The 278578-nt window shown below is 52.4% G+C and overlaps 7 protein-coding genes and 1 non-coding gene across 67 annotated transcripts; 3 read left to right on the forward strand and 5 right to left on the reverse strand.

Annotated features, from left to right (window-relative positions):
- The first annotated feature begins 5100 nt into the window (after positions 1–5100).
- Positions 5101–29324, forward strand: ANKLE2 (ankyrin repeat and LEM domain containing 2). The gene is made up of 13 exons (XM_086347123.1): positions 5101–5330; positions 13153–13626; positions 15153–15347; positions 16729–16922; positions 17002–17190; positions 19859–19981; positions 21804–21870; positions 23530–23702; positions 24438–24544; positions 25254–25444; positions 25737–26373; positions 26930–27061; positions 27413–29324. Exons 1-13 carry the CDS (start codon positions 5144–5146, stop codon positions 27633–27635), a joined length of 2892 nt encoding a protein of 963 aa, XP_086203249.1. The 5' UTR covers positions 5101–5143; the 3' UTR covers positions 27636–29324.
- A 1340-nt stretch (positions 29325–30664) lies between these two features.
- Positions 30665–38312, reverse strand: PGAM5 (PGAM family member 5, mitochondrial serine/threonine protein phosphatase). 4 transcript variants are annotated; one of them, XM_086347132.1, is made up of 6 exons: positions 38093–38312; positions 35624–35802; positions 33860–33985; positions 33685–33773; positions 33429–33559; positions 30665–31476 (listed from the first exon to the last, which is right to left on the reverse strand). In XM_086347132.1, the coding sequence occupies exons 1-6, from the start codon at positions 38281–38283 to the stop codon at positions 31449–31451; spliced, it is 744 nt and encodes a 247-aa protein (XP_086203258.1). In that variant the 5' UTR covers positions 38284–38312; the 3' UTR covers positions 30665–31448. The 4 variants fall into 4 exon arrangements, with proteins under 4 accessions (XP_086203258.1, XP_086203256.1, XP_086203257.1 ...); XM_086347130.1 differs by having other exon boundaries at positions 30665–31720; XM_086347131.1 differs by having other exon boundaries at positions 33429–33562.
- A 21-nt stretch (positions 38313–38333) lies between these two features.
- On the reverse strand, positions 38334–50660 carry PXMP2 (peroxisomal membrane protein 2). 2 transcript variants are annotated; one of them, XM_086347128.1, is made up of 5 exons: positions 50333–50660; positions 47921–48037; positions 46246–46408; positions 43233–43352; positions 38334–38618 (listed from the first exon to the last, which is right to left on the reverse strand). In XM_086347128.1, exons 1-5 carry the CDS (start codon positions 50452–50454, stop codon positions 38607–38609), a joined length of 534 nt encoding a protein of 177 aa, XP_086203254.1. In that variant the 5' UTR covers positions 50455–50660; the 3' UTR covers positions 38334–38606. The 2 variants fall into 2 exon arrangements, with proteins under 2 accessions (XP_086203254.1, XP_086203253.1); XM_086347127.1 differs by lacking the exon at positions 38334–38618 and adding an exon at positions 40454–40788.
- A 69-nt stretch (positions 50661–50729) lies between these two features.
- On the forward strand, positions 50730–113020 carry POLE (DNA polymerase epsilon, catalytic subunit). 3 transcript variants are annotated; one of them, XM_086347121.1, is made up of 49 exons: positions 50730–50861; positions 55457–55598; positions 56032–56112; positions 56539–56583; positions 56737–56829; positions 57140–57294; positions 59436–59577; positions 59693–59773; positions 60488–60595; positions 60928–61038; positions 61321–61406; positions 61602–61721; positions 63529–63661; positions 63754–63867; positions 63975–64187; positions 64448–64555; positions 69088–69216; positions 69292–69394; positions 69480–69626; positions 69985–70130; positions 73656–73804; positions 74933–75025; positions 75237–75381; positions 78356–78513; positions 78863–79058; positions 79690–79904; positions 81098–81200; positions 81652–81732; positions 81829–81951; positions 88643–88855; positions 89125–89334; positions 89591–89734; positions 91116–91256; positions 91409–91562; positions 91640–91746; positions 91959–92135; positions 92218–92441; positions 92564–92784; positions 93019–93223; positions 94409–94582; positions 95486–95611; positions 98153–98285; positions 100399–100597; positions 101845–101976; positions 102097–102290; positions 110011–110211; positions 110513–110638; positions 111290–111379; positions 111526–113020. In XM_086347121.1, the coding sequence occupies exons 1-49, from the start codon at positions 50800–50802 to the stop codon at positions 111637–111639; spliced, it is 6867 nt and encodes a 2288-aa protein (XP_086203247.1). In that variant the 5' UTR covers positions 50730–50799; the 3' UTR covers positions 111640–113020. The 3 variants fall into 3 exon arrangements, with proteins under 3 accessions (XP_086203247.1, XP_086203248.1, XP_086203246.1); XM_086347122.1 differs by having other exon boundaries at positions 100402–100597; XM_086347120.1 differs by lacking the exons at positions 89125–89334; positions 89591–89734; positions 91116–91256; ... (14 more) ...; positions 111290–111379; positions 111526–113020 and having other exon boundaries at positions 50781–50870; positions 88643–89053.
- Positions 52658–52764, reverse strand: LOC147355266 (U6 spliceosomal RNA). The gene has a single exon (XR_015144931.1). It is a non-coding gene; the product is annotated as a U6 spliceosomal RNA (small nuclear RNA).
- Positions 113021–114370: 1350 nt separating the features above from the next.
- P2RX2 (purinergic receptor P2X 2) lies at positions 114371–117970 on the reverse strand. Of its 4 annotated transcripts, XM_086347125.1 has the most exons (12): positions 117729–117966; positions 117249–117384; positions 117073–117144; positions 116904–116979; positions 116737–116833; positions 116482–116562; positions 116224–116362; positions 115706–115836; positions 115395–115485; positions 115208–115273; positions 115035–115112; positions 114371–114842 (listed from the first exon to the last, which is right to left on the reverse strand). In XM_086347125.1, the coding sequence occupies exons 1-12, from the start codon at positions 117902–117904 to the stop codon at positions 114738–114740; spliced, it is 1248 nt and encodes a 415-aa protein (XP_086203251.1). In that variant the 5' UTR covers positions 117905–117966; the 3' UTR covers positions 114371–114737. The 4 variants fall into 4 exon arrangements, 3 of the variants coding, with proteins under 3 accessions (XP_086203251.1, XP_086203250.1, XP_086203252.1); XR_015144395.1 differs by lacking the exon at positions 115706–115836 and having other exon boundaries at positions 117729–117968; XM_086347124.1 differs by having other exon boundaries at positions 114371–115112; positions 117729–117967.
- Positions 117971–131585: 13615 nt separating this feature from the next.
- On the forward strand, positions 131586–142107 carry LRCOL1 (leucine rich colipase like 1). 2 transcript variants are annotated; one of them, XM_086347133.1, is made up of 7 exons: positions 131586–131636; positions 132135–132161; positions 139354–139457; positions 140456–140581; positions 140691–140816; positions 140885–141007; positions 141912–142107. In XM_086347133.1, the coding sequence occupies exons 3-7, from the start codon at positions 139362–139364 to the stop codon at positions 141912–141914; spliced, it is 474 nt and encodes a 157-aa protein (XP_086203259.1). In that variant the 5' UTR covers positions 131586–131636; positions 132135–132161; positions 139354–139361; the 3' UTR covers positions 141915–142107. The 2 variants fall into 2 exon arrangements, with proteins under 2 accessions (XP_086203259.1, XP_086203260.1); XM_086347134.1 differs by lacking the exons at positions 131586–131636; positions 132135–132161 and adding an exon at positions 131762–132076.
- A 9443-nt stretch (positions 142108–151550) lies between these two features.
- Positions 151551–235787, reverse strand: FBRSL1 (fibrosin like 1). 50 transcript variants are annotated; one of them, XM_086347139.1, is made up of 20 exons: positions 235095–235522; positions 219497–219697; positions 202659–202763; positions 200432–200467; positions 184293–184322; positions 166401–166446; positions 163598–163913; positions 163267–163484; positions 162461–162529; positions 162093–162292; positions 161326–161376; positions 161035–161130; positions 160422–160490; positions 160238–160270; positions 159950–160021; positions 158275–158404; positions 155934–156011; positions 155688–155771; positions 155303–155510; positions 151551–153646 (listed from the first exon to the last, which is right to left on the reverse strand). In XM_086347139.1, exons 1-20 carry the CDS (start codon positions 235371–235373, stop codon positions 152818–152820), a joined length of 3150 nt encoding a protein of 1049 aa, XP_086203265.1. In that variant the 5' UTR covers positions 235374–235522; the 3' UTR covers positions 151551–152817. The 50 variants fall into 50 exon arrangements, 46 of the variants coding, with proteins under 46 accessions (XP_086203265.1, XP_086203266.1, XP_086203263.1 ...); XM_086347140.1 differs by having other exon boundaries at positions 159950–160018; positions 160238–160267; positions 163267–163487; XM_086347137.1 differs by having other exon boundaries at positions 160238–160267; positions 163267–163487.
- Positions 235788–278578: the final 42791 nt, after the last annotated feature.

Below are 278578 nucleotides of genomic sequence, written 5' to 3' on the forward strand. Positions count from 1 at the left end.
CCACAGCTCCTTCACAGCCCAGGTCTCTGCTTCATACCCCCTTCCTTCTCCGCATCAGCTTGGAACCTGGCTTAGCTATAGACCCAGTCCTGTGATGGTGTCCAGGCCTTCAGAGGCATCCTCCTTGCTCTGCTGCCCGGAACACAGGCTTGCTAGCCCTGCATGTGTAAGTTCTATACACATGACCCTGATTGGCCTCTCTCGCTTCTCAGTGGAGCTTTGACCGGACTCCAGAGCCCTCACCAGTGCTGTTCTCCTCTGCCTCCCTAGACACACGCGCACGGCAAGGTGGCAGGCTCAGCTACCCGAGCCAGAGAGACAGTGCACAACATTGGCCACCTGCTGTAAATCTTTTCCCAGGGTCACAGCCTCGTCCTCGGGTGGTACTCCCAGTCAGCATGAACACCTGAGAGACGGTACCAGCAGCTGACCCACAATGGGTGGCAGGTGGCAGCAACAGTGAACCTGTTCTCTCAAGCCCCTGGAGACTGGGGGTGACCTGTTAATGTGACATGACCCAGCCTGTCCTGGCTAGTCCGAGTGCCCACAACAGGCCAGAGTGCCCTGGGCCTTGCTTGGACAACTCGCCCACTCCCCTTGTAGCGAACTGCCGCTGCCTTGCCTTTTTGATCAGTAACCACATGTCAGGCTGGGCAGTCACACACTTCCCAGAGCTATTCAAAACCAGCTCTGCAGGAGGAAGAAGCCTGATGCCTAGCATCTGATGAGGTGTAATCACCCCACTGGGACAGATGGGACACAACCACTGGGAAGTCACTGGAGCTGGGAAGGGTTGTGGGCAGTCACATATAGGAGACTGGAACACCAGGCTGTCCCCTCCTGATGTGACAGGTAAGCAGAAAATAGACCTGGGTCAACTTTTGTTGAGGGCTTACCTGGGGGTTCCCTGGGGGGTCAGTGGTAAAGAGTCCACTTGCCAATGCAGGAGGCACAGGTTTGATCTCTGGTCCAGGTCCTACGTGCTATGTAACAACTAAGCCCTTGCACCACAACTTTTGAGCCTGTGCTCTTAGAGCCCAGGAACTGCAACCACTGAGGCCATGCACTGCAACTCCTAAGGCCCAAGTGCCTAGAGCCCGTGCTCACAAGAGAAGCCACCGCAATGAGAAGCCCGAGCACCGCAACTACAGAGTAGCCCCCGCTCACCACAACTAGAGAAAAGTCCACGCAGCAACAAACACCCAGCACTGCCAAAAACAAATTAATCTTTTTTAAAAAAGAAAAATGGAGGTAGGGATCAGGGTAGGAGACAAACTGCAATCATGAATTAGATTAAACCAGCTCCTCTCCCAAAAGACCAAGTCTCTTAAACTTAATTTTCTCTTCATTTGTAGAAATCCACTTCTAACTACAGGGATTTACATCTCAAATTCATTTCTACCTCAAAGGTGAATAGTGGCCAATACAGTGTTGGCTTCTTTTAACAGTGGAATTGTGTACCACCACCACCACCCCCACACCATCCCAGTCTCGTTTAATGGACCGTAGACTGCATTAGATGGCAGTTAGGAGGATCCAGCCGTAATAGGATTCCTATTGTTAGCTGGATTCCACAGAAAATCCTGGTATTAAGATACTTGTTAGGCTGGTAAAGCTGCTATGAGACCCTGAAATTTAGTGGCTTAAATGAGTGAAGTTTCTCTTTTCATGAAACAGCCCGAGCAGTGAAACAGCTGGAGCAGTAAAACAGAACAGATAAGGGCAGCTTCTGGTGCCTTCTAACCTCCAGCCCCACCTGTGGTCTAGGATAGCTGCTCCAGGTCCCACTTCCTGTCTTCATTTCCCAGAAGGAAGGCATATTGCATACCCTCATCCAAGGGTACCGCTCCCTAGCAGTGTACACTGTCTGCTGCCTCCACTTAGTCACTGGGCCACAGGAGTATGTTTAGCTGGACAACAGTGTGTCCAGCTCCAGAAGGGACTTCTGTTATTAAGAGAATGGATGCTACTGGCAACAGCCTCTATCACTATACACCATCTCTCAAATCAGTCCTCTCCGCTCTGAATCACTGGGATTTATGATTACTATAATAAAATCCCTCACAAAGGAGGCTGATACTGCTACCGCTTGTGTGCGTGCTCGGCTGCTCCGTCATGTCCAACTCTTTTTGAATCCATGGACTGGCTCTTCTGTCCATGGAAGAGCCATGTCTGGAGTGGGTTGCCAATTCCTTCTCCAGGGGATAATCCCTACCCAGGGTTCAAACCCTTGCTCTCACGTCTCCTGCATTGCAGGTAGATTCTTTACCATTGGGGAAGCCCTTAAAGTCATGTATATAACTTTTATAATTTTTAAAAAGTATGATAGAAGTGGTAGTAACAGCTAGTGTTTATAAAGTCTTGCACTATAGCAAGAGCCTGGCACTTCTTAATACTTATCTCTGAGACAGTGCAATTATCATTCTATTTTATCCCTGAAAAAAAAAAAAAAACAAAACACAACACAGGGAAATTAAAGAATTCACCTAAAGTTACATGGCAGGCAGGGGTGATCTGACCCAGTGCTTGGAGTTCTCATCACTGAACAAAGTCACAGACTCAGAAACGTCAAGTCTGAGGAGAGGCTGGGGATAGAGATCCATCCTCAGGTACTTAGAAATTAAAGAGAATATAAGGTAAGATCTCATCTAACACGGTGCTCTTTATCCCATTTCAAATATGGTTATTTTAGTGGCTGTACCCTGTAGCATGTGGAATCCTAGTTCCCTTACCAGGGATCAAACCAGCACCCTGCAGTAGAAGCCCAGAGTCTTAAGTACTGAACCACCAGGGAAGTCCCTATTCCTTTTTAAATGTAGACAAAACATACGCTAGAATAGGCACAGATTTTAAGTGTATATTTTGGTGAGTTTTGACAAATGTCAATCAAATGTGTACTGGTATTCCTGTCAACGCAAGTAAGATGCAGAGCACTTCACACAGTGGAAGTCCCTCACGTCCGTCCCAGCTCACCACCCCACTCAGAGGCAACCCCTGGTCCAATTTCTATCACCAGAAGCTTTGCCTTGAGCTTGAGCCTCTTAAATGGAATTGTGCAGTATTGTTTTTGTGTGGCATTCTTAGCAGTGTTTTGATTCAGCCACCTTGTAGCTAATAATAAACCTCTGTGCAGGATTATCATATGACGATTCTAAATTTGTTTATCCGTTCTTCTGGGGTTTACCCAAACAGCCGGGTGTTTCTTGCTTGGCTATTCTGAATAAAGCTGCTGTGAACATTCTGAGAACTTTCATTTTTCACACCCAGGGCCGCACTGCTGAACCACAGGGAGGCATACATTTAACTTCACTAGAAACTGCTTCGTGATTTTCAAAGTGGTTGATTCATTTTACACTCGTACCAGCAGTGTATGAGAATTCTAAAAAGGCCCCACATCCTCACCAACATTTGATACTGTCAGTCTTCTAATTTTAACCATTCCTGGTGGGTGGAAAGCAGTATCATTGTGGGTTTAATCTGGACTTCACCCATTCTCAAATTCACTGACTCTTCAATTGTTGTGCTCAATTGACTGTTAGTACTGTCCAATTAATTATTTTAACCAAGGAAGTCAATTTTATTTCTTTAGGTTTTTTTAATTTAAAAAGTAAATGTATAAATTACAGTAAAATTCGCCTTTTTATTGTACATGCCTGAGAGTTTTGACAAGCATAGTTGTGTGACCCCACCACTATTAAGACAGATGCTTCCACCAGTTGCTAAAATTGCCTAAGCCACTGTATAGTCAGCCCCTCCCCTGCCTGCAGCTACCACTCCCCTGCCTGTCCATCTGCGTGGAAGTCCAGTGAATGGGGTCACCTGGTCACCTTAGGTACAGCTGTTCATCTGTGTCTGGGAAGCTGTGGGTGTCTCCAGGGATAGGATGGTGAGAAAGTAACCTACACTGGCTAAGAAAGTAACCCAAGTCAGATAAGCCAGACAAGCCAAATGCAGACATGAGTCTGCTGCCAAGTTAAGAGGAATTGTTGCAGAGAAGAACCAATTCTGACTCCATGCTGGAACTGTTTCTTTGACTCACTTTTCGTTGCTGTTATTATCATACATAAATGGCACACCTCAAAGGACCCTGCTCCTCTGCCTGTTAAAGTGGGTTTGTTCAGCTCATAGATAATCTGACCCTGCCCACCTGTGCATGGCTGCAAGGGAGAAGAGATTAACACATCCCTTCCAAAGACTGGCCTTTTCCAGAGATGTTTTGCAAGACTGATGGCCCTTTTTACTACCTCATTACCTCTCCCTCTCTATTCTGCCTTTTGACTTTAGTTCCTCATTAATTCTCTCTCTCTGCCTATATGAAAAAAACATGCCATCCAGACTCCGACAAGATGGTTACTTTGAGCCTTTAGTCGGCCATCTTCTCAGTCAGACAGCTCTCCAAATTAATTATTCCTTGCCACTACACCTCCTCTCTTGGACTCATCGGGCCTGTCTTGCGCGAGCAGAGCAAGCTTCAGCTCGGTAACAGAGTCATGCTGCAGCTGGAAAGTGCACGGAGAAACTTGTCTCCTAGAATCACGAGCTGTCAGAAACCTTGTTTGAAAGTATGTCCGTAAGAAAAATACCAAGAGCTAGCCTGTAGGAATTTGGTCGCTTTGAACCGCAAAGCAGCCGTGTTTCCATCTAGCGCAAGAGAAACCAGAGCGGTTCATTTGTGGTTCCACCGCGACTGGAACCCGGCCCTGGCCTGAACCCCCAGCACAACCTCCTCCCTGACCCCAGAGACTCGCTCGGAAACCTGCCAGCGCCTGGACAACCCCTTTCTAGGGCTCCAGGCCCGGGCCTCAGGGATCCGTGGACCCGTCTTCGGACCCGCCCCTTGGGGGCCGTCTGCCTGCCCGAGGACCCCGCGTGCCGGCTGCCCGCGCCACTGCCCGACCACGCCCTCACGCGCCCGGAGTCTGAAGACGCGGCGATAGTGGCCGCGCTCCCTTGTCGAGCCGCCGGGCGCCGGCGCGGGGTCAAGCGCCCTGTCTCGCGCGTGCGGATCCGGCCCCGCCCCAGCTGACCCCGGGCGCGGCGCCGTCAGGCAGTGGTGCAGGCAGCCTGGCGCGTGGGGTCCTCGAGCGAGCGGGCCTCGGCGGAGGCGGTGGCGGCGGCGGCGGCACCCGGGCCAGTTGTGGCGATGCTGTGGCCGCGGCTGGCGGCGACTGAGTGGGCGGCGTTGGCCTGGGAGTTGCTGGGTGCCTCGGTGCTGCTGATCGCGGTGCGCTGGCTTGTGCGGCGGTTGGACAGGCGGCCGCGGGGCCTGGGTCAGAGCGGTCCACCCGACCCGCCGTCCCGCGCGGCCGCGGGCCCAGCCCCGGATTCAGGTAAGACCGGTTCGCGGGTGGGCCCGCTCCCTTGCCCGGGCTTGGGTCCTCCTTCCCGTTTTCTCCCACCCGCCTCCCCGGCTCGGGTTCCCCCGAGCTTCTCCTCTCCGAGTTTGGATCCCTCTCCCCGGCGTGAGTCGGTGTTCTGGGAAGAGACTTGAAGTAAAACGCTCGAGTCCTTGCTTGTAGACGGTGAGAGCGCCGCAAAGCTGGACGCCCGGGAGCACGTCTGTGCCCAGTTTTGTGGGTTTGAGCCCCCTGATTTGACCGAGAAGGCAGTGTGCACCCTGCGTGCATCCCGCGTGCATCCCAGATCCTCCTTCGTTCAGTTTTCTTTCACCGCGTTGCCGGCAAGTTTGGTTTCTTCCTGAAGGATAAACAACAGTTTCTCAAGTACCCTGATAAGGAGATAGAATTTTATTAGCAGAAAGCACAGTTGATGACCCTACCTAGATCTCTCGGGGCTGCAGCGCTCCTTACAGATGACTTAGTGTTTACAGCTGAGGGAGCAGGCCTCAGGAAGGTCCCGCACGGCGGGGATGACAAGTCCCAGGCAGAAGCCGTGTGGAGATGCAGGCCTGTTGACACAGGTCCAGCTAGCCCTCCAGCCTGTTGGGTTTTTGGTTGTTTACCTTCTCTCACCCCTTCAGGAAGTTTCAGGTGATGTCTTTAGTGAATAGCATGCTGCTATGTCCAGGTACACTGTCAGCACTGTGTCAGAAAGCCCATTGTGACAGAAAACCCTGTCAGAAAACAGGACGCCCCAGTGAAAGACTATGCAGACACTAAGACTGAAGACGGTTGGGGCCAGTGGTCTGAAAAGTGAAGGGAAAGCCGCTGTCAGTCTCTTTGCAACCTGATGGACTGTAGCCTGCCAGGCTCCTCTGTCCATAGGATTCTCCCAGCAAGAATACTGGGGTGGGTTGCCCTTCCCTTCTGCAGGGGAATCTTCTGACCCAGGCAAGGAACCCGGGTCTCTTGCATTGCAGGCAGATTCTTTATTTAGGGTCTCAGCCACCAAAGTCTAAGAAATTACAGTTCGGAGTGTCTTATTTATTTCTTTTTAAATTTTTAACTTATATTTTTAAGTCACTTAAGACAAAAAATTACAAAAATGGTACAGAAGAAATAAACACATGTGAAAAGATGTTCAACATCACTAGCCAGTCATGAAATTGCAGATTAAACTTAAAATGAGATATCACTACACATCTATGAGAATGGCTAAAATAAAAAATACCAATGACATTTGGTAATGCTAGTGGAAACCCTGAGAAACTGGGTCTCATTTACTGCTGATAGAAATTTTTTTTTTTTTTTTTAATTTACTGCTGGTAAAAAATTTAAAGGTGCAATCATTCTGAAGTCAAACTCCCAGTTTCTCAAATAGTTGAACCTGTACTTCACTCATGGGCATTTATCCTAGAAGGTCGAAAACTTATTTTCACATGAAAACCCTTATGCAAACGTTTATAACTTCATTTGTAATTGCCAAAAACTGGAACAGCCCAGATGTGTCTGAAGGATAAAACTGGCACCTTCATGCTGTGGAATGCTGCTCAGCAGTGATGCCAGACTGTTGATCCATCAGCAGCTCGGATGGATCTCAAGGGCATTATGCCGAGTGAAAAAAGCCAACCTCAAAAGGTCTGTAGTGTATAATTCTATTTATATAACGTGAAGTGAAGGTATTATAACAACGGAGGACTCCTCAGTGGTTTTCATGGGTAGAGAACAGTGGAGGAGATTGGATGTGACAGTCAAGAGTTGGCAGGAAGATCTTTGTGGTGATGGAACAGTTCAGTAATTTAGCATGTCTGTGTGAAGCTATTCGTGTGATAAACGATCATATGGTAAGTGGTCACGGAGTTACATACAAAGACACAAGAGGAGAGTGACTGCAGAACCCGGTGAGGATGTGGTTAGTTCAGTGTGTAGTGCCGGGGTCTGCTGCCTGGGTTGGATGCAGTGTTTCAGGTGTCCCACTGAGGGAAGCCACATGGTGAGTCCACAAGACCTCTGTACCATTTTCCAACTTCTTGTGTTTATAATTAAAATATAAAATAGTTAAAGAAACCCTGTATACATCCACTTAGATTCCCAAATGTTAGGATCTTGTGTAATCATACTGCTTGCTAGTAGTAAAGTCAGGAAGTGTTATACAGTCTGCAGACCTGCCTCAGTTTCTTAATCTGTATATTTATGTCTCTATCAAATGAATGGACATGTTGCAGATACTTCTAACTCTAGCCCAAGGGTCAGTAAACTATGGCCCACAGGCCGAATCTGGCTCCTACCTGTTTTTGGAAGACAGCCATCTTTCATCTATGGCTCTTGAGTGTTTGCAGGTTCTTTGGCTCATAGAGCCTCAAAATTTACTCTCGGCCCTTTACAGAAATTTTCTGAGTCCTATTGTAGCCTCTCCCTTCTCTGTCAGTGAGGAGCCTGGGTCTCAGCAGCCACAATATATCCAATTATTTGCTGATACCTAGAGGACACACAAAAAGCTTCAGAATCACTAACTTATACCACTGTGAACACCTACCTTCCAGCTAGAGTGTCTGTGTACCCTTCCTGTCTTTACCCTTAGAGGAAAGCATCATGTGTTATTTTTCAGTGGCTATATTCCTTCTCCCATTCATTGTGTTACTAACTTGTAATACTGATGAGCACATTTGTTTTGGTTTGTATTCCACTTGGAGGTCTCCCCTATCTATTTGTTTATTTACATAGTTTTTCTGTGTGTGAATCACAGACATGTTACTAAAAGTCAGAACATAAAATCATTCAGAAGTGTCCTCTCCCCTGCCCTCTGGCCTTCCTATCTGTTTCGCACCCTCCCCTGAAGCTAACTAGTCTCATTATTTTCTGCTTTATCTTTTCTTTCCCACACATGAGCAAATATTTGTGTATTAAGGATATCAGTAACAGAGGATATATGTTTGTCTTTATTCAAGTTGACTTTCTAGCATACTGTGTATTCTGCAAGGCTAATAAGCTTGTATTACTTAGTAATAACTTCGTATCCCTGACATTTATGGATACTTTGTCAGTGTCAAACACATGCATTATTTTATCTAATTCTTGTTAAGCTAAGAAGTAGAGCTATTATTATATCTGTTTTATAGATGAGGAAACTGAGGCTTAGAGTTTACATAACTTGCTCAGGGTCGCACAGTTGGTGATATAATATAATTGTTCTCTTCATGGCTTACTTGGTTACAAGGACAAACCCCTCTTCAGATTAGCCTATATTAAAAAGGTAGCTTTAACTGTTTGTAGTAGCCAGAACATGGAAGCAACCTGGATATCCACTGACAGATGAATGGATAAAGAAGTTGTGTTGTGTGTGTATATATACATATATGTGTGTGTATATATATACATATATATGTGTGTATGTATATACACAATGGAATATTGTTTAGCTATAAAAAGGAGCAAATTTGAGTCAGATCTAGTGAGGTGGATGAACCTAGAGACTGTTATACAGAGTGAAGTTGCAAGTCAGAAAGAGAAAAACAAATATCATATATTAACATATATATATGGAATCTAGAAAAATGCTACTGATGAACCTATTCGCAGGGTAGCAGTAGTGACACAGATGTAGATAACAGACTTGTGGATACAGCAGGGAAGCAGGGAATGAGAGGAACTGAGGGAGTAGCGTTGAAACATACATTACCATATGTAAAATAGATGGGAATTTGCTATATTTTGTAGGGAGCTCTACCCAGTGCTCTGTGACAACCTAGAGGGCTAGGAGGTGGGAGGGAGGTTCAAGAGGGGAGGGGATATATGTATAACTATGGCTGATTCATGTTGATGTATGACAGAAATCTTTACAACATTATAAAGCAATTATCCTCCAATTAAAAATATTAGGTTGGTGTAAAAGTAGTTGCAGTTTTGCATTGTTAAATTTTGCCATTTGATATTAGAATGCATTTTTAAATACATGTGGTTATGTTATCATTTTAATGTGTGTTTCTCCCTTTTTTTTTCTTTTGCTGATGACTTATTACTTGCTGTTAATTTTATATTTATTTTAGACTATAGAAATGATGTTAAGCAAAAAGCAGATTTGAGCGATTTTTTTTTTTTAATTTGAGTTCAGAATGGGCCGTAAAGCATTGAGACAACTTGAGACATCAACACATTTGGCCCAGGAACTGCTGATGAACGTACAATGCAGTGGTGGTTCGAGAAGTTTTGCAAAGGAGACGAGAGCCTTGAAGATGAGGCGCTTAGTGGCCGGCCACTAGAAGTTGACAGCGACCAATAGAGAGCAATCACTGAAGCTTATCCTCTTACAGCTACACGAGAGGTTGCTGAAGAACTCAACATTGACCGTTCTGTGGTCATTTGGCATTTGAAGCAAATTGGAAAGGTGAAAAAGCTTGTTAAATGGGTACTGCTTGAACTGACCGAAAATTTTAAAAAATCGTTATTTTGGAGTGTCGTCAGCTTTTATTCTACTCAACAACAACGAACCATTTCTTGATCAGATTGTGACATGCAACAAAAAGTGGATTGTATACAACAGCTGGCTCAGTGGTTGGACCGAGAAGTTCCGAGAAGGATAACTTCCCAAAGCTAAACTTGCAGCAAAAAAAGGTCTTGGTCACCATTGGTGCTTTGCTGCTGTACTGATACACTGCAGCTTTCTGAATCTTGGCAAAATCCTTATATCTGAGAAGTGCGCTCAGCAAATCGATGAAATGCACTGGATACTGCAGCGCCTGCAGCTGGCATTGGTCAACAAAACGGGCCGAATTCTCCACAATACCTGGCCACACATCACACAATCAACCCTTCAAAAGTTGAACGAATTAGGCTACAAAGTTTTGCCTCATCCGTCATATTCACCTGACCTCTTACCAGCTGACTACCACTTCTTCAAGCATCTCAACAACTTTTTGCAGGGAAAGCACTTCCACACCAGTAGGAGGTAGAAAATGCTTTCCAAAAGTTTGTCAAGTCTTGAAGCATGGATTTTTTTTTTCTCATTGGGAAAAAATGTGTTGATTGTAATGGTTCCTATTTTGATTAATAAAGATGTGTTTGAGGCTGGTTATAATGATTTAAAATTCATGGTCAGAAACTGCAATTACTTTTTCATCAATCTAATAAATTTTTTTAAAAGATAGCTTTAGAGTCAGGACACAGGGATGGTATATGCAAAAGAGAATATTATCAGGATCAGGTGGAGTTTCTGTCCATTTGTTCATAACATCTGCCCCAGTCCTCCCCACCCCTGCTTTGCCTTGCATGTGGCTTCAGTAAGATTTTTGAAGTCTTGGAGTATGTGAGTGGGGGAAAGGTGGTATAAAAATTTATTTAAAAAGAAAAATACAGAAATAACTATCATTCAGCTGTTACTGAATCCAAGCTCACTCTGCTTGCTGCATGACAGGCCAGTGAATTGGAGACAAGGTGTTGAGGCAAGGATTAAGCACTCATTTATGTACCCTTGACACCCATCTCTGTTTTTCTCACTCTGAATGTCTTCTGAATCTCAGACTTGAAAATCAAAATGCCTACTTGATGTGCAGTGGGTGTCTCTGATGCTCAATTCCTAAATCCCCATTTGCATCTTTCATATTCTCTGCCTCAGGGAGAATTGCTTTCTAGGCATCTAGACTGGAAATCTAGGTATTACTATGGGCCCACTACAGTCCCTCCAAACCCCAACCCTTGCATCTCATCTGTGGTCAAGACATCCTGTTTCTCTAGTCTGAGCCCTCACCTCCAGCCCCAGTAACTGCAGCAGTGACCGGTGCTCTGTCCTTTCTTACCTTCTCCCAATTTTAGCTAACCATCCTTAAACCTGTACCATAGATTTAACTGCTCTTTCTCTAAATGTATTGATGAAAGCTCCAGCTCTAGTTCACATCCATTTGATTGGTGACTGTATAACTTGAACAAGTCACTTAGCTTCTCTGATTTAGGATCTCCATCTATGAAGCAAGGGTGAGCAATGGCAATAAACTTTCATGCGGAGTTACCGTGAATTTTAAATAACTTAGTGCTGACAGAGTGCTTAGGATAGAACCAGGCACGTGGAAATCCCCCACATTAAATGTTCGCTGTTTGTCATCAGTATTAGCAAAATGACTTCCAGAGCTATCTGTGGCGCTTCTGTTTAAATCTTTGTATAATTTCTCATCATGTATGGAATAAAGTACAGATGTATCTGTAGGATAAATTTCTGGAGTTGGAGTTTTGATGGACATTGTCCAGTTGCTTTCCTGGGGATTTCTTCCTAATTATTCTGCAGCTGGGCTTCCCAGGTGCCCCTAGAGGTAAAGAGCCTGACTGTCAATGCAGGAGACAGAAGTGACACAGGTTTGATCCCTGGGTCAGGAAGATCCCCTGGAGGAAGGCATGGCAACCCACTCCAGTATTTTTGCCTGGAGAATTCCATGGACAGAGGAGCCTGGTGGGCTACAGTCCATGGGGTCACAAAGAGTTGGACACGACTGAAGCGACTTAGCACATACACACATATTGCAACTGGCGACAAGTGGTGCACCTGTTTCTCCAGCATGCTGGCCTCCCTAGAATGTCGCTGTGATGAGATTGTGTCATAGACTCCAAAGAGTATGGGGAAATAATGGATTGAGATGAAGCTTTGAAGTCAACCTTTTTTTTTTTGGTCACAGTGTGTTGCTTTTGGGATCTTAGTTCCCCAGTCAAGGGTCAAGCCCCCTGCAATGGAAGCATGGAGTCCTAACCAGGGAGTTCCCTGAAGCCAGCTCTTTTGCCACTTTTTTTAAAAAATGGAAGTATAGTTGATTTACAATATAATATTAGTTTCAGGTTACAGCATGGTGATTCAGTATTTTTACATATTGTACTCCATTAAAAGTTATTACAAGATAATGGTTATAATTCCCTGTGATGTAAACCTATCCTTCATCCTTGTCTATTTTATACATAGTAGTTTGCATTTCTTAATCCCATACCAGATCTTGCCCCTCCCTTCCCTCCCCACCAGTAAGCACTAGTTCTCTTTTATCTGTGAGTGTTTCTTTCTTGTTGTATTCACTAGTTTTATTTTCTAGATTCCTCATACACGTAACTACACATAGTTTTTGTCTTTTTGTCTGACTTCTTTCACTAAGCATAATACCATCCAAGCGCTTCTGTGTTGTTGCAAATGGCAAAATTTCATTTTTTTGTAGCTTGGCTATTGTGAATAATGCTGCTATGAACATTGGGGGTGCTCATATCGTTTCAGATTAGCGTTTTTGTTTCCTTTGGGTGTGTGTATATAGACAGATAGATATATCCCAAAAGTGGGATTGCTGGATCATATGGTAGTTGTGTTTTTAGTTTTTTGAGGAACCTCCATACTGTTTTTCCATTGTGGCTATACCATTTTGCAGTCTCATCAACAGTGTACAAGAGTTCCCTTTTCTGTACATCTCCAGCCTTTGATATTTGTAGACTTTCTGATGATAACTATTCTGACAGTGTTAGGTGATATCTCATTGTGGTTTTGACTTGAATTTCTCTAATAATTAGTGATGTTGGGTACCTTTTATGTCCCTGTTGGCCATCTGTGTATCTTTGGAGAAATGTCTGTCTTCACAGGTCTTCACCTCTATAGTTAAGTTTATTCCTAGGCATTTTATCCTTTTTGATGTTATTTTAAACAGGATTTGTTACTTTCTCTTTCTGGTAGTTCATTATTAGTGTATAAAAAAGCAGCAGATTTCTGTACATGAATCTTGTATCCTGCAACTTTGCTGAATTTGTTTAAGGAAAGACATACTTACAACCATCAAATTGATTTTCGTTCTTTTGGGCCTAGGTAAAATGACAATGGATACCATCTTGGCGCGATTGAAGCTCCTGAATCCAGATGAGCTTAGAGAAGAGATTGTCAAAGCTGGATTGAAATGTGGACCCATTACATCAACAACCAGGTTCATTTTTGAGAAAAAACTGGCGCAGGCTTTATTAGAGCGTGGTACACTGCCTTCACACCTGTCCGACCCTGGTGCCGCAGATGCCCCATCCCTGGGCCAGGACACACAAAGGATTGTGAAGTCTGCAGTAGGGAGCCCAGCTGAGCAGGTCAGCTTTTCTGAAGACAGAGACTTTGGTTATAGTGTGGGCTTGAATCCTCCAGAGGAAGACGCCGTGACATCTAAGACCTGTTCAGCGCCCTTCAGTGCCTCAGGCGGCATCAACAGCCAGAAAGCCGTGCTGAGGGCCTCTGCAGAGGTGCCTCTCTACTACGGGGTGTGCCCAGCCGCCTTCGAGGATACTCCAGCAAGAAATGGTAATGTGACCAGTAGGGTGCCTCTTACACAGGTGGTTCATTTACATCAGAGGAGAGGGATTTTGAAAGATCACAAACTACAGAAGAGAATAAAGAAGACTTTAGTCACCATAATCTCATTCCTTCAAACTAACCATCGTTCACATTTTTATATAGAACGCTCCTAAATTTTTTGTAAATCTATAGGAATTTTTAGAAATTAAGGAAATTGGATTCTGTGAAGATATAGTTCACTTATAAATATTTATGGACTGGCTCCATTTTTTGATTAATCATCTCCCTCACTTTTTTTAATTCTCTGTAACCTGACCACCTTTTATATTAATGAATGCAAATGGCCAGTGAATTATAATTTTCAACATTAAAGAATTGTAATTTTAAATAAGACTAAAATAGCATTGGAAAGAAGTATTGAAAGCTTGATATTGATCAGAACGAAGTTACTTTTTGTAAAACAGTGTACATAATATGTACATTTTATATATATATGTGTGGTCCATAAAGATGAAATTTATTCCTCCCCACCCAGATCTTACTGTTTTGTGTATCATTCCTGACCCTGCTTACTATGTTTTATCTATGTATTTAAATTTTAATTACTATTATATTTTTAATATATTTTAATTTACATTTAACATATATATGTAAGTACATACATTATTTTTATTTTTATAAAATTGGTAAGAGTGTCAGGTCAAAAGGTTTTTTGTATTTTTTTTCAGTATGCATTTTTAAAACTGAAAGCTACGGTCCTCCAAAAGATATTACTATTTGCTATGAATGAGTGACTTTTTAGCCTCGCTATAATATGAAATGTACATTTTTGTCTATCTGAAAAGGGAAAACAAGTATCTTGTTTCTGTTCTGTCAACCATACTCATGTTATTAAACTTCCCTTTTGGTCTTTTCAAATAAGGGAAACCTGCCTTATTTTTATATCTAGTACCCTTTTTGTGTGTGTATTTTTTATTTATTTATTTATGGCTGTGCTGGGTCTTTGTTGTTACACTTGGGCTTTCTCTAGTTGCAGTACACGGGCTTCTCATTGCTGTGACTTCTCGTTGCAGATCACAGGCTCTAGGGCAAGGGCTCAGTAGTTGCCTTACTTCGTGGCATGTGGAAATCGTCCCAAAGCAGGGATTGAACCCATGTCTTCTGCATTGGCAGGCAGATTTTTAACCACTAAACCACTAGGGAAGTCCAATAGTCATAGTTATTTGACTTACTTTTAAAATTATTAAATTTTATTTTTATGTCCTTAGGTGTAAAAACTGCATATACATATATAAAATATTTATCATTTATATCCATGCATATTCATATGATCAAACTTTCTGTATTCTTTTTGCTAACTGAAGCCCTTTTTTTTTTTCGAAGATTAAAAATCTGAAATATTAATGAGAGAAAAATTAGGCTATTGGGTAACAATTGTTAATTAACAAACCCAGGGGGCTTCAAGTGTGAATTAGGTGACAAGGGCTCCTGTTAATCGTCTCTGATTTTCCTTTGTCGCTTTTCCCATACAGAAAGGATTCACGTTTATGAAGATAAAAAGGAAGCCTTACAAGCTGTCAAGATGAACAAAGGATCCCGATTTAAAGCTTTTACAAACCGAGAAGATGCTGAGAAATTTGCCAGAGGAAGTTGTGATTATTTCCCTTCTCCAAGCAAAACCTCTTTACCACTTTCTCCTGTGAAAACAGCACCACTCTTTAGCAATGGTGGGTTAAAAGCTCATTTATATAGCAGTTCATATCTGGCATTACTGTCAGATTTACTCCTGGGTATTTTACACCCTCTTTCTTGGTAACTAGTTTTCTCCACCTTTGAGAGAAGTCCAGTGTGCTGGGAGTAGAGAACTGAGGCCTGGGCCACAGAGCACTGGAGGAGGATGGGTCAGTTGGCTGGTCTGGGTTGAGGCAACAGGAGCTGAGTGGGCCAGGCAGCTGTTGAGGCCCCAAAGCTGACAGGGCTGTGGGAGAAGCAGCGAAAGGGCCTCCATTGCCCTGTGTTCTGTCCCTCTTATTGCACTTTCTCTCCTGCAGCCTGTTGGGTTCTAGGCCTTTTTAGGTACTGAGACCTATCTACTTCCGCCCCAAAGCTACACCTTCTTCTAAGACTCGTGGTACTTGCTTGTACCTGTGCTTATGAAAGCACTTGGTTGTGCATGTGCTCAGTCCTGTCCGACTCTTCGTGACCCCATGGACTGTAGCCCCCCAGGCTCCTCTGTCCATGGAATTTTTCAAGCAAGGATACTGGAGTGGGTTGCCATTTCCTTCTCCAGGGGATCTTCCCGACCAGGGTCAAACCTGCATTCTCTTATATCTCCTGCATTGGTAGGATTCTTTACCCCCACATCACCAGGGAAGCCCAAGTGGCACCTGCTTGGCTTCAAAAGAGTTCTCCAGTAGTTGAGCTTGCCTGCGGGAGCTGTCCAGCCGGAAACGTGGCCACTGCCACTCCCAGCTCAGGACCAGGGTCTTGTGAGGGGCCTTTGCTTTCAGCATCATACAAAACCCCAGTGGACTAGCCTCATTCTGGCCCCTCCGTGAGCTCACAGCGGCCCTGCTTCGCAGGCTGGCTGGGGTTCCTGAGGAAGCAAGTGGCTCTCCTTGCAGGCAGTTGGCCTTTGATCAAGAGTGCTGTGTGCCTCCTCTTCTATCGCTTCATGGAGGCACTTCCTCCATGGAAGCCAGGATGATTCCCAACACTTACAGGTTTCCCTGTTCACGTTTGGTGACAGTTCCTCAAATGGCTTTCACACACGCACAGGTGTTGTGATTCAGCCAGTAGACCTTCCTCTTGACTCTGCCTTGCTGGGGATGCTCCTTGTTCTTGCAAGGTCCCGTGCAGGAGTGGATCGTATCCTTGGCCTTGTGCCCATATCCTTCCTCCCCCTGCTGAGCTTCACAGCCTGTCCTTCACTGCCCGAGGCTGGGACACGCATACATCTGCTGCAGATCGTCCTTGTTTCTTAAGCTTTTACTCCCAAGTAGATCATCAGCGTCTATGGGAAAGATTTTTCTTGTCAGTGAAGCACATAGTGGATAATGATAAAATGTTTGTGAAATACAATGTCTTTCAATTGTCTTTTTGTGACAGACGGGTTGTACCTGTCTGAGTCAGAAACAGCCAGCAAAGAGCGAGCAAACAGCTATAAAAATCCACGCACACAAGACCTCACTGCCAAACTTCGGAAAGCTGTGGAGAAGGGAGACGAAGACACCTTTTCCGACCTCATCTGGAGTAATCCCCGGTATCTGATTGGTTCAGGGGACAACCCAACCATCGTACAGGTAAACCTACTTCTAGCATCATTAGCATCAAGACTGCAGGTGATGAAAGCGAAGCTCAGAGTCTGCTGTTTTCTTTCAGGAAGGGTGTCGGTACAATGTCATGCATGTGGCTGCCAAAGAGAACCAGGCTGCTGTGTGCCAGCTCACCCTAGAGACGCTGGAGAACCCCGAGTTCATGCGGCTCATGTACCCAGATGACGAGCCGCACATGCTGGAGAAGCGCATTTGCTATGTGGTGGACCTGTACCTCAACACACCGGACAGAGCGGTATGCCTTGTAGCCATCCTGGGGTGGAAACAGTATTTGGGCGTCAGCTCAGAGGAGACGCGCATTCCTTGAGGAAGAGCAGACCCGGTCACACTTGAGAAGAGCCCCCTGGCCTGGATCTCAAGTGGGGTGGAGCCGCCCCCAGGGCACTTCCCTCCTGGCCTTTGTTCAGAGAGGCTTGAGCTGAAAGGAGGGGGAGTGAATGCCCCAAAGCTAAAGGGAGCAGGAAGTAAAAAGGTTTTGGTGCCTTACAGTCCTATGTATGTCTGTTGTTTACATTTAACATTATGTGAAGAATATTTCCTGTGGGGTTAAAATGTTCAGTTATTTTTGGCTATGCTGGGTCTTCATTGCTGCTCGGGCTTTTTTCTCTAGTTGCGGAGAGCAGGGTCTCCTCTCTAGCTGCAGCGTGCAAGCTTCTCACTGCAGTGGCTTCTCGTTGCAGAGTGCAGGCTCGAGGCGTGCGTGCTTCTAGTTGCAGCATGCAGGCTCAGTAGTTGCAGCTCAGAGACCCTAGAGCAGGGCTCAGTCGCTGTGGTGCACAGGCTTAGTTGCTCTGCGGCTCATGGGATCCTCCCCACCCAGGGATTGAACCTGTATCTCCTGCATTGGCAGGCAGATTCTTCACCACTGACTGACCAGGGGGCCTCCCAGTGGGGTGATTTTTAATGGTGCATAAGGCTTAAGTAAGGATTCTTGAAACAGAAGAGTTTTACATATTTATACAAGGGAGAACCCAATGATGGCTGAGAGCCAAGGGCTGTAAATTCTGAGCGAAACCTAGGAGTTTGAGAAATCATGGTTGGCAGGAGAGGAAATAAAGACAGCCTAGTGGATTATTTTCTAACATACTGAATATGATACATTGAAATGCAGAACTGGAAGCAAGAATAACTTCTCACAAGAGAGAAAAGGAGGAAGGGAAAAATTTTGGCCATGCTGGCAAAATTAAAGAAGAGCATAAAAGAGGAAACAGTAGTTACATGAAAGCAGTAGTAAGTGTGAAATAGGCCAGAGAGAACAAAGTCATAGTATATTAGACTAAGTGTGAACAAACTGAATCAGGGTGTGTGACAGTGCAGTTGGGAAGTGTGACTTCTTGATGCGATACAGGCCCGTGTGCCCTGCCAGAAGTGTAATACAGTGTTTTTCGTGCCTGTGTAGCGCTCGTTGAAAACATGCGTGTGTGTCCACAGAGGCCACTGGATAAGTTCTTGAAATTAGGTGTTACAGATCCCATTCTTCGACCATGAGGCACTGAGAGTAGGAATTGCTTAAAGTGTTGACCTCCAAGCCCAGGGCTCAGCAGAGGGTGTGGTGTGAAGGAGAAGCTGGATGAGCCAGGAGTGGCTAGAGGACCCAGAGGCCCCCAGCTGTGCGGGAATGAAAGTTGCTGGCAGGTGTGAGGGGAGTGACTGGGGTCAAGCTGCTAAAGCTCAGAGCAGGTTAGGAAAGTATGTTATGTGCTTGAGGAAGAGGGGTAGCCAGAAGGAAGGGGAGTGTGGAGGGCGCTTTGCACTCTGATATCTTGAACACTGAGTGGACACAGCGCCCTGGGCCTGGCTGGGAGCTGTGGTGATGCTGTAGCCTTGGCCACAGGGCTGGAGGCGGCTCAGGTAGATGGTGGACTGGGGAGGGCCTGGTTAGGAGAAGGCAGTCAAGCCAGGGCTGGCAAGGGGCAGCCTGTCCCATTCAGTCAGTATAGCTTTACTGGAGCCCAGCCCTGATCCTTCTGTGTGTCTACAGCTACGGTAGGTGGGCCGGGTGTGTGTGGCAGAACCTAGTGGTCTTCGGAGCCCTGGCTGTTTACTGTGTGGGGTAGCCAGGGGCGGTGTCAGCAGCTCCTGGAGACAGTGAGATGACCTTAGAAGGTGCAGAACGGGGGTGGAGCTGCTCTGAGGGTATCTGCTTGCACTGGGGCCTGGGGTCACCTTGGAGAAGGGGGACTGGAGCCGGGAGTGTGGGTGCGGACAGCAGGGCCCTGGGGACTCTAGATAGCTGGGAAAGATGCTCTGAGCACGCAGCATGGCATGTAGAGGGAGGAACCCGAGGGCTGGAACGTGTGGTGGTTGCAGGTGGACCTAAGCAGATTCTGTTTTGGCCGAACTGCCTCCTAGTCTGCGGCCATCCAAGTGAACATGCCAGGGGCGGTGGCTCCACAGCTCAGGGGCCTGCTGGTCTGTGGGGAGACTGGGGAGGGATTGAATTGGAAAACCTTGTGGAGTCAGAAGGGGAGAGTTTCATTTATTGCAATACTAGCCATTGGAGAGAGTTCTGACTACAGACCAAATCATGGGCTTTGCTCAATTCTAGATCTTGTTTTAATCTATTTGTTTTACCTTATGAGCATTGATTATAAGACACTGTACTGGGCCCTGAATTGTTAAAGCTGCTGTTTGCTGACCGGGTGTTACACCCTAGCTCTGTTGTAAGCTCCCCCCAGCCACTGGACACACAGGGACGGAGCGTTAAGCTGGGCTAATGCCCTGGCATAAAGTGGGTGTATGCTAGTGTGCCAGTTACTTTTCAGCTATAAAGACACTGCCTTTTTATAGTCTTTTATTTTTAAGGGTTTTTGTTTGTTTTACTAAATACCTATTTTTAGTAACTTGAAGCAACTTTATGAACCCAAAAAGTTTATATAAGTGTTCTTTTGCATTTCTCCCAGGGCTATGACACACCATTGCATTTTGCTTGTAAGTTTGGAAATGTAGATGTGGTCAATGTGCTTTCTTCACACCCTTTGATTGTAAAAAACCCAAGGAATAAATATGATAAAACACCTGAAGACGTAAGTACCTATTAAAATCTTATTACATAGTTTTAGAAATGAAAATAATTACAAGGTCTGCAACCACAGCTACTGTGAAGACACAAGTAACTGTGTGCACGTGTTTGCCTTATGGCAACAGAAGCTTGATTGTCAAGTAAGATGTACTCTGAAGAAGATGCCTCTGTAGAGCCAGGAGGGAGTGAACTGCCCTAGTTTGCAGATTTTATTTTCCTGAACTGGGTGGTCAAGCTGTCCTTGGTGGCTCACTGTGTTTTGATAAGTTCCCTCTGCATCCTTCAGCTCACCAGGGTCAGAGAGAACATGGGAGGTGGTGCTTGTGCTGCTGATGGTGGTGGTCGTGGATGATAGAGATGGTGAGGATGGAGTCGGTTGTGATGGTGGTGATGGCGGCGGTGGTGGTGGTAATGTGAGACGATGGTGAGGATGATGGTAACTGGTGAGGGATAATGGAGACGGTGGTGATGATGTGATGATGATGGTGCTGCTCGTGTGTTCTCTCGGTGTGCACTAGGAGCTGTCCTGCGCCCCTCTTCTATATTCTCACCTGGCCCATACAAGCCTTAGGAACAGGCCTTGTCAGAATGTATGTCAGCAGTTGAGCAAAATGCGCTTTAGAGAAGGCAGCAGTGCCTCTGTGCTGTGAGGCAGCGAGAAAGGTGGACCTGAGAGAACTGGAAGATGGGTTACTTTGTAACATGCACGGGGCTGTTGGCTGGCTTGGACCTGCCCACCCTGTGGAAATAGAATTTGTAAGATCCTGTTCTGGCAGTGGCACCTCCTTTTCATTTGCTGTGATTATGTAAGTTGCACCCACTTCTGTAGCAAGTTTAGAATTCACATAAAAAGAATAAAATTTACCAGCCAATTCTGCAACTCAGAAATTACCATTATTTTGGATAAATCTGACTCAACTTTCTGTGTGCATGTGTGTGTGTTTTCTCAATGTAAGATGGTGACACATTTTTGTTTCACTTTTTATTTTGTATCATGATGATAGCCTTGATAGTTTCAGGTAAACTGGCTGAGGGACTCAGCCATACATATATATGTATCCATTCTCCAAACTCACCTCCCATCTAGGCTGCCACATAACATGAGCAGAGTTCCATGTGCCATACAGTAGGTGGTGACACTTCTTTAAAGCATTGGACTTCTCTCACAACCAGTTACAGAGTTTAGAAGAAAATGTTGCACTACTTGAAGGGTTCACTGTGCAGTGGTAATTTGTTTTTCTCACAGGCTGGCAGGAGATGGTAATACCTTTTGTGGTTCCTTCCTTTTTATTTTAAGGTTATTGGTTTTTTATTGTTTGTAGCTAAAATGTTACAGTTCTCTATATTCTCTAATGTCTGAGAACATTGATTCCTGTAGTTGCAAAAATGAAACATCTGTGTCCCTGTTCAGTAGAAGTTGTATTTCAGTCCAGCCAAACCGTAGAAGACAGGCTCCCAGGCAGTGAAGTGTATAGTCCTGAGGTATGGACATGTCTGCTCTGAATTGATGGTTCACCTTAAGGTTTCCTTTCCTTGCAGAAAATTAGGAAATGTAGACAGCATGAAGAAAGAAGGTAAAATTTACCTGTAATCTCAGAGTTTGTTCTCCTTGTCCTGGCCCCTTGGAGCTTTTACAAAACATTGAAGAAGGAAGATTGCATTGTTAAACATACATTTTTTATTGTGGGCTTTATGAAATACTCAGTGTTAGGATCTATCTGTCCTTGTTGTGTTGACTTTAATACTTGCTTCTGCAAAATCATTTTCATGATAAGAAAACGTGATAAATTCGATTCAGAGTGTTCACTTATCTTTTTTTTTAATAGGTTATTTGTGAAAGAAGCAAAAACAAATCTGTAGAACTGAAGGAGCGGATTCGAGACTACTTAAAGGGTAAGGTGGGGAGTGGGCGCCCAGAGTGAGGAGGAGGCCCTCCATGAAGGTCCTGGCAGCATCTAGGCTGCCTTGTCTGTGGGAGTGAAGCCAGGGGGCTGTTGGGACCCCCTCAGAATTACCCTGGGTTCCACTTCCCTTTTCTGGGAGACCAAGTTGTCTGTCACTTGACTGTTGCTTGCAGCCTCACGCCTTGACCTCTGCAGCCTCTTGGGCAGCAGGTGCCTCCGGCCGCTCTTCTTTGGCCACAGCCTGCAGGGCAGCCAGAAGGCGGGAGAGGCCTGCCTGGAGCCCCTGTGTCAGTCGTTTGGTGGCTCCCTGTCCTTCACCGCCCTCTGCCCAGGCTGTCCCCATCTCCGTTTCTTCGACCTCCCGGCCCTGGATCACCACTCTCCAGGCCAAGGGCTTCTCAGACCAGGGCCCGTGGGGCAGTCCTTCCTGCTCGGTTTCCCGGAGCCTCCAGCCTCTGGACCAGAGTGCCCAAGCTGTGTCCCAGCCAGCCTACAGGCTCCAGGGCACCTGGTGGTGGAAAGCCCTGCTTCCTACCCGCTTTTTCCTCTCTGTTGTTTCCAGGGAGTTTGAGCAGTTGGCAGCAGCTTGCTGAATGGCCTTGCTGCAGATACTGGAAGCTCTTTGCCTCCCCTGTGTGTTCATCTTTATCTACTTCTCTCTGGTTTCCATTCCTGCCCAGATCCCTGGTGGTTTCTTTAGTGCAGGGCTTGGTGAGGCCTCTTGGTATGAAGTCTTACGGGCCCCCAGCAGCCACCACCATCGCTTGCGTGGTGTCCTTGGTGCTTTCCTGCCACATTGTCCCTGTGGCCTCACAGCCTTTGTCCTTTCCAGGTTCCATACCAAAGTGTGTGATTCCAGGTCTGTTCGGAGATATGTGTTCAGTGATACCTGAACACATATGTTCAGATATGTGTTCTGAACATATGTGTTACAATGTTAAAATTGTAACACAAAACAGAATAGGAGTTGGGGGAGGATGGAGGTTGACATGCATCTTCTTTGTAAGGTTTCTCCAGCTCCTCTTCAGCTGCTCTGGTTCACAGGTCCCTCTCAGTCCTCCTACGAACCTGGAAACAAGCATGTGTTTGCTGTTCCCCTTTCCTTTTTTCTTCTCCTCCTTATTTCTCTGCAGAGGAAGAGTGTGGGGCTCTTTAGGTGCAGGAGTCTGGCACAGACTGACCTCTCTTCAGTTGCTCTGGCTCCAGAGCTTTCTCAGCCTTTTTACAGTTAACATCTTTGACTGGCATGCAGAGCCTGTGGGGTAATAATCCAGCTGATTCTCAGGCTGATTCCCAGGGCCTAACGGCCACTGTTGGAGAAGGCAATGGCAACCCACTCCAGTACTCTTGCCTGGAAGACCCCATGGATGGAGGAGCCTGGTGGGCTGCAGTCCATGGGGTCGTGAAGAGTCGGACGCGGCTGAGCGACTTCACTTTCACTCTTCACTTTCATGCATTGGAGAAGGAAATGGCAACCCTCTCCAGTGTTCTTGCCTGGAGAATCCCAGGGACGGGGGAGCCTGGTGGGCTGCCGTCTATGGGGTCTCACAGAGTTGGACACGACTGAAGCGACTTAGCAGCAGCAACGGCCACTGTGGTGCAGGCTGTCCACACACATCACCTAGCCCCATGTGTTTTCTCCTCCCAGGTCACTACTATGTGCCCCTCCTGAGGGCAGAGGACACGTCTTCTCCTGTGATCGGGGAGCTGTGGTCTTCAGACCAGACAGGCGAGGTCTCTCACATTGGCCACACTGGAGGCTTCCCCAAAGACCCTGTTCTAACCCTTCGAGCCTTCGCAGGGCCCCTGAGTCCATCCAAGGTGAGCATCTGTGGAAGGTTCTGGAACAACTCCTGGCTGTCCCCACCAGATGTGCTGGGTTTTTCCAGCCTTTCGCTTTGTGCTTGGTCCTGGAGACCAGGTCTCATGAAACTCCAATGAGTTGTCAGTGAGGCTTCAGAACTTTCCTGGAGGAACAAGTGTCTTGACTCTATTATTGTTAGCTAGAGCAGGTATGTGACAAGCGGTGCTCCCAAGAAATGAGGTTTACCCGGGCTTACTCTCCCCATGCTGGCATTACCTGCGCCCCCCCATCTGTGCCCATGGACCTTGCACAGCATATGCCCATTCCATTGTACTTGGATTTGTGCTGTCACTAGGAAACTTCCACTTGCAGACTCTGAAGTTCACCTTCCAGACGGAGGTACTTCATATACTGACCTGTATGCACTCTTTCCTCTTAGTAAAAGAAAGCTGTAGTTAGTTACCTTCAACTATAAAATGTTAGGAATAGATTTTGCTGCATGAAACATAAAAAGCACACACATTATTGGGCAGCAGGTCTGTAGGGTCTCCCTCAAAGCCTCCTGGTTCAGTTCTGACCCTCATCCCGGCCCAGACCTTGCCAGGGTCCCTCCTGGCCTCTACTGTGATACAACTGAAGTTCCGTAGCTCCAGAGCAGGAGGGCATGTTGCCTGCACTGTGTTTGGGGTTGGGCGGGGGCACTGCCTGGCAATGTGGGTGCATAGCGCATCTCAACACACTTTCTGTTCTAGGCAGAAGATTTTCGCCGACTCTGGAAAACCCCGCCTCGAGAGAAAGCGGGCTTCTTCCACAGTGTCAGGAAATCTGATCCAGAAAGAGGCATTGAGAGAGTGGGAAGGTACTTAAAGAGCACGAAGTGCCAAAGAGCCGAGTGGTGGTATCTTGTGTGCTGTGTGCCAGTGTGCTTGGTGCTTGGGACTTTCAAAATAGTAATTCCCAGAAGTCCTTACTGGTAGACTTTAAAGCCTTTTTACTAAGGTCTAATTTGCAGAGGTGTACACTGCAGCCTGTGCAGCAAGGCTCCATGAAAACAGTCCCTCCTGGCAGTCAGGTGGGGCATCCAAGGAGCGTGAGGCTGTGTGGGGAAAGGAGCCACACAGGGAGACTTTTTCGTAAAATATGTGCCCAGCTTTAAGTTCACAACTTGAAAAAGACCTCTAAACATTTATGTCTGGCCCAAACCAGAATTGTCTTCAACTTTGTACTGTTGTTTTATGAAAACCAAAATGTTCTTTGTTAGTGGAGTTTTACAGTTTGCCCTTTTTTATTTCTGGTGAGTGTTGGTGTGAGTGGAATGGTTTGTTTGTAAGTGGTACCTTTCTCACCCGTGACCTTGACTCATTCCATAGCACGGTCTTACCCTGTGAGGGGGACACTGCTTCAGGAAGTTAAGCATATTCTTTCAGCCCCAAATTTAGGATAAAATGAAACCAAGGTTGCAGGTGCATTTTGGGCATTTCTAGCATAAAGTGGCTCTTTTCTGTGTAGTCAGTTCTGTGAGTTTTTCTTCTGCTCTCAAAACTGGTTAATTTGCTTTATTCTTACAGGGAGCTGGCTCATGAACTGGGGTATCCCTGGGTCGAATACTGGGACTTTCTGGGCTGTTTTGTTGATCTGTCTTCCCAGGCAGGCCTGCAAAAGCTGGAAGAATACCTTACTCAGCAGGAAGTAGGCAAAAAGCACCTACAAGACATGGGAGAAAATGCAGCGTGTCGCCAGGAGGATGCCTCAGCCCTAGGTAAGGACACGCAGTGCATCCAAGGCTGGTGAGACTGGCAGCCGTCCTGTGGCCAGGTCTGTGGGAACCTGTGGCTTCTCATTTTCTTGCCCATGAGGGGGCACAGCTGGGCCTGGAGCCTGTAATTCTGTCTGCAAGGTCCTGCTTGACTTTTTCCAAGGTTTTCTGTCTTAAGCAACAAGGAGGAGGCTTTGAATATGGGAGTGACTTGGCACAGCGTTTGTGCTATCCGCGGTGACATCCCGAAGTCCCCTTGTCAACACCTCTGAGAGCTGGTTTCTCTCCCTCACAGGCCGTCAGAGGAAGTGCAGCAATTCCATCTCTGTGAGGGCGTTTCTAGATGAAGACGATGACATGAGTTTGGAAGAGATAAAAAACCGGCAAAACACAGCTCGAAACAACACCCCGCCCAGGGCAGCTGCTTTTGGAGACTTGGGGTGTGACATCCTCCCCTTGGAGCAGACAGAACTTATCGAAGCTTCAGCCCCGACCAGTCCCCACAGCAGCAGAAATGGGTTTTGCAGCGCTCTAAGGGATGGCAAGACCCTGGGTGGGAAGAGGCCCAAGGCCCAGAGTGGGGAGGAAGACCTCCGCTCACCCATCTCCGGCTTGACTGTTGAGTTTGATAAACTGAATTTGCAGAATCTAGAAAGTAGCTTTTCTAAGACACCAAATCAAAGAGTGAAAACTAGAGATAAGAAGGTCCTGACATCAAGAGTGAACGCGGGAGGAAGTGACGTGTTAGAACCTCTTGCTGCTGATAGACTTGGAAATAACCAGGGAAGGACAGAAAATGAGATGTCTGCTGGAATTGCTAACATGTGCCTGAATCCAGACAGTTCTGTGCACGAGCCCCGCTATGGCAATGGCTCGGAGCCCTCGGAGATTCCCGCCTCAAAGGAGCCTGTCCAGAGGCTCTTCCTTTTTGGGTATGAGTCGGGGAGCACGCACGTGTGTTGGGGGGTGGTGGGCAGAGGCACCAGTATGATTCTTGGACACTTCCCTCCACCCCGGCCAGTCTGACAGGCACTTGTTCAATCTGTCTCACGAGTTGGTGGCTTTCTATCCATCCTCATTGGTCCTCCAAGCCAGTGGGAGACAGCATTTTCCTTCCTGGCTCCTCCTTGCGTCCACTGTACTTCCCACCATGACTGAGCTGTCCTATGAGTTTTAGGAAGAAAGGCCATCTTGGGGTCAGTCTCAGTTGTCCAGCTGATGGCCTGTTCCCACTTCTGCTCTGTCTTCCTGGAGGTGGTAATACACAGAGCGCGTCTTATCAGCAGGGCTGGGGCTGGGGTCTCCTCCCTGTGGGTAGCACGTTCCCTCTGCCATCCCCGCCCATGCTAGTCCCACCCTCACCCTCACCCCCACCCCCAAACTGGATTGCAGCCTGCAGCTAGTGCCTGCGGTGCTGGTAATGGACTCAGTGGTGCTGCATTTCTGGGTGTAATCATGGAGGTTCTTGCTTCTTCTCGTGCCTTCTAGAGAAGAGCCGTCAAAACTGGATCGGGATGTTCTGGCAGCCCTGGAGTGCACGGATGTGGACCCTCGCCAGTACCCGGCCGTACACAGGTGGAGGAGCGCTGTCCTTTGCTACTCGCCTTCGGACAGACAGAGGTACCCACAGGCCCAGGGATCAGAGTTGCTAGATTCGTGGGGAAATTCACACAGATCCGTTAGCCAAGCTGGTGGGAAGTTCCCTGACGTGTGGCTGGGGGTGACAAAGGGGAAGGGTGCTGCTGACAAGTGGGTACGGGACGGAAGTAGCCCAGGTTCCTGCTCAGGGTCACATGCCACTCGTGTGGGGAATGGTAATGAGCTTTCAGTCTTCAGGGCTCACAGCTCCCAGGCTTGCAGCACCTCTGCCAGTGTTCTCTCGGGGGCAGGGGCCCAGATCCTGTCTTTGGCCTCCACTCGCCCCATCCCATCCAGCCATCCATGCTGACTGCCCGTTCTTGGTTTCCTCAGCTGGTCCAGCCCCTCGCTGAAAGGGAAGTTGAAGTCTCAGCTCCTGGACGTCAGTAGCCCTCCTAGCGGCAGCCCTGGGAGAAGCAGCCCTGCAGGCAGCAGCCCTGGGAAGCCTGGCTCCACACCTCACGCCTCCGGCCTGGGCAGCCCCGGGCGCTACAGCCCCGCCAACGGGGGCCACCTCCGCCGGATGGCGCGCCTGGCCCAGCTTGCCACCTTGTAGGGCCCATGCACACTGCTGGGGTTCTTGGTTTGTTCTTTGTTGTTTTGTTTGTTAAGAAAAGTACTGTGTTTATTGCTGAAATTTCACATGCCAAAATAATATTCTGATTAATTTATCAGTCCTTATTTAGAGAGTAAAATAATTTTAGAAATTGCAAATATTCTGTATAAAATTTAGCTTTCTGTTATTTAGAGAGAAGGTGAATACAAACTGCTGCAGATATTCTGAAAACCCTCAGTGTGGTTACACAGGCTCTGTTAGCCGCCCCAGGTGCACACGTGACGAAAGAGGGCACCAGAGAGGCCGGGTGCCCCCTGCTCCCTCGACAGTGCTGCGCTCCCTTCCGCTCTTTTCCTGAAACACAGGTGAAGTTTGTACCTCTGCCTTTTCTGGGAAGGGTCTTTGACTTTCTAGTTCATGACAAAAAATCCTCTCTGCTTTGCCGGTCAACCGTTGATTAGACACTGACAAGGTGGGCATCCAGGAGTAAAGGAGCCTTGCATGTGTCGGACAGTTGCAGCGACACTTACAGTTGGGAGTCACTGAAGACATTTAAGTGAGTGACCAGAAGATGAAACTAGCTTTTTTCTAGAGGAGAAATGGTAGCCGCTGGGAGTCATGTGAATAGTCTCACACAGGACTCACTCACCAGCGGTCCTTGGAGGGTGTTCCTTTCTCACCAGCACTTGGCCTTTCACAGTGCACCTTATGTAGCTGCCAGTGCAGTGTAATAAAGTAACCTGAATGTTGTTCCCTGGTTTTGAGGTGTACCTCGTATTTTAGAATGCATTTCAGTTGGATTGCTTTATGAAAGAGCATCACGTTTTAGTAGAGACAAAAGATTTGCTTTGGAGGAAATATCTGATCCCAGTTCTGTCCTTTCGGTGTGGTTTGTCTTCCCTCCCCCTGGGCCATACCTGCTGGAGGGTTTGCACATACAGAGCTCTGCATCCCGGAGGGCTAGGGCATTGCAGCCGAGGGGAGGGCTGTTTCTCCCGTGTTACCAGTGACCGCTCACAGCAGGGTTCTGGGGGCATTGCCAGTGTTTGATCAAAAGTGAAAACTACCAATGCGTCTGCTGTCCAGTGCCTTTGTAAATCCCTTTGATTCTTCTGAACCTACTCTTTGAGACTATACAGTGATAGGAGGTAGACATAAGTGAGAGTCTTTTATTTGTAAAGATTCTGAATTGAAACTTATGTTAAAAAAAAAAGAAAAGAGCTTATTTCTTTCACACAATAACAAGACATAGGTCAGGAATATCGGACCTGAGATTAAGGTTTTAAAATTCAAAAGGTTGTTACACAGGGTGTTCTCACTTGTGTAGCAGACAACCTAGACATAAGAGAAAAATACATTCTGTTCTACAAACCAAATGGCGTTTTTAAAAGACATCTCTAGCCTCAAAGAAATCAGAACACAGATGTAGTCATAGTGATGATCTGTTTTCTCTAAAATTTGACCATACCATCCTGTATATTGTTATAAGTATTCAGACGGAAATTAAAGTAGGGATGTGCCCTAACTTTGCAGACTGCTGTTCCTGTTTTCTCAAGTTTAGACCTTTGATTATTTCTCCATTTGTTTATATAAGTTGGCCCTGATTCCACTAAATGCATTATCATGTGTCCCGTGGCAATTTTACATCTTTTTAAAACTACTTAATGGAATAAATTATTTTTAAAACCATGTGGTAATCATTCTAAGCTTTTAGAAAGACCTCTCTCAACTGTGCCCAGGAAAAGTGCCCTTTTTAGCAAACTCTTAAGCAGTGTTTGGGTTAAATAGAACATCAATCTGAGAGTGGTTTATTTGCTATCTGGGGTCCTTTCATTCCTAACACAGTTGTGAAAAGCCTTGCTTGGCATCAGTTAAACTAGCAAATATTTCCTAAGCGTCCCATGAAACAGGAAGCCTTTTTCTGTGATGTTGACAATCAGTGTGTAATGTCTTTGGTTGGAAAGAGGTGATGGGAACCTCATCATGGTGGGTGGTGGCTGTGCCGTGGGCTACCGTGCAGGGGGCTCCAGAGGGTCCCCTCTCCTGGGGGAGAGCAGGCTCCACACGTGCAGCCAGATCTTCTGGGGTAGTTTTTGGATGTTTCCAGAAGCGTTCACAGCTCAGAGAGGATGGTTGTAGGGTGACTGTCTTGTAGGGTACAGTTGCCAGTCACTGGGCACATCGCCATCCCATCCCCAAGCCAGGTGTGCTCAGGCAGTCGGAGGCACGTGTTTCTCATTCCGTGTGGAGACCCGCAGGCAGCTCTGGGTCACACCTGCCCTCGGGTTCCTTCCTCAGCTGTCTTGAGATACTTTGGAACAAACAGCAATGCAGCCAGTAAGAACCACTTTCATTCTCACTGCTGTCAGTTTGGGATCCCTCCTGACACACAGGCTCTTGGGGTGGGTTTTTATGTTGGTCACATTTAGGATGTCTTTCCTGACATTTTGTAAGTTCTCGGTCATATGTCCCACCTCAGGGTGGTTTCCTGGGCCCTTGTAACTGACCCCATCAAGACACCTTTCTCCCGCTCCTGGGCTCACTTCCTGTTTCTGAAACGTTGGCCCTGCTCAGCAGTCAGGTGCAAAGGGTGGACACGCCACTGAAAAGACAGGTCTGCAGACAGGACAGCAATATGACCACACAAACCCAAGGAAACAGGGAGGACCTGCAGGTGCTGACGGTCTGGGTGCCCAGGGCTCGACTACGGGATCTCACAGCACCCGAGGCCAGACACCTGGTGCTGCCTTGCACTTTTCTGGTTTTGGACGTTGGCACAGCCCCTGGCTAACTTGTCAAAACTATTTCTACAGATTGGTGCACGGTTGTTACTTTTAGAAAACCACTTAAGCTCCCTGTCCTGGGTCAGGGCCTCTCACCAAGGCCCCTCTTGGGCAGATACCCTGCAAAACTTCAGCCCGGGGTACACAAGATACTGGGGAAAAGGCCTTTCTGCTGAGACTTTCTTTGCTAGTTGGGGCTGCTGTTTGTCATGCACAGGCCTCTTGTTTTAAAACATTCACAATTAGTACTTTGAAAAACCAGTAAAATAAAATTTATTTTGTAGTTATTTCCAAAATTGACAGAAACATCAAATACTCCAATTAGTTGCACTGATTACAGAAAATGTTCATAACCACTTAATAAAAACTGTACTTTCTCCTAAAATAACAGAAATTTGGGAGGACATACTAAATATTTTAATCCATAAGCATGAAAGATTACCAGCCAGAGGCAAACAAGGACTGAACTGTCAGTTGGACGTTTTACTGAAATGGGCCACTCCTGAGGCATTCATCACTGCCTCTCTGGCGAGGCCAGCAGCTTGAGTCACCTCCCTCACCGGCCAAGGTGCTCCTCCTGTGTATCCAGAAAGGCGTCACGACACAAAAGTTCAGATCCCACAGCTTCAGGGAGGTGTGACTTTGGAGTGAGAAAGTGCTTTTCAAAGCAAGAACCAGATGAGGAAAATCTTTATGTAAGTGACAAGAGTTTTAGGAAACGAATATACGAAGCAGAATAAGTTACAAACGGAAAAAGCACTGCGCCCTCCTCCTCTTCCTCCTGCCTGACGGGCTCTGCTGGCAGACAGCCTGCTGCCGTGTCTGCCTGGTCCCCACAGTCACAGCATCTGGGGGGCCTCATCCAGTCCCTCAAACAGGCCTGCTTGGACCCCTCAGGCTCGTCCTGGATGAGAGGGAGGCAGACACCCTGCGAAAGAGATGAAGCTGGTCTGATCCAAGTGCTTCCCTTTTCCTTCCTGGACCGTGAGTTAAGAACTCTGTGCTGTAGATCCTTTTGCCTTCCTGCTGCCTAGAGGTGGCCGTCCCCGCTGCGCAGCCTGTGGGGGGGACACGGGGGAAGCTGTGGTCTTGGCGGCACCCACACCAGGCCGGCTAGGGGCTAAGGAGGACGCGGGGCCTCCAAGCGGCCCTCAGGAACGGGAGATCTTGTCAGGAGGCATGAACCCTGTGTCCCCAAGGGCCCTGAGAGCCACTCGGCCATCGGGCCGGACCACCAGGTGGGTAATGCTGCCGTTGTTGAGGGAAAGGCGGAGCCAGCCTTCTGGTGGGAACTGCAGCGCCCTGAGGAGAAGAAAGAATGTGCTAGAAACAGGCCAGGTGGGCCAGGTCTCAACAAAGCTGAGGGTCCCCCACCCCAGATGAGAAGCCCCTGGTCAGACTTCCAGAGGCTGGATCCAGCATCTGTAAGTCCCTCCTGTTTTCAGATGGGGTTTCTCAGAGAAAGGAGCTGCCAGGCAGATGTCAACCTAACAGTCCAACAAGGGGTAGGGGAGAGTCCAGTCCCTTTGAGATGGGGATCAACCACGCTCGAGGCCTGCAGGTAAGTCACAAGCACACTGGTTAATAAATGCATGCAACTTAACCTGCTTTCCCAGTGTAACCAGAAGGGGGCAGAGGGCAGCCAAATGGTGCAACAGGTGCAACCACGACCCCTGGAGCGTTTTCATGCTCTTAAAAGTGCTTTTGAGGCACAGTTAGTATTTGCCGAAGAGCCCAGCAGGACTACAGCCTCTGTCCATGTCACCAGACACTCTTCCTGCCCTAGAACTTTGGGGTCGACATGTGGCAGCCCCGTGGCTTGTCTCACCACTACTCTGTCAAGAGTTTTACCGACTTAAAGGAATAACTACCCACACACTGCTTTTTAAAGTCTCAACGTCACACTCACCACTTTAAAAAACTGTCCTGAGTTAGGGGGCAGGTCGCCCTCCCATTTCCTGGGGCAGAGGCCCTGGATCCCAGCAACCCTGTCTTTAGCACAGGTACCACTGCTCTAAGACCAGTCATTTCTGGCCCATTTTCAGCACTGGGTTCGCCTCCCAGTGATACTCGGTCAGTGCTGTCCTGGGATATGGAAAGATGTGTGTTTTACACAGCCCAGAAGTCAAAGCTCAGGAAAAAGCAGCACAAAGGCTCAGGCTACAAGCCTGCAGCCCAGCCCTTCCTCCCAGCAGCACTCGACCTGGCCTGGAACCTGCTCTCCCAGCATGGCGCTTCTCGCCTGGAGCCCTGTGTGATATCTGGACAAATGGGCCCATGTGAGAAGGGGGATCCCCTGAGCTCCTGAAGCACCTGCCAAACAGCTTCTAATGGATCCGGGGGAGGCAGGGTTACAGTTATTTCACATCTTGCTCTACGTAGGATTTGGTCAAATACATGAGCACCCTGCTGGCCTTTCCGGGTCCAGGCCCTCCGTGACTCATGGATGTGGCTCAGGGCAGGCATCACTGCGAAGGCCTGGAACTTGGTGGGGCCAGGACGTAAGGAAGTGGTTGGCTGGCTCCAATGACAGGAGCCCCTGGAGAAGCTCCCGACTTCGTACCCTGGATCAGCTGGAGTAGGGAAGTGACTAACATGCTCACAGGTTATAATCCTGCACAAACAGGTCCGTGAGCCTATAATTACAAAAAATTTCCAGTTAATAAGCTAAGGGAAATACGAAACTATGAGGCAAACATCGAGTAACCACAGCAGCATGATCCAGTGACAGGTGCTAAACCAGTCACTGCATGTCAGGGAAATGGGGTGTTGGCATGTAAAACGTGACTTTGCAGTGTGAGCAGCCAGCTATGCGCCTGAACCAAGCAACCACAACATTGCCCAGGAAAGACTGCCAACACAGGGCACTTGGTCTGGTCTATTCCCACCAAAAACACAGTCATGAGAAAACTGGACTGAAAGCCATTCTACCAGACCACCAGCTGGAGGAGACACGCTGTGGCTGGCAAGAGGGGAAGTAGGGCCAAGGGCATCCGGCAGGACCCCTCACCGGCACACGATGTAGCGAATGACATTGGCGTGGCAGATGAAGATCTCATAGCTGTCCTCCTGCTGCTTGGCGTCCGCCCGGTGGATATAGTTCCGGAAGGCGGCCTCGATCCGCGCTCCATCTTCATAATACTGCTGGGGGCAGAAGAAGGAATCGTGCGTATGGAGGCAGTGTGGGCCCCGCTGCCACCAGGAGCCCAAGGGCAGAGAGGAGGCTGCTCCCCACAGGAGGCTGCCCCGGGGGGAGTTTTTTTTACCACAGCCTCCGGCTTCCAGTGAGACACGGGGGGGTCGGGCTCGATGGGGGCGCCTTCCCTCAGCAGGTCTGTGCTGACCTTGCAGACTCCTGCAGAGAAGCACAGGACTCAGCCCCTTTAGGAGCAGCCACCCCTCCCTCCCTGCTGCTGGGCACCTAGGGTGCCTGGCACTCACCCGGCAGGTGTTTGCTGATGATGTCAGTGGTTTCTACCGCACGGGTCATGGAGGAATGGACGATTTTATTAAACTTCAACCCCAAGCTTGCAAGTCGGAGACCAGTTAGTTCAGCCTGCTCACGACCTTGAAGGTGGAATACACTGGAGAATTACAGGTGGTGGGAGTTCCTGCTTGTTTCTACTTCACAAATACTTCAGTCCTTACCAAGGACCATTAGGGCTGGGGGACAAAATGGGCAGCCCCTCCCAGGTCTTAGGCCTAAGGAAGAGGTCAGGCTTTCAACTGGTAAAGTCAGTGAGACAGACCAGCTACCTCCAGGCCCATACAGAAAAAGCATCAAAAACAACGGCCTCAAGGACTTCCCTGGTGGCACAGTGGATAAGAATCCACCTGCCAATGCAGGGGACATGGGTTTGATCCCTAGTCCAGGAAGATCCCACAGCTGCAAAGCAACTAAGCCTGTGCACCACAACTACCAAGCCCATGCTCCTCAACAAGAGAAGCCACTACAATGAGAAGCCTATGCACCGTAATGAAGAATAGCCCCTGCTCACAACTAGAGAAAAGCCCACACACAGCAACGAAGACCCAGAGCATCCATATATAAATAAATCTTAAAAAAAAACAAAACACCCAGCCACGGTTCAGCATGGCTGAAGTTTGGGTGGAGTCCTGTTTACTATTTCTGGGTCCATTACACTATTCTTACTCAACTTTATCCAAAGATTGGGTTTTAATGCTCCAGTGACCAGACGTGCACTCACTACAGATGTCAACAGGTGAGGACGGACAACCAGCACTGCTAAGGTCTGGGTGCAAATACAAATGTTTTTCCTCAAATGTATCTTAGAATCCAACTGAAACGCCCTTGGAGAGTCAGTTTCAGCTGGACATGTGACACCACAGATGCAGCTTTACTTCTATCTTGAGCCTGAGGACAGGCCACCAGACCCTTCGCACAAAAGGGTACTATCTCACTCAACAAAGAAATTTGTAAAAATGTAAGCTCCATCTCCAAACACCCTGCGTTTCCTGTCTGAGGGACTTCTCCTGTGGATACAGGCACACAAAGACCAAGGTGGGAGGATGTGCCCAGCAGCACCATTCACAGTAGCAAGAACCTGCTACCGGGTGGGGCCCTGAGACATGCCACCGTTTATAAAGCAGCCTCTGAAGCTCTTCAGCAACTAAGTCAAGTCATGGACACCGGGCGGAGCCACCGCAGAGCACCTGCAGGCAGGATCCATCATAATATTCTTAAAGTTGAGGGGCCTCCCGGGTGGCTCAGTGGCAAAGAACCTGCCTGCCAATGCAGGAGATATGGGTTCAATCCCTGATCCAGGAAGATCCCACATGCTGTGGAAGAACTAAGCCCATGTGCCACAACTTACTGAGCCTGTGCTCTAGAGCCCGGGAACCACAACTACTGAGCCCATGTGCCAGAACTGAAACCCACATGCCCTAGAGCCTGTGTTCTACAAGAGAAGCCACTGCAAAGAGAAGGCCGCACACAAGTACAGAGCAGCCCCCACTCACCACAGCTAGAGACAAGCCTTCACAGCAACAAAGACCCAGCACAGCCAAAAATGAATAAATTTTTTAAAACTTATTTAAATAAAAAGGTTGAGAGCATTTTCGAAGTCTGAGTCAGATTAAGCTGATTATTACTATTAATGACAAAGCTCACATCTGGGCCAAGAACACCTGACACAGGTCCAAGGAGGCCTGCCTAGCGGATCAGCAGACAGCCCAGCCACATACCCAGGGGCGTCAGCGTGCGGTCCTTCTCCAGGGAGGCATCCACGTGGTACTGCGAGTGCCTGATGAGGAAGATGTGCCGTGTGGCCTTGGCCTTGCAGTGGTCCAGCCTGGACGTCAGCTCCTCTTCTCCAGTCTCTAGGTTCCTCTTCCGCAGGTTGACCAGGGACAGTGGTTCTCTCCTGATGTTGAAACACAAGACGGCGTCCTCTGTGCCCCTGCTCTCAAGTCACCCCTAGTCTTTCTGACAGAGGGGCTTCCTGTGTTGGGAGGTGTAGGGGAGGAGCCAACGTCCTCTGTTCTTGGTGCTAGGCCTGCCCTGGGCGGCTTATCTGGACAGACAGATAAGCAAAGCCTCTGTGCTGTTCATGTCCTTGTGAGGAGACAGACAGTCACAGCAAGGGGACCAGTGACACAGATAGGAGGAAGGAGTGGCTGTGGGAGGGCAGGTGGGACATGCCCACAGGGCGGCCTCGCTGACAGGGATGCTGTGCTGCCCCTTAGCAGCCACTGACCGTGTGGCTGCTTACACTCAAAATCATAAATATTAAGTACAATTAAAACTCCCATTTCCTCAGTCACACAAAGCACATTTTCAAAGCTCAGCAGCAAGTGGGACAGTGGCCATCACACCAGACAGGGAGAAGAATGTTCCCAGTATCACGGGAATCCCCCTGGTTGGCCCTGCTGAGTGCTGGGAAAGGGCTGATGGCGGGGGTTGTGGCTGGGAGGGCGCAGCAGTAGCAAAGATGCTGAGAAACGATGTCTGGTGAAGACAGGCTCTGTTAGCTCATGGACCAGAAGTCAATAGAAGTTAAATGTCTGTGAGACTGGCAGAGCTGGGAAAGAATGTACTCTGCTAAGACAGTGCTGGAAGAACAAGTTTTGAGGGAAGTCATGGTGAATTTGAGGGTTCTGCTTGGGCCATGTGAACCTGGGGTACCGTAACATAACCAGACTGAGATGCCACACTGGCAGTCATGGGGGAGCTGGGGCTTAGCCAGAGAAGACCTCTGGTACCACAGGCACAGATGCAGGATACCACTTTCCTTACTCCCTCATAAATCTAGACTTGGCAAGCAAATATAGCATATCAGCCTCAAACAAAGCTGAAGTCTGGCTCTCCCTCAAGTAAGTCCTTTAACCTCAGAGTGACCGTTTCTTTGGAAAGGCACAAGAAATTAAGAAGATTGTACTGATGTTTAAAAGGGACATGACCCCAGCCTAATCATGAGAAAAACAGACAAATCCCAACTGAAGGACATTCTACAAAATACCTGATCAGCACTCTTCAGAACTGTCAAGGTCATCACAAGTTAAGTCTGAAAAACTGTCAAAGCCTGATTGTCATTTAGGATCCTGGGAGAGACAATGGACTACAAGTAAAAACTGAGGAAATCTCAATAAAGTATGGACATCAGTTAATAATATTGTACCTATACCGGTTCACTGATTGTAACAAATACCCTATGTGAGGGTAAGGTGTTAACAACAGAGGAAGTTAGGTGTGGAACTCTAACAAAATAGGAACTCTATTGTCTTTGCAACTTTTCTGTAAATAGAAGACTATTTTTAAATGAATTTATCTTTAAAAACTAAAGGTTAAAAAGAATACCTCTTCTCTATACAATGAGGCTAACAATAAACATTAGTTCTGTGCCCCACACTCAAAGTGTTAAGTAGGAAAGAGCTGGGACTGGGTAAACCATCCCACAACCCAGAGCAGTGCCATCCAATAGAAAGAGAACACCGGCAACGTATGTTATTTAAAATTTCCAAGTAGCCACATTTACAGAGTAGCAAGAAACAGGAAAAATTTCAGTAACTCACTTTATTCACTCCAGCATATCAAAAATACTATCGTTTCAATACAATATTTTAAGATCTGCACTGCTTTGGTTTTTAAATTTAAGTTAACATTAAGTAAGGCTAAAAACTGCTTCCTGATCACAGAACCCACTATTTCCAAGTGCTCTATAAAAATACTGACAGCGCGCGGCCGGGGTGCCTGGGACCCCTGGACCTCATGCTCCTACTCAGTATGTCAGCTGGCCCTGGCCTTGCCCGGCCTCCTTGCAGAGGCCCCTTCCAGAACCCACCTCCACCTGACCCTCTCGGCAGTATCCCAAATATGGGATTAGCATGCCGTCACCCAATCTGAATATTCATGAGTTGAGAGACAGAAACAAGGACGAGAGCCCTATTAAGGTCCAACCCCTCCGTTTAGGACTGAAAACGACCACTCCGGGCATCCCGGTACTCCTTCGTCAAAACAACCCCCTGGGCAGACAAGGAAACTGGCGCTCAGAAGAGTGGTCGAGGGAAGCCTCATGTCCGCAGCCAGCCTCGCGGCGAGAACCGAAAGAGAAACCAGCACGCAAACCTGCCCCGCCCGCCCCTCCGTGGGACCCACCACACCGACCAGACGGGAAGGCCAGGGCCCGGGAAGGGCTACCGCCGCTGGCCCCGCACCTGTCCCAGTTGGGGTCCCAGACGCCGGGCCCGGGGCGCGAGGTCCCCGCCCACGCCGGGGGCTCGACCACGCGCGGCTCCGCGTCCCCGCCCGCGCGGGGCTTCCCCACCGCCACTGCCGAGAAAAGCACAGCGGCCGAGCCTCCGGCCAGGCCGCAGGCCGCCAGCTGTAGCGCCTGCCGGAACGCCATGCCGGTCAAGTCCCGCGTCGACCCCACACGGGCTCCGCGCAGGCGCGCTCGGGTGCGGACGGCGTGCGGCGAGGGACACGCTTCGTCGGACGTACGCTTCCGGCCGGCTGGCTGCGTGGGAGCCGCCGCGATCGCCGCCGCAATCGCCTTATTCGCCGCGGTGACTTCCAGGGATAAAGGCGGAGCCGGGTGGTAGGCAGTGGTTCTGAGACCTTTGGTCGACCTGCTGCCGGAGGCCTGCTGCGCGACTCGTTTCTGCCGTTGAGCGAGGGCTCGGACGGCGCCCCGGTTGAGCCGTCTGGGCAGGGACCCGACCCAAGTACTTACACCTGCACCTGCGGAGAAAGCCCAGGTGGAACCCTTGGATAACTTGAGGGTCTGGTTCAGATGAATTAGGAAACTCCAGCAGGGTTTGCTGGTTGCTTTGTTTTTACGGTGGCAAAATACACATACTGCAGAATTTACCAACGTAACCGCTTTTATTAAGCACGTTCTCTTTGTTGTGCGAGTATCACCAGCATCCATCTACAGAACTTTCTTATCGTCCCTAACTAAAATTCTGTGCCTGTTAAAACACTAAACTCCTCAGCCCTTGGCATCCACCATCCTGCTTCCTGTCTCAGTTCGACTGCTCCAGGAATCCGAAAGAAATAGAGTCAAACAGTATTTGTCCTTTGGAGCTGGATTATGTCACTTAACAATGTCCTCAGGGTTCATCTGAGTCATCTGTCAGAATGTCCTTCGTTTTTAAGGGTGAATAATATTCCACTGTATTGACGGACATCTCTTCATTCATCAATGGACATTTGGGTTGTTTCCCCATTTTAGCTATTGAGAATAATGCTGCTGTGAACATGGCATACAAACGTCTCTTCAAGTCCCTGCTTTCTGTTCTCCTGGGTATACAACTAAATGGAACTGCTGGATCATCTGGGCAGACTTAAATGGGGAAGTGATATCCGATTTACATTATAAAGTCACTCTGGATTTTGAAGAATGAACGTATTCCACAGAAATACCCAGACCTCTGCATAAACATGGTGTCTTAAACCCATATATTTATGTCTCCTTCCAGAAGGTCACTTATGAAAAATGATAGCAAAAAAAAATTTTTTTTAAAAGGACAAATTCAAAAAGATGTGCTTGAATTCACAGAAGAAACCAAGCAAAGAGATCAGCTGACAAAATTTTGAAAGCTGGAAATCAGACTGTTATTGATCTGAGAAGATGGAATATCAATTGCCTTCACTGAGGGAAGCCAAGAAGCAAGCTCATCCAGTCCTGTGAATCTGGAAGAGCCAGATGAGTTACAGGCACTAGCCCCAACAAAACTGGGTCCCTGCTTGGCCAGCCCACCACCAAGGACGGTGTCACAAGTGCAACCCATGTACAGAAATCTTCCAAAGAATGTCTGAGTGGCTTTGACTCTTTTAACAATGATACACATCCAAGTATTTACAGACATTTCAGGTAATCCTGATAGGGTAAAACAAAGATCAAATCAACCCTGAATATTCATTGGAATGACTAGATAGAGCCAACTCATTGAAAAAGACCCTGATGCTGGAAAAGACTGAAGGCAAAAGGAGAAGAGGGGACAGAGGATGAGATGGTTGGATGGCATCACCAACTCGATGGACATAAATTTGAGCAAACTGTGGGAGATAGTAAGGACGGGGGAGCCTGGCATGTTGCAGTTCATGGGGTCGCAGAGTTGGACATGAGTTAGTGACTGAACAACAACAAAGATCAAATAGAAAAAAAAAAAAAAGAACCCTGTGAAAACAGAAAACAGCACACAAGACAGAAGAAAATTTTAAAATATATACAGTTGAGATCCCAAGGGATATTGTATCCATGAAATAAGGATGGGAGACTATCAGGAAGGAATGTTAAGAATGAAAAACTAGGGAAGGAGGGCTAATGTAAATGAGCAACAGGAGAGTAGACCCAGTGGAAAGGGTGGTATATAGGGCCTCTCAGAAGGTCAGGGAAAGTCTTGGTCTAAGGGGCCCTTGCCCTATGGGGCCAAGTAGCTAAACAGTTGTATTGTGATATATTTTACTACAAATTTTTAAACATTTAAAAAATTCCAAGAGCAGTCCTCTGGTCACTCATTTCTATCAAAACAACAGCAATTATTCTGAGAAATTAAAATCACCACTGAAAATGCTACATTATAGTTTATTGTGATCATAATTCAATCCAAGGTGACAGGTGAAATCATCTCTGCTATATTTAAGTTTCTAGGGCAGCACCACTTGAGGACAGCGATTGCCTTTTTAAAACACGATTCTGACATTAAGAGATTTCTGTTTCTCCATCCATCATGTTCGAGTCATCTTGAATCTCATGATCTAGAGCCTGGCTGGCTTATTTCTGTTCTCTCACCCCACCCCAGTCATCAGTATGTCTGACACCCTCTCCAGGTCATCTTCACTTCCCCAGAGAGGCCAGGTAGGCGTACCAGAACAGAGCCACCAAGTTTGCAAAAAGCACCCGGAACTGCCAGAGAGAACAGATGGTAAGGTAAAAAGTAAGAGGAAGGCCCTGGGCACACTCATCAAGTATGAGGCCCCCAGGACAGTGCTCATCCACTGGTCAGCCCATCCACCCACTGCTGGATTTACTGAGTCTTTACTTTGCATGAGGCACTGTGCTTGGGCTCCAGCAGAGAGGGTGAGGAAGACAGTCTCCCTGCCTGATGATGTTAACTGGACAGTAGGGAAAACACTCCTTCACTGATCACTTCAGCTCCTGGTAGGCCTCTTACCCCAGGACCAGACATCATGTGGGTAGCTTCACCTGGCTCTTCCCTGACAACTCCATGACCAGTTCACTCAGACCCATCCTGTTGCCACTATCTGCTTCAATGATCTGACAGACGTACTCCCACCTAAAATCACCTTTAGTTAATTACTGAGTCTCCCCTGCACATAAGCTCCAGGAAAGTAGCAGTCTGGCCTATCTCATTAATTGCTCTAGCCCAGAGTCTACAGCCACAGGGCATACAGCAGGTGCTCAATACATACGTGTTGAATAAACTCCCTGCCGCTTAAGCACTCACCTGCAACCACCTTTTAGGGAGCTCTCTGACCCCAAGCTTGCAGTACTGCCCCTAAGCTACTCAGAAGGATTCTATTTTCCAGCCTCTCTACTCTCATCCACAGGCCCCTCCACATCCTCAGCCATTCTGTTTTCTCATGTCTTTATTTCACTCTCTATATGTCTTAGAACCTGTGGTCCATATCCCCGGTTTTCTTCCCTTCCTGTTCCTCAGTTGTACTCCCTTGAAAAACCATGATCCTCCCTGCTTCTCACCTGCCCCAGGCCCCTGCCTGGGGCTGCTGGCTCCCCCATCACCAATCAGCTTCCTCTCCTATCTTTCACAATGCCAAGCTGACCACTACTTTATTCCCCTCAAAATACCCATCAGCCTCCCCTGCCCTTCCCGCCTCCCTCCTAGAGGAAACGGGGGTCCCCAGTCAACAGTGACCTCCTCTCCTCTGCTCAACGGGAAGAAGTGTCTCTCTGCTTATGTGCCACTCCCATCCCCACCCCTCTCCCTGGGGCAGCCTGGGGTGCCGTGTGCCTGTCACATGGCCACTCTTCTAGCTGCCAAACCTTCTCCTTCCCTGGACCACTGCTAACTACGGTTTTCCCCCTATGCTTCACAAACTTGTAGTTAGACTTTGTAGTTTATCTTCTACTTTTTCACCCACTCAGTCCTCAACAATCTGGCTTCAGCCCCATCAAGCCACTGAAATTGCTCTTGAAAAGGTCATGTAAGCTAATGGAGACTTAGCGATTTTTAACTTCCAACATCAGCAACTGCTGTCTCTCACTGCCTCTGGTCTTCTGCTATCCTTGGTGTGTGTGGTGTGTGACTACCAAGCCCTCCTTTCTCCCCCTTCCCACCCTTTCAAGGTAGCTCTTTCCCAAGGGGGCTCTTGCCCCGGGTGTCTTTCCTCTATCTAAAGCAGGGTGGAAACCAGCTTTTATGAGCTAATTTCAGGTAGATTACTTAAATAGTGTGCAGAAAAACGGCAACACAGCAGGCTGAGGCCTGGGAATTTCTGCAAAGGCCTGTTTGAGAGGTTGGTGTCTGGGAACTTGGATGTGGGTTTCCACCTTTCTCCTGATGAGAATGGTTCCCTGGGCCTAAAGTGCCTACAAAATCAGTGTGGCTGAAGCTGAGTGGCTGCTCTCCTCTCCGGAGTCTGGAACTCTGGTGCAGGCAGCAGTGTCCATGTGCCAGCCCCAAGTAAAACCCTGGGCCAGAAATATTGCCTTGGCTGATTTTGTGGGTAAATGATCGCTTGCTCCCCGTAGCCCTCAGGGCAGGGAGCATGGGGCACCTGCAATGGCTTCCCAGGATCCAGTCGCACATCCCTTTTGTGTGGCCCTAATAAATCTCAGCTGTGAGCCCGTCCACCTGGCAGTGGTCTTGGGACCCAGTCACAGGTGAGCTATACTGGGTGTGAGGACAGTGGACAATGGCAGGGCCTTCAACCAACCGGAGGGTGGCCCCTCAGCTGCCTGCCTAGGGCCAGCGGCCAGAGGTCAGTGAATTGGTTCATGCCCAGACATTGTGCCCCTTACCACTCAGAGCCCGCCCCCGCCTCACTCAGGTTTGGCTCTGATGTCCCTGCAGGTGAGGCTGCCTTGGGCTGCAATCTGTGAAGCCCTGGAGGTTGGGGGTGGGGGTGGGCATCCAACCCTAGAAAGCTGAGCACAGCCTGGGATGAAGGGGCACAGCGTGGACCCAGCTTGGGCCCCACTGTCTTGCTTTGCCTCCTCAAATCCAGTAATGGTAACAACTCGGAGCAGAGAGAAAAGCCTCGGGAGGAATCCAGAACCTGGGATGACCCAAGGCTCGGGAAAAAGGCTAGGCTGTAGGGGAGCTTGAAGCCCCCTGTGGCTCCACGCTGGCAGCTGGCTGGCCTCACCTGCACAGGGATATAGTTGATGTTAATAAACTGCACAGGTGTCCACACTCGCCAGTTCATCCGCAGCGCTGGCCAGAACCCGCTCTTCATCTTGGCAGTGAAAGCGGCGGTGTCCTGCCCCTGCAAAGGTGGGGAAACGCAGACCATGAGCAATACCGGCCTTCTAGGCGAAGGACCCCAAAGCCTAACTCAATGATTTCTTTAAAACTTCATGTTTTGTTCCATTTATATGGACATAGCACATGCGTGTGCTTGATCAGTGATACAGCCAGATGAACTAACAATCCAGTAGGAAGATCATCGGAACAGTGCTCTCATTGTGTGTGACCTTTGCCCGAGACCCCTGAGAGCTGAGTTGATGATGGTGTGATTCACACTGCTGGTCTGGGCACCAGAATTGCAGCTGCTGATGGCTCAGCTGTCAGTTCTTTCCAGAATAACCTCCGAAGTTGATGCATTTCCTATCAAAACTTGTCAGGAGTTCTTTTTAAAAAACAGACCCCAGTAAATGATTCTAAATGTCACCTGGAAGGATAGATGCACAAGAATACCCATCATGAAAAAGAGTAAGAAAGGAAGGCTTGCTTTACTAGAGATTTTTAAAATTCTGTACAGTTAGGGCAATTAAAAAGTCTGGTGGTGGCAGTGGTGGTTTCATCGTTGAAGTGTGTTGAGACTCCATGGACTGTAGCCCACCAGGCTCCTCTGTCCATGGGATTTCCCAGAATAGTGGAATAGGTTGCCATTTCCTCCTCCAGAGGATCTTCCCCACCCAGGGATTGAATCCACATCTCCTTCATTGAGAGGCGGATTCTTTACCGCTGACCCACCCAGGAAGCCCATAGACCAAAGTATATCTCACACTATATTAAAAACACATAATACTACAGGAAAGCATAGGAAAATATTTCTATTATCTTTGGACCTATCGAAATGTACAAAATAAAATCATAAGAGTAGAAGAAGAAAATATAGGAAAATATTTCCAGTATCTTCCTTTAAGGAAGCCTATGAAGGAAAAGACTAGAAGATTTGAATACATGACTTTTTAAGCTTTTGTATGGAGAAAGACACTATAAGATACTTTCTATAACTTACACAAACATTTTTATGAAGTTAAAACAAACACCTAAAAATGGTAAAAATATCTGTGACTTTTATTTGGCAAAGGATGGATATCCTTAATAGGTACAAACATACAAATAAGAAAGAAAAAATGCAAACATTCTAAGAGAAAATGAGCAGAGTTAGTGGAAGAAATACAGATAAGCATATAAAAAGACACCCAACCTCATAAAGATACAGAAAATATTTCTCACCTGACTTCCCGGGTTGGGCAGTGGTTAAGAATCTGCCTCCCAGTGCAGGGGACACGGGTTTGATCCCTGGTCCGGGGAGCTTCCACATGCTGCACAGCAACTGAGTCTGGCACCACTACTATTGAGCCCACATTCTAGAGCTGGAGAGCTGCAACTACTGACCCTGCTTGCCTAGAGCTTGTGCTCCACAACAAGAGTTTAGAGGTCTCTGGGATCACAAAGCTTGTGTCTGAATCCCGACTCAGTGACTCACAGTTACAGCACCTTAGGCCAGTATTTACCCCGTAAATAACTGAAGGCCTCAGCTTCCTCAGCTGTCAAGTGGATTGATGTTAGGCTCAAAGACCTGAAGCACTGGATGCAGAGCTCAGTGCTCAAGAGATGTCAGCTGATGCTATCATTCTGCACCACTGTAGGGAGGACAGACAAGGACAGCCTTTTTGGATAACAATTCTAGGAATTGACCATGACGGAATCCCTATACAACAGGGACAGGTGCACGTCTGGATCACAGAATGCCAGATGTGGAAGCAGCTTGTAGTGTGTGTGCCGTATGGAGAGTGTGGTCTCACATGTGTCATTATGTGGTGGGAACTTTATGTGCCTTGGTAACATCTGCCTTATCCATGTAGGGTATTTATTTTTTAATGAAAATATACTCACTTCCTATTTGGAAGGAAAAAATAGGGAGAAACTGCTGTGGTACCCTCAATCCTAACACAGGCACCCTTCCACTTTCTCCTATCTGATTTCCTAAGGACTTCCCAGATATTTTTTTTACTATTAGGGACTTATTAGGAATCACAGGGAAGTTTAAACATCTTTCCTACCTCCCACCAGGATCACTTTAGACAGCAATGGGTGTCCTCCTTACTAACAAGAACTTGAGATGTGGTTTCAAAATAAAACCCAAGTGAGAAGTGTTTACTTGCTGTGATTGGTTGAAATAAATGACTTCCAGGGTAGAACGTGACACATCTCAGCACACAGAGGACGGAAAGGAGATGGTGAGGGTGGTAGGTAGTGGGAATGAGGTTGGGTGAACACACCTCTCAAGTTTTCCATTGCCATGTTAAGTCTATGCTGATAAGTTAACTCTTCAGAGCACTTGTGATGTCCACACCCCGAGTGAGCACAGGGTTCTGCAAGGTCCATGGACCCCTCTGGCGTCTGGTGAAGCCCATGCATCCACTTCCCAGAATGTTTTGAAATGTATAATAAAATATGTGGGAGTACAAAGAAATCAATTATACTGAAGTATGGGAGTTGGTGACAGACAGGGAGGCCTGGCATGCTTCAGCACACGGGGTTGCAAAGAGTTGGACACAACTGAGCAACTGAACTGAATTGAACTAAACAGCTATTGAAACATTCAGAAACATTCTTATAAACCAGTATATGTGCTTCTTCACTAACACATTCAGTGATAAGACCTGCCGAAAGGTGTAAGGAGTGATGAGCATAAACAATACTCTGGGGTAACTGTGACAATGGACATGTGACAGCCCTCTCTACCTGGGACGCTTACATCAGGCCAACACGTACTGCTAATACTACTGTGCTTTGCTTCTGATATTTCATAGAGGACAATGTGAAACTTCAACTTGACTCAAAAGTTCAGAGACCCTCTGAATTCCAACCACGTTATCCTTATGCCAAAGAATAGCTGGCGTGCATGAGTGCTAGAGACCAACCTCCAGGAAGTTCATGACAAGGAAGAACAAAGACAGGAAGGCGGGTGCGAAGAGAAGGCGGTCCAGGAGGAGCCTCTTGATGCCTGCCAAGGGGACCTCGGAAGGGATCCAGCGCTCCATCAAGAGGTAGAAGAAGTGACCCAGTGGCCCTGTAAAAAAAAACCTGAGGCCCGCGGTGGGGGTGAGTTGGATACACCCTTCACCCTCAAACCCCAGATCCTAAAACCTGCCTCCCTGGAGTCCCTCAGCACTGACTACAGAGGTCTGTGTGGCCCTTCTAGAAAACATGCTTTCAATGCATCTGCTCCAGGCATTCATTTTTGCCTCTGACAGACCAGGCCTGTTCCTGCTTTGCACCCCCTTGTCATCACATGGCTGGCTCCTTCTCAACACTTGGCTCAGAGAGTTCCTTCCAATTGTCCTGAATAACGAACCTACCACTGTCCCAGCCACTCTCTATTCCAGGCCCTGTCCATTTTCTTCAAAGCATTTATCACTGGATGTCATGGTCTCCTTTGTTTATACAGTGCCCTCTCTTCACCCTTAGAAGGTAAATGCCACAAGACAGGATTGTGTCTGTCTGTTCACTGCTCTGTCTGGAACAGGGCCTGGCTCAGAGAAGGTGCTCGGTAAATAAACAGAAGCATCCCGGGTGTCAGAGCTTTTTATCAAACTCTCTCCGATCATTATCAGGGCTGAGATCTGGTGCTGTGCACTGGCTTGTCTGTATTATTTTTCATTCCAAACAGCACAGTGTACTCAGGAAGAAAACTGAACCCTGCCACCATGTCTACTGGATCAACAGATCTTAGACTCCATGAAATCCAGAATCAAAAGATGAGCAGGGGCCCAGGGGCCTTCCAGCTCCACAGTGCCAAGCCTTTAAAAAAGTGGTTTTCCCTCGTCTTTCTCCACCCTTTCACGGAATGTTAACTGGCCCAGAGCAGCGCTTCTCAGGAGGAAGAAAAACAGGAAGTCTTGAGGATGGAAAACTGTGACTGGATAAGGGGAATGCATCAGAATCACTCCCAGGTGGAGGGATTACCAACCCCTCTTTGGAGGGATTGGGACTTTAAATACATTATGGGAAAAGCTGTGATGACTCAAGTTAGCATGCCTACAATACAAAAATGTTATTTGTGAATTTTGAATTGAAAAAAATCAATCCTATTGCAAAAGATTTCTAAATAATACATCTATACAAACAGTGTTGTTGGCCAGAGAACTCGGGGTGGATTTAATAGATAAAACTTCTGAATCTCTGTGCTTTTGCAATTTAAAAAGTAGTTCAGAAATGACAATTTTCAGGATACCTAAGGATTTCTTTTCTGAATGGTTATGCTCTGAATTTAACAACAGAAACTAACTGGTCATATTTGAGTCTGTTTCCCTCTTTCAGAGTCTTTGGGTCTTGAAGTCGATTTCAGGTTTAGGTGCCCTCAGGCCTCTCAGCTCAATTACTATGGCCACCCTCACCCATGCAATTCAAAATAAAAACCAAATAAAACTACAAAACAAGTGAAGCTAACGTATATCATTCTGATTTTTCTCTCATGATGACTTCAATGCTTTTTTAAAAATTACTTTTCCAAATTAGGTAATTCCAGGTGTTGATATCCTAGCTTTGTCGCACTTAGCCTGCTACTGAGTAAACCGGTCCCTTTATGGAACTCACCCATAGATGGCATATCTGAGAGGCCCGCTGACATCTAGCTTTTGAGAACAGTTTTCTTTTTTCTGCTTCTTCTCAATCAACTGTGCCAGGAAGTTCCCAAGTGCTGACAAAATGCCACTGTGGAGAAAGGGGTATTCAGAAAACAGAAGTGAACTACCGGGACTGGGGGGCGGATATCTATTCCTGCACATAATCAGCACAGTGGTTCGAAGAACATGCTGGGGATGGGTGGAGATGAACCCTTATCAGAGCAGCGAAATGTAAGTTCCCTGCATGAAAAGGTGGAGACGGCAGAACTTAATACACACACAGAAGCATGGTAAGATTTCCAATCAGTGGGTTGTATAAGTGTCATACCTGGATTGTGATGCTATCCTATAATTTTGGGAAACGTTACCCTGTGTAGTTATAAAAGGGCAACACAAGGGTTCCTTATGACGAAAATTTTCTGTATTTTGACTCCGGTGGTAGACACACAAACCTATACATGTGACAAAACTGCATAGAACTTAACACCTACAGTCACAGAGGAGAACAAGAAAAGCTGGGGAAATCTGAATAAGTCCTATGGTCTGTTATCTATGCAGTGTCCTGGTTGTGATACTACAGTTTTACAGAATGTTGCCAATGGGGGAAATTGGGGAAAGTATACAAGGGATCTCCCTGTGTTGTTTCTTTCAACTACATGTGAATCTGGGGCTTCCCAGGTGGCACTAGTGGGAAAGAACCTGCCATGCAGGAGACGCAAGAGACATGGGTTCGATCCCTGGATCGGGAAGATCTCCTGGGGGAGGGACTGGCAACCCACTCCAGTTATTCTTGCCTGGAGAATCCCATGGACAGAGGAGCCAGGTGGGCTGCAGTCCACAGGGTCGCAGAGTCGGACATGACAGAAGCAACCTAGCACACACGCACATGTAAATCTACAATCATCACAATAAAACTTTCAAATAGAAAGGTGGAGACGGGCCCAGCCAGTCAATAATTGGTCTATACCTGCATTCTGAGAAGCTTTCTAAGCTATAAAGTCCAAAATTCTTGGACGAGACATGGAGTCTCTTGATCTGATCTTTCACTACTTCTTCATCTTCCTCTCTCTTGGTTGTTGTTCATTTTCTCCAGGAACACAGGCCTGTCTTCCACTCCACCACTATTAGATTGCTCCTCCCGCAGGACCTTTGCTCCTGCTGTGCCCTGATTCCCTTTTTTGTACAGCCTGTTCCTTCTTCAGGCTTCTATTTAAGTGTCACCTCCTCAAATAAAACTTCCCTGACCACTTTATCTGTGTTATACATTTATCTACTTTTTGACTAGTTCTTTACTAGAATGCAAGATCCGTGAGGGTAGGGACAGGACCTACTTATCTCAATCATCGCTAATGCTCCCCCAGACAGGAAGCAGCTGTACACATGTATGAAAGGCTATATTAATAAAAGGGGAAAAACTTGTAAAACGGATTAATTAAAAGAAAGAGGGGATGTCTCATAAAATGTTTAGTACTCCAAATCAAAGGGCTCACCTAACGAGCAAGGAGGGCACTGTGTCAGCTTTCTCCCAAATGCAAAGCTGCTGAAGCATGTCTTAACACCTCCCACCCAGTCTAGCCTTCCTCGCCCTTCCTCAACCCATTTAGTCCATCCTGTGGTGGTCGTGGTTTAGTCGGGAAGTCCTGTGCGACTCTTAGGACCCCAGGGCCTGTAGCCCTAGCCCGCCAGGCTCCTTTGTCCATGGGATTTCCCAGGTAAGAATACTGGAATAGGTTGCCATTTCCTTCTTCAGGGGCTCTTCCCGACAAAGGAATAGAACCCGGGTCTCTTGCATTGCAGGCAGATTCTTTACCGACTGAGCCATCGGGGAATCCCCAGCCTATCCTGGACTCAAAACAAGAACCCGGGTCTCTTGCATTGCAGGCAGATTCTTTACCGACTGAGCCACCAGGGAAGCCCCAGTCTAACCTAGCCTCAAAACAAGAGCAGGTACTAACGAACTGGAAGGTAGCTGCAGAACCTGCGCAGAGCCGAGCGGGTGACAGATGTTTCCCCCAGGCCCTTTTACCCCGGACGACCGCCACCTCCGGGGCAGAGGGGCCGGAGACCCGAGATCTGCAGCAGGTCCTTCAGCTCGTGCACTCCTTTAGTCTGGTCCCTGGGTCCACATTTTAGGGTGTTTACGAGTTACAGCTCGGAACCAAATATACAGAACACCACGTGCTAAGAGTTCTGGTTAATTTAAGGCATCTGGAGGGTCATTTTGACACACCGGGATTTTGCCTTCCACATTCAAACCCCCACGTTGGATGCACTTATGGGGCTGGGTCACCGGCCGACCGAGCTCTGGGCCGCGCCCACCCTCGCACCCCCCCACCCCCACCCCGGCCCCGTCTCGTGCCCTCCTCCGCCGCTCCGCGCAGACCTGGTGGCCGCTTTGGTGAGTACTGGGTAGAGCCGCAAAAGGCGCAGGTACTGGGAGAGTGCCCGCCGCGGGAGCGGCCCTAGTCCAGCCTCCGCCCGCAGCTTCGACGCCGCCGGCGCCATCGTCTTCCCCGGTCCACGCCCACCGGGGGGCACGGACCCCACTCCTGGCTTGCCGGGCGCTGGGCCCAGGGCGCGGGGCGGGGACGGCCGGACATTTCCCGCCCCGCCGCGTCCCGCAGTGCCGCCGGGTACAGACCCCTGGTTACGCAACGCGCACCTCCGCGCACTTTTCCCGGACTCCCTAACCGGCCACCTCCCCCTCGGGCGCCGGCGGCGATTGGAGCTTTGTGGGGCGGGGTGCGACGAGCCTCCTGATTGGGCGGTGGGGCGCTTCCGGCTTCTCGCGAGAGTCATTGCGAGCGCGCCAAATTTCTACAGTGAAGTGGCGGCGGCGGCGGCAGTGCTATGGTTCTGAGGAATACCGGGCGACTGCGCGCGGAGCCGGGCGCGGACGGGGAGCCCAGCCGGTGAGACAGGTGGCAGGCGGGCCCCGAGGACCTTCCTTTCGGCCTGGCGGCGCAGCAGCGCCCCCTCCTTAGCGCGCGCGCGCGTCGTCCTTAAGCACCGGCGAGAGCCGCCCGACGTGGGCTCCTGGTTGAGAGTCCGGCAGCTCTCCGAAGCTGCCCCCTCTCCCCGCCGTCTCCTTGTTGGCGCTGTGTCCGAGGCCCTCCGCCTGCGGCCCGGCGGCAGCGCAACGGGGAAAGGGCGGTTCTAAGACGGGGGCGGGGAGGAGGAACGCACCAGAGCCTGGCTCCTGCTGGTGCTGCGCTGCGCACGAGTTCTCAGGGTAGTAGCTGAGGGTGTCCGGTTATGCTAGGAGCGCGCGGAGGCCTTGCAGCCTAACCTCCGGTCGGCGCCGCAGGCCCGTGGTCGGCGCGTCTTGTGCTGGAGTGAGGGCGCTGGGGCCGCAAGGGTCCAGCCCCACTGCCTCGCGCGGTCGGGGCGGCCCTGACCGCAGTTTTCGGCGAGGCTGCGGAGTAAGGAGAACAGCTTCTGACTTAGTTCTAAGGTCAGAAGCCCTTAAAATTAAGATGTGACGGGGTTTTGTTCGTTCTGAAAGCTTTAGGGGAGAATCTCTTCTCTTGCCCTTTGTAGTTTGTAGAGGCTCCTTCCTCTGTTTTCCAAAACAACACTGTCACATTTCCAGCCTCACTCTCTCTGTCTCTAATTTCTGGCTCTTATAAAGAACCTTATGATTACAGTGGGTCCACCCAGATAATCCCCATCTCAAAATACTTAAAGTCATCACACCTGCAAACTCGCTTTGGTCATGTAATATAACAGAGGTTCCTTGGATTAGGACACAGACATCTTTGGTGTGGGGGCTGTCATTATTCTCTACAGCAGGTGGCTATAATTTTTTGTGAAAAATAAGGGTCCTCATCTTGAAATAGATCATTCTGTTCTTCAGGTGTAGGTGACCCAAGGAATATCTTCAGGCAAAGGAGTTTTTCTTAAGCAAAATTCTCTGACCACTTATGTTTATAAATTAATAACTAATGAATCATGTTACAGTAATTAAAGACATGAATTCTGCACAGGCTTGGTTCAGATCTTTTTTTTTCTCTAGTTTCTGTTTTGTATATTTAGCTTTCTTAGACTGCTTCCTTTCTTAGACTGCACCATTCTAGACACATACATTTTTTTTTTCCTCTGCTCATTGATTTAAAAGTAGCTCATTTATTTACATTAAGACAAAAAGTCATGGGGTATGGATTCTTAGCTGTACATTTTTGAGGAGTGGAGAATATAGTTGGCTTAACTAATAAAGAGGCCTTCAGCCCAAAATATACAGGGGCCAGAATCTCAGAACTGCAGTTTAAAGAAGAAACTATTAATAGCATTTGCTTTTTAAGTTGGAATGGCAATATGGTAATTATTCTGTTTTGAAGATGGATAAGCCATAATTATTGTATTCTATCTAGATGGGATCACACCTGTGAAATTAAAAGATTGTGAACAATTTGGGATTATTCTAATCTCTGGAATCAAAATAGATTTGGATAGTTCTGTTGATGGAAAGTCTTTGTCAAGTACTTAATTTAAGGTTTATAATAAAATCTGTATAAAGTTATTTAACCCTAAGCAGAGAAAGGCTTGGGAGGTTTGAGGCAGATGTAACTGAGCTGGGAAGTGATTTCCCTTCTCAGTTGAGATAGTTCCTCTCACATTGAACAATGTTATATCCCCATTTTTATCCATATGTGGTTCTTCCAACATCCAGACTCAGGTGTCCCAGAAGATATATCGTGCTTTTTTTTTTTTAAATATGGAACGCTTCACGAATTTGCGTATCATCCTTGCGCAGGGGCCATGCTAATCTTCTCTGTATCGTTCCAATTTTAGTATATGTGCTGCCGAAGCGAGCACGATATATCGTGCTTTTAAGGTACAGTTCATTCTACCACAACAGGTATTTCTGTAACCCTAGTTTGCTCACATGTAGTTAGTAAACAGAAGAATATCAGTAAAATGTGGAGATTGTATTGGTTCATTTGCAGTTTTCCCTAGGCAAGGGGATCAGAATCGAGTAGAATTAAACAAGTCTTCAGTAGAGAAGGAAAGAGCCCTTGGCTGGAGTGTGGCACAGATATGTGCCCTGTTGGCTCTGTTATCTGAGTGCCTGTACCAGTGCTCCCCTCCAATCTCAGGTGGCAGGCTACACTTTTCTCTCCTGTACTCAACAGTCATAAACCAGGACCTTGCTTCTTGTGTTATGCATTTAAAGCAAACAACTCTGTAGAAACATGATTATTGACTTTGCTGTATAGAAATTAGAGCTACCTTTCAGTGTTTATAAGCCAGATAAAAGAAAAATGGCTTAGCATGGAACACTGCTGTCTCTGCACTCAGACACTGAACTGTGCAGCCCAGCACACTGCAGCCATCCTTGTTTCACTTTCCTAGCATGAAAATCCCATGGACGGAGGAGCCTGGTGGGCTGCAGTCTCTGGGGTCGCTAAGAGTTGGACACGACTGAGCGACTTCAGTTTCACTTTTCACTTTGATGCACTGGAGAAGGAAATGGCAACCCACTCCAGTGTTCTTGCCTGGAGAATCCCAGGGATGGTGGAGCCTGGTGGGCTGCAGTCTCTGGGGTCGCACAGAGTCAGACACGACTGAAGCGACTTAGCAGCGTGAAATGCACTTTCCTAGATGTGCTGCAGCCACCTCGGTGGTTGTATGAGCGCCTTGAAAAGTGTTCAGTAAATATTTTTCCAACTCAAATTACATGACTTGAAAACACAAGTGAATTAGTTCATTCAGCTTATTTCAAATAACTCTGACGTTACAGAATTTTATCTTGAAGACAACGAAAAGTGAGTATTTCTCTGTTTCTGTTGGTCTTCAATAAATATCACAAATGCTATTTATCAGCCATACACTCTACAAAAAATTCTGTCTGCCCATCATATGTATCGTGATTTAATCATCACCACTGATTTTTAGTAGAACTAGTCTCCAACTTGGTCATTCTTTATTTTTTAAAAAAATTATTTATTTACTTCTTTATTGGCTGTGCTGAGTCTTCATTGCTGCGGGAGCTTTCCTCTACTTGCAGAGAACCAGTGAGCCATGGCTACTGTGTAGTTACATTGAGCAGGCTTTCTCGTTGCGGTGGCTTCTCTTGTTGGGGAATATAGGCTCTAGGGTGCCCATATCCACCGGCTTTAGTAGTTGCACATGGGCTCCTGGACTCTAGAGCACAGGCTCAGTGGTTGTGGTGCGCCAACTTAGTTGCTCCATGGCATGTGGGATCTTCCCAGACCATGGATCAAACCCAAGTTCTGAAAATCCTGTGTGGTCAAATACGGTTAATTGCATTTTTTGCAAGAAACAAACTAATAATAAGTTTGGGTACCATCATTTTAAAAATAGAGAAAACTTTTTGAGATAATTGTAGGTTCTTAGCAGTTGTAACGGAGAAGGCAATGGCAACCCACTCCAGTACTCTTGCCTGGAAAATCCCATGGGCGGAGGAGCCTGGTAGGCTGCAGTCCATGGGGTCGCTAGGAGTCCGACACGACTGAGCGACTTCACTTTCACTTTTTACTTTGATGCATTGGAGAAGGAAATGGCAACCCACTCCAGTGTTCTTGCCTGGAGAATCCCAGGGACGGGGGAGCCCGGTGGGCTGCCGTCTATGGGGTCGCACAGAGTCGGACACGACTGAAGCAACTTAGCAGCAGCAGCAGCAGTTGTAAGAAATTACGCAGAGATCCCTTAACCTAGTTTCCCCCAGTGATAACAGCTGACATAACTAGAGTCACAACCAGGAAATTGACATGATACAGCAGTGCATGAACACTCGTTTGTGTGTGTGTAGATTTAGTTCTGTGCACTTTCTGTATTCATGACCAACAGCACAGTCAGGCCACAGAACAGTTCTGACCCAGGGGTCCCTCATGCTACCTTTTTATAGCCACAGCCATCTCCCTTCCCCCATTGATGGCTAATCCATTCTCCATCTCTAAAGAATGCTATATAAGTGGAATAAAGTATGTAATTTGGGGGAGTTGGTTTTTTCACTCAGGCTAATTCCCTTGAAACCATTCTAGGTTATTGTATGTATCAATAAGTTTGTTACTGATGAATTGTATTCCGTGGGAAGGATATAACACAGGTTAACTATTCACCTGTTGAAGAGTATCTGGGTTGTTTCCACTTCTTGTCTATAATGAACAAAGTTGCAGTGAATATGCACGTATGAGTTTTTTGTGTGAACATGAGTTTTCTTTCGTCAGGGATAAATGCTCAAGATTGCAATACTGGACTTGATGCATTTTCCTTTTTAACTACCCCATGAGGCGGCATGTCCAGCCAAGATTGTTGTTTTTCTTAGTGTTCTGGTTACATAGTTAAACAAGTTTTGACGTGAGTATGACATCAAACAATATGACGTCCCAGTCATATTTTTCCTATGAGTCCTGTTTTCTTAATGAGCACTTTTCGGGGATGCTCCTACCATGTCACGTCTGAAATGCTTATACTGGGTGGACTGAGGGTTGCGGGTGTAGAGTGTCATGATCGGTGGAGACTGGATTTCCCTCTTTTCACTCAGGGATGATGGCTCCTCTTCCTCTGTCTCGGCACTCAAGCGCCTGGAGCGCAGTCAGTGGACAGATAAGATGGATCTGCGGTTTGGTTTTGAGAGACTCAAGGAGCCTGGTGAGAAGACAGGCTGGCTCATCAACATGCACCCTGTAAGCACCTGTGCTTTTCCTCCATATCCTCCTCCCATTCAGGAGGGCAGCACAGCCCTTACTGAAGAGCAGGTGACACCTGGCGGGAACATGTTGTGGACCATCCAGGTAGAGATGGGATTGTTTGCAGCTCTCCGGGTTTCCTCTTTAACTTCTCGGGGTCTTCTCCGGGTCATTAAGAGGTCACTGGGATAACAAAGGTGAGGGGCATCCCTGTTACCCATAAGAATAAAGCTTTCAAAGATGAGGAGACAGAGATATTCCCATCTGGATGCTGTTATGACACAAATCTTGTGAATGGGTCTGGTAGGGTTTATGCAAAGGTAGAGAAAGACTTTGTTTTTAAAGTACTCAGTTTCCTAGAGAAGGAAGAAAAGGCTCTTGTACTTTGTAGAGGAAAACCTTGTGTTCTTGTTGACCAACTCTCTTGCAGACTGAGATTTTAGATGAAGATAAACGCTTAGTTAGTGCTGTGGATTACTACTTTATTCAAGACGATGGGAGCAGATTTAAGGTAAGGCCCTTGAATCCAAAGAAGCTAAAAACCCCTCAGTGGTGAGGCATAATTGGGCCCAAAATGATAAGTGTCCTTTTAGCTCTGCAGCTGTGAGGAGAGAGGGATTATGGGAGACTTGTAGCAGGCAGCTGCCCAAAGCTCTTTAGGAACATGGGCCCCATGGAGCCACACTAGTCACCACTTAAGATGTCCTAAGAGAAGCTAGCTCAGGAAGACTGAAAGATGAGCAGTACTGTGTCTCTTAGACTCTTGCCCTTGTGATATGTGCAAGTCTAATTTTCTGTTGTATCATCTCTCTTAAGATATGTCCAGGTCAATGATGCATTGAATCTAGGCTGCTCAAAGGTATAATAAAAACAGCCTATCTTCATTTTTCTCCTTTTTTTCTTTGTCATCACCCCACATGGGCTGTGATTCTTACAGGTGGCCTTGCCCTACAAGCCATATTTCTACATTGCGACCAGAAAGGTAGGTCTGTCGTTTATGGCATTAGGTCAAATGACCTGAGCTTCGTTTTGTGGGGAGAGTCAAAACTGGAAATAAAGAGGCTTCTAGAGAAACAGGCAAGGAAGGAAATAGATTTTACTAATGGGATGTCTTTTCATTCTGATCCTGATTTAGGGTTGTGAGCGAGAAGTTTCATCTTTTCTTTCTAAGAAGTTTCAGGGTAAAATTGCCAAAGTAGAGACTGTCCCTAAGGAGGATCTGGACTTGGTGAGTATGACCCAGCCCTTTCTGGGTGAATTAGGCTGGGTCTGCTTGTCCGTGGGGTGAGGTGGGGGAGGACATGCTTGGTACCTGTGAGGCAGCAGAGATGATGGACTTCCATGGCTGTCCCCACCTCCTCCTCAAAACTCTAGTGGTGTCTTTGGTGCCACATGCAGAGTTGAACAAGTTGCTTTGGAGTTGCCAACTCTTCAACTCATTTATGTACTGTTGACTCGTTCTCCCCTTATTTATTTTCTCTCTCCAACGTAGTATTTTTTTCTCTTGAACTCATGAACACCGTCTCTTCACTCTGTAGCCAAATCACTTGGTTGGTTTGAAACGAAATTACATTAAGCTGTCCTTCAACACTGTGGAGGACCTCGTCAAAGTGAGGAAGGAGATCTCCCCAGCTGTGAAGAAAAACCGGGACCAGAGTCATACCAGTGATGCCTACACAACAATGCTCTCCAGGTAGGCTTTGTTCACATAAGCAAAGCAGCCAGTTGGTCCATAGGACTGTTTCCCATTTTTCCTAAGTTTACAAGATGAATAGGACATGGGAAAACTCAGCAATAAAGCTACAGTAATGATTGGCTTTGTTCAGTGCGAAACACTTTTGAGCAACTAGTTAGACTTTCTCATATGTTCCCTTTGTGTTAAATTAATGGTGGATTCCCAGGTTATAGTTCCGCTGTCCCTTCTTTCTTACATGGGGATAGATTTGGCTTCAAACTGAGTTTCTGTAACAATAAAGACATTTTAGATTTCTAATCCCACCACCATAACAGAGTCTGATTTCATGGTTTTTAGAAAGCGTTAAGATGTCTACAAATTTTATTAAATATCTAGATTTATGTAGCACATTGTCTCTAGAGAATCCTGGTTATTATACAGAGAAATTTAAATAAAGGACAACACACACTGTTCATTAAACATTTAAATATCAACAGTAATAAGAAACAGGGTAAGAGATTAAGAAGAAATCTTGGCAAATAAAAGTATGATGCCTTCAACATACCAGATGGGCAATAGGCACATCAAGAGATGCACAACATTTCTAAATGTTAGAGAAGTGCAAATCAGAACTATAATGAAGTACCACCTCACACTGGTTGTCGTTAAAAAGTCTGCAAATGACAAACACTAGAGAAGGTGTGAGAAAAGGCAATGCTCTTATATTATTGGTAGGAATGTAAATTGGTCCAGCCACTATGGAGACCGGTATGGAGGTTCCTCCAAAAACTAAAAATAAAGTTGCCATATGATCCAACAATCCTAAATCCTACACCTGGGCATATATCCAAATAAAACTATAATTCAAAAAGATACATTCACCCCTGTGTTCACAGCAGCACTGTTCACAGTAACTAAGACATGGAAACAACCTAAATGTCCATCAACAGATGAATGGATAAAGATGGGTTCATATATACAGTGGAATACTACTCAGCCATAAAAAAGAATGAAATAATGCCATTGGCAGCAGCCGAGGTGGACTTAGAGATTATCATACTAAGTGAAGTAAATCAGAAAGAGAAAGACAAATACCATGTGATAATACTTAATATGTAGAATCTAAAATTTGACAAATGAACTTATCTATGAAACAAAAATAACCTCGCAGACATAGAAAACAGACTTATGGTTGCCACGGGGCAGAAGTGGATCTGGAGTTTGGGGTTAGCAGATGCTAACGATTATATATAGGATGGATAAACAACAAGGTCCCACTGTGTAACACGGGAAACTGTATTCAACATCCTGTGATAAATGATAATGGAAAATGATTTTTAAAAGAATGTGTTTATGTATATAACATTCATTTTGCTGTATAGCAGAAATTAGCACAACATTGTAAATCAACTAAAAAAAGACATGCAGAAATTTATGAGGATTTTAGAAGAGAGCTAATCGTATCCTCTGGCAAAAGTAGATCAGTTTGGGACCCTGGATGTTTCTGCACCAGCACCCCCTGCCCAGTGGCTCATTAATGATTTTTCAGAACACTGCAAGTTGTATCTGGAGACTGAGTCCCCAGAGGCCTGAGCCTTCTCTAAAACTCACTGCCTTTTTCTTCCCCTTAATAGTCCATTCAGTATTTGGAAGCTTAGTGGACTAATATTGGAGTGAACATTCTAGTGACAGTGATTCCCACTTAGATATGGTAAGAATAATTATGATGCAGAAGTAGTTACTGTTTACCAGTCACTTCACCATGCTAAGAGCTTATGAGCACGTTACCTTATGATGCTTGTGCTGGGTGGGCCTGTTGCTGTCATCTTTGTTTTCTTGATGAAGAAATAACCTCAGTGAAGGTGGGTCACGTCTGTAGACATGCCTTTCGAGTAATAGTCTCCTTTCTTTGCTCTTTTAATTGGGGTGGAACTTACATCCAATAAAATGCACGTCCTAAGTGTACTGAACCTCCTTGTGTCCGTGGCCTGCTGCTTGGTCGGATGGGGGTCATCCAAGGTCATTCCTTAAGAAGGGCCTGTCCTGATCATCTCAGCCACCTTGTAAACCTTTGTGTTTACATTGTTTGGACTCTGGCCTTTCCCCGATTCAGTCCCTAGCAGAGTATAGTTGAAAAAGCTGCTCTCTTTATTTTGCAGTGTTCTGCAAGGGGGCAGTGTAATTTTTGATGAAGAGGAAACCTCTAAGAAGATTGCCGACCAGTTGGACAACATTGTGGACATGCGAGAGTATGATGTGCCTTACCACATCCGTCTCTCCATCGACCTGAAGATCCACGTGGTGAGTGGGCTGTTGCTACTGACAGCCAGGAGGTGATACTGAAGGATAGATCCATAGAGTAGACTTCCCTGGACAGGTGTAGAAGTCTTTGGTTAATGCACCACATGTCCTTCAGGCTCACTGGTACAATGTCCGGTACCGAGGAAGTGCCTTTCCAGTGGAAATTGCCCGCCGTGATGACCTCGTTGAACGACCAGTAAGTACTGCTTGCATTTCCTCCATCCTAAACTTTCTAGTTGTTTCTGGTGAGAAAGGTGAAAGGTGAATTTGATTTTGAGATTGGTTTGCTTCTTTTTCCTCAAATACTTTCTTAAAAGAATTTTGAAGTAATTGGGTTTTTTAAAATCAGTTTTTGACCTTGCACATATATATCATCGCGTGCTATCAATATTTGAGCTAGGCTGGATCGGAACATTGGAGGGAAAGCTCTGGCTTCCATTTTTGATGGTTAAGAGCATGGTTTCAGCATGTTAGGTTGAAAATGGATTCAAAACTGGTTCGGGAACAGCTTTGTGATCTTGGGATAGTCTATACTCTGTTTTCTCACATCTAAGATGAGATTGTCAGTTCTGTATCACAGTCTTCTGTCAAAGTTGTCATAAAGGTCAAAATGAGGTGATTCATTTTAAAGTGTCTTGAGACTCAAGTGTTCTGTAATTCTAGACTTTTCCTGTGAACAGTGGCTCCAGCCATATCTTGTATGTTCAAGTTTTTATACCATCATGGTAGATCAATCCACCCCAAGATGCCTGTCCTGCTTTTTCCTGGACCTTTCCCCACAGCAGCTCAACTCTTGCTTTTAGTAACTGGCAGTAGAGGTGGAGATGTCATGGGTGTCAAGACAACCACCAGGGTCTCCAGAGCTCAGCTTGGTTCTTGGCCAACTTAATGCTACATTTTGTCCCTTCAGGACCCCGTGGTTTTAGCATTTGACATTGAGACAACCAAACTGCCCCTCAAGTTTCCAGATGCTGAGACCGACCAGATTATGATGATTTCCTATATGATTGATGGTCAGGTGAGTGGGTGCCTTCTGGAGTATGAGCTCTCTGTGAACCGGGACCAAGTCTGGTCTCCAAACCTGAACAGTGTCCACTCGTGGTTAGTATTTGTTTGGTGACTAATGAGAGAATGGAGTCCACACAAGTGAACAAGCAAGCTATTCTGGCATCTAGCCACTCTCTGCCCTCCGGGCAAGTCTTAGGATGAAGTAGCCTGTCTTTTTTGGGAAAGCCATGGTGTTTCAAGTTGCTGCAAAGGTTTTGTAGCAAAAATCTCCAGGCTACATGTGGGAGGTGTGTCTTAGGCTTTGTTTCTGTAACTCACACTGACTGCTAATGAACTTCCCAGGGCTACCTCATCACCAACAGGGAGATTGTCTCAGAAGATATAGAAGATTTCGAATTTACCCCCAAGCCAGAATATGAAGGACCCTTCTGTGTCTTCAATGAGCCCGATGAGGTAGAGATGCCATTTGGGAAAGTGCCTGATGTTTGGGAATAGGAAGAGGAGGCAAGCGTGGTGATCCTCTTAGACCTCAGCATTTGTTTAATCATAATAGCAGCTGGGCTCAATCCCCAGTGGTTGGTCCTTGTTCACATAAGGTTAAGATGGAAATAAAGGGATCAGTGAAGTTGTTACTCCTCAGCTTTGGAGAGGTGTTAAAACTTGGTGTAAAAAGAGGTGTTTACACTTGAGGAAGAGTAAAGTAACCCTTTGACTGCCAAAATTTGTTAAATTCAGGTTCATCTAATCCAAAGATGGTTTGAACACATCCAGGAGGCCAAACCCACCATCATGGTCACCTATAATGGGGACTTTTTTGACTGGTGAGTCAGAAAAGGGGAGGGAGAGATAGGAGAAGCACTGCCTGGTAGCACGCGTGAGCTGCTCACCCTGTTTAAGAGGAGATGGTGTGAGGTGTCCCCTGGGGCAGTCTTCCCGGCCCCTGGGGCAGTCTTCCCGGCCCCTGTGGAAATTAGAGACTCACTGTCCCACATGTTTTTCCGTCCTCTTGTCCTTAGGCCATTTGTGGAGGCCAGAGCAGCGGTCCATGGACTGAGCATGTACCAGGAGATAGGGTTCCAGAAGGACAGCCAGGGGGAGTACAAATCACCCCAGTGTATCCACATGGACTGTCTCAGGTAGGCCCTGCAGCTCACGTGGTGGCTTATCGCAGTGTCTCATGAGGGCTTTCTGTAAGTGAGACTCCCTTACATACACTGGTCCTTTCCATACCTTGTTACAGAAGCTGCCGAGAAGTAGCTCCTGTCACCTGTGGACAGTGGCTGCTGATGGTCCCCAGGGTATAGAAACCAGACCAGAAAGAAAGACCTGGTAGAGTGAGGTCTGGTGCTATGGGAGGTCACAGAGAGGCCTTGGCTTCCCCACATTAGATTGGGATGTGGCAGCCAGGCTCTCTTGAAGGACAAGCATGGTGTCCAGATAGGCTGGGGTGTCCAGACTCAGGATAAGTGTGCAAGGTGGCCCAGAGTGTCGAGAAGGAAGGCTGGAGAGAAAGGTCACCTGGGCTTCCTGTGCCCAGTGAGGAGGTTGGTTTTATCTTGGTGGTCATGGGGAGCCACTGACACATTTAAAGCTTGATGAATTTTCTCCTTACCCCTGGTATTATGGTGTGTGGATTGAAGGGCAGGCAGGTTGCAACAAGAACAAGAGCGAAGAGAGGGCTGGTCTTGAGATATCTGAGAGTCAAGGACTTTGAGATCTATAAATATGGGGACAGGTGCAAGAGGCATTAGGAAATTCTGGTTCTCAGGGCTTGGGCTGGGCTCCTGGAGAAATAGGGCAGAGCTCAGGTTCAGAATAAAAGCAGACCTGGGAGCTCCATCCACATGGAGGATCTGGAGACTGTGGGGCTCGGTGATAAGACCAAAAACTTGATAGTTGATGGATTCTCAAGAAGAGAAATAGAGACTTTCCTGGTATTTCAGTGGCTAATAATCTTCCTGCCAATGTAAGCCACATGGGTTTGATCTCTGCTCTGGAAAGATTGTACATGCCAAGGGGCAAGTAAGCCCATACTCCACAACTACTGCGCCCACAGACTTGGAGACCATGCTCCATTGCGAGAGAAGCCACTGCAACAAAGAGTAGCCCTTGCTCGCCACAATTAGAGAAAGCCCACACGCAGCACCCAAGACCCAGTGCAGCCAGAAAAATGATTTTTTAAAAAGATCCCACATACTACAATGAAGATTGATGATCCCTCATGGCTGTAGCTAAGACCCTGCATAGTCAAATAAATAATTTTTTTTTTTTTTTTTAAGTAAGAGGAGTAAAAGAGAGGTGGGGTTCCTCAGTGGAGGCAGCAATACTGGGGATCCTTCAGCAGGGCATTTCTGAGGGGGAGGACGGCCCACAGGGCAGAGAGGCCACAGAAGGTGAGATCGGATGCTGCCAGTAGGAAGTTGTAAGTCCTAGAGATACAGTGGTGTCTGTCGTGGGGCTGAGTTGTGAGGAAGGAAGAGGTGGAGATGGCACCAAGGGACCTCAAGTGTTTTTATACAGAAGGGATTGTGTAAGAAGAGGATGGGAGTTTGACAGCAGAGTGTGAGGGGCAGGGAGAGCAGGGCAGAGCCTGGCAGCACCTGTAGCGAATAAGCTGTGGAGGAATCTACAGCAGGAATCAGACAGCAGGTTCCTGCCTGGTCCCCTTTGTATTTCTCCTTGAGGGTGAGAGGAAGGCCTCGCAAGGACTGGAGGACCGGCTGTGTCGTCTCCTTGTGTTTGTGGGTTTCTCTGTGAAGTTGACTGGGTCCAGCTGAAAGCTTTTCACAAGGGGCCTGCACCACGTGAGGTCTTGGTGATCTTTTGGGGTACCTGTCAGGACCCTGCATCTTCCTGTAGAGTGTCCAGCTTCACCACATCTCACAGGTTCCTAGACTTCGTCTCAGAATTATCTCTGGCTTTTGCTTTTCTTCTCCTTTCCAGGTGGGTGAAAAGGGACAGTTACCTGCCCGTGGGCAGCCACAACCTCAAGGCGGCGGCCAAAGCCAAGCTGGGCTACGACCCAGTGGAACTGGACCCTGAAGACATGTGCCGGATGGCCACTGAGCAGCCCCAGGCACGTGTGCTGCCTCGCTGAGTCACCTTCTGCTGGGGGGTGGCGGCCTCTGGACCCCTCACTGACCTTACTGTCTGATGTCCTCTCCTCAGACTCTGGCGACCTACTCGGTGTCGGATGCAGTGGCCACATACTACCTGTACATGAAGTATGTCCACCCGTTTATATTCGCCCTGTGTACCATCATCCCCATGGAGCCCGATGAGGTCAGTGCCTCTCCTGGCCCGCTGCCTGACTGGGTGGTCCCAGGCAGCTATTGCGGGTGCAGCCGTTGATTTCTGTATTTGGCTCACAGCCTGGTATTTCCCGGTAGGTGCTGCGGAAAGGTTCTGGGACGCTGTGCGAGGCCTTGCTAATGGTGCAGGCCTTCCATGCCAACATCATCTTCCCCAACAAGCAGGAGCAGGAGTTCAACAAGCTGACAGATGACGGCCACGTGCTGGATGCTGAGACCTACGTGGGTGGCCACGTAGAAGCCCTGGAGTCCGGCGTGTTCCGCAGTGACATCCCCTGCCGGTTCCGGATGGTGCGCCGCTCCTGAGGCTGGGCCTCATCCCGCTAGTGCTGTGGAAGGACGCAGGAGGGACCCAGCCACAAGGGCTGAAATAAAGCCCTCTCCCCCTTCTCACCCATGGACCCCTCACCAGTTGTCCTTTGTCTGGCCTGCCCTTTAGGGTGCCACTCCTTCTGGAGTGTTCTCTTGGTAGAGTCCCACCTGAAGTAGGTTACATGGTGTGGGGCCATTTTCCTGTCTTTCTCACATCCTCTCTTGGTTGTTTGTGTTAGAATCCTGCTGCCTTTGACTTCCTGCTGCAGCGGGTGGAGAAAACCATGCGTCATGCCATCGAGGAAGAGGAGAAGGTGCCCATGGAGCAGGTCATCAACTTCCAAGAGGTGATGCACAGGCTCAGGGAAGTGGTGTGGGGAGAACAGTCTGTTTACATGCCCTGCCTTGCAGAGTGGCTTCTCTCAGTGGCCTATTCATTGTGCACCTACTGTGTGATAGTGCTTGGTTGCCGAGACAGGACACGGGGCCTGGTCCCATGTAGTTAGGACAGGACAGTGTATTGGCACAGTGAGGGACTCGACTTTCTGTACAGGAGAATTTCACAGAGGAGGCGATGGCTTTCAGAACAAAGTGGTGGGCTGATGTGGGAGAGAAAGGCAAATGAAGGGTAGATACAATTGTGTCTTGTAGGCAGCAAGGAGCCATTGGAGGTTTTTACTTTCTTTCTGTCTATAGACTTTAAAAATGATAGGAGTTCCTATAAATTACAGGGTAGAATATCATAACTGCAAAGTCCTTCACGTAGTAGTTAGAAAGCACCATTTGCAAAGTGTGTCACATGACCAGAGGCACCAGGCACCGCCTGCTTTGCTGATCCTATTCCTTTGGATGTGGCGCATTTTGGGTCTCTGTCAGGCCCTGCTTCTAGGATTGATTTCAAGAAATGTAACATATTCACCAGGCAAAGTTCAAACAAGAACGTGTGCACGTGCTCTGCATAGTACAAAGTTCTGTACAGCTCTTGTCAGCTACAGCTCATATGCTTTGGGAACTTTCCATGAACCAACTTGGGAAGAAGAGAGTGTAGGCTGAATGACAAATAGAAGTTAAAGAGCAACTTGAACAAAACAAAGATAACTGCTTTTTTGGCCTTGGCGTGAGGCCTGTGGGATCTTAGTTCCCCAACCAGGGATCAGACCCAGGCCCCTGGCAGTGAGAGCTCTGAGTCATAACCGCTGGGCTGTCAAGGAATTCCCCGAAGATACTACTTTTAAGTCTATGAACCAATGAAATGAGTGAGAAATGGGCTGAAGGTGTGCTAATTGGAGGGACCCCAGACACCTTAGTGAATTTGGACGTGGACTTTTATAGATGACAGATGGTCATCCAGAGTCCCTGAAATTGTTCTCTGTAGGGTGGCCTAGGGTCTTTAGGGAAAGGGTAGCAGGTTCACCTTTTTGTTCCTGAGTGACCGCCTCGGTAGTAGTGTGGTGATAGCTAGTGGGAGGTGTCAGCTGGGGGCACACAGCGGCGTCTGGCCTGTCCAGGTGTCATCCCATCATCCCAGCCTTCCCACTACTGTGGTCTCATCTTCCCTCTCCGAGCAGCATTTCAGAGCATGCCCTAGCACAGAGAAGGATGGGGGAATTATTCTCTGAATGATTCATTTGCTTAGAATTCAGTTAGAAACAAGTATTATCTTTTTGGTATTTCCTGTTCTACTTGATAGATATTCCTTTTTTCTTCTGGTTGATTTTTGTGTGATTTAGATGTTTTCCAATTTATACTTTGAATGTCCAGAGGTTGGCAAGCTATAGTACAGAAGGGCTGTTTTTGTACAGTCAGCAAGCTAAGAATGGTTTTCATATTTTTAAAATATTTTAAAAGAAAAAGTAGACCGTAGCCACAAAACCTGGCACCCCACTCCAGTACTCTTGCCTGGAAAATCAGATGGACAGAGGAGCCTGGTAGGCTGTAGTCCATGGGGTCGCTAAGAGTCGGACACGACTGAGCGACTTCACTTTCACTTTTCACTTTTATGCATTGGAGGAGGAAATGGCAACCCACTCCAGTGTTCTTGCCTGGAGAATCCCAGGGACAGAGGAGCCTGGTGGGCTGCTGTCTATGGGGTCGCACAGAGTCAGACATGACTGAAGTGACTTAGCATTAGCATGAGCATTCACAGAGGTTTGCTGACCCCAGATCTAAAGGTGTTTTTTTTAAAGCCAATTTTTCTCGAAATAACTCCTAAGTACAGTAATTCTCAAGTTTTAACGTTGTATTTCTTATTGTTGTGTAAGTTTTGGACAAAATGAACTTATCAAATAAATACATATCTAATGTTCTGATTTAGGTGTTACATTTGGGAGAGAAAATAAAAGTATATGACTATCAGAAGCTTGTTTAGCCTTTTTTAGTTTCAGTGACTGTTTTTGTGTTTTGGGACAATATTTTTATTTCTAGACGCTCTCTATTGGTTCTTTTTCAAATGTGCTTTATTTCTTTCTTTATAGTGGACTTTCTCTTTCTGTGTTTTGTTTTTAAAACCTTTTTATTGAAGTATACTGATTTATAATGTTTTAGGTATACAGCAAAGTGATTCAAATTTTTAAAATACACACACACATATATATTCTTTTTTTTTTCCCCCCCTTTTTTTGGCTGTGCCACGTGGCTTGCAGGATCTTAGTTCCCTAACCAGGGATCGAATGTGTACCCCCTACAGTGAAGCACAGAGTCCTAATCACTGGGCCACCAGGGAATTCCATGTATATATATTGTTGTTCCTGTTATTTAATCACTAAGTCATGTCCAACTAACTCTTCACACCCCATGGACTTGTAGCCTGCCTGGGTCCTCTGTCCATGAGATTTCCCAGGCAAGAATACTGGAGTTGGGTTGCCATTTCCTTCTCCAGAGGATATTCCTGACCCAGGGATCAGGAAGTATTTCTTGTGTCTCCTGAATTGGCAGGTGAATTCAAGAACCACCAGGGAAGCCCGTGTGTGTGTGTGTGTGTGTGTGTGTGTGTATACATGTATTCTTTTTCAGATTCTTTCACATTATAGGTTATTACAAGGGGTGAATATAATTCTCTGTGCTACAGTAGGTCCTTGTTGTTTCTCATCCTGTGTTTTAGATTTTGCATATTCACTTATCTTTAGCGTTATTTTACCATGTTTACTCCAGGAGGTTTATTGTCTGATGTTCTTAGGGTTCTCCTCCCACTGTGTCTGCTGTCTGTCATGGTAGAGTTTTTTTTTTTCCCCATGCTTCACAATTTTGAGATATTTTTTTCCTTTCTGGATGTACCATGTGGCCTGTGGAAGCTTAGTTCCCTAATCAGGGATCGAACATGCACCACCCCCTGCATTGGAAGTGCAGAGTCTTAACCATTGGACATCTAGGGAAGTCCTGTCGCTCTGCAATTTTGGAATCTGAACTCCTCTTCAGCAGGAGGGCCGTTGGTAGTTTGACAGTTTCTTCCTGGTTCCCCAAATGTAACATGGGCCCGATGCCCCTTCTTACCTGGTTCCTTGGCTGAAGAGTCCCAGAGCCAGTGGAGACCTGTTAGTGCCTGTTATGATAAATGCTCAAGGAAAATGCTTTCTTTGCCCAGAGTTCAAAATAGACATGGTGAGCAGACTTGTTGTAGTTTATTCTTTTATGGAGGTGGCTTTTGAGAGTCCTGCCTTTATTTGGGGCTCTGCACTTTGTCTCCCTTTTGTTGTGTGTAGCCTGCCCCTCCTTGAGGTAGCATGAGAAATGTGAGTTAAAGAGCTCACGGCATAGGCCTGAGGCCACAAACCTCAGAAAGGCCTGCTGCATGGCTGCCCTTAGCCAGTGTCCAGGAACTTGGACTTCAGGAGGTTTCTCACCTTCCTCTAATAAGAATGGCTCACTCACTCGTGCTCAGGTTGTTCGTGCAAACAGTGGTTTGTGTTAAGCGCCCACTTTCCTTCCTGGAGTCTGGGTTTTGGTCCAGGCAGGCAGAGTTGCCTACGTGAGCAGCCCTCCGTAAGAACTCTGGGCACTGGGTCTCCATGAGCTTCCCTGGGGGACAGTGCTTTTCACAGCACTTCTCGTGTGTTATCACGGCTTGTTGCTGGAAGAATGAAGCTCGTCCCAGCTTGAACCTGGGCTCCTCCCAACTTTCCCCCAAGTGCCTTTGCCCTTTGCTCATTGAGCTCTGTCTTTCCCCTGTGAGTCACCAAATCTAGGGGTGGTCTTGGGGATCCCAACACAGGGCCCAGCCTCTGCCAGACACCATTGAGTCAACTCACTGCTCTGATGTTGAGTCTTCTCATCACATTTGTTCTTTGGGGATAACTTAGAAGATCACATCTGCATTTACACGGATAGTTTTCATATTTCATTTAGGATTTCCATGTGTTTGGTGTCAAGAGGGTTTTTAAGCTAAGAGCCTTGGCTGGAAACAGAATCTGATTCATTGGTTTATAAAGTAATGCTGGAAACCATCTTGTATCACAGTTGAGAGCGTGGTGTTTGGTCTCAGAGGACCCTCAGAGGGTCCATACTAACTTGAAGCTTCTCATACGTGAGATGAGGAATTGCAAGGACATTGATGGTGTGTCACTTGCCTGCACTGTGGGGGCACTCGGGGCACCCAGGAAGTGTGGCTGTTGGTAATCTAGCGGGTCTCCCTACTTGTTAGCAGATGGGCCGTGCCATATGAGGCCACATATTACGCATTTCTCTCCCAACCCCAGAGTTCTCTTGGGGTGGAGTCTGCTGCTTCCCGTGCTGCGGTGCTCTGTCCTGTACCTCCAGGGTCTGGTGTGTTGGTGCATGTTGTCTGTCGTCCATTTGGGACCCATGGTGTTTTCTCTGTTACTCTGTACAATCTCCAGTTTCCATCTTGGTCACCAGCCTTCACTTCTTTCCACTTTCTCTGTAGGTGTGTGATCAGATTAAGACCAAGCTCACCTCCCTGAAAGATGTTCCTAACCGAATTGAGTGTCCCCTCATCTACCACCTGGACGTGGGGGCCATGTACCCCAACATCATCTTGACGAACCGCCTGCAGGTGAGACACATTCTCAAATCAGAATCAAGCTCTTTCTGCCTAAACCCTAATTGCTCTCTTCCTGTCCCCTCTCAGCCCTCTGCCATGGTGGATGAGGCCACCTGCGCAGCTTGTGACTTCAACAAGCCTGGAGCGAACTGCCAGAGGAAGATGGCCTGGCAGTGGAGGGGAGAGTTCAGTGAGTGTCAGCCCTGGGGGGCTGCTCAGCAGGAAGCGGGTGGGCGGGTCTCTGTCACATCCTCTCTTCCCATCACTCCTTCTAGTGCCAGCCAGTCGCAGTGAGTATCATCGGATCCAGCACCAACTGGAGTCAGAGAAGTTCCCTCCCTTGACCCCCGAGGGCCCAGCCCGGGCCTTTCACGAGCTGTCCCGTGAGGAGCAGGCTAAATATGAGAAGCGGAGGCTGGCAGGTGAGCAGTTGGGCCGTGTTGGTGTGTCACACCTTGAGGTCAGTCGAACCAGTTGAAGTAGATGAGACCACTGTGAATTAGTTTGTCCTATAGGCTTCCTTTTGTCATTTATCCTTCTGCAAGTTTCTGGCTCCCAAACCCTCCTTCCTGTAGTCTTTGTGTATTTGGTCTGTTCATACAGGGCTGCCCTTTGATGTGATTGATTAGGAACTTGTCTTTCTGAGTTTTCTGCTCCTTTGAGTTAACCAAAAAAACCCATGTTTGTTGGCATCCATTGCCTAGCTTTCTTTGGCTGTGTCCAGGAGGCCTGTCCCCTGTGTGGAGTCTCACGTGCCCACCATTCTCAATTGTGCTTCAGATTACTGCCGGAAGGCATACAAGAAAATCCACGTGACCAAGGTGGAAGAGCGTCTCACCACCATCTGCCAGCGGGAGAACTCCTTCTATGTGGACACTGTACGTGCTTTTCGGGACAGGCGCTATGAGTTCAAAGGTCTCCACAAGGTGAGCCTGACCTTAGTGAGGTTGGAGCAGGATCTAGTTTCTGGGGTGAAAATCCTTGCTCAGCACTGTCTCCATGTGTTACTCCCAATCTCTGAGCCCAGTGCATGCACTCAGACAATAAACATGCAGTTGTTTTTAACTTTGAAGAATTAAGGGCCTGGGGCCTTGAAGCTATTCTGAATGGTTGCTTTTAAAATAATTATTTAGAGCAGGGGTTAGCAAACTGCGGCTGGGCTGGCCATGTTTATAAATAAGTTTTCCTGGGTCTGAGCTGCGTTTGCCCGAAGCAGGGAGGGGGCAGCAGAGACTGAGGGCGAGCACTGCACACACGTGGCCCTTTACTTTGTGTGTACAGGTGTGGCGCTTTACTTTGCCAGCCTCTGACCAGGGGGAGTGAGGGGAGTGTGTTCACTGACATGTTTTACCAGTAGGACTAGGGAAATACACAACAATACCTCAGTTGTAATATCAGCAGGTAAGTGTTTTATATTTAAGCATATCGAGTTTTTTTCTGAGAGACCTTCCTTCACTGCTAGACTCATTGTTCACATCCCGAACTGCCCTGATAGACTGTCATCATCAGGCTTTGTTATCATTGTTAAGTTTATATTTTTATTATGGTAAATATGTACAATGAAATTTAACATTTTTAAGTGTACAGATCAGTGGCATTAAGTACATTTACATTGCAATTACTATTACCACCCATCTGCAGAACTCTTTATCTTGCAACACTGAAACACTGCATTCCCTTAACAATGATCCTCCATTCTGGTTTCTGTGGACTGTGAGCCTGGGAACCTCATGTAAGTGGATTCATACAGGATTTGTCCTTTTGTGACTAGATTATTTCTCTTAGCCTAATGCCCTCAAGGTTCATTCATGGTAGCATGTATCAGAATTTCCTTTTTAAGGCTGAATAATACTCCACTGTATGGACATTTTGTTTATCCATTCACCCATCGATGGATAGTTGGGTTGCTTCCATGTTTTAGATATTTTGAATAATTCTGCTGTGAACATGGGTGTGCAGACGTCTCTTTAAGATCCAACTTTTAGTTCTTTTGGGTATATACACAGAAGTGGAATTGCTGAATCATATGGTAATTGTATTTTTAATCTTCAGAGGAATCGTCATGCTGCCTCAGTTTATCTTAATTAAACTGTTTGAGTTACGTGTCTATGTCTTCCTCATCAGATGAGTGTTGACAGTGTTGTGACTGTCCATTTTATTTTTTAGAATCTAACACAGTGCCTGGCACATAGTAGGCACTCAGTAAATGTCTTTTGGGTTTTTTGTTGTTGTTGTTGTTCTTTAAATTCCAAACTTTTAAAAAAATTTTTCTTCTCACGTTGGATGGGAAAGTTGCTGAGATATTTATGGCCTTCCCTGCATTTCTTTATCAGTCACTTTTACTAAGGACCTCCTGAGTAGCTCTTGTTACCCTAAGTTAATAAGACACAGACGGGCCTGACTCCTTGTCCTGGGACACTTCTGGATGGCCATTCACATCGTGGAAGCTGCCAGTGCAGTGTCACAAGCCCGCCCCACAGTTCCTGTTAGCTAAGACTCACTTTGTCAGAGTGAAGCAGAAGGAGCTAATCTGCCAAACGCAAGCCTTGCAGCATGCTGGGGAGCTGAGCTGTCCATTGGCCTCTTAGAAGCTCAGCATCCCAGGAGGTGCAGCTTGTGTGGATGCGAGAGATGGGCGTCACCATGTTGCGCCTCACCCCAGCCCCGACTGGCACTGGGCATTCCTGAGGTCCTTCATGCCCCTTCCCCACTCCCCTCAGCAGTAACAATCTAATGTCTTTCAGTGTGATCCAAATTTTGTATCACTCAGCACGTTGGTTGAGCACCTGTTCTGTGCCAGACCCTTTTCTAGGTACTGAAAAGACATCAGGTGGGGAAGTAACAGTGGAATGTTCTGAGATGAAGGAGAATACCCAGTGTTTGACCACTGTGACAGCAGCTAGCCTAGCAAACAGAAAGAAATGCCACTCAGGCCGGAAGTGAGTTCAGATACCCCTGAGTCACATCCCTGTCTCACCCTCCCTGGTGGTGACCATGTCCGCTTTATTGAGGTAGAATTGATGTGGGGTACATCTGACCCTTTCAGATGGGCAGTTCTTTGCTATGCTAAGTCACTTCAGTCGTGTCCAACTCTGTGCGACCCCATAAACGGCAGCCCACCAGGCTCCCTGTCCCTGGGATTCTCCAGGCAGGAACACTGGAGTGGGTTGCCATTTCCTTCTCCAGTGCGTGAAAGTGAAGTCGCTCAGTCATGTCCGACTCCTAGCGACCCCATGGACTGCAACCTACCAGGCTCCTCCGTCCATGGGATTTTCCAGGCAAGAGTACTGGAGTGGGGTGCCATTGCCTTCTCCGAGGCAGTTCTATAGAGTTTGACAAATGCATACACAGAGGGGTTACTGTTGATAATTTTTTACCATATTTCCGTCATTCCATTCTAGAGAAAAACTATTGGCAACACCAAAGGCAAGTTGAAATTATCATGACCTGACCCCCCTAAATACTTAAGCAAAAAATTTGTAACCACCACCACAGTGACAAGAACATTTTCTTCTCAACCATTTACAATAGCACACAGCCCTTGTTAGTACAGCTGTGTCCATCTTCCAGCGGTTGGTATAGTATCTGATAAACAGTTGTTGGTCCATGAGCATTGGCTAAGGAGTAAATTGTTATTCCCAGATGTTGCCTCTAAGAATGTGCACTTTGCTTTCAGCCTGTCAGTGGTTTCTGAGTTCTGTTGTTTGAGAAACCCTATAACTCAGCCCATTGAGTGCATTAATAAGAGTAAATTAAGTAACAGGACTTGGATTGGGAGCCCCTGGGCCTCTTCGGTGGAGTGAAGCCCCAGCCTCTGTCACTGGTCTTGAGATGTAGGTTTCATCTGCTTCTCCAGTTAGCTGCCAGGTTCTGGATTCTGTTCTATGGGGGTTGAAATTGCCCTAAGTCTGAGGTGTCAAAGTGGGTTGTTGCTATCACAAAGTATTTTCTCCTAGTCCTTAGTCTCACGAGTAATAAAAATGTAATATTGATATGTTTCTTTGTATTCATAAGTCCTTTCAGGATATCTGTCTTACATGGGGCAGTTCTAGATTGAAAGTGTTTCAGGGTAGGTGAGAACTAAGCATGCAGACACTATGGGGGACAAGCTGATGTATCCATGTTAAATATCTCAGGTGTAGTGATAGCGTTGAGCTTATATAGAATGTCCTTGTTCCTGGAAATTTTTTGCTGAAGTATTTAGGGGGGTCAGGTCATGATAATTTCAACTTGCCGTTGGTGTTGCCGGTAGAGTTTTTCTCTAGAATGGAATGAAGGAAATATGGTAAAAAAGTATCAACAGTAACCCCTCTGGTATATGGTCTTTGTTGTAATTTTTTTTTTTAAGTTTTCTATAGATTTGAAAATTTCAAAATATCATAACTTTGGGCCTATGTACAGAATGTGAGGTGGAAGAGTCTAGGAGGTGACAGTCTTTGTGTGGGTTGCAGGTGTGGAAAAAGAAGCTCTCCGCAGCCGTGGAGGTGGGGGACGCGGCGGAGGTGAAGCGCTGCAGGAACATGGAGGTCCTGTACGACTCCCTGCAGCTGGCGCACAAGTGCATCCTCAACTCCTTCTATGGCTACGTCATGCGCAAGGGGTAGGCACTTGCCTGGTGGGGCCTGTGGGCGCAAGCAAAAGGGGAGAGTCAGGGCCTTGTTCAAGGAGTGCGAGAGAGGGTGGGTTGAGTGGGGGTTAAGGTCACACTGACTCAGAGGGTTCTGGGAAGCTGGGGCGTTAGCACTCCTGGACATGTTCTTCTGAGCATCCCAGGCTGCAGAGCGGTTTGGTAGTCTCTGGCATACAACTAGTGCATGCGTGCCCAGTCACGTCCACCTCTTTGTGACTCCATGGACTGTAGCCCACCAGACTCCTCTGTCCCTGGAATTATCCTGGCAAGAATATTGGAGTGAGTTGCCACTTCCTTCTCCAGAGCATATGACTAGTGAGGGGTGCAAAGTCTTCTGAGAAGTCAAGAAAGCCAGAAATGGGGGCATCCTAAAGCCAACATGGAGTATGTTCCCAGGGTAGGGTGCCAAAGGAAGATGAGGCAAGGTGGGACCTGAGTGTGTCCGGTGAACCAGCAGCTAGGTAGGTGGGGCCTCGGTAGAGCAGGTCATTGAAGGTGAGGCCTAGCTGTTGTGGGTGGAACCCAGGAGGGTCAACATAGGTGGCCCTGGAGGAGCAAGGTGGTGGTAGGGCAGATTGGTTTGAGGGAAAGTGGCTTTATTTATTTGTTGTTGCCTTTTAATGGCAGAGAGGGAGGGGCTGAGAGCAGGGCTAGCCTGAGCAGAGTTCCCTGGGGCAGGAGGGCCTGGCCTCGGGTCACTTGACACCTGTGAGACCTGATGTGAGTGCTGAGCCAGGTGGGCTGGTGTTTTGCCTGAGAAGTTAGAGGATGAGTGTGGGGTTTGGGAGAACAAGGAAGGCTTGAGGTGGTGCCTGGGAGAGTGGGAGGGAACTCGAGGGGGCTCTCTCGGCCACTGCCCTGGAGAGTCCTGCTGAGCTGAGGTTGTGAGCTGTTGCCGTGGCAGCATGCTGCATCCCTTCAGAACTTTCCTGAGCTGAGCACTGCTTTGAAGTAGGAACAGAGGAATATCCTCAGCACAGAGCTTAATCCCACCTTAGTTCTTCCCTGCTTCAGATGTCCCCTCCTCCCAACCCTGACTCCTCTAACGTCCTTCTTGAGGGTACCCCTCCCACCCCTCAGCTGTGACTGTCCCCCCAGGGCCCGCTGGTACTCCATGGAGATGGCTGGCATCGTCTGCTTCACAGGGGCCAACATCATCACCCAGGCACGGGAGCTGATCGAGCAAATCGGGTGAGTGCTGCACTTGGTCACCAGCTTCTGGGACTTGGGGGAGCACGGCCTGAGGTGAGGAGGCTGGACTCAGGGGCTGAGAAGGTGTTTCGTTTTGTGGGTTCCCAGCCAGGAGGAACCTTGTCCACTGTCAGGCATTGACACAGGGTTCTTGCTCTGTAGACATCCGTGCCCATCATTCATATGGTCTCATTTCTCTGTTTCTCTGAAGGAGGCCCTTAGAGCTGGACACAGATGGGATATGGTGTGTCCTGCCCAACAGCTTCCCCGAAAACTTTGTCATCAAGACCACCAATGTGAAAAAGCCCAAGGTGACCATCTCTTACCCTGGGGCTATGTTAAACATCATGGTCAAGGTGAGCCTGCATCTCTAGCAAAGACCTATTGTCTGGGGTGGGGTTCTTCGTGCCACCTCTCTTGATAGGAGTGTGGGAAAGGGGAAAGCGTTGGCCCTTACACTGAGGTGCTCCCCTTTCTGAGTGGGTGCTCCCATTTCTGAATGTCTCTGACTTTCAGATAATCTTTCTCTAGCTTGAACATCTTCCAGAGATGATGTGTTCAAAAGTTACCTGTGTCTCTGTTCCTATTTAGCATAATTACCAGACTTACAGCAAAATTGGAAGAATAGAACAAGAATTCCTGTATATCCTTTAGCCTGCTTCTCTTTATTTTTTTATTTGGCTGTGATGGGTCTTAGTTGTGGCACATGGGGTCTCCGTTGCATCATCTGGGGTCTTTTGTTGTGGTGCATGGGCTTTGGAGCTCACAGGCTCAGTAATTTGTGGCACACGGGCTTAGCTACTCTGTGGCACATGGGCTGTTTCCAAACCAGGGATCTGACCCACGTCCCCTGCATTGCAAGGCGGATTCCTAATTACTAGACCACCAGGGAAGTCCTGCCTGTTTCTATTTATCTTCTATAAACCCCAGTGTAATTGTCAGAACTGAGAAGTCGTGCCAGCACCACACCATAACTCAACTACAGCTTTGTATTTCTCAGCTTTTCCAGGACTACGCCCTGCATTTGGCCAGCCTGTCTCCTTAGTCCCCTCCAGCCTGGCAGCCCCCTTGGTCTTTCCAGTCTGTTATGACCCAGACACTCTGGTGAATACGTGTCAGGTGCTTTGCGGACTCACCCTCCATTTGAATTTGTCCCTTGTTCTTCGTTACTAGATTGAGGTTATTTGGGTTTTTTGAAGGAAAAAAACAGAGATACGTGCGCTGTGTTGGCATTCTTGCGGAGCACTGAATCAGGATCAGCACTCCTGCTGGCTTCCCAACTATCACGGTACAGGAACCAGTCCATGAGTCCACACTCCCAAGAGGAGTGGCAGATCCCAGCCACACAGCAGAGCATCCCGGTAATTAGTAAAGACCGTGGAGGAGATACTCTGCTCTGCACTGAGACCCTGCAGATGTGCTGTTTCACTGTGAACCTTCGCCCTCTGGTTTTAGCACTGGGAGTATCCTGTCACAGTGGGCATCAGTCTGCCCAAGGCTACTCTGTATTTCCCTCGTTCTTTGTACATTATTAATTGGAACCTTTTGTAAGGAAGAGTTGTCGCACTTCTCTCCTACTTTTGTTGTTAAGTCACTCAGTCCTGTCCAACTCTTTTGTGACCCCACGTACTTACTGTAGCCCTCCAGCCTCCTTTGTCCATGGAATTCTCCAGACAAGAATAATGAAGTGGGTTGCCATTCCTTTCTCCGAGGGATCTTCCCAACCCAGGGATTGAACCCAAGTCTCCTGCTAGGTGGGCGGATTCTTCACCACTGTATCAATTCCTCTTACCTTCTGGGAAGCCCCTTTCTCCTACTTAGTCCCTCACTTATCACTTTATTGAGTCATTTGTTAGGTCATTGTGGGTGTGTGGGTGTTTGCTGTGTGGGGTAACAACCCAGTTCCATCCTGGTGTGTTTTGTTACTCAGCTTATTCCACTTTGGCCACTAGGGGCTCCTTCACGTTAGCCCCCTGTGTCCTTGAGACATACCCTGTTATGTGGTTTGGATTTGGGTTTTGGGGGAGCTTTACTTCCTGGGAATACAAGACACTCCAGCCTCCTCTTGTATTTCCCCTGTCCCACCTTGGAATCACCCATTTCTCCAAGGACGCCAGGTTCCTTTTATTAGGAAGCAGTGGTAGAAACCAAGATGGGGTGTCTCTGCTGCTCACAGCAGATTGGCTAGGAAGTTGTGTGTGTGTGTAATAACCCCACATGTGTGTCTATATTTATTTCTCTGTTTATCTGCATACACATTTAAATAGATATAACATGAGCATATCGATATATCCAGCTCCAGTCTATTCTCCTTTCCTTATTAGTGACTCCTTTGGCCTATCTCTGATTTTCCCAGTGTGTGTATTTATTTTTTCAACCCTAGTATTTGTGTAAAGTAGGTTCAGAGCCGTGTGTCTGTGAGCAGTCAGCCCACCAGCTGCCATACAATGTTCAGTCTTTAATCTTACACCACCCACACCATGTGAGATTTGCCAGAGTCACTTAAGCCAGCCCTCTGGCAGGGTTCTGTCAAGCCATGATAGTGCAGTTGAGTTCGTTTGTTCCAATCTGCAGGCGTTCTTGGGGTCCACCTAGATCCTAGTTGAATGTTGTTTCTTTTGCTTCCGGTAGATTCACTCTGTTGTTGTTTTTATTCATTTCTTTACTTTTGGGTCTTTGTTGCTGGTCATGGGCTTCCCATTGCAGTGGCTTCTTTTGTTGTGGAGCGCGAGCTCTAGGGTGCGTGGGCTGCAATAGTCGCAGCACGTGGGCTCAGGAGTTGTGGCACACAGGCTTAGTTGCCGCTCAGCATGTGGAATCTTTCCAGACCAGGGATCGACCTGTGTCTCTGCACTGACAGGCAGATTCTTATCCACTGTACCACCAGGGAAGTCCAAAATTCATGCTTTACAGGGAGCACTTCTATGGGTTTTGACCCAGACGTAGAGGCGTATGTCCACCATCACAGAGCAATATAGAACAGCCTGCCACCCCAAAGGCTCCTGGGCCCTGCCCCTTTGTTGTCGGCCCTTCTCATTAGGCCCAGCCCTGATTCCCCCATGTGCTCTTTTGTGCGATGGTTTTGTCTTTTCCAGCGTGTCCTGTGAATTGAAACATGCTGTGTAACCTTGGTAGACCAAGCAGGAAGCACTTTGGTTCATCCATGTTGGACATATGTCAGAACTTGATCCCTTTCTCTTGCCAAGTGGTGTCCGTTGTATGGAAGAGCCCCAGCTTGCTGATCCATCCACCCTTTAGAGGGCAGCTGGTCGTCTCCAGGTTAGGGTGATGATGAGTGAGGCCAACCCCCTCTTCACTCTTGCTTGGCAGGAAGGCTTCACCAATGATCAGTACCAGGAGCTGGCTGAGCCTTCTTCACTAACCTATGTCACTCGCTCAGAGAACAGCATCTTTTTCGAGGTTGATGGGCCCTACCTTGCCATGATCCTTCCAGCCTCCAAGGAAGAAGGCAAGAAACTGAAGAAGAGGTAGGAATCCCACAGTCTTTATGCTTGGGAAAGGTCTAACAACTCCTCTAGTAAATGGACCAGGACCCACAACAGGAACAGACCTCGGTTCTGGTTTCTTGACCTTTTTGATTCAATTTGGAAAGCTTTTCTTGACACCCACAAACTCTGTTCTCCACCTATTATATTCTGGTTCTACAGATTGCAGGCCCTAAGTCATTTTCATTTTGGAGATCAGGGTAGAGAGATGTTTGCTGCTTGATGGATGCTAGAAGGGAGGATGAGAAAGGGAAGGAAAAAGGCAGAGGGGTGATGAGAAGCAGCTAGCATCCCAGGCTCTCTCCTCTGCTCTCTTTGCCTATGTTTCTAGGTATGCCGTGTTCAATGAGGATGGTTCCCTGGCTGAGCTCAAGGGTTTTGAGGTCAAACGCCGTGGGGAGCTGCAGCTGATTAAAATCTTCCAGTCCTCAGTGTTTGAGGCCTTTCTTAAGGGCAGCACCCTAGAAGAAGTGTATGGCTCTGTCGCCAAGGTGGCTGATTACTGGCTGGACGTACTATACAGCAAGGTAAGGCTCCTCATCTGGCTCTGAGGGTCCTGCAGTCAGAGTCCTGGTAAGCAAGGTGACAGATGAACTCAAGGCTAATTCTGATGAAATCCTGTAACTTCTTTAGTGCCAGGGCTACCCCGAATCCCCCTTAAGTTTTGTGTCCAGTGACAGAAATCTGTGAAGGAAACAAATATTAGCATGATAATGAGCCAGTTGTAAGCTGTTCAACCTCAGACAGGCCCCTTGGGCTCCTCCTCATCATTGAAGAAAGTGGCTGGTTCCTCAGTTGGTCCATCTGCTGTCCAACCTGCCCATGTCTCTCTTCTTTTCTCCCTCCTGGCTCCTCCTTTCCCTGTCTTTCTCTTCCTTTTAGGACAAAAATCAATTCTTTGTCTTTCCTATTATTCTGCAGTCCTGGTACTAAAAGCTCAATAAATGTTTCTTGATATTTTCCTGCACAGTTTAATAAAAGTTAAGGTTTTGTGTGTGGTGTGTTGCTGTGCAGTGGTATGAGACAGCCCTTTTACACCACTGCCTTCAGCTCATCAGGTTAGATAAACGCAGTTTCACATGGAGAAAGTCTTGGGTGAGCTCAGGCTGGTGCTCCCTTCCTCTGTATGATATTTTTGCTCGTTGCCTCTCTCTCCAGGCAGCTAACATGCCTGATTCCGAACTGTTCGAGCTGATCTCCGAGAACCGTTCCATGTCTCGGAAGCTGGAAGATTATGGGGAGCAGAAGTCGACATCCATCAGCACGGCCAAGCGCCTGGCTGAGTTCCTGGGAGATCAGATGGTGAAGGATGCAGGGCTGAGCTGCCGCTACATCATCTCCCGGAAGCCTGAGGGGTCTCCAGTCACAGAGAGGTAAGGGTTTCCAGTGTCAAGGAAGGAATTCCTTAAGGGTCTTGGTTGCTCTCTGAAAACCTGCATCTTCTGTAGAGCCTGTGTCCCTCCATAGAGAGATGAGCTTCCTTAAACAGAGCAGGGGTAGTCAGGACTCAGAAGAGGGAGGAACCAGACCTTGGACTTCCTTTAGAGCAGATGCTGGGAAGGCTGCTGGGGCCCTGGTGGGAATCCTGAGAGGGTATAGTGAGCTTGTCCACTCAGAGCCCAGAGAATATGGGTTCTTGGGTGGGCAGACTGAGAGTACCCTCTCAGTCAGGCATAGGGCAGTGGGAATGTCTTGAAGGGTCTGCTACAGTGAGCACAACACAAGGTTCAGTTCAGGTTTAGGACAGAGCTCTGGGTCACTCACACACAAGCAGACTGATGCTGCACTTCTCGAGTTGGGATTATTGAACCACAGCTACATGTTATCACACTGACAGCAAGAAAAGCAGGGTGATGCGTGAAGGCAGAGTGTACTTCTGTCTATTTAAGTTTACACACAGGGAAAGTACAGTAGGAGTACTATAAAAGCACGTAGGGGATTGATACGCACCAAGATAAACACTGTATTCACTTCTATATTAGGAGGGTCGACAGAGCTACACAGGGGACTTCATCATCATCTTTATTTTTCATCCATGACATGAAAATGGCATGGCCGGTTTGATAGAACTAGGTGGTGAGTGCACAGGTTTCTGTTCTTTCTAAGTTTCTTTATGATATTTCAAAATAACAAATACTTCTTCCAGTGAGAGAAAGAGGGGTAGTGACAGTTGCCGTGTTGCTTTGCTAGTGATGTGAAAACTGGTTTCATTTTCAGGCAAGCGGTGGTCTCTGTCTATATTTTACTCAGAGAATAACATTTTTAATGTTTATTTATATACATGCACATGAATATATAATTTATGTAAAGACATCTGTAAATAGCTCTGATAACAATGGTCAGACATACACCAGGTGGCCAATGGTGAGGGGTGGTGCACGAAATCATGACATTTTAATATGAAGTATTAATATTTATTATGATAAACATCAGATACAGGTATAGTTTATACAAAATAACTACATGAACTAAAAGCATAGGTTACAAAGTAGGTCATAAGTACTTAGTTCCATGTAAACTACAGGAGATTTTCACATTTGTGAGTTTTTTATCTCTTCTCGACCAGAGCCATTCCACTGGCCATTTTCCAGGCAGAGCCCACTGTGAGGAAGCACTTTCTCCGAAAATGGCTAAAGAGTTCTTCCCTTCAGGACTTTGATATTCGGACAGTGAGTGCTGATTTTTTTTCCTACTCTTAGAAATTGAGGAGGAAAACTAGATAGGGCAGAGAATCCCAGACTCGGGTCATGTTTTTGTCTGGAGACTTCACTCTTGATTTCCTCTTTTCTATTATGGAATGAATGAAGAAATAGTTACACTTTAGGGAAAACCTGGAAAAGCTAGATGCTGGGGAAGCCTTTTTAACTCTTCTCTGGGATGGACTAAGGCTTGGGGTCTGGCACAAGGTTCTACTGCTGGCTCCTTTACTTGCTCTGATCCTGGGGGATCATTTATCCTCTCCACTTCCATTTCCTCCTCTGTGAAATGGGGCCTTTCAGCATAGAATTTCTAAGAGGATTAAATAAAACACATGAAGCATTCAGCACAGTGCTTGGCATGGTGTGTTGCTGCTCTTCTGCTTTTCTCATGCACTCCGTTGCTGGTTTCCTGCATGCTCAGATTCTGGATTGGGACTACTACATTGAGCGGCTGGGGAGTGCCATACAGAAGATCATCACGATCCCTGCGGCCCTGCAGCAGGTGAGGCTGAGACCAGCAGAAACAGAGCCCAGTGTGAAACCTGGACCTGATTAAACTAACAGAGTCAGACAAGTGATTAGTATCGCCTTCGTGTAGGTGAAGAACCCAGTACCGCGTGTCAAACACCCTGACTGGCTGCACAAAAAACTGCTAGAGAAAAATGACGTCTACAAGCAGAAGAAGATCAGTGAGCTCTTCGTCCTTGAGGGCAAGAGACAGGTAATGGGGCCTGGCCCAGGACAACAGAGGCTGTGACAGTCGGGGCTGGGCTGGGTCCTGTGGGCGCACAGGCACCAGTCTCCATACTGCTGCTCATCATTTTGGATACTTCCATTCAAGCATCTGGAATGTTTTTTTCTTTCCAAAAATACGTATCTTGATACTTAACCCTTTAGTTCTTCTGTGTTCTTCTGTGATAGGAAGCTTTGTAATGCATCACTTTAGGATGAAAAACTATCTACATATATGATGTACTAAATAGACTCAGTAACTTGGAATGCATCACTTCACCTTGAGACTTCAGTTTTCTAAACTATAAAAAAAGCTGTTAGAAATGCAAAAAAATACTGAAGACCAGTGTAATGAAAAGCATAGCTAAAATCAGAAGAGCAAGAAGAAAATTCTCAGATGCTAAAAATGGAAACTGAGCTTTAAACCAGAGCAGTATACAAACTCACCTGCTAAAAACCAGATCCTCAGACTGAATTTTAAAATCAGTTATTTTCATGAGTTATACCTAAAAGGGCTCACAAAAATTAGAAGGATGCAAAAACATATATATCAAGTAAATATTAAGCAAAGCAAAGCTGATGTAGCTATATTAATGCAAGACCAAAAAAAAAATTAAAAAGTATTAGTAATGATAACGATAGTATTAAATACTACTATTAAAGTAGTAGTCAAATTTCACTAGAAATATTTAGTAATTCTAATAGTTTAGCTTCAAATTAAATAATGTGAAAATTTACTTAACTATTAGAAAAAAATTGACATCTAATCAGTTTAGGATTTTAACACATCTCTCGATTGATCAAGCAGACCAAAAACTAGTAAAAATATGTAAGGTTAGAATGACAGAATTGCTAACTAGATTTAGTTAACAAATAGAGCTTTGCACTCAGTAATTAAAGAATACACATTCTTTTTAAGAACACCTAAAATAAGACTGAATGCTGCAAAGCAAATTGTAACAGATTCCAAATAATTTATATATATACAGATCTTGTTGTTTGAAAACCATAAAGAAATATATTTATAAATAACTCATGGGTCAAGAAGTCACAATGCAAATTAGAAATACTAAATGAAAATACTATTAAAATTTGTAGTTTGCAACTAAAGAAGACTATAAATAGCACATAATCTATTTTAATATATAGAAAAGAAAAACCAATAGAAAATTAAGTAACTTCCAACTGAAAAATTCAGAAACAGTAGAAACCAAGAAAGTAGAAAGAAGTTATAAAGGCAAGAGCAGCAATGAATGAAACAATAAAGGCAAAACCTTTATATTTGAAAAGACTGATGAAATAGATAAATCTTTGTCAAGGTAGATATTTCAGGTTTTATGTTAATGAAACATTATCAGTGCAGCTATTATAAAGTCTAAAAAAAATAAAGACTGAATTATCTTTCCTAAACAATTGGAAAACTTAGATGGAATGGGCAATATCCTAGAAGAGTTATTCAAATTAGCCTAAGAAACAATAGAAGAACTGATTAGAACTTCAGGCATTAAAAAGAAACAAATACTGGGCCCAAATGGTTTCTCAGAGGGATTTTATCAAACTTTAAAAAAAAATTTGTTTTGGTACTGCTGGGTCTTCGTTGCTACATGTGGACTTCTCTAGTTGTGGCAGGTGGCGGGGCTACTCTTCATTGTGGTATGCAGGCTTCTCAATGCGGCAGCTTCTCTAGTTGCAGAGCATGGCCTCTAGGGACATGGGCTCAGTACTTGGGGCTCCTGGGACCTAGAGTGCCACTAGTTGTGGTACAGGAATCTAACTGCTCCACAGCATGTGGGATCCTCCCAGACCAGGGATCAAACTTGTGTCCTTTGCTTTGACAGGCAGATTCTTCACCACTGAGCCACCAGGGAAGCCCCCTACCAAACTTTTTAAACAAATGATTCCAGAGAATTAAAAAAAAAGAAGGTCCTTAGCTCATTTGGTTGGTTTCGTCTGGTGGCTCAGACGGTAAAGAGTCTGCCTGCAATGCAGGACACCCGGGTTCGATTCCTGGTTGGGAAGATCCCCTGGAGAAGGAAATGGCAATCCACTCCAGCACTCTTGCCTGGAGAATTCCATGGACGGAGGATCCTGATAGGCTACAGTCCATGGGGTCGCAAAGAGTCGGACAGGACTGAGCGACTTCACTTTCACTAGCTCATTTGGTAATCTTTATAACTTTTATTACCCTGGTAACAAACTAACAAGCCAGGAAAAGGAAGGCCATTGGCAGATAGAACTATAGGTACAAAAATACTAACAAACTAAATTTTGTACTGTGTAAAGACAGTAACATTGTGTCCAAGTATGATTTATGCAAGGAATGGCAGGTGTTAACTTCAGAAATCTGCTAATTTAGTTCATTTTAGGAAAAATCAATTCATCACAAAGAGAAGACTTAAGGTGTCATTTTCAATAGAGTCAAGAAAGAACATTTGATAAACTTGAATGTCTGTGCATGATAAAACTTTGAACAGTCAAAATCAGAAAAGACGATATATTTCTCTGATAAAGTCCATCTGTTGAAACTCAATAGCACGCATCATATTTAATGGCACAACATTAGAATCATTGAAGTGAAGAAGAGGAGATGGATGCCTGTTAGTTACCACCACTTCTATTCAAAATTGTTTGGAACTCCTGGCTGGCATAATTCAACAAGAAAAAGAAGTTAAATTTTAAGGATAGAAAGATATAAAACATCATTTGAAGGTAAATATAACAACACAGAAAATGTAAGGAACCCCAAAATTATTTTAACTTAAGACGTTTCAACAAGGTCATTAGATACAAAGCTCGTATATAAAAACCTATATCTTTCTTTTATATTAGAGACAATTAGGAATTTTTAAAAATTGATTAATTTTTTTTTTTTTTTATTTTGGCTATGTGGCATGCAGGATCTTTGTTTCCCAACCAGGTATTGAACCTGCACCCTCTGCAAAGGAAGCGCAGAGTTTTAACCACTGGACCACTAGAGAATTCCTTAGAAAGTATTGTTTGAAAGGTGCTATTTATCAATGATGGCAAATAATATACCAAGGAATAAATCATAGTAACAAAATGTGTGTAAAACTTTCATGGAAAAAAATTATACAACTTTATTGAAGAGTAGAGAAATTCACCTAAATAAAAAAGGAGACATACCATGTTCATGGATGAAAAGATTCAATATTAGAATCCTTGGGGTGATTTGCCCCAAGGTAATTTGTAAAATTCAGTGTAATTTCAGTTAAAATATCTACAAAAAGTTTTCTTTTTTTTTTTTTAATTGGATATTCTGGAATTTATTCGTAAGCTGGGCAATAAGTTACTCTTATTAACACAGATCAATACCACCTTGACTTGGTGACCACAGACACATTTAATTAGTTTTTAGGTGCATTTTCTTTTATCTTGGTTTTCAACACATTATTTAAGTCAGTGACTGATGTTAAAAAAAATTTAGATTACTCTACAATTTACAGCCTACTTCACAGTCCATTTTAAATTCAACTTGTCTGCTAAGTCAGTTTTGCAGAAGATAGGCTTTTAACACATAAAGAGATTTGATAACTGGGCAGGTCTCCTCTCTCCCAGTTTAAAAAAACAAAAAATTTTTTGCTAGCTTGCCAATTTTGTAGGTGAAAAATACAAAGAGGATAGACTATTTTAATCCACAAAGATGGACACAAAGCAATAATGATTTAACACGTCACTTTTTCATTTGTATTCAGAGAATGCTTTTACATTTCAAGTAATTGAGCCTTCATTAAAGAAAACAAAAATATATATATACAAAAAGTTAAAGTACCTTCCAGTTCTAGCTTACTAAAGTTTCTTCTGCAAAAGTAAAAAAATAAACCTACCATGAACTAGAGGACAGTGTCATAGCAATGGTGGAATGGCTGCCAGGTTAAGATTTCTGCTTATCTTATATTGATGAGTATATTTTAGGTGATAATTTTTCTTCACTCTCTAAGTACTTAAAATCACAGAGAGGTATCTGTTTATCTATAATTCTTTAAATCCAGAAAAAAAATTTTTAAATATATTTCAGACATGAGGCTTTAATGTTTTTTATTTAGGAAAAGATTGAGTCTGAAGCTCTAATGGTTCCATCTAAAACATCCTGTTTTCAACAGTGGGAGTCAATTTACGCAAAATATTTTTTCTTGTCTATAAAAAACAAATTGAACAGTATTTTGATTAAAAGGAAATACAAACAAGTAATTTAAACTGGCCAATTTTCTCTATCATAAAAGAAATAGCATGTTCTTTTACTTCCCCTCTTTCAACCATTTAAATTAGGGGAGAATACTGCCGACTTTAAGAACCCCACTGGCTGTCATTAGAGTAACTACAGAATAAGGGTAGCATAGGGGTGAAACTATTTCTCTGTATTCCAGAAGGCAGAAACTTGGGTGCTCTAGCTTTACAAGTAAGAGTAGCACAGGCAGGCAAAAGCTCACACTAAATGCACACCAGAACAGGGGCCTAGGTGAAGTCATCTGGGTTAACTTGACAATCCTAAAATTCATGTGAAGAACAAGGATAAGAAAAACGAAAACAATTTTGAAGATTAAAAAGGGGAAGTTTGTCTTAGTGTGTAACAAAACTTACTCTTATTAAAGCAAGACCATGTAACAGTGGAACTACTAATAGGGACCCTAGAAACTGATCCCAACGCACCTGGGAGCTTGGTCTATCACAGAGGTAGTGTTATACACTATTAAGGAGAATAGAGTGCTTATTCAATAAATGATGCTGGGGAAAATGTTTTTTCATATTTTAAGGAGAAAGTAGCTATCTCACAGAGTATGAAAACAAATTCCAAATAAAGATGTAAGTTGAAAAAAGAGAACTCTTTGGGGAAAAGGCACAGGAGGCTATCTTTATGATGCTGGGGTAGAAAGAGCTTCTTAAGTCATAACTAAAAAACACACATCGCAAAAGAAAAGACCAATAAATTCAGTTAATTAAAATATAAATTTTCTGTAGTCTGAAACAAGAAAGGCAAAATGTTGGTGTTTACTGAATTTGCATTATAAGAACATGGGTGTTCATTACTATACTTCTGTTACTTTTGTAATTAAAAAACAAACTTTTTTCTAACACAGAAGTCACCATAAAAGGAAGAGAAAAGTCACAATTCAAAGAAGATATTTAAAATGTACAAAATTAGAAATGATCCATAAACACGTATGTTATTTTTCTGTTTACTGTGTAGCAAGTGATCCCAGAACCTGGAAGCTTAAATATCATGGGTTTATTATTATCTTGCACTTTTTGAGCCCTGTGGGTCTGGAATCTGGGCACAGCTTATCCAGGTCCCCTGGCCCAGGGTCTCCTGCAGACTGCAGTCAGGTGTCAGCCAGGGCTGTGCTCCCATATGAAGGCCTCCCCAGGAGGTGAGGAGGGATGTGCTCCCAAGCTCACTCTGGTCGAGCCGTACTCGTTCCTGGCTCCACGGGCCTCTCCACAGGACAGCTCACAGCCTGGCGGCTGACTCCAGAGCAGGCCCTAGATATCAGCCAGAGCGGGTGCCCGCAGTGCAGAGGTCACTGTATTTTATAGTCTAGTCTCAGAATGGCGTCCTGTCACTTTTGTTGTAATCTCTTCATTAAAGGCAGGTCAGTCACGGTCCAGCCCATACTCAGGAGAGTCATACAGGGCATGAACAACTGGAGTTGGGGTCATTGGGGTCATTTTAGAAGACTGTCTACCCCAGGGTCAACCCCACTGTTGATTAGGTAAATGGAAAATCAAATATTTAGATACCACATCACAGCAAAAAAAATGAGTGTGGTGACATCAGGTGTTAACACGTGGGGAAATAGGATCTTGTCTGTATTTCTGATGGGAGTGTAAGCACAGGTCTTCAGGCAGCACGTGAAAGGATGGTTGTTGAACCCAGTTTCTGGTTCTGAAAGAGTGGAAATGAACAGTTCGTCATTTTAGAATATCATGGATAGGTCAGCTGGTTTATATGCATAATAGAGTATTCTACAGTTAGAATGAATGGACAGTGTCCACATGTATCAACAGGGATCAATCTCAAAAATGTATCATTGAGTAAAGAAAGGAAGTCACAGTATGTGTACCATGTACCTCTATTCATATAAAACTGCAGCTGAAAGGAACAGTTTATGGGTTTATAGATTCAGAGTAAAAGTACAAAATGTGCGGGGAGTGATAGACACTTGGGGGCTGGGCTTGAGAAAGAGGAGTCCTTTACCTATGTTTTACAATATTTCTTATTAAAAGGAGAGGATTCTGAAGCAAACACAGAAAAATATAACATTCACTTTGTAATGGTGGTACCCAAGTGACGTTTTCTTTCTGACCTTTTCACTGTTAAAAGTTTAAAAGTAGGTTAGTTTGGGACTTCCCTGGTGGTCTAGTGGCTAAGACTCTTTGCTCCCACTGCAGGGGGCCCGGATTCCATCCCCGGTCAGGAAGTTAGCTCCCACGTACCACAACTAAAAGTTTGCATGCTGCAACTAAAAAGATCCCGCATGCCACAACTAAGACCTGGCATAGCCAAATAAATGGATTTTTTAAAATATTAAAAGAATAGGTTAGTCTGTAAATGAGTGTGTTCAAGTATTTTACTTTATTTAGGAGTTCACTTTGGGTGGGTTTCTAGAAGGGAGATTTATCAAGAGAGAGAGCTATTTTAAGGCTCCTTTGGATCTTTGCAGGTGGGCATGGCCCAAGCTTCAGAAGGTTCCCAAAGCCTTGGCTCCCCCGACATGGAGGACTTTGGCCTCACAAAGCCACCTCACTCGGCAGTGCCTATTGCTACCAAGAGAAAGCGTATCCACTGTGAGAGGCAAGAGGGATCGCAGGACCTGGAGCTGACGATGCCCTGGCAGGAGGTTTTGGGGCAGCCTCCGGCACTTGGAACCACCCAGGCAAGAATTCTCAGGGAGTCTGGAGTGGCTGGTGGGAGAGGGGAGCAGGGATGCTGGTCAGGCCTAACCTGTGACAAGCCATCTCCCTGTGGGGTCTCCTGAGTAGTGCAGGGGCCTAGAAATGGGGCTTGACCCCTGAGGAAGTTGGTATGATGTGCCCAGATCTTACAGAGCTTGGGAGCTGTGAGATTTAGTTGCTGTGGAAGGGTGTTTCTGTTTCACTGTATGCTCAGCTCTGTTTGCCATCTCCTCCTCTTGACCTGTCCCAGGAAGAGTGGCTGGTCTGGCTCCAATTCCACAAGAAGAAGTGGCAGCTGCAGGCTCAACAGCGCCTTGCTCACAAGAAGAGGCGGCGTCTGGAGGGGGCAGAGGGCACACCAAGGCCTGGGGCCATCCGAGAGGGGCCCTCCACAGGACTGGGGGGCTTCTTTCGAAGAACAGCTCGCAGCATTCTGGACCTTCCATGGCAGATTGTGCAGGTGCAGACAGTGATCAGAGGGAGGGCAGGACACCCCTGAGGGCAGGAGCATGGCTGATGGGAAGGGGTATTTGACCAGCTCACGATCCTGGGGACCTGGTCTGGAGTGGGGCAGAAGGGGCAGGGCTTTACCTGTGTGCCTCTGTAAAGGAGCTGGTTCTGGAGGCCACCTGGGAGATGGCCTGTGCACAGGTATTGAGTGCTTTCTGTGACAGGGTGAGACATGGAGTGCTATACGATCTGTGTTTCCTTTTCAGATCAGTGAGACCAGCCAGGCTGGCTTGTTCAGGGTATGGGCTGTCATCGGCAGTGACCTGCACTGCATCAAGCTGAACATTCCCCGGGTGTTCTACGTGAACCAGCGGGTGGCCAAAGCGGAGGAGGGCCCTTCCTATCGGAAGGTACGGGGGGCAGCTCTTGTTTCTGGTCACTGAGGTCAGCGGCCTGCTCAGCCTCTGAGGTTGCCTCCACTATGGCAGAGGCCACATACAGATTCAGCCTTTGCAGATACAAAGACCATGTGAGCTTTGTGACCTTGAGCAAGGTGTTCTGGTGCCTCTATCTCTCCTGAGAACCTTCTTGGGATGCTGCAAAAATTAATTGAAATGATGCTGTGGAGCACTGAGTGAATGCTCAGTGAGGAAGCTGCGGGTATCATTGTCTTGGTGGACCATCTCTTGTATCTGTTGTCCATGTAGCAGGGAAAGCGCTAGGTGGACGTTTGTCAGAGGCTGCGGGCTCTGTCTCCATAGGTTCTTCTGATGTGAACAGCTTTATTGGGGTATAATTCATATGCCATACAGCTCTCTCAAAGTATACGACTCAGTGGCATTTAGTGTATTCAGAGTTATGCGGCCATCTCCCCTGTCAATCTTAGAACATTTTCACCACCCCACAAAGAAACCCCAGCCCCTTAGCAGCCTTTCCCCTCTCCCAGCCCTCAGTAAGCACTGGTCCAGATTCTGCCTCTAGGTTAGCCTGCCGTGGACATTTCACATATGTGGAATCCTACAGCAGGTGGTCCTCCTCTCAGCTGGGGCGTCCTCAGAGGCTCCTGCCCAGTGTCTCCATCCGAGCTCCCAGTTAGCTCTGCCCAGGGATCATTTACTGAGCAAATGACATCTGATTGAGGAGATGAGACTAGAGTATTTGTAACTGGCAGCTATACAGAGGATGCTTCTGGAAAAGGTGAAATCCAGTTCCCACCAGAAGATTCAGCAGAATGTGGATCCTGGAAGAGGACAGGGAAGGAGTGGGCAACAGAGAACAAATGATCTAGGATTCTGAGCTTTCTTAGATGTGTGTGATGTGAGTGAGTAGAACATCCTTCCTTTAGGGTGTTTTCCCCTTGAGGCATCCCTCTCCTGCTCCCTCCTCGCCAAGGTACCCACACTGGCTGGACAGGGGTTCCATTCCTAGTCTTCTGTCCACGAAAACATAGCTTCTCTCTGGGTTTTTGCTTCCTGCACCCTTAGGTTACACCCAGGAGAGAACAGAGGAAAATGTAGCAGGAGCACCTGCCCCTCACAGTCTGGGAACTTGTCTACTTTTTGAAGCCTCAGGCGGCTTCTTGAAGCCAGGCCCAGACCTTTTAATTTTACTGATAGGGAGAAATGGGCTATAGGACTTTACTCTCTGGTTGTGTGCAGACATCCTAGGACTGTTTAAACAATGCATGTATGTGTATAAGAGTGTGTGCACATGTGTTTGCCTGTGCATTGCTGCAAACGTTACCACTTAGCTCAGTTGTGGGGTGAGGTCACTGTCACATGGTGTCACCAGGTGAATCGAGTCCTTCCTCGCTCCAATATGGTCTACAACCTCTACGAATACTCGGTGCCAGAGGACATGTACCAAGAACATATCAACGAGATCAACACTGAGCTGGCGGCGCCAGACATCGAGGGCGTGTATGAGACTCAGGTGATTATTTTCCCAGCTGAACGGTGCAAGGATCCACCTAAATGGAATAGAGGGAAACAAACCCAGCCGAGGCATGGACAGGCCAGCAGCAGCAGCTGGGCCTCTGCCTTCCCGCATCAGCCCTCACACAGCCCCGACTGCCCCTCTTCCAGGTTCCATTAGTGTTTCGGGCCCTGGTGCAGCTGGGCTGCATGTGTGTGGTCAGTAAACAGCTGGTGAGGCACCTTTCAGGCTGGGAAGCAGAAACCTTCACTCTTGAGCACCTGGAGATGCGTTCCTTGGCCCAGTTCAACTACCTGGAACCAGGTATGGCGTGTGCCGGCTGCCCTTGCTTGGCCCTACTTCCTGCACATCTCAGGGTGACAGGCCATGTCCTCCTGCAGGCAGCATCCGCCACATCTACCTGTACCACCACGCACAGGGCCACAAGGCTCTCTTTGGCATCTTCATACCCTCACAGCGCAAGGCAGCTGTGTTTGTGCTGGATACGGTGAGTTCTGGGCAGGCCATGGGACAGCCTCGCTGGGGGAGGCACACAGCCCTGGGCAGGAAGCTCCTGCTCCCTCCTCCCTCCCACCACTGCCTTGTTCTTGCGAGAGTGAGAAGTGGATCTGCAGAGGTAGCCCTGCCGCCTATGTCCACTCACAGGGCTGCCCCTCCTTCCCAGCGGGAAGACGGCTGACCCACCCCTTGTTTGTCTAGGTGCGAAGCAACCAGATGCCCAGCCTCAGTGCCCTGTACTCAACCGAGCACAGCCTTCTGCTGGAGAAAGTGGGCCCTGAGCTTCTGCCCCCACAGAAACACGCTTTTGAAGTTCGTGCTGAAACAGACTTGAAGATCGTCTGCAGAGCCATCCAGCGCTTCCTGTTGACCTACAAAGTGAGTGCCATCGGGATCCCATGCTGTGAGAGCCCCCTCCCCAGGGCCTGGTCCACCTCACTGCTTCCTTCCCTGCACTCAGGAGGAGCGCCGTGGGCCAACTCTCATTGCTGTTCAGTCCAACTGGGACCTGAAGAGGCTGACTGGCGAGATCCCTGTCCTGGAGGAATTCCCACTGGTGCCTGTCCGCGTGGCTGACAAGATCAGCTACGGGGTCCTGGACTGGCAGCGCCACGGAGCCCGGCGCATGATCCGGCACTACCTCAACCTGGACACGTATCTGTCACAGGCCTTCGAGATGAGCAGGTGGGCCGAGGGGAGGGGTGCTTCTGGCCATCTTGGTTGTCACTGGCCTCACTGGACTCTGGGGGCAAGAAGACATTCCCCAGTCATTTTCAACTCCTGGGGTTGACCCTGTGCCCCTGCAGGTACTTCCACGTCCCCGTTGGGAATCTGCCTGAGGACATCTCTACCTTTGGCTCCGACCTCTTCTTTGCCCGCCACCTCCAGCGCCACAACCACCTGCTCTGGCTCTCTCCTACGTCGCGCCCAGACCTGGGTGGGAAGGAGGCTGACGACAACAGGCTCGTCATGGAGTTTGATGACCAAGCCCCTGTGGAGATCAACAGTTCCGGCTGTTACTCCACAGGTGGGTGGGCAAGGCTCACCAGGGACTGCTGTTCCTGCTGTTTGTTGCCATTCTGGGCTGGTGGGAGCACTCGGGTGTATTGGGCTGGGAGCTGAGCCTGCAGGGGGCCTCTGTGGGTGTGAGCTGTGCAGTCAGCTGCCCTAAGCAGCAGTGATTTTTCTGAGATGGTGCTTGCTGGGATCAGGCTCCACACCCAGGAGGGGTCAGTGCACAAGCGGTGATGTCTGTGTGTAGTGTGCGTGGAACTGGATATTCAGAACCTGGCCGTCAACACCATCCTGCAGTCTCACCACGTCAATGATATGGAGGGGGCCGACAGCATTGGCATCAGCTTCGATGTGATCCAGCAGGCCTCCCTGGAGGACATGATCACAGGCAATCAGGCTGCCAGCGCCCCTGCCAGCTATGACGAGACAGCCCTCTGCTCCAACACCTTCAGGTACCCAGGGGCTTGCCACCCTGAGAACGTCACCTGCCCTTTGGTTCTTGTACCCTCAGCTCTCCAAAGGCAGAACAATAGTTTGCCTCCAGAAGGAGCAGTAGAAATCCTTTTATCCTCTGTCCTTGTTTTGGAAACTGAGAGCTAAGTCAGTGTCAGGGGGGCTTCCCTCTGCCTGGTCAGAAACCAGCACGGGGCCAGACTCTTTTCTTCGCTCACGGGTGGCACTCACAAGTGCCGCCCTGCAGGTACCGGTAACAGTTGCAGGTGCTGCCTTCTGGCCCGCTTCCTATGGCCAGAGGTGTGCCTGCAAGAAGTCGCCAATTTACTTGGAGTGTGGGTGTTCACCGAGCATCTGCTGTGGGGTGCACAGCAGGATATGAACATGGGTAAAGCCACACAGAAAGTGGTGCAAGTTGTAAGGTGTGGGTATCGGGAGAGAACTGCAGCGGTGGCACGGGCAGGGAGCATGTGCTCGCATAGCCCCACTAGGCAAGATGGCTGTCACCCATTGTAGAAATGAGGAAACTGAGGCCCAGGCTTGTGGCCATAGTGCAGCTGAGGGGAAAGGTTGGTGCTCAAGAGCAAGTCTTGTGGTTCCAGAACTGTTTTCTACAACTGCCACCCTGTTGCCTTCTCACAGAAAGAGGACAGAACTGGAGGGAGGGGGTTTCAGGCCAGGGGATTTGTGGAAAGAAAGCCTCAGCAGCCAAAATGCACGTGGTGTAGTCAGGGCCAAGGACTGTTTGGGCAGAGAAGCAGCCAGTTCAGTCCCAAAAGGTGGTGCAGTCAGACTGCAGGTGACAGAACCATCATACTGGCTTTGTGATACCGTTTGCAGAGTCATCTGGGGCGATTTAACCAGGGGCAGTTGTGATGAAGCAGTCCGTTAGGATCCTGACTGGCATAAGGGAGAGGGGGCCCTTGAGGTCTCTGCTGTGAGTCTCTTTCTGGTTCTCGCAGCAGTTAGGTACCTCCTTGAAGGGCACCCACATCTTCTCAGCTCTGTCCTGGCTCTGTTGGAAAAGCCGGAAAGGTGGTGTTGAGTTGGGGGTGCAGATGAGTTACAGAGGGGCGAGGAATGGAGTCTGGACAGTGAGAAGAGAGGGCGCAGAGGCGACAGCAGAATGGTGAGGAGCTGGTGCCAGCGACAGTGGGGGGCACCCTCTGAACCCCCTCCTGCAGGATCCTGAAGAGCATGGTGGTGGGCTGGGTGAAGGAGATCACGCAGTACCGCAACGTCTACGCCGACAACCAGGTGATGCACTTCTACCGCTGGCTCCGGTCACCGTCCTCGCTGCTGCACGACCCTGCCCTGCACCGCACGCTGCACAGCATGATGAAGAAGCTCTTCCTTCAGTGAGTGCTGCCAGTGGCTTTCTCCAGGCTTGCTGATCCCTTGGTCCCCAAACCAGAAAGATGGCTAGTCAGCACCTCTGGATCAAGAGTCCACTTCTAGGCTAGTGGTCCATAGTGATCAGATGGGGCCCAGGAAGAGCTTAGCTGCCGTCACAGCTTCCAGAGACACGCTATATGGTGCAGAGTCTCTGCTGCTTTTTTGTAAGTCATTGCACACTGTGCTTATCATTCGGCACCTCGCTTGTCTTCGTTAACAGTAGGTCTTGGAGAGCTATGTGTGGATGTACCACACTAATGGATGTTTCGGCTGCTTCCATAACTATTGTTGTCACGGTAACCAACCAAGGAATGGTCTTGTGCATGAGGTCATGCAAACATGTCTAGAATAATCTCCAGGAAGTAACACTGCTGCAGGTCTAATGGATATTTTCAGATAAATTGAGAGAGGTAAATGCTAATTTGAATCAATATTGTCAGCTCCCTGTAAAGGTTGTACAGTTGGCTGTACTACCAACTCTTGGGAACCAGATTGGGAATGCATGTCCCCATGCCAAGCCCCACTAACAACCTGCTGGGATAAAATGCTCTCTTGGTATACCCTTAATTTGCAGTCCTAATTATGAATGAAATTGGACTTCCTTTGACCGTTTTTCCATAGTTTTCTTTTGTGTTTTTCTCATTGATCTGTATGAGCTCTTCCTAGATAAAAAGTAACCACTTTTCTGTGATATGAGTTGCAGATTTTTTCCTACCTTTGTCTATGGTTTTGTCTGTGGTAGGGTTTGGCCGTGCAGACCTCTTTGTTCTTTGTTACTTCTGGGTTCTAGGTATATGTTCTGCTTCGGGACCATTAACTGTTTTCTCTGTGATGTTTTGACCTTTGATTCTGAACTTGGTCTGCAGGCTCATCGCTGAGTTCAAGCGCCTGGGGTCATCGGTCGTCTATGCCAACTTCAACCGCATCATCCTCTGCACCAAGAAGCGGCGGGTGGAGGACGCCCTGGCCTACGTGGAGTACATCACCAACAGGTGTCAGCATTCCTGTCCCCTTCGTTTGCTCATGTTCTCATCTGCTCCATTTACCTGCTGCTGACAGACTTCCTTAACAAATCTTGTAGTGTGGCTCTGTTGGTAACAAATCCTTTCTGCCTTTGGGTATCTGAAAAAGCCTTTATTTCACCGTTTTTTTTGAAAGATACTTTTGCTGGGCATAGAATTGCAGATGGATATATATATATATAATTTTATTTTATTTATTTATTTATTTTGACTGTGCTGGGTCTTCATTGACTTCCTTGGTGGCTCAGACGGTAAAGCATCTGTCTACAATGCGGAAGACCTGGGTTCGATCCCTGGGTCAGGAAAATCCACTGGAGAAGGAAATGGCAATCCACTCCAGTACTATTGCCTGGAAAATCCCATGGACAGAGGAGCCTGGTAGGCTACAGTCTGTGGGGTCGCAAAGAGTCGGACATGACTGAGCGACTCCACTTTCATTCCCTTTCCTTGGGTCTTCACTGCTGCTTGGGCTTTTCTCTAGTTGCAGAGAGGGGCACTGCTCTGTGGTTGTGGTGCGCCGGCTTCTCACTGCAGTGTTTGTCTTGTTGTGGAGCAGGCTCTAGGGTGCACCAGCTTTAGTAGTTGTGGCTCATGGGCTCAGTAATTGTGGCTATCGGGCTCTAAACCACAGGCTCAGTAGTTGTGGTACAGGGGCCTAGTTGCTCTGCAGCATGTGGGATCTTACCTACCCGGGATGGAACCCATGTCTCCTGTGTTGTCTGATGGATTTCTTACCACTGAGCTACCAGGAAAGCCCGTAGATAGATATTTTTTGAAAGCCCTTTTTTCCTTTGTGTGATTCTTTTTGGATAAGTTTCTGTTGTTATATCTTTAAGCTCACTGATCTTCTAGAGTTTTTATCTGCCATTAATCCCATCCAGTATATTTTTTATTTCAGACACAATAGTTTTCATCTCTAGAAGCTTGATTTGGGTCTCCTACATTTCTAGAGTCTGCTTAACATGTTCAGTCTTCCTTCTAGTTTTTTTTGACACATGAAATACAATTATAATAACTACAATTATAACTGTTCTAATGTTCTTTTCTGCTCATTATAATATCTATGTCAACTCTGATTTGTTTTCAACTGATAGATTCTTCTCATTTGTTGTGTTTCTCTGCTTCTTTGCCCACCTGGTGATACAGGACTGGATGACAGACATTAAGAACCTTGGCTTGTCTGTCGGCTACTTTTGCATTCCTGTAAATATTCTTGAGCTTTATGTTACTTGAAAACAGTTTGATCCTTTTGGGTATTTATTGAGATTTATAGTCAGAGCCAGAGCAATGTTTAGTCTAGGGCTCATTATTACTTCTGTTGAAGCAAGACTTCTGTGAGCACAGCCCCACAGGCCCCTATGTGTGAGGCTCTGACACTGGTGGGAGCAGGTACTCAAGGTTGGTGTGATTTTTCTCACACACGAGTGTGATCTGTGCTCTGCTAAGTGCTGGAGGACGAGCCACTGTACTCCCTGGGGTTCCCTCTGCAGCTCTCACCTGTCGTTCTCTCAACACTGGTCCCTGTTTCCCACTCCTGGTTACCTCAGATGTCTCCTTAGTATTATGTTTATCATCATTTTCCCTAGGAAGCTTGAGGGATAATGTGAATTCACCTTAAATTCATTTTATTTTATTTGTTTTTGAAATTTTATTTTATATTGGAGTGTAGCCAATTAATAATATTGTGATAGTTTCAGGTAGATAGCAAAGAGACTCAGCCATGCATATACATGTATCCATTCTCCCCCAAACTCCCCTCCCATGCAGGCTGCCATGTAACATTGAACAGAATTCCCTGTGCTATACAGTAGGTGCTGTTGGTTATCTATTTTAAATATAGTAGTGTGTACATGTCTCTCCCAGTCAAGCTCCCTAACTTCCCTTCTCCCAACTCTTACGCCCAGCAACCATAAGTTGGTTCTCTTAAGTCTGTGAGTCTGTCACTGTTTTGTAAATAAGTTCATTTACATCATTTCTTTTTAGATTCTGCATATAACGGATGTCATATGATATTTCTCCTTCTCTCACATATTTCACTCATCATGACAGTCTCTAGGTCCATTCATGTTACTGTAAATGGCGTTATTTCATTCTCTTTTTATGGTCGAGTAATATTCCGTTGTCTATATGTACCACATCTTTATCCATTCTTCTGTTGATGGACATTCAGGTTGCTTCCATGTCTTGGCTGTTGTAAACAGTGCTGCAGTGAACATTGGTTGCGTGTGTCCTTTAGAACCATGTTTTTCTCTGGCTATATGCCCAGGAGTGGGATTGCAGGGTTATATGGTAACTCCATTTTCAGTTTTTTAAGGAACCTCCATACTGTTCTCCATAGTGGCCACACCAGTCATTTTCCCTAGAAAGCCTGAGGGATGATAAAATGTGAATCCACTTTAAATTCATTTTTAAATAAGTAGAGGGTGAACAGATAATAAAAAAAAGGAAAGTAGAGTAAAAGGGGAAGACTGTTGATTTCATTTAAGCGATTTCTGTCTTGCTTCTTTTTAGCATCCACTCTAAAGAGATCTTCCATTCTTTGACAATTTCCTTTTCTCGATGCTGGGAATTTCTTCTCTGGATGGATCCCTCTAATTATGGTGGAATCAAAGGAACTGTTCCATCTAGGATTCACTGTGGACAGGTAAGAGGTAACCAGTCTTGGAGAGCTGAGGTTGGAATCTGAAGCAACTTGAAGGGTCCACTTTGTCCCTTCCGTGCACACTTCATGGTCACAAGCCGAGTTCCAGGCACGGTTCTGGGCCCCAGTCATGCAGCAGTAAACGTCATGAAGTCTGTAAGGGAAAGGATCATGAACAAGCAGACAAGTAGATGTATATGGCAGCGTCGACAACAGTAAGGGCTCAGGGCAGACAAAGCTGGTAGGGGCAGAGAGGCCTGGGGCAGGAGCCAATGTGGATGAGGGGTCTAGGAGTCCTCCGAGGAGGTGATGGGACCGAGATGTGAAGCTGCCTTGAGTTATGGCACAGGCAGGGTCAGTGGTCACAGATGTGGACAAAGAGCTGGCTGGGACCAGGCCACTTGGGCCTGAGGGCTGTGATGGAGACTTGGCTTTTATTGATGGGGAGATTCTGAATGGGCAGGTGTCAGGGCCTGACTTCCACTTGGGTCCTGAGTGGACATTACTGCAGGATGTCAAGGTCTAAGTGGAGCTCAGTTAGTTAGTGTCGGCCCAGAGGAGGATGCAGGGCAAGGTAGAGTCAGGGAGAATGACTCAGGTGGGTATTGAAGTGGGTGTGGACAGGCCAGTGGGGTGATGCTTGGGACACAGGGGTGATGTCTGAGCGTGTATGTTGTATGTGAGGGGGCTGCGCCTGGATGTGTGAACCCCAGTGGGCAGGGCAAGAGAGCAAGTGTGGGGAGAAGGGAGCCGTGCTTATCTGGGTCACGTGGTGTTTGCTGCCCCTATTGTTTGCTTAATGTGCACAGGTGGAGATGCAGGGGTCAGGTAGTGACTGTGCATCTTGGGTGGGGGGCATGAAACTTGGGGTCATCTGTGAGCCTGGCAGTTGGGGCTGGTGAGATCACCTGGAGGTAAGTATGAGTTGAGAGGACAGCTCCCCCAGGGCAGGTCCCCATGGAGGAAGCTACCAGTGGGTTGGGGAGCTGGGGGGGTGGGGCCTCAGGTGTCAGAAGGAGAGCACCCCCAGAAGGAAGTCGCCATCTGCCGAGAGCAGACCAGAAGCAAAGGCTGCCCTTGGTGCTGGAGTTGGGAGGCTCACTGAGACCACATGCAAGGGAAGGAAGTGCAGCCATGTCGACGAATAGGGGAAGGCAGGAGTAGTTGCTGCTCTTAATAAGGATGGTGGCTGTCAGAGTTCAGATGTTGAAATAAAGGTGCTCTATAGAAAGGGGACCTTAGTCGGAGGGTGGCAGGGGGTCGTCCACCAGAACTAGATCTTTGGTAGAACTGATAACTTACGATGTCAGATTCGTGGTCTCCAAAGATTTAGTTTCGGAACCAGGGACCAGGCTTGATCACTCAAGAGCTTTTGTGTAGTAGTTTTATTAAAGTGAAAAAGGGACAGAGAAAGCTTCTGACATAGACATCAGAAGGGGACAGAGAGTGCCCCTCCTCGCTAGTCTTAGCAAGGGAGCTATATACTTTATTACAGTAAAGGATCTTACCAGACCCACTCCCTCAATATAAGATAATAAGATTAGAACTAACAATAGAGAGGTCTTAGCAGACCCACTCCCACAACATATGTCTAAAGATAACAAGATTAGTCAGAAGGCTCTTGTTAAGGAGCAAGATGCATTGTTATATTGACTAAGACAAAGAGTGTAGAAAAAAATTGTTTGTCCTTTGCTCTTCCTTGAGAGCCCCAGACCCCTTTCTCCTTCTTGAGGGGCCTGGACTCCTTATCAACCTACCTAAGGATCAGTTCTCAGAACTGTGACCGTCCCAGGAAGAGATCCAGAATTCAACAAGAGAGGTGGTCACCCAGGAAGCACCCTTGATTCTTCCCTTCCTGAGAAGTGCGAATTGAATAATTTTAAAGTGAATCCTGTGAAACAGCAAATGAAAGTAACAGTCAGTGCCTTACTGAGAATGTACCAGGCACATTCTGTACATGACCTTGTTCTTGGAGCCGTCCTGCAGGAATCTTGGGCTTGGGGGCTGGAACGACTAGATGAACAGGACACAAGACAGACCCAGGCTCCACTGGGACACTCCCCACCGTGCGGTGGTGCTGTGGGCAGACATTACTGGGATTGTCTTTGTGTCAAAGCAGGACTCCCCAGAAGAGGGCAGAGCACAGCAGGGGGAACCTGAGGAGGAGGAGGACGAGGACGAGGAGGAGGAGGAGGAGGACGAGGGAGGCGCACAGGAACTGGATGTCGAGGACTTGCTGGAAAACAACTGGAACATCCTGCAGTTCCTGCCCCAGGCAGCCTCCTGCCAGAGCTACTTCCTCATGATCGTTTCAGGTGAGTGGTCCACACTCACCATCACATCTGAGTCATTCGGTGGGAATAATGTGGCCCTGGTGGGAGCCTGCCCAGCGTGCGTGCCCTGGGTGCATAGCACTGTGAGAGGCAGAAAGAAGACCCTCGGGCTCTGCCCAGGCCCCAGACCTCTCACAGAACCCCATGGTGAGGAAGGCTGCCCTGGGGCATCACGAAGGCTTCATAGTCCCACCCCCGAGGTTGTGCATGTACACTTACAGTGACTAAAGGAGATCCCATGTAGAGGAGTTTCAGTTCAGTTCATTCACTCAGTCGTGTCTGACTCTTTGCGACCCTATGAATCGCAGCACACCAGGCCTCCCTGTCCATCACCAACTCCCAGAGTTCACTCAGACTCACGTCCATCGAGTCAGTAATGCCATCCAGCCATCTCATCCTCTGCCGTCCCCTTCTCCTCCTGCCCCCAGTCCCTCCCAGCATCAGAGTCTTTTCCAGTGAGTCAACTCTTCGCATGAGGTGGCCAAAGTAGAGGAGTTTAGGTACTCCTAAATCAGCTGCCCCACTGGCTGGTCTCTCAGGCTTAACTTCTAGTGTGAGAAACCCCTATATTTTCATTTGGGGCTAAAGGCATTAGTGGTCATTATTAACACCACATGGTAAATCAACTATACTCCAATCAAAATTTAAAAAAAGAAATAAAAGTGTTTGCAAACCAAGTTATTTAGGTTGATGTGAAAAAGAAATGAGAAGTTAAGCACACATTGTAATTCAGAACTAATCAATAGAATAGAAGAGTTGATGAAGAGCATCATAAATTGTCAGCAGACATAGATACAGGTACATCTGTGTATATAGCGACAGAGGGAGTTCTGCTTATGATTATTTTATCCCCTGTCAATTTATATTTGAGTTCTTCACCTTCTCAAGTTCTCTTTTGGAACGAGTGGACCCGTGGAGTTTTTGGAGAAGTGTGTTGACCCCGAGAGGCAAGGTGAGCCCTCTTTTGCACCAGTTGGTGTGAAGGTTGGTGCTTGCTGCCTCAGCTGTGCAGCAGTCTCTAAGCGTGAACCTGGGCATCAGAGAGTGCCCTGATTGTTCCTGTTTGTCTAATTGACTCTGGCTCATCTCAGTGCAGCAAATAGAATCATCACCAATAACATTTCAGCCTTGTCTGGCTAGCTGCGGGACCAGCCACAGGGTACCTCCGGATTCTGGGATGTGTGAGGCGTCGCCGACTCTCGTGGCCTGAGCCTGCCCTCTCTCTGCAGCATACATCGTGGCCGTGTACCACAGCATGAAGGAAGAACTGAGGCGCAGCACCCCAGGGAGCACCCCCGTGAGGAGGAGGGGAGCCAGCCAGCTCTCCCAGGAGGCCCAGGGGGAGGCCGGAGCCCTTCCTGGTGAGCATCCTTGCTGTGTGAGGCCACCAGTGTGTGCTTCTCAGGGTCCCCATCTCCTTCCCTTGGTGTCCTTGCCGCCCTGTGAGGTAGCGAGCAGGCGCCATGTTGCTTCTCTCCCAGGAATGATCACCTTCTCACAAGATTATGTGGCAAATGAACTCACTCAGAACTTCTTCACCATCACTCAGAAGATTCAGAAGAAAGTCACAGGCTCTCGGAACTCTACTGAGCTCTCAGAAATGTTTCCTGTTCTCCCCGGTTCTCACCTGCTGCTCAATAACCCTGCTCTGGAGTTCATCAAATACGTGTGCAAGGTAAGGACACTCCCACTGATGGGTGTGCAAGTCACTCCTCTATTCCACAAACACCCACTGCATCCAGTCTGTGCAGTCGCTATGGGAAAGACCCCTGTCCTCACAGAGCTCACACTCCCCTGGAGGGCACAGGTGAGCTCAGAGAGCACAGGTGCCAAGAGGTGAGTTCAGGGCAGGGGCAGGTGAGAAAGGACCTCTAATGGGTCCTGGGCTGAGACCACAAGGACCGAGAGGGCCTGGCAGTGGGTGGATCTGACGGAAGAATGAAGTCTGGGCAGAGGGATACAGAGCCCCTGGGAGGAGGGGTGACGGGGCGATGCTGTGAAAGGTGAGCAGTGGGATAGCAGAGCCAGCTCGTGGGTCACATGAGGCCAGTGGGCCAGACCAGGAACTGGACAGGGCACCCACAGCATCCGGGCTGCTGTGGAACCTAAGAGGAGAGCTTGCTCGGACGCTGAATGCCTTCTGGGAAAGGTAGGCTGATTCAAACGAGGGATAATGTTACCAGATAAGGACCTGGCAGGCGTCCCCTTACAGAGCACTTTACTGTCCATTAAGTTACCTCCCAGCACTCTGTTTCACAGTGATCAAGTGACTTCTCATGGTGGTTAAGAAATGGCTTAATATAACACTTTAACTCCTTGGTAGACTTCAGAATTTTTAAGTTCTATTTTTATTAAAGTATAATTTACATACAGTGAAATTTACCATTTTTAGAGTGCATTTCATGGGGCAGCCAGTCATGTATTCACCACCACAGTCAGGATACAGAGTCGTACATCATTCTCCAAAGTTCCCCACCCCTGGTACATGCTGATCTGTCTGTTTCTATGTTTGTTTTTTATTTTTAAAATTTTATGTATTATGGCTGTGTTGGGTCTTCGTTGCTCTTTGGGTTTTCTGTAGTTGAGGTGAGCAGGGGCTATTCTTCATTGTGGTGCAAAGGCTTCTCTTTATGGCAGCTTCTCTTGTTGTAGAACATAGGCTCTAGAGCACACAGGCTTCAGTACTTGTGGCCCGAAGGCTCAGTTGTTGTAGCTCCTGGGCTCTAGAGCACAGGCTCAGTAGTTGTGGCTCATGGGCTTACTGCTCTTCAGCCTGTGGGATCTTCCCGGATCAGGGATTGAACCCGTGTCTACTACATTGGCAGGCAGATTCTTTACCACTGAGCTACCAAGGAAGCCCCCATGTCCCTATGTTTATTTACTTTAAAAATTTTTCTCTGTGAAGTGCAGTTGTTTGTGTTTTCACATATGGATATGTGAACTGGCCACCAACAGCAAAGTACAGAACGTTCTCCACCCCTGAGAGTTTTTCCATTTGCTTCCCCTTGGGACTCAGCCTCTCCTCTCGCCTGCATCCCTGGAACCACCAATCTGTCTTCTGTCCCTGCGTTGAAACCTCTTCCAGAATGTCATACGAGTGGAGTGGTTGGTCACGTAGCCTTTTAGGTCTGATTTCCTTCACTGAGCAAAACGCACTTGGGGTTCTTCCATGTTGTTGCTTGTTCCTTTCCATTGCTGACCAGTGCTCCACTGTATGGGAGGACCACAGCTTCCCGATTAAAGGACATTCAGATTGTTTGCGCTTATGGGTGACTGCCAATAAAGCCACTATAAACATTCTCATATAGGTTTTTGTGTGAACATAAGTTTCATTTCTCTCAAGTAAAAACCCAGCAGAGGAATTTCTGGGTCATATCGTGTTTTGTAAAGTGGCTGTTTTGCATTCTCATCGGTGGTGAGTGACTATAGTCCAACTGCTCCACACCCCGCTGGAACTTTAATTGTTAATTTTCAAGGTTTTATCTGTCCAAATAGATGTGTAGTGGTATATCATCATGTTTTTAACTTGCATTTCCCTAATACTACTTGGACTTCCCTGTTAGCTCAGTTGGTAAAGAATCTGCCTGCAATGCAGGAGACCCTGGTTCGATTCCTGGGTCAGGAAGATCTGCTGCAGAAGGGATAGGCTACCCACTCCAGTATTCTTGGGCTTCCCTTGTGGCTCAGCTGGTAAAGGATCCACCCGCAATGTGGGAAACCTGGGTTCGATACCTGGGTTGGGAAGACCCCCTGGAGAAGGGAGAGGCTACCCACTCCAGTATTCTGGCCTGGAGAATTCATGGACCATGCGGTCACAAAGAGTCGGACATGACTGAATCACTTTTACTTTGCATAATACTAATGATGTGGAGATTTTATTCATGTGTTTGTTTGCTCTTTGTCTTTGGTGAAATGTTCAGATCTTTTGCCCATTATTAAGAACTTTTTTTTTTTTTTTTAATAATTTTTATTGGAGTATAGTTGATTTACAATATTGTGTTAGTTTCAGGTGTACAGCAAAGTGAGTCAGTTATTGGGTTATTATTCTTATTGTTGAGTTTTGAGAGTTCTTAATATATTCTGGATATAAGTCCTTTGTCAAATGTGTGATTTCCAAATATTTCTTCCCAGACTTTGCCTTGCCTTTTCAAAATTTCCTTGACAGTATTTTTCAATGAGCAATGGATCTTAGTTTTGATCTAATCGTTCACTTTTTAAGGGTTGAGCTTTTGATGTCATATATAAGAAATCTTTGTTTTAACCAAAGTCACAAAGCTTGTCACTTATGTTTTCTTCTAGAATTTTTATAGTTTTAGGTTTTATATTTAGTCAGTCCATTTTGAGTTAATTTTTGTACAATGTGTATGTTATAAATTGAAGCTTCCCTAGTGGCTCAGTCAATAAAGGGTCTGCCTATAATGCAGGAGACCTGTGTTCAACTCCTGAGTTGGGAAGATCCCCTGGAGAAGGTAATAGCAACCCTCTCCAGTATTCTTGCCTGGAGAAATCCCATGGACTGAGGAGCCTGGCAGGCTATAGTCCATGTGGTCTCAAAGAGTTACTCACGACTGAGTGCCTAACACTTTCATATTTGTGCATAAGCATATCCAGTTATTCCAGCACCATTTGTTAAAAAATTCGCCTTTCTCCATTTAATTATGTTTGTGCTTTTTTCAAAGCTTAACTGGCTGTGTATGTATATGGATCTGTTTCTGGGTTTACATGTCTGTCTCTTCTAAAACACCACACTGTCTTAATTTCTGTAACTTTATCAATAAGTTTTGAAACCAGGTAGTGTGAATGCTTTATCTTTAATCTTTTTTTCAAATTATTTTGACTTAATTTGCCTTTACTTACGAATTTCAAATCAGTATATCAGTTTCCGTTTAAAAAAAAAATCCTCTGTAGACTGTTGAAGGGACACCCTGAAGCAGGTTGAGAAGGTTCCTTGGTGCCTTGATAATGGTCATTTCCTGAGAGTAAGTTTGTTTTTCGGCCGCATCTTGCGGCATGTGGTACTTAGTTCCCCGACCAGGGATCCAGTCTGTGCCCCCTGCAGTGGAAGCAGAGTCTTTTTCTTTTTTATGGATTTTTAAAAATTTATTTGCTTTTTAATTGAAGGATAATTGCTCTACAGAATTTTGTTATTTTCTGTCAAGCCTCAACATGAATCAGCCATAGGTATATATATGTCCCCTCCATCTTGAACTTCCTTCCCATCTCCCTCCTCATCCTTCCCCTCTAGGTTGATACAGAGCCCCTGTTTGAGTTCCCTGAGCCGTACAGCAAATTCCCATTGGCTATCTATTTTACATGTGGTAATATAAGTTTCCATGTTACTCTCTCCATACATCTTACCCTCTCCTCCCCTCTCCAGTTGTCCATAAGTCTGTTCTCTGTGTCTTTCTTCATTGCTGCCCTGCAGAGAAATTCTTTGGAACCATCTTTTTAGATCCATATATAGGCGTTAGTATACAATATTTATCTTTCTCTTTCTAACTTACTTCACTCTGTATAATAGGCTCTAGGTTCATCCACCTCATTAGAACTGACACAAATGTGTTCCTTTTTATGGCTGAGTAACATTCCACTGTGTATTTGTACCACAACTTCTTTATCCATTCATCTGTTGATGGACATCTAGGTTGCTTCCATGTTCTAGCTATTGTAAATAGTGCTACGATTGGGGTACATGTGTCTTTTTCAATTTTGATTTCCTCAGGGTGTATGCCTAGGAGTGGGATTGCTGGGTCATATGGTGGTTTTATTCCTAGATTTTTTTAAGGAATCTCCATACTGTCTTCCATAGTGGCTGTATCAATTTATATTCCTACCAGCAGTGCAAGAGAGTTCCCTTTTCTCCATACCCTCTCCAGCATTTATTGTTTGTAGACTTTTTGATGATGGCCATTCTAACCAGTGTGAGGTGATATCTCATTGTAGTTTTGATTTGCATTCTCTAATAATGAGTGATGTTGAGCATCTTTCCATGTGTTTGTTAGCCATCTGTATGTCTTCTTTAGAGAAATGTCTATTTAGGTCTTTTCCCCACTTTTTGATTGGGTTGTTTGTTTTTCTGGCATTGAGTTCTATAAGCTGCTTGTATATTTTGGAAATTAATCCTTTGTCAGCTGTTTCATTTGCTGTTTTCTCTCATTCGGAGGGCTCTTTTCGCCTTGTTTATAGTTTCCTTTGCTGTGCAAAAGCTTTTAATTAGGTTCCCCTTGTTTACTTTTGTTTTTATTTCCATTACTCTAGGAGGTGGGTCATAGAGGATCCTACTTTGATTTATGTCATTGAGTATTTTGCCTGTGTTTTCCTCTAAGAGTTTTATAGTTTCTGCTCTTATATGTAGGTCTTTAATCCATTTTGAGTTTACCTTTGTGGAAGAGGTGGCAAGAATACACAGAAGAACTGTACAAAAAAGATCTTCACAACCCAGATAATCACTATGGTGTGATCACTGACCTAGAGCCAGACATCCTGGAATGTGAAGTCAAGTGGGCCTTAGAAAGCATCACTATGAACAAAGCTAGTGGAGGTGATGGAATTCCAGTTGAGCTATTCCAAATCCTGAAGATGATGCTGTGAAAGTGCTACACTCAATATGCCAGCAAATTTGGAAAACTCAGCAGTGGCCACAGGACTGGAAAAGGTCAGTTTTCATTCCAATCTCAAAGAAAGGCAATGCCAAAGAATGCTCAAACTACCACACAATTGCACTCATTTCACACGCTAGTAAAGTAATGCTCAAAATTCTCCAAGCCAGGCTTCAGCAATATGTGAACCGTGAACTCTCTGATGTTCAAGCTGGTTTTAGAAAAGGCAGAGGAACCAGAGATCAAATTGCCAACATCTGCTGGATCATGGGAAAAGCAAGAGAGTTCCAGAAAAGCATCTATTTCTGCTTTATTGACTATGCCAAAGCCTTTGACTGTGTGGATCACAATAAACTGTGGAAAATTCTGAAAGAGATGGGAATACCAGACCACCGGATCTGCCTCTTGAGAAATTTGTATGCAGGTCAGGAAGCAACAGTTAGAACTGGACATGGAACAACAGACTAGTTCCAAATAGGAAAAGGAGTTCATCAAGGCTGTATATTGTCACCCTGCTTATTTAACTTATATGCAGAGTACATCATGAGAAACGCTGGACTGGAAGAAGCACAAGCTGGAATCAAGATTGCCGGGAGAAATCTCAATAACCTCAGATATGCAGATGACACCACCCTTATGGCAGAAAGTGAAGAGGAACTCAAAAGCCTCTTGATGAAGGTGAAAGTGGAGAGTGAAAAAGTTGGCTTAAAGCTCAACATTCAGAAAACGAAGATCATGGCATCCGGTCCCATCACTTCATGGGAAATAGATGGGGAAACAGTGGAAACAGTGTTAGACTTTATTTTTCTGGGCTCCAAAATCACTACAGATGGTGACTGCAGCCATGAAATTAAAAGACGCTTACTCCTTGGAAGGAAAGTTATGACCAACCTAGATAGCATATTCAAAAGCAGAGACATTACTTTGCCAACAAAGGTTCGTCTAGTCAAGGCTATATTTTTTCCTGTGGTCATGTATGCATGTGAGAGTTGGACTGTGAAGAAGGCTGAGCGCCGAAGAATTGATGCTTTTGAACTGTGGTGTTGGAGAAGACTCTTGAGAGTCTTGGACTCTCAAGGAGTCCTTGGACTGCAAGGAGATCCAACCAGTCCAGCCCTGGGATTTCTTTGGAAGGAATGATGCTAAAGCTGAAACTCCAGTACTTTGGCCACCTCATGCAAAGAGTTGACTCATTGGAAAAGACTCTGATGCTGGGAGGGATTGGGGGCAGGAGGAGAAGGGGACGACAGAGGATGAGATGGCTGGATGGCATCACTGACTTGATGGATGTGGGTCTCAGTGAACTCCGGGAGTTGGTGATGGACAGGGAGGCCTGGCATGCTGCGATTCATGGGGTCACAAAGAGTCGGACACGACTGAGCGACTGATCTGATCTGATCTGATGGTGTTAGAAAGTGTTTTAATTTCATTCTTTTACATGCAGCTGTCCAGTTTTCGTAGCACCACTTATTGAAGAGGCTATCTTTGCCTCATTGTATATTCTTGCCTCCTTTGTCAAAAATAAGGTACCCAGAGGGGCATGGGTTTATTTTAGGGCTTCCTATTTTGTTCCATTGGTCTATATTTCTGTTTTTGGAACCACAAGAGTCTTAACCACTGGATCCCCAAAGAAGTCCCATCCTGAGAGTTTTAATCAAGGATGGTTGTTGAATTTTGTTTAGGACTTTTTCTCCCTCAGTTGAAATAATCATATTGGCTTTTATTCGTTAGTCTGTTGATATGGTGAATTGCACTGATTTTCTAGTGTTGATCCAGCCTTGCATTCTGGGGGTAAATCCCACTTGGTCAAAATATCAGTGGGCTCAATTTGCCCTTATTTTGTTGAGGATATTTGAGTCTGTGCACATAACAGTCACTAGTTACCTTACACAGTCTTTGACTGGTGTTGGTACCTAGGTGATGCTGGCCTTCCAAGTGAAGTTAGAAGTGTTCTCCCTCTTGTGTTTTCTGGAAGATACTATGTATAGAACAGTATCACTTCTTCTTTCATGTTTGGTAAATTCACTTTCATCTTTTTAATCTCTTAATTAAGTCCAGTGTTCTCTCTATGTAAGGGATATGTGTAATGTATATATATTTTAAACAATACTTCCCAATAGTCCACCCTTCTTCATTGTAAATGTACTTTCAAATTCACCCACTTTGCTTCACATTGACCATAAACACTCCCCTCAGAGATGTGTTTTCTAAGTGGTGTTTGGTTCTGTGTTCTTAGCGTTGTGCTAGGACAGGAGCTTTAGGGCTGGGAGAGGCCTGGGGAAGATGTTGGTCCTGTCCTCTCATTTACAGACAGGAAGCTTGATGACTCCTATGGCTCTGCCAGCACCACGGTGGGAACCAGACTTCCCATGTCCACACTGCAGGCTGTAACACACATGTGTGCTACAGGGACTTTTCTGGGCTGGCCTGGAAATCCCTCCACCATGGAAGGTTGAAGTCAGCCCCTTTGCATTTGAGATGGTAAAGCTCTGGTGAACTTGGGGCTGCTCGTCATTGAGGAAGAAAGAGTCCCTAAGGGTGACAGGTAGAGCATGCTTTGGTATGTCCCAGACACCCTGAGGCCTGGGGACAGCGCCTCCATGCCTGTGACCCTAACTTGGGGAATCACTGATGGGCAGGAGGCACTTCTTACCTTTGATGCTTCTAACAGGAAAAGGAAGAGCTGAGATGCTTCTGAGAAACTGTAGCTTAAAGAACTGGCTGCGGGGTTTTCTGGTCCAGACAGCCACAGGGAGGGCTGGGAGCCGTCCCTGACATGGGCTCTATTCTCCGCAGGTCCTGTCTCTGGACACCAACATCACAAACCAGGTGAACAAGCTAACCCGAGACCTGCTGCGCCTGGTAGACGTAGGCGAGTTCTCAGAGGAGGCCCAGTTCCGAGACCCCTGCCGTTCCTACGTGCTCCCTGAGGTCATCTGCCACAACTGTAACTTCTGCCGGGACCTGGACCTGTGCAAAGACCCCTCCTTCTCTCAGGTGGGCCGACTCCCTCAGGCCCCTTGCTGGTCCAGTCAGAATATCCAGGCTTCAGCGGGTCAGGGATTCCTGCAGGGCCCCCAACCAACTCTGATGTGAATTAGAAACAAGCACCCTTTTTCAGGCCACTCAGCTGCCACATGCCAGAACCTTGTCCTGGTAATCACATGGGTGATGACAGTGGAGACATGAGTGTGCCCTGGAGCTGTGAGCGTGGTGGCACACTTCTTGAGAATCCCTCCATCCCTTCTCAGCACTGGGGACCAAGGAAGGTGACCTGTCCCTTTGCCTGTCTGTCCAGGATGGGACCGTGCTGCCTCAGTGGCTCTGCTCCAACTGTCAGGTTGCCTACGACTCATCAGTCATTGAGATGGCCCTGGTGGAAGCCCTACAGAAGAAGCTGATGGCCTTTACCCTGCAGGACCTGGTGAGCAGCGGGCCTAGTGCTGGGTCTGCAACCAGTCTGACCACCCCTCCAGTAGGTGGAGGCCTCATCAGTAAGCAGTTTGCACCCATAGGAGCTCTCATCTCCTATGTGAGAGGTGTGAGAGCTCTCACACCTCTTATGTGTGTGCAAGTCTCAAGTTGTAGCCTGATCCTCCAAGGTGATACCTCCTGGGTCAGGCCTCGTCCACGGGCCCAGCTGACTCTTTCTTATAGCATCTGTTGGGCACCTATAGGGGCCGATTGCTGGCTTCATGGACCTTTATTCTAGTAGAGGGAGACGGACAGTAAACAAGACAAGAAAGTAACGGGCAGAGTAAAGACCTGACAGGCAGTGTGTGTGTGAAAGAGGGAAGCTTTCAGCCTTCGATGGGGGAGTGAAGACCCAAGGGAGGTGTTGGGGTTCAGGCAGGGAACAGCTGGTGCCTGGTGTGATGGATAGGGGACCGCAGACCCAGAGTCAAAGGGAGGTGTCCACAGGGAGGGTGTTGGGAAGCAGTTGGCATGTTTGGATAAAGCCCATATCAAGTCTCAGATTTTATTTGTAATTGTGAAAAGCCTGTCCGGTGCCAAGTGACTGGCCGGCTCTGGCCTGGGGCGGGGAGGCTCTGACGGGGGCCGCTTCTCCTTGCAGGTCTGCCTGAAGTGCCGGGGTGTGAAGGAGACCAACATGGCCGTGTACTGCAGCTGTGCAGGGGGCTTCTCCCTCACCATCCACACTAAGGTGGGGGCTCCCATGGACAGCCGCCCCTACTGCCCACCCCTCTCCTCCCTCTCCCACCCCGGGCCATTTGTCGTCTCTGAGCCTTGGCCTTGCCTCCCTGTGCCTCCTCTGGGACTAGGTCTCACTATGACTGGTCATTTCTGTAGGTCTTCATGGAACAGATCAGAATCTTCCAGAACATCGCCCAGCACTATGGCATGTCATACCTCAAGGAGACCCTGGATTGGTTGCAGCTTCAGAACCCCCAAGTGGGCCATTAGCAGTCTGGGCAGTGTCCCTGTTCTCTGCTCCCATGTCCCACACCCAAGACGGGCACCCAGGAGGGCGGCCCTCGGGGAGCAGGTCACACAGCCCAGAAGCGTGAACCAGTCAGAGCAAGAATTGACTTCACTTCCCGGCTCTGGGGTTCCCTGCCTCAAGCAGGGCAGCCCTCTTTAGGCCCAGGAAGCGTTTCCAGCGAGGGGGTCCCAGGGCTGGTTTCTCACTGGATGAACACACTCTGCTGCTGCTGCAGGGCCCTTCCTGCAGCCTCAGCCCTTGCTGCCCCCTCCTTTGCTGACCTGGGGTGCCCTCGGAGGTCCTCTGTTTGAGCTGAGACTCTGAAGAGGGCTGGAAGCCAGACCCAGGGCGAAGGGGCGCCTGAGCGGAGTGCGCAGCCCCGGCTTCCAGGAGTAGTGCTGTCCTACACTCTGCGCTGGCAGCTTGTGGGCTGTGTGCCAGGGATCCTGGCTGAACCCGCGGTCACCTGGGCGTCTCTCATACACTGAGCTCAGGGGCTTGGGCTTCTCTGACCCTCACTCAGGGTCAGAGTGAGGTCTGCTGGGTTGTTTGTGTATGGCGCAGTCACCTCGTCAACAGCAGCGAGACTGGGCTGGGGGCAGGAAGGCTGAGTAGGGGGCGGGACTCAGACTGGGGCTCAGCCACAGAGGGGCCCAGCACCTCTCCCTCTGCACCTGCTGTGAGGGGACCACCGCAGCAGGAGGCCTGGGGCCCCAGGGGGATGAGGTACACCGTTATCACAGACTCTGACATCATATTCAGCACCTGGATTCTCAAAAAGTATTTCTTCATGTGCGACACAAGGTTCTTTGCTTCAGCTCTGAGCGGTGGGGGAAGAGGACGGAGAAAAGGGCAACAGAAATGCTATCAGGATGGAGGCCACTGTGTTCTTGCCTCAGCCTTGAGTCAGTCCGAGACCTCTGACCCCAAGGGCCTGTCCAGCCTCTGACTGCCTGAGGCAAAGAGGGTCCTTGGCCTGTGCCGCCTTTAAAAGGTGACACCACCAGTGTGTTCAGCACCCTGTTGCTTCACAGAGATGTGGACTGTGCTGTTTTCCCCTCCAGGACGGAGCTGGGTTGGAGAGTCTGCCTGCCAGCAGCCCAGGGAACCCTCTGCTGAGCAGGAGTTGCTCCCTGTGTTCCTCCAGCAACCTCAGAACATAAGACTGCCTGCCTGCACCTCATTTTTAACTAAATGCGACTGAAAGCAGAAGAAAATCAGTCAGATTGGCAAGGCAGCAAGCACATTAAATGTAAATCATAAACTCAGAAACCCAAACAGGTGGGCAGTGGAAGTCGCACTGTTGGCTCTGGAGCCTGGTTTAGATCTGTCCCTGTTACCTAATTTACACTTTGACTTCTACATTTCCTAGAGTCTTTACTGTGTGTGTGTGTGTGCTCGCGCCTGGGTCTCTGGAACGAAGGAGGAAAAAAGACTTAGTAACTGACGTCTGTCCGGCTAGGTTTGTCGGCTGGGTACTGCTGTTGCCCACTGGCACGTCCAGGTCCAGTGACTGCAGGAAACTTGACTCTGCTTGGAAGGTGATGGCGCCCGGCAGCCCCCAGATGGAGATCAAATCAAATTAGGGCTGGGTGGGGGAGGAGGACTAACCAGTCTTCCTGGAAATGGAGCCAGACAAGTCCCAGGGGAGCACCGAGCAGTGAGGAGCTGGGGCTGTGTGGCTCACCCCCTCCCTGCAGCAGGGCAGGGGCACCACAGCTCCCAATGGTTCCCTCAGAGGCCAGCTTTGGGGCTGGGGGTATTTGGGGGTGGTGGAGGTCCCAGGGTCACTCTCATGGTGGGGGATGGGAAACCTGAGCCCCTGGCCCGAATTCTTGAGCTACAGCCCAACCCCAACTGGAAAAGCCAGTTTCTCTAAAACTAGAGCTGGAACTCTGAGCATGTGAGTGGCCCATGGAGCTGACATCACAGGCACAGGAGGATCTGCAGGGGTGAGGGGGGCTTCTTGGGGGGGTTGCTGGGTCCAGTGAGTGGTGCTGGTCCAGTCAGCAGGTGGGAAGACCAGCTCTGACCTTGGTTGTGACAGGGTCACAGGTGAAACAATCTGTGGGAGGCACTGTGCCTCCTCAGACCTGTGCACTGGTCATTGCCATTGCTGAGAAAACTGAAACCGCCATCTGGCCAAGCTGTGTCAGAGCTGCTGAGTGGAGTGACCATTGTAGCATCCAAGGACATAACCAGATTATCCATAGGCCTGATCCGGCTGGTGCCGGCTGTTCCAACCTCGCCCTGCTGCTGTGTCCGCTCCTGTTCCCCAGGACCCAGTTCCTTCCCTGGCCCCCATCCCCATGTTAAATAGAGCCTCGGGTTCTGGGTGGGCATTTTGGTGTCAGCCTAAGCTTTTGTTTTCCTTGGGAACAGTCCTCATTGCCCGCCTCCTGGCTTTCTTCCTCCTCTAGACACCACCCTTTTCCCCTATTTTGAGGTTTGGGGTCTGGGATGATGCCTACAGGAAGCTGAAGGACAGGTGTTGGGATGCACTCAGCCTGTGTCCCCCACCACTGATCCACCCGTGAGACCTGGTTGTAACCTGACTGGATTTGGGGGCAGCAGGTGCACCCACACACTGCCCAGGCTGGCTAGGGGAGATGAGGACCCAGCACACCCACCGCCCACCACGTGCAGAGACCTGCCATGCTGTGTTTGTCAAGAGCCTCAAGCTGCTTCTCCCCCAAAGATGAGGCTAGAAGGTTCTGGTCACAGTTTTATTGCACAGTGGATGTGTGATTTCTTAGCTGTGAGGCAAGCAGAAGGTCTGGGTGAGTGGGCAGGAGCAAAAAGCCTGGGAGGAAGGCAGCTAGGGAGGAGGTGGGGACTTGCCCCTACAGTTGGGGATAAGATGGAGCAGGAGTCGTCGTCCCATTCATGTCACCCCATGGTCTAGCTGCATGGGAAGCCTTTGGCTGCTGGTTTTGCTGAGGTGTATGGGCAGGGCCCATGTCCATGGTCCCAGCTGTGCTGCCCTTGAGAGCCAGGGGCTGTGCTGGGGCCTCAGATGTCAGGGGTCCCTGACACGCCCGAGGCCTTAAGTGCAGTGTGGCAGAAGGTGGAAGTAGGCTCAGAGCTGGGCCAAACCTCGGGCGTCTGTGAGCACGCAGTCCTGTTGGGAAGGCTCGGAGGCACAAAGCCCTGGTCCTGCACTCCGCTCGGGAGCATCCACCATCTGCTCAGATGGGGCAGAGGTGGGGCAAGGCCATGGAGGTGGGACAGCCCAGGCCTGGCTCTGCCCCTCACCCTGCAGTTGGCCAGCCTGGCCTGGGTCTGGAGAGCAGGGATAGGGTTGGGGAGGGGCCTGGCCCAAGACAAGGGCCAGGGTCACAGGCCAGCTGCCTGAGGAGTGCCTTGGAGTACACACCTTGTCAAATTTCTTATGGCTGTAGACCTTGTTTTTGTTCATGAATGTTAGCAAGATCCAGTCGCACAGGAAGGAGCCCTGAGGCCAGCAAGACAGATGCATGAGGGCCTGGCACCTGCCCCCCATCTCGCCCCGGCACACACCCATCCCCAACCTTAGTGTGCTTTTCTTACCACCCCAATGGAGGTCAGCGCTGTGGCCAGGTTAATGATGGTGGGAATCAAGCTGAACTTCCCAGCCTGGGGGCAAAGGCACTACCTTAGACAGTCAGGAGTGGGGCCCAAGGGAGGTGTGGGGTGTGGTAAGGGAGACCAAGACTGGGTCGGCCGGATCCCATGTAAGCAGGGTGGGCTGGCCTACCTGTCCGTGCACGATGACATCAATGCGGATCCCATAGGCTTTGATGAGTGTGCGGGTAATGCTGCCATTTATTTTGTAATACTTGGCGAACCTAGGGCAGAATGACCCAGAAGCACGTCAGTACCTGGGATGGGATGACCCGGGTGCAAGAGCGCTGGGAAGCATGACAGCGGGGTGCGCCCATTGCCCAATGGGGTGGCTCCAAGACCATCAACTACTGGCGTCCCTGGGCCTTGGGGCACCTGCCCTGTTGGTTCTTGGACCTCCATAGCCAGTGCAGACAAGGAGCCAGCATCCGAAGGCCAAGATACCTGAAGTTGTAGCCAGATGAGGCTGGGATGTGCTTGGGGTCCAGCCTCCGGAAGGAGTATTTGGGGTTGCACTCTGACGCTGAAAGGTCCAGGTCACAGTCCCAGTTGATAATGACCCCAATGACACCACCCTGCCCAGAAGTGGACACAGAGATGGGTCAGGACGGGCTCACAGGGGACTTTCAACAACCCTGGGGTCCTACTGAGGTTGCCCATGGGGTGCATATTCTGGGCACCCTAGGCAGCTCAGGGCAGCTCACTGGGGAAGGGGGCTTATTGAGTGCCCTGCTTCCAAGGCACAAGGGGTGCCAGCAGCCAACTGTGACCAGAAGTCAATAATTTAGCAGCAGCCACACACCCAGATGGGTCAGCTGATCTTGTTTCTCTTTCCTCTACCCGAGCAGGGCCGGGGCTGGCCAAAACTGAAAAGGAACTGCGCTGTAACGAGACCCTTTGTATGCAGGTGACAGCCAGCACCTGGCCAGACAATTGTCCTGCACGCTCTCGGGCACCCTCACCGTGTGTGCCAGCTCCGTGAAGTTTTCCCCTGCCTGCTCCACGATGTAGCCCAGCTTGAAAATGGGGCAGTAGAGGTCAGAGACTTCATGGAATGTGCAGTGCTTCAGGTAGCCACCCTTCCGGTTCTCGATGTTGCCCCTAAGGACAAGGCCCACTGGCATCAGATGCTGAGAAGCCATGCACCCCCAAACAACACATTCCAAGAGGCAACTCCCACCCCAGCCCACCCCTTGTCACCACACCCTAATGGCTCTTACTTGGAGAACTGGAATTTGGGGTAGTGGATGCTGTTCTTGATGAGGATGGTGAAATTGGGGGCCATCGTACCGAGAAATTGGCTGAGGAGGCAGACTGGGCGTGTTTAGTCTCCCCTTCCACAGCCTCTCCCAGCCTCCCAGCTGCTTTGTCCTTCCCTTCCCCCTCCCCCAACGCATCCCGACTCCCCCGGTCAGTGAGGAGAAAGGAGCGAAGAAGTTTGGTCCCAGGTGGGTGGGGTCACCGGGCGCGCACACCTGACTGAGGCCCCGTCTTCCACCGGGCACCAGCCCGACACCTCGCAGGTCTTGGAGGACCCGTGGTAATAAGGTACGCAGCGCCCGGTCCGCAGGCCTGCGGGCAGATGCGCGCTCAGGTGGCGAGGGGCGCGGCCCGCCCCCACCCCCAGCTGGCGCACACTGACCGTTTCCCAGCATGTCCAGCTGCCCAGCCACACAGTCCTCGTCCGAGTCGCAGGTGGCGTTGCTGACCCTCATACTCTAGGGAGGAGACCGCTTGCTCAGGAGCCGGACAGGCGCAGCTGACCAGGCAGGGCCCCTCCCATCCCAGCTCTGCTTTCGACGCAGCCTCACCTCGGCGCATGTTCCGAGGGTCTGGAAGGGGGTGACCTCAATCCTGGTGATGATGCTGAACACGCTGCCTCCCTGGGCTCAGAAAGAAGGGACGGTCGGCCGGCGGGGCAGCTCGGCCACCGATCAGTCCTACCCTCGTGGTGCGCGGGGTGCAGGGCGGGGCTCGGGTTGCGCACCTCTGGTGGTTTCACGTACTCCTCCACGTCCCACACTTTGTGTTCTGACAAGGTGATGCCCTTGACCTTGGTGATGACGGAGCTCTCGGGGCCCGTTTCGCTGTCCTGGTAGCTCTTCTGCACGATGAACACGTACCTGTGCGGACGGGCAGGGCCGATTCTCGGGACGATCCTGGGACAGGACTGGGACGTCTCCCACGCCGAATGAGCTCGACTCCGGCGGGAACGAGGCTGCGTCACCGCCTCTCGAGGGCTGGGTAGGCTTTGCGGGGGCCCGAGAAGCCAGCCCGGCGGTCGCCCGCGTTCTCCATCTCCTGCGATCCGTTCTCCCTGCTCATAGCCCAGAGCTGCCCCTCCAACCTGGGACTTCCGAGCATCCTTGGCCGCGAGCACTCCCCACCCTCGTGAACCCGCCAGACATCCCCTCCCGCCGGACGCCCTACGCGCCCCCTCCCCGCGCCCGGCCCCGTGCGCACCCACCACACGAAGTAGAGCAGGATGAGCAGCTGCACCGCGCGGTACACGATGCCCAAGCGCCGGTTCTTCACCACGATCACCTTGGGCGTCTCGTAGTCCCAGAACGCGGACCAGCAGCTCTGGGCCAGGCGTCGGGCCGCAACCGCCCCCGTGGGGGGCTTGGGCTCGGCGGCCGCCATGGCCCGGAGCTCGATAGGGCTGGGAGCAAGGGCTGGGGGGCTCCCGCGCGCCGCCTCCTGGGCGTGGCCTCGCGCGCCCCGCCCTATCCCGCCTCTCCCTTCCCCAGATCAGTCCCGAGCAGCCGGGGCGCGGGGCGGAGACGCCCAGCGCACCTGGCAGGTGTCACCAGGTAGGACCCCGAGCCGGCAGAGCCCGGGTCGTGGCAGCCCTCAGACCCAGCCCGCTCAGACAGGGCGTGGAGACGGACCAAGCCCTCGCGTCCCTCGGAGATCAGACACTTAAGACGCGGGAGGAAGACGCCCGAGCACGGCCCGCCTCCTCGGCTTCTCCACTGGTGTCGAATGTGCAGCGCGCATTAAGCCCGAATAGCAATTTCTTTAAAAATAAATATATGTATATCCCCAATGTTATTGAGATACAATTGGCATGTGAAGTAGAGTTTAAGGTGTACAAGGAGATGATTTCCCAAGGGCAACCCTTGATTCGCGCCCGCGGTTCTCCGCAGCTCGGCAAAGACACCCCTGCCTCCAGGGTTCACATAAAAATGTGGATTTCTTTCTTTCCCCAGTCTTCTTGCTTTTATCTACAGACACACCTCAGCGCTGTTCGGTTCTAGCCTCTTCCTCCACCCAAGCGCCCAGCCTCGTTTCTCACATGGATTTCGGCAATAACTTGACACTCCAGGTTTCTATCCATTTCCGACTCTGTTGTGCTTTGTTTTTGTTTTTACTTTTTGTATCTCTACCCTCACTTCATTGGAGAAGGCAATGGCACCCCACTCCAGTACTCTTGCCTGGAAAATCCCATGGATGGAGGAGCCTAGTAGGCTGCAGTCCATGGGGTCGCTAAGAATCAGACACGACTGAGCGACTTCACTTTCACTTTTCACTTTCATGCATTGGAGAAGGATATGGCAACCCACTCCAGTGTTCTTGCCTGGAGAATCCCAGGGACGGGGAAGCCTGGTGGGCTGCCGTCTATGGGGTCGCACAGAGTCGGACACGACTGAAGTGACTTAGCAGCAGCAACTCTCACTTCATTAGTTTGGATCAAATCTCAGATATCATAGTGTTTCACAAATGAATAATGTCACGTTTGAGATGAAATGCACGCAGCATTCAATTAACTGTTTTAATGAACAATTTGTTGAAATTTAGTCCATTCACAATAGTTTGCAACTACCATCATCTACATCTAAAACATTTTCATCATCACCAAATAAAACCCATGCTTAACAAGAACTTCCTATTCCCCTATCCTCCCACATACTGGCAACCACCAATATACCTTGTCTCTCTATGATTTACTTGTTTTGGATATTTCAAGTAATGGACTCAGAATCTTTGCCTTTTTTGTGTCTGACTTCTTTCATTAGCATGATGATTTCAAAGTCCATCTGGGTTGTAGCATGTGCCAGCACTCCATTCCCTTTTATTGCAAAATAATATTGTATTGTATGGGTATTCCACAATTTATCTATTCACCCAATAGAGGTTTGAGTTTTTGTATTTTATATTTTGTCTAGTGTGACTAGTGCTGCTATGAACATCTATGTACAAGTATTTGAACACCTACATTTAATTCTTTGTCATATATACCTAGGAGTGGAATTTCTTTTTTCATGGTAATTCTGTTCCGTATTTAACTTTTTTAAAGAACCACCAAAATGTCTCCCAAACAGCTGGGCCATTTTACATTCCAGTTAGCAATATACAAGGATTCCAATTTCTGCACATTCTTGTAAACACTTGTTATTTTCCACTCACTTTGAATTGCCATCCTACTGGGTGAAATTATATAATTTATTTGGATTAATGTCTGTTCAAGTCCCTTGCCCATTTTTCAATTGGATTGCCTTTTCATTATTCAGTTGTAAGAATTCTTTATGTATTCTGGATAGTAGACCCCTATCAGATATATGATTTTCAAATATTTTCTCCCATTATTAATTGTCTTTTCACTTTATTGGTGATGACCTTTGATGTACAAAAGTCTTTAATTTTGATTAAGCCCAATTTATCCTTTTTTGTTTTTTTTTTTTTGTTTCTTTTGCTTTTGAAGTCATTTCTAAGAATCCATTACCAAATACAAGGTCGTGAAATTTTGCCCCTCTTTTCTTCTAAGAGTTTTGTGATTTTAGACATTATATTTAGGTTACTGATCCATTTTGAGTTAACTTTTGCATACGATGTGAGGTAGGGGCTCCAACTTCATTCTTCTGCATGTGAATATCCGGTTGTTCCTGCACCAATTGTTAAAGAAACTATTCTTTACCTACTGAGAGTCTAGCACCTGTGTGGAAAATCAATTGTCTCTGTCATAGACAACTGATTGAAGACAGGAGGACTGAAGACAACAGTTGAAGGCAGGAAGAGAAGGGGATGACAGAGAATGAGATGCTTGGATGGCATCACTGACTCAATGGACATGAGTTTGAGCAAGCTCGGGGAGTTGGTGATGGACAGGGAATACTGGCATGCTGCAGTCCATGGGATTACAGAGAGTCGGACATGACTGAGCAACTGAACTGAACTGATAGGCATAGAGTTTATTTCTGGTCTTTCTGTCTATTCTATTCCATTGTTCTATCTGTATGTCCTTATGCCAGCACCACATTGTTTTGATAACTATAGCTTTATGGGAAAATTGGAAAATGTGAATCCTCCAACTTTGTTCTTCTTTCTCAATATTGTTTTGGTTATTCAGTGCCCCTTGCAATCCCATATGGATTTAAGGATCAGTAGTACCATTTCTGCAGGAAAGACCATTGTAATCTTGATAGCGATTGCATTGAATCTTGTTTGCTCTGAGTAGTAGTATCTTAGCAATATTGTTTTCCAATACATGAACATAGGATGTCATCCCACTTATCTACATCTTCTTTCATTCCTTTAAGCAATATTTTGTCATTTTTATTATACAACTCTTTCACTTCCTTGGTTAAATCTATTTCTGTGTAATTTTTTTGGATGCTACTTTAAGAGAATGATTTTCTCAATTTCTTAATTGTTCCTTGATGGTGTGTAGAACCACAACTGATTTTTATGGGTTGTTCTTCTATCCTGAAAATTTGCTGAACTCATTTATTAGTTCTAGTAGTTTTCTTGTGGATTCTTTGGGACTTTCTGTATATAAGATCCTATTTTAAAATGGATAACCAACAAGGACCAACTGTATAGCACAGGGAACTCTGCTCAATGTTACGTGGCAGCCTGGATGGGAGGGGAGTTTAGGGGAGAATGGATCCTGAGTCCCTTTGCTGTTCACCTGAGACTATCACAACATTGGTAACTGGCTATACCCCCAATACACAATAAAAAGTTTTAAAAAAGACCCTATCATCTACAAACAGACTTCTTTTCTGACTTGGAGGCCTTTAATTTTTATTGTCTGATCTTTCAGGCTAGAACTTCCAGCACAGTGTGGATGGCAGTGGCGATAGCAGGCATCCTGTCTTCTTCCTGATGCAAGGGGAAAAACTTTCACTCTTTCACCATTGAGCGTGATGTTAGGTGTGGCTTCTTCATAAATGCCTTTTAGCACGTCGGGAAAGTTCCTGCCTTTTACTACTTCTCTGATTGTTATCATGAAAGAATGTTGGATTTTGTAAGAAAAATTTTTTCTGCATCAATTGAGATAACCATGCACTTTTTACCCTGGATGCTATTAATGTGGTACATTGTACTGACTAATTTTCATTGTCGAATTACTCTTGCATTTTTAGAATAATTCCCACTTGGTCATGGTGTGTGATCCTTATAATATGCTGTTGGATTTAGTTTTCTGGTATTTTATTGATGATTTTTGCATCTATATCCATGAGGAATATTGGTCTGTAGTTTTCTTTTCTTGTATTGTCTTTGGTATCAGTGTAATACTGGCCTCATAGATTGAATTAGAATGTGTTCCTTACCCCTCAATTTCTTTAGAAAAGGTTGAGAAGGATTGATGTTAGTTCTTCTTTAAATGTTAACTTTTAAAAGTTAAAAAAGAAAGGAACAGATCCCAACTCATCCTACAAAGCTAGTATTATTCTGTGGGAAAAAAAGGAAGACATGACAAGAACAGACTAATTCCTTAAAATATAGATGCAAAAATTCTCAAAAACTAGTAAACCAATAGTTAATTTAATATCTAAAATTTAATAATGTCTTTATTATGTAAAGGTAGATTCCCTCTATGCCCATTTTCTGGAGGTTTTTTTAAAATCATAAATGGATGTTGAATTTTATCAAAAGCTTTTTCTGCAGCTACTGAAATGATCATATGATTTTTATTCTTCAATTTATTGATGTGGTGGATCACATTGATTGATTTGTGTATATTGAAAAATCTTTGCATCCCTTGGGTAAATCCCATTTGATGGTGGTGTGAAATCCTTTTAATGTGTTGTTGGATTCCGTTTGCTAGTATTTTGCTGAGGACTTTTGCATATATGTTAATCAGAGATATTGGCCTATATTTTTTGTTGTTGTTTTTTGGTGATATCTTTTGTCTGATTTTGATTTCAGGGTGATGGTAGCCTCATAGAATGAACTTAAGAGTGTTCCTCCCTCTGCATTTTTTGAGTTTGAGAAAAATAGATGTTAGCTCATCTCTGTGATGAGCTATCAAGCCCTGGAAGATTTTAATCACTAGTTGTGATTAAATAATTCACAAGTTTTAATTTTGTTCCTTGTGATCTGTCTGTTTTCTATTTCTTCCTGATTCAGCTTTGGAAGGTTGTACTTGGCTAAGAATTTGTCCATTGCTTCCACGTTGTCCATTTTATTGGTGTGTAACTGCTTGTAGTATTCTTTTATGATCCATTGTATTTCTTCAGTGTCAGTTTAACTTCTTTTTCATTTCTAATTTTATTGATTTGAGTCCTCTCTCTTTTTTCTTGATGAGTCTAACTAAAAGTTTATCAATTTTGTTTATCTTCTCAATAAACAATCTTTAATTTGATTTTTGCTATCACTTTATTTCTATTTCATTTATTTTTGCTCTGATCTTTATGATTTATTTCCTTCTATTAGCTTTGGGTTTTGTTTGTTCTTCTTTGTCTTGTTGCTTTAGGTGTAGGGGTAGTTTGTTTGACATTTTTCTTTTTCCTTGAAGCAGGAATGTATTGCTATAAACTTTTTACTTAGAAATGTTTTGCTGCATCCCATAGGTTAGCTGCAGTCTATACATTTAAAGTAGTTGCAGCTGATATAAGCTAGTCTAAACTGAACTAAACCGATCTAAGCCAGTTCAAACCAGCCTAAAATCAAAATTGGTCTAAATCAGATCAAACCAACCTAAACCAAATCAGACCAGCCTAATCCAGATCAAACCAGTCTAAACTAGACCAGAGTGGTATAAGTCAGTTCAGACTGGTCTAAAGCAGTCCAAACGGATCTCTTCTGGGACTCTGGTTGATATGTGTTTGCTTCAGTCAACAATAGTGTCAATTTGTCCCTTGACAGAGGGGCTGCCCGTGCTGCCCTGGTCAGCTTACCCTCACAGACAGCTTCCTGTCATTTCATCCTTGACTCTGCATGTTCCCTTGCCTCACTGAGATGTCCAACATGTCACAGTCACTGTTGTTCCTCACCCTGAAGTGGACAACTTCTTCCTGGCAGTGAGAATCTCTGGAGGGATGAGTTGTGTGGACAGCTGCAACCTTAACACCACAGCAATGAGCAGGACCTGGCCAGCACTGCCATGTTCTCAGGGTGGGCAGAGTGGGTGAAGATATTTGAGACCAGGAAAGTTGTGCACAGTACAACCAGAAGATGAGGGGACAGTGAGGTTCCCTAGGGGTCCAACATCCTGAGAGAAGACTGTAGCATTGGCGAAGGCAGAGACTTTGAAGCAGAGGGAGAGAAATGTGAAAAGTGGGCCCTGAGTGTGAATCAAGTATAGTGAAGGCAATCTAAGAGGAAAGCAAGTTCAGGAAAGAAGAGCAACACAGAAGTTGGAGAGTACAAACAAAACAGCTCGGGGTGCATGTGGAAAGGGTCACATCAGAGGGAGGCTAGAGGTGAAGAGGACAAAAGAGGGAACCCCATGACAGCAGAGGTCTTTCCAGATTTCCAGCTGAGGGAGCCACAGCTTCATCCAGTCTGCCACCTGGGGAGTAGTGAGGATAAGGTAGTTGCATGTGCACACTAAGTTGCATCAGTTGTGTCCCACTCTTTGCAACCCTATGGTGTCTGTAGCCTGACAGGCTCCTCTGTCCAGGGGATTCTCAAGGTAAGAAGACTAGAGTGGGTTGCCGCACCCTCCTCCAGAGGATCTTTCCAAGCCAGGGATCAAACCCACGTCTATTACATCTCCTGCATTGGCAGGTGGGTTCTTTACCACTAGCATGACCTGGGAAGCCCACCAAGGCACTATATAACTTAATAATACTTCATCCTTGATTGGGGCTTCCCTGGTGGCTCAAATGGTAAAGGACCCACCTGCAATGCAGAAGACCTGGGTTCAATCCCTGGGTCACAAAGATCCCCTGGAGAAGGGAATGGCAACTCACTCCAGTGTTCTTGCCTAGAGAATTCCATGGACAGAGGAGCCCCGGGGGCTATAGCCATGGGGTTGCATAGAGTCAGATATGACTGAGGGACTAACACACACACACACACACACACACACACACACACTTCTTGATTAATAAAATGATCAAACAAGTCCATTGCCTTAAAACTCCATACAGCACTTACAGTCAGATGTTTCTTTTTTGTACAAAGACCTGATCATTAATTGACCTTGTGTTCCACCTGGTAATGCAGTGTAGAACTAAAGATAGACCAGGCTTCGCTGATGGCTCAGTGGTGAAGAATCCACTTGCCAGTGCAGGAGACACGGGTTTGATCCCTGGTCCGAGAAGACTCCACACGCTGTGGAGCAACTAAGCCAACACACCACAGAGCTTGTGCACTGGAGCCCTGGAGCCACAGCTACTGAGCCCATGCTCGGTGACAAGAGAAGCCACTGTGATGAGAAGCCCTAGCACCACGACTAGATAGTAGCCCCCATTTGCCGCAACTAGAGAAAACCCCATGCAGCAAAGAAGACCCAACATGAGAAAAAATAATTAAAAAAAAAAAAGGACAGATAGTTTTGAATCTCAGTTCTACCTCATGGTTGATATGATTTATGGCATGTCCCTTACTCCACCTAAGCCTCAATTTCCTTTTTTTTTTTTAAATGAGGCATTTAAAAAATTGCTTATGAAATTATACAGTGCTAGGGCATGATAGGCTTGCAGTGTTTTCATACTTAATATTATTTTGCATTTTCAGCCTGAATTCAGAGATGCCTCTTCACAAAAGGCATTGTGGGAACTTCACTGGGCACAAAATTGGATTTTCTTTACAACCAGCAGCCTAATCAATCTTTATTCTTCACTTTGGCTTGCGTTCTTGGCCTGTCTAGTTCCCCCTCTCCTCCCTATTTCCTGCCTCTGATGTTGCCAGCGTTGGTCTCTCTCCAGTGTTGAGTTTTGTCCCCTGTTGTGGCCACTGTGAAATGTCAGTCGTCTACTAGTGGGAACGCCTGACCAAGATTCACTAAGAAAGCTGACTAGCTGCCTCAGAAAAAGGGGAGATTCAGAGCTCATTTCAGTGCTACTTTCTATCTGCTGGCTGTAGCTTTCTCATCCTTCCCCAAGAGATCAGTGATCACAATCCCTTTCTACCCGCAGACTTTGCTAATCCCTTATTCGTGTAAAGTCTGAATGTCCTTCAACCCTACTGAAAGATTTAACATGTGGCTATTTTACAGATCTTTTCTCATATGGACTAATGTAAACTGATGTACCATACCTTGGCATAGCATTGGAATTTCATCGGAGGTAACTAATCAGGAGATCCAGTTACTAAAATGAAAGAAATTATCCTTCAGATTGTAGGCTTTTAAAATTGGTGGATCATTGACAGCAAATATTAAATCAAACTTCTTATTTCTCAGTTTTCTTCTGAAAGATCTCAAAACGTTTTTGGTTGACCTGTAAGCTATGACACTGATGTCATCTCTGTCTCGCACCACAGCCCAGCAGCCCTTGCTCCAGTGCATACACTCTCAGAGATCTGTGGCCTACAGTCCATTTAACAGAGTGAGTAACATGCTTAGACTAACCCCACACCTGGCACAACAGCCCACTTGGCATAAAATACCATATCTCATTACTGAGACCAGAGTAAAAAGCTCATCCTCTTATAATTGACAAACCCCTGAGAGTCTCAAACTAAGTAACTCTTGGTCATAGCTTCTGACTGTTTTTGATCTTGAACATCAGGTTTTGCTGGTTCAAAGTGTTTTCTTCTGTGCTGAAGTGACCCTTAATTGTCCCATCAGGTGTATCCCATAGCATACAGGATTTCTGCTTTAGTCTTGTCATAATGATTAAGAACAAGATAAAGTAAGCAAATATATTAAAGATGAAAGCTGTTCAAAGTTTTCTTATTAAATTTTAGTAACATAACTAAAACAAAACAAAATTAAAAAAATAAAACATTCCTGGATTTCCCTCATGGTCCAGTGGTTAAGAATCTGCCTTGCAACACAGGGGACACAGGTTTGACCCCCGTTCGGCAAACTAAGATCCTACATTCTGCAAGGCAATGAAGCCCGTGTGCCACAGCTAGTGAGGTATTAAGCCACAACTAGAGAGTCTCCACGCCAGATGGAAAGATCTATATGATACAACTAAGATTGGAGGCAAATAAAAAGTTAAATAAATATTAAAATATTTCTCTGGCATTAAAATATTCCTCACTGTCCTGTTTATTTTTATAAATTTAACACATAATGTGATGAAAGCTTCCTTTTCAGCACAAGCCATAATTTTTTAAGATTTATTTATTTACTTTATATTTTGGTTACGGTAGGTCTTTATTGCTCTGTGTGGGCTTTTTCTAGTTGCTGAGACTGAGGGCTCTTCTCTAGTGTGTGGGCTTTTCATTGCAGTGGCTTCTCTTGCAGAACGTGGGCTCTAGGCTCAGTGGTTGCAGCTTTCAGGCTTAGTTGCTCCATGGCATGTGGGATCTTCTCGGAGCAGGGATTGAACCCACGTCCCCTGCATTGGCAGGCGGATTCTTAACCACTGAATTACCAGGGACGCCTACATGTCATAATTCACATGTCTATCGCTATGGTGATGTGCTTTTAGGGCTCTTTCTACTACAAGGGGCACAATTGGAGGCTGGTCTTTTAGAAAATAGAAAGAAATACTTGTGATGATGAAAACTCATAAGTTTTCTACAGCAGGATAATCTAACCAAGACAGAAAGAAAAAAAAATAAATGACATTCCCACTTTGTGGTAGACCGTTCTCAATGGGCAGTGTACATCCAGGTTATATATTAACCAGACCTCTTCAAAGCAGGAGGAGGAAATCAACCTTTGAGAAAAGTTGGTCTCCTTCTTCAGATGATAGTATTGTGATTCTAAGATTAATAATACTCCTTCTTCATCTTGTAAATGGATCTTTCATCTTTTTCAAGGGGTCACATTGACCAAAAGCTTTTTCTGTACATGCATATATGACTAAAGCAAAACTTTTGATGAACTGTGCACAGTTCCTTGTCTCAAAATATATCTATAACTCTTGATCAATGGAACAATTCTTAGAGCTTCTGATAATGTTTCCTAGGTTATGATCTCTGGTTTGGCCTGAATAAAATTCTCTTTTCTTTCTCTTTAGCTTGATTGTTACTTGATTCTCTTTGACACTTGTTATCCTACACGTGAATTCCATCTGTTCTGGCAAGATCTAGTCTCCCTTTGTGACTGGTTTCATGTCCTTTGTACGGGTTTAGTGTAGTATCAGCCTTCTACCAGTAGGCAGATTCATTTTTTGTGTACTGTCAAATGAGGTTGTTCTAAGTGTGTGCTTATGCTTAGTCACTCAGTCGTGTCCGACTCTTTGTGACCCCAAGAACAGTAGCCCACCAGGCTCCTCTGTCCATGGGATTCTCCAGGCAGTAATACTAGAGTGCGTTGCCATTTCCTTCCCCATCTAAATGTGTAAGACTGATCAGTCCCATTGTTAATTCCTCGATTAAATGGATGCCAACTTATAGGTCCTCTTGAGTCACAGCCAGCTACACTGGATCCATTGTTTGTAGAGAGTATTTTTCTATGACATGGAACTAATGCAATTGGAGTGATGACCTTTACAAAGTCAATTCCAAGAAAAACAGAAGGTGGAATGTGTGCAGTCCCATAGCACTTAGGACATGGGACATTAGAAACTGAGCAAGCATTACATGAGCCAAAAGTCCCCCTAGCTGACAGAATGTGGACAAGCTTTATTTATTATTCATTTTGAATTACCATGTTTATCAGAATTGTTGGCTTAATGCATGATTTGCAATTAAGCAGAAGGTCCCCACTCCAGAAGGAGGACCAAGCGGCATTCTAGAAGTAGCTTTGCCAGAAATAAAATGGTATCTTGCTCACTCTCTGACTCTTACTCCTACTTCTCAGTTAGGTTGGCCCCTAAATAAAAGAAGGGATAGTGGTTATTCCACACACTGGGACCCTTCTAATGAGCTTCATCCTATTCTTCCTGAGTAAAAAGCTGTATTTGGAGATTACCTTTGTGTGTGTGCATGCTCAGTCACTCGGTCGTGTCCAACTCTTTGTGTCCTCATGGACTGAAGCCCTCCAGGCTTCTCCTGTCCATGGGATTCTCCAGGCAAGAATACTAGAAGGCTGCCATTTCCTTCTCCAGGAGTCTTCCTGGCTCAGCTTATCGAAACTGCGTCTCCTGCAGCTCCTGCATTGGCAGGCAGATTCTTTACCACTGAGCCACCTGGGAAGCCCTACCTTTGTGTGGACACCTTTTATTTTTCATACATAGGGTAGTAGGCAGATATAGTGAAATATCATCCAAAACTTTTGTTTTTCTTCTTATTGTTCTCTTCATATGACCCTTCCTCTGGTTAGTAAGAGGCATCTGTGCTGTCTTGAAGATACAGGTTGTTAGTGTTTCGGGTCATTTTCTGCATCAGTCTTTGGTCTTTTCTCTGACCCTACTGACACAGATATTTTCTGCCTCTCTTTTCCTGAGATTTGTCTGTTACAGTGAATCTTCCTGAATACATGTATGTAGCAAAATTCCTAAATGTTTGTGTTTGTAGTTCTGTGCCAGCTCATTTATTAACTTAAAAGCTAATCCATTCCGACTGACATCATCTAATCTGGCTTGATTTAAATTTCAATTCCTGGTGCTCAAAAGAGACAAATGAGCCTCCAGCTCAGATGTGTCCCAGCACAGATTCCCTGGAGACGGTATCTGTCGGCTCACTGTGATAACCACACACAACCCCTTTAATTTAGGGGCCAACCTGACTGAGAACTAGGAGTGAGAGACAGTGAGCAAGATATCCATTTTATTTCTGGCAAAGCTAAGTTCTAGAATGACGCTTGGTCCTCCTTCTGGAGTGGAGACCTTCTACTATCTCCCCACTGAAGTGTACAGACTCACCCACTCACCCACTCACCTACAGAGCTAACTAGAGGATCATAGGTTGTGAAGGCTCCAGATAAGCGGACAGCGTGAGGTGGACAAAGAGTGAATAGTAGGCTGGCCAGGTTGAGGGGGAGAGCCAAGAGCACGGGTCCCTAAGAGTTGTGGCTGACACCAACACCCACCCCTGCCTGAGGCCAGCGGATGCAAGTCTCCCCTCAGCACTGGTTGTTTAGTAGCAAATTGTTTAGCATGGACACATGTTTGTGTTTTTTTGCAGTTTTTTTTTTTTTAGTTTCTTTTTCTTGTAGTTGATTTCTAGCCTCTCTGTCTCTCTCTTTTTATATCAGATCAGATATATATATACACACATATATATATACATACACACACACACACACACACACATATATATATATATATAGTGATGGGTGGTTTAGTCGCTAAATCGTGTCTGACTCTTGTGATCCCATGGACTGTAGCCTGCTAGGCTCTTCTGTCCATGAAATTTTCCAGGCCAGAAATTGGAGTGGATTGCCATTTCCTTCTCCAGGGGATCTTCCCAACCCAGGGATTGAACCCATGTCTCCTGCACTGTAGGCAGATTCTTTACTGCTGAGCCACCAGAGATCCCCATATATAATCACTTTGTTGTACACCAGAAACTAACACAACATTGCAAATCAACTATACTTCAATTTTTTAAAATGGTTAAAAAAATTAAAGAAATTAGTCTTAGGAGGATTGAGTCCCATAAAGGTTTCTTTGTTTGTTTTTTTTACTTAAAAAGTCATTTTACAAGTGAAAAAAATCAAGTTATTAAATTGAATTCTAAAACCTTTGGTAAAAGGCAATGCTACTCTCTGATAAGAATAAAAATAAAGCAAGAATAGAATTTTTTAAATGTATACAACAATCAAGTTATAAGTAAAAGTTCAAATAAATTTCCTTTCCTAAATAGCTTTATTGAGATAAAAGTCACAGGTTATACATTTCACCCATTTAGAGTATATAATTCATTGTTTTTAGTATATTACAGAGATCTGTTTTAGACTGTCTTCCTCATCCCTTAAGAAACCATATTCCATGGCCAGCAGCCACTCCTCACCCTCTGTGACCTCCCTGAGGGATAGTGGCTACTCCTGGGTTTCAGCCCTGGGAGAATCATTCCATCTCCTGTGCTGACCAGGCATCTCCGGGGGTGGTGCTGGCTCCTGGCCTGGGTCCTCCTGGGACTCAGTGTTTCGAGGAAGCCATATGGGGGAGGTGCCCCAGCCGGTCCAGTTCCAGCTACCTTGGTGGAAGAGGCTTCATTTCAGATCACTTCACCAGCCTGGCACAATCTGACTGCCCTTTGCTGTGTGAGTCCCACTGAGAACCTCCCTGTCAAGCCCCATCAATCCACAGCACCAGAGAGGCAGTCACAGATTGCCCTTTGGGCTACTGAGCTTTGAGGGGCTTGCTGGCAGTGGTGGGCCCTTGAAATGCTGTGCAGAACAGAGTCCCTCACAGACCCTCCCTAGAACCTGGAGTTGTCCTGGGTCCCTGACGCCCTCACCTCCCACACACCATCAGCACCCAGCCCCAGTTCTTTTTTGGCTGTGCCGGGTCTCTGCTGTAGCACAGGCTTCTCTTGCTGTGGAGCACGTGCTCAGTAGTCGCCCCGCAGCATGTGGGATCTTATTTCCTCCACCAGGGATCGAACCCACATCCCCTGCATTGGAAGGCTGGTTGTTAACCACTGGACCGCCAGAGAAGTCCTCCAGTCTGGTTCTTACAGGTGCCTGCTCCACAGAGCCCACTGACCCCGAGGTTCGGCAGTGCCATTTCGTCTGGACCGCGTGGTGCCCGAGCTTTCTGAGACCCTCTGCCCTGTGAAGGTTCTCGCGCCAGCTCTCCAGGCCCCACCCTCTCACCCATCCCCCAAACCCAGTTGGAGCCTCTTCACAACCCATCCCCCTGCTCTGCCGGGACCTCTGTCCTGCCTCCCCCAACCTAGGGAACCCCACCTGGAGAACCCCGGTACTCCTCCCGGCTTCCCTACCGTTCCCCTAAAGGCTCTCCGTAGTCTGTGCACGCTCTCCCCCGCAGTAAGCCCAGAACTCCTTTCCGGGTGACAAGGCAGATGCTGACGCACCGTCTTCTTCCCAGAGCTGGGCATGGAGCCAGAGGTAAATGTCAGTCAATGTTAATTGAATGAACACTGTGTTCACACCACCCACATGAGAACAAACATGGCCGGGAATCGGCAGCCCCCAGGCAGGCAGTTGGGGACCCTGAGAGTGAAAGAGGTGGGCTCCAGGGGCCCTGAGGGGTGCTGGTGGGGAGGGCGGGGCGGCTGACCTGAAGCAGGGTGTCCCAGGTGAGGGGCTAGGGGCTGGTCCTCAGTGGAGGCGAGCAGACCCTGGGAGGCTGCGGTCACTGGCCGGCAGCCGTAGTTGCAGAGGCTGCGGCTGGTTTCTGGCATTCTTGTGTGGGCCAGCGTCCTGCTGTCCTGGGTGCCCTGGCCACGGGTCACTGTGCATCTGGTCTCTCCTGAACAAGGAAGTGACTTCTGGAGGGCAGAGACGGGGACACGGTGGGAGCAGAGGAGGGGCTGGGGGCCGTTCCAGTGATTCTGGGCAGCCCTCTTGGGCGAGTCTCTGCTTCTGGGCTGGGAGTCTTTTCTGTGGCCACAGCCTGGTCAGTGTCACTTCCACACAAAGAAGCAAGTGGGCCCCAAGATTTAAAGGTAGGATCGCTGTGAACTTAAGCTGTTATCAGCTACCAGAGGGCATTTTTTTCCGCAGGGAATATCCAATCTCACACAGTGACCGGTGAGTCTTGCTTTTCCATGTGTAAATGTGCCGGGCGACCTGTCCGTGACCCCTCATCTGGGCTGCACCTTCTGGTCACCTTTCTCATGGGCACCAGAAGCTAAGTCGCCTCCCTGTGCAGAGACTGAAACAAGCAGGGTGGGTATGGCTCCAGCACAAGGGGTTTATGTTGTAAATACAGTAGCTGTAGTTTGATCATATAATTTAAATTATTCAGATTTGTAAGGTTTTTGGCAAGGTTTGGCATCAGGCTTTTATTGGGCAGATTGAGATATCATGGAATCATACCTGATATTGGTGTTTGGAAGGCAAACCTGTGCAAAGATGCCTGATTTGAGAGACATATAAACGAATATCCAAGAAGAGAGATTCTGTGCATAGAAGAATATTTGAAAATAACTAGAGGCAGCAAATATGAGATAACTATGCCTCCAGGACCCTGAGTTTAATCCTGGTAAAATACGTACAATATAGAATTTACCATCTTAACAATTTTTAGGTGCACAGTTTAGAGCCATTAAGAGCATTTTCATTGTTGTGCAACCTTCCCCTCATCTCTCTCCAGGACTCTTTCATCTTCCCAAAGAGAAACACTGTCCCATGAAAGTGGATCATACAGAATTTGTCGCTTGGTGTCTGTCTTATTTCACTGAGTATGATGTCCTCCAGGTTTTTCTGTGTTGTAGCCGGCATCTGAGTCTCCGTCCTTTTTAAGGAGAGTAATATTCTATTATGTGGACGGGCCTCATTTTCTTTGTCTGTCATCCACTGATGGGCCCTTGGGCAGCTCCCTGCTCTTGGTCGTTGTGAGTGATGGGCTACGAGCACAGGTAGATTGTGACCTTCCATGAACTGGGCTTTCTTGAGCCCCGGAGGGGGAGGATCCAGTGCTTCCGTGTTGTGGGGGCTGTTTGACAAGGCACAACGTACCCAATTTTATAAACTGGGCCTGCGCACTTTTCAAGGGCCTAAGAAACAATATGAGAAAAAAAATTTCCCCCTGGTTTAAAATACAAAAAGAACACTGTTGGTTTTCCCCCGTGGTCCAGTGGTTAGGACCTTGCCTTTCAATGTAGGGGGCATGGGTTTGATCCCTGGTTGGGGAACTAAGATCCCACATGCCATGCCAAGCAGTACATAAAGGATGTTTCAGTCCAGTTCAGTTGCTCAGTCATGTCCAACTCTTTGCGACCCCATGGACTGAAGCACGCCAGGCCTCCCTGTCCATCACCAACTCCTGGAGCTTACTCAAACTCATGTCCATTGAGTCGGTGATGCCATCCAACCATCTCATCCTCTGTCGTCCCCTTCTCCCCCCGCCTTCAATCTTTCCCAGCATCAGGGTCTTTTCCAATGAGTTAGTTCTTCGCATCAGGTGGCCAAAGTATGAATATTCAGGACTGATTTCCTTTAGGATTGACTGGTTGGATCTCCTTGCAGTCAAAGAGATTCCCAAGAGTCTCCTCCAACACCACAGTTCAAAAGCATCAATTCTTCTGCCCTCAGCTTTCTTTATAGTCCAACTCTCACATCCATACATGACTACTGGAAAAACCATAGCTTTGACTAGATGGACCTTTGTTGGCAAAATAATGTTGCTGCTTTTTAATATGCTGTCTAGGTTGGTCATAACTTGTCTTCCAAAGAGTAAGCGTATTTTAATTTCATGGCTGCAGTCACCATCTGCAGTGATTTTGGAGCCCCCCAAAATAAAGTCTGTCACTGTTTCCATTGTTTCGCCATCTATTTGCCATGAAATGATGGAACCAGATGCCATGATCTTAGTTTTCTGAATGCTGAGTTTTAAGTCAACTTTTTCACTCTCCTCTCACTTTCATCAAGAGGCTCTTTAGTTCTTCTTCGCTTTCTACCATAGGAAGGTGTCATCTGCATATGTGAGGTTATTGATATTTCTCCTGGCAATCTTGATTCTAGCTTGTGCTTAATCCAGCCCAGCATTTCTGCATATACGTTAAATAAGCAGGGGACAATATACAGCCTTGAAGTACTCCTTTCCCGATTAGGAACCAGTCTGTTGTTCCATGTCCAGTTCTACTTTGGAACTTCCCAGGTGTTCCAGTGGCTAAGGCTCCTTGCTCCCAATGCTGGGGGTCTGGGTTCGATCCTTGATCAGGGAACCAGATCCCACATGCAGCAACTGAGAAATTGTGCAGCCAAATAAATCAATAAAATAATAACAAAAGAATTTGTTTAGAAAAATCTTCATAATATAAAAAAGAACATTGCAGGTTTGAAATGTTAAAATGTTCAAGTTGTGATCGAAATTTAGCTCTTATTCAGTTATGAAATAATGATTGTATTTGACACGTTTGCTATGATGTGGGAACAGAGTGTACAAAGTTCAAACAGGGACTGTGGGGCTGCCATTTATCTTGGAAAATGTTCATACGACTCAACTGGTGTCATTTTCCTCAAATCATGTGATGTGTGGCATCCGAGACCTTTGACCTGCTGTGAAGGAAACCAAGTTCCTGCACCCTTCTGCCGATGGCCCTCACAGATCAGCTGGAAGGCAGAAGGGTGGTGGTCAGCTGCGAGGAGGAGGCTGCAGCCGGGGATGAGGGACAGCTGATCCAGAGCTTTCCCAGCATGTGGGCTGGTCCATCCCTGCACCAGGCCCGAAGACAGGCAGTGGGCAGACACTGATGGCTGGAAAGCTTGGCTCCAGCGCACCCAAGGGGAGGATGTCAGTGGGAAAGATGGGCCAACTGACTAGATATGGGGTGTTGTTATGGCCTGAACTGTGTCCTCCCAAATCCTACCCCGGGACCTCAGGATGTGACTGTCTGTGGAGACGGGGCCTTTAAAGAGGTGACTGAGGAAGAATGAGGTCTATAGGGTGGGCCTTCATCACACAGGACTGGTGTCCTTATAAGAGATCAGGACACAGGCACACAGTGATGGCCATGTGGGGACACGGGGAGAAGATGCCAAGGAGAGCGGCCCCAGAGGGAACCAGCCCTGCCCACACCTTGACTTGGGCCTGCCAGCCTCCAGGATGCAAGACCATCCTTGTCTGTGGTGTTTGTTACGCAGCCTGGCAGACTGATACGGACATCCCATGTGGTGGGCTAGGGGGCACATTTGGCTTCTCAGGCTGGTCCTGAGTTGGAGGTGGGGCAAAACCAGGGTGGACATCTGGGGTCACTGAGAGGTTTGACTGGCTCCCCTGGCTGGCTACTCTAGGCTGTGGGTCTGTCTGTAAGTTCAGTCTCCCAGGACTAGGAACTGTGTCTCGGGTTCCACCATGGAAACACTTGTCTTTTTCCCAAGGGCCACTTTGGAGTAGAGGGTCAGGAGTCTGGGTGGGAAGACTGGGAGGTTCAGGGGCCCCCAGTGAGGCCCCAGAACCCAGAACAGCCTGCTCACACCTGCAGAGCTGCAGTGAGGTGGGAGGAAACTCTCAGACACACCTGGGCATCTGTCAACATGCAGGATGCTCATGTGATAAAGGTGTGTCCCAGCTTTGCAGGTGCTGTTTTTTTTTTTTCCTTTGAGGGGAAAAGTTTAGAATGCTGTTGTCACATGTTGACATAGACTTTTAAGTGCTTTTTAAAAAAATCGTATATTCGTTGGGTCTTCGTTGTGCTGCACAGAATCTCTAGTTGTGGTGCACAGGGTCAGTAGTTGCTGGGCATGGGCTTAGTTGCCCCTCGGCATGTGGGATCTTAGTTCCCCAACCAGGGATCAAACACACATCCCCTATATTGCAAGGTGAATTCTTAACTCCTGGACCACTAGGGAAGTCCTTGACTTGCTTTTTTAAAGGCAGAATTTAAAAGAGAAATGGTATTGTTGTCACTAAGACCAGCATCCTCTGGTCTCTTTTCTCTTCGTCTTTATCACTTTTCAGTGACAAATAGCTCCAAATAGGGCTCTGAGTTCATGCTATTGTGTCTCTTTTGAAGCAATTAGCAAAACTTCTGAATGACATGCATATGCTTTTTGTGGCTCATGAGCTATGGTTTACTGCCGGTACATTTAAATCTAAAATTACCGAAAACCAAAACTCAGAGCAGTGACGTATCCTGTGACTTGTTTTTTATATAATTTTTATTTATTTCTTTTTGGCTGGGCTGGATCTTTGTTACTGTGCCGCCTTTTCTCTAGTTGCAGTGAGAGGGGGCTACTTTCTAGTTGCCGCAGTGGGGACTACTCTTTGTTGAAGTGTGTGGGCTTCTTACTGAAGTGACTCCTCTTATTGTGGAGCACGGGCTCCAGGCCATGGGCTTCAGTAGTTGCAGCATGTAGGCTCAATAGTTGTGGTGTACGTAATCTCAGTAGTTGGTCTGAGGCATGTAGGATCTTCCCGGGCCAGGGATCGAATTTGAGTCTCCTGCATTGGCAGGCGGATTCTTTACCACTGAGCTACCAGGGAAGCCATGATTTGTCATTTCCATTGACAAAAACATATAAATGAGGCTAAAAGCCTTTTGCCTTTCTGAGATGTTTTGTGTGGCTCAGTTCTGTCCTTACGGGAGGCACAGGGTTATTTCTCAGTATTTGTATGGGGCCAAAGGAATCTGTGCTGACAGTAATGGCTCGGGAGAAAATACCAGCCTTGCTCATTTGGATCAGGTGCTCCTGTGTGAGGTGAGAGGAGCAGGAAACAAACCAGACCCCTGCCCGCCCACCCCCGCACCTCCAGTGCTGTCCCACTCCCCACCAACACCACTGCCCAAAACTTTCCTGGTTGGCTTGTCTGGGTGGGAGGGAACCACTCCCTCTCATGCACCGCCACCCCCCCCTCCCCAGTCTGTGCTCCTCCCCAGCTCTGTTCTCCCAAAGGCTCTGAATTCCTAGCATGGGGCCCAGACAAGGCAGCCAGATGGGGGAGGCTGAGGATGGGGAGGACTCAACCTGGAGAGCTGGGTGTGTTCCTGGGCTTGGGACCTCAACATTTCAGGGAGTTTAGAAAGCAGATTTGCACTGTGCTTTGGAAGGCAGATGACATCGTGACTTCACGGAATCATCTGAAAACCATTAGTTGAAAGGGAGCCCACACCTCACTTCACAGAGAGGGAAACCAGACCCTCAAAAGACCCAGTGGTCTCCCCATGGCCCCACAACAAATAGAGTGACCTGGGAGAGTCTGAGGTGGGGGGCCTGTGGTCCCTGAGGACACTGTTCCTGTCACATCACAGGGTCCTGAGCTGGAGACCACAGGGGCCAGTGACAAGGTGGGGCTGCAAGACAAGCCAGGAGAGATTCTGGAACATGGGATGGAGGGAGGGAGGGGGGCAGGGGACTCGGTAGCCTGGGGAACCCCACCCCGCTCACCCCGACCTTCCCAGAGTTTCTGGACTTCTACACTGTGCTCGGCAGAACTCGGAAGGACGGTGTTCGGATCACTTCCGCTCCCTGCAGGGCTCTGTGCAAGTGGCTCTGCTGATGGGCCCCGGCTGTGGTGGATAACAGAATATTCTAGATCAGTGGTTCCCAACCTTTTTGGCACCAGAGACCAGTTTCATGGAAGACAAGTTTTCCAGGGCTGTGGGGTGGGGATGGTTTCAGGATGATTTCTCATAAGGAGCACGCAACCTAGATCCCCGCGTGCGCAGTTCACAGTAGGGTTTGCGCTCCTATGTGAATCCAATCCCGCCACTGAGTTGACAGGAGACAGAGCTCAGGCTACGGTAATGTGAGCATGTGAGCAATGGGGAGCGGCTATAGATACAGATGAAGCTTCTCTGCTCAGTCGCCAGTCTCCTCCTGCTGTGCAGCCTGGTTCCTAACAGCCCCAGGGATTGAGGACTCCTGTTCTAGTTGGAGGTGGTGGTTACACAACATTAAAAATGCATGAAATGCCACTGAATTGTCCACTTCCGAATGGTTAATTTTATGCTGTTTGAATATCATCTCCATTGAAAAAAACAATTAGGAATAAATTGGAAACCAAATTGCCAGCTCTATGAACAGCCAGGGAACCAACCACATAGCCCCAGTGGGTCGGAGCAGCTCAGGCTGGGGGTCCAGAGGGCCTCTGCAGAGGGACTCGGAGGCGCAGGAGGAAGCAGGCTGCAGAGGGTAGGCCCCCCGGGCACACATTAACCTCAGAGACCTTCTCCTCTGAAGCAAAAAAGGGCTTGATCGTTCTCCAGAGAAAAGTGCTGTTGAAAATCTATTTTCCATCAGTAATAAAGAGAAATTTGCTACAAGCCCTAAAGAGACACGGAGGGCCCTCGGGTGTGTATTAGGAAGGGGAAAAGTCATCTGAAAGGCCGCACAGTGCACGGTTCAACCCCGGGATGCTCTAGAAAAGGCACAGCCATGGGGACAGTAAGGGATGGGGTGGGCTGTGCCAGGGGTGGGGAGTGAACAGGCAGAGCACAGAGGGTTTTCCAGGCAGTGAGATGACCCTGTATGACCCTTAATCACAGGTACATCATACATTTGTCCAAACCTGTAGCAGGTACAGCACCAAGACTGAACCCTCATGACACAGTGGGCTTCAGTTTACAATAATGTGTCGGTGTCAGCTGATGGGTCCCAGCAAATGCACCCAACTAAGATTAACAATGGAGGCGGAGGTGGGTTGGGGAGGCAAGGACGGGAATTCTCTGCACATCCTACACAATTTTGTAAACAAAGCCCCTCTAAGAAAATCACATTATTTTTCTTAACATCATGCCATTTTGCCCCTACTCCTGTTTATTTATATATTTGGCTGCATCAGTTCTCACTGTGGCACGTGGAATCTTTTTTCTTTGTGTCTTGTGGACTCCAGAGCTTGTGAGCTTATTTGCTCCACTGCCTGTGGGATCTTGGCTTCTCAGTGGTAAAGAGCCTGCCTGCCAATGCAGGAGACATGGGTTTGATCCCTGAGTTGGGAAGATCCCCTGGAGGAGGGCATGGCAACCCACTCCAGTGTTCTTGCCTGGAGAATCCCATGGACAGAGGAGCCTGGTGGGCTGCAGTCCACAGGGTCGCAAAGAGTCAGACGCGACTGAAGTGACTGAGCACACAGCACACACGTGTGGGATCGTAATTCCCTGGCCAGGGATTAAACCCACACCCCCTGCATTGCAAGGTGGATTCTTAACCACTGGACAGCCAGAGAACCTGTCTATTCATTTTTGAAAATCCATGTTGATGGAGAAGGATTAGGAAGGCAGGAGGGAGGGGAGGAGGAGCCTCGTGCGCAGGCATCCATGCCCTCTGGTGCCAACAGGCCGAGCGATGGCCAGCGCTGGGCGTCTGCTGCTGCTACTGCTCTGCTTGCTACCCGTGGCCCTGGTGCTGACAATAAAGAAGTACCAGCAGCTGTCCCATAAGGTAAGCGTCACGTCCCTGTCTCTGTAGGGCCCAGGGCTAACTCTCGCCAGACCCACCCCAGGGCACCTGGGCTCCTAGCCCCCTTTCCTGCCATGTGCTCTGTGCTTTTTCTCCTGCCCCACCCCCACTTTGAACTGGACCCCCACTTCATGAATGCATCTGCTTCCTAAGACTCTCAGATCCCCAGGATGACTGGCTCTTGGTGGACCCCCAGATCCCCAGTGCCAAGTCCCAAGTCCAGGGACCCCACACAGGATTGGGGAGTGTGTGCAGAAGAGGCAGTATGGGAGGAGGCGGGGCAGTGGGTGGTCTGGTGGGGTGATGTGACCAGCTCCTGTGCGTCATGGAGTGACAGCAAAGACAACGCAGTCTGTCGGTCCTGGGGGCCGTGTGTCACCACCCTGATCCCCACGTCCTGCCTGGTCCAAGGTGCCCACTGTGCAGGATGCAGGAGGGAGGGCACCGCGCTGTGTGGCCGGTGCTTTCCAGATGCACCTCCCTCCTCTGTCCCCCGCTCACCCGCTCGGCTTCTGGCCTCCAGTTCCTGAACCCAGACGACAGCTTTTATCTCAGCCAAGAAGAGGTAAAGTTACTCACAGCCAATAGTAAACCCGCAACGACGACTCTTTGCAGCCTCCAGTAATTTTGCGTTTGTAAAGGAGTTTTGAGATGTTGAGAACCAAGTCGAGGGCACCTCCTCACAGGAGGTGGGCAGGTGGCAGGCCTGGGCTTCAGCTCCAACTCCTAGTTGGCTGTGTGACCCTGGGCAAGTTGCTTACCCTCTCTGAACCGTGACATCTCACCTATAAACTGTTAGAGCACATGGAATGGGCCAGGTGAGCTTCTTCTGCTCACCAGCATCCTTTGTCCTCTGGGCCTGGCTCCCTTAGCCTTCGGGAACAGTGTTGGGCAGGCAAGCTAATTTGCCGGGCTGGACAACAGCCTTGCAGGGACGCTGGATCTGTGGGGGCACACGTAAAGGAACCCCAACTTTGCAGCGCATCGGAGAGCCCTGTGAGACGCACAATGAATGCCAGAGTGACTGCTGTGTCACCAACAGCCTGAACCCTCAGAAGTTCTGCACCGCCCAGACCGTATTCCAGCAGTGCCTGTCCTGGAAGAAGGTGTGTCCTGCCCGGGCGGGTGAGAGGTGGAGGGCAAGGGGCCAGGGAGGCAGCCCCTGAAAGGAGGGCCGGGGGCCTGGCAGAAAGGACCGCTCTCCTTCTCCTGCAGCCAAATGGGTACATCTGCAAGGACCACTTGGAGTGCCAGAGCAAGTGCTGTGTCATCAACAACCACAGCGTGCAGACGTACTGCAAAGCCAAGACCGTCTTCCTGCAGTGCTTGCCCTGGCGCAAGGTGAGGCCAGGGGCCACGGGGCTGGAGGGAGGCGCCCGCCAGCTCTGACCTCCGACCTCTGTCCCCAGCCCAACTGGGACTACTGCGACTACCACAGCGAGTGCCGCAGCAAGTGCTGCATCCGGCTGAATGAGCTCAGCCCCAACCGCTGCATCCCCCAGAGCGGCATCCTGCTCCAATGCCTGCCCTGGGTGAGTCCTGGAACCCAGTCCGGCCCCACCTGGGGGGCTCAATCCCGCGACTGGCCTGAAGGCAGGCGGGCAGTGACCTGGAGGGCGGTGTGTCCACGTGTGTGGGTGGCCGTCTCCTCCAGGAGAGGCCGCCAGTTGTCTCTGCAAGTTGGCCTCCTGTTGCTGCACCTGCAGCAGGAACGTGGCTGAGCTCAGAAAAGGACACAGGTTGTGGGGAGTGGGTTCTCAGGTCCACTAGGGTGGCAGCAGGGCATAGCGTGGGCACTTGGGGAAGGGCCAGCATGGTGGTAGGTGGTGGGCCCACAAGATCCGGCAGCACCGGGGCCTAACTCCTGTGGGGCTAGACCCCAGGCTGGACGAAGGGGAGGGCCCCCTCTCAGGAGTTTCCTCCACTGGAGACCTTCACTGGCTGAACTGGAAATCCAGAAGGAAAGGGTTCAGTGAGGCAGCCTGCAGAAGTCAGCCCCCAGAACACAGAACCTGAAGACACCGTGGAGAACAGTTGGGGGCAGAAAGGGATGGGGGCACGGTGACGAGGTTGGAGAGGATGCTCTGGTGTCTGAGCTCGGATGCCAGGATCCAGGACTTCTGTCTGATTATAAAGGTGTGTCTGAGCCCAGAGGTTGAGAACCAGGCCTTTCTGAGCATCCTCCCCTGCCGGCCATGGCCCATCAGCACCCAGAACAACAGTGGGTGCAGCAGGTGCCACAACAGTGAGTCCACGGGTGTCCCCAGGGTATCCAAGTGAACCAGGCAACACCGTCGGTGGCTTCCCCCAGAGGTGCAGACTGTCGGTGCCGAGGAGGGTGTCTGGTCATTATCCAACTGGCCCTGAAGGCCAACTCCTTCCTGCCTCGTGGGCTGTGTCTCCCTGTGTGTTTCCTAATTGTGCTGTGCCTTCTAGTGACGTGGGCCCAGTCTGTGCCCTGGAGACCACCCTACACCCTGAGCCCTGAGTCTGTTCATGGGACCATGAAGACCTGCAGGTATTACACGTCTAACCATGAACTCCCGAGACCATCCATGTCCGTGCAAGCCAGGGGCAGCTCCTGGAACCTCAATGTGATGACTTAGCATGAATAAACCTCCTGACTGAGTGAGCATGTTTCTGTGGGTGTGGAGACCCAGGTCTCAGCTCGGCCGTCTTGAGGAGCCCCCTCAACCAGAGACCAAGTCTCCCCAGAGGAAAGGGCAGGTGTAGACGTGCCCCTCCCCTGCAGGCACATGACTGTGACTTGTCATCACAAATAAAAGGTTGGAAGGCTCCCCTGACCTTGTGGATGGTGCAGTGAAGGCACTGGAGCCCGCTGAAGACCCCTGGGGGGAGGGGCCACCCGCTGGCCCCTCCTCCTGCTCCCTTGGTCCCCAGGGTCCCCACTTCCCCCAGGAGCTGAAGTCCTGGCTGATCTAGAAACTGTTCCCTCCAGTGGCTTCTAGAGGCGAACACCACAACTGGCTGCTCTGCTTCCAGAGCGCCAGAAATTTTACGGTCGCCTTCCTCTGTGCCCTCACCCATCTTGCAGATAGCAGGCTGCTTTTTGGGGCTCTGTTAAAAAAAATTCCCCTCCCTCTCCCTCCTTTCCTTCTCCTCCTCTCCCTCTCCTTCCTCCCACGTCCCTCTCTACTCCGAGTCTGTAGGAAGCCAGAGAGGCCTTCAGGCTCCACCCCAGCTTCTGTCTCGCTCCTCCCCTTTCCTCTTCCCACCCCTCCCTCCCCCTCCCTCCCCCTCCCTCGTCCCTCCCCGTCCCGGCTCCCTCCTCTCGCCTCCCTCTTCCCCTCCACGCCCCACCCCTCGCTCTCCACTTTCCAGGCCACTACTAGTCCACTTTCTGTCTCTGCGGATTTGCCTGCTCTGGACACTCCGAGTAGACAAACTCGCCCAATCCGTGGCCACAGTGGCTTCCTTCACTGAGGGTGATTCTCTCCAGGCTCATCTGCATTGTGGCCGGACTTTGTTCCTTGCTGTTCCATTTGAGTTTGTACATGTTGTTTGTCCATCATCGGTGGGTGGACGTTCGGGTTGTTTCCAGTTAAACTATGAGTAAAGCTACTGTGCACATTCCTATGCATGTTCTTTGTGGACACGGGTTTTTAATCCACTGGGCGTGCATCAGGAGCGGCATGCTGGCTCTGAGGATTACTCCACGTTTCACCTTTTAGGAAACTGCCAGATGACTTTCCAGCACACCTGCGCCTTTTCACACTCCCAGGGCCTGTGCGAGGCCTCCAGACTGTCCACACCCTGGACAACGCCTGCTACCATCTGTTTTCTTGGTCCTGGCCAACCCAGGGAGCAGGAAGTGGATCCCAGAGTGACTGCAGTTCATTCTTTAAGAACAAAGCTGGGGCTTCCCAGGTGGGCCAGTGCTTAGGACTTTACTTTCACTGCAGGGAACACTGGTTCAATCCCTGGTTGGGGAACTAAGATCCTACAAGCCACGGGGGCAAAAATAAAAACAACAAAACCAGAAGGATCCCTCGCCTTAGCTCAGAATGTTCTTGAGACACTCGGAGTAGAGGCCAGCCAGAGCTTTGCTGTGGCCAGGGCCCTCCCCACTGCCCAGGGAGCGGGGTGGGTGGACGGTCCCCAGGTCCTGCCCCACCCACCCCCTCGCTCCGCTCTCCTGGGGCCGGTCTCCTGCCGAAGGGATTTCTCAGGATCCGCCCCAGGGCCTCGCGTCGCCCCCTACTCCCGGTACTCAGACGTCTGGTTCTCAGCAGGATCCCGGCCACGCTAATTCCAGCCCCTCGTTGTCTCCTCGGGCGTCGGGACCTCCCGGGGATCCGGACATTTTGCCTGTTTATCTCTCTGATGCACCCACAGCAGCCCCTGTGGGCACCTCGCCAGCGGAAGGAAGGTTCCGAGGAACGTGGTTGCAGCTGCGCCGGCACCACCCGGGGCCGCCAGGGGGCGCTGTGGGCCGACAGTCGACCAGGCTCCCCGGGAGCCGGCAGGTGCTTGCTCCTCCGGGGATGCGGACAGACCCTGACATTTTCCCTTTTCATCGGGAAAACAGCAGTTTGCCCACTGGGTCCCGGCCTCGTTCAGGTTAATGCGGGGGGAGCACCTGTGTGCGAGGAGATTCCTGGCGGCCACCCCGGGGTCCTCGGAACCTGAGACCCTGCCAGTGCGGCCTTTATCCGGGGGCTGTTCCCCAGAAAACGGCGGAGACCCGGTTCCTCGGCCTCCAGGAAAACCTGGTCCCCTCCTGGCCGGCGCTTCTCGGCAAACGTGGAGAACGTGGTGTCCAGGGCCTGAGAGGCCCCCGCATAGCTGACAGAGCCTCGGCGGGGGGTGGGGTGGGGATCGTGGACGCTGTCTCCTCCTCAGGTCCCCACGAGGTCGTCCCATGTCTGTGTCCTGATCTCCTTTTATAAGGACACCAGAACTGTGGGATTAGCCCCACCCTGTGACCTCATTTGACCTCAATCACCTGTTTATAGATTCCCTCTCCACACACTCAAATCCTGAGGTCCTGGGAGTCAGGGTTTCAACATCTGGATTTCAGTTCAGTTCAGTCGCTCAGTCGTGTCTGATTCTTTGGGACCTCAAGGACTGCAGCACACCAGGCCTTCCTGTCCATCACCAACTCCCGGAGTTTACTCAAACTCATGTCCATCCAGTCAGTGATGCCATCCAACCATCTCATCCTCGGTTGTCCCCTTCTCCTCCCGCCTTCAATCTTTCCCAGCATCAGGATCTTTTCCAGTGAGTCAGTTCTTCGCATTAGGTGGCCAAAGTATTGGAGTTTCAGCTTCAGCATCAGTCCTTCCAATGAATATTCAGGACTGATTTCCTTTAGGATGAACTGGTTGGATCTCCTTGCAGTCCAAGGGACTCTCAAGAGTCTTCTCCAACACCACAGTTCAAAAGCATCAATTCTTTGGTGCTCAGCTTTCTTTATAGTCCAACTCACACATCCACACATGACTACTGGAAAAACCATAGCTTTGATTAAACGGACCATCTGGATTTGGGGGGACAAAATTCAGCCCACAACACCCTCCAAGACATTTTGGAAACATGTTAGATGGGAGGAAAGAGCTGCCAGGCCCCAGGCCCTGGGGAGAGAAGGAGATGAAGAGGAGCAACCACGTGGGATTCCTCCTGTCTGTTCCCTTGAAGGCCCCCCACCCCCACTGGCCTCCTCACCATCCTGGTGGCCCTGGTTTGGTGACAGAGAACTCCTAGGAGAAGGGACCCAAGGATGCATCTACTGTCCAGGGCTGGCCAGAGAGGAGGAGGGGATCTGCAGGGGAGCTGGTGACTGGTGATCCGAGGGCCACCTTCCACAGGGGCTCAAAGGTGTCACTCGCTGGTGGTGGTCCTGCTCACAGCCCTGTCTGAGGCCCAACAGCTGGGTGACCAAGGGGACTTTGCTGGGGTGGGTAGGACACAGCCTGGGATACATCCCTGCAGAAGGAACTCGGGTGATTCTTTGTTCAAAGCAACTCACCCAAGGACTCCTACGTCATGGGTAGGACAGGACGACCTCCTCTGAGAAGTGAGAATGGCATGCCTCCCTCGAAGGCGTTGTCACCCGCTAAAGTTCACATGCAAAGTGCGCCTGCCTGTGGTGTGGGGGAGTGGGGCTACTGTTTTCCTGGCTTCTTTCCCCCAAAACATTTGTGTGTGTGTATGAGCCCACAGGTCTTTTGTTTGTTTATTTTTGGCTGTGTTGAGTCTTGGTTGCTGCCTGCGGGCTTTTCTCTAGTTGCACCGAGTGGGGTTACTCTCTAGCTGCGGTGCCCGGGCTTCTCATTGTGGTGGCTTCTCTCGTGGTGGAGCACAGGCTCTTGAGCTCATCCTCAGTAGCAGCAGGCTCCTTGGCTTAGCTGATCCGTGACATGTGGAATCTCCCTGGCCCAGGGATCAAACCCACATCTCTTCCATTGACAGGTGGATTCTTTACCACTGGACCACCAGGGAAGTCCTCCCCAAACTTTTTTTTTTTTCTTTTAAATTTTATTTTATTTTTAAACTTTACATAATTGTATTAGTTTTGCCAAATATCAAAATGAATCCGCCACAGGCATACATGTGTTCCCCATCCTGAACCCTCCTCCCTCCTCCCTCCCCACACCATCCCTCTGGGTCGTCCCAGTGCACCAGCCCCAAGCATCCAGTATCGCGCATCGAACCTGGACTGGCAACTCGTTTCTTACATGATATTCTACATGTTTCAATGTCACTCTCCCAAATCATCCCACCCTCTCCCTCTCCCACAGAGTCCATAAGACTGTTCTATACATCAGTGTCTCTTTTGCTATCTCGTACACCAGGTTATTCTGTAATCATGAAATACAACTTTTAAAAAATTGTGGTAAAATACACTTGACATAAAAATTTCCTTCTTAGCCATTTTAAGTGCACAGCTCAGGGGCCTTAAGTACATTCACACTGAGAGACCATCCCACCACCATCTCTGCTTATCTTCCTAAATGGAAACTGGCCCTTCAAACTCCTGACACTTTTGCAGGCTTCCAGCATCAAGAAGGGCCAAACCTGAGGCTCCCCCGCCTGTGAACCGTTGGCACCGGCCCCATCTCTTTAAAAAAGTGTGAGGGATGAAGCCGCCCCCTCAGCGTAGGATCTGCCTGGTGGTCACTGCACAGCACAACCTCTTTCTGCACTAAGCAGCTCTGGTTTAAAGCTGCGTGGGTCCCCCAAACAAACTAATTCTCCAGGATGTGGAGCCACGATGGGGGAGATGGTCAGGGGAGGGCTGCCCTGACTCCTGCTGCGTGCATGGGGACAGGCGCAGGTGAGGTTGGTAGCCATCACTGGACAGACTTACTCCATGTGGCCTCCCCACAAACTCTGATAAGAAATAACAAAAGGTGTTAGTTCCCCAGGGTAGGGTTTTTAGATCGTCTCTAGGCGGTTAATCTCTGAGGTTCCGAGGCTTGGGGGCAACCACACCCCTGGAAGTACTTTGTGGCTTCAATAACATGGTGGAGAGAAAGCAGGTGCTCTGTGGTATTTACACCGAGTGATGAATGTGGCAATTAGAGCCTCCAGTAGGTGTGGGCCCTGTGGGAGGTTTGCTGGGGAGCAGGCGGGGGAGGGGAATGATACATCCCAGGGCACCCCTGGGCGAAGGGCATGGGAGGGAGAGAAGACCCAGAGGTTTGGATTTTGCAAAATATAATACAATAGACAAAACTCTGAGAGTCTGATTGACAAAAGGGGAAACACCAACGAGCCTGAAGAGTGTGAAAGGTGACAGAGTCTCAGAGGAAAGAGTTTGAAAGAAGGTAAGAAGTGTGTGGTGTGGACTGCACACTGAGGTGCCCACGTTCCTCAGAGAGCAGATCCATTCCCAGGAAGACTAAATGAAATGTTAGTCGCTCAGTCGTGTCCTACTCTTTGCAACCCCATGGATTATAGCCCTGCATGGAATTCTCTGTCCATGGAATTCTCCAGGCAAGAATACTGGAGTGGATTGCCATTTCCTTCTCCAGAGGATCGTCCCAACCCAAGGATCGAACCCAGGTCTCCTGCATTGCAGGCAGATTCTTTACCATCTGAGCCACCAAGAAAGCCCTCACAAAGATAAAAATTGCCCAAATTGTCTGTAAAACCACAGAGTAATGCTGAAGATCAGAAAGGGTCAGTGTCCTGGCCAGGAGCAGACTTGCCTGGACCTCCTGGGGGGACAGATGTGGTCACAGACAAACAGGACATCCTCAGAAAGATGTTGGCAAGGTTGCCAGGCAACATGTTAAATAGCCACAGAGGCACAGGAAACTGCGTCTCAACTTTCCCTCGTCAGGACTCAGGGAAGTAGAATAAAATTTGGTCACCAAAGAGCTGTTGGGTTAAAAGTGGTCAAGGGTACAACTTACAAAATCACTTTAAAACTAAGAGTGCCTGGACTTCCCCGGTGGTGCAGTGGATAAGAATCCGCCTGCCACTGCAGGGGAGACGGGTTCGATCCCTGGTCTAGGAAGATCCCACATGCTGTGGAGTAACAAAGCCCCAGTGCCACAACTATTGAGCCTGTGCTCTAGAGCCCAGGAGCTGCAACTGTGGAGCCCACGTGTCACAAGTACTGATTGAAGCCCAAGAGCCTAGAGCCTGTGCTCTGCAACGAGAAGCCACCACGATGAGAAACCTGCACACCAGAACCAGAGTAGCTCCCGCCCGCCGCAACTAGAGCAGCAAAGGAGACCCACTGCAATTAAAAAAAATTATAAATATAATAAAACAAATTAAAATTGCATATTGAAAAAGAAAAAAAAAACTAAGAGGGCCTGACTCAAGGCAGCAATGGTCATGCAGGAGAGCGTGGGTTTGCATGGTTAGACTTGGCCTTTCCACAAGAACTCAAGCACATCAGCACAGAGGTGGTTCAGTGTTAGGACAGCTGCTTGTGTGATGTGTGACATGAGCGGACTCAAGGAGAATAATGAGACCTGTGTCTCATTTAAAAATTAAAAAGTGAGCTAACCAAGATGAAAACCTGGCAACTGAACATCAAACTCCCCACTGTATTTGTACAGCATGTATCATGCTGAACAGTGGGCATCCTCTGGGAAGTCCCAGCTCAGGGGCAGCCCAAGGGGTCAGTGAGAAATGCTGAAGGACAGCCAGACTGTTGCTTCTTGGAGTTGACCCTCCAGTCTACCTGGAGAGTAAGAGAATCAACAGAAAGACTGCTGGAACTGGTAGGAGGGTTCGGTCAGCACCTTAGCCCACAGAGGTCAGGTTGTGCTGCTTTGGTGACAGCCTCAGGTCTCAGGGCTCTGGTCTGTGCCCCTCCACCAAAAGCCAGGCCCACAGAGCAGCCCCCTTGGGAGCAGTCCTAGTTCTGAGGCCCTGGGGGTGCCACACCAGCAATCAGATGCCCCCCTGCTCAGAAGCAGTTTATGGCCCTTCCATGGATGACCACTGACCAGGGTGAGTCCCCCAGCCCCACCCGCCCACAAAAGGCCAGTGGTACAGTCCTCCTGCCTGGTTACCCTTGGTAACCAGCACTGACGCCACAGGAAGGGATCAGATACACGGCAGATAAGCGATCCAGGAGCTCTTCTGCACAGCTGTCATAACCAACAAGGACACACAGCTTTACTGAAAGCAGAAGTGAAGTGAAAGTTGCTCAGTTGTGTCTGACTCTTTGCGACCCCATGGACTATACAGTCCATGGAATTCTCCAGGCCAGAATACAGGAGTATTCTGTATTCTGACCTGGGAAGGGAAAGGGTAGCCTTTCCCTTCTCCAGGGGAATCTTCCCAACCCAGGGATCAAACCCAAGTCTCCCGCATTGCAGGTGGATTCTTTACCATCTGAGCCACAAGGGAAGCCCAAGAATACTGGAACGGGTAGCCTATTCCTTCACCAGCAGATCTTCCCAACCCAGGAATCAAACTGGGGTCTCTTGCATTGCAGGCGGATTCTTTACCAACTGAGCTACCAGGGAAGCCCACTGAAAGCATAAGACACCTAGCAATACACATAAGCTGTGAGACAGCTGAAGGGAATTAAAACCTTTACCAAGTGAGAGAAAAGAAAACAAGTACATTAGTGAGAGTTCTGTGATGGACCAGGAAGGATCAACATTGAAAAGGTGTCAGTTCTTCCCAAATTTATCTATAAATCCAATGCTATCCCAATATAATGGCCAGAGGACAAAACTAGTAGAATTTGAGAAGCTAACTCTGAAGTTCACATGGAGAAAACCTACAAGACTGGCGGCGACCACCTCCCCCAAGGCCTCCTTCCTGGGTCCTAAGGGCGTCCTCCTCAGCCCCCCGTTTCTCTTGGGTTACACCCTTATTTTACCGCAGTATCTCCTCCAGCAGCTCCCAAAGAAAGGATGCAGTGAATGAATGTATGTTTGAATCCTCGCATGCCTGAAATGTCTTCTTTTTTGGCTGGTATTTGACCGGAATGTTTTAAAATTGCTACTCTAAGATGTCGCACTCCACTTAGCTTTTCTTCTTCCCTAAATTCTATTAATTGGAGGATGGACATCCTGGGAGGTTGTTCAGCTTTTCTCACATTTTCAACTCACTATCTTTTTGTTTTACTTTCTAGGGGATTTTACAAATTCTTTCAATGCTTTTATTGAAACATTTTACTTGACAGTCATTTAACTTCATAGACGTTTCCTGGAGATGGCGCTCCAGTGTGGACTGCGGGTTCCTGGAGGCTGGTGCCGCCTGACAGACCACAGTCCCTATGGGCCACTTACTGTAGGTTACGGTTGTTCAGAAATGTGCCAGCATGGAGGGCGCCCCCCAGTGGGAAGAATTCCACTAGTGATTTTGTTCCATGAAAAATCATGCCCTTTGGGAAGACACTCCATAAGAGAACATGACCTCTTGAAAACGAGGTGCCTTAGGGACGGCCTGCCCCAGGGCAGATACCAACCCTACCCTGCAAGCGACGTGCTGCCAGGGGCCCTCCTCCGAAACCAGGCAAGAAGCACAGGCCTACTCCCCGTGTCCCTGTGGTTCAATGCAGACTGTGTCATTTGGCTGTAACTCAAATATTTAATCCCTTCATGTGATATCCCTGAACTCCCAAGTGGTCTCAGTCAAGGGCAGTCCCTGAATGGCATCCATCCTCCAACTACACCTACAGCTGGGGCCCCAGGCCCTTCGTGCCGAGCTGGCTGGGCCTCTGCTTCTCAGTGTCTGCTCCACAGGGACCCTGCAGCACTGTGGCTGTGGCCCAGGGTGAGTGTGGTCACCAGCCTCCCAAGGTCCGTCAGCAGAGCACGGTGACAGGTCGCTCCTGACGCTCTGCTGTGGAGGCTACCAATGAGACAATGGAAAACCAAGACGTGCAGGAGAGAGGCACTCCGGTCGGCTGGGGCTAGTGCCTGGGAACCAAACTCCTGTGGAGAAGGCCCTGGAGGGTGCTTTGGCCGCAAGTGACCAGGAGCGTCTCCCTGGGGTTGAAGGGCACCCCCAGCTCTCCATGGGGACTCCAATGGGCTTAGGCTCCAGGCAGTTCTGAGCCAGGCTTCTTACCCTAGGAAGCCAATCCAACTAGACTACAATGCCAAGGCCCCATTTCCAAACCATGCCAGGGTAGGGGTATAGGCCGAGTGCTAAGCACAAGCAGCTGAGGTCCCCACTGCAGGGCGGGCACCCCCACGCCTGTTTCCTCCAGCAGGTCAGGGCAGCAGCTCTGCCCCTGCGCCCTTCCTTGCGGAGATCTCCCCTCTCCAACAATGGTTAGGGTTAGGGTTACCTGCTCTGCTAGGGTAGCAGGGGGCGAGGCCAGCCCTCCCGAGGACATGCACCCTGACCCCCAGTGCACAGAGAAAAACAACCCAGACAACAAGTTCGGGGCAGGGATATTGCAGCAGGTGACAGGGTGGGGACTGTGGGACCACAGCAGTTGAAGGCAAGATGGAGATGCCAGCAAAGGCCAGAGGGAGGAGCCTTGGCAGAGGGAACCACTTGGGGGAGCAAGCCCACGGCAGGCAGGGCAGCCCTGGTGGGTGGGAGCCAGGGGTTGGCGGAAGGAACTGAGGGCAGGTACATGATCCCCACCTGCCACAAAGCCCCACAAAACACTCAACCACCTTTTCATCCAAAATCAAGGCTGTATTTACCTTCATTGGTTGATGTGAGAACAGACTGTTTAAAATAACCGGGGTCTACCGTGAAAACATGGGGTTGAAAATACAGAACGGAATAAAGCAAACAGCCAAGAATGGCCAAACCGAGGCTCCAACGCTCAGGACACAGGTGTGGACGTCAGGAAAGAAGGGATACTGACAAGAGGGTACAGTGACATCATGGGGTTATGAAAGTAAGACTGAAACCGAAAGGAAATCATGTCAAAGCCTTGGCCGGTGGGAGAACATGAGACCGATGTCTTCTGATGGCCTCCGTGGAGAAGAAACACAGGTTATTTCTTTTGTGATCAGCCTTGAGCCTCTTTACCTCCCAATCCCTACTCATCTGGGGTGGATCCCCAGGCCACCGCACAACCAGCCCGAGGTGCACGCACATCCCAGGCCACTCCGCAGTCCCCCAGCGGCCTGGCCGCTCAAGCGCTTGCATAGTTGAAGGATGTTGCTGCCATTAAACGTCTGAGGGCAGTTCCAACTGACAGCGGGTGGGTTGTTGTGACCACCTTAAACAAACAACCAGAGAAATTTCTAGAAACTGTTTTTATAAAGTCTACCTAGGTTAAGAATTTAATAACATCATATATTTATATTAACAGACTATTTACAGTTTCATTTTTCTTTTTAAAAAAACAAACCGAAAAACAAACCCTTTTACACTTCTGCATAATAAGGCAAAAAAAGCTTTGTACATTATTATCTTAATATATATCTGTAACTTCGGTTCCAAGTACCAAGGGAGGGTCAGGGCCAGGCCTGAGTGGGGGCCTCACAGTGCATTGGACAAAATGACCGTTTTTTTCCACCATAAATAAGACAAAAAAAAACCCCAGGGGCTCTGGAGACAGATCTGAGGCCATTAAATTGCAAAACCAAACTAAAAGTAAAAAAGCAAAAGTGTCTTTCGTTTCTCTTAAGTGTCTAAAGAGCACAAAGTTGAAAAAAATACAAATCTATTAAAAATGCTTCTCACCTGTGGGAAAAAAGGTACAAACTTGAATTTTTTCCAGTAGCCTAATCTCAAGCTCGGAAAACAAAAGATCACCCCCAGAAAAGCTGTGTGTGACACCCCCGACGCTGCGAGTGGAAAAGTGAGCGTCGCCACCCCAGGGCCGATGGAACTGTGCTTAGGTTCTAGAAACGGACGTTTAGAAAAGTGGACAGCAGTGCGTTCCTGGAGGGGACCCACACGCGCGGTGGGAGTGGGCCCGCGGCCACTACCGCGCCTCCACCTCCTGGGGGTTGCGGGACGGGGAGTAGTCGCGGGCCTCGCCCGGCGCGCGGGCCCCCAGCGGCGTAGTCCTGCTCCGCGGCTGCCCCGGGGGCGTGGGGGGCCCGCCTGCGGCCACCAGCGGCGGCGGCGCGCCGAGCGCGGCAGCGGCAGTGGGCGGGGTCCGCGCCAGGAGACTGTTGTGCAGCGCGGCGGGCGCGAGGCGCGGGTAGTGCAGGGCGCCCAGCGCCGGCAGCAGCGTCGCGCCGTCCAGGTGCGCGGCCCGGGCGCGCTCTAGCTCGTCGCGGCGCGCCTCCCGCAGGCGCTCGGGGCTGTAGTCGTGCGGTTCGCGGTCCCGGTAGGGGCGCTCGGGCGGCTCGAGGAGGGCGGCGGGGCCCGGTCCCGGCGGGGCGCGGCGGGGCAGCTCCGGGCCGCGGTAGGCGTCGCGCGGCGGCTCCCACGCAAAGGCCGGGCGCTCGCGGCCCGCGGGGCCCGGGCCAGGCTGTGGGGGCACGTCGCCATCCTCACCGCGCTCCTCCTTGACCTTCACGTCGCTCTGAGGCTGCTCGGCCAGCGCCTCTTGCGGCTTCCCAGGCTCGCGGCCCAGGAGACCGGCCAGGCGCAGGCCCTCCCCCAGGGCCATCTTGCTGGGCTTGGGGCCATCCTCCCTGGCCGGGGAGCGGCTCTCCTTGATGCGGAGCTCAGCCTCGCGTTCGGCGGGGATCCCGGGCCGGCCCGGATCGCCCTGGCCCCGGAGCACGAGGCCACTGCCTGGGTGGCCCACGGGCGCCGCTGGAGAGGCCCGGCTCAGCAGGCGTGTCTTTTCCAGGAGGTCCCTGGGAGCGACAACACACACACACCCCCGCTCAGCCTGACGGGACACCCTGCAGCGAGTTCCTCTGCCACCAAGTTCCCACCTAATGTGGCACCATCACCGTCCACTGAAGTGACCTCAGGGTCCTTGTGTGTGTGGGTGTGTGTCCACGTGTGATTGCACGCTAGGTTCCTGTGCAATCACTGCTAGTGGCACCCATCAACACACACATGGTGATCATAACCCACACACCCACAAGGGCATCCCCATACCTGCCTCCCCCACACGGGCAACTCTGGAGCCCAACTTTGCAACAGAAGCACAGACTTCACCAGAACCCAGAGAACTTTGGGAAGTTCCACCCCGCCTCAGACCCACTGATCCACTGATCTGGAGGGATGGGGTTCTGAAATCCCCTTCTGGTGGGTGTGTGTGGCCCAGCTGGGGCTCACCAGAGTTCCACCCACCCCATCCCAGTCCGGTTCTCACCCATGAGGTGCCACTCTGGACGTTTTAGCCCTTTGGCCCTGAGGCTGGGAGCAAGGGGGGCATGACCTCCACCCTGATGTGGGGCTGGGAGGGCAGCTGAGCTTGAGCACATCAGGTGCCCAGGTCCCCCCAACCTCACTGCTGCACCTGGCTACCCTTACTGCACTTGCAGCCCGCCCTCTTGACCCTGATGTCCCTGCGGGGGGCTGCAGTTCCCTGGGCTCCTGACCCTCTGTGGTGACAGTGATGGTTGTAGGATGTGAGCAGGCCCTGGGGTGCTCCCCGGCACCCTTCCTGGGGCCTGTGACAAATGTCCCCCTCATCTTCTAGGTCACCCCCTCCCTCACTGTCCTCTCAGGCTCTGCCCAACACCTAGCTTGCAGCAATGCCCAGACCTGGCCGGAAGGGCTGGCCAAGGAGCCTTCCCCTGCTCCTGTCTGCATGGCTGGCCCATGACTCCTCCAGAACCAAGTCCCGGACTCTGCTGCTCCCGTTAATGCAGGCTCCCTCCTGCCCTGCCCTGGCCTAGCTCTGCTGCCCGTGGGGTGAGGAGGGGGGACACACAACCTCAGCCCCCATCCTCCAGCTCAAGGGCTCCCCGCAGGTCTACCTCCCAGACCTGGCACCCTCTGTGGTTCGGCAGCCCCCTCCAGCACTGCCCTGACCTGGCACCCTCTGTGGTTCAGCAGCCCCCCTCCAGCACTGCCCTGACCTGGCACCCTCTGTGGTTCAGCAGCCCCCCTCCAGCACTGCCCTGACCTGGCACCCTCTGTGGTTCAGCAGCCCCCCTCCAGCACTGCCCTGACCTGGCACCCTCTGTGGTTCGGCAGCCCCCCTCCAGCACTGCCCTGCAGGTCTGAGCTACCTCTAGACCTACCATGGTCCAGAAGCCCACCATCCCTGCCAGGGCCTTGGTGGAAGTAACCCTTATCCCGGATGGTACCTGCCCAGATCGTGCCCCAGCAAGAGTCTTCTGTGGCAACAAGGTGGAGAGAATGTGGACTCGGGGGTTCCCCTCCCCTGGTCTTTCCTACCCCAAAGACGCAGTCTTCGCGTCCTCCCACAGAAGATTTCAGTTTGCCCCCTTGGGTTCAGGAGAGGCGGCTTGGGGCTGCAGGTGCTGGGTGGGGGCCAAAGTTGGGGCGGCAGGGAGCTGGCAGAACGGATAAGTGGAGGGGCCCCAACTCACCGGTCCCGCTCCTCCTTGCCCTTGTCCAGCTCTCGGTTGTGGTTGGTCAGGGCTGAGACCCGCTCGGCATCTAAAGGCTTGGGCCACGGGGGTGGCGTGGGGAAGGAGGGTGGCGCTCGGTGCAGCCGGTTCCAGGCCTCGTGGGGGCTGGGCAAGCCATGCAGTGTGGGGCCCTCCTTGGGGGCAAAGATGCTGCCGCTGCCGGGAGCTGGAGAAGGGGTTGGCAGCAGAGGGTGAGGCCAGGGGGCCAGGGAGGAGCACACACAGGGAGATGCCCAACCCCAGACCCTGAGGAGACGAGGGGCAACAGTCTGCCCGGTGTCCCTGTAGCCCTGATGCACGCCCGTGCTCGTGTGAAGGGAGAGAAGGCGGCGGGGTCACTCACTCAGCGCGTGGCTGCCAAGGCCTCCGAAGGCGTTGCTGCCCAGGCTCCCCAGGCCCCCGAAGGTGCTTGATCTGCTGAAAGGGTCTGTGGGTGCAACAAGCACTCAGGAATTTCTGTGTGCACCAAGCCCTCCCCTACCCCGAGGCTCCAGAACCTGGCAGGTACCACCTGCACAATCTGAGGGTGCCCTGGTTCTTGGGGGTCAGCACAGGCCAGCCAGACTGCACAGACCTCAGGGACACCTACCTGTCAAGTGACCAGTGGGCAGGAAGCTGCCAGGATGCGCTGAGGGTCCGAATGGGTTGGCGGTGGGATGGGTGGCACCTGGAGAGGGGGGAAGGCTGTTGGAGGCGTGGGTGCACCTGGGGCTCCATCTGTGCCTCCTTCCCAGGGTGGTGCACCCTGGCTGCTCCACCTCCCCATCCAAACTCAGGACCAGCTGGGAGATAGGCTTTCATCTCCCTGAATCTGGAAGGCCACGACGCAGGGGAGCAGGGAGGAAGGTGCTGATAGTAGTGAGCCCCCAGCGGAGAAGGGCAGAGAGAAGGCCTGAGGTTGAGCCTTGAGGGGCTACTCCCGCAGCCAGCTACCCTCCGAGGTCCTGACCAGAGCTAACAAACAATCCTGGTCGTTTGACAGTGGGTGTGGCTTGGTCCAGATGAACAATGGCCTGAAGATGGCAGCCCCTCCAGTGGTGTCCCCTGGCTGCTGGCCACAGCCCACAAGCATCAGTGCGGAATCAGCCCCGCTCCCCCAACGCCTCCAGAACCGAATCTGGAGAGCAGCCAAGTGGGCCTGGTTCCGAGAAGGGGCTGCTGGGTCAAGGGCAGACCCTGCTGCTTAGGGTGTCCCACCTTCTGTCTAGAGGCGAATTTCTGGTGAGACCTGTGAGAGGGGCGCCCCCTCCTGTCTCTCCAACTCCCTCCACCTGTTAGGGGACCCTAACAATGGAGTGCTCCGTCTGCCTGCCGTGGGCGTCACAGGTGGGCTCCTCCACCCAGACAAACACAGGTTTAGTTCCCAGAGAGCTTCCACCTAGAAACGTGATCTCATTTCTAAGTGACCTTATGAAGAGATCGAACCAGAAGTTAGGAAACAGCTGGTCCCAGTGCTGAAAAGGATGCTATGAGAGCACTTGGAGGGCAGTCAGGGAAACGTGCTGCCTTAAAAAGCTACACCTCAAGAAAAGGCCAACGAGCTGATACCCCCTGGGAAAGAGGATGGCAACGTGCACACAGATGGAAGAAACACTCACACCAGACGGGGGGTGGGCGACCAGGCGTCAGGCAGGGACAGCAGGGCCCTGGTCTAGGCGGGGCATGTGCTGGGGCAAGTGGACGCACAGCCGGATGAGGCCGTGGGTGGAGGGAAGCATGGGGGGCCCAGGCCACAGTCTGTAGGATAAGGCCTAAGAAGTCTGCTGGCTGCCAGGGCTGAGGCCCAGATGGGAGGCGCTCTGCTTTCTGAGGGACCGGACACCTGGGAGACGCCTCTGCCCTGGCTGGGGACTGGAGGCCATGAGGGTGGTGGAGTGGGGGCTGGGAAGAGCCGGCCAGCTCACAGGCCAGCCGGCATGATCCCATCACACCGGTGCGCTAACGGGCTGCCTGCACAGACTGACAGCGGGTGGGGGTGAGCGAGCATGAGCTTGCGGCAGGGTGTGAGCGGGGTGGATGTACAGAGTGGTCAGGGAAGGTCCTCTGAGGAGGTGACATCCTTCAAGGGCCTGACAGCTGAGGAAGAGGCAGCAGCAGCCCTGTGGGCTCCAGACCATCAACCTGAGGACTGCTGCATGGTTGCCCTGCGTCGGCATCTGGGAACCTGGGTTTCAGGAGGTTCCTCACCTTCCTCTGATAGGAACACCTCACTCACATGTGCTCAGATTGTTTGTGCAAACAGTGTGGTTTGTGCTGAGCACTCGCTTTCCTTCCGGGAGTCTGGGTTTTGGTCCAGGCACACACAGGTGCCTACATGACTGGCCCCCGGTAAGAAGCCGGGGTGCTGGGTCCCCACAAGCTTCCTTGGGAGACAGCCTCTTGCCCTGTTGTCAGGGCTCCTTTCCGGGGAATAAAGTGCATCCTGGGGCTCCTCAGGCAGTGCTCAGGAGACACCCGACTTCCACCCTCCTCCCCTTCCTTGCCGACAGATGCGTGTCCCTTGGCTGCAAGGCATACGGCTGGGGGTGTGTGAGACGTAGGCTGAGTCCTGGGAGTGCCGCAAGCCTAGGGGTAGTCCTAGGGACCCAACACAGTGAGGCTGTGGTGTGGCTGCTGGCGGAAGTGAACACGGGACAGAGGCTCTGGAGCAGGTTCCCACCATTCGGACAACAGCCGAACACGGGCCAGAGCATGGGCGGGGTCAGGTCAGCTGTGGGGACACCTCCAGGGGGCGAGGGAGAAGCCTGAGGCAGGCAGGACTGCCAGACCCCACCTGCTACAGCTGGAGAAACAAAAGCGCCGCCCAAGCAGCCGGAGCCCTCCTGAGCCCACACCAGCCAGAGGAGAAAGGCGAGACCGCGTCTGCTGGGCCATCCCCAGGCCTGCACGCTGGCAGGGGCCGCCAGCTCCCCTGGGCCAGGCCGCCTTACCCGAGCTGGAGAAGAGGGGCCGGGCCAGGTCCTGTGGGTAGTGGAATCCGGCGAACACGCCCGGGGCGGGGGGTCTGCTGAACAAGTCCAGCTTGGTGCCCACGTCCAGCTTGTGGGGCTCCAGCTGCATCTGCCGGGACAGAGCGTGTATAGGGGCCGGAGGCCGGGCCTCTGTCCTGCTCGCCACCAGGCTGCCGATGAGCTGGACAACAAGGTGTGATGCCCCCTGCTCCGCTGGCCTCGCTCAGTGGGCGGAGAGACCGGTAAGAGTCATCCTGACCATGTGTCAGCGATGTGGGGTAACCGAAACGTCGTCACGTGCGGTCGATATAGGAGGTTCCCGATTGCGGCGTTTTGCTCCTGTTTATATGGTCTTTGAAAGCTGGTGTTTTACACTTAAAACTCATCTCAATTTGGATGCTACATTTTCATTAGAAGTACTGTTTAGATTTTGTAAAGTTGAGTTGGAAAAGTACATGCGCATACCCGAGTCTTTCCAGTTTTCTAATGGCTAAGTTTACCATGAGTATTAAAATTTAAATGTATTAAATAAAACTAAGATGCCAGTCCCTGGGTCATAGGGCCACGGGAGGCACGGGGTGGGCCGAGTCCGTCCTAGTTCTTCCTGCTGTGGTGACAACAGAGGGTTGCCCCCCACCCTGCCTCCTCCACTGCACCTTCCAGGCACCCTGCCTGAGTGTCTGCCTGTTAATCCATCATAAATCCCTTTCTGTGACTTGTCCTTTGTAACCCACTCAGGGCGTGATACGGAGAAGGCAATGGCACCCCACTCCAGTACTCTTGCCTGGAAAATCCCATGGGCGGAGGAGCCTGGTGGGCTGTAGTCCATGGGGTCACTAAGAGTTGGACATGACTAAGCAACTTCACTTTCACTTTTCACTTTCATGCACTGGAGAAGGAAATGGCAACCCACTCCAGTGTTCTTGCCTGGAGAATCCCAGGGACGGGGGAGCCTGGTGGGCTGCTGGCTATGGGGTCGCAGAGTCGGACACGACTGAAGTGACTTAGCAGTAGCAGTATGGCGTGATGATTTAAAAATACCTTGAGTAAGGGTAATGTGTTACCTGAGATGACACACAAAAAGTGTGGAGACTCTTCTGTGATACAGGGTGTGGGGTCCCTTTCTGGCCTTCCTCAGCGCCCCAGCCCACTGCCCCTGGCTGCAAGTCCCCAGGATTCCCAGGGCTGCCTCTTCCCTGAATTGCTCAGCCAGGGCATCTGGCATCACCCACTGCGGGGAGGATGGCCTCAAGCTGGGTTCCTCTTCACCACCTGTCCCCCCCCAGGAGCATGCAGGCTCCGTGAGCACTTAGGTTCATCTTTGTCCATGGCCCACAGCAGACACTTAATAAACACTTGGGGGGAAGGGGGGACCAGGCCAAAGGCCCCCTGGGAGGGCTTGACTGACAGCAGGGAGGCCCGCAGGGTCAGCTCCTCTCTAACCCTGCCTGGGTCATCCCGGGTGACAGGTGGAAGTGACTTTGAGCTCCCCATACACTTCTGTCCTGCTCCCCAGCTCCGACCCCTGCTGGCCCGGCCCAGCGCTGGGGCGAGGGGCACATGCGCACATGTGTGGACGCTGGGGAGGGCCTGGCCCAAGAAGGGCGCTCTCTGAGCCGCAGGCCTGGCTGGCAGGACGAGCAGTCCAGCTCACCTTTATCTTCTGCTGATGGTGGTAGATCTGCCAGGCGATCTGCACGTGCACAGCGCACCACTTCCCCGGCTTCTGCGACGGGGGGATGGGCTCAGCCTCGCGGCCAGAACCGTCTCCTCACTCCCCACCCCCAGATCCCTGCTGTCACAGGGCACCCCTGTGCCACCCAAGAGAGTCCTCCCTGGCCTCAGACCCTCCCGGAAGGTCCCACCGGGCCCCTTCTTCCCAAGGCGAGACACACACAGGCACACACAAAGACCTTACACATGCAAGCACGCACACACTCACCCTGATTGCTGTCCGGTACGGGTCGGACACCTGCTGTCAACAGAGGAGGAAGTGTTAGACCCAGGCTCTGCAAGCAGTCAAGCCCAGAGGGGTTGGGGAGGGGGCACTATGTGAGCCTCATGGAGCCATGCTGGCTGGACGCCCACCCGGGAAGGAGAGAGGCAAGAACACCACTGCCACCTACCCCGGGGGCTTTCTGCAGGAGGGTGTGAACCACACTGGCCCGGCCTGTTAACTCGAGTGGGTTTGAAGTCTGAGGGGAGAGAGGGACACCACACGAGACCACTTTGCAGGCTCCGTGCCCAGGTGGCACCAAACCCCCCCAGGGCACCGGTGTTTGCCTTGCCCTGTGAGGCCCTGCACGCTGTCACCCAGGATGGTCTGGCCCCACCACATCCTCCATCCGGAGGTTTCTGAAAAGGCGGCAGGAGAAGGCTCTGATCACTGTGCTGTGTGAAGGCAGCCTGCTGCAGGGAAGGTGAGCAGAGCAAGCCAGCTCCCTGGTGCCTGGGCCTCCGGCAGTGTGGACAGCCGTGGATGGCTGCTGTCCACACTCTACCTCTGCTCCTCTGCACTGCTCCTCCCACCCCCCAACCCCAGTGCTCCCAGCTGAGGAGAGAACAAGTGAAGCAAGGCTCTCCTGGCCCCGAAGGTCAAGATATTCTGCACTCGGGTGAAGGCCCTTCAGGTGCCACCTGGGATCATGACTGCCCTGAGAGATGCTGGATTGTGGGGGGGGGGGGCGGTCCTGCAGCCCCTGCCCACCGTGCCCACACCCTCCCGGGAGCAGCTGGTACCTTGGGCTGAAAAGCACCCTGCAGGGATCCAAAGGGGCCTGGGTGTGGGAGCAGGGCGGGCAGTCCTGGGACGGCAGGAGGGAAGGGCGGGAAAAACTGCAAGAGAAGGCGGGAGGGGTGTTCCAGGGGCCTCGCCGGGCACTCGGACATCCTGGGCAGGGGCACTGGGCCTGGCCCTCTGGCCCCCACCCTGCCACGCCTGCACTAGGTGGGAGGCTACACAGACAAGGCGCAGCCTGACCCCCACCCCCCACCCTGCCTGGTGACCCCAGGGCACGCAGGGACACTCACGTTGGAATGTCGGAAGTAGGGGCTGTCCAGCTTGGGCGTGTACTTGTCAAACTGGAAGGGAAGGGGGCAGAGAGTGAGGCCTCCCAACCTTGCTGATGCCCTCCATTGGCCAAGCGCCCACCCACACCGCCAGGCCGGGCAGTGGCCAAAATGAGGCTGGCGGCCTCCAGCCAGCTATCCTCCAGGCTCCCTGAGGGTGCTGGCCCATGGCCCTTCCCTGTTCTAGTGACCTCACCATAGGAGGTGCAGACTCGCCCACCTGGGTGTCTGCAGCCATGACTGGGAGGGTAGGGCCTGGAGCCCAGGGCTGGTGGTCAAGCTGCAGGGTACACTGAGGCCACTGCTCACTGCCCAGTGCCAAAGCAAAGCTGGGAGGGGACTCTGCCTACAGCAGCTGGCTTGGGGATGAGATCTTGAGGCTCAGGAACATGGGAAGAGTCCTGATCTGCATGGCCCCTAGTCCTGGTCCTCCTGACCTGCTGCCATGCTGCCAACTGAGACACTGAGGACCCCACATGGGTACAACTGGCCCATGGTCATGTGGACGGGGGTGTTCACCCAAGCCCAAGAGAACGGCCCAGGGCAGGGAGCCTCATGGGATGCCCTGGGAGCGGGGGGTGGGGGGAACCACAGGGGCTGGATGGACGGACAGACGGACCGCGCGGAACGGTGTCAGCTGCATGCGTGCAGAGAGCGTCTGCGTGTGCCTGCTGCGTGTCCCGCGCCCGGGCCGCCCCCTCCCACCTGCCGGCGCGCGGCCTACGCACCGGCGGGGGTGCGGCGTGTGGCAGGAGCGGCGGCGGGGGCGGCCCGGCAGGGAAGGGGGCGAATGTGTGTTGGTGCTGGTGTGTGTGCTGGTGTGTGTGTTGGTGCTGGTGGAACTCCGCCCGCAGCAGAGCTCCCGGGCCCAGGGGGGCGCTCTGGACCAGAAAACGCGCGTTCAGCTCTTGCCTGAGCAGCTCGTGATCTACAAGAGAAAAAGAGAGAGACAGAGAGGCACGTCGGCCGCGGGCTCCCGGCGGGGCGAGGCGGATAGTCACCTGGCACTCCCGGTTTCGGCAGGCCAAGCCGTGGTGGCCGCTCGCTACGTGCGGGCCCCAGGGTGGAGGTAAGAGAGGTGCCTGTGACCAAGTACCAATCAGAATCCCCGAATGAGGCTGGCAATACATGATTGGCTGGCTGAATGAGATCAACAGGCTGGCATCTAAAGGCAAGAGAGAACACGGTGAGCCACCCTGGGAGCCCAAGACAGCCCTGTCGGGGAGCCCTGCCCATCCCAGCCTCCCCCAGACCATTGTCTTGGTCCCAGTCTGGGGTACTGAGGTGCCCCCAACTGAGCTGGGCTCAGACTTTTAGAAAAAAAATTGGAGACCCATGGAAAAATCCTTAGTGACCTAAAATTTGGCCATGAGTGGGTACTTGCTGGAATCAAGCAGCGAGGGAGAGGTCAGGCTAGCTGCAGTTCATCTGGGGCCCCTCTACCCCACAATTCAGCCCTATCCACCCCTGCCCCCCAGCAGCCTAGGGACAGAGGGATGGGAAGAGACACACAGCAGGCCCTGGGAGCCCTCATCGCAGTGACAACTGAGCAGCTCCAAGTTATAACCAACTCCCGGCTCCCAACTGCCCTACTAGGCTTGGCAAGGGTTCAGAATGGAGCAGGGAGTGTGTGTCCATGTACACGTGTGTGCACCCATGTATCTGTGTGTGTGCACACTGAGGCCCTGGTAGGAAACTTCCTCTGCCCTGCATTGATGGTCTGCTAGGGCGCTGCTATCCTGCTGGGAGTGGTCTGGAGGAGCAGGTAGGAGAGAAGTCTTTATCTCGGAGGCCAACCCTGCCTCCCCAAGGGCCATGTCCCCCCCTGCCCAGGGATGAGGAGCCCAGAGTGGAGAGGGAACAGACAGTGACCCTGGCCCCACCGATGGCACCCAGACCTACCGGCGGGGTGTCCTGGGATGACCAGGCTGTTGGCCGGCAGCGCCGGGGGCGGGGGCAGTGTCGGGGGCGCGGCGAACATGGCCGCCGCGTGGTGCTGGTGCTGGGCCTGCGAGCGGAGCGCCAAGTGTGAGGTAGAGAGGTGGGGGCCCGGCCCGTGAGGCGACAGGGACGCGTGCTTTGCGAGCCCCAGGCTGGCACCGCTGCTGGCGCTGCTGCTCCTGCTGCAGGGAGGGGCGCTCAGTGCCCGGCCGCGCGCCCCGCCTCCGCGCCGCCCCGCGCCCGCCTGAGGCCGTGCAGTTTCGGCCCCACGCCCACCTGAGGCTGTGCCCACCTGAGGCTGTGCAGGCCGTTGTGCGCGGCCGGGCCGGGGCCCGGGAAGGCGCCCTGAGGAAGAGGCACGTGCGTCAGGAGCGGGGCCCGGGGCTGCGAGGACGCGGGTGGCAGCTGCGGGGCAAGGCGGGGCAGCGCCGGGGCTTCCTTCTTGACCAGCGGGCTGGCCGCAGTGCTGGCGGAGGGCAGGACCGGCGCGGGGCTGCGCACGGGGGCCAGGAAGGGTGGCTCAGTGCTCAGCTCACGGCTGCGCTCGAGACCCGAGACCTTGGGTGCTGCCCCAGTCTTGGCCTCGGACTTCTCGCCCAGCGTGTGGCCTGCGGAGAGAGTGGCAGGGGTGAGTCTGGGGTTCAGGATCATTTCCGAAAGGGAACTAGGTGGCACAAAGCCCCTGCCCACAACACCTTGGTATAACCCACCCCTTGCTCCCTGGGGAGGCTACCTGCTTGAGGCCATCTCACGGCAGGGGCTCTTGTGGCCCCGTTTTATGGAGGGAGACTCAAATGCATGAGAGAGCCAGCTCAATCTGGGCGCTGGGCTCCAAGCTCTGCCGCCCTATCTCCCACCACGGTAGTGTCACTTGAGTGAATGGCTGCTCTTTCTTGACCCACCCGACTGATCCAGGGCCTAAAGCTCTTTTTTGGGTCCTCACCCTGGGGGAGACTTTCTGGACAACCAGCCTTGCCTAGTCTGTTGGGAGAAAGTGGCTGCCTCAACTCACCACCACCCAGAGCCTCTGCTCCCGAGTTCCAGGCCTGCCTTTGGGCCATCAGCAAGCCTGCTTGCTCATTCCAAACCCTCCTTTTGAAACTGCTCTGAGCGAGGCCTCAGGTCACATGCCCAGGGGCCTGGTGGAAAGCATGTGTTCAGGCCAGGGGAGGCACCACCACCCATCGGAGCAGCTCTGCCTTCAGGGGATGACATCCCAGTTTTCCAGGAGGAGTGGAAATTCAGGTTACTGAATGTGGTTGCTTCATCTGGCCTGTTGGTTGACTCCACTTCCTTCTCCGGGCCCAGGGGCCCATGCAGGCGGCAGCCATGCAGAGTGATGCACTGGCCACAGCCTCTCCTGTGGCTGCAGGGCAGTGTAACCCGTAACCCAGGCTGGCACAGAGATGTCTCCTCTGCTAGGGCGACACCTCCCTGCCTTGGGCCTGTTTGCTTAGGAACAGACCTGAGGAAGAGGCCACTGCCACCACTCCTGCAAGGAGGACAGGAAGCTGTCAGCCCACGTGCTCACTGCCCGGGGAGGCCGGCCCTCTCTCCCCTCCTGTCTCTCTCAGTTCTCCACACGCAAGGCTCTTGCAAAGTGAGAGCAACTATCAGAACAGAAAGAGGCAGGCATGGGCCATGCAGACTTGGACATGACCCCAGGCCTGCCACTAATGCTCAAGCTCTTCTGGAGAGTCCTGGAGTCTCTAGAGCCTCCTGCCACTGACAAAACCATGAGCACTGCTACTGATCACCGCACTCCAACTCTGCACCTCTCTGGACACTCAAAGCCCTGCCAGTTCCCTGAACTCTGCTGAATCATAACCTCCAGAACCTGGGACTGTGACCTTATTTGGAAAAAGGGTCTTGGTAGCCATAATCAAGCTAAGAATCTCCAGGTGCAATCAGCTAGGAATCAGGGGTTGAGGGTGCCTAAATCCAGTGACGGTGTCCTTACAAGAGACAAAAAGAGGAAGGGGCCACATGAAGACAGAGGCAGAGATGGCAAGGATGCAGCCAGAAGCCTGGGGATGCCCACATTTGCAGGCAGTATTAGGAGCTGAAGAGGCAGCAGGGACTCCTCCCCTGGAGCCTCTGGAGGGAGCACAACCCTGCACACACCTGACTCCAAACTTCTAGTCTCTGGAACTACGAGCCTGTTGTTTCAAGCCACACGGTTTGTGATCATTTGTTGAAACTGGTAACACCCTACATTAATTCCGTCTGAAATGTCAGCTGAGCATGCCTGGCTCCAAGGAGCCTCTGGTGGGCCTCCTTACCTGGATTCTTCAGCAGGCATCGGCTCTGCTGCAATGCCTGACTTGAGGAAAGGGCTTCCTGAGCTAAAGGCACGTACAGGCCATGCCCAGCTACCAGGCCAGCAGGACCTGTGGTGCACTGGGTACCCCACGGCCTGTTCTGTGTAGTCATGTCCTAAGGGAGCCTCCCAAGCAAAAAGACTCCTTCTCTGTGCTGGGTCCAGCGACACCCACTCTGGGCCACAGCCACGACCAACAGGCTGGGCTACAAAGGGCTATCCTGGCCTCGATGGATGGTGCCGGCCAGAAGAGCTTTCTGTGATGATGGGATGCCAGGCACCTGTGCCATCCCACTCGTTCACTGGCTAGGGCCTGGGTGTGGCTGAGGAGTGAGTCTAGTCTGTCTCATGTTAATATAAACAGCCACACGTGTGGTGGCAGCCACAGGGGCCAGTCCATACTGTGGCAGGGACGCTTCACAAGCCAGGAGCTGCTGTCCATCCCTAGAGCATGTACTCCATGAACCTGGGAAGGGCCTGGGAAACTACATTCCTAATGGTCCCCAGGAGGTACAGGGACCGCCCCCCCTTGGGGAACCACCGCTCCAGATCTGTGTGGCTCTGGCTGAGGCACACTGGTCCTCCTCTCAGCTCCCCGTTTCCTTGTGGCTGTTTCTGGGGATGTGGTTTGTATCCCTTAGTAAATGGGAACACCTAACTCTGGCCTCAGGCTCTGCACCTGAAATTCAAGACAGAGCTAACATGGCGCCTCCAGTTGATTTCAGGAGTGTGTCCTGTGCTTTTCTAGAAGCCTGGAGTCCAGAGACACACTTACCTTTATCGGCTGCTGGGGCAAAGAGCTTCTCGGAGCCCACAGATGCCTGGAAAAAAGAGAGGAGGGTCAGGTCAAAGGGACCTACAAGGCTTGGGTGAACCTGGCCCTGACCTCCTGCCCCTGGCACCCAGGGAACAGGTCTGGGCAAGCTCAGTGCACGTGAGGGCTGCCCAGCCTGGCAGAATACATCTTTCTGTGCCCATCACCCCCATGTAGGAGCGTGACCACACCCAGGTCCAGCGGACTTGGACACAGGTCACTCGGCCGGTGATCAGGGACCCAAGGATACCCCCTCAGCAGGGATGTGGGGGCTCAGTGGCCCTGCTGGTGGGGAGCCAGGATTGGGGAATCTGGGTGCCTCCCTGCAGACCCAGCATCAGGAACCTGAAGGCACCCCTGGGCCTGGCACTGGAGGCAGCAGGGTAGGGGGAACAGAGTGGGGATGCCCCCTGCCCCTAGGCTGCAGCCCACCACCTGCCAGGCCTCAGACAGCCTGAGTCACAGGTCTGGGGACCACAGCCACCATAATGCACCGAGTGTCCAGGGTGGAGTGGGTTCTCTGAGTGGGGGCCAACCTGCTTCAGGAAGGAACGTGGCAATTTCTGGCGGGCCCCCTGACCCTGCTCAGCCTCTCCCCTCCTAGGGAGAGGCCCGTGTGCACAGCACCTTGGTGAGGGGTGAGGACACTCAGGATGAGGACGTGGCCCTCACGCTGGTTCACAGGCAGAGGCCTGTAAGGCTGTTCTTAGCAGATCTTGTCTCCCTAGTTGGTGGTTTTTTTAAAACAGTTTTACTGGAATGATTCACACACCATACAACATACCCTCACCACAACCTGTTTTAGAAGACTTTCTGCACCCCAAAAAGAAACCACATGCTCTTCTGCTTTCACCCCAATCCTCCCATCTCCCCTAGCCCTGGGCACTGCTACCCTGCTCCCAGTGTCTGTGGATGCCCCGTCCTGGACTTCCATGGGGAGAAAGCAGGTGGGGTGACTGAGTACCGAGGCGCATGAGACCCCCCCATAATGGCCACCATCAGAAAAGACAGAAAACCCCTGGCTTGGTGAGGGTGTGGAGAAACTGGAAGCCTTGTGCATTGCTGGTGGGAATGGAAAATGGTTCAGCCACTGTGGCAAGTGGTATGGAGGCTCCTGAGGAAACTAATCACAGAACTACCATGTGATACGGCAATCCCACTTGTGGGCATCTGTCCAAAGAATTGAAAGCAAGAACAGACATGACAGGTGAACAAAGAGATACAAGAGTCCAGGCAGAGTGAGGCCCCACGCAGGCTGGAGCCCAGGTCTGCAGGGAAAGGGTGGGAGCTGCTCGAAGAAGCTCCCTGGGCCAGGGTCACCCCAGACCTGCTGATGGAAATGTGCAGAGTGAACCGTGACACCTTCATGTGAATGCTGTGCCCCTTCACACTTCGTGCTAGGGTGGGTCACCTTCCTAACGGTGCCCAGAAACCCCACATCCGAAAGAAAACAGGTGGCAAACAGCCTGAAAACAGGCTCACTGAGCCTCAGGCTGGACTGGCACTGGACCAGATGGAAGGCTGCCAACCTGCCCCCCCCCCCCCCCGGGAGGCCCCAGAGGGGAGGGTGGTTGCAAGGGTGTGCCTCCCCCACCGGAGCTCAGGGGGCAACAGAGCGGCTGTGGCTGTTGAGTTCTTCCCATGGGTTCCCAAGGCACCCCGCGTGGTGAGCAGCAGCTGTCAGAACGCCTGGATCGGCGCCTCACTCGAGGAGACCCCACAGGGGTGAGCAGTCCACCTGAGCAGGGGCTCTGAGGGGCAGGATGGCAGGGTCAGCGGTGTTGCCACCCACCCCTCAGGGCCTGGATGCGGACACCTCATGACCACTCGCTCGGCACCAGGCATGGCCCCAGCTCTGCTGGGAGCTGTGAGCGCATGTCCAGGCATAAGGTCAGGTGCCCCCGGGCCCATGAGCCACCTACCCTCCTGCACTCCCAGGGCCCACCCAAAGACCTCCCAGGGCCTCGGCCTCAGAGGACTGGACCCTCACCATGACCCCAAGAGGGGGTCCCGGTGTCACCCGCACTTGAGGCCATACAGCTGCTGTAATTATTATTAATATGTGGTCTCATGAACAGTCTCACAAATTAGCTCTCCACATTAGCAGTCTCCAAATTAGCAGCCAAGAGTATCTTTCAAAGCCAAAGCAGAAAAAGTCACCCCGGGACTGAAAATAGTCCAGCACCATCCTACGGCCCCAAACTACAGTGTGCATTTCTCCCCCAGCCCCCAAAGGCTGTGACCAGCTGGCCTGCCTGAGCCCTGACCCAGGGACTTCGGTCAAGTCCCCTGGGCCTTTCCAGACTCCCTCAGTCTGAGGGTGCCTCCCTTGCTGGTGCAGGTTTAAATCCTCTCTGCTTGCTGCCCTGCACCAGCGGGAGAAGGGCATAAGTGAGCACTCGGCACCCCCCAGATGAGAGGAACAGGAGCAGGAGCTGCCTCTAGGCTCTGCCGAGGACACCCTCGTGAAGGTCTTTGTTACCTGCGGCCCTGACAACCCCCCTGAGCCTGGCCCCGTGCAAGCAGCCCACAGGGGTCCCCAGCACCTCCTGGGGTGCCTGAACACATGCCCTCAGCAGGTGAAACAAATGAGCTAAAGGGCTCAGTCTCAAAGCTACCATTACCTTCCAAGGGTGTGGTCGTTGGGCCACCAGGATGGGGAAGGGGGGCTACCTCCTGGCAGGTGGTGCCTCAGCTGCACCCTCTGTGCCAGCCCTCCCTGGAACCCCCACCTCCAATATAGCGGGGCATCTCCATCCCACCAAGGCTGATAGTATGGGAAGGAAACAGCAGAGGCATCACTCTGAGAAAACGAGTTTGTTTCTGTGGGGCACGACTATCCTAGGTCCCAGACTAGGGATGAATGGGTGAGCAGCAAGTTCAGTTAAGGCTGCAGGTGCCCTTGTCCAGCCCAGGAGGAGGCCCAGCCAAGCCAGTTCCGGTTCACTTCAAGGCCCCAGGCTGGAGCACCAGCTTCCAGAGCCAGGAGGTGGCGCCCCAGACCCTGGGAAAGTCAAGGGAGCAAAAGAGTGGGGAGTGGAGGAAGGGGCGAGCAGCAGCAAGGGGGGAGGGTCTTCTCTAGCCCTGGAGACCCCTGGGATGCTGCCCAGGCAAAGGCGAGGCAGTGGGCCCGGCCATTCTCCCCTCCCTATCTGGTCCCCACACCACACTGCTCAAGTTGAAGTTTGGTCAGGGAAGTTGAGGGATCCAAGTCCCCACAGGCGTCACGGGCAGAGACCTAGCAGGCTTCCACCACACGGCAAGGGCCCGGACACCTGTCTAGGCACAACCACGCCCATTGGAGAAGGCTCTCAACAAACACAGGAATCCTCAGGCCCCAGGATATCTGGGGCCGCGGCCTAGGCTACAGCCCCCTTGCCAGCACAGGTACAAAGCCAACCATTGCTAAGGCATGTCCCAGGTCGAGGTCCTTCGGTGACTTTCCTTCCAGGACAAGGGGTGTGGAGCTGGCTAGCTGACCCAAGGCAGGCTAGCAGTCCCAGCGCAACCACTACACCCGTGCTAATAACTTCCCGTGGATTAGCTACAGGGACATGACCCCAGGCAGCGCGGGTATCCTCCCGCCCTAGCACTGACCCCGTGTAGGGGTGGAAGGAAAGGGTCACTTCGGCCAGAGTACAGGTTAGAGGTCCCCGTGGAGCGGGCAAGCTCGGTACCAAGAGCGTCAGGGCCAGCACTCACTCCCCAGAGGCAGGCAATCCCAGCTGCGGGCGGAGGTCAAGGCGCGCTTTGTCTGCGAGGACCCGACCTGTGGAGCAGCCTCGGCCCAGACACGCGGCACAACCTCCTCTGGTCGCGCCCCGCCCCAGACAAAGAGCTCCAACTCCTGGCAGGTGAGCGCGACGGGCGCCGGGAACCCGGGTGGCCGAGCCCGCGCCGGGGCGCAGACAAAGGCGCGCGCCCCCCCACCTGCCCAACGCCCTGCCCAGCCTACGCCCCGAGCTCCCCTGCGCCCTGGCCGAGGCCCGGGACCCTCTGCGGGTCTGCCTCCACGTGCGCCCCACGGACGCAAGCGGAGGTACTTGGGGGTCTCCGCGCGCCTGGCTCCTGAGAGTCGGAATGAGCTGAGCACCGGGGGCCTCTCTCGGTCCTCTAGAGGGGGCGGCGGCTCCCTCAATCCCGGCCTCCAAAGTCCCGAGTGCCTCCCCAGAGTCACCAGCTCTCACTCACCGCGCGCGCGCCCTTGGTCCCGCGCGCTCTGCCGACGATCGCCGCTAGTCCTCGGACCAGAGCCAAAGACGAAGCTGGGCGGCATGGACGCCGGAGGCCGAGCGCGGGCCCCTGCCAGCCTTGGACCGTCGAGGTGGCCCCTCTCCCGTCGCGCCCTACCTAGCCGGAACCCAGGACGGGGGCGCACGGGCCACGCATGACCCCCACGCCGACTTGTCGTGCTCCAGGATGCTCGCAGTGCGCACTGGAGTCCCGGGCGCCGTCGGGCGCGGCACGGGAACCGGAGACGTCGGCAGCGCCGGCGGGCGCACTGCTGGCGGGCGCGCAGGCGGCGGCCAGGGAGCGCGGCGGGGCGGGGCGGGGGCGGGGGCGGGGCGCGGGCAGGCCCGATTAATCCAGCCCCGAGGCGTGGATCTGCCCGCGCTGGGCAGCAGGTTTGGGTTCAAGCAATCGCCGTGCCATCCCCGCCACCAGGTCAGGGCGCGGTGCCAGCTATACCGAACTATGTAAGGGCTGACAACTCCGATGCTCACAGTAACGAATATGGACGGTTCCTACGCCCAGTTTACAGAGGAGAAAACTCAAAGTCGTGAGGTCGAGCAGCTGAGACTTGAAGGAAGAACAGAGCCCCCCCACATCTGTCTGACGTAAGCTCTGCCCTCCGTTTCACCATCGGCGAAATGGGGGTGCAAAGTGGGAGAACAGGTCCCAGTAGTTACTGTAATTGCAAAATGCACGGAATACGCCACCCTGACCACTATTCCGGGGCCACCTAGCCACTCCGTGGACCAAAAGAATTGAGATCCAGGGGGAACAACTGCCCCTTTAGAAAGTCGAGTACACGTATGTTAGTCACTCAGTCCTGTCCAACTGTTTGCGACCCCATGGACTATATGTAGCCCACCAGGCCCCTCTGTCCATGGAATTTTCCAGGCAAGAATACTGGAGTGACTGGTTGCCATTCCCTGGTGGCTCAGTGGTAAAGAATCCACTTGCCAATACAGGAGACACAGGAGATTCACAGGTCCATCCCTAGGTTGGGAAGATCCCCTGGGGAAGGAAATAGCAATCTACACCAGTATTCTTGCCTGGGAAATCCCATGGACAAAGCAGCCTGGTGGGCAACAGTCCACGGGGTCACAAGAATCAGACACGACTTAAGCAACCAAACAACAACACAACAATGCCCCAGATGGATCCAGGTTCATGGGGCAGCACCTTCCACTCCACAGCACACAGATGCAACACCTGGACATCAGCAGCACAACTCCCAATCAAGAAACTTGCTGTTAAAAAAAAAAAATCCATGAAGAGTAATGGGATGGAATGGCTGTGGAAGGAGTTTGGGAGCCCCACCTCTAAGCTGCTGTGGGACTGGGGGCACTAGGGTGTCAGTTCTGTTGAGGCATCCAGGGACCCACAGCTTACAGCCCAAGTTCAGGGCCTGCATATACCTACCTGCCCCAGGCTGAACGATCAGAGGTGGGTCCTTTCAGGACAGAAAAGCGTAGTCATTCAGCTGGGACCATGGGAACCAGTTCCAGAGCTGTGCAGGATGGGCCAGAGCCCCCTTTCCAAAAGGTGGCAAAACACTGGCAAACACATGCACTTGCACAGCCTACAAGAAATCTCCAACCTTGCAGAACATATGGCTAATGGTGCCAGCCTCTAGGTGGGGCTTCCAGGTCCTCTTGCTCTGTTGAATTACTATTCACATGTACCAATTTACCCTTACCCTTCCCCGAAAACACCAGACCTCCAAACTCAGTTTCTGGCCATAAAAATAGCATATATGTGCCCTTGCTGTGTGTCAAGCAGCACTGTGCTGAATGGCTTCCAACCATGAAATCACTGGGCCCTCATGCTTATCTTTGAGGACATACTATAGTCATCCCCATTTTGTTGATGAGGAAACAGAGAAGTGAGGTGACTTGCTGGAGGCCATAGAGCTGGTATGTGGCAAAATTGGGATCTGAACCCTGGCAGTCTGACCGTGGGGTCTGTGAGCTTAGCCAAAGCATGCTCTGCCTCCAGGAAGGCAAAAGGGGCTGGACCTAGGACTTGGGATTCTGGTGGGAGAATCCTGACTCTCAGGCTGGGGGTTGGGAGGTCTGTGGGCCTGTATGCTCCTGTGCCCACTGCACCATGACCCAGCTGAGCTCTAGTACTCAGCCCAGCTCCAAGGCCTCTGGTAGCAAAGGGGAAGATATTCATGCAGTGGGGTGTCCCTATGTACCCCTCTGGGGTCAGCGGCAAACGGGCCTTAAGCCTGTGAATCTGTGAACCTTACACAGCAAAGTGGCATTAAGGCTGGTCATCCATTAACTGTGAGATGGGGAGATGACCCCATGTTGTTTTTGTTCAGTCACTAAGTCGTGTCTGACTCTGTGACCCCACGGCCAGGCTTCCCTGTCCTTCACTCTCTCTTGGAGTTTGGTCCAACTCATGTCCATTGAGTCAATGATTCCCTCCAACCATCTCATCCTCTGTCATCCCCTTCTCCTCCTGCCCTCAATCTTTCCCAGCATCAGGGTCTTTTCCAATGAGTCAGCTCTTCACATCAGGTAGCCCAAGAATTGGAGTTTCAGCTTCAGCATCAGTCTTTCCAATGAATATTCAGGGTCGATTTCCTTTAGGATTGACTGGTTTGATCTCCTTGCAGTCCAAGGGACTCTCAAGAGTCTTCTCCAGCACCACAGTTCAAAAGCATCAATTCTTCAGCACACAGTCTGAATTATGGTCCAACATTCACATCCGTAATGATGACCCCATGAGCACAGTTTAATCACAGGGTCCTTACTAGTGGGAGGGGGAGGTGGGAAGACACTAGCCTGCTGGCTGTGAAGATGAAAGAAGGGGCCAGGAGTGTGGGCTCCTCTCCAAGCTCTGAAACACCACAGATGGATTCTCCTGGAGCTGCAGAGGGACCAGCCCAGTCCACTTGACTCCCACAGACTGAAAGATAACAGTGTAGTACTCAGCCACCAAGTTCGTGATAATCTGTCATAGCAGCTATCCTCACATCGAGGACCCCAATGAGGGGATGGTATGCAGAAGAACAAGCCCTTGGGCCTCCAGAGCTGCCCAGATGTGCCATCAGCAGGCCTAAGTCAGCCTCAGCCTAGTGGGAGCGGTGGGCAATACGCGGGGAAACAGGCAATGAGTCAGACGGGGTGGGCAGGCAGTAAAGGGTGACATGATCTGAATGGCAGCTGGGGGAGACTTCCCATGAGGGGCATTTGAGCTGACACCTGAAAGAGGAGAAGGGCCAAGCCGAGGGGAGGTCTGTGGAAGAGTCCTCTGGGGCGGCCACAGCCAGTGCAAAAGTCCCTGAGGCAGGAACAACCTGGCAGGGCCTTCCATAGAGGTGGCGTTGGGGCGCAGGGCCTCGAGGCCATGACGGAGCTCAGGCATTTGTGTTGAGTGACAGGAAGAGGTGTGTGTGGCGTCTGAGGAAGACAGACATGATGAGGTCATTAAGAAGGCCGTGCTGTAGGAGCCACCACAGGGCTGGGTGGGGTGCAAGGAGCTGGGCTAGGAGCTGCCGTGACAAGCAGGTGTGGGGATGAAAAGGGGTGGGACCCCTCCAGACGCGGGGACAGGGACTGTTCCATGGGAGACGTCAACCAGTAGCTGGTGACAGAGCTTAGAGCTCCGAGGTGGTGGCCTTGGTGCACCAGGTCAGGCGCCATCCCCAACTGAGCAGCTGAATCCTCTGGGCCCCCAAAGGTGTTCCGTTGCCATGTGTCCTACAGATGAGCAGCCGGGCTGCACCCAGCCTCTCCAGCTACCTGGAAACCCCACCCCTGGCTCTAACAGGTTCTAGGAGCCAGGGTGGAGGTGGGGAGAGCGGGTGGGAACTGAGGGCTGGGCTGGTGCCAGGAACCAGTGGGAGCAGCTGGGAGACTGGCCAGCCCTAGCCCAGCCTCATCACCCTGGCAGAACAAGCTCTTGAGTCTGGCCAAGAGACCCTTGGCCCCTGTCTTGGGGCCTCTACTACCACTGCTTCAGGCCTTGGAGGAGACCCCATCTTCCTGTAATGATATGGCTTCATGTCGAATGTCATTCTTAAGTCCAACATGGGCACTGAGCCCTTGGAAAGGCTGCAATCCTGGCCCCATCCTCTGGTTTGGGAGGAAAACCAGACTTTAGGCAGGACAATCTTTAAGTCCCTTTAGAAAGGAGAGTGGTGTGATCTGAGAAGACCTAATGAGGTTAGAAATCTAGAAAGAAATGGAGTGGGACTAGATTAGCAGGAAGAATGAAGGCAGCCGTTGGAGAGCACAGGGACGTCTCTCGGACCTTCAGGCCAGACAGAGGTAATCCACTCGCAGCCTGTGGTCAGCAGCATGGTTACCCGGGGTTCCGGGGTCAGCAACCAATGTTCTGTGTCTGTTGTCCTTACACAGAGCAAGCGGAGGCGGCGTCACGGGGTCCATGCAGGGTGTTCCACCCACAGCTGGGAGGCACTAGGAGTACCCACCCCACTGCCAGTCAGTCAGTCACTGGGCTCCCCTCTGCTAGGCTAAGATGGTGACAGCCAGCCGCTGCTTCGTGGCTCTCTCAGTGGGGCAGGTAGATGCAGGGGCTACAGATGAAGGCCCATGGGCCATGTGACAGGAACATCTGCCAAGACAGGGCGCTATATATGTGAGAAGCCAGTGTGGCTTGTGGGTTGAGGGGAGGGGGGACAGGCTTCCTGGGCCCAGCTTCTCTGCTTTGGTTAGTTCTTGCCAAGGAGCTGGGTGGCCTCACATAGAGGGAGCTCATGGGCGTGGACTGGAACCTGGATCCTCTCAGCCAGGCTGGCAGGCTCAGCTGAGGGGAGGGCATGGAGGGCGGGGCAGAGTGCTGAGGGTCCACGCTAGCTGGGCATGTCAGTCATCCAGTGTTGGGAAAGAGGCAAGGGCCAGAAAGATCTACAAATGCTCACTAAAAGGAACCAGAGATCAAACTGCCAGCATTTTCTGGATCATCGAAAAAGCAAAGAAGTTCCAGAAAAACATCTACTTCTGCTTCACGTACTATGCTAAAGCCTTTGACTGTGTGAATCACAACAAACTGTGGAAAATTCTTAAGAAATGGGAATACCAGACCACCTGACCTGCCTCCTGATAAATCTGTATGCGGGTGAACTTAACAATTAGAACCAGACATGAACAACTGACTTGCTCAAAACTGGAAAAGGAATATGTCAAGGTTGTATATTGTCACCTTGCTTATTTAACTTCCAGAGTACATCATGGGAAATGTGAGTTGGATGAATCACAAGCTGGAGTCAAGATTGCTGGGAGAAAATAATAACCTCAGATATGCAGATGATTCCACTCTAATGGCAGAAAAATGAAGAGGAACTAAACAGCCTCTTGATGAAGCTAAAAGAGGAGAGTGAAAAAGCTGGCTTGAAACTCAACATTCAAAAAACTAAGATCATGGTGTCCAGTCCCATCACTTCATGGTGAACAGAAGGGGAAAAAGTGAAAGCAGTGACAGACTATTTTCTTGGGCCCCAAAATCACTGCAGACCGTGACTCTAGCCATGAAATTAAAAGAAGCTTGCTCCATGGAAGGAAAGCTATGACAGACCTATAAAACATATGAACAAGCAGAGACCTCACTTTGCCGACAAAGGTGTATAATAGTCAAAGCTATGGTTTTTCCAGTAATGTATGGATGTGACAGTTGGACCATAAAGAAGGCTGAGTGCAGAAGAATTGATGCTTTTGAACTATGATGCTGGAAAAGACTCTTGAGAGTCCCCTGGACATCAAGCCAGTCAATCTTAAAGGAAATCAACCCTAAATATTCATTGGAAGGACTGACGCTGAAGCTTCAACACTTCCCTGATGCTGGGAAAGACTGAAGGCAAAAGGAGAAGGGGGAAGCAGAGGATGAGAGGGTTGGAGGGCATCACTGACACAATGGACATGAACTCGAGCAAATTCCAGGAGATGGTGGAGGACAGGGAAGTCTGGTGGGCTGCAGTTCATGGAGTCCGAAGAGTTGGACACAACATAGTGACTGAACAACAGAAGGTCACTAAGATCCCACTCATTGCTGGCTTGCCCTCCACACTGACCAGAAAAAGGAAATCCAGTGCAAAACAGCTACAAGGGAGTAAAAGCAGATTGTGCCAGAGATGTGAGATTTCATGCAATCGAGAAGACCCTTCGGAAAGCCCTGGAGGAGGGAGCTTGGTGATGGGCTTGGGAGTACAGCTGAGGGGATGCACAGCAGAGCTTTTAAGGCAGCGGCCCCTCTGCCATCCTCGGCACTGTGGCCACAACAGCCCTCTGCGGTTCATGCTGTCCACGAGGTGGCTGCGGGCAGGTGGACAGGGCAGCCTGCCTTGGGCTGAGTGTGGCCCCCAGAGACACGCACACCCAGGACCTCAGAATGGGGCCATATTTGGAATGAGGGTCTTGGCAAGTAGGATCCAGGATCTGCAGGTAAGCATCCTAGACTGGGCGCCCAAGTCCTATGACTGCCTTCTTCTGCACAGAGGTGACACAGTCATGGGGGTGTGAGGGCCCGCATGACCGCAGACGCAGAGATGGGAGCCATTCCACCAGCTCAGGAAGCCTGAGGCCACCAGAGGCAGGAAGGCTCCTCCGGAGGGAGTACAGCCCTGCCCACACCTTGATTCTAGGCCCCGAGTCTCCGGAACCGGAACCCTGAGAGTGTAACTTGCTGTGGATTGACCCGCCCAGTGTGTGGTGCTTAAGTCCAGTGAGCGTGAGGGGGGCACCCTGACCAGCCCATCCCTGAGGGCAGTGCGTTCTCAGCCAGTGTCTGAAGCAGGAGCCATGAGCTCTGGGTATCAGGAGGAAGTGGTGGAGGCGGGAGGCAGGCTTGGCTCCTTTCAGCCAGAATAACTGCAAAGCCCTTTCTTTTGGGACTGGGGACTAGGGTCTGGTCTGCAGGTCCCTTAGTGGGGTGGGAGGCATCAAGTAGGGCGATGCCTCTGGTCCTACTGAGGGGTGGAGGTGGGATGGGGGTAGGGAACGGGACTCACAGGGCGGAGGCCTCTTGTGGACCCTAATCCAACTCTCCGCTGTGGCAGGGTCGGGGCGTGTGGGGAAAGGCCTCGAGTCGGGGGGACAGGATGGGCTGTCCCGGTCTACCTCTAACCCCTGCCCCATCCACCCTATTTGTTCTCAAGCTGACTATGTCTGAAAGCATCCACTTGTTTTGTGCGCTTGGTCTTGCCTGTGTCCTGATGAATCCCATGGTTCCCATCAGCCTTCCCACCTGCCGCAAGGTAGAGAGACCACCCACCTTGCATGTCTGCACCAGGCCCTGGGTGCCCCCAGCCCAGTCAGGCCTCCTCTGAGGCTAGCAGGGCAGGTGCGGCGATCTGAAGGGCCCCGGGTCTCTGGATTTTAGCCTAAGGAGACCCATTTTGGACTTCTGACCTCTTGAACTATAAACTTGAGCTGCTTTAGGTCACTGGTGGTTTGTTGTAGCAACTATAGGACACAAGGACCACCCCCACCCCTGCATCTCTAGCCCAGGCCTCGCCATTGCCTGCTAGGATCCTTGCAGTAGCCTGACAGTGCCTGACTCTCCCTGGGGACTCCAGTCCTGGCAGATCCTCACTCGGTCCCTCAGGCTCCTCGCTGTGGGTTAGGCCGCAGGACAGACGTCACTTCAGAGGGTTAGCTGGGGCAGAATTAACCGACGTGGGCAGGGCCCAGGAGGTATGGGCTACATTTTAGTCACCAGATCACAGTCCTTGCTGGGATCTATGCACTGCCCCCAGTACCAGCCCAAGACCCTCAGAGAGCAAACTGCCAAAGGCTCGTCCTTGGGCAGACCCGTGGGAAGACTCTCTGGGCAGAGCAGCCCCAGGTCCCAGTGCACAGCCCCTCCCAACCCTTGTGAGGACACCCGTGAGGTCGCCCTGCTCCAGCTGAGGTGGGGGCACCCGAGGAGCACTAGCTCCAGGCGCTTCTGTCTCCACAGCATCCGGCCTGGGAGAGGGGCAGCGGCTAGGAGAGAGGAGGATGGGTGAGCCTCCTACAGACTCCGGCAGGTGTTCTCAGGACTGGGGCTGGGCCGGGCACATGGAGGAAAACCTCTGTGAGCAGGGGCGCTCCAAGGGCAAGCAGGAATTGGGTGCTGAGCATTTCTCAGAGGGTGTCAGCGGGAATGGCCGTGGTGGTAGTGGCAGGGCCAGAGGGGCGTGCCCCGTGATGGCAGCAGGGACGCATGCCAGGTGGTCTGACCTGCTGTCTGTCATGTCTGTGTGCCCCTTCCTTGTCGTCACAGGGGACCTAAGGGGTAGACCTGCTAAGCCTCATTTCAGAGATGAAAACATGGGGTTTCAGAGAAGGCTGTGCCTGGACTGGGGTCTGTGCTCACTGTGGACTGAGAGCTTAGAAGCAGCAAGGTTGACCCGGGGCTTTGGAAGAGGATGTGCTGGGGTGGGAAAAGGGGTGGGGGTTGAAGTGGGGGTGAGAGTGGGGCTGGGGCTGAGAAGCTGGCCAGACCACCTCAGCAGCCAGCACCAACCCCTGGAATCCCTGCCTCCACCCCAAGCTGCAGGAACCACCATGACCCCTAGTTCACAACATTAGCAGAGAGCCGAGGCTCGGGGGGTGGAGGGCTGGCTGTGGGAGTCTGGCCCTCAAGAGGGCCCCAGGCCCTCCAGCCAGCTGCCTGACTGCCCCCTCCCAGGCCCTGTTCCTGCAGCCCAGCTCGGGGAGCATGTCCTGGTGGAGTCGGGGATGGGGGCTGAGCCTGGCAGACAGGCCAGACAGACAGACAGCCCTCCAGAGAGAGCTAGGTGCTGACCAGCCAGCCACCTCGCTGGGCCGCTCAGGCAGACGGCAGCTGGCCAGACCAGCGGGTTGCCTAATGAGCCCCACACAATTTTTCACCCCATATTTTTCCAATAAAAAAGCAGTTAGACTCCAACCACAGCCATCTGGCTGCCGGGCTCTGGAGCCTCCTGGCAGCACGGCCGCCTTCCCCGCCAGCAGTCGGGTGCCCAGAGCAGGACTTGGGGGCAGCGTGGGGAAGCATGTGGGGGGGATTTTGTGGGGGGGGAGCCACATGTTTTGGGGTGGTGAGGGGGGCCTGCAGCCCGGGGCGTGGGCTGCCCCCAGGGCAGGGCCTCGTCCCTCAGAAGGAAAGGCGGTGGAGAGGTTTTCCATCTGTCTGTCTGGGTGTCAGCCTCAGGGGCTGGGCTGGTCTCTGATTGTCTGTATCTGGGAGGCACAATGTCCTCATTGTGTTTGCACCTGGAGCCAGAGGCAGAGCTCAAGGCTGGTGAGGAGGGGCAGGTGGGCTGGCAGGAGCCTGGGGTTGGGGGCAAGGTAGGAGGGACAGGTCCATCTGGCCTCAGATACTGGAGCAAACTGGCCAGGAGAGATGGGCCCTGGACCTTCCTAGCGTCCCACCCTCCCTGCCTGCCATGGCATCGCCAGCACCCAGCACGTGGGTGAGTCAGCGTGGACAGACCCCATCAGCTGCAGCTTCTCACTCTCCTGCCCCACCTGCACGCCCAGCTTGCTTCTCCTTCACTGACCCCCTCCTTCCAGAGCAGCCCAGGTGGCTTCCAACCGGCTGCTTCAAATCTGCTCTGCACCAAGGAAGGTGACAGGTCAAGCTTGTTCCAACTTGTCCTGGGAGGCACACCCATGGGTGTGCAGGGAGCTGCCCCTGGCCCGTTGGCTGCCAGGCTCCGGGGGAGGCCAGGGCGCTGCTGTAAGTGGATGCTGTCCTCCGTCCCGCCCATGCTCTGGCGGTCTCCTAAAGGCAGGACTTTGGCCATCCTGGACATGCTATGGACACACGTGGCCTTCCTCCCGTCTAGCTCCTACTGGCTCTGCTCCTGGAGGAAGGCAGTTGGAGCACTGCCAGGGGCAGAGGGCTTCTCTCTGCTCTCAGGAGGGGGCCGTGCCACAGGCCAGCCAAACTGAGGTGGGGAGGCGAATGGTCACTTTGGCTGAAGTCCCAGTCAAGTGTCTGCCAGGGCCCTCTGACCTGCGCCTGCTTTCTTATGGGCCCAGAGGAAGTTACTCATCGTCCAGAAACCCAGCTCGGGCAAAGGACAGAAGGCACTCAGGTCTCTCTGGTTATCCAAACTCTCCATACTCACCACCTCGACTCAGAACCAAACAGCCTTGAGTAACTGGGTGTCCCTGCCACGGAGGAAACTAAGAAGTCTGAACCACAGTTGATACCCTTGGTGCATAATTAGTGTCCCCAGGGAGCACTGCCAGGGTAAGGCTGTGTGGCAGGGACCTCCCAGGATGGTGGTTCCCCACAGGGCTTGGAACAAAAGCTGAACTTCTTGCCATGATTATTTTTTACATCGTGACCCCTCTGAGCTCATCCCCTCCCTCCTTCTGCTTCAGCTCCACTGGACACTTTGCACCAACATCATCCCTTCCTCACCATGGAGTGATCAGTCACTTTGTAAGATCAATGATGTGAGAAGAGGGAATGCAGATGAGATGGCTGGTGTTAGAAATGCCCCCGGGGATTAAAGTGGTGACTATGAGGAAGGGCTTCCCTTGTGGCTCAGATGGTAAAGAATCTGCCTGCAATGCAGGAGACCTGGGTTTGATGATCCCTGGGTCGGGAAGATTCTCTGGAAAGTGGAATGGCAACCCATTCCAGTACTGTTGCCTGGAGAATTCCATGGACAGAGGAGTCTGGTGGGCTACAGTCCATGGGGTCACCAAGAGTTGGACATGGCTGATCGACTAACACTTTCATGAGGAAGAAGCCATTTGCCAAGAATGCCAAGCAGAAAGAGGAACCTGATGACCGCAGACAGGCCATGCCAACCTAGAAGGCCGACATCCAGGCCTTTAGGTGAGAAAAAGAAACTACTAAGCCACTGTTAAGTCCAGTTTCCATTACAGAAGTAAACTGCGTTTCCTAACTGATCCAGGGCCCAGTCAGTTCTGACCATGCACATCCCTGTCCCAGCGGCAGAAATACCAAGATTCAGCCATGGTGGTTGGTGAATACCCTGGGCCCTAAAGTGAGCCCCTGTCCTAGGTGACTGCTCTGCGAAGCCCCACGACCTCCCCTCCATCAGGCAGCTCATGGGGCTCTGTCCAGGACCCCTCCGGCCTAGGCTGAGTGGCACCACTGTCAGCTGCATGGAATCTCAGCCCTGGCCTCTGGCCTCCAACTCAAGCTTCCCAGGGACACACTCAAGTGTCACAGGAGACCCACACGCTCATGGAGAAGGCAAACTTGGGTGACCTGGGAGGAAACCTGTACCTTTCCCTGGCTTACCAGCCAAGGGGCTTTCTAAAGCATGACTTGGCTCTGTCCACTTCTGCGGACGTGTCTCCTTACAAACAAACAGCAGCAGACAGGCTTACTCACTCTGTGCTAACTCGCTCACTGTAGCCCCCATCAGTCATGGAGCAGGTGGGGACACGGGGGCATGGAGAGTGGACGGCTTCTCTCTCCCTCCTCTGACCTTGGCCAGCCCTGCAACGGAGCCATGGGCTGTCGCATTCGGGACTGGGTGTGTCCCCACATCACCCATGCAGCCCACTCAGGGCCCGCCACTGTGGCCCCGGCCCAGTCAGCGTGAGGAAGGCTGGACTCAGCCCTTCCTCCTCAGGAGCCCCTGAGGCCCCAACACAGAACCCAGCCAATTCCTCCCAGGAGAGGGCTCTGGGACTCGGACCATGGACTTCTCAGAGACCCCCCAGAGAGGAGTTCTTCCCTCAGGCTGCACAGGGAATCGCCAGAAAGAATCACGGGTTCCAGACCACCCCCAGACTTGGCCAGAGTGAGCTTCTGGGCCAGCTTGAGGGTGGGTGTGACTGTAGAGGAAGTCAAAGCCACGGTCCCCCAAGCACCCTCGGTCACAGCCCGCCGGCCTTGATGCTCGGAGCCGATGGCCCCGTGCAGTTCTCGGTGTGCGTGCTCGTGGCAGAAACTGTGTGTGGCTGGGCCCTGCCTCTGCCCTTCCAGCCCCTGGTCTCCACTCCCAGGGTCCTGCCTCCTGCAGGACGGTGGACCAAAGGGTGGAGGGAGAACGCTGCCAGGGCCAGCGCTGACCAGACAGCTCTGGAAGGCGCAGTCAGGAGCCTCAGGGTCTCAGAAACCCCCTTCCCACACCCTCCCTCAGAGCAGCCCTCGGCTTCAGAGCACTTTTCCTGCATGTTGGTTTTAAATGAAAGGAGGTGCTGAGGGCAACGGGCCAGCATGACCCTCTCCCAGGTGCTATAATCTAATTCATTAAAGGCATCAGGAGTGACAGCGCCTGTGGCAATGCGGCACCTGGCCCGGGGTTCACCTCGCCGGCACCCACCATGCCCTGTCTGCTCACAGGACAGCTGAGGGGAGGGCACCCAGGACCAGAGACACTTCCCAGCTGCCCTGCCCTCTCGTCACCTTCCTAGGATGGTCTAGACCACAGCGACCCCACAGGGCATCTGGGCCAACTCACTTTGGACAGCACATCCTTGACCTCCCCCGTGGCCACACCCACACCTCCTCTATCCACCATGTGATTCCCACTGCTACCACTCACCCGGCCCAGACCAGTACCCCTGCCATGAAACTTGTCATCTGGACCCCAGGTGTGCGCTACAGGCCTGCCCTGACCCTGCTCACCCTGCCAGGCAGCCTTTTTGAATCCTTTCCACGCTTGCTCACCTGCTCACAGGCTGAGCTGTGCTAAAGCGTGAAGCCTGCAGGAGAGGGGCTGGCCGTCTGTCCATCCACAGCTCCAGTCCAGGCAGGCCAGGACACACCAGGGAGGTAGCACTGATGACCACATACCGCACAGACCCTCTGATGGAACCACGCTCCAGTTCACAAAACCTTGCGCAAACAGCGCTCAGCAGCCCTCCCGCCCGCCTCTCACAAAGTGCCTTATGTGCACTGCCCTCACTGCCTGGACACTCGTCCTCCACGGTGCTCAGCGCCAGCCCCCGGGCCCCACCCCGAGGACCAGGGGCTCCATCGTGTCGGTGCGGCCACCTCCTGCCAGTCTCACCATCTAAGATTCTTCAGGTGGGCTGTTCACTTGTTCACCAAAGATGGTGCAGCCAGACTGCCTGGGTTCCAGCTGTGTGGCCTGGGGCAGCTTTCTTACCCTCTCTGTGCCTTAGTCGCCACATCTGCATCGGGTAGTGGCGGGTCCTGCCCCATAGTGCTTTGAGTGAGGGCCAGGCACTGTGGGAGGGCCCCTCGCTGTCCCTGTGCTAACTTCATAAAGCCTGAGACAGTGGAAACTTCACTGTTCCTGAAAATCAGGGACTGGGGGGATTGTGAGGGACCAGGCACTGCTGCTATTAGCAGAAGTGTCTGTTTGGGGGTGATGTTTACAACCCCTAGCTTGGAAACACTGGGGGCTGCACTTGGCCCAACAGAGCGTGGCCCCTGCTCTGCCCATGGTGCCCCGATTCCAGGGAACCCTGGACTGACAGCTGCAGACAGGCCAGGAGCTGGGGTACGGTCCTGCAGTCCCAGGGAGCCTGGGCAGCACCTCAGCATGACGTCCTTGGCATCCTCAGCCAGGACAGGCTGGCACCTCCACACCCGGGAGGCCACCCCCACCCCCCACATGCCCCACAGGAGAACCACAACCTTTCTGCCTGGTCTCTGGGGCCCAGCCTGCCAGGAGGCCAGGTCAGCAGGACGGGCAGGTGAAGTGTGTGTGGGGATGTGGCTTACCTTGTCATCCCCGTCGCTCTCGCTGTCGCACTGCAAAGGGAGAGAGAGAGAGGGGAGTCAGTGTCCTGCAGGCAGGCTGGCCACTAGTGGGTGAGACGGTGAAAATGTGGGCTGGGGGTAGAGAGGGCCAGAGGCGGTGGCTCTGGCAGACCCCCACCCTGACTCGGGGCCTTGGGTCTGGGGTGAGGGTGGCCCCAGCCAGGGGCCCAGGTACCAGGAGCTGGGAGGAATCTGGGGGCCCCTGGCAAGCTCTGGGTCAGAGCTCCATTGAGACCCTGGTGCGGGGGAAGGGCACAGGTGTAGGCGAGGCAGAGGTGAGACAGAGGAGAACACGTGACCGGGGAGACACAGACCAGCCACTGCCCCAGGCCCAAGCTGGCCCAGAGCCACCAGGTAACCCCAGGAAACACATGGAGTAAACCCCACTCCCCTCTGGTCCTCTCTCAGGTGCTGAGCTCCCTGGCAGTGGGGGTCGGTGAGATAAGAGGGGCTCCTGAGTGGCTATGAGGCCCATGGACCAGGGCTCAGCTGAGGGAGACGCAAAAGCCCAGCCTCGGAGCAACAGGAGGGCGGGGACAGGGTGGGGGCGCCCGGGACGCCAGCTCCCACTGCCCGGCCCCTGCAGACGCCCCAGTAGAAACCGCTACACATGTGAGAGCAGCTGGTTAAGGAAAGATTGTGACAATCGTGTAAACACATCTTTGTTTTCAGTTCCCAGTAAGCACAGAGCTCTAAAAAGAAAGGCTGCTCTAGAAACCACAGCAATTTTCCCCCTAAAAGAATATAAAGGAAAAAGAAGCTCTTCCCAGCAGCTGTAATTGTGACATGTTTGTGTCAAGTGAATTATACCGCTGAAAATAAATCTCCCTGGAACTCACAGGAGGCTGATGGGACCCTGGCAGACATGTGGGGGTGTTCCCCAGACACATGCTGCTTCTGGGGGGGAGCCCACCCCAGACCCACTCAGCAACGGGGCACACACCCTCCATGCCCTGGGCTAAGGGCTAGAGTGGTACAGTGAGAGTTCACAGAGTTGTGCCAGCCTGCCTTGGGCTTCACCGCGGTGGGAAAGTGACCCTGGGGATGGTGGGAACCCCAACCTGGAACCTGTGGCAACAGGGATTGGTATTTGGGGGGATCTTCCTGAAGCTGAGAGCAGCTGCATGTACCCTCTGCCTCCCAGCTTTGATGTGCACCCTGCAGGGCCTGATCCGAGACCTCTGGGGGGTGGGGGGTCCCTTCACAAAAGGCAGAAGGGGCTGTGGGCCCAGTTTCCTCGCTGGACAACCATGGCAAGAGGCCTCTGCCCCTCGGGGCTGACCAGCTCTAGCGGGGTGGCTGACACCTGGGAGGCAAAGCAGGAAGGTGAGGAGGGGAGTGTGTGGGGTGAAGCTGGAAAGGTGAGCAGCCTGAACACACAGAGCTTCACGTGCAGAGCCCGGACTGTGCTCTTAAGTGTGCAACCATGTGACTGGCACTTCAGGAGAGAGGGGTGAAGGGACTAAGGGGTCGTGGCCTGTGGGGAGCGGGGCCTGGAGAAGGGCTGGCATGTCTCTGATCCTGCAGAAATAGCGGAGCTGCCGGAGACCCCCAATCAGGCCTCTTTATGCCTAATTAGTGGCACGGAGCCCCTGAAGTGGAAACTGTGATCCCATCAAGCCGTCAGAAGGCTGGGTCTCGGGCACAGCACACCTGTCCCTCGGCTCCCCGGGAAGCAGCCCCAGGCCCGGTTTCACAGCCCTCCTGCACCTTTGGAAGAGGCCCCTGGTGACAGCTAAATGATGTGACATTGAGGAGGGGGGTGAGGGTGCCTGCCAGCGAGTGCATGGAGCCTGTAATTAACCAAACAGCTCACCGTTTTCAGCCAGCACAGGCTGCGTCGTAAATGAATTCACGTTATTAAGTCCTACTGAATTAATGTTTAACTGCAATAGAGTCAGAATTGAATGAGGCAATTAATCAGGACAAGGAGGGAAAGAGAGCCACATCTGTCTTGCGGGAGCTGCCTGAGCGAGGCGACCTTCACAGGGCTAGGCTGGGCGGCCCTGGAAACTGTCACCCTGGGGTGGGTGGGGGTCCAGGCAGGGAGCCCACAGAGAAGGCGACAGACCCTAGGCAAGTGTTGGGTGTGCAGGGAGCACAAGACACGGCTCTGGGGCAGATGCCTGCTCTGACGCTGTGCTGCCACCGCCGCTGTGCAGCCTTGGGCAAGTGCCATGACCTCTCTGTTCCTCAAGTATGCTTCTGGAAAACAGTCAATGGCCCACCTACAGAACTGTTGTAAGGTTTATATGAGTGAATATGTACAAAGCTCTAGGGCTGGGCACATACTCATTACTATATACAGTGAAATGCTGTATTTCACCACCACCACCGTTACCATCATCACTATCACCACCACCACTCAATATAATTACTGCTGTCTTCCAAAAAGGATGAGAATGAGGGCTTCCCTCCCCTTTGGAATGGCTGAAGGCCCTAACCTAGGGAGTTTCTAGGAGGTGTCTCCCAGCCTTGGAAGTGCTGGCTCGTGTTCCTCACCATAATGGCTGGTGGCTAGACAGGGAGCCCTATTTGGCCCATATGAGAGCCCAACGTCAACCCCAACCTTCCCTGCTTGCCCCTAATTCCAATCCCACTCAGCAGGAACCACACCCCTCTACTGGCCTACCAGTTCCTCCCAGCCTAGTCAAGCCAGCAAACAACGAAGCAGTAGGGCCACTCGTCCAGGGCCATCCCCTCTGCCCATCTGTCAGTCAGCCCAGGGTTAGTCCCGAGTGCACCTCAGCTCACCCGGCGACCTCAGGCTATGTCAGCCCAAATGCCTGGGACCCAGGTGACTCTAAAGAGTGGCTGGGGGGAGGTGCCCTGCTGGGAGCTCATATGACCACCCAGCGTAGGTCAGACACATGTGAGCTCAGGGTCCTGCATCACAGAGCCGCCGAGCTCAGCTCCTCCACGCCCCAGGCCACCGCGTCACTCTGCGAACAGATGTGACCTGTGATGTCTGAGGTCGTTGTGTGTCGCCCATGTTCACGGAGGTGATATAACAAGGGACACGTGGTAGCCCCCAGGCTTAACTGACAGCCTTCCCTGATCCCCATCCACGGGTGGACAGGCCTTGAGACAAGGCTTAAGAAGCCAAAAGCTAGATGAGGCTTCCGTTGTCCTAATGTTTAAAAAAGAATTGCTGCCAACATTTAAAAGTCTGGAGACTCCTCACGAAATCCTGCCTCTTACTGAGAATGGGAGCCACATGCTCAGATGACAGCTCTGCCCAGTGCTAGCGGGGCCCCACTGTGACCCCCACCCTGCCTCTCCTGACGTCGAGGGCCAGAGTGCTGGTCCTTGTCACATGCTAGGAACATGGCCACACAGAGGCTTCTAGAGCCCGATCCTGGGGCTCTGTCCTGACTCCTCCACTTAGTCATGTTGGCCACTCATTTCACTTCTTGGAGCCTCAGTCTCCTCATCTGTAGAGAAGGGGGTGAGAGGTTCCACAGTGGGGTGGGCTTGGGGTTCAACAAGTCACTGTACTGGAGCGCTCAGAACAGCAGCTGACTGGCAGGCTGGGCTCTCTAACTGTGAGCTGCTGCCACAGCCGTATCACCTCCTTTGTTGTCACTGAATGAACTTCACCTTCATCACCTGTCAGTGTCATCACCATCGCCACGGTCGCTTTCATCATCACCGTCATCTCCATCATCACCCTTGTCACCTTCACCATCACCACAGTCTGCCCCAGCCCCTTCCTCATGTTATCCGACCAGCCCTTGGAGGCACCCGAGTCCTGCTCGGGGCCTGCACACAGACTCCCTCACCTGACAGTGACTGCTCCCCTAGGGCACCGCACAGGAGGTCTGCGGGGCTTAGCCTCCATCACCGAGTCCCTTCCAGAAATCATCACCCTCCACAAATTGACACGGTCATTCAGCAGCCACAGAGACTGGCCTTGTTCTCTTAGCGTGAACGTTAATTACCGTGTCACAGCAGCGTGAGGAAGGCTGCGGGTCTCCCACTCCTCAAACAAAGGCATGAAAAATTCATGGGCAAGAAGACCTCACTGCTGAGCCTGTGCTCCCACCAAGACGTTCTAGAATCCAGGGCTGGCCCAGAGTCACCTGTGGGGACAAGTAGGGTCCCTCCATGTGCGATGGAGACAGAGGGTCTGCCCTGGGGGGAGGGTGTTTAAGACCACCCCTAACCCAGCCTCCGTCCAGAGGTCAGAGAGGGCCGAGGGGCAGTGTGGCCTGGTGCTTGGGGAGGAGGGGAAGGTGGGCCGGGTCCCTGTCCCAGCAGCAGGGCCTATGCTGTGCAAAGGCCCCGGAGGCCCTGCCCGCAGACCTGCCAGTGGGCAGAGGGGGGCCGCACACCCCTCAGCCTGGGCTGGGCTCGCCGTGGGCACGGTCACCTGCAAAGGCCTGAGCAGCTGCCAACCGGGAAAGTCGGCAGGATCTGTGGTCTGCGTGTGAGTGGAAGGCAACAGGACCTTCTGTTGAGCCCACCCGGGTATGAGGGGAGGAAGATCTGAGCCGCTGCACAGTGGTGTTGACCCCTGCCCTGGGCCGAAGCCATGAGGCTGGAGGTGTGCTGGGGGACACCTGGGAAAGCTCAGGTGACACCGGTCCTTGGTGCAGGCAGTGCTCACTGGGTGTGTTCTCGTGTGTGTGCCGAGACATGGGGAGTCGTGCTCTGAGGCTTCTCAGACGTGAGCACCTGGCATCAGTCCAGTGGGCGCTCTACCCGAGGGTATCTTGCCAGATGCCCCAGTGAATGCATGGCACCTGAAGAGTCAGACGACCTGCCGTGGGGCCACATGGTGCCACGTGTGTGTGGGGCCCAGGAGCAGTATCCATGTGGGCAGGACACGTCTGTCCTCAGGGCTCCCAGCCTCCTGTGGCCCTGCACATCAGCCCCAGCTTAAACATCCTGCTTGCTGGAGCTGCCTTGGAAGAACTGGGAGAGAAGAGCAGGCCCTCACCCTCTAGGGAGCAGAGGAACGCCACACCCACCCTGAGTGGAAATCCATCCTTCTCCGCTGATAAAGGTGGAGGTGTCACCTTCATTTTTGTTGCAAACGCTCCGCGGGGAGGCAGAACACATTCCAGCTAAGCGATTCAGCGAAAATACAGAGCCAGATGAGGAGCGTGAACCCCAGGTGGGCAGCAGCCTGGGCGGAGGCTGCGCTGTCTGGTTACCACCCAGAGTGGGCTGCAAGGCTGCTGTTCATCCTGTATGCTCACCTCCACCTTAGGAGTGAGCACTGCAGCTGAGGGTTTCAGCCAGGCTCCCCGGCCCTGTCAGAAGGAGACCCTGGGGGCTCTGGGGAGTGGGGGTGGCCAGGGCAGTGCCGGGGCCTTCGTTATCCCATCTATGGACCAGGGCAGCCGTGGTCGTCGGGTGGCCAGGTCTGAAATGCGGGGCGGTACAGCGGCGGGAGTCAGGCACACGGCTGGAGAAGGCTGCAGCCACCCATGCCCTCTGTGGTATAGGCCCACTTCATGAGATGAGAAGGCAGAGGCTCAAAGGGTAAAGGGATTTACTTCCGGCCACGTGGCCAGTGAGCAGGGGCCCAAGCTGAGTCCAAGCCCCAAAAGGCCTTGTGCCACTATCCATCCTCCCACAGGCGAGCCCTGGGGCTATGAGGTTGGCAGGAGTGGGGGCAGGAGAAAGGTAGGGGCCTAGAAGACAACAGGGCTTGGGCTGATGCTCACTGGGGTTGCTTCTCCACACTTCTCAAGTCCCCACCACAGATCCACCTGCTTACAGATGGGGAAACTGAGGCAGGGTGCCTGGAAGCCCTCCCAGGGCATGGATGGAGGGTGGGTGAGCAGGCTCCTAAAGCCATGGTCTTAACCTGGCCCATGTGGTCAGGGCCCCATGCCAGTGACTCACTCGTGGCAGCTGAGACTAGACAGAGATCCCTGTCCTGCCCCTGGCCACCTCAACCCAGGAACTCCAAATTAGACAGGAGATCTGGATGGTGGATCCTGAAAACTCTATTCTTATTTACTCAGCTAATTCACTTTTTATGACTGTTTAGGCTTCAAAGCAAAACAAAGCACTAATTACCCAATTAATGAGCAATTAAGTTACTGCATCCTAATGGCCAGGGCGCAGCTTCCTCTGTGAGCAGAGAAGGTGGGGAGGAGGCTACCGAGCAGGGATGCACTGGGGGGAAATGCCATCCGTCACAGGTAGGGGCAGCGAGGACAGAGGGGCCCAAGTCTGCCCAGGGCAGGTGCCCCTTCCATACTGCCTGCCCACCTGCCTGCCCCACGGCCCCTCGGGGCCAGGACAGCAAGCCCCACTAACCCATCCATCCAGCTGTGCCTCGGCCGATTCGGAGCTCATGGAGGGCAGTAGCAGAGTTCTGGGGCCCCAGAGGCCACCAAGCCTGGCTGAGAAGAGATGGCCACCAGGGCAGTGGGTTTCATAGGGCCTGAGGGACAAGAGGCTGGTGACCCTGCTCCTGCCTCCAGGGTCTCTTCCTGCATGTTCTCATGTGGCTGACAGCAGCCTCGGAGGGAAGCCCATGGAGACAGTACAAGGCTTGGTGGAAGCCCAGAAACATCTCAGGCCCTGAGCCTAGGATGTTGAGTGGCCAGTGTGTGGCCTGTCCTCAGAGGGCAGAGTCTGAGTGTAGCTGGTGCCTGGTGAGAGGGGAGGCCGGCACAGAAAAAGCCAATCCCCCCAACCTGGAATACAACTCTGGGCTTTGTCACGCCTGGCCGTCGTGACCCACCGGCGGCCACACCCCCTACCCCTGCCAGGCTGCCTTCCTCGCCCTTCCCTGAGCTCTGTGTGGAGCAGCACCCCACACAGCGCTAGTCCAGAGTCCGGACCTCACCCTGCAGCCAATCTTCAAACTAGTTGCTAATTTATTTAACATCAGCCTCCTTCTACTGAAACCCAAGTTCCCTTAGAACAAAGATCTCATTCCTGCAGTCCAGAGCAGGTTGGGAGTGAGCAACTGAATTAATGACTAAGGCGGGTACACACAGACTCCAGACACTGGGAGCAGGGAATGAATGAAGGAACACATGGATGATTCTGCTCTGACCACTGACCAGACCACTCTCCTCCTCCCCTCATGGGGCCTCCAGGGGATGGAACCCAGAGGGGGCTTTGGGTGTCACATAGAGTGGGGTTGCTGCCTGTGGTGGGGGCCAGCCCCACAACACTGCCTCGTATCTCACACAGTTCTGGAATGTTCTGTCAGACAAAGTTCCTGAAGCTGAAAACCTACTAATCACTGGAGCCTTGACTGTAACTGCTATGAAAAACACAAAGTTATGTTTCATTTTCTCTGGGTGCAGTTCCCACAGACTACAAGGAGAACTGGGGCATGGTCCTGTGGGTGACTTTGCCAAGAGCATGTGCTGGGAGCACCCCACAGCCTCTGCTCCGAGGACCCACGCTGGAACCTGGGCCTGGCACTCACAGCGTGAATGAGTCATTTTGCCCCATAAACTTCTTTCCCATGACTGCTCAGTGCTGCGGCCGACATCCGCCTCATTCCTAGGGCAAACGTGTATCCAAATCTCCACAGGCCTCAAGGGTCACAACCTGCTCCCACAACTGGCCGGCCACACTGTAATTACACCTGCACGCAAGCACATGCACTCACAGTGCCATATACACACACTCACCGACACACAAACACTCACATGATGGGCAGGGTCCAGTGCGTGCTGTTTCCCTGAGAAACGCCCATCCCCCAGGTAGCCCGAGAGGACGGGCCTCCCCTCAGATGGCACTCCTGGACCCTGAGCCTCAGGGGGCCCCTCTACATCCTCTCCCCTCCTCTGTCATCCCCTTCATGCACCCGCTTCCCTTCTTGCCCATCGGCCCCTCCCTCCATGGCACCTATGAGAGCGGGCATCTCTGGGTTCTCTTCAATCCTCTGACCTTGGGTCCTGGAGTGGCAGGTGACCCACAGTGAGGGGGCCACAAAGACTTGGGGACAGCCAATAGTCGCCACTTTAGGACTTACTTTCCAACCTCTCCCAGCCCCGCCCGAGCTGGAGGGGGACAGATGGCATCCCTCAGAAGACCCCGCAGCCCTGGGCTCCACCTCAGGGGCCTTTCCAGGGCCTGGGTCCAGTCCTTCCCGCACACCGCGGACACTGTGTCACACCAAGCCGGCTTTCCCTTTGCTCGATCAGCCCTCGCTGGGCTGGAATAATGAATGAGCCCCTGTCAGGAATGAATAAAAGATGGCCCCCGGCCCTGCCGCCCGCCGCTGACCTTTCTGGAGTCGACTGTATTAATATATTCTCCTGTTGTCAGACTCAAAGCACTAACTGCCTTATGAATTATTTATCAACAGAAAAAGTCTTAACCAGAACGGTGTTAACATGAATCCCTAACCTTCTGGGTCCCAGCAGCCCCGCCTGTTCTGCATAATTGAATTTCAGCTCCCAGCGGCCTGGCCAGGCCCGTCACCCACCCGCTCCCCAGAATGACTGTCCCTCCAGCCATGGTTCCTGACACATGTGGCCACAGCCTTGAGGGGTCCCGCAGGCTTGCCCAGAGCGTCTGTGTCCAGCCTCCTGGGACAGGCCCTGACTGGACTGGAATCCTTCAGGTCATGCTATCTGAAGGGGCAAGGGCAGCTGGGGCCTCCAGGAGACCTGAACTGCTCTGTGCTAATCTGAGGGGCTGGGATCTGCCTGCACCCCAGGCTGGGCCAGGAGAGGAATGTACCCATCCCCACCCCCCCATACCCCTCCACCGCTACAGCTGCCCTGGAGGGTGGCAACAGCCGAGGTAGGGGTGGGAGAGGTGAGTCCAGGGGCAGAAGCTGTCTCCTGACTGGTCGGGGAGGAAGCTGGCGAAGATCCAGCACGGGTAAGGGGCCTGTGGTGGCCCCCACAAGCTCTCTCAGAGTTCACTGTAGAGCGACCCTGCTGTCCACAGCTTGGCCTCTCACTCCCTAACAAGCTGTCCTCTAGAGAATTCCAGAGCCACACACTCCTGAATGCTCGGCCCTCAGAAACTGTTAGGATGAATGCAGGTGTCCTAAGTAACTAAGTCAGTGCAATTGGTCACTTAACAACCGATGGTTAACCAGCCTGAAGCTTCAGGCCCCCAGCTTGAGCAGAGGGCCTCCCAGCTCCAGTCTGCCTGGCTGACTGCTCTCTAAAGCTCCCATGGGGTGCCTCGCCCAGAGGAGTGCCAACGTCAGATGGCTTGGGTGGCTGGGACCAGCCTGCTGAAGCTGTGGGTTGGCAGGCCCCTCCCCTCTTCCTCTCGGGGCCCTGGCATGCCTGCACCCCACCACGCATTTGCCCTTGGCCTGACTTCCCTGCTGCCCCTGACCGCTGGCACAGCTGTCCCCAGAAACCCCGGCAGTGCCCAGCACTCTTGAGAAGCACCCACTGCATCCACCAACTCCCCATCAGAGCAGGGACCCCAGGACTTGCTCTGCTGTGCCCCCAGTGGAACAGAGGCCGCAGGCCTCAGTGATGCCCTGGACAGACACGTGGAGTGTGACACTGGCCTGCCCCACAGCACAGAGAGTAACAGTGGGAGCCTGGCAGGCTCGTTTATTCTCCCCACAGCCCTGTGGGTTGGGTATCGTGGCTCCTCCCTCTTACAGATCAGACGACTGGGGAACTGGGTGGCACCCAGTGGCGGCTTCCCCTCCTTTCCTGACCCAAGATGCTGCTCAGCCCTGCTCAGTGGGCCCCTCATCCCCTGGGGTTTTGCAGAGCCTTGGACCTGTGGTGCAGCTGCCCAGTGGGCAGGGGCTAGCTAGTGCCTCTGGCTCCGCCATCCCTGCCCCTCCCCTGCTCATGTGACACCTGGGGGCCACGCATGACCTTCGGAGGCTTTGGTGTGTTCCTGATAGAGCAGAGTCAGGAGTCAGAAAATTCACTAACCCAGAGGGCTGAGCCAGCCTGCTGGGACAAGCGCCCGGAGTCCAAGCGGCGGGGTGCTCAGGGCTCACAGGGGCAAGTGGCTGTCCAGGTCTGCGCCAGCCCAACCTGTGACATGTGTGGGCACTTGGATGGCCTCCCCCCAGCACATGCTGGGGTGCTATCTCATGAGAGGGAAAGCGGAACACAGGAGCAGGTCGGGGACCCCCAGGGAGCACAGGACGCATCTTTCTCCCACCCTAGTGTCCAGCAGGACATAAGGTAGCCACCAGAAGTTTCCTGGCCAGGAAGGTGGGTCCTCAGGACCCCTGGAATTCAGATGCTAGAGCCCTGAGGGGGATGGCGTGCTGCCCTGGCCTGCCTGGTGCTCACCCCGCCCTGGCCAGGCTGACCTCTGTGGGACAGCAGAGGAAGTGCCAAGGACCCAGTTGCCTGCAGAGGAGGGCCACAGAGGGGCCCAGAGCATGCATACATGACAGCCCCAGCAGGCAGAGCTGTCAGACACCTGCAGCACCACTCGGAACCGCTCATACCAAGTCCCAAGTCCTTGAGTTCTTCTGCCTCTTTACCAGCACCTCACTAAATCTAGCACCCATCCCTCCCTACCAGCACCCCTCTGCCTGCACCACCACCGTCTTACAGCACTGTGCAGGCCACCTGCTCACCTTCTGTTCAGTCACTAAGTCGTGTCTGACTCTGCTACATCATGGACTGCATTACACTAGGCTTCCCTGTCTTCCATTATCTCCCCACGTTTGCTCAAATTCATGTCCACTGGGTTGGTGATGTTATCTAACCATCTCATCCTCTGTTGACCCCTTCTCCTGCCCTCCATCTTTTCCAGCATTAGGGTCTTTTCCAATGAGTCGGCTCTTCACATCAGGTGGCCAAAGTATTGGCACTTCAGCTTGAGCATCTGTCCTTCCCAATGAAGATTCGGGGTTGATTTCCTTTGGGACTGACTGCTTTGATCTCCTTGCAGGTCTATTTATCTTATTCTCCCTTTAGGAAGAACCTGCTGCCCAGTTGCCTGGAGAGCCCCCCACTGCGCAGAGCCTGCCCACAGGAAGCTGAACAGAGGCCCCCAAGGCCACACTCTTTCTGCTGCCACAGGACTAGACAGATGGGTGGGTGTGTGGACAGTGGCTCCTCTGACAAGAGGCAGGCCAGACACGGGCTGGGGGTGCACCACAGGTGAGGACACTGCCCACCCCACTCCAGCCGTCCCTGGTGGCCTCTGAGAAGCAGCCACTTCCCAGCAGCGGCTGAAGGGCTGTCCTGTGCTCAGAGGCGAGAGGAGCATTCAGCTCCCAACTCTGGGGAGAGCCTGACGGGCTTTTATTGCTTTTGTACAAATTACGGCTGCTCGGAAGTGGCCCAAGGAGCAGGGTAATGGATGTCATAAACCTGCCTCGTAAAGACGGAGCCTGCACTACATGGCTGTGTGCGGGGTGGGTTAGGGGAGGCCCGCGCTGGCCAGAGCAAGCTCTGCTGTCAGGGGGGGCTGAACTGCTCCTGGGTGGGCATGGGGCAGGCAGGTCTCAAGGTGGCTCAGGGGCCCCCCGGGCACATGTCCACCAGCCTTCCTGCCCTTGGATGCTCACTAGAGCCGAGTCCCCCACGTGCTGTGCCTCCTCTTCAACCACAATTGCCCCTGGCTCATGGAGCAAAGCTGGCAAGTGACCCACATGCGGCCGACCAGGTACCCCATCCCCAGGAGTCTCCCTGCCTGCCCTCCCGAGCCCCAGCGCCTCGGTTCCCAGAAGGCAAGACTGTGCCCCTTCTGCCAGTGGGTGAGGGTGGCGGGGTAAGAAACCAGATCCAAGAGCCACAGCTACCATTTCCAGTGCATGCACACGCGTGTCAACACACACGGGCACTCAGAGCCCGTGAGACACACAGCCCTGCTGTTGTGGTGAGAGCTTGACTGGCCTCATCCATCACCACACTGGACAGGGCCTGGCCACCGCAGGTGCTCGGCAGATGTGTGTGGGCTGCTGCAAGCTGTTACACACACGTGTGCATGCTTGTCTTCCCCAGTAGCAGCTGCTTTGCCCACCGAGTGTGACAGGCCCTGTCAGGACCGGCAGGGGCTCCGGGTGGCAGCCTGTATCCATCACGAGTTGCTGACACACCTCCTACAGACAGGAGGCGTCCACAGCCTCTCCCCATGAACAGAGGTGGGGAGGCTGTGATAACAGAGCACCAGGAAGCCATGCCACACCACTGCTACTGCTTCCTCCTGGCTCTCGGGACCCTGGTAACCCGCCGCCATGCTGTAAGGAAGCCCAACCAGCCCGTGGAGGTAGGCCCCGTGTCGTGGGAACAGAGGCCGCTGACCATGAGCTGGTATCAAGCTCCAGACGTCAAGAGCCTTTCACGACCCCGCCCCCCAGATGTCTAAGTGTTTCTGAAATGAGCGCCCACCCCTCCTAGACTTCCTCAGCAACTGCTTGTCTGGCACAGCAGCAGCCTGGGCCCCGCCAGCCCTCATGTCAGCTTTGCCTGGGCCACGCCAGCAGCTAGCTTCCACTCTGTCCAACTGCCCAGGCTCCCAGGGGAAGGGACTGGCCAGGGGTGTGCTAGGCTGCATTAGGCTCTCATGGCCCTGAGAAAAGATGAAACTCAACTGTGCCAGGAGCCCAAAGTGTGCCTGCCTGAGACTGGGGATGGGAGGTGCTGCAGGGGAGGTAATGGGAGATTAGCAGGCTCTCTGGGAAATTAGCTGTCAGCAGCCCAACCAACAAGCCAAATTTCCAGAAATCCCCTGAAGGCAATCAAGTCAATCAGCTAATTATGCCTCGTGTGTTTGTATGTGTGTGGGCGGGGCTACCCTGGCAGTTTGGCAGGTGGGGCCCCACCCGACTCTGGTGAGCACCCTGGGCCCTTCGCACCTGGTGTGGAAGCTGCCTCCTGCCACCTCCAGGCTGCCTGGCTGGGGTGTAGGCGGGCGCTCCCTTCTCCTGATCCCACCGCGGCTCTGCTTGGAACCCACAGTTAGAGCCTCACATCCCAGCCCGCCCTCCTGCTGTTCCTGACGGTGGTACCTCCTCCCACCGCAGGGCCTTTGCCCGGCTGCTCCCCAGCCCTGTGTCAGGACGGGGTTGGGAGGTCTTCTTGCCAGGCTACTCAAACTTCTCCATAGCACTCACCACCTCCCCGGGGACAGGGACACTGGCTGTTTGGTTCCTTCCAGTGGTGGTGATACTCAGTAAATGTTTGTCGAGGGGAGGAGGGACCTGGAGGTGAGAGCTGTACCCCAGCCCAGGGAGGGTGGGAGGACGGCAGCTCAGGCTGAGATCCGGCTGGTGAGGGCGGGAGAGGAGCCTGGAGGCCAGCGGCTGGCTGCATTCTGGTGCCGCGGGCTGCAGGGGGCAGGCTTCCTTCAGAGGGTGACAGACAGGGGCCTGGGCAGGGGACTGGATGGGAGGAATTGGTGGGGAAAGCCGGGGTGAACTGGGAGTGTGGCCCTGAGCGGAGGCCCCTCCCGACAGTGGGGGCTGCAGCGGGTTCTCTGCCCCCTCCCTGACCACACCCACCCTGAGGATACCTGCCAGGACACCGGATCACCAGGGTCCAAGGCCCTGTCCCCAGGCTACACACTCAGGGTGGGGGCAGGGCAGCCTCCTGCCTGTGAGGCGTCTAGGTCCTCATTTCTCTTTAATAAAGGAAACTCCCAAGTCCCCTGCTTCAGCCGGAGATGATGGATCCTTGTGTCCTTGGCTGCAAGCAGTCAAATTAAGAAAATTACTTTCTAACTAATTTTATGGCACTAACGAACCTCTGGCGGCGTGCTGGGGACGTTGCGCCAAGCTTTCGGGACATAACATTGTTGAGGACGGGCAATAATTGGGGATTTGCTGGGGATAAATCTAGGCAAATTAAACTTCTAAGTACAGTCTATAATCCAGGTCAGACAACAAATGCCCTGTGTCACCTAGCAAGGGGATGCTGTGGGGAGAGGCAAGGACAAGCGTGACCCCTCCTGAGCCTGAGGCCCTAAATGCAGACACACAAACAGCAAGGTGTGTGCAAACATATACACCTACGCATAATGACACATGGCTACAGGTCACACACATACTGCATGACCACAGTCATACATATAGGCACATCGGTGCCATGTCCAGACACAGGCTCCCAGATGGACACTTACATGCAGTGTGGCACACACACACACACACACACACACACCTGCTGCATCCATAGACACACATGGGCGCCTCCAGACTCTTGAGAGGACAAGACACAGACTCACACAGAAATGGCCACAGAGAAACATGGAATACTTCCGGGTGCAGCTGGGGAGCCCTGCCACTGCCACACAGAGATACCACCTCATGGGCACATGGGAGAGATAGACACATGTGAACATACAGGGTTACACAACACATACTTCCCTTGCACTGAGAGTCATACACAAACAGGGCTCTCAGCCTGAGTGTCACCCTTGTGCCAGAGGGCTCCATGGTGAACTCTGGATCTAGAGGCAGGGTCCCAGCCGGCCTCCAAGCCTCACCCTCCGGCTCCCGGCAGGGTCACCTGCCAGCCCCCAGCCTCGGCCTGCTGGGCAAGGGTCCTCTAAGCCCCGGCCTACTCCTCCAGCCTCAGGGGAGGCTGCCACCATGCCAACTGGACAAAAGGGCCAGCAGGGTTGACCATACATGCCCTGCAGTGCTGCCCAGCACACGTCAGGGACCTGTGGGCACACTTGCTCACGCCAGGGCCTGGTGCACACACACCGGTGTGTCTGCAGACATGGTTCAGGAACCCCCAGGGCTGAGCAGCAGGCTGGGCCGCTGCCCCCCCACCATCTGTCACTCATGTGCAGCCTCAGTGGGGGCTAAGCTGCAAGCAGTTGGCATGTTAATTACAACTTCTTCTCCAGGAAACATTCAAAGCAGCATTTTGCAGAGAAGACCACAAATGACACAAGGTGGTTTGGAAGCAGAGGGCTGCCCAGAGGCTCTGGCAGGGAGACCCCAGCAGCCCCCAGGCATCTCAGGAGGCTCCACATGGAGTATCCCTGGGCCCAGCCTCTCGGGGCTCCCAACCCTCCAGGACAGGTGCAGGCCGGTGGGCGTTCTGCGTCTTGCCCCCAACTCTCCCCATCACTGCCCCAGGTTGCCCTGGCGCCAACCTGGACCATATGGCACCTCCCAGAGTGCAGGTCCTGTCCAGGCCTGGCCGACCACCCCCATCAACATGGTCAGGAGCGGTTGGCGCATCAAGACCACCCAGGCCCATGGGAGGAAGGAGCAGCCTGGGGCCGCCAACCATGACTCCAACAACAGATGTGAGCACAAAGGCTGCCCGAGGAGGGCAGAGGCCTTCCCAGGAAAGCACCCCTTGGGTGGCACCTGGGACCACTGCCCAGAAGTGTACAGCAGCCCCAGTCAGAGGCTCAAAGATGCTACAGCCTGGCCCAGGATTTGAGGCAGAAGGCAGAGCTGCCTGGGCTGGCAGACCTGGGGATCGCGGACCTGGGGGAGGGGAGGGCCAGGGACCCTCGGCTGTCCCTGCCACCCGGGGAATTAATGGGTTAATTACACACCCTATAAAAAGCCGCTGTGATTTAGAGAGCCTGCCTGTCAGACCCTGGAACTCTGGAACTCGCAGTTAATCAGGAGCTGCAGGATGAGGCGGGCGGAGCCCAGGCCCCTGCCCTCCAATGAGCCGAAACGGCCGTAAATTTGCAGAAACGGCTTTTATGGAGCTCTGGGTTTTATGGTGTCATTAACGGGCCTCCTGATACTTAAGGGGAAATGAAATAAAGTCGTGGGGAGGGGGCTGGGGGATGGGGAGGGTGGCCCCCGCCATGGCCGGAATATCAAGTGGCAGCAGGCCGGCCCCCCTCCTGCCCCTGGGCCCCTGATGACAGCTAAGAGCAGGGGCCTCACACCCCTGTCCAGCCTCTTTGGCCGGGCCAAGCACAGCTGGGGAGAGGGTGTCAGGGCACGGGGGCAGGGGGCAGGGCGGGGAGGGCATACGCTGCAATTGCTCCACGTGCAGGAACCCCAACACCAAACGCTGCCCCACAGGACCCAGGGTGTCCAGCCCACTGCCCACTCCTCTGCAGGGCAGGACCCGGAGTCCTACTCCCTCTGAATCTCTGCCCACTCTGGCTCATCCCCATCCTGTTCAAACTCCATTTCGAGCCTAGGGGCAGCATTCAGTACAGTCGGGGCTCCCGTGGGTCGAGGGTCGGGGTTAGTGTGTGGGGAGCAGACAGCAGAAGGAGGGTGGGAGACTTACGGAGTAACCTCTGCCTGAGACTGCCTGCGCCGAGCTCTGCAGGGAAGGAAGAAGGACAGTCAGGAACCGGTTGCAGCCCCAGATGGCCACCCTCTCCCTTGAGGACCTGAGCAGGCAGAGCCCATTCCTGGTTCTTTGCTGGAACCCCCCAGGCTGGGGCCACACTGATCAGCCTGTGGCAGGGCTCAAGGACCCACAGAGGAACCTTCCACCCCCAGACCTGGAGGTATGGTCCAGCCCAGCAAAGTCTCCAGGCAGAGAGGCAGCAAAGCCCCCACATTCCCCAGGGGTGGGCTCAGCCCCTCCCAGAGGATGCTCCCCACCTCTCCCATGTGGGGTTCTGGGCCAGGGGATAACCCCTCTCTGTGCTCAGGTCGGCTTTTCCCTCACCACCCACCAGCCTCCCAGGGTCACTGGGTCCAGCGGGAAAGTCTGGGAGGTTTCCTTGAGAAGGAGCTGGGCAGGTAATCCTGGGGGGGTGGGGGGGTAAGCTGTGGCCTAGAGGCCAACAGTCACCCCAGAGGTCCTGTGAGGGTGATCAAATGCTCAAATGGGCAGTTAGGATCTGACGGGAGAAACCAGTTAGGTTCACTTCACCAGCTCCTCAGGGCAGGCGGTGGTCAGCAGGGTTAAGCCCCAAGGCCCAGGGAGATAGGACGTGATGACCCGGCAGGTGGGGGTTGGGGGGGGGGTGTTCACACGGGCGGCAAGTGCAAGCTTGTCTGAGGTGTGTGGGACTCACGGACCTGGGGCCAGACCACACTGAGGTCCAGATGCCAAGATTCTTCCGAAGGATGGGTGACCACTGCAGCCTGGACCACTCTGCTCAGCTCAGCTGGGGCCAGGGGACCCCTCCCCTCCCCAGGCAGACCCTGGCCGGGCCCCAGGCCAGTTCCTGGGGGTCTGCCAGGCCAAGCGTGTGTGTGTGTGTGTCTGTGTATGTGTCTGTGTGTGTGTGGCGGGGGGGGGGGGGGTCCCTCACCCCCTGGGGTAGCTCAGGCACCAAGCCCTGCCTCTGGGGGTGGGGGGGTCTGGTGCCATAATTGCCCCCAGGCTTGCACACTCACACCGCCTGTGCTGTGCCTACAATCCGCCTGCTCCCATCCTGGCCAGCAATTAGAGGAGTTCGAACTAGGGCAGCCCCCGTGGCCCCAGACAATTACCAGCCTATTTTCCTATCTTGTGGCAACAAGATCGGAGCCGGGCAATTAGGCCCCCCTCCTGGCCTCCTGCGCCGGCCCTCCCCCAGCCCCCATTTAAATGATAATGAGAGACGACTCGTTCCATTTAGCCCTGCAGAAAACCCATCTCCGCTAGGCCGCCACTCCTGCAGCTGGGGGTCAAGAAGACAAAGGCCTCTTCCAGGAGCGCTGCCTCCCACGGGGGGGGGGGGGGGGGCGGGGGGGGCTCTTCCGCCTGAGTCCTCATCGCCCCCTCAACCCAGGGCCCCTCAACCCCCACTCCCTGCCCTTGCAACACCTGCCCCATCCCCCTTCTCCAAGGTCTAGGGAGACCCAGCAGCCCTGGAGGAATATCCTGCACCCCCATTGCTGGCCACGTCCCAGTGGGTGCCCTTGTGTGTTGCCTGGGTCATCCCCAAACTGGGTCCTAAGACCCCCTCTCCCCTGCCCCCTGGGACCTGAGCTCAAGGACCTTTTAGACAGGACACACCGAAAGGAGTCCCCAGACCCAGGCCAGCTTGTGCCTCAGAGGGGCACCCTCCCCTCCGCGTGGCCCCCAGTGGCAGAGACCTGGACTGCTGGATGCCCCGTGCTGCTGCCAGCTAGAGCAGACAGGCAGGTCCGCCTGGGCAGGCAGGAGTGTTTGCAGCTCATCGGGCCAGAAACGTACCCCCTGCCTCCACCCTTCTTTAGACACATCTGTGGGAGCTGTTTGGCATCCATAGCCCTGCCCACCGCCAGCTGGGCACCGACCCCGAGCCTACCCCCAGCTGGACATAGGGACTGCACCCCAGCATGGTCGCCTCCACTCACCCCTGCCCGTGCCTAATGGTTGGTTCTCATTTAAATCCCTCCTGATGGGGAAGCCCCAATTAGTAGACAGTTGTGTTTTAAAGAAAGCAAATGCTAATTGTGAGCACAAAACCCTGGATTAAGACTCTGGGCCCCTAAGCAAACGGCTTGCAGTGTCCGCTGAAGGTTGGAGGCTGGCCGGGCAGTCACCCCAGGGACTCGAAAGTGTTCCCGCGAGCAGCTGGGGTACTCACATCACTGAGTTGGTCCCGAGAACTGCTCCTCCGGGAGCTGGTGGCTTCTCGGAAGCTGTCGCCGTCACTGTTGTGGTCGCCCCCTCTGGACACTGCGACCTTCATCTGGGGACAGGGAGAGATGAGAGACCGACTCAGCACACACACCCTGCAGGGTGGGGCTGGGGCACAGCCAGGCTCAGGCTCCTCCCTAACCCCACCCAGTCCCTCTGGGCTGAAACCCGGGGAGGGGGGCGGCAGGGCACAGCCAACCACTGACAACCCAGTAAGTACTTTCCATTCCTACCCAGAACAGGAAAGAAGAGCCCAGAGAGCAAAGGATGAGCACTCAACGGCCTAAACTACTGTCAGCTCTGTCCTTTCCTCTGGCCAGCTGGCAACTAAAGACTCCTGGATGGGGAGCGGGCCAGTGGGAGGCCCCGGCCTTTCCCACTCCACCAGGGGCCCATGATCAGGTGTCAAGACAGGCCTGCCTGTGGCAATTCACCTCCACTCCCTGCAGGTGCACCACTCCTGGGCCCCCTTCAGTCCTCAGCACAACCCACATCAGGGCTGTAAGGTCTGCAGAGTTGGGTGTGGACCAGCCACTCCCCTCTGCGTGTCCTAGGGTCATTACTCAACCTCTCTGTGCCTCAGTTCTGTCATATGCAGAACGAAGCAAGTAGTACCCACTGGAACAGCTGCTGCTGGGTCAAAGTATCTGCCGGACTCTCTGTAGACCCGGCAGGCCCTCAGCTCCTTGCTCCTCACACAAAAGCCCTGGTTGGCCGCTCTGTGCCCACTTTACAGAGGAGGAAATCAAGGAGGGAGTTGATAAACCACTAGGGAGGTTAAGTGACAGTGTGGAAAGTGGACCCAGAAACCTGCCTGCGTTCTTTTTACTTGGAAATAGTTTCAAACCTCACCAAGCTGCAGGGTAGGAACATCCATCACAGCCCCTGACCCTTGACCTCTGGGCCCAGGAAGTCACCATCCCAATCGTGCCAGCATCCATCCAGGTCTTGTCAGCTTCCAGCTGCCCTCCTGGACTCTCTGGCAGGACCCACAGAGCTCGGCTGACCCGCCACCTCCAGGTGGCTCCAGCTTCTTGGTTCTGGAACATTCCCACAGTTTTGTCTGAACGTGCACTGACAGCCCAAACCTTCAACTGTTTGGGCTGTATATCAGAGGTTTCCTAGCAACAGACAGAGGCCACGGCTCCCAGCCAGCACACTGCCTAACACCCAATGACCCCTGCTCCAGGCGCTGCCGACGTGCCTGCGGGGCAGTGTGTGGCCTCCTGTCCACCCCCCAGGCCTCCCCGCCCAGCGCATATGCTCTCAGAGCTCAGGCGTGCTCAGAACCTGCGCCACAACCAGGGGCAGGGAGGCCCAGTCCTTTGCATCCAGGCATTTTGTCGTAAGCATCCTTCAGCCCTGGAGACCTCAGCTAGGGTGGAAAGTCTGGTGCACCAGCTGTGCTCTGGAATATTCTCAAGTCCCCAGGAAACCCCCTCAAGGCCTGAGCCCTTCTTCCTGTGGACCCAATGGTAGGCTCCCTCTCTTGAGGCTGCCCCTCAGAGCCCCTGCTCTCCAGGGCCAACCTAAGCCCTAGATGGGGTCCAAGTTCCCATAGCCACAGGCCCCTGCACAGTGTGGCTAGCAGAGTGTCATCACAAAATATAACTGCCATTCATCCACAGCCCAGGCCTGGGTGCAAGGACCCAGGGGAGGGCCCCCTTCTGGGGAAGCATGAACAGCGAGGGGGAAGCCCAGCCCTCAGGAATACCCTCCCATCCTACGGCAGGCCCAGGGAGGGGCCCCAGTCTCAGCCCAGGCGAAACTCCCCCATTGTGAGCCCACAGGTCTCTGGCCTCACTAGCTCCATCCTGCATAGTTGAGTGGTGAATGCACAGACCCTGGGCCAGTGCTGGCTCTCTGACTGTCCTTGAGCCTCAGTTTCCTCATCTGTGAAGTGGGGGTGTTGACAGGGCCCTTCACAGGCTCTATGGGGGTAAGAAATTCTGTTTGTGAGCCTGAACCCTCTCTAGCACCAATAAGCCACCAGGTGTCACTGTTGTCACCAGTTGGAGACAGGTCTTTCTTGCCTCTGGACTCCATGACAGGTCTCCCCAAAAGGAGTGAATATGGGGTCCGGGGGAACTTCCTTACTGCCTTGCTGGCAAGGAGCCTCTGCAAGAAAACAAATGCCCTCATCCAGTGGTTTTCAAAGTGGGGTCCCTGGACATGCAGCATCAGCACCTGGGAGCTTGGTAGGAATACAAATGAGCACTTCCAGGCCCCACTACAGACTCGCTGTGTCATCAGGTCCTCTGGGGGATCCTGGTAAGGCTCTAGTTGAGACTCTTGGTTTTGACCTTCAGTAATCACCCCCATGAACCCACCCTCACTGTTGGGGGACAGTATTTCAGGTTGGGCTTGGAGCAGGGTCCCTGCCCATGAAGAAGGCTGGACCCAGAGACACTACAAGGACAGAACAGGCCTGGCGCAGTTGTGCAGACTGCTCACTGTACAAGGACACCCGGCAAAGGGGGAGGGGAAGCGGGGGCTGAAGAATAACCCCACACAGCTGAAAGGTGAGAAGGGAGGATACCACATTCCACTTCATTCAGTCACACAAGTGGTCTCCTCTCTCAGCTGGACCCCAGAGAGGATTCCTTATCTTGACTCTTCGGTGATGCCCCACAGGGGGAGGACAGGCTGGGGTCTGTCATCCTCCTCAGGCAGTGGGTTTCAGCTCTGAAAGCCCCATTTCCCAGAAAATCCCATAAAACTCAGTACTGTGCCCTGGGAACCATCCCAACCCTGGATGCACTGGGATGGCTGGTCACCTTCTCTTCCTTAGCCAGCCCCAAGCTGGACTCTGGCTGTCCTGTAGCCCCAACTGCCTCCTAGTGGCTCAGAAATGCTGCTGGCCAGCTATGCCAGAAGGCCAGGGATGCCATGCCTCCATTTTTAGCTGGAGAGATCAGATTCTGATCTGGGCCCTGATTGTCCCAGGAGGGCAGCTGGGAGCCCGTGCCTGGGCCCACCCCTGGGCCTTGTGGTCTATCCCTATGCCCACCCAACCATCCTTTATCCATCCATCCATCCTTTATCCACCCATTCATCCTTTATCCATCCATCCACCCTTCTACCCATCTACTTGTTCACTTAACCACCCATCTGCCCACCATCCATCCATTCATCCATCCATCCACCTATCCATCTTCCCATCCATTCACCACCCATCATCCACCTACCCATCCAAGGCTTACTGAATGCCTGCCTATGAACCGGCCCTATTCTGGGCAATGAACATAAACAGACCCAAGTCCCCACCCTCCTGAAGCCTATAAAGAGGCCAGCACATGGAGCGTGTGGTCGGCAGACGGCCACAGGTGCTCTGGAAGGACAACAGCAGAGAAGAGCAAAGAAGGGGTCGCCAGGGAGGGGTCTCACTGAGAAGGTGACACTTCTGAAAGGTGATGAGGCAGGTCATGAGGCTACTGGGAAGGGTCGGGGGATGGCACTGCCGGAGCAACGAGGCTCCCTGGGGAAGAGGAGAGCCCTAATAAGCACTGGCAGTTTCTGCAAGTTGTGCAAAATTCCTGAACATGTAACAGTTGGCTCGTGCAAGGTGGCATACCACAAAAACATTTCCTCAGACTGGCGGGGGCAGGACTCCCCTTGAGACTGGTGGAAATATGGAAATAGGGCCCTGCTCTCCACCAGGCAGGGTCAGGACACAGCCCTCAGAAGGGCAGGGAGAGGACCTCCCCTTAGATCAGCATGGCTGGGGCACTGCCATTGGAGCAGCAAGGTGAGGGACACCACCCTCAGACTGAGGCACCCCAGGAGCACCTGGGGCCCTAGGCTTTCTGCCAGTGACAGGGAACCCTTTCCTGCTACCCTTCCTGGGCAAGGCAACTCCCTAACCAGGTTCTGCAGCAATTCCGGGAGGAAGTGTCATCTCCCAGGCGGGCTGCCAAGTGCCCTGGGCCACAAACAGGCAGCATGTGGTTCCACCTGACGCTCAGACCCACAGGGTGTGCACAGTGTCAGTCAGTCCAGGAGGCGTAGCTGGGAAAGGGTCCAAGAGGTGGGACCTGGCAGTGTCCCCAGGCTATGCCACCAGGTGCCTTCCCCCTATGGTGGACAGGAAACTCCCGAGACACCGCAGGGCTGACTCGGGGGCCCCAGAATCCCTCACTCCAGCAGCGAGAAGACTCACTGGGACTCCTGACCCTTCACAGACCAGCTCCTACCAGGACACAGAAACAAAAGAGCACCAGGAGTCCCTGCCCCGAGGCACTCAACAAGGCCTCTTCTGCCCACATCCCAACACAGCGCCTGCCTGCTCCTGATATCTGCCCGATGATGTGTGCGTTCACCACGAGACCCACGTGGGTTACCGAGACCCACGCCTGAAGCAGGATGCAGAGGCTCCCCCACCCTTAGAGCTCTGCCACGCAGATGGAGCAGAGGCGCCCTGTGCAGCATGCTCAACTGCTGCACGCCTGCAGATGCACATGCCATCCATCCATGGCGAGAGTGGGAGTGGTGGCCCTAGAGTTGTGCAGTGCGCAACCTGAACAGCCATATGTGGCGGCCCTGCAGGAGATCATGCCCCACCAGATGGCTTCACCCCCAGACAAGTGTCATCCCATGGAGCTCTCAGGAATGCACACGAGCACACACACACATTCTCAGGAGCGCTGGGCTCTGCCCCATGCCTCTCCCACCTCCGCCCCAACACCACCAGCCCAGCCCAGGGGTGGGAGGTGCCCTCTGACCCACGGTTAGTCTGTACTGGCCTCCAGCATGAGGAGAGGCCCACTTAGCCTCCACACCTACAGGCCTGGGAGCGGAAGAGGCGGGGATGGCCTGGCTGCAGACCCTGGGGAACCCTGAGAAGGGGGCTGTGGCTGAGGCCACCCACGGTCTCCTTCAAACCAGCGGGAGGACATGGCCTGGTAGGGTGAGGCGAGGGTCAGGCACCCACTAAGCATCAGTACCCGCCCCTCAGCCCCCAGCCAGCCAGCCAGCCTGCTGTCCCGGTGAGAAGGGAGTCAGGAGACTCCTCTCACGACGCCCCTACAGAGACCGAGCACAGGCTCCCGACGGCCGAGGCACCCTATTCCATGTCCACTCACACACACACACACACACACACACGCACGCACGTGCACACGCCTGGCGACCCAGCCCTGGGGCCATATGGCAACCCAGGCCTGTGGCAGAGACCCCTCCCTCTTCACCCCAATCTTATTTCAGGGACTCCTGCACAAATAATGCCCCCACTGGGGTGCTTTAAAACCACTGGGCCTCCTCAGGGGTCAAACATTGTGGGTCAGGGTCTCAGAGACCTTCCTAGGCCCCCCAGGTGACTCCTGAGTGCACCCCAAAGGTGAATGGGCAGCCATAGGTCACATGGCCCTGACTGGGCCCCTGCCGGCTAGACTGGGAGGATGAGCTGTGTTCATCCATGAGAACCGTGTTAGTCTTCTCGCCCCCACTCTGGTCCCTGCTCATTCCAGCTGATCCCTGGTGTCCAGTGTGTTCTACAGGCTCCAAAGTGAGAGACTGTCCTGTCTACCTGAAGCCCCGACTGAAGCAGGGCCCGAGGCCCTGCCTGTCCTGGGGATAGGGGCCCCCTTCCCCTTTGGGTGCCCCAGCCCCTGGCCTCTCTGTCACCCTGGTACCTCAACGCCCCAGGGCTATAAATGAGGCTCTGACCAGGAAGCCCCTTGCTCTGTCCACCAACATTCCCTGATGCTCAGTGGGACCTCATGACCCCACTGAACCTGCACCCCCACACCACCTCGCACCCGCCACCTCCCTCCCCAGCACATGACAGCCGTGAGGACAGCCCGTACTTTACTCTGTTCAACAGAGCCCCACCCTGAGCCCCAAGCCTGTGCTCTGCCTCCAGCTCTGCGCAGAACCTGGGTTTCGGAAGAAGGCCACAGAGCACGGCTGGCCCAGGGAGGGGAACCTTTACGCAGACCATGCAAAGACACTCATGAGGGGGCTGGTGGTCAGGTGAGATGCTGGGGTGTGCAAGGAAGGCCAGGGCCCCCTCCCCACCCAACGAGGCCACCTGCACGGCCTCTCCTTTGCTTGCTCTCAGTGCACCGCTCCAGGTCAGTGTGGAGGATGGTACCCCAAGCACAGCACTGCAGACCAGCTTCCCCCGACCGACAGCAGCACCTGCTAGTGAAGTGTGGTACTGCAGCCACCTCGTGACCGGAGGGTGAGAGGGAGTTCTCAGGGCTGTGACTCCAGGTGGAGGTTCCAGAAGGATGGGGTCCACTGTAAGGCGACCGTGGCTCTAGGCCCCACTTCTCCCAGGAATCCTTTCCGATGCTCACTCCATTCCTGTGACAATCAGGCCAGGTGAGGCCCCTCAGGCTCCCACGGCCCCAGGTGTCCCTGAGTGAAGCAGGGTCACTGGACGGTAAGTGCCCAGTAGGTAGGGGCTGTCCTTTGTTCCCACTACCTGGCAGGGGCCTGGCACAATGAGGAAGGGTCCCACAGCCAGCACAGGGTGAGGAAGCAAGCTGCTGCCCTAGGAGGCTGGCCCTCCCCTCCCACTGCTCCACATCCTTCCCCTGGGATTCGGCCGCGTGGCCAGCTGGGTGAGTGAAGCATGGAGACGCACAACACAGTGTACAGAGGCTGCTGGCTGAGCTGAGGCCACAACCCAAGGAGACACACGGCCAGCAGGCTCTGGGGACACGAGCTGTACGTAAGCAAGTGCCTTGTGAGTGACATGACACCCTGCCTATGCCTGAGTGTGGTCCCTGTGGCTGAGGAGCAGGGGCAGTGCACCAGGTCCTGCCCCTCAGTCAGGCCAGTGGACTCTGGGCTCCATCTGATCTCTACTCTCTAGCTGAGCCACTCAGCTTGCGCCACTGCTGTCCCCACCTGTCCAGCTGATTCAAGCCACAAGCACCTCCCTGCAGGTGCCCAGGCCCCCTCCAGTGCGAGCTTTGAAAAACATACCTCAGCTCAAGTCACTGCGCAGCCTAAAACCCCCAGTGGCCCCTCTGCGAGTGAGTGGTGGCCACGCTCGCCCAGGCCCCACGCCAACCCCGCCCCGGGGTTCTGTCAGCTCACTCCTTGCCAGCTGTCCTCAGGCCTCAAGGTGGGTCACCTCCTAGGCGAGGCCTCCCCGATCCGCTGGTCTAAAGCAGCCCCATTTTCGTTTCCAGGCAGGTCTGTTGTCACCCCAATCCCCCCGCCACTCGTGTCACATCTGGAATTCCAGCAGGTGTCTGAGTCACTGAGCCCAGACAGGGACCAACAAAGCCCAGAGAAGCACACACCAAACGGGCCGTGCCCTCGGCATCCACTCCCCTCCACCCTTCTCCCAACAGGGCCCCCCGCAAGTCCCCCACGTTAGGCTTCTGTGAGGGCCACATCTGGAGTGGGGGTCTGGCTGCGCCAAAGCCAGGGAATGGCCAAGCACTCTGCCCATGGGTCCTGCCAGGATGGCTGCCCCCAAGGGGACCAGGTGAGCCCGCCAAGGAGGCCGGAGACGAGACTCACCTGTCCAGGCCGTGCCCAGGAAGCAGGAGAAACCATTCTATAAGGGATAATGATAAAGCAGTAACTGCGGTAACAACGGCATACATGCCCATCTAGCAGGAACTGTGCACGTCAACTCAGCTTTTCATCTCTACGACCCGAGACGCGTGCAGTATTGACAGCTCCACTTTACAGATGAGGAAATAGGCCCAGAAAGGAGGAGCACTTGCCTGGGGCCACCACAGAGCCAAAGATGACCTCACAATGAGGTGGGGTGAGGATGCAGAGCATCCCAGGGAAGCCCACCTCGGCCACCCCCAAGCTGCAGCCCAGGCCTCAGAAGAGAGGGAAGTGGGAGAAACCGTCTGTGTTAATGGGAGCCAGGCACTGTAGCGGCTAGCTAGGACCCAGCGCGGTTTGAACTTTAACTGACCCACACAAAACTCTGAGGGAGTGCCCCTGTCCCACTGTACAGATGAGAAAACTGAGGCACCGAGGGGTTCACCCACCACGAGGTTCATCTTCCAGAGAGCAAGGGAATATTCTGGAAGGACTCTACCAAGCCAGTATGAAAACCTGTGATTAGAAAACCCCTACACTGGCAAATATGGACCCGGCAGACCAATGTGATGGTGAGGAGCACGAGAGGCCATGTGGATCGCATCCAGAACTCTGCCCCGCTCTGTCTCACTCCCTGTGTTGACTAAGCGTCTGGGGCCCAGCCCTCTGCCAGGCTTGGGGTTATCAGGCCTGCTCGGGGGTGCAGATAAGAAATGGGCAATCCCCACACCGCAGAGGGGTGTGCCCAAGAGAGGGGGCATGGGAGCAGGGGAGGGGTGGAAGGCAGGCAGGTTGGGGAGGAGGGAGAACTCAGACCACAAAGGCCCTTATGGGGCACGTCCAGGAACCAAGACTTCCTGAGGGTGGAGGGGAACTTCCAGGGTGCTTTCAGCAAGGGGAGGGCGTGCTCAAATGGGCCCTTTAGAGGAACCTCACCACCTGCAGATGGGCAGGAAAACTGGTGCTGGCTGTCTTCCAGGCAAAGGTCAGGGTCAGGGGCACAGATTCTGGAGCTGAGCCACCTGGTTTGAACCCTGGCTCCATCACTTTCCCTGCCTATCTCGGACAAGTTACTCAGATGCTTTTTTTCTTTGGCTTCAGTATCCTCCTCTGAAAAATGGTACTAGCAATATCCTGCCTCACAGGTGTGGTCACTGGAGACAGTGCCTGGGCCGGCTGTGAAAGGTCAGCTTTTCTTTGCTGGTAAGAGGTGGCAGGCTAGCAGTGAGGGGTAGACACGGACATCCAGTTTACAAAGTCAGTTTAACAGACACATGACTATTCAGATCATCTATTTCATCTTAGGGCTTCCCTGGTGGCTCAGTGGTAAAGAGTATGATAAGGCTGTATGTTGTCTCTCTGCTTATTTAACTTCTATGCAGAGTACATCATGGGAAATGCCAGGCTTGACGAATCACAAGCTGGAAGGAAGATCGCTGGGAGAAATATCAACAACCTCAGATATGCAGATGATACCAGTCTAATGGAAGAAAGTGAAGAGGAACTAACGGGCCTCTTGATGAGAGTGAAAGAGGAGAGTGGCTTGAAACTCAATGTTCAAAAAACCAAGATCATGGCATCCGGTCCCATCACTTCATGGCAAATAGAATGGAAAAAAGTGGAAGCAGAGATTTTATTTTCTTGGGCTGCAAAATCACTGTGGATGGTGACTGCAGCCATGAAATTTAAAGACGCTTGCTCCTTGGAAGCAAAGCTATGACAAACCTAGACTGGATTAAAAAGCAGAGACATCACTTTGTCAACAAAGGTCCATATAATCAAAACTACAGTTTTCCAGTAGTCATGTATGGATGTGAGAGTTAACACAAAGAAGGCTGAGCACTGAAGAACTGATGCTTTCGAACTGTGGTGCTGGAAAAGACTCTTGAGAGTCCCTTGAAGAGCAAGGAGATCAAATCAGTCAATCCTAAAGGAAATCAACCCTGAATATTCGTTGGAAGGACTGATGCTGAAGCTCCAATACTTTGACTACCTAATGTGAAGAGCCGACTCATGGGAAAAGACCCTGATGCTGGGAAAGATTGAAGGTAGGAGGAGGGGGATGGCAGAGGATGAGATGGTTAGACAGCATCAAACGGACATGAATTTGAGCAAACTCTGGGAGACAGTGTAGGACAGAGGAGGCTGGTGGGCTACAGTTGATGGGGTCACAAAGAGTCGGACACGACTCAGCGAGCAAACGATGGGAAATTGCATCTTAAGTCAGTTTTGGTACGTTGTATTTTTCAAAAACTTTGTCCATTTCAGCTAAGTTGTTCAATTACTGGGATAAAATTGTTTATGCCCCATTCTTTCAATGTCTGTAGCACCTGCAGTGGTATTTCCATTTTAGTTCCTAACACTGGTAATCTGTGTTCCTTTTCGCTTGATCAGTCTAAGTACAGGGGAGTTCTCAATTTTGTTGATGCTTTCCAGGAAACAGTTTTCGATTTTGTTCACTTTTCCTATTGTTTGCTTTCTTGCTCGTTAATTACGCACTCATTCGGATTCCTCCCTTTCTTCTATATGACACCCCGCTCTTGTAAGTTCTTCAGGTCACTCATCTTGAACTTGTCTTCTTTTCCAACATGAGCACCGAAGCTAGATGTCTCACTCTGAACACTGCTTTGGCTGTACCCTATGAGATGCATTCTGTATGATGAATTCTTATTTCCACTTTAATTTTCTAGTGAAATCCTCTCAGAAGGAGAGTTAGGAGGTGGAAGCCGAGGGCCGGCCTGGGTGGGGAAGTGAGCAGTGGAAGACGGCTCCCCGGTCCTGGCCCGATCCCCGGGCAGAAGCCAAGCTCCCCACTGAGGCGAAGGAAGGTTTGGAGCTGTGTTGGCTCGTTCTCGCTCAGTGAGGGGGCTGTGGCTTCTGAGGTGGAGGGCATTGGCCCTGGATACACGGACCTGATGCTCACAGGGGAGGTTTTAGGCTGACAGGTGCTTGGCTTTGCTGCCCAAGTGGTAGGGGTTCAAACCAAGGGCTGGCTGAGTGCAAGAATGAGAAAGCCAACAAGAGTGGCAAGTGTGAGGAGACAGTGAACTTGGGAAAGACACCTTTCTGCCTCTGAAGCACACTGGACCAGTCTGAGGCCAACTGAGAAGGGCTGCATGAGAAAGATACGCGGTGCAAAAATAAAGTAGAATATCCCACCGTTAATTTTCACACTGACTACATATTGAAATGATACTATTTAGAATATAGTTGTCCCTCGGTGTCCATGGGAGGTTGATTCCAGGCACATTGTTTACCGCTGAGCCATTGGGGAAGCCCCCCAGGAGCCCCCTACAGATACCAGAACTCCATGGATGCTCAAGTCCTTTATATAAAATGATGCAGCCCCAGTCAGCCCTCTATATCCGTGGATACACGGTGCTGATGGTATACAGAGTTAAAATATGTTAGGGCTAATTTTGACTCTTTATGTTTTTAATGTGGCTCCCATCATAGTCCCAGCAAAGAGAGCTAGTCTAAGCTTCTGCAGGGTTAGAACCTGCCTTTTAACAAGGCCCCTGGGACCCCTCCAGGAGTTTGGGTGGTGCCCCTCTCAGTCTCAAGCCCTCTAGTCCCACCCCCGGGATAGGCTTCATGTCCAGCCCCCCAGGCAGGAGCAGGTGGCTGGACACAGACATCACCTTCCTCAGACACCCCAGCTCCCGACCTGGTGAACTGCTAAGGATATTCTGTGGTCAGTGCAGCCTCTGGCTGGTGAAGGAGGGCCACCAGCTTCCCTGCCCAGCCAAGTGTCTCTACACACAGATGTAGGCCTGGCTCTTCTAATACATTAAGGGACTGTGTCACATTCCATGTCTGCCCCATCAGAGGCTCCCTGGGGCAGGGGTGATCTGCCTTGGTCAAGATGCATCGTGTGCCTGGTGCCTTAGGTGCTGACAAAGTCGTCGTGCAGTGAGTGGCTGGTCCAGGGGCCCATCCTCCCCAGGGTGTCCCCCCCGTGAAGGAGCAGAACTCATGGGGAGTGACTAGGCGCTCACCTGGGGAGCACCTCTGTGCTCAAGACAGCTGTGCACACACACGCAGGGAAGCCCTGTGCATGGCAGCCGACAAGCAATCTCCCCCCGGAAACCACCAGCCTGGACAGGTGTCCCAGGTGGACGCTGAAGGTGGCGTGCGATCCCCTTAAAGGGCTGGGAACCTGCGGACTCAGCGGGGTCACCCGTGCTCATGGCCCTCCCCACCCACTGGGTGGATCCCAAGGGGTCCTGTTTAGTAGGTAGGTTTCATCTCTGTGTTGCTTTTGGACAGACCACCTGGTCACCCCTTACTCAACCTGACAGTAAAACCACAACAGCCAACACACAGCAAAGGATTAATAGTGACCAGGCATCGCATCAGGGGCTCCTGTACAGAAGGCACATGTCCCCTCCCCATGGCCCAGTCTGCAGAAGAGGTGGGCCGCAGGGTCCAGAAAGGCCCCAGTAGAGCACTGTACCCAGGCTCCAGTCTCCATCCAAGGGCTCCCTGGGGCAGCACAGGGCCTACCCTAGACCCCCAAGGCATACCCCCCTCCAAAGACTCCAACTCTGCCCATCGGGCCAGGCTGCCCCATTCTCCCCACAACGAGGTGGGCCACATCGCACACCCTTGGCTTCAGGGCCAGGACAGTTGCCAGGGCCCAAACCTCTGCCACCAGGCCATGCAAAGCCCACACAGCTGTGTCCTCTGGCCAGCAAGGTGAGTCATCAAATTAGAATTAGCCACCAATGTTTGAAAAAACCCACTGAATCCACAGAAAAACCCAGGTTTCCCATTGTTCTCAGAAACACTGATCTGGTCACACTGGACCACCTGTATTTTTTCATGCACATGGGTCCCCCAGGACACGACGCATGTGATCCAGTCCCCTCTATGGCCAGTGCACACCCCTCAGGGTCCTGGCACTTTGACCTGAGGCCAGCTGTGGCCAGAGAGAGTCATGTTGGGGTTAAAGAGCCCTGCTAAGTCCAGATGGAACCTAAGTCCTTTCTTCGGCAGTGATCACACAAGGAACAGCCCCACCCCAACTCACCATGGAGTTCACCCACAGCGGGGTGGGCTCAGCCCTCTTCCCCGCCCCTCTCCTGCCATCAGAGATGCTGCCCCCAAGAGCTGTGTTTCCCCAACTAAGTGGCACCCATGTACTGCAGCCAACATTCCCAGAGCACAAAGGCCTAGAAAGGTGGTGACCAACTGTCCAGTCCTGGCCTGCCCCGCCTGAGACATGCCCAGACAAGAGCACGCACAGGGCCTGGAGGCAGAGATGCTCAGACTGCATCTGGGTTGAGAGTTCAGGGCAGTGGGAGGGAGAGGGTGGCCTTGCCACCCTCTGTGCACAACACCGGGATAGTGGCACTACGTGGGAGTCAATGACAAGATTTGAGAAGCACCTTCAGTGGCATCGAGAAAAAGACCCCTTCCACAGCTGGGGCTCCAAGAAACAGGACAGGAGGAGCGGTCCATTAAGTAGGCTGCCAGGAGGGCGTGGAGGGTCATTACGGTGAGCTGATACCCCCAGGCCCACACCATGTGGCACAGTGAGCCATGTCCGGGCCAGACGCCCCCCTGCCTGGGCACCCTCTCCCCTGGCTGCTCTCCTGCAACTCAGCTGAAATGGAATAAACGAGAGGCAAGTCCAGATGTGCAGAAAACCACTTGTTAGAATAAATCACTTTCCATACGACACAAACTGTTAAAATTACAAACACTGATGCTATTATAAAAATAATGGCACAGCACTTTTTATTTTCTTTAATCAGAAAAATAAGCCCCATGTTTCTGGGAGGGAGACCAGGTATCTGCAGGCCCTGCTCTGGGTGTCAGGACCCCGGAGTGTCAGGGTCTTCACGACCAAGCAGGGAGGAAGGCTTGGGCCTGGAAACTGGGGTGGGGTGGGGTGGGGTGGGGTGGGGGTGCGGTGTGTGTGTCTGTGGCCTCCGTGAACCAGGTCAGTACTAGAAGTGACCATCACAGCCGGGTAAGACGGGTGCACAAAGCAGAGCCCTGGTGGCCGATGCTGCTCTCCCACCTGTGCTGGGACTCCAGGGGCAAGGGGTGGATGACCCTTGAGTGCAGATGTGGGTCTGGTAGCAGGGTGGGGGTGCAGCAGAGAAAGCCTTGTAGTGTGAGGTCTGTCTTGACGGGGGACGTCCTGGGGGGCTGGGGAGCCAGAAAGCTGTAGGGGACAAGTGGGAGGCTGGGAGCAGACATTCTGGGAATGGCCTTGGGCCCTGCAAGCTTTCTTGGTCCAAAGCTGGGGAAGCGGGTGGGAGACTGCCCTCCGCCTCACTGCCCAGCCATCAGGGTGGAAACAGACTCCCGAGGGGACCCTCCTTGGCACCAGCAGACCCACTCAACCATGGACGGCCCTGAGCATCCTTCAGGTCCTCTCTCCACAGTCACAGGACCCTGGAGCTGGACAAACGTGACCCTCTGCCAGAGGGCAGGCAAGTAAGGGCCCAGGCCAGGCTCTGGTTGTGCCCACATTCTGCCTGGTGAGGGGCGTAGGGAATGCACACTGGCCAGATGGAGAGGGGCTCAAGGAGAGCAAGGCCTACAGCTGGCACACCTCCCAAAATCTCACACACAGACACACACTCTCTCTCTCTTTCCATGGACACGCGCATACTTGCAGACCACACGCTGTGTACATGTACACACAAACTCTCTCTCTGAACAGTACACCTGGGCATGGAACTTCAACACTGAAGGACACGTGGGCACTTTAGAGGCACAGAGAGATGCTGAAGGACCGCCCCCCAACCCCAAGCCTGAGCCCTTGGGGGTAGCTGTGTTCCCTCTCCTGGGGGCGTGCATGTCACAACGCAGTGGGCACAGTGGGGGTGAGCCTGTGGAAGGTGGGAAGGTGCTGAGGTCATCTCCTCTCTTCCTGACGCAGGGGGGCCTCAGATTGGTGGTGGCCCTGCAGGGGGCTCCCGCCTCTGCTGAGCCTCAAGCTTCCAACCGCAAACAGCCTGGCCTGTTTGGAGAAGGCCTCTGACCAGTCTGACAACACGTCTCCGGCTGCAGGGTGAGGGGGCCCTTGGCCTGGCTCAGCAGAGCCACACCTGGGGTGGTCTGGGAGAACGGGCGTCAGGCTCCAGGGCTCACGGACGGGGCCTGGCGGGCCACCGCAGGGGTGGAGGATCGAGTCCGTCGTGACCTCAGGGGCTGGCAGGGTTGGCCTGGGGCCAGGAGGGAGAGCTGGGGCTGATGGGCCCGCGCCAGGTTCAGCAGGGACTGCCGTGGCTGGCTCGGGGGCCCCAGGAGAGGCCGCCGGGGTGGAGTTGGCCGACCCAGGAGTGAAGGGCGCTCAGGTAAGGGGAGTAACGGCTGGGGCTTGCAGGGCTGGCTTGGGCCCAAAAGTGACCGCAGGGGCTGGCAGGGCTGTTCTGGGCCCAAGAGTGGCCGCTTTCGTCGGCAGGGCTGTTCTGGGCCCAAGAGTGGCCGCTTGGGTGGGTGAGGCTGTTCTGGGTCCATGAGTGGCCGCTTTTGTTGGCATGGTTGTCCAGGGCCCAGCAGTGAAGGTTTGGGGGGGCCAGGCTGCTCTGGGGCTTCAACTAACTGCTGGGGCTGATTGAGACCAAGCAGTGACCGCCGGGGGCGGCTGGGCTGGCCCAGGAGGGATCTTCGGGGCTGGCATGGGGCTAGGAATGCCCGCCGGGGGCAGCAGCACTGGCCTGAGGGTGAGCTGGTGGGCCGGCGACGTGGACGCAGCATGAGGAGCGACTGAGGGGGCTGACACCGCTGGCACTGGGCTAGCAGTGACCGAAGGGGCCGGCACCGCTGTCCTGAGGATGCCCTGCTGGGCTGGCCACGGAAACACGGGCCCACCCACGACCTCACGGGCCAGCAGCGGTGCCAGAGGGCCAGCAGGGACCGGCAGACGTGGCATGGGACCAGGATGGACCGCAGAGGCCGGCAGCGGTGCCATGGGGCCAGGATGGACCGTAGGGGTCGACAGAGGTAACACGGGGCCAGGATGGACCGTAGGGGCCGGCAGCGCTGCCACGGGGCCAGGAGGGAGCGCAGGCGCCGGAAGCGCTGCCTGGGGGCTAGTGCCCAACGCGGCTGGTGGGGCTGAGCTGGGAGTGACCGCTGGGGCCGGCAGGGCTGATCTGGGGCTGGAAGCAGCTGCTGGGGCCGGCAGGGCTGACCTGGGCCCAGAAGTGACCGCCGGGGCTGGCAGGGCTGTCTTGGGCCCAGAAGTGACCGCTGGGGCCAGCTGCGCTGACCCGGGAGTGGCCGCTGGGGCTGGCAGGGCTGCCCGGGGTCCGGGGAAGCCCGACGGGGCTGGCAGCGCTGACACGGGGCTGGGAGTGACCCCTGGGGCTGGCTGGGCTGGAGCTGCTGCTGGCGCTGGGCCGGGCCGTTCTGGTCCCAGTGGTTGGCTGGGAGCGGCCCCCCTTCTGGGGAGCACACCTGCATGGAAGAAAGAGCACGTGTCCACCTGGGCAGGTGTGTCTGTAGACCCCCCATCCAGCCCGGGTCCCTGAGACATGCTGCCCCCTCACCAGCATTCCAATCCCCAAGGGAGTTGAAAGTGGAGTGTGAAACACCAAGAAGAACCCCCTCTCTGAACAGAAGGCGCAAACCAGTGAGTCCCTGAGAGGAAAGCAGCTGCAGTGCTGAGCCGACACCTAGGACAGAACCCTGTGCTCTGGGAGATAAGCCCCTGGCCCCAGTCTCCCTGCCCCATGCCAGCTGGGCTCTGGGTGACAGCAAGGATCACCCCCCACTGAGGGCCTGCTCTCAGCGGGGCTGCTCCTTGCACCTGGGCCACCAAACAAGTGATGTGACTCCCCCCATCTTGCAGACACTGCGCTTCGCCTAAGTTTAGCACATGGAGAGCACGGAGCAATGAGCCTGGACCCCACGCATTACAGACACGCTGGACACCCCGTAGTCGGCGGAGCCTGACAGACGCAATGAGGAAACGGGGCCAGCCTATCAGCGGTGCACCCTCCCGTCCCGCCTGAGCCGAGACACCCCCGCCCCCAGTTCCTGGCCTGGCATGGCCTCTCTCTGGCTGTGACCCACCCGAGGTGCCTCTTGCCTCTATTCAGGACCCTCAGACTTCCAGCGGACGGGTGCCCCTGGCCCCAGTCCACGTGTGCCCCATACCTCACCCCCGACAACGATGGAGCACGTTGCCAGGGAGGCCCAGCTGCCGATGGGTGGTGTCCAGGTGCTGGTGTGGCCCCAAGGCTGCCCAGGGGCAGAAGGCACAGAGCCCATGGCTCTGAGTGGGAGGGGCCCGGGGCTCACCTGCTTGGTGGGCTGCAGAGGGACCTTCTTCTTCCCTCGGTCACAGGGGGTCTCCAGGTCCTGCTCAGAGCTGCCTGCCTCCAGGGGCCGCCCGTTCTCACTTGGCTCTGCAGATGGGCAGTTTTCTGCCTCCCGGGGCTTCTTGACAAGGCGACGTTCCCACTTCTCCTTCCGCTCGTGTGGCTTCAGGGCCATGTCCTTCTGCGGGATGAGGAGGAACAAAGCCAGTTAATCGGTGGTGACACATGGAGTGTTAGCTATCCCACCTGTGGCACCATGAGAGACTATGCTGTGCCAAAGGTGGGGCCCTGTGCACGTGCCAGTGCCCACCTGAGGGGCCGCAGCCCATGCCGCCCTCCACAGCGGGCTGTCAGCCTACCACTCTAAGCTTGCAAAGAAGCCTCCCATCCTGGGAGGGCCGCGTGAGGGGAGTGAAGGGAGATGAAGGGACGGGTAGTGCATACATGGGTCAGATGAGTATGGGCGGGCCTGTCAGGACTAGGGGTTTGGAGAGTATGACTGGGGTGTTTCCCAAGGAGCCCAGCCAGTAACAGGGTGCCCTGATCCTTGGCCCAGTGTGACGTCTCAACCAAGCTCACAGGAAGCAGGCACTGAGACTGGTGGCTGTGCTGGCCTCTGTGAGACATGGCCCGTCCTGGGAGTGGCCCTCAGATTCCCAGTCTGAAACCAGGGTGAGCCCTGGGCTGAGGGCCATTAGCACAGTAGCTGGCCAAAGGCAGAGATGGTGCAACTCCAGCTGCCTCCTCCTCTGGTCCTGAGCCACCTGTGGGTCTATCAGCCCAAATCCCCTGCAGCTTGGCATCCTGACCGGATGGGAACCGTCCTGGGAAAGCAGTCTCCATCTCAGCCAGGTGTGCAGGGCTTCAGCGACCCCAGATCCAGCCCTAGAGCAGAGATGTGGGCCAGCCCTGCTCACAGCTGTACCTAGCACCCAGAGCTGAGCCTGATGCACAGTGGGTGTTTAACAAGCATGTGTTACCCTAATGCTGACAACGACAATGTGGTCTCCCATCCCATCAAGCCTCTGCACTGCCTGCACAGCTCCAACTATGCAGAGGTCTGGATGCCCCGCTCCCCCAGTCCCCAACACACACAGCCCTGCCCATGTGCCCAGAACCCAGGAGGACCTGGCATTGATATGTACTGAGCAGGTGAGGTGCCTCTCGCTGGCATCCACAGGGAAGCTGGAGGCAGCTCCAGCACCACGGGGCTGCGTAAGAGAGAGGTAAGGAAACGCCAACAAGGGACTCAGCAGACTCCAAGAGCATCTGTCCAGGGAAGAGACGAGGAGGAAAGCCTGAATGAGCGCAACGGTGACTTTATCCCACGGCCCTGCAAGAAGTGTCCCCAGGCACTTAAGCGGATGGCAGGAAGAACGAAATCCCAGTCTGCTCTGGTCCCCTGGACAGAAGACAGGAAACAGGAGGTGCTGTGCTTGCGGGTGGGGTCCTCCAACTCAAGGTCCGCAGCCACCTCAAGAAGACTCCCCACGTCCCTCTTCCCACCCAGTGAGCAGGGCCCACACTTTCCAGAATTCACCAGGGGCGCCGATGAGGCCAACCAGACTGGGAGTTGTCCCTCCAGGCACCCTGACTGCCCTGTCTGGTGTGGCCTGTGGCCTGGCCTGGGAGCAACCACATCCAACTGCAGGCTGACTGACCACCCCGCTCCACGGCTGCACACGGCAGTGGTGACAGATCCCTCCCCTCTCCCAGGCCCAAACCCACAGGCACGCAGACCTGGAGCTTAAGCAGGATGTGGGGAGTGAAATGCCATCCATAGCCTCTCAAGAGGAAGCATGTCGCACCCTGTGACGCCTGCCCCCTCACCAAGCGCTCGCACGCTCACCTTTCTGCACGCCCCTGCCCTATCCTCAATGTCAACTCAGGAGTACCAGGAAGAGACAGGGATGGTGTCCCAGTGGGGATGGGGGCTCCTAAAGGTCAGCTGAGCTGTGGGGGCCACAGGTGGGGCACCTGTCCTGGGACATCCGTGAGGTCAGACACCATGCCACACAGCAGTCCTGCCAGCCTGGAACTCAGGTCCCCACTGATGACCTGCCAGGCCCACAGTTGTGGATCTGACCAAAGTTCCACAGGCAGATTCTGCCTGAGCAGCAAGGGGGACCCAGACTTGCTGGGTGCAGAACAGCCCTTTCCCACGCTCACACTCTGGGCTATCGGACCCCAGAGACACCCACAGATCACCTGCACTTTTGCAGCCACCTCTGGAACCCCCCAGGGCACCAGCTTGTCTCAGTCAGAAGGGGCTGCTCCCCACCTCATGCCCTGCCGACAAGAGTCCCTGCTGATCCCAGGACTCTCCGCGCCTGCCCCTCCCATAGGAATCAGGCCAACTCATTACAGTGGCAGTGAGCGCCGACTGTATGCCAGCTCGGCTCCAGGCACCTGGGATCAGATCAGGAGGGAGTGGGCCCATCAGGCAAGTTGTCAGGACTCCCAAAAAGAGGGAAGGCTAATGCAGACAAGCAAGTGGAAGGGAAGGAGCCACTTCAGAGGTGCATGCCTGTCTCCTGGGGATGTGAGGGAGGCCAAAGGAGGCTCTGACGTCTGACAGCAGTTAGCAGCTGGCCCTGCATATGGCCACGGGCTTCCCTGGGGAACAACACTGAGGCTGTGCCTCCACTGACAGAAAGCATTGGTGAACATAGCAGCTTGCTTCCCACACGCAGGGTACTCAATACATATGGACTCCTGGTGTGCCCATGACACATGAATGCCAACCCCTTTACAGACAGAGGCCAAGGCCCAGAGAAGTCCAGAGAGATTCCTGGTCACTCAACTGTTCCCACCCAGGCCCTGGAAAACAGCGAGGCCCCCGGAACCCCCACCTGTCGGTGCCAGGCTGCAGGTCTGTCCCCTCAGAACCTCATTGACCACCAATGGGTCCCCGCCTCCCCCCAGCCTCCCATCCGAAGGTGGAAAAGGCCGTAACCCCACTCAGAAGGCTTCCTCAGGGGAGGGAGAGGTTTTTGTCCCACGTAGGTCTTCGGCAGACGGGACTGGGCTGGCCCACATGCACGAAGCCGCCTGCCACACTCAGTCTACAGACGGAAATGCAGGCTTGTTCACATACCCTCCCATCTGACCGAGCACCTGTGACCAGGCTGACGCGGCACTCGCCAACGCAGAAAGCATGGGCAGACACCACCTAATGGGCCCACAGATATAAGTGGGCCCACAGATATAAGGAGACGGGGCTTTGAGGCATCTCCCCCCCAACCCCCCCACACATAGGCGTGCACACACTCAGACCCCGCAGCCTGGACAGGAGTCTGGGGCAGAGTCTCCGCGCAGAACACTGCAGCTGCACTGACCAGGCCCCTGGGCCCAATCTCCCATCCTTTGGAGCCCCGCTCCTACCCAATACAGGCACTGTGACTTTCTTGTTGCCACACGAAGTGGCAAGCTTTCTCTCCCCACCTTCCCGTGGACCATTTCATCCTGGAAAGAGTAAGCCTCCTGCCCCTGTGTGTCCTGATCCTGAGGTGCGCACCTCACGCGTCACTGTGGGCTGAGCTCTCACAGGGAGGAAGGAGCAAGTACCCACCTCAGGGCCTTCTTAGGGCCATCCAAGGCCACTTTTGGCCTACATGGCCAAAGTCACAAAGGCTGTTTCCGGTCCAGGGGATAACCTCTGAGCTGTCACGTCTGAGCCCCAGAAAGAGAAGAGGGCTGTCTGTGATGGAAGTCTGAGCAAAGGGAGAGAATGTGTGGACAGTCCACCACTAACCATGAAACCTGTAGGGGCAACCTGCCCTAAGGGGTCACATGGCGGGGGCAGGGATCTGTTTTTCTAACAATCATTTGTGAACCAAGGAGACAAAATGGGCTGGACAGACAGGGAAAGGAAGCAAGCATGGGAGTGACTTATGTGGTGGGCGCTGCAGATAGAACCTCCTCCAGGACCCCACCCCCCCGGGCTGGGACCCCTCCCTCCCTCTGCCACTAGCCCCAGCCCCTCTGCAGGTTCTGGCAGGGCCTCAGGAAAACTCTAGGTCATCTCTCCAGACATATAGGGCCACTGCATCATTCACGTGGTAAAAAAGACACATGTCAATCACGAATTGTTCTAACTTGTCACTTTTTCTGTTATTTTTCTTTAAAAAACAACTAGACTGTCAGAAAACTTGAAACACCCGTGCCTCTCTCCCCAGGACTGGACTCAGTCCAGTTCCATCCCAGCCACAGCCCATGGTGGCACGTGGGTCCCCAGGACAGGACCTTCTGCGTCTGGAAGGAGTGGGGGAGCAGGAAAGCCACCTGCCCTGGCCAAGCTGCCATGCGCCCGGCGTGGGCCCTGTGCAGAGGCTCCCTGGCTTCCACAGGCGGGCGGCCTCGTGCCACACACGTCCTGGCTCTAAGAGAGGCCCACAGCATTTCCCGCCTGAAGGTTCGAGAGGATGAACTCTAAGCCAACGGCCCCACCAGTTTCCTCTCCTGGAAGGAAACGCGCCATCTCAGCAGGATTTCTCTGGAGCAGGGCTCACCGGGGTCCAGACGCTGCTCCCACAGCGAGTCACTGCCCTGAGAACGCTCCCAGAGCTCCCCGGGCTTCTGTTCTGTGCGTGCAGCTGGTGAGCACGAGCCAGCCCTGCCCCTGGTATCCAAGGCTGGGGCTGCCCTCGCCTGTGAGGCCAGTCTGGTGGTGGTGGTGGGGGGTTGTCTGGGCCCCTTTAAAAGGCTCAGCCATGCCTGGGCACATACAGGGTCACTGCCCTGCCGGCCTCAATTTCCTCATCTGGAGGTTGGAGCAGCAGCTGTGCCCAGGCACAGGGGTTTTACCCACAGCTGCTTCTGGAGCCACACTGCAGGCCCACAATGATGCTACTACAAGTGCTCCCGAGTACAAACAGGGCAATGAGGCACTGCCAAGGCTGTGACGATGCAGGGTGAGCCAGGACAAACTCCAGTGCTCCAGGGTCTGCAGTCATGTCCACCAGCGACCCAGGAACCTCTAGCCAGCCTGGGCAGTGGCCAGCCCTTGCCATCACCAGAGGTGACAAGTGAGGTGACCCAAGAGGGGTGTCCAGGTAGCCCTCCGTCAGCACGGAGCCTCCGGGCTGCATCCTCGAGCACACACGGGCAGATGCGGCCATGCAGGCCCTGGCACCCTCGCCCAAACGCAGGGGGCCCTCAGAGCAGGCGCTGCGGGGCATGGAGGTGCACAATCCCTGGCCGCCTGAGGCAACGGACCAGCAGTGAAGCCCCCGAGTGACCAGGCCCTCGGACCCTCCCCAGACCACTGGGGTGGGGGGCAAGCTGCTATGAAATCACAGATTAGGTTTTCCTGTGGCAATTTCATGTGAATACTTTTAACTCCCCTAAACATTAATACTATGCACCACCAATAAAATTTCAAACTGTGCTTCAGTAAACCAACCATGAAGAAATAAAAGTAATTAAAACTGGCAAACACAGACTCAGAATTGTTCCCCTCGCTGGGGGCCAAGGCTGCTTGCTCCCACGTGGATCAGGCCCTTCCAGGCCACAGATTCTGCAGGCAAAGGCGTGGCCACCTCTCTCCAACTGGGCAGGAGCCCCCTTCCACATTCTGTGAACCACGTTGGGGTCTGTTCCCCAATACCTGGACCCCAACCCCACAGAGCTCACCCCTCCTCACCAAACTCTCACGGCCCCCTCAGCAGGGTGAGAACGCAGATGGCCCCAGTGGACGGCCCACACAAGACCTCACCACTGCCTCCCACCCCACCTGCCCCTTCACTTCCTGGAGGGAGGCCTTGTGGGATGGCCATGTCACCCTGGGACAGGGCCAGGGGGCTGTAGGGTGGCTGAGGTTGCCTGTCTCCCAGAACCTCCTGGACTCGAGGGCCCCAGCAGCACTCTCCGACTCCTGTTCAGGCATCTGCTCTCTGTGGTTCCAGGAGTTCAGGTCAAATCCCACCTGCCTGCAGTCTGAGTGTGGGCCCCACCCATTCTACCTTCAGAGCCTCACCCCCGGCTCACCTGGCAGGCTGTCATCTCCCATCAGAGCTTGTCTGCCCCAGGGCTTTGGCCCAGCTGCTTCCTTTGCCCTGGCATGCACATGGCTCGCTGCCCCTCACCTGCAAGTTTGGCTCAACACTCCCGCACCCGCTTACCTCAGTAAAACCGCAGCCCCTCCACCCTGCTCCTCTAGGCTGTGGTTCACACGCTGGGGCAGAGATTCCACGTGCAGGTGCTTCCTCCCAGTGACCGGGGTAGCCCGTGGCTTACTGCTAGGGTCTTTCCCCAGGAGGTAACCCCTTCCCCTCCCCCCAGCCAGAAAGCAAGTAGCTTCTGCACTGACCACCAGCATCCGATGCTCCCAACCCCCAAGGGACCAACTCTCCATGTCTGCCTGGGACTAAGAGGGTTCTGGGGACATGGGACTTAAGTGCCAAAGTCAGGGAAGTCCTAGAGAGACAGGGAAGCAAAGCCCTGTGAACCACCACAAGAGGATCTACCTCCATCTAGACAGGCTTTGCTAGAGGCCCTCCCCACCCACACAGGGGGCTGGGGGCCAGATGGGGGACTGAGAAGGTCCTCCGCCTGCCCTAAGCCCTGCCCTGGGCCCTGCTCCAGGTGCAGGAAGGCCACAGGCACTTCAGCCCCCAGCCTGGGACCTGTCTGGGCTCAGACGCTGAACTGGGAGCTGGCCTGGCTGCTCTGTGGGGCCAGGTCCAGCCTCTCCTCCAGCCGCGCCACCTGGTCAGAACTGCCTCTCTGACCCGTCCCCGGCCTATGTCACACCCACACTGCTCCAGCCCCACACCCAGTATGCTGACTCTCTAGGCAAGGCTTCCCTGAGGGTCCCCTTGCCCTTGAGGGCTGTTTCCTGAAGTCCTCACTGACACCTCTGCTGCTCTGGAAGCTTCCAGAACCTGCCTCATTGCATCCTGGTCCCACTGTGCTCCTCCTCAGTGCCTACCCCGAGCACCCGCCCACAGTGCGCACAGGGCACTGAGCACCTGGTGAGGTGGGCATGACCGGAGGGCAGATAGGCAAGGGCACGGAGTTAGGAGCCCGGCTCCAGCAGGATGACCGCAGCCTCGGCCAGTGCCTCCTGGGCCCCAGCTCCTGGCACACGGGCAGGGAGCCCCTCCCAGAGGGACGCCCCCTCCCAGGCCCTGTGAAGGTACCCATCTCTTCCCATATCCACTGACTGACCCTCTGCCATCAGGACAGAGAAGAGTCACCTGGAAACAGAACACGCAGACCCACCCACCCTGTGGCTAAAGACAAGCCAGACAGATGATTGACGACGCAGACAGAGGTCTGGGGAAACTGGAAGCGCCTGGTGGACAAGGAGGTGTGACGGTGGACAAAGATAGCCACCTGCTCAGGTCTGCACCCAGTGGATCTGCTTAAGTCACCACCCAACACCATGTCCATGCGTGGGTACCCCCCGTGACCCAGGCCAACCCTTGACTTGCACTACACTGGGATTTAATGGTCACAAACCACTGTTCTGACAATGACATGAGGTTGGTCTCTGTTCAGGGCCCCTCAGGCCATGAGCCCCACCCGAGAGGCTCAGCGCCCGCTCCTCCACAGCCAGACAGTGCACCCAGTGCTCAACCAGGACTGCCACAGTTTCTCTCAAGCTCGTGGTCCTGGGAGCTCCCCCTCTGGCCCTGGAATCTGCACAGCTGCAGCCCGGCCCAGCAGGGGAGCAGCCAGGGCGGCTGCTGCTGAACCATCTCATGCTCGTGTTCTGTGTGGGTGGGGGATGAAGAAAAACAAGCTCAGAGAAGAGATAGGGAGGTACAGGACCACTAGTAGGTACTTCCACCTTATCACCCCTAGATGAGGAAAGTGAGACCCAGAGCAGGCACAGGGCTGCCCCAACTGATGGGAGGGCCTCGGAAGAAGCATCCTGAGCTAGGTCCTGGGTGATGACGCGAGCTGGGCAGGGCCCCGCGCAGGAGCTCCTGGGGTGCAGGGCCCGAGGTGAGGTGGTAGGCAGGGCCAGGCTTCGAGGGGAACATGGGTTCATTCCATGGACATCAGACAGGGGATCCCTGGGGAATCTGGGTCAGGCAGAGATGTGATCCCAGGAGTCAAGGTCCCTTGGCTTTATCCAGATGAATCTATGAGCATTCCTATCTGACAAATCCTCACTGGGGCTGCAGGTGGAGCCAAGACTGAGGTGAGGGCAGGCTGAGCAGTATGTGGGAAAAGCATTGGCCAGGGGCCTGCCAGGGTCTGAGGATTAGCACACAGCGCCGAGCCTGGGGGCCAGAGGGGATAGCTATGGTATGTGAGGTCAGATAAGTGATGGGATTGTGGCAGACCCTATGGGTCCCTGTGGGGACTGGCTCTTATGAGAGGCGGGAGGCCTGAGGCCAGGACCATGAACACCCCTGCCCTCCCCCAAGGCTGGAGAGTGTCTGCAGGGAGAGGGGCAACTGCCAGGCACCAAAGGTGGCAAAAGATGTCAGATTTGGAGCAACCAGTGGGACAGGGCAGGGAGAGAGGATCAGGACATGGCTGATGGCCACACATTACTGGAGCTCCTGTGGTGGCTGGTCTGGAGGTCCCACCTGATCCCCACAGGGCCAACTCTTGACTCAGTGTGAAACTGTGAGGGCCCTCCCTCCAAAGGACAGGAAAAGCAGGGTGGTCAGACATGCAGCCCCGGGCCAGAGGGGTGAAGCCCAGGCTGGACAGGTGGGGGCCCTGCCGTTCTCTGGTTACATGGCCTCCACCCCCCGTCCCCTGCCCCTCCCCAGTACAGCACAGACCTAGGTCCTGTGCCTGGTTCTCATCTTGCTCTGCTACTTGCCAGCCATGCAGATTTAAGAAGTGACTTAACTCCTGAGTTTTCAGAGGGGAAAACTGAGGACAATGGGAGCAGCACGCACCTGCTGCAGGGGCTGCTGGGAGGACGAGGTGAGCCAAGGCCCTGACTGTCGTCGTTCCTGTCGCTATGATTTTCGGTATCACCACTGACTGGGCCGGGCTCTGGCCCCCTAGTACTTCCCTGGCAATGGCACATAAGTGGGGGTCCCCTGACAGGGTCACACAGGTGCCGGGCACAGATGCCTGCTCTGCTTTCCCCAGCACAAGCTGCCAGGTCAACATGCGCAGCTCCGTGCAGAGTCCAGAGGGCGGTGACCGCCCTAAACATGTGTTCCAAGGGAGAAGCAGAGCCGGGGCCACTGGAGACACTTTCCCAGGTCAAGGTCCCTCCCCACATACGCACACGCACAGCACAGCGGCCTCCCACCCCCCAGCCCCACGTGCACACCAGGATCCAAACCAGCTCTCCTCCCACACACACATGGAGTCCTGGTGAGCTGAACAAAAGGGGAAACTCAGTGAGATTTCTTTCCAGAACTACTGTGGCAAATCAGGGTCCTAGAAGATTCTCCACACTGAAGTGGAACCAAATACCACATTTGCCCTAATTCCCCAAAGCACTCGATTCCACTCAGGTTTCAGATTCCAGCTCCCGGAAGGAGAAAGCGTCTCAGGTGACCTCGGTGACCAGTCATCCTGGCCTCACAGACCTTCCACGGCCTCTTAACCTGAAAGCCCCACCTGCCCCAGCACCTGCCTTGCCTTCATGGCAGATGCTGTCATCACAGCCCATCACCTCCTTCCAGTCTCTTGCGAGTCTAGGTACCTGTCCGCCTCCTCTGCCTGGAGCCAAGCCCACAGCTGGCATGGGGCACAAGATGCAGCCAGTGCTCAATGAGTCAGGAGGGCAGGACGGTTCAGAGCCCTCCCTGGTGGCCAGCAGTCACTTCCAGAGGCCTGGGAGACCCACGTGAGCCTCACGCAGCCTGCCTCGGGGCCACCACTGCCTGGGTCCCAGTGACTGAGAGCAGCGAGAGACCATCCCAAGCACAGTCCAGTGAGGGAGGCCATGGTTCAGTGACACGACTCACAGTGTTGGAAACCTCTGTACGGGCAGTGGCCTGGCTCCCCAGAGGCCTCATGAAGACTGAACCTGGGGATGTCTCCTCAGGGAGGCAGATCCCCAGTCACCGAAGATGTGCAGAAAGGGACTCCTGGCAGAGGGGTGTGGGCAGGGAGCATGGCCCAGGAAGTGTGACCACAGCAGGCACCTGGGCCTGGCCCCCGTCCAGCTGGACTTCTGCCCCAGACGAGAAGCCAGGTGAATGCTTCAGTCTCCCCATCTGCAGAGGGTCTCCAACTCCCAGGGCTCCTCACAGAGCACGAGAACCACGTGGCTCAAGGTGTCTCAGTGTATGCCACCACTGTCACTCTGGCTGCCCCCAGCTCGGTGACCCCCACACCCATGGAGGGGGTGTAGTTTCCAGACTCCAGCACCTTTCCTCCAGAAGGCAGCGAACTGCCCACCTGAACAGAATTTGCTGCATACACATACCTGGGCTGCGGACCCCCCACCCTCCGGACAGTACATACGTGCACACACGGCCCTGAAACCAGAGCAAGGGCGGAGAGAAAGCCGCTGCAGCTGCCATGGAGGAGCCCCACAGCCCAGGCTGCCGCTCATCCCAGGCAAACTTGACTAGCAGGAAGGGAAGGCTCCAGGCTGTGGAACCCCTTCTCTGCCATGCTTCCCCCAGGCAGAGCACAGCCTTCAGGTACCCACCACTCTCTCTGTCATCAGCTCCACATGGCCTTCACAGGGACTGGGCACAGTGTAGGTGAGACAGACAGGGAAGCCTGAGGTGCTGAGGCCACAAATGCCATGCACACAAGCCCCAGTCACGGGGGAACAAGGGAGTGAGCCAGCGTAAGGGAGCCCAGGAAACGGCCCAGCCCAACAAGGGGCTCAAGACCCTCACCTGTGCTCGCGAGCAGGCGAGGGTAACACGCTGGCCAGCATAGACAAGGCCACCGTCCATCAGGACTTCGGCTGCCGCCACTGCTGTGTGTCACGGAGTGTTCCCTGTGACCCTACTTCCCGAGATGGACATAGGGTGATACTGGGGGATGCGGCTGAGCCCTCGGAGCCCAGTGCAGCCTCAGGCTCTGCAGTCCGGCGCAGATCCCCACGGTGCTCAGGGGGTCGGCCCTTCCCCAGAGGTCAGGCAGCCAGCCCCAGCCACAGCATTGCTCCTGCAGCCCATGAAAAGGCTGACCCTTCACACGTTGGGCAGAACCACCCTCTGCTCAAGCTCAGCTTCTTCCCAAAGAGTGTCCGAAAAATGCAGCCAAGTTCAGGGGAAGATCTGCAGTTTCTGTGGCCTGGGATGGCAGCGGGCAGATCTTGGGTAAAGATCTGGCCTCCCCGGGCCTCATCTGCTTCTCTACAAAGTGGGTGTGTGAGGACAGGGAAGTCCTCAAGACAGGTGCTCAGCAGCTGCTATTGTCAAAACTGCTCCCACAAAGCTTGTCTCCCCCACAACAGGAGACAGTGATGGTACAGAGACGCCAGGCCTGACTGAGGCTGGGCCCAGAGCCCCTCCCACCCCACGATTAGCAAAACCGGTGCTGCCCTGGGCTGGTGGACACTCAGGTGGGCCGAGGGTCCATGTGGTGGCTTTGCTTTCACTGGCTGCCAGGGTCCCCCTTGGAAGCTGCACACCTCACAACAAGCTGTGGGCCCTTGTGGAGCAGGGGCAGCGGGAGCACCCTAACACATCCTAGGCAGGTTCCAAACTCCAGCCTATGACTGCAGGCAAGGCCCCACCCACTCACCACAGGCCTCAGTTTCCCCATCTGAAGAGCAAAAGGCAGCCTGGAGGAGGTGCTCTGGCCTGGAGACTTGGACGTTTTCCATGCTGAAGGCTTCTCTGGCTGCTGGCTCTCCTCACAGCACCCAATCATCTGTGTGTTCTCAGCCCTGACTGTCCCTGTCTGAGGACTGGGTTGAGCACGTGGCCCCCCAGGTTAACCGACAGCATGGGCTTCTGTCCATGGGCTGCGGGGGCTATATCCCAACTCACACGCCTGGCCTTGAGCACTGAGCTAGCACAGACCACCAGCTCTCTGCCCCAAGCGGGGACTGAACCTGACTCGCAGAGGGATCACCATTACTGACCCTCCCCAATGTGGCCCAGGAAAGGGGGTGTCTTGGCACCCTGCACTGACTCTCCCACCCCCACAGGGCCACATCCAGGCCTAAACCCACCCCTCAGCGGGCATAAGGCTCACATCCCAAGCTGGGAAGGGTTCCATTATTTTTTGGGGAAACATACAGCGAGCCCCTGGACGGCCCCAAAATCTGGGAGCAGCGGAGCCGGGCCAAAACCAGCTGCCCACACACCACTGTCCACCTGCTGATGTGTCGGAGGCGGGAGCAGGGTTTCTCAAGCGTGACTCTAAGTGGAGCAGGTCATGTACGGCTTCAGGTGTACGTTTTGTGGATTATAAAAGCTACACATGTTGATCGAAACGTAAGAAACAGAGAATTAGAGAAAGGAAGTCGCCTGTGAGCACAGCTATAATTTTGGGTGTTTTCCTTTCCATCTCTATTCCCGGACACACACGTCCCAGACATGTACAGATGCGGCAGATAACCTTTTCCTTCTGCAAAATGGAGAGGCGCAAGACTACAAGTGTGTTTATAGCTGCATAACATGCTCTGAAAAGGCCAGGAGCTGGGGACAGTAGTTACTGAAGAAGACTGAGTCTGGTGCTAACTTTTTTCAAAATACACCTTTCCATAAAAATTGACTCGATCCAGGTAAAAGTGTTCTGCTGTTTGAAAAGCAAATGAACAAAGAATCAAACAAAGGATGCCAAACCAGAAGAGTGGTTCTATTGCCAAACGCTCTCTCCAGATCCGGAGAAACACGAAGGAACACGGAGGGCAAGGGCTGGCTGCCTTGAGGGAAAGCTCTGGGGAAAAGATGCCCTGTGCCGCCCTAACCACAGGGCCCCTATCCCATGGCAACCTGCTCATTGTCCCCACCTGGATAAATGGAAAACTGGAAAGCCAACAGGGGACGAGGGCTTAGGTGTGCGACCCCGCGCCCAGATCGTGACCTCTGCACATCCTCAGCTCAGACACTGGATTCCAGTGGAGATAACCCTACCCCCAGGACTGTGTACACGTCCTGAGCCAGACAGACTTGGGGCCCCTCCTCAGTCGACAACACCCCCACCACATTATGAAGGGCCTGCTGGGTCCACAGCACTTAACAGAGGTGGCCAGTGGTCTTCTCAGCTGCCCCAGAGGCAGGCACCTGTGTCACCCTTCCTCTGGAGCAGACACAGGGACACCAGGTAGAGGGTGAGGGGGCCTGAGACCCGCCCAGGACTCAGGGTGGAGGGGGCCTTCCCAGGACATAGAGGGATAGGGAGCCCAAGGAGGACTGGGAGTGGGGGCCTGCATCCTCAGGACAAAGGTAAGGAGGCCCTGAGGGACACTGGCACTCTGCACAGGCCCCCACAGCTGACATTAGGTTATGCTCCAAGGGTGGTAGCTTGCATCCACATGGAGGCTATAAGACAGACTCACGAGGGCTTGGCAGAACTCTGAGTCTGGGCACGCTGAGGTCCTGACACGGCAAGCGACGGGCCTCAGTGTCCCCATTTGTGCAGTGGGGACAAACAGGTTCAGAACAGCACCTGGCAGAGGGAGCACTCGTTCGCTGCGTGCTGTCACTCAGCCTCATTATGAATTATCTGAACTCTGGGGGAAAACCACTACACTTTAGCAAGAAATGAGGCCAAACAAGCAGGCTGATCCATAAGTTTTGACTTGTCCAGAAGCCCCGTACTTTCCAAGACAGGCAGACCCTTCCCTGGCTCAGAAGGGCAGAGAAAGCTGTGTAGAGCGGCCCTGCGTGAGGCGGCTGCGTGAATGCCAAGCAGAAAGCAGCTCGTTCTCACCACGATCTGGCTGGGGCTGGTCTGAGCCTGCAGAAGCCCCCTCACACTGCGTATCCCCTGAGGCAGGAGGGTACAGCCAGAGCCACTGCAGGCAGTGTGTGGGGCGCTGAGTGACCCGAGGCGCAGCCTCCCTGAACCTCCGTTTCTCCTCTCACTGGTTCACTCCAGGAACATGGGGGCACTATAATCCTCAGTGGAAACACACAGACTCTGTGCCTGCTCTCTTCCAACTACAAGTTCTGGAGCGTCAAAACAGCAGACAGCTTCAGAAAGAGTGGGAACTGGCGGCAAAGAGAGTGTGTGAAATAACAAGGGGAGATGCACAGCTGGGGGGAAGGGATGCTGCTTCAGGCCATGCCCAGGGACAGCCTCTCTGAGTGCCATTTGCGCTGAGACATGAAGGCGCCGAACAGCCCAAAAGAGGGAACAGCAAGTTCAGAGGCCCTGAGGCAGAACCTGCAAGGGGCTGATACGCTGGTGTAAGAGGATGTCAGGTGGCAGAGGCCAGCTGATGGGGTGCAGGGCCCTGGAGGCCAAAGTAAGCGTTTTTGTCTTTACCCACCTGACAGGGCGGTTACGCATCTGGAAGGTGGTTGGTGTATCCACTCTCAGAGGCCGCAGGGCAGGACCTGGCTTGAAAACTCAGCCCTGGGGCCTCCTCTCCCCAGGATAAGAGCCTAGGCCTGCGCCACCACACCCCGACAGAGAGTGTTAGCTGAAGACCCCTAGGCCCAGGAGCCATCCCAGGCTTCCCAGATGAGCACAACAGAGGACCTGGGAGGGTGTTAGCACAGGGTCTGACACAGGTGCATCCACGCGTCCAGACAAAAAGTGGCAAACCTGTTCCTGGGCCACCTGTCCCTGGCTGCCAGCACCCGACCCTGAGGCTCTCTACAGAGGCGGGGCACCCCTGGAAAGGGGACTACTGCAGAGACCTGCAGTGTGGGGACTTCCCCTCCCCCAAAGCTTAGCTTCTGAAACTGGGGAGTCCTAGGCCACTGGCCCCCAACTCCTCAGAAAAGGGGAGCTGTTAACTAAGCATTTCTTGGGACCCCAAACCCCACAGACGCTGGTCCCCCAAAATACGTGCTGTCTAGGGCCCCTGGAGGGTGAAGGGGCTGGCTAGCTGACTGGGGTTCACAGGACTCCCAGGCCAGGCGCCATTCCTATCCAGGCCAGTTCTAGGAGACAAGAGCTCCCAACCAGTCCACTTGCCAGCTCTGACAGCATTCATTTCCTTCTCCACTCACTTGGTTTCAAGCGAGAAGGGACGTTATTTGCTCAACAAATATTGTCCACGACAACTCAACCAGACAAGCAATATTTTCTGCCATCCTAATAACCACGCAGCACACAGCGGTGGCAGAGAGAGGGGGCTAAAATATGACCCTCCCTTTCCCCATGTGAACAGAAACCTCGAGGAGAGGGAGGAGGAGAACAGGAAGAACCCTCAAGTATCCATTTTATCACGGCCTCCATGCAAGTTCAGCAGTGCTCACCTCCCTAGCACATCCTGAACTGAATCAAGTGATATTTTGGCAACATAAACACAATTGAAAAAGACTGAGTAGCCAGGCAGCCCCTAGTTTGGACAATATAATTTAGAGATTTTTCTCCCCAGCTCCTTGAAAGACCAACAGGCCCGCACCCCCCGCGGGGGGGCCGGGTCCTCTCGGAACAACCCTCTAGGCGCGTGGGGCCCACGCAGCCCTGGGAGCCCTAAAGGGGTGGGTGTGCCCATGCTCCAGGGGCTTCTTTTTCGCGACTCCGCGGCAACATGCTCGCGGGGGCCCACCTACCTCCAAGGCCTCCAGCGTGCTGAAGCTGGCAATGGCGAAGCCGTCGATGACCTCTTCCTCCTGCGAGCTGGACTCGCGGCGGCGGCGGCGCGGAGGGCGCGCGGCGGCGGCGCGGGGCGGGGGCGCGCGGGGCAGGCCCGTGTTCTCCTTGCCGGGCCCGGGCTCAGGCTCGTCCCCCGACGACGCGCTCTGGTCGCGGGCGTCGCGGGCCGCCTCCCGGCGCCGGCCACGGTCCCGCTGCGCGCGCGAGCGCCGGCTCTGACGGACCTTGGCCTCCATGGCGCGCGGTGACCTTGCGGCCGCGCCGTCGGGCTCCCGCTCCGCTGCCGCTGCGCTACTCGGCCCCGCCGGGCTTGTTGCGGTCCGCGCGGACTCGGGCCCTGAGCGGCGGCGGGCGGCGGGTCGGGCCGGACATGCCGCGCGGGTAGCCTCAGCCCCGGGCCCTGCGCGGCCTGGGCGCCCCGGCGCGGGAGGCCGCGCGCATCGGCGGGGCGGCCGGCGCTCAGCGGCCGTGGGCCGCGGCCCCGAGGGCACGCCCCATGCGCGACTGGCGGCGGGCGAAAGCTGGGCTGAGGCCCGACAGGCGGGCAGGCGGGCGGGGCGCTGACCGGGGCTGAGGCGCCGGGGCTCGTGAGGCGGCGGTGGCAGCGGCGCCCCGAGCGGATAACAACTGACGTACTTCCGCCAGGCAGCCGGCGCCAGAGGAAGTGGGCGCTTCAGCGGAGCCGACGCGAGCCCCGCCCCGCCCCGCCCCCTCCTGGCCCCGCCCAGGCCGCGCTTTGCCCCTACAGCCTGGCCCCCACCGCCCCGCCTCCGGTCCCGCCCCACCCAAGCCCCGCTCCGCCCCACAGGCCCGCCCCGCCCTTACCTCGCCCCTTGGGGGAGGGAGCTGCGGGGCCGCGCCCCTTCCCGCCCCTCCGCACGCACCTGGGCAGGCGTCCCAGCACGTGGGAGGTGTAGGGAGCTGAAGTGCTACCGTGACTTTCTGTTTGCCTGTTTTGGGAGGGGCGGAGGGTTCACCACTGCGCCTCCCCAGCCGCGGCCTCGTTCCGATAGAATCTATCAATGGGAGCTCTTAAGCGGAAAAGGGGGGGGCCTCTCGAGCCAAGCGAGACATATGCGCGGAGGGGCACGCTCACCGTCAGCGCCCTCCCCCGCCCCCGCAGCTGGGGGAGCGTGAACAGAGTTGGGGAGTCCAGGTTCCCACCCGCGATGGGAGGCCCAGGGGTGGGTAGTCCTCGACGTCCTTTCAGATCCAGGGGCGGGTAAGGGATTTATTCGGTTCGAAAAGGAGGACAGACTATCTCAGCCCAGAGAGGGGTCATGTTAAAGATGAGGATTATTCACTCCCTCATATCCTGCGCCCCAGTCTAGGACTTCTTCACGTGTCTCCTGCCTCTCGTTAAGGGGTCTTCCTGCAGGCTGGTCTTGTCCTTCCATGGCTTCCCGTGCTCTCCACCGCCCCCTGCCCAGGCACCTGACCTCTGGGCTCTATTATGGGGAGGGAGAAGTTATACACGAAGTGCATTCCCTCTACCTTTTCCTGGGTCAAGTTCCCCACCTCACCCCTCTGGGTGGGAAGCCCCCCAGGGATGCCTCGTTTGCATAGAGACAGCAATTTGGGCTGCGGGGGCTGCTCCCCTTCCAGGGCAGCATGGTGGCAGGAACGGATGAGAGGGGGCAGCTGGAGAGTTGAAAAATATAAGGAGGAACTTCCTCTTTCACCCATGGGAGACTGCGGTTAAGGACCCACTGCGGGTGGGGAGGGACCGCTGTCTTCCTCAAATCTTAATATCATTAATTCATTTAACACCTATTTACTAAATGCCCTGCAACTGACACTGTTTGTGTTGCTCTAGTGGATGAGACAAAAGGCCCTTTTAGAAGTGAGTGAGAACCTGAACACAGAGCCGAGTAGCATAATGTTGAAGAGTAACCTGAAGATGACTGAAGAGGGAGTTGTCATAGGAAGTGGGCATGGGGTGGTCCCGGAAGCCTCTCAGAGGAGTGGTAATTTGAGCTGAGACCTGCCAGATGAGAAGCCAGCCAGCCCGGGGCCCCAGTGTGAGCAGGGCAGGGAGGTGTGTGGTCTGGGTAGTCACAGGCTGTTGACAGGGTTGTCCCTGGGGACAGTGGGGAAGGCAGTACTCCAAACATCCTGATACAGGGGGTGGGGAGCCCAAGCCCCCAAAGCTGCCAGCCTCCAGTTCACCCCGGCCCATCCTGTCCAGCTCTCTCTGCTCTGGGCCCTCCTTCCACCCTCTCCTAGTCTCCTTGGGGGTGGGAGCAGGATCCCCCTCTCCCTTTCCCATTCCAGACTTTATTATCACTCTGACTTCCCCAGCATCCCCTTTGGATTTTAAGAGCCTTGTTAGAAAGACGGAAAGCTTCCTGGGCATTCCTCCTACCCTAATTCTCCTCTGAGGATGGAAGGCCTGAAATTTGTATTTGCAGGGGCAGGAGGTGGGGGTGGTCCCAGGGGTAATACTTAAGGATTTCGTTTGGGAAACAGGCCCTTGGGCCTGCCTGCCCATCCCCAGTGGGGCTTCCAGGCCCCATACTTGCTCCGGAGGCCCGGAGTCCTCAGAGACCTGCAGCCTGCGCTGCTGAGCTGATCTTGGGGACTGCAGGGGGCTTCCTTTCTTGTCACCCCTTTCCTACCTCTAGCACAATGCTTGGGAAGGCCCAGGATTTGGCGTTGAGGTTTTCAAGTGTAGGAATGACTGTCTGTTCATCTCCCCTTGAAGACACTTGGATGTGTTCAGGGTGAAGGATGGGATCACTGTAGGCTCCCTGTGGGGACTCCTCTCTGGGTTTCTTAGCTTTCCTGGGGAGAAGCCTCCCAAGGATTTTCCCTCCTTCGATTCATTTCCAGGTGGCTGGCCAGTGTCTTAGGGACCAGCCGCCATCTCCTGGGTACAGGATCCTGGGCACAGGAAACCTCCCTTCAGGGTAGAGGCAGAGTGGGGTAGGAGGAGGCCGCAGCCTGCTTGCCTGCCTTGTGCTCATCCCCCCTGCCCCCACCTATGCACATCATAGGGGCTCAAATGGTAAAGAACCTGCCTGCAATGTGGAAGACCTGGGTTCAATCCCTGAGTTGGGAAGATCCCCTGGAGAAGGGCATGGCGACCCACTCCAGTATTCTTGCCAGGAGAATTCCATGGACAGAGGAGCCTGGCAGGCTATTCCATGGGGTACCTCTCCCAGGGCTCCAAACCTGCTCCTCAGGGTTTGCAGGAGCTTGCAGAGCTAAGCGCTGACACCTCCACTCCCTGCTGGTATAAGGGGTGGCAGGGCTGCTGTTCTGCTCACTTTCCATATGTTCTTGCACACACATTTGTTCTCTTCTTCCTGGAGGGGGATGGGGGGTTTTTGGAGTGCAAACACCAACAGTGGCTAAGGGATAGCTTCAAGACCACACTAGTAGTATTTTCTAGATCTATGCCGTCCAGCCCAGAAACCACCAGCTTGAGATGTGGCTCATGCAACTAGAAAACTCAACTGTGCATTTTATTTATTAACTTCAATCTGAAATGAAATAACCCCTGTGACTGGTGGCTACCATGCTGGCCAGAGCAGTTCAAGAACCTAAGCTCTAACCTCAGCTCCTCTCTTCCGACTGTGAGCAGATGGTCTAACTTCTCTGCCTCAGCTGTCCATTCCATAAACCTGGAGTGGGGTGGGGTGGGGTGCTGATGACATGCTTCCTGTGGTGGGTGGTCTGAACATTCACCTAGAATCACTCAGGGGCCACGGGTTTTGTCAACATATCAGAGACCCTTCTGTTCCTGGTCCTACTTGGGGTTTGAGATTTGCATTTCCAACAAGCTGGGGCTGCGAGTCTGCAGACCACAGGTTGTGAGCCCCTCTTGTTTTCGTGTTTACCAGTGTCCCAGAGAATGGGCGCCTTCGCCCCTTGCTCCGCCTCTCTAGAGAGGTATTTGCCTTCTGGACCTGGATCCTGATGAACTAGGTTTCCTCCTTCCTCTCTGCCTTCCCACTAGCCCCCTTGGGGCCCTTGGGGCTCAGCTACAGCCAGCCCAGGTCTTTCCTTCCACCTCATCCCATCCCTGAGGACTCATCCTTCCTCCAGTACAATAGGGGAAATGGGTCCTTCCCACAGGCTGCTGCTGCTGCTGCTAAGTCACTTCAGTCGTTTCCAACTCTGTGCGATCCCATAGACGGCAGCCCACCAGGTTCCCCCATCCCTGGGATTACAGGCTAGACACTGCCAAAAGAAGCTTTGCCCCACCCCCAGCCTGCTGGCCGAGTGCTGTGTGATTTCAATCCCAGCCTTCACCAGATCCCACCCCCAGAGTCAAGTCCTCACCTGGTCACCACACGAGCGTCCTCCCCAGAAGATTTCTGAGAGGCACTGATGAAAATTATCTGCTTCCAGGGTGGCCTGGAGCTCAACCCCATCAGTCTTTGCTATTTGGCTTTGCTTTAGAGTCACTGCTCTTCTGTCAGGCTCTGAGCAATGTTAATTGACATGGAATTGTATTCAAAATTGAATTTGCCCTCACAGATCCATTCAGGCCCTATAAATCATCAGAGTCAGCTGCTCCTTCGGGGTTCAAACACACTTTCAGTTTGTCGGGTGACAGCCAGAAAATGAGTTCTGGCTCACAGACCAGCCCCTAGTGCACCGTCTGTGAACAGCTGTTTGCTCCAACATGGTGAGAAATGTTGGTTTCAGCCTTTCCAGTATCCATGCAACCTCCTTCTGGCAGCAGCACTTCAATGTTCTTTGGACACTTAGCCTATTTCAGTGGATGCGGTCTGGGAGGGGCAGACAGCTCACTGCAAGCTTTTCTCTCTCCTAACCAAAGAGGCAGGTGTCCTAGTTTCTGCAACAATGCTGTGTGACAAACAGCCCTAGATTGTCTGTGACTTAGAACATGAACTATTTCTGTTTTGCTGATAAGGCTGCAGGTTCCTGGAAGGGCTCTGCTTCAGACTGTGGGTCAGGTTCAGGTCTGTTCCAAGGGTCTCTCTCTGGGACCCAGGCTGCAAGAGGTGAGCTACTTGAGGCATTTTCTTTGCAAAACTCACAGGGCCAAACCATATTTCAAGGCACAATGGATGGAAGTCTGTGCTTTAAGCCTATTGTGTCTGCTTGCATCCTGTCCAAAGCAAGTCACTTGGCCAAGACTGTCACCCATGGGGAAGGAAGTTGATGCCTTCCAGTCCATTGTGGGGAAGGCGGGAGGGTGGCATTGTAGTCATGTGGCAGAGGGTGGGTGTGGAGTCTTGCTTCAGAGAGGAGGTAAAGACTGGGGACTATATTCCCATTTGTCACAATAGAGGGCCCACATACCAATTCAATGTCTTGTGCCGAAATTAGAATCTTTTTTTGGGGAAGGGGGAGCCATGCTGCTCAGCTTGTGTTATCTTGATTCCCCCTGACCAGGGATCGAACCTGTGCCCCCTGCAGTGGAAGTGTAGAGTCCTAACCGTTGGACTGCCAGGAGATTCCCTAGAATCTGTCTTAAGCTGGGTATCCAAGGAATTGAAATTTGGGATATACTCATCCCAAGTGTCGGAGAAGGCAATGGCAACCCACTCCAGTACTCTTGCCTGGAAAATCCCATGGGCAGAGGAGCCTGGTAGGCTGCAGTCCATGGGGTCGCTAGAAGTCGGACATGACTGAGCGACTTCACTTTCACTTTTCACTTTCATGCATTGGAGAAGGAAATGGCAACCCACTCCAGTGTTCTTGCCTGGAGAATCCCAGGGACGGAGGAGCCTGGTGGGCTGCCGTCTCTGGGGTCGCACAGAGTCGGACACGACTGAAGCGACTTAGAAGTAGCAGCAGCAGCATCCCAAGTGTGCCCCCCCCCCCTAATTCTTGCACCTCAGGATCTTCTCTGTGCTGGAGCTTTGAGCCCCCTGCTGCTCCGGGGTCTGACCCCCACCTGCCTGCTCTGTCCACTTCCCCTCTCTTCATCAGCCCTAACTCAGATGTCTCTTCTCCCCAAAGTCCAGTTGGCGGCTCCGTGTTGGGTTGACGCAGAGAGTGGGAACATTTCTCAGAATTCCCCTCATTGTGTGGCCGGTCAGGATGGCCCACATGAGAATTCGTGTGCTCTGGCAGGCAGAAGTGACAGCAAGAGTGCTAATTTCTCCTCCAGGGCCCCTAAAGGTGCCCGGTCTACCACTATCCCTCATGCATGGATCGGAAAGGCTCAGACAGCTCCTTCTGCAGCCCCGGGGGCTTCCTGCATCTCCTGCCACCCGCTAGAGTCCTGAGGCAGGGTTGGCTTTGTGGGCGGTCCCTCTGGAGCTCAGGTGTGTCCAGACTCTGCATCTGTATGGATGCCACCAGGACTTCTGACCACCCTACAGACACACAGACAACACCTGGTAGAGCTGTCTCTGCCAACTCATCTGCCCATCGGGGAAGGCCCAGCTTCGGTGCTCAATCACACAGACAGTGCATCTCTCTGGGCCTGAGGCCTCTCCAGGTACAGGTGCCTTCTTGGTCTTCTCTCCTTCATGGGCTCATCAGCTCCGGGAGAGCAGCTGTGAGCCTAACTCAGTGATGGCATTCAGTGGGCCCCTGAGTGTCCTTTGTCTGAGGCACCCAGGAGTCCTGGCTTCCTGACTCTCCTTAGAGGTCTTCCAACAGGTCCAGCCTTCGAGGAGGAGTGGGAGGCCTGTGCAAGAAAGGGACGTTTGCAAGGCAGTGAGGTCCTGTCTGAGCAGTCCCTGTGTCCCCAACCTGGCCTTGAGCGGTGTGCACCACAGGTGAGGGGACAGCCTGTGGGAGGAAGGACAGGGCCACAGGGGCCTCTGGACTTTTCCATTTGAAGGGATCAGAAACCCAAATCTGGACTGGCTTCCTCTGCTATGGAGCTTCAGATGTGCTCCTGGGCCTCAGATCAGACTGGACTCAGGCTGGCTTCTCTTAGGGAAGAGAGGGGTGCAGCAGCCTCCTGCTGCTAAATTCAGGTCAACAGCAAAGAGGCGATCTTTTCAGAGCCTTCAGAGGAAGCAGTTCAGCCAACTTCCAAACACATGAACCATAAATACTTATTGTCCAAAGAAACTGGGATCTTGGGGCTGTGTGTTACTCAGCACTAGCTGACTGATACAGGTAAGGATGAGGAGGGTGGAATCTGAACCCAAGCTCAGAAAAGACCTCACATAGCTACTCAGCAACAGCTGGGTGCGGCAGGCAGGAACTGTGATGAACCCAGCAGTCAGGGAAATATTTCTGCTCTGCCAGCCTGTGGGAACCAGCTGTTGGTTCTGCAGTGACTGTCAGGACAACTACAGTTGTGCAGCAGAGGTGGGTGACTTTGAGAGATACAGCCCTCGTCTGCTGGGGCCTGCAGTCAGCAGTGGAGGTGGGTAGTTAGCAAGTCATTACACCTCAAGTTACCCGGTTCTGCCATAGCTAGTTGGCTGGGGGTGTGGGGTTAGGAAGCATAGGCACCTCTTTCAATAAGCGTGATAGTGAAGGGGGACATGGGAGGGGGAAACCATACCTAGAGAGGAAGCTGGGGCCAAGAGAAGTTCCCCATGGAGGAAGCAACATGCGGTGGTGCAGCAGTAGTGATGGTGATGAAGACACTAACAACCATCACTTTTGGAAAACTTATCTATCAGATGTGGTTTCAAATACTTTTCCTGTGTTAACTTATTTAATTTCTTAGCTGAGCTAACACAAGACTCTTAGTTGGTAGGTGTTCTTATTACAGGTTTCCAGTTCTTAATTGCAATTCTTAATTGTCCCCAGCCAGAAAAGCACAGGGAATTCTTACAAAATATTATGTGTTCCATGTTACTTGTGTAACAGTCAAGAAAAGAAATATCAATCATAGCATTGGCTTTTATTTCTCTTACTTGATGTTTTATTGATACAATATGGTTGCTGCAGCTCCAGCCATCATGCCCTCACTCCAGTACTCCAGGAGGAGAGGAAAAAAACAGTGGTACCAATCCCTGGAGTTCTCATTATCAGAATAGTGTTTCATAGTCATTAATTGTTATAAAGGAGGTTGGGAAAGTGAAAATCTGGAAAAGGGGGTGGATTTACTAACTTTCTGTGACCAAATATGATTCATTATAAGGTTGTGTTAGGGGGTTGACTTTCCTGTGGTCCCAGGGTTTCTGCTTCTTATGGGACAAAGTGGGGCTCTGTGAGCTGGGAAGAGGGACATGGATGGCTATTTGGTGGACAGTGAGCACAGCCCATCATACATTGTCCATCATGTCTTTGGTAATAGCACCCTGATTTTCCTCTGGGAAATCCCTACTCTTCTGTACTCAGTCCATGAAATTAAGGAGTGTTAACTCCATCTCTGACTCCAGATGTGAGTGTATCAGTCATGTTTTGCAGTTGGAACCACCCATTTCTGTCATCAGTGATTGGTCCAGGAGTGGGCATATGACCCAGTACCATGGTGGTAATCATGGAAGGGAGGTTCCCTCTTTCCCTCAGGTCTCAGAGGCAGGCAGGTGTCAGCTGGAGTCTCGCCATCCAAGGGGAGCACCTGCCAGAGAATGGACCCCACATGGAGGACAGATGAGCAAGGAGACTGAGGGGACTATGACCTAATGACATTTTTAACTTCAGATCCAGCTGTACCTGAAGCAGTATCTATGCATGGACTTCACATACACACGACTCAGTATATTTCTTTTTTGCTTAATCCAGTTGTGGTTCTGCCACAATCACATCTTACTGAAAGTGCCCATCTGAAATGACCTCGTTACCTGTCAAAAGCCCATGAAGGGACTTGCCTAGTAGTCCAGTGTTTAAGAATCTGCCTGCCAATGCAGGGGACACAGGTTCGATCCTTGGTCCGGGAAGATTCCACATGTTTTGGGGCAACTAAAGGCCACGTGCCACCACTACTGAGCCCACGCACCCCTCAGTCAGGGCTGATGCCACCCCCCACCTCCTCAGGCAGGAAGTGGCCCCTGAGGTGTCTCTTCTCAGCAGCTTTCAAACACCATGCTTCCCTTGGCTTCTTTGTTTATCCAGCAAACGTTTCTTGAGCTCCTTGGAACTCCAGAGTTTATCTTTAGTTATGGAGAACCCGCTTCACAGGTAGTACTAGTGGTAAAGAACCCACGTACTAGTGCAGGAGATGTAAGAGACGTGGGTACGATCACCGGGTTGGGAAGATCTCTTGGAGGAGGAAATAGCAAAACCCTCTCTAGTATTCTTGCCTGGAGAATCCCATGGACAGAGAAGCCTGGTGGGCTACAGTCCATGGGGTCACAAAGAGCCAGACATGATTGAAGCAACTTAGCACACGTTCCTGGAGAACCCAGAGATGAGCAGGACAGCGCTGGATTTGTCAGATTTTAATTGGCTATTGTTGCAAGTGGCAGACACCCAAGTTCAGCTTCTACTGACTTGGGCAGGAGGACCCAAGTGGAGGACATGGGGGGTAGGGTGGGGTGTTCAGGAGCCTCTGGAATGGGGAATCAGGCGCACGTCCACGCTCCGAGGGGTGGTGGCTGCTCCCAGAGCTGCTTCCCTCTCTACTACCTCATGCTCTTTGTAAAGACTAGACCTTAGTCACAACAGGCTAGGTTACAGTGTAAGATGAGCTCTGGAAGTGCAGTGCTTACCACCATATCTTTTTTTTTTTTAATTATTTATTTATTTATTTTTGGCTGCGATGGGTCTTTGTTGCTGCGTGTGGGCTTTCTCTAGTTGCAGCGAGCAGAGGCTACTCTTTGTTGCAATGCACGGGTGGAGTACAAGCTCTAGGCATAGGCTCAGTAGTTGTGGCACACAGGCTCAGTTGCCCTGTGGCATGTGGGATCTTCCCAGACCAGGGGTTGAACCCATGTTGCCTGCATTTGCTGGTGGGTTCTTAACCACTGGACCGCCAGGGATGTCCACACTATATCGTATTCCTGCTCCACGTGATCATTCAGGGACCAAGGCCGGTGGAGGGTCTGCTGCCCGGAACACTGTTGGTTGCCCCAGTCGTGTAAGAGAGCTGAGAGGGAATGCCAATTCATCATGTGGTGGCCCTGAAGTCACACAGGGCAGACAGACACTTGGGGCCCCAAAACACAAGAGGCGGCTTGGGGTGAGAGGGTCTCACAGATATTTATAAGCAGTAGATGTTTCTCCAACAGTGTTTACTAGCACTGGAGTATAGACAGGAGCCACTACGCACCAGCTGTTATAACTCTCTGGACTCACACGCAGAAGCCCTATTTTCTGGTCCTTCATAGATCTCATGAGGTCTGGAGTCTCAGGTTAACCCAGGTCAGCATTATTACTGAGCACCCACTCTGCACCAGGCTCTCTGTGGGAGACATAAGACACCATGCCTGCTTGAAGCACAGCATCTCCATTTCAGAGATTCCAAATTTGATCTGAATTCTGTTGTGGGCTCACTTTTTTGGCAGGTGGAAGGTCGAGGCATTTGAACACCTTTAGGCAGAGTCCAAGCTTCCTCTGCTACAATCCCCACCATTCCCTATTCCCTTCTACCCACATGCCTCATGCATCGGGTTCCTGCCTGTCTCCACAGATATTTGTTGCCCTGGATTTCCTTATCTGCTTGTTCAAGTTACTCTTTAAGCCTAGTGTCAGATAGTTCTAGAGAATTGATGACTTGGCCTGACTTTGGCTGACCTTTAGAAATTCAGGTTGAAAAATTTTACTCCAAATACAGACTGGAAAGCCTGAGTGCTGAAGGTTGGCATCTCCTGGAGTTGTGCAGTGTACAACCTGTGTGGATGTACACTGAGTTCTGTGGGAAAGGGAACAGACTGAGATAGCCAGTTCTGGAACTTGGCCACCATGCTGTGAGGAAGCTCAAGCCACTGCCCATGGCCAGGTCTTCTTTTCCCTCCTTCTCTCACTCTTCAGACCTTGCATGGCTCATCCTTCACTTGCCATTGCCTTTGGGGCTCTGCAGAGACTCACAGAATTCACTGGAGCTCTTTCTGTTGTGAAGGACCTAAACCCAACCCAACTGGCATACATAGAAAGAAAGGATTTTATTCCTGTAGCTGAAAAGGACAGATACAGCTTGACCTCGGGTTTCAGATAATCTACCAGGATTCCACCTCCCGCCATCAGCTCTGCTGTCCCCTGTGTTGGCCCTGTTCTTGGCCAGGCTCACACCCTAGGGAGCAGGATGGGGAGCAAAATCACTTGAAACGGAAGCTCCCTGATCACACTCTACCAGGGCAGTGACCCCAGTGAGACGGTCCTTGTAAAATCCTAGGGTTCACTTTGATTGGACTCACTTGGGTTATTTGCCTATCCACGATCAAACACTGTGACTAGGGGGATGGTGACATTGACAATAATAGTTAGCAGTTATTGAGTGCTCATCAACAGCCAGAGTGAAACTGAAAGGTGCTCAGTCGTGTCCAACTCTTTGCAACCCCAGGGACTATACAACCCATGGAATTCTCCAGGCCAGATTACTGGAATGGGTAGCCTTTCCCTTCTCCAGGGGATCTTCCCAAATCAGGGATAGAACCCAGATCTCTCACATTGCAGGCAGATTCTTTATCAGCTGAGCCACAGGGAAGCCCAAGAATACTGGAGTGGGTAGCCTATCCCTTCTCCAGCGAATCTTCCCAACCCAGGAATTGAACCAGGGTCTTCTGCATTGCAGGCAGATTCTTTACCAACTCAGCTATGAAGGAAGCCCTGAACCAGGTATTATTGACCCCAGATCACCACCATCACCTTCATCATCACCATCATCACCTTCACCTTTTCATCACCTATTTCACCATCTTCCTCCTCCTCTTCCTCATCATCACTGTCACCATCACCATCATCAACACCCCAATACTGAAAGTGGAGATGGAGGTGGTGACAGTGGTGAGGGATGCAGGGAAGAGTTCTCTGGCCACCAGGGTCTCCAGCCCAGATGTTAGGCAAGAGTGGGGTGTGCCTGCATGGGGAGAGTCAGGGGAGCACATTGGAAAGATCAGAGCCAGGACCAGCCTTTACTGAAGGATCAATATATTGGCTTCAGGCTCACCTCTGCGGGGTCTCTTCTCACAGATGCAGTGTGCTGGGGGGACATGAGGACTTGCCTACAGTTGGGTTAAGTTGTGAAATTTTCCTACAAGAAGGCAGAGTTGGATGTGGGGATAACCTCTTCCCAGTCCCTCAAACCCCTCTTGGAACACCCACACCAGGCCTTACAGGGAGTGCTGAGGGCCATGAGTACCTATCCAGGCTGATGGACACACCCTGGCTCCCACCCAAGGCTCACTCTGGCTGAGCCCAGGCAGAAGCCAGCCTAGAAGGCTCCATCTGCAGGGTCAGGGTTGGGCAAAGAAAGAGTCCCAGGGCAAACAGCTGGGCACAAGTTGGAACACAAGGGTGGACATAAGATAAAGCTTCTTGGCTGGCTATGCACAGATAAGGCTCTCCTTGCCCCGGCAATTCAGGAGGCTTAAACTTCCGTTAAAGAGATGACACTCAGCCCTTCCTAGTTCTCTGTGTGCTCTGACACTTCTGAAAATGGAGAAAGGCTGACATCACAAATAAATTCTTTTGGCGTTCCCCCTGATGGCACAGAAATGGGGGATTCTCAGAGCGAGGGGCCACTGTGGGCACCAGTTCCCATGACACAGAGACCAAAGCTCCTAGGTGGAGATGTTCAAAGTCACACAGAGTAGGTTAGGGTGGAGCCTGGACATAGCCCATTTGTAGGAATCTTTTTAGGAGCCAAAGAGTGTTAGGGAGGGCTCTCATCAAAAGTGACAGAAACCCAACCCAATGAGGCATGAATAAAAATGGAACTGTGCTACCTCAGGCAATTGGAGATGCCAGGGACACTGGTTTCAGGTATGGCTTGATCAAGAGGTCAACCCAGGCCAACACATCTTGGGTGTCCCTGACTCTATGTTCAGCCATTCACCTTTGCTGAGTGTTGGCACAGATCCAGGAGTATCAGTGGTTTGACTAAGGTTATCTGCCCAGACCTGGACCAATCTTTGACATGGGCAGAGGGAGGGGGAGTGATACCTGCTGACAGATCAGATCTGGGTTTGACCAAGGTGAGGGTGGGTCCCCTGAGACTGTACTCACAGGGGGAGGCTGCTCCTCAAAGAAGGCTGAGGTGACTTTAGCGAAAAGTGGGAGAATGGATGTGGGCAGGCAGAAAGAGCTCCACCCCCACAATGGGGTTCCCCTGGCTCTTACAGATGCAGTGGGGCTTGGCATCTTCAGCCCCTCCCAGGGAGGGCCCCAGTTGTTCTCACTGAGGCCCGCTGGGAGCAGGTCCCCTTCACGTGTGTACTCTGGGTGCTGTGCCCGCAGCCTGGATGGGGGGTCCCAGGGGAGCAGGTGTGTCAGGCTGCCAGGAGGCCCACATGCTCTGGGCTTTTCCATGGCAACAGCTGGGCCAGCTGGCAGCTCAGCAGGCACTTCACGAGCCTCTCAGAGGCTGTGAGGCCGTGTCCTGCATGCTGATGAGGGAGGGAGCCAGGCTTGAGGGCACGTTCCAGGCGTGCATTGGTGACACAGCTGCCAGCAGGCAGGAGGAGGCCTGGGACTCCACGGAGGGCCAGGCAGGGCTGGAACCAGCTCACCTTCCCTGATCCTGCAGGGTCTCCTGGGCTCGGGTGCAGTGGCTCAGAGCCTGGCTTTGAAGTCAGCATGACATCGTGTGGGTGAATGACCGCAAATGCTGTGCGCTCAGCAGTCTGGGCCTCAGTTTCCTTATCTGTAGGACATGATGAAGGTGAGAGAGGAGAGCGAAAAAGCTGTCTTAAAACTCAACATTCAAAAAACTAAGATCATGGCATCTGATCTCATCACTTCATGCCAAATAGATAGGGAAATAATGGAAACAGTGATATACTTTATTTTCTTGGGCTCCAAAATCACTGAGGATGGCGACTGCAGCCATGAAATTCACAGATGCTTGCTCCTTGGAAGAAAATCTATAACAAAGCCAGACAGTGTATTAAAAATCAGAAATATCACTGCCAATAAAGGGCTGTATAGTCAGAGCTATGATTTTTCCAGTAGCCATGTATGGATGTGAGAGTTGGAACATACAGAAGGCTGAGCGTTGAGGAATTGATGCTTTTGAATTGTGGTGCTGGAGAAGACTCTTGAGAGTCCCTTGGATAGGAAGGAGATCAAACCACTCAATCCTAAAGGAAATCAGTCCTGAACATTCATTGGAAGGACTGATGCTAAATCTCCAATATGTTGGCCACCTGATGCAAAGAGCTGACTCATTGTAAAAGACCTTGATGCTGGGCAAGATTGAAGGCAGGAGGAGAAGTGGGTAAGAGGATGAGATGGTTGGGTGGCATCGTCTACTCTATGGACATGTTTGAGCAAACTCCAGGAATTAGTGAAGGACAGGGATGCCTGCTGTGCTTCAGTCCATGGGGTCTCAAAGAGCCAGACATGGTTGAGGGACTGAATAGCAATGTCATAGAGTTGTTGAAAATTGTAGGTTTAAATGAAATAAAATCAATCAGGCACTCTCTACCTGGGCCTTTTGAGGAAGGTGTAGAAAGAGACAGGCACCACAAACTGGCCTCAAAAGAAATGCTGGACGATGGCCTTCAGGCAGACAAAGAATAATTTAGGTCAGAACTCAGGTCTGCAGAAGGAAAGAGGGTTGGAGAAGGAATAAATGAAGGCAGAATAAAATTTTTGCTTTTTCTTATTCTAATTGTCCTACAGGTAACAGTTTCTTCAAAATGATACCAGCAGAGTATAGTGGGTGATTATAGTTCATGGGGATATGAACAAGGTCATGGGGACATGAACGAGGCAGTGTTCCCCAGAGAGGAGGCAGAAACCAGCCAGTGTTATTGAAAAGGTGCTGCTTGCCATGTTATTGAAAACGGACTTGGATTGGTTGTGAATGTACATTGCAAACTCTAGGGCAACTGCTAAACATTTTTTTTTTTTTTAACAAGAAGTGTAGTTGCTGTGTTGCACAGGGACACAGGTGTGTTTGGGGGCATGGGTGTCCCCGGAGGAGACAGGAAGGAGGGTCCCATCCGAGACTGAAGGGCCGAGGGGAGGGGACAGATGCAGGAGCAGAGACAGCAGGACAGACACATGAGAGGGAGAAAGGAGGGGATCCCATTGGGCAGGGCGCCTGCAGGAGCTGTGGTCCAGGTAGGTGGAGGGCCACAGTCAGGGGCCCTCTTTCTCTGGCCCCTGGCCCTGCTCGCCTCCTGGCGCTCCCTTGGCTGGACTCAGTGGTGGTCAGAGAGCAGGGAGTCTCTGACTTGTCCTTTCCGGGCCCAGAGCAGGATGGTGCAGGCTGGGGCAGAGAAATTCCAGGAAAAGCACAGATGGGTGACCTGCTGCCCCCTACTTCCTCCCCCCTCCCCCCCACCCCAGCTGCTAGGATGCTTGTTTCTATTCCTGGGCTTTAATTCCCCGCCCCCGACGCTTGGGGGTCTGGAACCTAAGTGATGGGCGGGGACTTTGTCCTTAGAGGCTGTGCTCTCACATTGCTGGATCTAGTCCTCAGGATGTTTCAATTACCGTCTTTTTAACGACCTCAAACAGATTCTCTGCCCACCAGGGAGAGACGGCGGCGGTGTGCCAACAGCCAGCCCAGCAAATTTAATCAGTGATGATACTCATCTGACAAATCCAATCCTCCACCCCACAGCCTCCAGCGACCACAGGCCAGGAGCAGCAGGGAAGCACTGGGGCCAGCTGGATGGGGACAGCCCCGGGCCTCTCAGGGCTGTGGGGTGGGGGGAACCAGGGAGGCTCCTGGTACCCACCAGCTGTTGGTGACAGCCGCTTCTGTCTAATTCACCCCCCAGCCCCTTCACAGCCCCTCCAGGGCTCTGTCGGAGGGTGAATTCGGGTTGTTGTTTAAACAAGACTGATTTTGGCAAAGCCCGTGGGGTGGATGTACTCTCACAACTGTCGCCCGGTGTGTGGTTTCCTGGCTGCTGTAACTGAGGGCCACCACACAGGCACTTCTTAGTCTGGAGGTCAGGAACCTGGGGTCTCATGGGGGTCGGGGGTTGGCAGGGTGCCCCAGGAGGATGTCTGCCCCACGGACTCAGGCACCCAGCTGGACCCCGCTATTGAGGGCCGCCTGCAGTCAGGCCATAGCCCCCACCCCAACGAGACACAGTGAGTCGGATGGCTGACAGTCGATGGTGAGGGCTGGCAAAGACAGAGTCCAGGAAGCTTAGGAGGCCGGGGCGGGGAGGCTTCAAGCAAAAACTTGGGTAAAGCCCCGAGGAGTGGTCCCGCTGTGCCAGTGGGACCAGCACACGCACACGCGGTCACCACTAGGCTGGGAGCAGAGGCTGAGAGTGCAAGCAGACGGTCCAGGACCCCATGGGCCCAGCATATGTCCCCTATGTCCCCTGGGTGTGATCTGTAGCCTGGGTCAAGGTCAGACCCATGCACTGAGGGACCCTTGGCTCATCAAAGGCACACCAGGCCTGGGATGGAGCCCTCAGAGCAGGAGCAGGAAGCCCCGGCAGCCTAGGAAAGACCCGCTGCGCACACGGAAGTGATGGAAGGTCACCTTCAGCTCCCACAGGGCCAGCACTTTCCCAGGGAGGCAGCAAGGGACCAGGTGCCAGAAGAGGGGGTCAGCCCATGTCATGGCCCAGTACCCGGCTCCTTAGGCCCGGACAGCACCCCTGGAATCTGGAAGGTGCCCCCGTTTCTCCTCCAAACTCACATCCTGCCAGGCAATTCACTGATTCCAAGTGGTATTGATTGATGAAGCGCCTGCTCTGTGCTGGGTGCTTTCTCATCACCAGAGTGCAGTGAGGCCAAGCAGAGAAGGTTCCCCCACAGGAGTCTGGATAGCAGTTGTGCTGCTTATTCTATGAGAGTTGTTGTTGTTTAGTTGCTAAGTCATGTCTGATTCTTTTGCAACTCCATGGACTGTAGCCCACCAGGCTCCTCTGTCTATGGGATTTCCCAGGCAAGAATACTGGACTATTGGCATTTCCTTCTCCAGAGGATCTTCCCGACCCAGGGATTGAACCTGCGTCTCCTGCATTGGCAGGCAGGAGACCACTGAGCCACCAGGGAAGCCCTTTGTGAGAGTTAGCAAACCTCAAAATTAGGGGGAGCCCAGGGCACACAAGTCCCCCAGTTCTGACACCACCTGCAAGTCCAAGGTCCCCAAGATCCCCTCGAGTTGGACAACCCCCTGGGAGGCCTCCCCGACCCCTCAGGGCCCTGTTCTCACTGTCCAGGTTAGCTGTAGGCAAGGGGCATGGATTATCATCAGCCAAAGGACTGGCTCGGGGCAGACCCAAGAGACCCCCGAACATGAGCCCCTGGTGTCCTTCCTGCGGGCCTGTGGGCAGAGCTGACTCCCCGGCCCTGGCGTGTGGCAGCACTCATGGGGCGCTCCCAGCCAGGGGCACCTTACCTTGGCGTCCAGTCTTTACCGGGGCTGCAGGGCCCACATGGTTGCCATCAGTTTCCAACCCCTCTGGAGAGGGAGAAGACCCTGCCGTGAACCCCATCAGGGGCTCTGATGGGCCCTGGCCCCATAAACAGTCCTCCCAGTAGATAGGACACCGGAACCTGGGGTCCCTCCCAGAGCCTGACACAGGCCAGCCCTCAGTTTGGGGTTTGGGGCGGGGGGTTAACTCTACACCCTCTGTGGAGCTGGCTTGATTTTGTGGGCATCTCTCAGGGTCTGAGGCTGGAGCAGATTGAGGAGTCCCATGGCAGGGGTCAGAATGCAGTGCCTGCCTCTCAACATCCTTCCACGAGGCAGAGACTCACAGTTATAACTGCCAACAGTGCTATCTGGGGCCCATCACCATGCTCTGGGCCAGGTGGGGCAGGGGACACATCCAGTGATCACGTGGTGTGGGGCTGCTAAGGCTCCGGCTCTCAGTCACTCAGGTGACACGGCTCAGGGACCTGCTGCGTGCTGGTGTTCTGGGCCTGGGGTGCAGCTACATGCAGCTGCCTGCTATGTGTCTTGTCCGGCACAGACAGAGAAATAAGGCAGGAAGAGGGTAGGGAACAAAGGTATTGAAAGGGCAGGGCGGGGCTGGCTGAAAAGGTGCCTTACCTGACGGGGGTGAACGGGCTGCCCAGGGCCAGCGGTGGGGGGAGAGGCTGGAGGGGCAGCTCTGGGGCATGTGTGCGGGGACTGTCACCTGTCACTGCTGTGATACCACCTTCCAGGGGAGGACGTGAGACTCGGGAGGCAGGAGAGGCGGGGACAGAGCCAGTCGTGGCCACCACGCCTGTCAGCTTGCCTGGCCATCAGCTCCCACAAGCAACACTGCTCCAGGTCAGTGAGGGCATTTCCGGGCGAGATTGGCATCTTGAGTGGCGGCCTCTGCTGCACACACCTCTCTGGTGTGGGGGCCCCTCTAACCCAGTGGGGCTTGAATAGAGCCCAAAGTGCAGAGTGCCTCTTTTTCCTGCTTCCTTGGTGACCGGGGACATCCGTTGCCACTCCTCCTGCCCTTGGATTGGGGTTCACACCATCAGCTGCTCTGGTTTTCAGGGCTTAGAACTCGGACTGATTTACTCGATCTGCTGACCTGGGCTGCTGGGTGGCAGATGGCAGGTTGTGGGTTCCCAGCCTCCAGAAGCACGTGAGCCAATTCCTGTAATAAATGAATGAATGCGTGAGTACAAGCAGGAGGCCAGCTGAGGCCACTGCAAACCTGGGCAGCAGAGGTGGGGCTGAGGAGGTGCGTCCGGCTGAGTCCTCTTCCTGGTCAAATGCACTTGCCCCGAGATGCCAGCACGTGCCGATGAACTGGATGTGAATGGGAAGACAAGAACATGGGAAGGTGAGAAGGTTCTCCTATCGGCCTAAGCAACCAGGAAAGAGTAGTCATTTCTCAAGTGGAGGACGCTGTAGGAGGGGCAGGTTTGGGGTGTTGTACTTGTTTCCTGGGCCTGCTGTGACAAAGCACTGCAGACCGGAAACAGCAGGAATGCATTCTCTTTCCATTCCGGAAGCTGGAAGTCTGAAATCAAGGTGTGGGCTGGGCCATACTCCTTCATTCTGGAGGCTCCAGGGAAGGACCCTTCTTGCCTCTTCCAGCTGCTGGTGGCTCCAGGTGTCTCTGGCTTGTGGTCACATCGCTCCTGTGTCTGAGCTATACTCCCCTGGACTTCCTCCTCTGCCCAGCCCTCCTCCCACCCTCTTCTTCTCAAGGGTGCAGGCCCCTCTCCCAGCATCTTGCTCCTTACTCAGGGCCTGGAAGTAGGACCTGGTTCTGTCTCCGTGGGCGTGGCCTGTCTCTCGACAGGTATTTCCCCTCCTTCACCCCCCACAGATGTGAGAGCTGGGCCATAAAGAAAGCTGAGTGCCAAAGAATTGATGCTTTCAAAGTGTGTTGTTAGAAAACACTCTTGAAAGTCGCTTGGACTGCAAGGAGATCAAACCCGTCCATCCTATAGGAAACCAGTCCTGAATATTCATTGGAAGGACTTATGCTGAAACTAAAGCTCCAATACTTTGGCCACCTGATGCAGTGTCGACTCATTGGAAAAGACCCTGATGCTGGGAAAGATTGAACGCAGGAGGAGGAGGAGATGATAGGGGATGAGATGGTTGGATGGTATCACTGATTCGATGGACATGAGTCTGAGCAAATTCTGGGAGATAGAGGAGGACAGGGAAGTCTGGTAAGCTGCAGTCCATGGGGTCCCAAAGAGCTGGACACGACTTACAAACTGAACAACAGCAACCCCCCACATGGCCTTTGTTCCAGGAGAAAACATCTAACACCAGGTGGTCATCAGAATAACAACAGAAACGTCTGACCGACTGCAGGCGCTCTATGGCACTTCATCCACAGACCTCACGGCTCTCTTGATGCCCCCATGGCTGGCCACGCTGCTCCCATCTCACGCTGAAGATGGGGGCCAGAGAGGCAAAGCGACTGGCTTGAGATAGCTCGGCAGGAGGTTTTGGTGCTGAAGTCCAAACAGAGGCTTGTGTCCTCCTTCCAGGCTGTATCGCAAAGGGGAGGGGACAGGAGCCAGGGCCGCCCTTGGCAGAGGCCCAGTGGCTCCGCTGAGCAGTGGGCAGGAGGCCAGCCTCCAGCTGGTGTTCGGTCATATTTCTTCTGGTTGAATAACACCAGTATTGACATGAAAAGAGCAAAGAGATATTTCGTCTGCCTGAGACAGGGACTCATCTAAATGGCTGTGAGAGGCCGCGTGTCCACCACGGCGTCCCCGGGACAGAGGAGACTGTCGGGTGGTGGCCGATGCTGTTGTTCGCTTGTCCACTTGAATGGACAGATGCTGACTGTAGTCTGTGTCAGGCCCTGTCCTGGGCACCGACAGCAGGCAGAGTCCAGACATGGGGAGGTTCTGCTGCCTTGGAGTTGTACTGCTCCAGGGCTCTCGGGGTGGCTACTGCATGTTGCCCGGCCCTCCATCGCTACAAATGTCCAGCCTCACTCTTGGAGGGCAATAAGGTGCTCCTGCTGAAGCCTTACAAGGATGGGTGACCCAGTGGGGGTCAGGCAGGGCTGGGGGCAGGAGAGGGAAGCAGAGGTGAGGTGGATCCGGGGATGGGGAGGGGGGGACACCTGATTGGCCAGGATTCCCCGCACAGAGTTTTGCTGTTCTTTGACTTGTTAACCTTTAAATGTTTATTCAGATTTAAGTGGGAATAGACAGATTTTTATTTTTCTAACATTTCATTTTTTTTTCCCCTAACATTTTGTTATGAAAATCTTTGAACCCATGGAGTAGCTGTAGGAATGTTCCAGGGCAGACCCCACAACCCATCCCCCAGACCTGGCTGTACCTGCTTTCCGCCCAGCTCCCCCCACCTCCATCCAGCTGGGCTGGTCACCTAGGGCGGCTGAAACACATGACCACAAACTAGGGGCTGAACACAGCAGTTTATCCTCTCACAGCCTGGAGGCTGGAATTCCAGGCTCAGAGGTTGCAGGGCAGGTTCCTCCTGGGGACTCAGGTGAATCTGGTCCAGGATTCCTCCCGCTCTTGGAGTTGCCGGCATCTTTGATGCCCTGCACTTGTGGCCAGCCACAAGTCACATCACCTCCCCTCTCTGTGTGTCTCCTCCCCTTGTCTGATGGATACGTCTTTGGGGACCACCAAGTGGAAAGTGAGAAAGCTGGGATTCAGGAGGACAGAAGTCCCTCAGCCCAGGAATAAATGAATTCATATAAGTAGAGTGATATATGTAGTACTAGATGGATGATGTTTTCACTGTACATCAGGAGTCTGCTCTGTCAGGACCTCTCAGGGGTGTGATGAGTTGGGGATGCTGGAGGCTGGGGTTGTTGTGTTGTGTTAGTTGCTCAGTCATGTCCCACTCTTTACGACCCCGTGGACTGTAGCCTGCCAGGCTCCTCTGTCCATGAAATTTTCCAGGCAAGAATACTGGAGTGGGTAGCCCCTCCCTTCTCCAGAGGATCTTCCTGACCCATGGACCGGACCTGGGTCTCCCGCACTGCAGGCACATTCTTTACTGTCTGAGCCATCAAGGAAGCCCCTGGAGGTCGGGGGAATGACCTCAATTTTCATCTCATTCCATCTTAGACTTCATTTCTGAGCATATAATACCTTGACAATGATGGTAATTAAATGCAGATTAGAATTTCAATTTCAAGTGTGACCTACAAATAGGAGAGAAAGATGCAAATACTAGCACCTCGATGGCCCCGCAAAGCCAGGCCTGCTGGGGGGCCAGTGGGGGATGGCTGTCAGGTGGGCTGGCTATAGGCTCAGGAGGCAGCTGACCTGGGAGAGCTGGTCATGGGTGAAAGGAACAGACGTGATGGTCCTCTTTCCTAAGGAGAGGACGTCCTCATGGGGGCCCCCAGGCTTTGCTGTTTTGGGCCCTGGCCCTGAGGAGGACTGGCTCCCTGCTCTGCCTCCCAGTTCGTGCCCACCCACCCAGCCTATGAGCATTAGACCATGGAATGCGAGCCCAGCCCCCCACCTCCCAGCAAACATTGGACTCGATGTGGTTTGATGGCCGGAGCCACCCACTGCTCCATGAAGCCCTCCGGGAGTCACCTCCGGCTTGGTGGTGTTCACTATGTCCCACCCAGAAGCTAAAGGAGAGTGCTCGCAGCCAGGAGACGAGGTTGGGGACCAGACAAAGTGAGATTTCAGTTTCTAAAAGGGTGCAAGGGTTGGGGCTGAGCCCTCGGACCTCTGAGATGGACATGACTTTGGCCATGAATTTCAGAGTGGACACTGGAGACCCTCAGAGAAGTGGGGGAGTCACTGGGCCGCAGGCTCCTTGTGGGCACAACAAATCACACAAACTCACGGCTCAAAACCACACACCTTCCCCTCCCCCCTCAATTCCCGTTTCTAGGGATCAGGTCTGGGCAAGTTGTTCTTCTGGAGGCTCCAGGGAGAACCCTCTTCTTGCCTTTTTCAGTTTCTAGAAGCACCTCTCTCCACTCTTCCAACTTCAAAGCCAGTCTCCCCAACTTCTACTTCCACCGTCACATCTGACTGACCCTGCCCCCCATAAGGACCCTTGTGAAGACACTGGGCCCACTGTCATCACCCAGGACAATCTTCCCGTTCCAGACCCTTTATCTACAATATCTTCAAAGGCCCTTTTGCCTTGTAAGGTAACATATTCTCAGGTCCCAAGGATTAGAACCTGGTATCTCGGGGGGCTGTGGGGGGTGGCTACCAGCCCCGTGTCAGACCAGCGAGGTGTAATGTGGCGGGTGAAACATGTGTGAGTTTTAGCAGGACGTTTGGTCAGACTTTCAACCTCTTCTGTGGCAAACGGCAAGCATGGCTGGATGCTGAGGGAGGCAGTAACCGCTGGACCACAGGTCACTGTCCATGGACAGTGAGAGCTGAGCTAGGCCCACCCCTTTGCTTATCCTGGAGGTATATGGGGATCTCAAGGGGACACTCATGGCTGTCATAGTGCTGGACGATGAGGTCATAGTCCAAAAGATTCCAATCATCTGTAGCATGGGAACGTCCACCCCCGGGGATGGATGGTCTGGGTGTCTTCCCAGCGCCATTGTCACTGTGCATGGTCTTGGGTAAGTTACTGACCACTCTGCATCCCTGTTTCTTTACCAGGAACACACATCTGCCTCAGACGGTGTAGGGGTGGGGAGAGTTACAGGGAGATGATCCACATGTGGCTGGGGAGTCTCTAAAGATGTAGGCATAACATCAGCCCCTGAGTGCTCTCCTCCAGTCCTGCTCCCTGCCCTGGAGCCGGGCAGGCCTTCGTGGGTGCCTTGGCCCACACAGCATGGTGCAGGTGGCGCTGTGTGCTGTGCGACGCTGGATGTTGGCGCTTGGAACCAGCCGCCATGCAGCTCACATGGGGAGAGGCCACGTGGGGAGGCCTCTTGGCCCCCAGTCCTGTGAAGGCGCTTTCTCACAAGTGGGTTCTCCTGCCCAGCCGAGGTGCCCAGGCGTGGAGCACAGGCAAGTGTGGTCATTGAGCTCTGCCCACCTGGTGGGTGCGTGAGCAAAAGAACTGAGTGCCATTTGTTTGGGTTGGGCCACCCAGTTTGGGTGACTTGTCAGGCGGTGACAGAGAACCGAGGCCCCACGTGGAGCACTTAGCACACCGAGAACACGTGGTTAGTGCTCAGTAAGTGCACAGGCTGCAGTGGGGCCCCAGGGCGCCTCCCGGCACCTGTTCTGTGTTCTGCCCGTTGCCCCTCACCCAGCAGCAAGCTCCACGTGGTGTGGGACATGTGGACAGCAGGGAAGCCCAGCTGACATATCAGGCCAGGACAGGAGCTTTGCTGGGGTGACTTTGCCCGCCAAAGAACGTCTGGAGACATTTTTGACTTTCACACCAGGGCCGGCGACACCCACTCTGCAGCCTCCACTCTGCCTCCCTCTCCCACGTATGGAGGGCACTATGATGGCGCTGGGCCCACCCAGGTCACCCAGGATCGTTTTATTTTCAGGCCAGCTGATTACAACCTTCCTCCCCCTGCCGTGTAACCCAGTACATTCACTGGTCCTGGGGATTAGTGCGGCCCTGAGACCTCATTTTAACTTGATCACATTGGAAAGATTTTTTCCAGATGAGGTTGCATTCGCAGGTGCTGGAGGTTAGGGCTTGGGCACATCGTTTGGGGAGGCAATTCAACTCGTGACAAGTCTTTAAATGAGTGTTGACGCCCTCCAGTGCTGTGCTATGTTGGCTGCAAGGTCACACTGAGTCCATCATCCTCACAGCGTGGCCTCCCCCTCCCCCCTCCCCCAGAACCTTCTCTGTTGCTCAGCTGTGCTGGGAAGGAAGCCCCACCTATGTGGTGCTCCAGGTCTGTTCAGGGCTCTGGATGTATGTGTGTAGGGGGGGAAAGGGGGGCGTGGTGTAGCCTCTGGTCCTCGGCTGGCCAGCCCAGGTCTTCTGTCTTCCTGCAAAGCCTCCCTAGGGGCCCCTCGGAAGCTGGAGCCTCCAGAGATCTGGGTCCAGGGCTCGAGCAATGACACTCCTTGATCCTGACAGTCTGGGGGAGACATGGGCCAGCCCTGATCCCGGGGGATGGGAAAATAGCTCCCCCACCACCTTGATGGGAAGACAGTCCATGTCGTGGGGTGTGGCTGCTGGGGTCTTCATCGCTGTCTTCCGGTACACAGGCAGCCTCACCCCGCAGCCAAGCGGGGCGTTTGACTTCGTTCTGAACTTCAGGAAGGGTGGTCGCTTTAGCTCCCCCCAGTCAGTCTGCGCGTGCACACCCTACACCCACCATTCACACGTTCACACACTCATTCACACATCCACGCACGTATACTCACACCTTCACACTCAGTCACACACGCATGTGTGCACACACATTCACACAGGCTCACACCCAGATCCAGAGTTTTCCTTACAAAGACTGTAACCCATAAAACCCCAAACACCTGGATTTATTCCAGGTTAATGGCTCCTTTCTCCCGTTTCGCCTCTCAGAGTGCCAGAGCAATGCCCAGTGAGGCAAGCCCCCGTCCCTCCTGGTGCCCCCTCTGTTCCTGGGCTGACCCACCAGGCACATCCTTGCCCCCTGCCCTGGGCCTCTGAGCAGAGAAAAGCCCAGACCCCGTACTGGTTAGCTCCTCTCCCTCTTCTCCGAGCAGTTACCACCTGCTTCAATGAGGAGAAAGCAGAGACTTGAAGGGGTGTGGATCATTGGGCCTGTAAAAGTTGGGGGTCAGACAAGTAGGCCTGAGACAAGAGACCCCGGTTCTATTCCTGGGTCGGGAAGGTCCAATGAAGAAGGGATAGGCTGCCCACTTCACTTCTTGGGCTTCTCTTGTGGCTCAGCTGGTAAAGAATCTGCCTGCAATGTGGGAGACCTGAGTTTGATCCCTGGGTTGGGAAGATCTCCTGGGGAAGGGAAAGGCTATCCACTCCAGAATTCTGGCCTGGAGAATTCTATGGACTACAGTCCATGGGGTCACAAAAAGTCTGACATGACTGAGCCACTTTTCACTTTCACACAATAGGCAGCTCATTCACCCATTCACCCAGCACACCATCTCCCAGAGTAAAAGCTAGTTTTTGCAGATGGCCTGGGAGGCCCTGCTCTCTCTCGGCCTCCTTGTCCCTGCCTCCCTGTGCTCCGGCCACGTGGCTTCCTTGGCCTTTTGCGCAGGTGGTTCCCTCTGCCAGGCACTCTTCCCTGGGTGGTGGGAGGCTAAGTCTGGTCCTTCCGGGCCCAGGAGCTGGGAGAGAAACTTCTGAAGGCGGGGTGTGGCCTCACAGCTACTTGGACCCTGACTTGGAGCTCTGACACGTCTGCCTGGGGATGCTGGTTACCCTGCAGATCAAGCCCTGTGCCAGCTCTGCCCTGCCAACTGGCAAGTGTGTCCCTTGCTCAGTCCCTTGGATGAACTTGGGACAACTGAGTAGCAGAACAGATGTTCCTGTAACCTTCTCATACAGGACAAGGAGTAGGCCTGAGAGAATGGCCCAGACTGGCTGGGTACTCGCCCTTACCCACCGAGGCCTGCTGGGCGGAGGCAGGGCAGGGCTGCGTGGGCGCCCCGGACCTGCAGTCTGGCCACCCAGGGCGAACTGGTTGGCTGGAGCTGAGCCGGGCTGCACCGCCTTTGGGCCCAATAAACCCTCCCATCGGGTGTGTAACAAGGCCTGAGGCGTCTGCCTGTTCAGCTCAGCCGCACAAATTGCAGGTATAAATTTCCTGGCTTATTGCAGGGATTCTGGAATTCAATTAAGTCAGCCATCGTCCTGCTGTGGGGCGTGTGGAGCAACTGGCTCTGGGCCGGGGGATCAGAAGCCCAGCTGCTGTGGCTGCCCTTGGGGACCTGCCAGCTGCCGGCTTTGCCTGGGGCCCGCCCTGCCTCCCCACAGGCCCATGCCAGCTGCTGCTCAGAGGGTTGGGGTGAGCAGAGATGGAGCCCTGCCCTGAGGGTGCCGTCCAGTCAGAGGGCAGTCGGTCACAAGGACATGTGCCTTCCTGAAGCCACGTCGTGTGTCATGCAGAGGTCGGTGCCTTGAGATGGGCAGAGAATCCCTAGGACAGCTGGTTTCCTTGTTTCCTGGGTGACTGGGAAGGTGATATTGGAATCTAGTGAGGAGCAAGCCCTGGGAACTTGGGGGTAGAGGGCAAAGGGAACGGACTGTGCCAAGGTCCATGGACACAAGGTCAGAGTGTTACCAACAGCCCAAGCGGATGCGTGGCCAGAGCACACGGTGGGGAGTGGGGGAGCTGAGGGAGCAGGCCTCCAAGGCTGTTTATAGGGGTTTTGTTTTCCATAATGCGCTGGGTACGAGAGTATCCCCCCAAATTCATGTCTCCCAGGACCTCAAAATGTGGCCTCATTCAGAAATGGGGTCTTTGCAGATGTACCTAAGTCAAGATGTGGTCATAAGGGATTAGGGTGGGCCCTGAACTCCGCAACTGGGGTCTTTATAAGAGGAGAGAGAGAGATGGAGACAAAGAGAGGAGAAGCCTCATGAAGACAAAGGCAGAGAGACTGCAGGAGCCGCCAGAAGCTGGAGGATGGGGAGGAGGCCTCCCTGGAGCCTCTAGAGGATGAATAAACACACTTGTAAACATACAAATAAGTAGCGAGTGCTGGCCATGGAGGGACATGAGGGCGATGACTGGGAGGAACGGGGCTGCTCTGATGGGTTTCCGGCTCTTAGCTCAGGAACTCAGTACAGAAGTCAGCAGACAAATTACACACTCCTGGCTCTTCTTGGGAGCAAGCTGTTAGTGGCTCAGACCCTTCTGACCTGGTGGTTTCACTTTTAGAAATTATATTCGTGAAATAGCCATAGCTATTTCCTGGTGGTTAGATGTCCATATTCTAGAATTTTCTGGAAAAGGGAGAGCTGGTGAAGGCTCTGTGGCTGAGAAGGATGAGCCAGCAGCCCAGATAGACAGGGTGCAGGAGCTAGGCTGCCCTAACAGCAAGAGCTGCCCAGAGGTCTGGGGTCAGCCTGGTTGGGGGGTGGGGGAGGTGGTCCAGGACGGGGGCTGTCACACACTCATACACACACTCACACACCTGCATGGGCCCCAGTCACCCTGACGGTCCCCAGCACACACCTGTCCTAACCTGAGAAGTCACAGCAGCTTGTGGTGCGGGCATCTTGGGGTGACTCCAGGCCTGGCCATGCTCTCTCCCTTCATGCACCGCACCTGCCCCAGAACATCTCATTTAGCTGGGGGAATCTATCTTCAGCCCTGGACACCTTCCCCAGTGACCTGAAGGCTTCGAGAAGGGGGCCTGAGGGGCCAGCAGGGGAGCATAGCCCCTCTGCGGGTTCTGGAATGGCCCCTTCCAGACCTCGCCAGCTCCTCGCCAGCTGTGGTCGTCCTGCCCTGTGACCTGTGGGCCTGACCTCAAGGGCCATCATCCATCTGGTCTCCATGCACTTCAGGCTGTAGGGGTCCTGGCCTGGCCTATGAGTCTGCCCTTGGGGTCCTCAGGGGGCCCAGAGTCACCTACGAGACCCTGATCCAGCTGGTCCCTTCATGCTGCTGCTCATCCACCAGCAGGAAGGGTGTGTGTGCTGTGCCCCCACAGCCCCCACCTAGGACCACATCCTCTGGTCCCTCCTCCTCCTGCCGCTGGTCAGGAGTATCTGAATAAAGACTTCCTGGTGCTCGGTCTCTGGGGGTTTCACTGAGGGTTTCGTTGGCTTTCTGCAGCATCAGGAGGAAGCTGAACACTCTCTTAAACAGTAAAGATTGGGAAGGTGGTGGGACCTGGAGGCTTCAGGGGAGGGATGCTGTTCTGGGTGGTCCCGGGCGGCCCTCAAGGCCCCCTGCCATCCTGAGCCGGTCGGGCTCACCCTCCTCTCGTTGGTCTCTTGAGTGAGGACCTCTCAGCCCTCCCTGGCCTCCTGGGGACCCTCTGTTCCATCTGGGGAGGACTGCCCAGCAGGCCCGTGCTCCTCTCTAACTGGGCTTTGTGTGACCTCTTCTCACAGGCCCAGAGGCATCTCTGAGGGGCAATCAGGCCTGGGTCTTGACTCCCGGCGGGGCTTCCCACGGGAGCACTTGGGGTGTCCATTGTTGTATCTGTCAGGGCCTGCCTTGAAAGTACTCCCTTCCAGGGTGTGTCCAGGCAGTGGGGGTGGGGAGGTTTGACCCCCAAGACCCATACATCCTGCACCCTTTACATCAACCCAGGGGTCCCTGGGACAAGCCTCCCATTCAAGTGGCCCTGCTGGCAGATCCAGCTTCCTGGGCGGTGAGCTCCAAGGCGGTCACTTGTCACTTCCTAGAGATCTCCAAGCTGAGTGGAAGCAGGATGCCCTTGAACTTGAACTTTGGAGGATTTGCCAGGAGTTTGACTCTGGGCCATACACCTCCCAGTCAACTTGGCCGTGCTCAGCACCTGTGGCTCCTGCTGGAATAGCATCACTCCCCCTGGAGCCTCCAGGTCCCACCCCCACCAGAGGACCACATCCTCTCTGGTCCCTTCTCCTCCTGCCATTGGTCAGAAGTGTCTGAATAAAGAACCCGAGGCAGCTCTGCTGCCTTCTCAGTCTTGTGCAGCAGGTATTAGGAAGCAGCTGAAACACTTGCCTGGGCAGATGGAATACCCGCCTCTGCCTCCAGCAGGCACTCTGAGTGGCGACCAGCAGGTTAACCCCGTATGCTCACTTAGGAGCTGGTGGAGTAGCTTTTCCCCTGGGGGCTTAGGACTGAGCCATCCTCTGCCGAGCTCTCAAGGGTTGTGTTCCCAGGACCTGACGGGGTGGCCCTCGTGCTGGGTGGAAGCGGGCTGGCTGCACAGAGATGGAAGTGTGGTGACCTTGAGCTCAAGGGCAGGCACTGGAACTCCTTGTGGGGGCTACGTCTGGAATCTGTCAGGAACCTCTGTAGGGCGAAGTCCACATAGTGGAGTGGGATGCAGGGGGCTGCCATCAGAGTTATGGGTGGGCTGAGGGCTGCAGAGGGGAGGGAGAGGAGCCCTGGTAATTGACAGCAGCATGAGGGAGGGATAGGAGGCATTGTCCCTGACAGCCTGGAGCATGCTTCCAGAAGAGGAAGCCCTCGTGCCAGCCCTCCCAAGTCCTGCGGTTCACGCATCACACTAGCTTTGATAGTGCCTATTCCAGGACAGTCACGCAGCCAAGGAGAGCCATGCACCAACACCTTAGGCTTGGGCTAGTGCCTGAAAAGCCCCACCCAGCCGACTTGGCTGACAGGGAAATCTGGGGCATCCTCCTCACAGGGTGTGGTGATGCTGGGTGGGACCGTTTACCAATGAATGCAAGTCGGCAATGTAGACCCAGCCCCACCCCACACCTGCAGGTCAGAAGGGCCTTCAATGAGCCCTCCGGGTGCTGGTGTGCACCTTCCAGGCTCTGGCTGGGCCCTGGGCCTGTCACCCCTGGTAAGTCCTTCGTATCAGGCTGGAGTGGGGGCGGTTCTCAGCCACGGGAACTCGGCCTCCCGCCCCCACCTTCCCCAAGTCCTTGCCAGGCACTCAGGACCTAGCAATATGTAACTCAGAGGGATCCCAACCCATAATGGCTGCTCCTGTGCAGGAAACAGACCGTAAGTAAGCGAGTACACATTATGCATAATTGTTGAAAAGAATCAGGATCAGGGCAAGGAGGTCCTGGGGAACCCCTTGCAGATGACAGGGAAGGAATCAGATAAAATAGCTTAGCTGACCTTGAATGAAGCCTCAGTGCTGAGCCCTCATCCAAGTGCATCCCTCTGTCGTGGGCTGGAAGGCTCCTGGTGTCTCAGTGAGAAGCCCATTCTGTTGCTGCTGTTGTTTTTTTCTTCTTTTGGCCATACTATGTGGCATGTGGGATCCTAGTTCCCCAACCAGGGATCAAACACATGTCCCTGTCCCTGGAAGCAGGGAGCCTTAACCACTGGACCACCAGGAAAGTCCTGAGAAAGCCCATCCTGGACTTTACATCTGTCCCTCCATCCCCCTCAAAGAACAAGACCAGCTGTCTCACCTGCAGCTGATCACCAAGGTGGCACACCTGTCCCGCTCACGGGCTGCACACCTGCTCCTTCCTGGTCTCCAGGTGGAGTCACCGTTGGCACAATGACCTTCCTTAGCCGTCCCATCTGGGGTCCCAGCCAGCATAGCATCCTTTGGATCAGTCAGCATTCTGGGTTTGGAGCAGCAGAAATAGACTCCAGATGATCTATGCAGACAATGAGTTTAGCCCAGAGGATGTTGGTTAGTTCACAGGTGTGGAAGACACACCGGGAAGTCAGAGGCCAGAGCGTGACCAGTTCCCTGAGCTAGAGGACAGGCTGGTGAGGAGTGACCAAGCCTGCCTCTGAAGGCAGAGCCCTCGATTGCCTCCCTGCTGACTCTGGGTGCTGCACACCTGGAAATCCTTGCACATTTCCTGCTTATGTGGGGTCTGCAAGACAAGCTCACATCTGATGTCCACTGAAAGTTTGGGGTTCCCCAAGGCCACCCTTAGGTTTCATGATTTGCTGGGACTCCCAGACTCAGAAAAGCTGCTATGCTCAGGCTTACAGTTTATTACAACAAATGGTACAGGATGGAATCCACAAAGGGAAGAAATGCCCAGGACCAAGTCCCAGGGAAGCCACGTGTGGGCTCCCAGTCCTGCCCTCCCAGGGCAGCGCTAGATTCCCCCAGCTGTGCCAAGTGACAGCTCGTCAGAGGCACAGTGTTGCCGACCAGGGAGGGTCACTGAGACTTGGGGTCCAGGGTTCTCACTGGGTTTGGTCATGTAGACATAGCTGGCTGCCCACATGGTTGACCTTAACATCCCGTCCCTCCAGAGGTCAGGCTGATGCTGTGTGGCCAAAGGCCAGACGGTAAATCAGATAGTAGGAGAGACTGGTCCCAGGTAAACAAAGACACTCTTATCAGGCAGGACCTCCCCAGCGCTCAGAGGTCACCTCCCTGAAGCTGGCAAGGGCCAGTCCTTAGGACCTTGGGAGCTTTTGGAGTGGGGACAAGTGGGACTTTCTGAGTTAACCCTTTCCGGCCCATGACTGCTCTAAACATGGCTTCTGCTCTGCGTCAAAACCAGGCACAGGGTACTGGCACAAAGACAGAAATATTGATCAATGGAATAAAATAGAAAGCCCAGAGATAAATCCACGCACATATGGACACCTTATCTTCGACAAAGGAGGCAAGAATATACAATGGATTAAAGACAATCTCTTTAACAAGTGGTGCTGGGAAATCTGGTCAACCACTTGTAAAAGAATGAAACTGGACCACTTTCTAACACCATACACAAAAATAAACTCAAAATGGATTAAAGATCTCAACGTAAGACCAGAAACTATAAAACTCCTAGAGGAGAACATAGGCAAAACACTCTCCGACATACATCACAGCAGGATCCTCTATGACCCACCTCCCAGAATATTGGAAATAAAAGCAAAAATAAACAAATGGGACCTAATTAACCTTAAAAGCTTCTGCACATCAAAGGAAACTATTAGCAAGGTGAAAAGACAGCCTTCAGAATGGGAGAAAATAATAGCAAATGAAGCAACCGACAAACAACTAGTCTCAAAAATATACAAGCAACTCCTACAGCTCAACTCCAGAAAAATAAACGACCCAATCAAAAAATGGGCCAAAGAACTAAATAGACATTTCTCCAAAAAAGACATACAGATGGCTAACAAACACATGAAAAGATGCTCAACATCACTCATTATCAGAGAAATGCAAATCAAAACCACTATGAGGTACCATTTCACACCAGTCAGAATGGCTGCGATCCAAAAGTCTACAAATAATAAATGCTGGAGAGGGTGTGGAGAAAAGGGAACCCTTTTACACTGTTGGTGGGAATGCAAACTAGTACAGCCACTATGGAGAACTGTGTGGAGATTCCTTAAAAAACTGGAAATAGAACTGCCTTATGATCCAGCAACCCCACTGCTGGGCATACACACTGAGGAAACCAGAAGGGAAAGAGACACGTGTACCCCAATGTTCATCGCAGCACTGTTTATAATAGCCAGGACATGGAAGCAACCTAGATGTCCATCAGCAGATGAATGGATAAGAAAGCTGTGGTACATATACACAATGGAGTATTACTCAGCCATTAAAAAGAATACATTTGAATCAGTTCTAATGAGGTGGATGAAACTGGAGCCTATTATACAGAGTGAAGTAAGCCAGAAGGAAAAACATAAATACAGTATACTAACGCATATATATGGAATTTAGAAAGATGGTAACAATAACCCGGTGTACGAGACAGCAAAAGAGACACTGATGTATAGAACAGTCTTATGGACTCTGTGGGAGAGGGAGAGGGTGGGATGATTTGGGAGAATGGCAATGAAACATGTAAAATATCATGTAGGAAACGAGTTGCCAGTCCAGGTTCGATGCATGATGCTGGATGCTTGGGGCTGGTGCACTGGGATGGCCCAGAGGGATGGTATGGGGAGGGAGGAGGGAGGAGGGTTCGGGATGGGGAACACATGTATACCTGTGGCGGATTCATTTTGATATTTGGCAAAACTAATACAATTATGTAAAGTTTAAAAATAAAATAAAATTAGAGAAAAAAAAAAAAAAACCAGGCACAGGTACATTTGGGTGGCCAGAGCTGGGTCCCATGTTGCAGGGGCTGAGAGGCAACATCTGGACTTAGGGTAGACAGTGAGACAGGGGCTGCCCCTCACCCGACTCAAGTAGGGACTTGCTCGAGCACAAGAGGGTGCTTCCGCTCCCCCACGTCAAACAGTCCTTCCACTGTGAAATGATGGATCCTGAATCTCACATGTGCAGGTTCGAGGTCCTGGTCTGCCGTGTGTGGGATGTGCCTCCATCTTGTTCTGATTCCAGAGGACCAGGCTTGGGGACACGCCTATTCCCCACTGCTTCACTGCAGTCCACACGGGTAGCAGTGACCTCAGATTCTTCCAGGCCTGGAGACCTGAGCCCACTGGAGCCTGGAGTCTTTGCCATGTGGGGTCTGGCGCCCTTCAGGTGCCCACCTGCTGCTCTTGGCGTCATGGGGTCTCCTGGTGGATCAGGTAGGAGCAGGATGGCATCCTGTGTCCCAGGCAACACGACATAATCAGATCGACTGGGGTCTGGGCTGCCCACTGCCTGGGTGTCCCCTCACTCCCTGAGGTGTTCAGTTCCTCGTCCCCCACACCCATCCACCCGTCCACTGTACTTGAGTCACCCCTTTGGGTCCACAGAAGTGACCCTTCCAGCACGTGTGTGCCAGGGTCCCCTGACCTCACCCCGTGCTCCACCTCATCCGGCAGCAGGGTATCCTTCTGCACCTCAGTTTCAAGCCCCACCTCCAGAGCCTTGTCCAGTTGTACCCCCTCCTTCCTCTGCTTCACCAGTTACAACCTCCAGCCCCGTGACCAGTGCCTTCTCACTGTCCACTTCTCTCCCGCCCGCTGCTCCTCGGCAGGTAAACCTCAGGGTCGCTTCTGCACAGATGCGCTGACTTCCTCGTGCTCCCCCTTCAGCGTGCTTTGCTGAGAATCTATCCTTCTGGTTAAATGCAACCCTTTGCCTGCTCTCTGCACCATTCAGCTAAAGTTGGCTGCAAGGAAGATAATGAAGTGCTGATGGTTCTCACTTTAAACTCAGGACTGCTGATCCCCCAGGAGGGACATCCGGAAACTGTCAGTCTTACGTTTCCCAGATGTGTTCTCTCTGACTCTGTCCTGGCCACCGCAGCATCAGTCTCCTCTCTTCTCCAACATCAGGCACCTCCTCCCCAGACTCGCTCTTGCCCCACCACCCCCTCTCCTATTTCAGCAGTTGGAAGAGGGCTTTCCCAGCCCCAGATACGGCATCCACATGCTTCTTGATCTGCCGTGAGCCCACCTGCCCAAAAGGGGCCAGCTGCTAGGCTCCTCTGGCTCCCTGGGCTGGGGCTGAGCATCCCTCACACCTGTCCCTCGATGTCCCAGCAAACATCTTTCTCTTGCATCGTCCACGGTCTCTCTCTAGGAGATCTTCTATCTACACACATGACTCTCTGTCAGCCCCACCCCTCATCCGCCCAGCTTCTGTTTTTCTTTCTCTAACCTCCTGTCTGTCCCTGGCTGACTTCACTCTTCCCCAGCATTCTCTCTGGTTCATCCTTTATCTTGTTCATCTCTTGGGACCACGCCAGCCTCCCTGTCTCACAGGATGGCCACCACATTCCCTCCTTGGGCCTCAGCAGGAAACCACCTTCCTCCTAGGACTGAACAGCACAGCTCTCTCCCTGGGCTTCTTTGATCAAAACTCTCTCCAAAGCCTAGGGCTGACCTCACAGAGTATCACCTGAGCAGCGCCCGGGGCCCCCAGCCCAAGGGACCACACTTAAGTTTAATGCTCTGTGGTCCCTGTCTTGAAACTTCTCATGATTTTATCTTTGAACTTGCTTTGTGAGTGGAGTTGGATGGGATGGAAAGTCCTTCCCTCACCCCAGGGTCCCAGGTCCTGGCTCCCCGCCCTCCCTGGGGCCTGGTATGAGCAGAGAGGCAGGTTGTCCTTGGAGACCACCCTGCAGTGACTCAGCGTGGGGTGGGGGTGGCTGTCCTGCCCAGATGGTAGCTTGGCAGCAGGTGGGTACAAGCCTCCTGGGATCCTGATGGGGAACCACATGGTCCCAGTGAAGAAATGTTAATTCCCTGGGGGTGACTCGTCTGCTGTGGTCCGTGGGGTGCAGACTTGGGGGAAGAGGAGACACCTGGTCCTCCCCGAGACCCTGTCCAGCTGTTGGACCTTAGGAGAATCGTCAGGTGTTAGGTCCCAGAGGACACCCATGTGGCAGGAACAGGCCCCATAGTCATCCCCATGCCTAGGACTTCTCTGAGTATCAACCATACCCCTCATCTTCTGTAATTATGAGCATTTGGGGCCTCACTGACCCGGAGGGACTGCCTCTCCCAGGTTCCTGATTCCTGGAGGCTGTAAACCACTCACTTGAGTGCCCCGTCACGTGCAAACCAACCAGCCTGAGCCCCACTCCAATCCTCTCTGTGAGCTCTCATACCGAGGGCAGGGCCAGTCCCATGCCCCAGAGCCCTGGAGTGACTCAACCAGCCACTGCTGGGCTCCCCGGCCTCCCCACTCCTTCCCTGGGAACCCCAGTAAAGGCTCTGACCCCAGCTCCCCACCCTCTGCTTCCTGATCTCCCCGTGTGGCCCCTCCTCCTGGGAGTAACCCCCTCCTGTTAGTGGCCTTCATCTTCTGATCCGCCGGCCTGGTGGTGCCTCACATTTCCCATCAGGACTCTGTGCTTTGCAACATTGCTCAGACAGGCTCCAAGATTTGTAGGTCCCCTCTTCCCCCTCTGACTTCCCTTGGTCTGGGTTGTATTTTCTCTTGGGTCCACTGAGGGGCGAGCCACATACATGATGTGTGTATGGTGATGCTGTATATGGATTATATGCTCTGGCATGTGCATTACATGATGTAAAAATGAAATTTTTACAAAATTCATGCTAATAGTGTCAATTTTTTATTTAGTTAGAATGACGTTAAATAGCAAATGAAAAACACCATGACAATTAGAGAAACAGGAAAAGAAAGAAAAAGTCTTGTTCAGCGCCTACAACACTTTCCCCATGTGTGTGTGTGTGTTTTTTGAGTTTCTTCTTTTTTTAATTTGTATTTATTTATTTAGTTTTGGCTGTGCTAGGTCTCCATCACTGCATGTGGGCTTTCTCTAGTTGTGGTGAGCGGAGGCCACTCTTCATTGCGGACTGCGGACTTCTCATTGTGGTGGCTCCTCTTGTTGCGGGCTTCCCTGGCGGCTCAGATGGTAAAGGATCTGCCTGCAACCCAGGAGACCTGGGTTTGATCCCTAGGTCGGGAAGATCTCCGGATGTATGGGTATGGCAACCCACTCCAGCCTGGAGAATCCCAAGAACAGAGGAGCCTGCGGGGCTACACCCCATGGGGTTGCAAAGAGCTGGACGCAACTAAGCATGCACACATGCTCTTGTTGCAGAGCCCTTGGCAGGCTCTAGGCACGCAGGCTCAGTAGTTGGCTTAGTTACTCTGCAGCATGTGGGATCTTCCCAGACCAGGGATCAAACCTGTGTCCCCTGCAATGGCAGGCAGATTCTCAACTACTGGACCACCAGGGAAGTCCTCCCGCGTGTTTTGAACAAGGTGCTTTGCTGTTTAATTTGTACCCTGGGCCCCACAGATTTGGTAGCCAGCCCACGAGTGCCGTGCATCTGCGTGGCCAGTTGTTCACCATCTGCTCCACATTGCTGGAACAGAAGCTCCCCACGGGTGGGAACTTTCCGAAGGCCCAGATGGCGGATGGGTGCTTCATTTGTGGGGGTACCAGTGTTGTGGGTATTGGCGATAGCAGTGCTGCTGCATTTTGGGTGGGGTGGATAATGCTGTGGGTGCTGGTGACAGTGATGGTGGTGAGAGAGTGGGGGTGTCTGCTTGGTTTTGAGGAAAAGGACTCACAGAAACATCCCTCATCTCTGGCTCTTGTGCATCTAGGCTCAGGGCTCTTTCCAGGCAGTGGTGGAGCCCTGCTGGATTTCTGCCTGTATCATTCAGGCTACCAGCTGGAAACAGAATTCAAACAAAGAAAACTTGTAAATAGACGACTTACAGACATGCAGGCAAGGCAGAGCGGTGCTGAGGAGCTGGGAACTGGCAGGAATGGGAGGCTTCACCTCCAAAGTAACAGGCAGTGAACGCTGGGGACCGGGAGGGGACACCCTCCTGGCTGGCTGGCTGGCCGGAGCAGAAGCCAGTGGACCGGGAGCCTGGCAGGTGCAGCTGTCAAGGTGTCTCCCCCTTGGCAAGGCGGCCGAGGACAGAGGATGGACTGGGCAGTAGGGTGGGTCCCACACTGACTGGTCACACAGCAACCCAGCCCAGGGAGGACCATTCCCGCATCCCTGCACCTTTGTGGGGAAAACCTGGAACGAATTTGGGGACAGTGCTCTCAGCAAGTGATCTTGAGCCCCAATTACAGCATTGGGTTCCCAGCCACTTTTGGGGGCACATGGGTCACGATGTGGAAAGAAAGCAGGTAGAGGGGTCCCCATGGTCTCAAACTCATCTTCTGGAAGCCCCCCAGCTGATGTCCTACTGTTCTGGAGCTGAGCCCCCACCTCAGACCTCAGGGAGGGCCTGTCGGGCCCAGACCTGGGGTCTCATGACCCCCACGCCCCGTGCTGAGGATGGTTGATCAGCAGTGATCAAGAAACAGCGTTAAGGCACCAACAACTCCTTTGTTTTTGTTGTTTTTCAATAAACAACCCTCCATCCCCACCGCAGCCCTCCTGTTTTGTTTCACAGCAGCCTCCTGACTCAGCCTACCAGGCCTGCTGGCGCTGCTCTGTCCCACCTCTCCAGCTCTAGGCTGCTGCTGCTGCTAAGTCGCTTCAGTTGTGTCCAACTCTGTGTGACTCCAGAGATGGCAGCCCGCCAGGCTCTCCCGTCCCTGGGATTCTCCAGGCAAGAACACTGGAGTGGGTTGCCATTTCCTTCTCCAATGCATGAAAGTGAAAAGTGAAAGTGAAGTTGCTCAGTCGTGTCTGACTCCTAGCAACCCCATGGACTGCAGCCTACCAGGCTCCTCCGTCCATGGGATTTGCCAGGCAAGAGTCCTGGAGTGGGGTGCCATTGCCTAGGCTAGCCCCATCTCAAATGCGGCAAATTCCTCCTATTGGTGACCTAACCCCATTCTTGCAGTGGCAGCATTAAGACCTCAGGTTCCTCCAAGGGAAGCTTGTAAAGGGGAATGTTCTGGCAGTGAATAGGGCTGCTGTTCCCTCCAAACCGGGGCTGGGGTGGGACTTGGGCCCTGGAGGAGGAAACAGGCTGGACCAGCAGGGACTCGGGCCGCTGGCAGGGCAGCAAGCCCTTCGGAAGTTGCTCTCAGGTGCACGTGCTCCATTTCTCCAGGGGGTTTTCGGTTTCCTCTTTCTCTGTACCTACCTCGCTTCTCCTCTAGCCTGGGCCTGAGCTAGAGAGACAGATGCCGGGAGCTTGGGGGACCTCTGAGGGGGACCAGGCAGCACTCACCTGGTGCTGGCCTCTGGGGCCACCTCCCCACCCCTATCTATGCACCCACTAGAGAAACACCTGTCCTGGGAGGGCAGCACAGGAGAGGAGAGGCTGTGTCCAGGTCACTCCCAACACCAGCCCTCAGATGCAACACAGGATGGACTCCCCACCTCGGAAGACCCGCCCCTGGCAGGTGCAGCTTCTTCTGCCCACTCCTCCGCAGTAACGCTGTTCCATCCTGCACACACCATGAGCACACACATGGATGTGGAGAGGAGGACACATGTAGATCCACATGTGTACTTCAAATGTAGAAACTCTGCCAAGGTAAACAGGAACACAGCTACGCACACATACTCACAAGACTCTCACATATACACACACACTCAAACACACACTCTTACACAAGCACACATGGATATACACACTCGCACACACACACCCAAGCACATGCAAACACCCCCTCACATACACGCACCCACATACACTCACGCCTACCCGGGCTCAGCTGCAACTCAGACATAGACGTCCACACATATTTTCAGATGCTCACAAACACGTAAGTGCCCAGATTCAGACTCACATGCCTGACTCCAGCCCTGCATGCGCAAATAGTAGCAAATGCACGTGCCTCATGGGCCTCTGTGTCCATAAGCAGAGGCAGACATGTATGAACCCGCAGACACACCTGTATCTCCTTGTGCACGTGTGCTTCTGTGGGCCCATGTGCTGTGTCCACATGTGCGTCCACACAGCATGCACATGTGCTCACAGACAGACAGGCCGGAGACACAGCCTGGGCACATAGCAGGGCCTGGCTCCAAGGCTTCTGGGGGGTCTTTGTCTCCCCTTGGATTGAACAACCCTGCTTCTGTTCTGGAAGGTGGGGGTGGGGCGAGAGGCTGGCTCCTCGCTTAAACGCCTTTGGCAAAACTCCCGAAGGCAGTGAGGAAGCAAAGGCTTGAAGGCCACGCTTTGGAGGAGAAGCCCCGGAACAGCTGCAGCCCAGCCCTGCCCCGGGCCCCACTTGGCAACGTCTCCCCGCAATGGCAAGCAGCCTCAGAGCTGCTGCTCTGGAAAGGCAGGTGGTGGCTGCTGGGCTGCAAATGCAAATCCCCTCCCTCCACTAGGCAACGCAGGAAGCAGAGCCTGGGGGCTGATGTGGGGTCTCAGGGCCGTGCCCACACCTTGGCTGAGCTTTCCAGCTGGGGACCTGGGCTCGGCACAGGGTGGCTGGGGAGAGCAGCCGGCAGCAGTGTGTGCCTGAGCCAGGCGGGGGCTGGTCTTCTCCCCTCCGCGCCTATGCCAGTGGTGCCCACGCTCGATGCCAACTCTTGCGAGAACAGCCCTATCCGCCAAGGAGCAGATGCTTGCTAGAAGATTCCATCCCAGGAATCCCGTTAGGAGCCAGTGGGCCTGCAGCAAGTGGGATTTCATTTTATTATTACTTTAAAGTGAACATTTTCACCCAGCTGGAATCCAGGGGCAGATCCGGGTGCTTGGCGAGTAACAGTGAAGACTTTCAGCCTTTGTCCAAGGCGGGTAGGGACAAGCCTTTCAAGCCTTTGTCTGCTGTGATGTCACCACAAACCAGGCCACTGGAAACAAGGGCAGTTTATCCTCTTGCACTCTGCCTGCCAATATAGGAGATGTAAGAGAGGTGGGTTTGATCCCTGGGTCGGTAAGATCCCTTGGAGGTGGGCATGGCAACCGACCCCAGTATTCTTGCCTGGAGGATCTCATGGACAGAGAAGCCTGGCCGGCTATGATCCATAGGGTTGCAGAGTTGGACACAGCTGAAGTGACTTAGCACGTGCACATGTACAAATGTGGAAACATGCACAGAGGTACTAAGCGACTTGTCCAAGGTCCCTGAGGGAGCAGACACTTTTCAACTCCCTGCTATTGAGTGGCAAACCACCCCAAACTTAGTGGCACACAACTACAAGAGCACTGATTTTTTTTATTGTGTGCGTGTGTGTGTGAATCTGCAGTTTGGGCAGGGCTTGTTGGGCACGGCTGGTCACTGCTCACTCGGCAGGAGGTGGGGCTGAGATCATCTCCCAGGTCTAGCCTCGCTGTGTTGCCTGGGCTTCCTCACAGCGTGGCGGCTGGTGTCAGGTGCAAGCATCCAGAGCACAGACAGAAAATCAGGTGGAGACTCTGGCTTTTGACAACTGAGCCTCAGAAGGCTGAAGCATCCTTTCTGACCGCTCTCCTCACTGAGGCAGCCACAGGGGCCCATCCAGTTTCAAAGGGAGGGGACGAGGCTCCACCATGGGTGCGTGGCAGGTTGCAAGGTTCTGGAAGCACATGGGGGATAGAAAATATTGGGTTGGCCATTTAAAAAATAATTTTATGTATTTATTTTTAGCTGTGCTGGGTTTTCATTGCTATTGGGGTTTTCTCCAGCTGCAACGAGTCGGGCTACTCTCTAGTTGCGCTGCGTGGGCTTCTCACTGCAGTGGTTTCTCTTGTTGCAGAGCACAGGATCTAGGACTCCGGTGCTCAGTAGTCGTGTCTTCTGGGATTTAGAGCACAGGCTCAGTAGTTGCGACACATGACTTAGTTGTTCAATGGGGTGTGGGCTCTTTCTGGATGAGGGAGCAAATCTGTGTCTCCTGCATTGGCAGGCAGATTCTTTACCACAGAGTCACCAGAGGCTTCTGAGCTGGCCATTTTTGATGCAGTCTACCTATAATCTGGGTATAAACCCAGGCTTTCTAGATCCAGGGCCTAGGCTCTCAAACATGAAATGGTTTATTGAGCACTGACTGTGTGCCAGGCCCTAGGACAGGCGCAGGCCTTTATCTGCACCATCATTGTCATCCAGTAAGCTGCCTGGTCAGGGGATGACGTCGCCTGGCCCTCTGCTCAGGATGTGGTCAGTGCAAACATGGAACCCACACGCCACCTGAAACAGACGTCACACTCCAGGGCTCCTCTGGCCACATCCAGCTCTCAAACACATTTTGCCTGGCTGGCAGGATGTTTCTAAAAATGGAATCTTCACCCCCAGGGCCAGGCTTGCAGCTTCTCTTGGAGGATCAGATGTGTCATGCTGGTCATTTCTGCAGGGTGATGGTCAGTTGGTGCTGTGTGGAATGGCTGCCCCCTACAGGTGGGGTCCTGGTCGGACTTGGCACAGTCCTTACCGACCCCCATTGGAGTCATACCAGGCTCTTCCGCTGCCTTGCAACTCCTTTCGAAACCTGCCTCTTCACTTTCTCCTGTGACCTCAACTTTGGTAGCCTGTCTGGAAAGATGCCACAGCCAAATGAGAAGAGCATGGGGGGTGTGCAGGTGTGTACAGATGTGTTCAGATACGTGTGCTGGTGTGCACTCAGGTGAGTGCAGGTGTGGGGGGTGCCAGGCCCAGGAATCCAGGCACTTCAGCATGTCTTACCTTAGACTCCTACAGCCTCAGGTCTACTGTGGGAGGTCTGCTAACGTCTTATGACCCCTTGCCCAAGAAGTGGACAGGGGTTTTTCCCAACTCTCTGCAACGCCACAGTCTCTTCTGGCCTAGCCAGGGCTCCCGGGGCCAGGCCCAGGCGGATGTCCTCACACTGCCACCTGGTGGTCTCTTCCGGGAGTGCAGGGACATGCCAGCCCACCCAGGATGGCCCCAACACACCTGTGGCCTCAATCAGCCCAGGATGCAGACTCAGTGGGGGTCCCTGCCCAGAGTTCTAGGTGCATGTCTCAGTGTCTCACAGGGCCCAAGAATTGGCCTGGCCCAGATGCCTCATCTCCCAGCCTCCCTTCCCTTCTGCTTCATCCTCTTCTGGGCACTATTATTCAGGAGCTATTGGGAAGAATTTGGAGACTGAAGAATGGCAGGTGGCTCTGGGCTAGAAGCATCCAGTATGTGTATGCTCAGTCACTCAGTTGTGTCTGACTCTGCGTCCCCATGGACAGTGGCCTGCCAGGCTCCTCTGTCCATGGAATTTTCCAGGCACGAGTAATGGAGCAGTTGCCATTTCCTTCTCCAGGTGATCTTCTTGACCCAGGGATCGAACCTGTATCTCTTGTGCCTCCTGCACTGGCAGGCGGATTCTTTACCCAGACCCTGACCCTAAAACACAGAAAAGGTCCCACTGACGGGAGGATGCTTCCAGGAAGCTGGTGTCCTGGAAGCCGCCCCATCAAAGCTGCCATAGCCCGGGAGGATTTCCTGACTCTCCAAGCAGCCCTGTCCCTCCCCAGCGGGCGCCTGGGCAGACTCCTCAGCCAGGGTGCAGGGGTCATCCAGCCAGTGTGGGGTAGGGGCCCAGCAAGACAAACTGAGATGGTGACTGGTCTTGTGTCCTTGAAGACGTGTGAGCGGCCTCAACTGTCCCTGACCTCAGTGCTGTTTGCCTGGACTGCCTTTCGTGGTCTGCTAAGGCGATGCCTAGCATGCTGGCTTCTGATCCGTGCTGGCACCACACCACTTCTGCCTCTCCACCTGCTCCAGTCCTGACCCCACATGTCCTCCCAATCCTTTCACCCATTCACCCACTCATTCATCCAGTAGCCACCGCCCACTGCCCCCCCCACCCCCACCAGATCAGAAAAAACACACACCCAAGGCCAGTAACCTGGGACTTCCACCCTGGGGAGGGAGTTGGTCACTGGGTAAAGAGATTCATTACAAGTTAATTTCAGGGAGTGACGAGTGCCCTGAGATGGGCTACAGAGTGATGGGTGTGTGATGCTTCAGATGGGGTTCCAGGAGGAGGTGATGAGTGAGCTGAGACCTGCGGAGGGGCACCCAGACATGTGAAAGGGGGAAGGAGGGCCTGACAAGCGTAATGGCCCCGAGGCAAAGGCAACATGCTTAATGCAGAGGACAGAATGTCACCTGGTCAGGGAAGGGGGGAGATGGCCCTACAAGCCATCCTGAGAGCTGCGGAAGCCTGTGGGGATATGTGCAGTCTCCTTCCCTGGGAGAGCCCTCAGAGAATGAGCTCTGGTGGAGGGTGGTTTACTCTGGCCTCTGGAGGCCTGCCTTAAATTGCTTCCCCAGAGAACAGAGACTGATGATGTCTTGAATCAGTTTCCTGTGGAATCTAGTCTTCCCTGGGGAGGTGCTGAGCATCTCCTCTGCTAGTTGGATCCTTGTCAGGGACAA

Source organism: Bos grunniens, chromosome 17, assembly GCF_055505025.1.
Source record: "Bos grunniens cultivar Pamir isolate PY7600 chromosome 17, Bosgru_T2T1.0, whole genome shotgun sequence".
Classification (NCBI taxonomy): Eukaryota; Metazoa; Chordata; class Mammalia; order Artiodactyla; family Bovidae; genus Bos; species Bos grunniens.

Bases quoted from the DNA above. Each gene is read 5' to 3' on its own strand.
- ANKLE2 (XM_086347123.1), top strand. From the start codon at position 5,144: ATGCTGTGGCCGCGGCTGGCGGCGACTGAGTGGGCGGCGTTGGCCTGG. The intron at 13,627-15,152 runs GTAATGTGACCA...TTTCCCATACAG, and splicing joins GGATACTCCAGCAAGAAATG to AAAGGATTCACGTTTATGAA. The intron at 23,703-24,437 runs GTGAGCATCTGT...TTTCTGTTCTAG, and splicing joins GGCCCCTGAGTCCATCCAAG to GCAGAAGATTTTCGCCGACT.
- PGAM5 (XM_086347129.1), bottom strand. From the start codon at position 38,283: ATGGCGTTCCGGCAGGCGCTACAGCTGGCGGCCTGCGGCCTGGCCGGA. The intron at 33,774-33,859 runs GTGAGTGCCAGG...GCTTCTCTGCAG, and splicing joins CATCAGCAAACACCTGCCGG to GAGTCTGCAAGGTCAGCACA. The intron at 33,563-33,684 runs GTAAAAAAAACT...TTCTGCCCCCAG, and splicing joins ACTGGAAGCCGGAGGCTGTG to CAGTATTATGAAGATGGAGC.
- PXMP2 (XM_086347127.1), bottom strand. From the start codon at position 50,454: ATGGCGCCGGCGGCGTCGAAGCTGCGGGCGGAGGCTGGACTAGGGCCG. The intron at 46,409-47,920 runs GTGAGTTCCATA...CGCGGGCCTCAG, and splicing joins CTCAGATATGCCATCTATGG to GTTTTTTTTTACAGGGCCAC. The intron at 43,353-46,245 runs GTTGGTCTCTAG...CCACCTTTGCAG, and splicing joins TTGTCATGAACTTCCTGGAG to GGGCAGGACACCGCCGCTTT.
- POLE (XM_086347121.1), top strand. From the start codon at position 50,800: ATGGTTCTGAGGAATACCGGGCGACTGCGCGCGGAGCCGGGCGCGGAC. The intron at 92,785-93,018 runs GTGGGTGGGCAA...GTCTGTGTGTAG, and splicing joins TTCCGGCTGTTACTCCACAG to TGTGCGTGGAACTGGATATT. The intron at 101,977-102,096 runs GTGAGCATCCTT...CTTCTCTCCCAG, and splicing joins GGAGGCCGGAGCCCTTCCTG to GAATGATCACCTTCTCACAA.
- P2RX2 (XM_086347124.1), bottom strand. From the start codon at position 117,904: ATGGCGGCCGCCGAGCCCAAGCCCCCCACGGGGGCGGTTGCGGCCCGA. The intron at 117,145-117,248 runs GTGCGCAACCCG...TTCTGAGCCCAG, and splicing joins AGTACGTGAAACCACCAGAG to GGAGGCAGCGTGTTCAGCAT. The intron at 115,113-115,207 runs GTAAGAAAAGCA...TGCTGGCCTCAG, and splicing joins CGCTGACCTCCATTGGGGTG to GGCTCCTTCCTGTGCGACTG.
- LRCOL1 (XM_086347133.1), top strand. From the start codon at position 139,362: ATGGCCAGCGCTGGGCGTCTGCTGCTGCTACTGCTCTGCTTGCTACCC. The intron at 139,458-140,455 runs GTAAGCGTCACG...CCAACTTTGCAG, and splicing joins ACCAGCAGCTGTCCCATAAG to CGCATCGGAGAGCCCTGTGA. The intron at 140,817-140,884 runs GTGAGGCCAGGG...CTCTGTCCCCAG, and splicing joins AGTGCTTGCCCTGGCGCAAG to CCCAACTGGGACTACTGCGA.
- FBRSL1 (XM_086347135.1), bottom strand. From the start codon at position 235,373: ATGGAGGCCAAGGTCCGTCAGAGCCGGCGCTCGCGCGCGCAGCGGGAC. The intron at 163,914-166,400 runs GTAAGTGTGTCT...CTCTCTCCGCAG, and splicing joins TGCCCCAGCAGCCGATAAAG to GCCACACGCTGGGCGAGAAG. The intron at 156,012-158,274 runs GTAAGGCGGCCT...CCCCCTCTCCAG, and splicing joins GCCCCTCTTCTCCAGCTCGG to GTGCCACCCATCCCACCGCC.